This window comes from Podarcis vaucheri (genome assembly GCF_965113315.1).
Source record: "Podarcis vaucheri genome assembly, chromosome: 17".
NCBI lineage: Eukaryota > Metazoa > Chordata > Lepidosauria > Squamata > Lacertidae > Podarcis > Podarcis vaucheri.
The window spans coordinates 40,416,932-40,660,724 of record NC_138755.1 but is presented as its reverse complement, the minus strand read 5'-3'; the positions used below and the strand labels follow the sequence as shown (position 1 = coordinate 40,660,724).

Here is a 243,793-nt window from a genome sequence, read left to right as displayed (position 1 = left end):
GAGTATGGAGGTCCTGGGCTGCTCAGACCCCTTGCTGATGGGGTCCAAAGGAAAGCAGAACAATAGGTTTGGCACCAGCTTGGATGCAGGAGTTGCCAGAAAGAGGTGCCACCCAACCGCCTTAGGGACTCCACTCTGGATTTGTGTAGGGTTTACTCCTTAGACCTTTCTTCTCCTGAAGTTACCCCACAAGGCAGTGGAGGTTTACCATCAGAGTTTTCCTTCTCCTAGATGGGCTCCCTTCCCAGGTTAATGAGCCCCATCTGCCGCTCACTTCTTCTTTTCTTTTTTTAAAAATACTTTTTATTGATTTTCACAAACAAAACAAGTGTTATGTACTGAGTTGAATAGGATCCAAACTGCAGCAGTCTGATTGGTCCTAGAACAATAGGATCCAAATTGCAGCAGTCTGATTGGTCCTAGAACAATAGGATTCAGAATGCAGCAGTCTGATTGGTCCAAGAACAATGCAGCAGTCTGATTGGTTGGCAGGAAGCACCCAATCATGCTCCAGATATAAGTGAATCCACAACCTGATTGGCTTACAGTAGAATTCCAGAATTAACCAATCATGTGCAGCCCATTGTGTAAATAATGTATATAAAGCAGATACTCTGAGGGGACATTCATTCATTCCTCCTCACCACTATGAGCTGAATAAAGAGCATGAAATCACTTTGCGACTCTGAGTATATTTCAACAAGATTAAATAAAACTTTTGCGTTCAACATTTTTTGTCTTCTTATTTACCCTGCGCAGTTTTGCGCCCGAACTTCCCTCCTTCCCTGCTTCAGTTTTCCCAATTTACATCCATTCCTGCAGATTCTTAATTACATTCTATACACATCACCAGATTTATGTTAGCCCTGCTAGTTTTTAAACTTCAACAGTTACGTATTTCGTATATACACAACAAATTTACTCCACTCCTCAAACTTTGTCACTTTTTGGTCTCGAATTTTATAACTCATTTTTGCCAATTCTACATACTCAAATAATTTCGTCTGCCACTCCATTAGGGTTGGTAACTCTTGAGATTTCCCCTTTTGGGCCACAAGGATCCTCGCGGCAGTCATGGCTGCTCACTTCTTAGAGACTCCAGAGTTGTGTAGTTCTCAGCATTTTCTGACCATTGGACCCACTCTTGGTCTCATCTGCTCAATGCGCAGATCCCTAAGTCACTGAGGGTTTGAGACCCACTGGCTACCATTACAGTGGTGCCCCGCAAGACGAATGCCTCGCAAGACGGAAAACCCGCTAGACGAAAGGGTTTTCCGTTTTGGAGGTGCTTCGCAAAACGAATTTCCTATGGGCTTGCTTCGCAAGACGACAATGTCTTGCGAGTTCCTGCGGGGTTTTTTCCCTTCCCTCCCCCCTTTTTCCCAAGCCGCTAAGCCGCTTATCAGCTGATCCTAAGCCACTAAGCTGCTTAACAGCTGATCCGCTAAGCCGCTTATCAGCTGATCCGCTAAGCCGCTTAACAGCTGAGCCGCTAAGCCACTAAGCCGCTAATGGGCTTGCTTCGCAAGACGAAAAAACCGCAAGACGAAGAGACTCGCAGAACGGATTCTTTTCGTCTTGCGAGGCACCACTGTACATGGTTTAGCCAGCTACTTGAAGCAATTCCCAGGGTGTGGCTACTGTTGCATGCCAATACAGTGGTACCTCGGGTTACAGATGTTTCAGGTTACATACACTTCAGGTTACAGACTCCGCTAACCCAGAAATATTACCTCAGGTTAAGAACTTTGCTTCAGGATGAGAACAGAAATCGTGCTCCGGCAGCGAGGCAGCAGCGGGAGGCCCCATTAGCTAAAGTGGTGCTTCAGGTTAAGAACAGTTTCAGGTTAAGAACGGAACTCCAGAACGAATTAAGTTCTTAACCCGAGGTACCACTGTAGTTTCTATGAGCCACAGTCAAGTGAGATCTGAGTGTGGGGTCAGTACCAAAGGTGGACAGATTACCCCAGAAGAAGCACGACATGTCCCTCACAAGAGGTACTATCCTTCCCCTAACATACCCTCCAACATTTCTCCAGTGAAAATAGCTTCGTCCCATTCCATAATGATAATTTTACTATTTATATCCCACACATCTTACTGGGTTGCCCCAGTCACTCTGGGCAGCTTCCAACATATATAAAAACACAGTAAAACGTTTAAAAAACTTTCCCTATACAGGATTGCCTTCAGACGGCTTAGGGGTTGGATAACTCCATACCCTACAACATTTATCCAATGATGTCCCTTAGGGATTTCCTAAGGAATGGTGGGGCATTCTGGGATCAAATCAGAAACCAGGACGGCTTCTCTAAATCAGGGGTGTCCCTGGAAGATAGGGAAATTTGGAGGGTCTGCCCTAACACCCCATAACTTCCCATAATAATGAAGATAGGATTAAAATATTTGGATAATGGGACAGAGTGGGGATTTTCTGGCTAAATGTTTTTATACAGATCAACAATGTCTTACAGAACCTGTGTTAAAATTAACTGCAGTATCAAGTATAGTGGTACCTCAGTTTTCAAACGTAATCCATTCTGGAAGACCATTTGAGTTCCAAAACGTTTGAAAACCGAAAACTCAGTACGGAAGCCTCAAGATGGAAAACTCAATACAGAAGCCATGTGGCATGTTCGACTTCCGAGGCGAGTTCGAAAACCGAGGTACCACTGTAATTGGTTTGCAATATACCAGGTCCGGCATTTCCTAAGTCAACAAAGAGTCCAAAATGGGCATTATAACATAAATTGACTCCTTTTGAAAATATTGTGCTCATTTATAATTCACTAGGTAAAGGTCTTGTTTCCCAAATTTATGGAGCACTGAACTCTCAAATGCTGTCACCTCTCACAACTTTAAAAGCACAATAGGGATAAGATCTGGGTGAGCCATTAGATTATACTTTATGAAGCAGAATATGGCTAAAGGCCCCTTCAAATCTGTCGCCATAAGAATCCAGGAAAACACACTCAAAATCATGCACCAATTGTATATATACCCTTTTTGAAAACTAAAATGACTAAAAAACGTATCAGCTATGTGTGGTTCGTTTATTCACATGTGGTTGCAATGCCCCAAAGTCTTTGTGTTTGGGGAAAAAAAGTTTTTCATGAAGCAGCCCTTATCACAAAACAAGATACCCCTTTGGATCCTAAATAACACTCCTATCATACCATTCAGAAACTGTCCAACAACTTTCCCACAAGGATCTCATTACTCACCTGACGACTGCAGCAAAGCTTACTATTGCAAGGTATTGGAAGACGCTAAATGTAGACCTGTTTGAGATCTGGATCTTACAACTTTAGGGCTTAAAACTAATGGATAAATTGACAGCCCCTGTCCAAGAGAGTCGAAGAGACAATGAAACCGCTACCTTTCAATCAATTTGGCATAGCTTTCTTACATATGCAATATTGATAGAACATGGTTACAGGCGTCCAGTGCCACATGGCACCTTGTGGAATGAAATCTTCATTTAAAAACTGAAAGAAAGGACTAAAAAGTTTGATCTAGGGTAATTTAATGGACACTTTGTGCTTCTGCTGGGGATTCAGGTAGTAAGCTTGTTGACTGTTGATTGTTGCTCTTTGTATAAATAAGTGGAACAATTTTTTTTTAAAGGAAAGGTAGCATCTCTGTTAACAAAGTTCTTCAGACATTTCTATGATATAAACCAGGAATACTGGAGCCCACAGAACTCTCTCAAAATTCCAGATGCGCCCACTGGCCTCAAAAGGTGAGGGATGCTGTAGAAAGCCACCGTGAGGTGACCAGACCCTCCTCCTACCTTTGAGGGGGAAACCAGAATCCCTGAATTCCTCAAATGGATCAAAGATACATCGGACTATTGCATCTTGAAGCCTTACAGTTTGTCCTCTGAACCCTAGGACAGGGGTGGACTTTGGCCATCTTTGGTAGTATGAGCAAGCCCAAAATTTGGCACCCCCAAACAGATCTTCTCAATCATGGACTTTCTCAGTTTTGCACCCCTTCGGTTCAGTGCCCTGTGCCGGGGAATGACCCATCCTGCCCTAAATCTGGCACTACCCAGGTCGCTTTCTGACAGTCTAGGAGTTATGACCAGTCTGGCCATTATCCCTTCCATTCTAGAGAGCACCAGTGGGACAGAAAATGGTCTCACCACCAACCCCATCACTCCCAGAACAGACTTCATTCAAGGGATAGATGGAGGAGTTGATCTAATCATCATGTTCTGTTGAAAGGTCTTGTTGGGTGGGGTGGGGGTGTCATGTGTCTTCACCCCTTGCCTCATGAGATGCTCATGGTCTTCCAGGACACATCTTGCCTTATAAATGGGAATGGGCTTTTTTCTTCTCAGGTATGCCTTCCATGACCAGCCCTTTAAAAACCCCTGACGATCTGCCTCCTCTCTCACTCCCTACCCCACCAATAGCAGGGCTTCCTTTAGATCTCCTTCTGTGGCCACTTTTGGAACCCAATTTCCTTGCTAAAGAAGCCTCCAGACATCTCCAAAACATACGGGAGGTGGCTGCAGCATGTGGTTCCACCATTGCAACATGGTCTTATGTTCAAAAGCAGCGTTCCTTCTGTGACCCAAAGCTTTTCAGTTACTTTGTGTTTCTTTCTTTCTCTGATCTCCCTTTTCATTTTACTCAACACCTGCATCCGTAACCAGTTTGCTCTCAACCCTTCCCCAAATAAACTAGCTCTTTCTCGGTTTCATCCACACTCTCCCACCGCTGTCATTTCTGTAACAGAATTTACATTTTTACTGCTTTGTCCTGCCCTTGGTTGCATGCAGATATAGTTGCGGTGGGGAAAACACACTCCAATAAAACAAATGAATCCTGTTTGTTTTACCTTTTCTGTTTAATGTGAAAAAAAATTATAATCTAAGAATCAAATAAATCGTGGAAGTCGTCTTTTATAATTCATCCTTAGAACGATGTAGCAAATTGGGGGGGGGGAATCCTGTAAATCAGAAAAAGAATCCAAAATCCATATTACGGTGATATACAGTGGTACCTCAGGTTACAGATGCTTCAGGTTACAGACTCCGCTAACCCAGAAATAGTACCTCGGGTTAAGAACTTTGCTTCAGGATGAGAACAGAAATCATGTGGCAGCAGTGGGAGGCCCCATTAGCTAAAGTGGTACCTCAGGTTAAGAACAGTTTCAGGTTAAGAACAGACCTCCAGAACGAATTAAGTTCTTAACCCAAGGTACCACTGTACTTATCAGACAAACGAAAATATCATAAAACAACATGCAAGCTTTTGAATATTTTGTAACACTTCATTGAGTTAGATGACTTACACAGCAATTAGGGGTATCGAAAGGAGGTAAGCTGGTAAGTGCCAGAATAGGGCTGGGCATTGAATTAAGGAACAGGATGCCAATGGGCATATGTTTGGGCCAGGAGTTTGTCAGCAGCAGCAGACAAGTTCACAGTCCTTCCATACAAAAATCCAATCCTAAACCACATCCTTTGTTCCAATAACCTGATTTAGAAAAGGGGAAAATAAGCGTTTTATTGATGCTATTGTTAAAAGAAATTAGGTTTGGAAACACTTGTTGATAACTCAGAGATCAGCACTTTTTGGTCTAAATTCTACTCATCCCTCTCCCCACTGTAGTGCTTGTGGGGTTAGTTTAGCTAATCCCGTCCCACTTCTTTTTTACACCGTTTCTAAAGGGACGCGGGTGGCGCTGTGGGTTAAACCACAGAGCCTAGGACTTGCCGATCAGAAGGTCGGTGGTTCAAATCCCCACAATGGGGTGAGCTCCCGTTGCTCGGCCCCTGCTCCTGCCAACCTAGCAGTTTGAAAGCACGTCAAAGTGCAAGTAGATAAATAGGTACCACTCCGACGGGGAGGTAAACGGCGTTTCCGTGCGCTGCTCTGGTTCGCCAGAAGCAGCTAAGTCATGCTGGCCACATGACCCGGAAGCTGTACGCCAGCTCCCTTGGCCAATAAAGCGAGATGAGCGCCGCAACCCCAGAGTCGGCCACGACTGGACCTAATGGTCAGGGGTCCCTTTACCTTTACCTTTAACATGTGCCTAAGGATGCTTGCTTTGGGAGTCAGGTCCTGTCCCTGCCCCGCCCCATGTCCTTTAAGCTGCAAGGAAGCAGTATCCTTCAAAATTTAAAGGCTCATCTACCACCTGTAGGACTCTTCTATTACCTGCAGAGCAAGAGCGTTCAGGTGGCAGCTGTCCTCCAGAGGTTTATGACAAGCTCAGTGGCGTAGCGTGGGTTGTCAGCACCCGGGGCAAGGCAAGTAATTTGCGCCCCCTAACCCGTGGATTTGCGCCCCCTAACCCATGGATTTGCGCCCCCTAACCCTAACCTCCAGATGTTGCACCCGGTGCGGCCGGGCCCCCCTGCACCCCCCCCCCACGCTACGCCACTGGACAAGCTGTTGCCAGGCAATTGCTTCTTCTGCAGTTAGAACAGTGGCTCTCAGCCCATGTGCCCCCACACAACAACCTTGGAACAGGTGATCTAGCCTGATACAGCATCAGAGGATCACAGTCACGTCCTTCCTCCTCCACCAATTTTGTTATGAAGTTAGCCACAAACCAATGCAGCAACCCAGCCAACTGCCCTCTTTATTTCCTCAGAATTCCTGGAAGCATTTTTTTTAATATAAAAAATAAATCTGATTATGGTTATTAATATTTGCATTTCTATCCCACCTTTTTCTCTCTCCAAGGAACTTAAGGTGGTGCACATAGTTTTCCCCCTCCTCATTTAATCTGCACAACAACCCTGTGAGGTATGGGTTTGTAGAGACAAGTCTCATGGTACCTTTAAAACTAACACTTTATTTATTTATTTATGCATTAATTCATTCATTTATTCATTCATTCACTTATTTCATGAGCTTTATACCACGCTTGATTGTTTAAAAACAAAACCCCTCAAAGTGGTTTGCAAAATGAAGATGAGACAATAAAATTACACTCTTACTTTAAACCCGCTGGAAATGACCGCTGGGAGGAGTGCAGAAAAAAAGAAACACATCTATATCAGCGAAACCGGCTGCCTTCATCTGTCTCACCTGCAATTAAACATGTCTCTCTCATCTACAGCCACAGCAGGCGCTGTGATTCTCCAGTGGTTTGACTTTACCCACCCTGCCATGGCGCACTCTTCCATTGCCTCTCAAGGCAGACGGATGCCAGCAACTGCAAACTATAATTATAAAGAAATAAATAAACTGGATGCTTCCTTTGCTGCCTGTTAAGCCAGGAAGGGAGGAGAGGGGAGTGAGATACTAGGGAAGAAAGCGCAAGAGGGTTGGGGGGATTCTGGCTATCACCGGGGAAGAGAGGAGAGAATTTAAAGTCAGAACTTATAAGGCAATGTTTTAGGACCAACATTAGCTTTCTTTGCTTCTGTATGTGTGTTAGTTATAGAAGTTGAGATCCACCACACCCCTTCTCTTCCTAATGGACTGGGGAGCTTTTGCAAAGTGGAGAGTCTTATTTCCTTTATGCCGCAACCCAAAAACACTTTCTAGGGAGTAAGACTGCAATCCTATATATATCATTTACCTAGGAGTAAGTACCAAGGAAAGGTGTGGGGCTTACATCTGCGAAGATAATGTAAAGGCTTGCACTCCTGTAGGTCCTATGGAGACTGAGAGTTGCAAACTTAAGCCCCTTTCAGCACAATAGCTCTTTCTTATGAGTAAGCATGGGACACGGGTGGCGCTGTGGGTTAAACCACAGAGCCTAGGACTTGCCAATCAGAAGGTTGGTGGTTTGAATCCCCACGACAGAGTGAGCTCCCGTTGCTCGGTCCCTGCTCCTGCCCACCTAGCAGTTCGAAAGCACGTCAAAGTGCAAGTAGATAAATAGGTACCGCTCCAGCGGGAAGGTAAACGGCATTTCTGTGTGCTGCTCTGGTTCGCCAGAAGCGGCTTAGTCATGCTGGCCACATGACCCGGAAGCTGTACGCCGGCTGCCTCGGCCAATAAAGCGAGATGAGTGCTGCAACCCCAGAGTCGGTCATGACTGGACCTAATAGTCAAGGGTCCCTTTACCTTTACCTTTATGAGTAAGCATACATGTATAGGATTGGACTATAAATACATTTAAAGAGATGTTCTTGATTTCTTATCACACCGAAACTCAAGTATCACATTGTTTTATTTGGCCACATGTATAGCTGACATTCTTGAAGTCAAGAATGTTAAATCTCTCATCATTTCCCCAAATTGCAAAAAGGACATAACTTGACAGCTGAGTACCTGGAAATCAGGTTAAGGGAACAGCGATTAATTTCCCCCCTTTGCTGCTTATTTAGGTGTTATCTGTTTTCTTCACTGAGGAGCAATCTATACATAGGAACTGAAGCAACAATTTTAAAGGACTTGCATTTTAATTCTTTAACTCTCTTGTTATGGTTATTGTCCAGTTTCAACAAATAAAAATATTAATGACAAAACCACTCGTTGTTTGAATTTCTGCTGTTTCTGTATAAGCTCACCACCTTGTTTATTGGCATGTTTGAAATAAAGAACTCCTTTTTAATATGAGTATGTGCAGACTGTCATTCATTCATACATACATCAAAGCAATTCAGTACTACATAACACCACCTTTGCACCTGCCAGCATTTCCAGCTTAAAAAACCGAACTTTTATTTTATTTTAAACACATATCTTTTCCTACAGAATTGTGCTCATCCCATGAAAATGTGTTTAGCATCAGGGTAGCAGAAGCATGCTCCATTTTATACCTGTAATGTGCTGTGGCTTAAGTGAGTTTAAAATGCTAAACTGCACGTGTTCAGAGTATTTCTTTCTTTCGTCTTTCAGATAAGTTTGGCAAAGAATTTTGGTTTGTTTGTTTTTTGCTCTAGAGTCTAGCATTTTGCAGCAGCGGAAAAGCTGTAAAACGTGGAAGCTTGATAGGTTTCCCAATTGAAGTAACACACATTTTAACATGCTTTAATTCTTCCTGGGGAGTCAGCTCCCCTCCTCTTTCAATTAACGTGCATTCACCACCAATCACAAGTTATGTTCACGAGTGTGGGACCAGAAACCTCCGCTCCATTTCTCGTTATCAGCCATTTATGCCTTTAAAAATAGAAGGTGCGAGTTTTTCCCGGCTTTAGTAAAGCACTTTGCATCCTGTGCAAGTAAAACCATCTGGTGTCTGAGTAAGTCTTAAGTCATACAAAGTGATGCTGGTTAATTTCATAGGATGACTGGCCTTAGGGCAGTCCCAAATTGGAGCTGAAAAGTATCTCTTTATTTACAGAATCATGAATTATAAAAAATTCCTGCAGCATGCACTCCCCTCGACCCATCCCAAAGGCAGCCACCGATGTCTGCTGCTTCTCATGGCAACCCAATCACTGCTTAGACTCCAGGAAACAGAAGCGGTCTCATCCTATACCTGGGGGAAAGCGTGGATGCTGGGAAGACCTCAGGCCACTGGATTGCCTATGGGGATGCTTATGTTTCAGAGGCGTGCCTTCCCTTAAAACAAACCCAAGCCCAACTACACCTGCAGGTGGCTTTGGCTTACTCCGATCTCACTCAGCCTCTACTCCGGCTTCAAACCAGCTTGGCAGCGGAGCGAAAGAGGAACGCCCAGTCAATTGATCTGGGCTGGAGGAACCCGAGGAGGGAGCTTCTCCCTTCGCCTCCGGCTGGCGGGGCGGGGTCCGGGTGGAAGGCGGGTCTCTATAAAGCTAGACTCGCAGGGCGCCCCCCGCAAGAAAACTCTGGCCGCCGCCGCTGCTGTTGCTGCGCGTTTTGGAGAGGAGCCTGCGGCGCTTTGGTGAGTGGAGCGCGGAGGCGAAGGGAGGCTGCGCTTTCGCCTTCTTCTCCTTCTCCGGAGGAAAGCTCCCCCTACGAGCTTGAAAGCCGAGCTTTGCCCATTTGGCATAGGGGACAGAGGGTGTGTTTTTTTGTGGGGTGCGACCCCCCCCTTTGAGCCTCTATATGCCAAGTAAATGGCAGGAAGCCTGGATGGCTGAAGGGACGCGAGCGCTACTACTGGGTGCCAGCCGCCGCCCCCCCCAACTGCTAATGCGCGCTCCCTGCAAACAGAAAGCTAGCGCATCAGGGAAAGAAGGGGTTGCGTGGGTTTTTGCTGTCTGGTTCGCTCCGCTTTCCTGCTTGCATGGAGTTTTTAATAGAGGAAGCGTGGGAAATTGCGGGTCCTCCCATCCACACGACCGTCCCTGCACTCGTATGCGGTCTGTTCTTATTCCAACGCCTTGCTCTGCTGTGACTCTTCAAGATGCGGCTTGTTTTCCTAAATGCAATCTACTTGGGAGTAAGGGCCACCGAAATTGCTGTGGCATGCTTCTGAGTAAACGCACGCGATAATGTTAGGAGCTTTCCCCCCTGTTTTTTAAAGGGGAGGAAGCCCCAGTAGTGACAGTGTCTTAGTCAGCTAAAAACCGCAAGCGAGTTCTTTTGTTTCACAGCCCCTTTGCATATCTCTTTTCTTCACACCAAGTTAAATAGAAAAGGGGTGTGGAGAAGAGACCAAGAAAAGTTCGTGATGGGTCTTTAGTTCAGAGTGGGGAACTTGGGACGCTCCAAATGTTACTGGAGGTACAAACTTAATCACAAAGACATTGCAAAACTGCCTTGAAAATACCAGAAAAAGTTTCCATGTTGTTCTTGGGTGTCCTATCACTAGGTCTGGTTGAAATATGTAACTTAACCTTTGGTTGCCACAGCAGTAACACTGTTAGCACACATTCAAGACTAAGCCGGGTCTGGTATGGTTTCAAATTGGATGAGGGCCAGTCTGTTAAAATTCCTGCATATGGGGGTGGACTAGATGACTCTGGGTGCCCCTTCCAACTTTGATTCCTTTTCCCACTGGGGCACAGGCCACATGTGATAGAAAGCTTGTAGGTGTGTGGGGTCTTTGTTTTGTCTTACTATGGCAGTTAAGGAAGCACCTGCCACGCCGTTCCTGTTCGTTTCTCTAATTTCGAAAATGCCCTGAAAAGAGTTCTGAAACTTGCTTGGTTGTGAACAGAAATTATGACGGAGTGGGCAAAGCTTGCACACTAATATGTTGATATCTCAGGGCCGTAAGGCTCTGGGCTTTCCCCCTTTTGTTTCTAAGAAGGCTGCCTCCTGTTTTCCCTGCATCTTGTTTCTGGGTCTCGCTGGCCTTTTGCTTCTGCCGCTAACCAGCCCTCTTTTGAGGGTCTGGCTATATAGAGAACTGTTGCTGTTCCTAGGTGTGACGGGGAGTGGTTAAGAGGCAGGGAAAGGCATCCCATTTGTGTACCTAGCACCCATAAAAACATTAGGGTTTCTTCCTTGCTCTTATTTCCCCCTGCCTCAATTAGCCATGTGGGTTAAACCACAGAGCCTAGGACTTGTTGATCAGAAGGTCGGCGGTTCGAATCCCTGTGACGGGGTGAGCTCCCGTTGCTCGGTCCCTGCTTCTGCCAACCTAGCAGTTTGAAAGCACGCCAAAAAGTGCAAGTAGATAAATAGGTACCACTCCGGCGGGAAGGTAAACGGCATTTCCGTGCGCTGCTCTGGTTCGCCAGAAGTGGCTTAGTCCTGCTGGCCACATGACCCGGAAGCTGTATGCCGGCTCCCTCGACCAGTTAAACGAGATGAGCGCCGCAACCCCAGAGTCAGTCACAACTAGACCTAATGGTCAGGGATCCCTTTACCTTTAAATAAGACTTGCAAGCCACAGGTGGGTGTTACAGTTGTTCTGCCTCCCCTGTGTTCAGCTGCCAAGTACTGGAAAACTGCATTTCCCTGTGCTTCTAACTAAGTACTTCCAACCTTGCGCAAAGGATCACTGCCTGAACATCTCTCTGGCACTGCCATTACAGTACACATTGGTGAAGCCCCGTCTCTGTGACATGCTGGGTTGGTTTGTTCAAACTAGCAGTAGCATGTAAAATGGCAGTCCATGTGCATTGCGCATCCAGTGTTCATGTGCCTGCACCTGTGAAGGGGGAGAGGGTTTAGCATGTATATTGATTTTGTCCTCAGTCAGTGCCCAAGCCCAAGTCAGAGTCTAATCGTCTGACTGGCAACAAGGATACTAAAATATATTTTTTCCAAGTAGCAGGTCCTTTGGAGAGGGCACCCAACACCAGTTTCCCTCTTTAAAATATTTCAAAGGTTTTAAAAGCAACATTTGGAGCAAAACAACAACAACACCATACTGTAATTGGACATGGAAGAAATTATAATAAAATAGGGTGTGGGAGAAAAGAGGAGAGGTTCTGTGTTGTCAGGTATTCTTCCTGTCAAGATGTTGTGGTATGTGAACTTCTGCATCTTAGTAAATTAATGAGCTCTGGATTGTTGACTGGGACTCTCTAGAAACTGCCCTCGTGCAGTAGTTGTGTGGTAGAGAATGCTCAAACTCCAAAGAACTCAGCCATAGTAACTAAACCTGGAATATAGGGATTTGTGTGGTGAGGGAGGGAGGGGTGGTGGTGGTGTGGGATAATTGGGGGGGGGGATAGACAGAAAAGGTAATGAGACCATAAATCTAAGGTACAACCCTATTCTATATTCAGAGTATTTTAAGGGAAGGTGTTTGTATTCCTCACAACAAATGAGCAGTACTTACATTTGCTGCTTTGAACATTTAGAAAGCTTGGGAGATAAAATGTAAAAGCTTAGAATACACTGCAGATAAACTGACTTCAAAGGAAGGTCAACACAGTCCATCCTTCCATTGGTATTAATGGAGCTAACCTGGGTGACTTGGACTGAACCCGTGAACCACAGCAAGTCTGGTGGTGCACAGAATAAGTTGCCAGGCTCCCAGCTCTTTCCATGAAGGGCTTCCTGAACCAACTGCAGTCTCTCATATTTGCTGTACCCTGTATCCAACTGGATGGTCTGATTAACGTGTTCTTTTCCTCCCCCCTTTCTTTTTTTTTAGTTACTTAAAAGATCAATCTACAATGGCAGACAACAGACCAAATGCTGATTCCTTGTCCCGCAGTGTGCTCAGCTGGGATCAGGTCAGTCGTCTTCATGAGGTCCTGTCTGAGGTGGTGCCAATTCACGGAAGAGGCAACTTTCCGACTCTGAAAATAACTCTGAAGGATATTGTCCAAACTGTTCGCCGCAGGCTAAGTGAAGCAAACATTAAGGTGCACGACGTCCGTCTGAATGGTTCCATGGCAGGTCATGTCTTGGTCAAAGACAATGGACTGGGTTGTAAGGATCTAGACCTTATCTTTCAAGTATGTCTCCCAAGTGAGACCGAGTTCCAGTTGGTCAGAGATGTGGTTTTGCAGTCCCTCTTAAAATTCTTGCCTGAAGGTGTCAACACCGTAAAAATTAGCCCCATGACCCTTAAGGAAGCCTATATTGAGAAGCTGGTGAAAGTGTGCACCGATATTGACCGATGGAGTCTAATCTCTCTCTTCAACAAGCACGGCAGGAATGTAGAGCTCAAGTTCGTGGATCGTATAAGGCGGCAGTTTGAATTTAGCGTGGACTCTTTTCAGATAATACTAGACTCTCTGCTCTTCTTCTATGATTGCTCAGAGAACCCAATGTGTGAGCATTTCCACCCAACTGTGATTGGAGAAAGCATGTATGGTGACTTTGAGGCAGCCTTGGATCACCTGAAGAACAGGCTGATAGCCACCAAGAACCCTGAGGAGATCCGAGGAGGAGGTCTCTTGAAGTACAGCAATCTGCTTGTGAGGGACTTCAAGCCCATGGACAGAGAGGAGATAAAAACCCTCGAGCGTTACATGTGTTCTAGGTTCTTCATAGACTTCCCAGACATTCTAGAGCAGAAACGCAAGTTGGAGACATACCTCCTGAACCACTTTGCCGAAGAGGACAGAAGCAAATATGACTACCTAATGACCTTGCGCGAAGTAGTCAACGAGAGTACGGTGTGCCTCATGGGACATGAGCGAAGGCAGATACTGAACCTCATCTCCCTTCTGGCGCTCAGAGTGCTGGTAGAGCAAAACCTCATCCCCAATGCCACCAATGTCACCTGCTACTACCAGCCAGCTCCATATACCAGTGATGCAAACTTCAGCAGCTACTACGTTGCAGATACATATGGCCAGTCTCATCCTACCTGGCTGCCTTGTAACTGATTTTGAGCTTCCTATTTTTCAAAGCCCCTCAACCAACTCACACCAATCGAATGGCTCCTGGTTCTCTTTCCTCGTTCCTTAAATAGCCTTGGTCAACCCATAGAGTGGGCCTCATCTTTCCTAGTTTCCTTGCCTCTCCTCTCCTCTCCCCGGGAGAACTGTCCTAATTCTGTTCCCCAAAACTTCTTAAATCTGAAGATAGAAAGATGCTGTTGGGACAAAGCCAGAGTAGTAGTAACTGCTCGATTGCTTCCATGCCATGTTGTCTTCTGAAGTTTGAATTAAGTTATCTTTGCAAATAATGAGGATTAGGCTGATATGACTATGGAAGATCATAGCTCCAGTCCTGTATGACATTAGGCTGTTCAAAGTCAATAGGACTGAAGCAGCTTCTGAACTTTATGCAGGACTGAAGCCGTTTTCTTTTCCCTCAGAAAGTCTTAAATTAGCAGTTGACTCATTGCTGCTGTAGCAGGACTAAAGAATGGATTTCAGTTTGGAGAGGATAGTGACGTCTGCCAAAACTGTCCCTTTTAGTTTAAAGAAAATAAGGCTATCCTAAATTACATGATGCAGGAATTCTAAGAACCCAAGTCAAGCTTTTTTTTTTTTTAAAAAAAGCAAAGTACTAGAAAATATATGGTAATTATGAAACTTAAGTTTAATATGTTGTTTTCCACTGGTGTTTGGACTGACCTGCCAGGGAAATATGGAATACTCCTGCCCCCAGAGTTCAGCTGAAACTGCAAGATGTTCCTAAGTCTCTGATGTCACAAGTCTGATCAGTAGGAAACTGGGATGGCTTTACTTTGTTATGTTTATGTACTGTACCATTGGCTTGTAAGTGTGCATAGTTAGGGATTTCTAGAGTACAGCAGTATTGTTGAAGACAAATTGGTAAAAAACCTCACTTGAAATAATTGTTCCAAGCTTGCGGATGGCCTGGGCTGGAAGAGGGTTTCTATAACATGGATTTTCTTGTTTCAGGGGGATTCCCCTTGAAAAATGGGTTCATTAATAATTATTTTTTTAAGTATCATTTATTTAAAAATGATATTTTTGGCCAAAGGTCAGTTGTGTGCCCCCCGCCCGCAAGCCTCAAAGTATATAAGTGGGTCCGTTCTCACATGTGGTGTTTAAGGAGCCTGCCTTTAAGAAAGGATCCTGCAAAGAAGTCCTGTTAAAAGGTAACCTGGTGTAGACTAGAGATATGGAAGACCCAGAAAAAAATTGGGAGCCTTCACATTGCTAGTGCAAAAGATCAGTGTTATGGTTGGCAATGTTAATTTGCACTTCAGTTAAAGGAATCCATGTTTTGATGAACTGTCACAGGTATGGGAAATGCAAATAGTGGGTCCCAGCAGAAGTCTTGAAATTTGTCTATCAAATTCAAAAGGCAGCAAAAGAAAAACAACAAGAATCTCTTGGGCTGTCCACGGTGTTCCTATAGTCGAAAGGCCAGCCACCTACTTAATAGGCGAACTTTCTGTACATTTTCCCCCAAAGGAAACTAAGCTAAGGTTAGGCGTGGGATCGTGATGGAAATACTTACCTGGGAAACACACTGTGTTTGGATGGCATTGAGTTAATGAGGAATAGTACTTGGCCCCCTTCTCATTTAACCGTTCAAAACAAGAGGGCAGAGGGTTTACTTACTCTTAGTACTGCTACTTCTGCAACACAGAGATAAACACTATCTGTAGCCATGCAGATGTCGCTGGCTGTTCGAAAGCAGCAGCACCTTGAGTGAAGTAGTAGTTGAACAAAACTGATAAGCAGGGAAGTATAGGGCTTGTGATTTGAGTGCCAAGGACTTGTCGGTTTCAATTGCTCTTGGCCATTCTACACATTTTTTGCTGAGTAATTTCAGACTGCCTGAATGTTTCTTGACTGTGCTCTTCTGCCTATACATTGATCTGCCTGTAGATCAAGGCACATACTTACTCTTAATGTAAAGACCCACAAACTGCAGGATTCCTTCCTTTCACATGGCTGTGTCTTGGGGGTGGGGGAGGAACAGAAAGAAGGATCGTATTAAGTGCGGCTACAGCAACAAAGCAAAATTTAGATCCCCCCCCCAGCACTGAACTCAAAGTTGAAATGGACTATAATCTTAAGAGTAGCATTTCTTTACACTGGAAGAAACCTTTTCCACGCACGTCTGGTAAATATGTATTTCTTTAAATTGTAAACCTAATGTCAGTTGCCAGATGAGCAGCTTTTCGGAGCGCTACCGATGCGTATCTTATTTTGGTTTCCTTAAGGTGAAAAATAAAGTCTGTCAACTTAAACATGACTCTTGTTGTTCTTCCTCCCCTGGCCCTCATTAAGGGGTTTTCCAATGGCAGCTTAATTTATAATTCCTCCACACATCCCTTGCCCAGGTCAAATATCAACTATTTAATATCCCTTTAGTTCTTTAGTACCTTAGGTTGGAGAAAGATATGGAACCAGCTTGCCTATTGACTTCTCAAGGGTAGTGACTTTTTTCCCTACCAGCCAGGCTGTTAACTCCTTACACAGTACGTATAAGCTAAACAAGCTGTAGCTTAGGGCACCACTCTCTTGCCCCCCCCCCAAAAAAAATTAAAGAAAAAAAGCCTGGATGTACATTTCCCAAATATAAGATAAAAAACAAATAAAATAAAACCTACATATAGCAACAGTTACAGATATCTGAAGAAGATATCTGATATCTGAAGAAGTGTGCATGCACACGAAAGCTCATACCAAGAACTAACTTAGTTGGTCTTTATGGTGCTACTGGAAGGAATTTTTTTATTTTGAATATAGCAACAGTGTTTGTGTTATGTAGGCTCCTATGATGTAAGTCATGGGCCCCGCCTGCTAGCCTGCTCCCTAAAATATCACTGGTTTGCTCCTTTCTATATATAGGCTGCCTACATTCTGCATGTGCAAATGGCTTTAGATACCTATTAGGTCCATAAATTACCATATAGCATATATCCAACACAAAAAACAGCGACAATTTGTTGTTGACAAAGCACAGCTGGACATACAAAAGGGCCCCATTACCTTCAGTAGCTTAGGGCCTCATCAAACCTAAATCCAGCCCTGATTAAGATACTAACATGACCACCACAGTGCCCTGTTGTTGTTGTTGTTGTTGCTTAGTCATTTAGTTGTGTCCGCCTCTTCGTGACCCCATGGACCAGAGCATGCCAGGCACTCCTGTCTTCCACTGCCTCCCGCAGTTTGGTCAAACTCATGCTGGTAGCTTTGAGAACACTGTCCAACCATCTCGTCCTCTGTCGTCCCCTTCTCCTTGTGCCCTGCATCTTTCCCAACATCAGGGTCTTTTCCAGGGAGTCTTCTCTTCTCATGAGGTGGCCAAAGGATTGGAGCTTCAGCTTCAGGATCTGCCCTTCCAGTGAGCGCTCAGGGCTGATTTCCTTCAGAATGGAGAGGTTGGATCTTCTTGCAGTCTATGGGACTCTCAAGAGTCTCCTCCAGCACCAGAATTCAAAAGCATCAATTCTTTGGCGATCAGCCTTCTTGATGGTCCAGCTCTCACTTCCATACATCACGACTGGGAAAACCATAGCTTTAATAATATGGACCTTTGTTGGCAAGGTGTCCACAGTGCCCTAGATTTCACAAAAAAACTGTCTCTCCCGTCCAGGCCTATGAGACATTAATTCCAGAGCAGCCTGAATAAAAACAATCAATAGTGCTCTAAGTTAATATTGGTCCCTGCTAAGTCATTATTCATTTATTGTGTTCATATCACACCCTGGGGTGTATGGGGTGCTGGCGGGGTAGTACCTCTGGTGGGAGACACATCATGCTCCTTCTGGGCTTGGTTGTCCACCTTTGGTCCCCATCCTGCACTCAACTCTCACCTGTGGCTTCTTGAAGCTGTTAGCATTCCTCAGGGACCACGCCCAGGAAACAGATTCGACTGGCTGGCTAAACCAGGTGAGGGTAGCTGATGGGTCTCAAACCCTCAGTGAGTTAGGGACCTCCCCTGCATGCGAAGACAGGCTCTGGTGGATGGGACAGGTGAGACCAAGAGTGGATCCAATGCAGTGGCGTAGCGTGGGTTGTCAGCACCCGGGGCAAGGCAAGTAATTTGCGCCCCCTAACCCGTGGATTTGCGCCCCCAACCCGTGGATTTGCGCCCCCTAACCCTAACCCCCAGATGTTGCGCCCAGTGCGGCCGGCCCCCCCTGCACCCCCCACGCTATGCCACTGATCCAATGGTCAAGAAGTCAGTTTCTGCACATGCTGGAAGTGAGGGGCAGATGGGGCTCATCAAGCTGGGAAGGTAGTCCAGAAGGAAAGCTCTGATCCTAAAGCTCCACTGCCTTGTGGGATATATTTGGGAGAAGAAAAAGCTAAGGAGTAAACCCTACACAAATCCATATGCATAAAATCTGGCAGCCCAAATGGACTGCAAATCAAAGGATACAGTCAGGGGGAGTCAGTTGTGCAGCTGTGTATTCAGTAAGGATACAACTCTAGTATCCAGTGTAGGCAAACCCAAATGTGTATTATAGATTATAACGCAGAAATATCTGACTTCTGTATGTGTTGTGTTAATTTTCCCTTCAAGAGAAACATCACATTTTCTGATTGTAAAAAACAGAGTTTTGGTCTTAGTTCTCAGTATGATGGGGATCTTATTTCTTCCCCACATACAATGTTTCTCCATACCCAAAAAAACCACCCCCCAAATCTCCTTGCTGCTAGAAAACTAGGATGACAACTAGGCTAGAACCACTCTCTCTGAAAATCCAGTTTTGTATGGGGAAGGGATGTTGTGTCTGCTGGGCAATTGTGTTTGGGGCATTGCTGGACAATCTCCAAGCTGTATTTTAAATGGTATAGCCCACATAGGGATTCTCAGGTCCACTGATAACTAGATTCTGGTAAGATTACCGTATTTTTTGTTCTATAAGATGCACCAGACCATAAGACCCACCTAGTTTTTGGAGGAGGAAAACAAGAAAAAATATATATTCTGAATCTCGAAGCCAGAACAGCAAGAGGGATCGCTGCACAGTGATCCCTCTCGCTGTTCTGGCTTCTGGGATAGCCACAAGAAGCCTCTTCAGGGCAGCGGGTTGAAGGCTCCCCTTGCCCTTATGAGGCTTTGTGCAGCTAAGCCAGAAGGTAGAACAAGAAGAGGGAGTGCTGCGCAGTGAAAGAAGCAATCCCTCTTGCTGTTCTGGCTTCTGGGATAGCTGTGCAGCCTGCATTCGCCCCATAAGACGCACACACATTTCCCCTTCCTTTTTAGGAGGGGAAAAGTGAGTCTTATAGAGCAAAAAAGACGGTAGGTTGCTGCATTATTATTTTTTGGTAGGTTGTCCATGTTTCTGTTTGATAGCTGAGGCAAAAATAACCTTACAGCTTTCAGAACAGTTTGTTCTGAAAGGCTCAGAAGCAAACACCCCTCCCCCCTCATTCTGGTTTCAAACAGCTGTTGGTTTCAGCCCAGCACACCCTGAATATAATTACATTAGTGTTTAGAATGTTAGGCACAAATGTAGTTCTGAATTCAAACTGGTACAGAAGTAGTTTTACTTCTGGCTTGTCACGTGTGTTTTCCGAGAACATATATTGGAAAGCGTGCATGTTTTATTGCCCTGGATAAAAACAGAGGCTGCAGAACATGTAAATGAAGCTTGCCCACTCCATCATGGTGTGTAAAATTCAAAGTAAACGTCTCTGCACCTAGATAGGCAGCTCAGAGAGATTTTCTCTAAATGTCAGTTATGCATAACTGAATAGAGAACACCAGTTTGCATACGGTAACATACATGTAAAGGTGCAAACTTAGAAACAATTGCTGCAATTGAAATATAATTCCTCTAACCATAATGGACTCATGTGCTTGCTTAGTCTGACATCCAGGTTTGTTAACTGTTGCTGCTTAGCAATTTCAGACAAAAAGGCCCAGGCCAGGGGGATGGACCAGAAAACCTGGGGGAAGAAACCCCTTTTCCCCAGATGTCCTTCCAATGGAGAAAAACTGAGGTAAAATGAAGCAATGTTTCCTTTTTCAGAATGAGCGTAAAACTTCTTCAAGTCACAGCTCCCGGTTATGCTAAAAGCCTAGGATGAAAGCTAATGGTTAGGAATTGCCTCCTGACACCTAGAAATCCTTCTCAAGGGTTTTGAAGGAGGGAGTTACTGGGGCTTAGAGAAGATGCCTCACCTAAGAAGAGGCCCCTGGCTGGCCCCAGGCATTTTGCTGCCTGAAGCAGAAGAGCAAATGCAGCCCCTCCTGGCATTAAGGTGCTGCTGTTGTTGTTGTTTAGTCGTTTAGTCGTGTCCGGCTCTTCGTGACCCCCTGGACCAGAGCATGCCAGGCACTCCTGTCTTCCACTGCCTCCCGCAGTTTGGCCAAACTCATGCTGGTAGCTTTGAGAGCACTGTCCCACCATCTCGTCCTCTGTCGTCCCCTTCTCCTTGTGCCCTCCATCTTTCCCAGCATCAGGGTCTTTTCCAGGGAGCCTTCTCTTCTCATGAGGTGGCCAAAGTCTTGGCGCCTCAGCTTCAGGATCTGTCCTTCCAGTGAGCACTCAGGGCTGATTTCCTTAAGAATGGAGAGGTTTGATCTTCTTGCAGTCCATGGGACTCTCCAGAGTCTCCTCCAGCACCAGAATTCAAAAGCATCCATTCTTTGGCGATCAGCCTTCTTTATGGTCCAGCTCTCACTTCCATACATCACTACTGGGAAAACCATAGCATTAAGGTGCACAAGGACCTAAATTGGATAGCAAGTCAGTTTGGCAGCTGACAACAAATCCTACAAATACACCTCCAGGAAATCAGCTGAGAGGCCATCAGCATGGGATAAGACATCCCCTACCACTCTCTGGAAGGCATTTGGATCCATCAAGGGATGGGGGCAGACCATTGAAATTGGTCCCACAAACTGGTCACTAAAATGTCATAAAAAGGGTGGAATGGGGTGGGGCAGAACACAGGAAGGAGGAACGATTTAGGCAATCCTCACTGATGCTCACGGGGGTCTGGAATGTAACCCCCATGCAAAATGAGGCTTGCCTGTATCAACAAAAGTGACCAGCTACTCTCTTGGAAAAACTAACCCACCGTATTCAGCTGTCTGTCATCAGGTACAGCCAGACACTTTTTAATGTTGTACAGCAGAGGAGAGGGTTGATGCTTTTTTCCTCTTCCCTTATATGAACCAAGCAAATATGAACAAGTCTCTGTCACTTGTTTGCAGCAGGCTATGGAACAATAACACTGCCCTGCTGGCTGATCTTAACTCTTCCTGGAGATTGTTCTGACAGACATTTCCTGGACATCCTCGTCACTGTGGAAACCAGAGAGTAAGCTGGGAGAAGAATTGAGAAAACCAAAAGGCATTTCTTTGTTTAGTTCTGTTGGAGATGTTGACTCATAAGTTTTGCATTGAAGCATGATCTATAGAACGGCACCCTATGTCGTTTCTTATCCTTTACTATCGTGTTACCCCCATGAGGACAGAATAAGGATTCACTGGTACAGCGACACTGACATGAAGTGCTTTTAGTTAGAAACCCTTGGAGCCATGAAGCAGAAAGGCAGATTCGTTTAAGGAGGGAAATGCGGACGCTTACTTTGAATTCTGACAGTGAAGTGGTTTTCTGAAGGACGGTCTTTTCTGTAGCCATATGAAGCAGATTTGCAGAGAGCAACCCTGTGGTCCTAGCCGCAAAAGCAACAGCGTACTTCTGCATGTGAAGACAGGCACTGGCAGATTGAGACGATGAAGCCAATAGTGGGTCCAATGGTCAAGAAGGGAGTTTCTGCACGTGCTGTAGAGGGAAGTGAGCGGCAGATGGGAACCTGGGAAGGTAGCTCATCTAGGAGAAAGTAAATTCTAATGCTAAACCTTCTTTGCCTTGTGGCTACACTCATTCAGGCGTTGGGTGTAAAACATCTTCAGGAGTATGGATGGAATCTTACCTGGTAAAGGTAAAAGTAAAGGTAAAAGTAAAGGTAAAGGGACCCCTGACCATTAAGTCTAGTCGCAGACAACTCTGGGGTTGTGGTGCTCATCTCGCTTTACTGGCCAAGGGAGCCGATGTTTGTCCACAGACAGCTTCTGGGTCATGTGGCCAGCAGGACTAATCCGCTTCTGGCAAACCAGAGCAGCACACAGAAATGCTGTTTACCTTCCCGCCAGAGCGTTACCTATTTATCTACTTGCAGTTTGATGTGCTTTTGATTTAAATTGGATTTATTGATGAGTAGCTGTGGTCTAAACCACAGAGCCTAGGGCTTGCCAATCAGAAGGTCAGCGGTTCGAATCCCCGCGATGGGGTGAGCTCCCATTGTTCAGTCCCAGCTCCTGCCAACCTAGCTGTTCGAAAGCACATCAAAGTGCAAGTAGATAAATAGGTACCGCTCTGGCGGGAAGGTAAACGGTGTTTCCGTGCGCTGCTGGTCACATGACCTGGAAGCTGTACGCCGGCTCCCTCGGCCAATAAAGCGAGATGAGCACCGCAACCCCAGAGTTGTCCGTGACTGGACCTAACGGTCAGGGGTCCCTTTACCTTTAGGCATGGTTAGGAATGGATTTCTGGTTAGCCTGATAATGTATATAGGTTGTATTGTTTTTATTATCAGCTGTTAGTGAAAGAAATGGCACAGATGTGGCAATGACATCTTCTACTGCATGGCAAACCGTGTGTCCATGTATTTCTGTGTTTATGGCTTTTAGAAAAAACAACAATCCTGAGCTACAAAATTCAGCTTTACTAGCCGCCTTCCCCCAATCATGGTAGGAAACAGGATTAGAAAAGCAACAAGGAATGTTAATGGCTGTTGTCATCAGCTCAGTTACACATAATTCAAGAGAACACACATTTCAGTATTAAAACAGGTCTGACACTGAAATGAGTTGTGCAGTCATAATGACCTGGTTTGATTATTATTTTACAGTTAAAGAAATTTGCACCGATAAATATAGCTAACACTTACATGAAACCTGACTGGCTCACAAATTACAGTCTGCAAGTGAGCAAAGAGGACTCAGTTTGAGTGCAAGCTCAATTATTGCAAAAATCGCCACCATCTCTACTTAAGAGAAATACTCCCAACTGCAGATTTTGAGAGTACAGTACTAACTACGGTACAGTGGTACCTCACGTTACATACGCTTCAGGTTACAGACTCCGCTAACCCAGAAATAGTACCTTGGGTTAAGAACTTTGCTTCAGGATGAGAACAGAAATCTCGTGGTGGCAGCAGGAGGCCCCATTAGCTAAAGTGGTGCTTCAGGCTAAGAACAGTTTCAGGTTAAGAACGGACCCCCGGAACGAATCAAGTTCTTAACCCGAGGTACCACTGTATTCCACATTAAGCATTAAGGAATGGAACTATTCAGCCACTTTGTATTTTTTTCAGCTTGGTTATAAAATGACTGCTTCCTGTTTAGAAGCCGGGAGGTTGAAAAGGTCAGCCTGGGAAACTGAAACCTAGTTCTTAGTTACCAGAACCTGAAGAAAATGTAAATTTGCGACCTCAGATTTAGCTGCCTTAGTACACTACTCAGTGCAGGGAATTGAATGGGTGAGGAAGTACTGGTAATCCTACAAACACTTACTTGGAACTAAGTTGCAAAGTGTTAACTAACACAGTTAATTTATTCACAGACACAGTTACAGACCCTGGAGCCCACAGAGTCCCTCCCTCCTGCTGAAATTAGTCTTATAAGTAGTATTCTATTATTACAGTGCTTGTGTGATGTCCACAACTGCATCTGGATTGCAAATGGGTCCACAAACCCCAAAAGGTCATAACCGCTCCTAGTGGTTCACCGATAAAACTGCTAGCATGTTTGCAAAGCTAAGCAGGGTCCAGTATGATTTCAAATCGGGACAGCGTGTTGACTTTCCTGCATCACAGGGGGTTGGACTATATGACCCTTGGGGTCCCTTCCAACTCTACAATTTTATGGTTTTATACAGAGGGCTGCTTGGAAGAGACAGCTAGGAAAAAGAGATTTCCACTTGGTGGCAGCTGTGAGGACCGTGCAGGAGCGGTTAAATTGTCTGGTTAACAGCACTCTCTCTCTCTTGGCTACAACCCTTGCCATATTAGGATGGAGGCTACAAATCTCCTAAACAATCGTTTTTTATATTACTGTATTTCACAAATGAAGGCAGTTTTCGATACCACCAGTTATCCATAGATCCCAAGGTGTCTCACAAGAAAGTACGTTAAAAACAGCAACGTACACTATAAAACATCAAAACAGGAGGAAATTCTTTTTTATGTTAATTATTGTATAAGGATGAAAATATGATCTGTAAATATAAAACTGGGGGGGGGGGCATAAACAGGATAAAGTTAATTCTGTCAATGCGGCATGAACTCATGTATGTGTTTGATGGTGGAATGTTCTCCAAGGCCACTGTGTGTCCTGTGCACAACCCTTTTCTGACTCCTGAAGTCTCAGCGATACCCATGCATCACAAAATGCAAACTATTCAGCCGTCTGCAACAATTTCTGATGAAGCGGAATCCCCCTTTTTTCATTAAAAGGGAACATGCTCATTTAATTAGAATGCTCAGTTGTCATACAGAAATACCACCTCACATTCCACACAATTACCTTGTATATTTAATTGGATGCAAGCTGTGACTATGTTCTCTCACTCAGCTTATTTGAAACGGCTTTAATTTAGTGTCGTGCTTTTGCAGCAGTCGGGATGGATGTGACAAGAGGGTGCCTTTTAAGCGGTGGACCAGGAAGGCTCCCTTGGTGCCAGCATAATCTTTTGGGCCAGGTGAAGATGTTTCACCCCTCATGAGTGTTTCTTGTGTTAAGCCCTTGCTGTACTGCTTTCCATAATAAGGGTTTAGTCTCCATGCTTTCAAGTATTGAGAGCAGAGCAGGGAAAGGAGAAAAGTTATCTTATGTTTGCATCACCTTCAGTGTTAAAGAAATATTCTATGTATTGAAATTTCATTTTGTAAAGTCACTTTGAGTCTCCTCTGCCCCCACCTTTTTTTTTTTTTAAAGTCAGGGTAGTGGCATCCTTTGAATTTCCTGCTTCAGATACTGAAGTGTTGCGGTTTGTTTCTGTCTCCATCTATCCACACTGCAAAAAATTCATTTCAGTTCTACCTTTCTAGATAGTTTCCTTCAGAATCTGCCCACTGCTTTTACTAGTTTTTCAGTGAATCTGAATCTTGAAACAGCAGAGACGCCTTTTCAGAACCTCTTAGAGGTTTGTTTTTAAATGAGAATCAACTGCATTTGCTTACCAGTTTAATGGGTCATGTAGGCATGTATCCATTAACATACCCATGCTGTGTACCTTGTATCTAAACCAGAGTAAGCTACTGCAGTTTTATCTGGTGCACATCTTCCCATGTGGTGTAATTATTCTCAAATAGGAAAGAACAGAGCAGAAAATAGTAGCAAGGCAAGGAATGTGGATGATTATATTATAGAAATGTGAAATTCAACCAGGGCCATTTCACCTCTCTCCTTTCTACAAACTTCACTTGCTTTCTCATGTGTGAATATTTTCTTCATCCTCCCGCCTTTTTCAGCCAGTGTCTCATCTAAAACTTCCTCTGAGGTTAAGTATTTAGAGAATTGTTGGATCCACCACTTCAAAAATGTAAGAAGGCAGATGAAGCAACTATGAAAGCTGTAAGGTTCTGCAAGAGAAGTTATAGATTCAATTTTACAACGTCACTACCAAATAATTTATTTTCAAAACAAAAGTTGCATGGTTTACTTCTAATGATTAAAAATCTGCATAATGGAGATTATGTAGTCCAGGTGATAATCAGGGTTCACACATCTTGTTCTTTCAAATGCAAGAGTACAAGTAGCATGAACTACAGGAGACACTGCTGATATGTCCTTCGGGTTTATTATTTTGTGAAAAAGCAGCAGCATCCTTACATCTCACATCATCCAGAAAAGAGAGACAAGACCGTCAGACTCCTAGCTAAGTAGCATTTATGATGCTTAACTTTGTAATAGCTGTAGGGCTTGAAACAGTGCCTTGCAGAAATTTCTACAGGGAATTCTGTAACTGTGTCACCACTGAAGGTGGACTCAAAGCGAGAAGACCTTAGAACACTGTATCTTTTCCTCCAAGCCACTCCAACACACATAACTGAAGGAATTGCTGAGAACTTGGCAGAGATCAGATTCAAACACGGTTCAGAGATCTCTTGGGAAAATGGCATTCACTGAGGGTGGGAGAGAAACCCTTGAAATCAAGAGGGGGGGGAGAGATCTATGCTCATGTTCATAAATCAACTTTTCCACTGGACTGATGCTTAAATACACAGCACATTGCGACGAGAGTTTAGATTGCGCGTGTCCTTGCAAATACCATTGTAAAAAAATAGCAGAGGTGGGAGGAAACTCCTCTCTCTGATCTCTCCGAATAGGCTGCGTCAGCTCAGCATGTACGGCAAGCAGCATCTCATGAGGCTGGGAAACCAGAAAGGGCAGAGCTGCAGAGTCAGAGGTCTGGAGAAGACGGATAGGAATAATACGATCCATTTTCCTACAAAGAGAGATTGAGACAGAGAGATGACATGGCACAGTGAATACACATGTAAAACACAAATCAAATCTTCCTAAATCTTGCTGAATGAAAAATCTGTCCCAGAATTGGGCAATCTTCCCTTCCTTTCAAGGAACATTTTCTCCAAGGGAATCTGTGGAAGTGGACATGTCAGCCATGTGCAGGGCCACCACTCTGACTCTGAAGGTAGCCACCATCCCAAATGTTTCTCTCAAGGATCTTTAACCCCCCCACACACCCCGCAAAAACTTCACTAACTCACACAAAGAGGTTCCAGTTACAGATAGGTAGCCGTGTTGGTCTGCCATAGTCAAAATAAAAAAATTCCTTCCAGTAGCACCTTAAAGACCAACTAAGTTAGTTCTTGGTATGAGCTTTCGTGTGCATGCACACTTCTTCAGATACCAGGTCTGAAGATACTTAGTTGGTCTTTAAGGTGCTACTGGAAGGAATTTTTTAATATTCACACAAAGAGGGAAACCTTTTGAAAGAGTGGATCTACAGTCGTACCTTGGTTGTCGAACGCCGTTGTTGTACTTGGGACGTTTTGGCTCCCGAACGCCGCAAACCTGGGAGTGTTCCAGTTCGTGAATATTTTTTGGAAGACGAATGTCTGGCGCGGCTTCCGATTGGCTGCAGGAAGCTCCTGCAGCCAATCAGAAGCCGTGCCTTGGTTTTCGAATTGTTCTGGGAGTCGAATCAAGAGAAGTCCCACTGCCCTTCTGAGAAAAAACCACCCACCCATTATATATAAGTGTCTGGTGATTTCTCTTTCAGTGTATCTGAAGAAGTGTGCATGCACACGAAAGCTTATACCCAGAACAAAACTTAGTTGGTCTCTAAGGTGCTACTGGACACTTTTTATTTTTTCTCTGTAATTTTTTGTATTCTCATACAGTCATTCTCATGTTTGTAACAAAGGTAGTAACCTAAACGTTGAAAAAAGTAAAATAAGAATTGACCTACCGAACAATACAGTGTAATCTGCTGGGGGCTGGCTTATAAATCTTTCCCACACAAACTTTATGGTAGACTTGCAAAAAATCATGAGATTGTGAGTAAGGAAGCCCACAAACTTAGTTTAGGCAAACTTGGAAGGAAATAACTAGGAGATGGAACAAATGAAAGAGTGGGGGAAGATTTTCTCTTGGCGTACAACTTTAAGGAGTCTATTGCACAAACCAGAAGCTAGGATTTTAGAGGACATGCGCCTTATAACAGAAGCCGTGATAAGCTGCTTCATGGCTATTGGGTGCTTTTCTCCTCCTCAGCCCCCAGTGTACTGCAGATCATGCTCTCTTCAACAATCTTTTGAAAGTGAGGACTTAACTCAAGATGATTTAAGTACCACATATGTTAAACATTTCATGATAAGCATTCCTCTTTGTTCCATATACCAGCTGCTGCCTGTGGGCTTCTCAGAACTGCACAACACCTAAACCAATATTCAATTCAGTTTTACTAAGGTAGTGTAGCTAAAGCTCTTTCCGTTAGAGAAAATGCTTCAAGCCTTTCACAGATTCAGTCAGTTTCCAAGCTTTTTCTTGTTTCCAAAGCAATCCCCTCAGATTTCTTTTAAATCAGGCGGAAGGAAAGCGCCCCCACCCCCCGGTTTGCTGTATGCAACTGCTTCCACACAGACTAGAAACAGAAGCAAACACTCAGTAGTGCCTGAAGCCACCTACCCTAGTATCATATTCAAGAACAAACGGGGGAAAGTCAATTTGTTCAGGTGGAATGGCTGCGAACAACTGTTGGAGGCTTTCCACGTGGTGGATTTTGTCCTTTAGTCCTGAGACTGTAAAGGTTGTGAAAAACCACGTTGAAACCTAATAGACAAGAATGGGAAATAAATGTTACCAGAAAAACTGTCAATAACTGCCCAGAGTCTCAATCTTAACAATCTAGCAATTCCTTCATCATTTCAGCAGACAAAGGTAAAAGTGTGTGCACAATTCAGATTGCTAGTTTAGCAATGTTAATATAGCATTCTGTAAGACTACTGTTATTGTTGTTAGTAATTACTCACCCTTCACCCTAGGGGCAGGTATCTAAATGGCTTGGATGAAAAGCTTGAAAGAGCTAACCAATCCAAATGACAGTGGTCCTGATTCCTATCTTGCTACGTAATTAGTCAGCTCATGTTATAGAAGAAGCATGCAAAGGACTTGTACAAACTTATTATGCCCCATATTTTGGGATCCCACACATTCACTACAACCGACCCCACTACAATGTACAATTTCCCCGTTGAGTAGGGCATACTTCACCTTTGAGCGAAACGTTGGATGGACAAAGTACAGGGCCTTCAGATTTTTTTTGTACCTAGGTTAACAACAAGAGCAGTAAACATCTCAAGTTTTAAATGAACATTTGCAGAAATCAAACAAGTTCTTAGCAATCTGCTCCATGTAAAAAAGGGCACTTGTTTCAACCCGCAACTTATTAATGTATGTGCAGCACTGACCTGAATTGTTTCTGTGGGAAAGCTCTACAGAGACAATGAGTAGTCTCATGACAGCTGACATGCTTTTTTCATAAAGCCAAGGAAGCCTATTCTAGCAGCCCAAAGGTGCTGTGTCACATGAGTGACTGGGCATATTATGAAACTAAGCCTCCCGTACTCATTGAACACACTGTGTCTCCATGCCCACTCCCTTTTAAAATAGTTTCTTTGTGATGCTTTTTGATCCAAAAGGGAAGTAAGGAGAAAGGCTTTGGGGCCTTTCCGAGTTATACTTACTTGGCATCGACAATGTCAGAGAGTTTTTTTAGGAAATCGGAATCTAGGTGATTGTAGATATTAGTGAGCGTGTGGAAATACACAATGACATATTCCTTCATTACAATGTGGTCCATTACATGAATGAAGTACAAGAGCGCCTGGAGAAAGAGAAAAGTCACAAATGTCAGATTTCAGCAGAGGACTGCAGCACCCATCCTTGAATTGTACTCCCAGTTAAAGACCAGGCCCAGAGCTGCTGTTAGCCTGGCCTTATCGGATATGTTAATGTGTTTTGAATTGAAATGAATTGTCATGTGCTCTGGAAATCCTCTTAGGGATGAAGAGCAGGATATAAATGTACAAAAGAATAAATAAATCTGTATCCAAAGAGAAATTTACTATTTAATCACCAATAATTTTTATGTTTGTTAGGATCTCACCTTCTCCATGTCTATTAGAGTTACAGGAATATTCCTTCCAACCACTGCCATTACTGTACGACCACAGTTATCAACACCTACAAATAGAATGAAAATCAGAAACTTTTAAAGGTTTCTTTAACTTTAAAGTCCCCCACTTCTGTGAGCGGAAATATAGCTCAGCCTAAAATCTGGTAGTTCATAAACACATGGTTTTAGCAATGAGGGAGCAATACTATTAAATTAATTATTAGCTTTCACTTCATAGGGCACTGTTTCAAGGGCCACAGTTGTCTGGGACTGTATAGGTCATGGGTAGGCAAACTAAGGCCCAAGAGCTGGATCCGGCCCAATCGCTTTCTAAATCCGGCTCGCAGATGGTCCGGGAATCAACATGTTTTTACATGAGTAGAATGTGTCCTTTTATTTAAAATGCATCTCTGGGTTATTTGTGGGGCCTGCCTGGTGTTTTTACATGAATAGAATGTGTGCTTTTATTTAAAATGCATCTCTGGGCTATTTGTGGGGCATAGGAATTCATTTTTCTTTCTTTCAAAATATAGTCCAGTCCCCCACAAAGTCTGAGGGACAGTGGACCGGCCCCCTGCTGAAAAAGTTTGCTAACCCCTGGTATAGGTCATGCTCCTTGTTTTAAGCCCTTTTCAGGTCTATGGCCATCCTCTACTGAAGGACTTATGACTTTCTTGTATGACTTTTTGCCAGTCTTTGACTAAGTCAATTTATTTATGAGTACAAAATTAAAAATAATTTTCAAAGGCTGGATTCTCCTGTACAGTGTAGCATTAAGACATGGAGACTTCCTTTTATCACAGTATATCTTCACTGCAATATATTCAACAAGGAAGAGTCAAGGGGCAATTAGAATTTGCGACCTTGAACTCACCAGTTTGGTATAAAGCTTTAAGGGACGCAATATCAGACAGGTCTTCTGCTCTTGCTCGACAAAGCCAGCGATTGTAACTGGAAGGCAACCACATAAGGTTTCAGAACTTGGACTGATCTGGTTGTCATGTTTAGCTATCAAAGACCACCTCCAGAGACATATTATTAGACAAATACAGCAAACAAACCTGTCATACTTCTCACATGATGTTATACGATGTCATAATCGAAAAGGAAAACGCAAATGGAGCAGTGTGGGATTAAGTTGGAAATAATTAAACAAAAATAAGTAGCTGAGCTGCTGTCCTTCCATTAAAAAGCACAGAAGCTATGTCTAAAGCTCCCAGCACAAGAGGAAAAATTCCCCACGTGTTTCTCAATCTGCTAAAATAAACCATGCATAGTGTAGCAGCTCCCAGGCATATAGAACTGAAGTTCAAAACACAATGAATCACAATAGGAATAGTCATCTGCAATAACTTCTTACTTTCTCTGATGCTGCTTTTGTAGTGCTGCCTCTGAGAGCTGCCCTTGAAGGATAAGACGCCTCTGTTTATCAACATCTCCCTCCATGCGGGCAAAAGCATGGGAACCAATAAATGAAAAGTCTGCTTCCAGGCCTTCCTCATCAGAATTATCTGCAAAAGATGTGCAAGAAGAATGAAGAAACTGTCCAAAGTAGAGCCACAATACAAGTCCAGTCCAGGAAAACAATGAGACTTATGGACAGGAGATAGAAGGAGATTATATTGCACTGCATTATGAGTTCATCAGTATCTCTTTCTGCAAAGCAAGCAGAGTGGATGAAGTGTGGCACTCAGAGTTTACCATATGGCAAGCATCAAGTATGTCAGCTAGGCATAATTGTTCAGAGCCAAAACAGAACACTGAACATGTGAGTGCACTTTCTTGAAGATAGGAGGCATTCTGTGAAGTCTTAGCCAAGCCTTAATTACAGAACTTGCATGTATATATTAAGAAAGCCTAGGGAAGATGGAACCTGGAAGCAGCCCAGCACTACCTTATGAAAGCTGACATTTGGATAGGACTGGAACCATCATGACAATGTGCTCCTAATCCAGAGATGGTCAATTCCCTGATCATCCACCAAAGCAATCAGGGCAGTTTCTGCTCCAAAGCCAGATTGGGATGGATATAAATAACTTCTGCCAGGAGGTTGATGAGCCACCAACTGCGTCTGGACCAGACTTAATAATGTTATAATGGAATTTCCAGTCATGGAAATCTGATGAAGCTACTGTCATGGAAGAAGCAAGACTGCTCTTCTAAGACTTCATGGATAGCCTTTCACACACAGGTTTGTGCTGGTTTTTACTCACAAGGTTTCCAAGCTGGATAAATAGATCTCTGCCATGGATGTCTATTTCACATTTCTTTTTTAAAATCCACCTTCTGGTTTTTGTGTTGTTTTAAACCATTTTTAGTTGTTTCATTATTGTTTTGTACTTGATATGCGTTTGTGTGCATGCCTAAGGTGATGTATAAGAACAACAAGTGATGTATGTTCTGAGACTGCCCTCTTCCTCCTCTTCAGTGGTAACTGACTGGTGTCAGGCATATGGATCTTGATGGCGGAGAAGAGGTAAAGATCAACAGGAGGTCTGTCAAGCCCTGCATCTAAAGCTCCAGTCTCCCACCAAAAATCTAGCTCTATTGGCAAACAGGAGAGGAAAACTGGATGAGGACTCTGCCCACAGCAGTGAGGAGAGGAAATTCAGGCCAAGTTGTGCCTCTGAACACTGATGGAAGGAGTCACTTTTCATTAGATGCCTTCCTCTGACAAGGAATGACTGGGTCTGCTTTTATGGGGAAATAATAAAATACTGTATTTCCAGGGGGTTTCCCCTCCACAGAAGATCTGAAAGCTTTAAGATCCAGAGCCACAGAAAATTTGCTCCCAGGCATGAGAAGCCGAAACAGAGTCAAAGGGCAGGAGCTAATCCTATCTTACATCAGCTTCACAGACAATTCGCTTGACCTTGTTCTCACCCATTCAGCTACAAATGGAAAAGCAGTTATAGTTTGAATACCTATCTCTCCCCATGTCTTGAGGAAAACTACATTAGCTCTGTAGATGATGTCTATCCTAACTCTGCAGAAGGCTCTCTGGACACACTCTGCAAACTCACCCTCAGAAACACCTGGCTTTTCACTAATTCTGATCTGACGCTCTGGCACGACTGGCTCCCCTTCAGCATTGCCAATATCAACAGGAAGGAAAGGCAAGGACTTTTTCTCCTCTTCTAGAGACCTTGGGAAATACAGAGGCAGCAACTTCTGATAAGTATCCTGGAAAAAAGGGAAAGTTTGAGAATGCTTTAGATCTCTAGTTTTCAAGGCAAGTTGAAAATAGGTCACAAAGATAATTAAATGCCCCCTAGTATTCTTTTGCATGCTAGATCATGATAGCACCACACTGACTGGTTAGTCAAGATCTACAGTTCTCCCACATGTGGAACAAAGTTGCAACCTCCATCGTTTTTCTTTCAGCATCTGACATATGCAGAAAGGTTAGGATGTAGAGAATAAGTTTTAATACAAGTTTGAAACAATAAATCTATTCACTTATCTCCATCCTATCCTTATGCCCTAATGCTAGGGATGGGGAACCTGTGGATTTGATGTGCAGTAGAGTCCAATAGATGGATCCCTACAAGCCTTTCATCCTTTTCTTATGCAGCAACATTTTGTGGAGGGCAGGTGCCAGAATTCTGCTTCCAGAGTGCAGCAGAATACTTGCTGTGGCAAGCAAAGTAAGCTTCACCCAGCTATGAACAGCTGTGCTGTGTTCTGGAAGTGCTAAGAAGGGATCAACTTCAGCCCTTAACCCTTCCCCAAATTGCTTTGGAAGCACAGGTGTACCATAAACCTCCCACCTCCCTTTCTAGCTTCAAGCTGAAGTGCAGAGCCCAGGTTTGTGTCTCTGCTTCCAAGGAACATAGAGCACCTCACAAGCACAGAATCAAAGGAAGCTCCCACTGCCATCTCCACCTCTGAGCTGGAGAGGGGTGTGTGAGTTTGTTGGCTTGGTTCCACCCTTTTGGAGCACTGGGAATGTACCTTTAAGTGCAGAGCCAAATCAAAACCCCTGCACTTTTTGTCCAGCTCCAGCACTAGAGCTGTGGCAGTGAATACGGGATTGCCCCAAACTTCATGCTGCAATTCGGAAAAGTGGCCTGGGGGGGGGGGGGAATGGGTCCTGGCAGCCACACAGGGTAACTTTCAAGATTAGTACTTTGCACACGTAAATTGCACAGATGAGATGGAGGCTATTTAGAAGAACTGTGAAACTGCAACTTGGGAGTATGTTTGTCTGAAGGAATAAGAAGGTATTGATACCAAGTTTCTCGTGTACCTTTCAACGAGAAGTTAATCGAATCACTGGAGTGGAGAGCAGTAAATAGAGATCAAGGCACGAGGGTTTTGGGACTGGGTTAGCTCAGCAGCACAGCAATGCCTACAGACATAAACAGAGTACTTTACATACCTCTTCAAGTTCAGACACTGCAAACACCACTTTTTCAAGAGTTTCCCCGTGAACCTCTAAAAATCGCCGGACAGTTCCTGCAATGGGGGGGGGGGAGGAAGAGGGAGAAATCAACAAAACGAGAAGAAATAGACACCCATGTTGATGGAAAATATAAGACTATCCTTTTCTATGCCATTATTTAATGTTATTAATTGATCTAATTTAATTAGTTATTTTGCCCATCCTTGTTGACCACATATACTGTGGTGGTGTTTGGGTTTCCTGACAATAATAGCTTTGGGTTTGGGATTTCGTTTTCTCAGTCTCAATGAATGCCTTTCCCAGAAGAATCCTGTACATAGGAAAACAAGTACCTACAGCCCTTAGTGAAACTTGTGTGAAAGTCCTTTACTACTCCTTCATTTTACTTCACCACAAGGGGTGTTGTAAAACATTAGAATTGTTTTCTCTAACTGAAAAGACAGTTGCACTTTTCAATGTAAGGACAGCCGGTTGCAACTTAGTCTTAAGGGAAGTGGAGCAGGGGATTGGAGAGGGCCTTTGCAGTCAGAATATTGCAATATAGCCCCCACTTCAGTAATTATGTTTTGAATTGGGCTGTAGGGAGTTCAACCACACATTACCATCTTTCTCAACCTACTTCAACATAGCACCACATCAAGACAGCTGTGCCGCCAACTGCAAATAAAGGCAGACTGCATTCCTAGCAACCAAAAGGGGAAGTCACCCGCCTCACTGTTTTACTAGTTCCTCAAATTTCAACTTGCATATTCTTATAGTTTCTACACTATGACAACTTATGTCATGGGTAGGCAAACTAAGGCCCGGAGGCCGTATCTAGCCAAATCGCCTTCTAAATCTGGCCCACGGATGGTCCGGGAATTGGCGCGTTTTTACATGAGTAGAATGTGTGCTTTTATTTAAAATGCATCTCTGGGTTATTTGTGGGGCATAGGACTTCATTCATCCCCCCCCTAAAAATATAGTCCAGTCCCCCACAAGGTCTGAGGGACAGTGGACTGGCCCCCTGCTGAAAAAGTTTGCTGACCCCTGACTTAAGTGAAAGCTTTGCAACTGAAGACCTAAGGTGGCTTAGATTAACACGTATTTCCCTATGAACCCTTTGCCACAACCCTCTAGTCCCAATATTCAACTGCAACTAAGCCTAAATATATATAACCAAAATAATCACAAATCCTGCTCTGTCGTTCTTAGCAAAGCACAATGCATGTAGATGAAGCTGTATACCCAGCAAAGATCCTTTCAAGGCTACTTACGCAGTGCTATGTGGGTAGCATCCACTAAAGGGTAACCTCGTTTCACCGTGTTTATCACACAGAATCCAACTGAGGACATCGCTTGCTCCCTGCAGCCAGAAGGATAATGAAAAGCGTAAGCATCACAAGCAAATCAATGCAACTGATGTCATAGCAGGATCATGTCAGCTTATTCTGTGTGAATAGGCTGCAATTTGTTGTAGTGGTCCAACAGTGGTCATTAAAATTACCGGAGCAACACCAAATTTGGAATCAAATAGTAAAAAGGATTCACAGAGATGGCTTAATCCATAATAGGTGCCCATGACTAACATGATTATGGATGTTTATACTTTTGCTTCATACTGTGGATAGATTTTGCTCTCCAAAAGCTTTTAAGAGCGGGAAGAGATTCTATTGAAATTTTCACAAAACCCCCACTGCTCCTAATAGCTGTTATAACAGCTCTTGACAAAGGAGGTTTAAGTGTTTTCTGTATCATTGGATGTTTTATATTTGCTGGTTACTTCTTAAGACATGGTTTTCAGATCACAAGCAGGAGCTATAGTGTAAACTATGCCAAAAGATGTGAAGATTGGATCACATTTTACTGTTTCAAAGAGCATAAACAGTTTAGACATAGATGATGTAGCCCTAGAGCTCGCCTAGGTTTACAACTGAGGAGGCTGTAACGCTGAAGGTCCCATACCTCCCAACATGTAATTTTGCACACAAACCCATAGTTTTAGATGTGAGACACCTAACAAACCAATAGTCTGCACAGGACAAGAAACACAGTGCTTGTGATCTTAAACAAATTTTCAGACATCCGGCAAGACAAAAAACCACATATCCCACCTCACAAACATAAAATCCACATGAAGACACCGTAGAAGTCTGCAAAACATGTCTGGGGTTATATCAGATAGGAGATGTGTTAAGCAGGTTAGCAATGGAAAAGATGGTGAAAAGGAAACAGTAGAATTTTTTAGTAAATGATGTCAGTTTGCATCCTTAATCTAATAGTCATTCTCTGAACTGAATGTTATTTATTTACAGACCACTTATAAATACCATCTCCAACTCCTCAAAAGATTCCATCAACGGTGTCTGAAAATTTTCACACTTCACTTGGGAAGACAGGCGAACTAATGTCAGTGTACTGGAAGAAGCAAAGATCACCAGTGGCGAAGTGATGATTCTTAAACATCAACTTTGTCAGACTGGTCATGTTGTGTGGATGCCCGAGTATTGTCTTCCAAAGCAACTACTCTATTCCAAACTCAAAAATGGAAAGCATAATGCTGGTGGTCAGCAAAAGAGGTTTAAAGACTCTCTCAAGGCAAATCTAAAAAAAAAAAAAGTAGTATAAACACCAACAACTGGGAAACACTGGCCTGCGAGAGCTCCAGTTGGAGAACAGCCTTTACCAAAGGTGTCATGGGCTTTGAAGATGCTCAAACTCAGGACGAAAAGGAGAAATGTGCTAAGAAGAAGGCATGCTTGGAAGGCACCCTCACCATGATCCACTCCCACCCGGAAACCTATGTCCCACTGTGGAAGGACGTGTGGATCCAGAATTGGCCTCCACAGTCACGTAGACTCACTGCTATAAGCCTGTTCATGGAAGACAATCTTACTCGGCTACGAGTGATCGCCAGAGAAGAATTTATACTTAACAAGTGCTTTTGTAATAATAGCAATAGCAACAACAACAATAATGATACTTTTATTATTTATAACCTGCCCATCTGGCTGGGTTGCTCCAGCTACTCTGGGTGGCTTTGAACCCATATAAAAACATAAAACCAGGCTTTCCAATGCATTCTGTTCCTTGGAATGGCATGTAGTGCTTCTCATCATCTACCCCCATTACTAAGCAACTAATATTGGAATTTGGGGAACGGAAGAATCTAAAGCACGTGGAAAATATATGTTTGGATGAGGAGAGCCAGGGGATTAGATGTTGACATGTATACTTTCACAAGCTATCCAAGATGTTACGGTATGATAGCTAAGTTTATAAAACTTATTTCTTTACACTAGATATAGGTAGGTAGCTGTGTTAGTCTGCCGTAGTCAAAACAAAATAAAAAAATTCCTTCCAGTAGCACCTTAGAGACCAACTAAGTTTGTTATTGGTATGAGCTTTCGTGTGCATGCACATTTCTTCAGATACCTTTACACTAGTTACACATTCCAAAATTTTACATGCACTGTTGCTGTGTTTGTGTATGTGTGTTTCACAAGGTACTTGCCTGTCACAAGCAGACACATGCTTACTTTGCAAGTTGCAGAATGTTGCGATAGCAGCTGTACAGGGAGCTTTCTGCTGCTGTCCGGTATCGACTTTTGTATTTAGGACCCACAGTGTGAATGATGAAACGGGCAGCTAGATTAAACCCTTTTGTCAGCTTTGCCTCTCCTGTCCGGCAGCCTATAGGAAAACAAAACAAAGCAGGATGAGCTAAGTAATATTGAAGCAATTTTAGCCTCTTTTATGGATGGATTTGGGAACACACAACAGCTTCCCATATTATATCCAAGCTTCCTGCCAAACCTAGGTAAGAGTAAAAAGCAGCATGCACAGGTGTGTAGCTGGGTACAGAGAAGTCTCAGTTAGACATAGAGATAAGCCATGGTTTACTGAGAGAACAAGTCGGTGCAAGCCTTGGGTTCACACAACCCTACACTGGTGCAGGTAAAGGGGGAGGCGGAAGAGGAATCTGGAAGCTTTTGCTTCCATTTTTATTTTTAACTACCTGCAATTTAGTTTTGTCCAAATCTGACAGACCAACTTTATAAGCAATGGTCTGAGACTGACCTATTCTGGTAAATCACAACAAGTGTTGCAATATTTTATAAAGATCTGCCGTGAATGTTTTTCATGATTTATTCATATCATTACCTATTCATTCTTGCATCGCTAATGGTCATTTTAAAGAAATTTATTGCCTTGCTTATTTTATGAGGAAGTTCAGCTGTGCAATTTGTAATTTGAAGAGGGGGTGGGGGAAGGGGGAGGAGGAGAGAGACATACTTTGAATTCAGAAGCTATTCTCTAAATCAGATATTGTTGTAGGAGAAGAGTTTGGTTAGCCCTGTAAAATGGTACAGTAGTACACACAATGCACACAACAGTCGTTGATGTAGTTTCTTTATAATTTACTCATGTTGTGGTTTTCTGTATGTAAACTCTTGGTACAGAATTGGGCTGCAAGTTTAATTCTTCCTCAGATATGTATTTTTTGTAACCTGAAACATTTATCAGTGACCAAATTCTCTGTTCAAAAAAGCATCCCTCCAAATATTTGCTTCCATTACACCCAGTTGTGTTTTTATTAAATTAATTAGAAAGCTCAGTAAGAGGGCTCAGAATTAATTTCATATTTGTTGACAGTTGGAATAATTTTATACACAGCAAAGACAGCTCCATCTATCAAAGACCGGTATAATGAAGTAAGCAAGTATGCATCAGTGACAAAATTAACTTAATATATCAGATTTAAAGAATAAAGTTAGAGACACTCTTGGTTACTTTGTAGAGATATGTTTATCAGCTTCTAATTTTATTGTATTGTTACTTTTTATCACCTTTGTGGCTGATAAACTGATTTGTTACTATATAAGATAAATATATGAAAAATTAATTTTTAAATATGCCAAATGTCTGTTTACTCTTTGTCTTACACATATGTAGCATGATCACTATGACAGACATGTTTTAACTTTACAGCATAGTTTGTTCATGGATATTTTTTTTTACTGTGAAATGAACTTTTAAAACCAAAGTGCAGTCCCCTTTTTGGTTCAAGGGGAACGTTTTGAAGTCAATTGGATTAACTTTACTATACTTACCTTTGAGCTTCTGTAGCTCAGCCCTCAGGTCAGGTCCCGCATGTGTGCAGATACTATCAGAAACTGGGTTCTTGTCCGTGAGAGACTCATTGCTGGTGTTCACTATGGCTGTGCAGTTCAGCAGTGCTACATCCCCCCTCCTGAGGAAAAATCACCACCATTCAGCAGGCGGCACGGAAGAAAATAGAAGCACAACACACACACAGGAAGCTCCTCAGAGCTGTTACATGATTATTGCTGCATGGCTATAAAAGAGAACATACTTCATTAAGTTTTTCCCATCAGCTTTCTCCTGATATGTATTAGGAAGGCAGTAATAGAAGAATTTATATTTATGTCTCTGGTGAGTGCTCATGTTAGTCATGGAGTGCACAGTATGTCAATTTATCACTTTTATATAATAATAATAATAATAATAATTTATTATTTATACCCCGCCCATCTGGCTGGGCCTCCCCAGCCACTCTGGGCGGCTTCCATAAAAACCAAAAATACAATAAAATATCACACGTTAAAAACTTCCCTGAACAGGGCTGCCTTAAGATGTCTCCTGAATGTCAGGTAGTTGTTTATCGCCTTGACATCTGCTGGAAGGGTGTTCCACAGGGCGGGCGCCACTACCGAGAAGGCCCTCTGCCTGGTTCCCTGTAGCTTTGCTTCTCGCAATGAGGGAACCGCCAGAAGGCCCTCGGCGCTGGACCTCAGCGTCCGGGCAGAATGATGGGGGTGGAGACGCTCCTTCAGGTATACTGGACCGAGGCCGTTTAGGGCTTTAAAGGTCAGCACCAACACTTTGAATTGTGCTCGGAAACGTACTGGGAGCCAATGCAGGTCTTTCAAGACCGGTGTTATATGGTCTCGGCGGCCGCTCCCAGTCACCAGTCTAGCTGCCGCATTCTGGATTAGTTGTAGTTTCCGAGTCACGGAATTGAATACAATGGAAAGACATAACCTCATTTTCAATACAGTGGAACCTCGGTTTTCAAAAGTAATCCATTCTGGAAGACTGTTCGACTTTTGAAATGTTCAAAAACCAGGGATCAATGGGCAGTCGGCAGAATCCATTGAAAAATGGATAAACGCACCTCGGAAGCCAATTACTTCTGGGTTTTCGACTTTCGGCTTCTCAATTGTTTGGCTTCTGAGATGTTCAAAAACTGAGGTTCCACTGTGCTTACAAGTTAAGAGTTATGTAACCATACAAAGGGAAATCACAGAAGAGTTATTTGAACATCTTGCTCATGGAATTCAAAGGTTTAATACCAACTCTACACCAGGGATGGGGAATCTGTAGCCTTCCAGATGTTGTAGGGCAGAAACTCCTATCAGGCCTAGCAAGCATGGTGAGTTGTCAGGAATGAAGGAACTGTAGTCCTAAAACATCTGGAGGGCCATAGCTTCCTCTACCTCTGCTTTGTGCTCATTATTAGTACAGACTATACAGTTAAGAAGATTCAGGGCATTATACATCTATAGAACAGCAGAAATTTATATGCAAGTGATATCCACGTGACTTCATAACTGAATATTTTTAAGAAGAGGCTTTCGCTACACTTGGTTCAGAATGCAGCAGCAAGGATGTTAAGAGGCGCATGTCTATGGGATCATGTTACACCTATCTTGCAATATCGCCAGTGACTGACAATCTGCTTCTGGGCACAATTCAAAGTACTGGTGATGACCTTTAAAGCCCTAAATGACTTAGACCTGGGGCTGCCTCCTCCTATACCATTCATCCCACTCCCTAAAATCAAAAGCTGGTGCCTTTCTCTGCATCCCACATATGACAAGGCAAAGGTCATGGCTACAAGAGATACAGCCTTTTTCAGGGGCTGCACCAATATTGTCATCTCCAGTGCAGATGACTTCTTCTCTGGTCATTTTTAACCAGCTTGTAAATACTGTACATTTTTATTCTGGCAGGTTTATGCATTTATTTTTTATTAAACTTCTATGTGATCTTTAGGACAAAAATCTCATGAAGGGTGTACAATGAAGAAAATACATCAAATGAAAATGGGAAAAGTCTCATTATAAACAACCAGCAATGACTACAACCAGCAATGGATAATTGGTCCCAGTATTTGTTACCACACTTTAAACACCTAAGACCTTTAGAAAAATCTCTCTCTTCAAAGCACATTTAAAATATAACAGAGGCGGGGCCTGCTTAACTTTTGGGTTGTATTCGAAAGCCAGGGGGCTACTGCAGAAAAGTCCTCTCATGCCTGCTAGCCAGATAGATTTAGCTGACAGACATCTCAACAGCACCTTGGACATAGATTTTAGGATTATGGCATATGGATATAGTGTTTTGCCTAAAGTCATCTTTACCCATTATCACTGCTGTTGTTGCTTTGAAATGGACTTTTAATGTTGTGCTATTTTATTTGTTGCGCATTTTATTTATTTTTATTATTATAGCTATTTTAAATAATTGTACTGTAGTCTGATTTTAAATTCTTGTAAATAAGTACATGAGTATTAGAAGGGTGGAACAGAAACATTCATTTACTAAATGAAACAAATATGCTGAACTTCTTACCCGTTAAAGCAAATCTACCGTATTTTTTGCCCCATAGGGCGCACCTAGTTTTGGGGGGGGGATAAAGAAATAAAGAGCTGCCCAAAGCCCGGGGCACGCTGCACAGCGCGCCCCGGGCTTCGGGATGCAGGCAGCTCTCCGCAAGCCTGGGGAGACTGGCTCCCAAGGCTTGCGGATAGCTTCCTGAAGCCTGGAGAGAGAGGGGTCGGTGCGCACCGACCCCTCTCGCTCTCTAGGCTTCAGCGAAAGCCTGCATTCGCCCCATAGGACGCACACACATTTCCCCTTCATTTTTGGAGGGGGAAAAGTGCGTCCTATAGGGCAAGAAATATGGTAATCAGTGTTCTACAAAAGTCAGTGCTCAGGATGTTTTTTTTATTAAACCCCCTCCCCCGTGAATATCAGCCAAAGTTTAAACCAAAAAATCATTGAGTCACATAATGCCTAAGCATTTTATGTTAAAGAATGCAATTATTTCAAAATCATGATGCGCAAGCTTACCATAATATTATTTTTTCACTGATGTCTTTCCTATATGGGAAGGGTGAGCAAGCATCAACGTGAGTCTTTTCTACTGGAACTGAAGAGTTCAACTGATCAGCCACATAAAGATCAGCCCAGCCTTGCAAACCATCAATATCCACAAAATTGGAAGGAGCCCCCAAAGGATCCATGGAAGGGATCGGCAATCGGTTCAGTTTACTTCATAAGCACTCTACACTCCTACTTGAGTCCTGCTGGTATTCTGGACACACCACAATCAGACACTCGGGCTCTTTGTTAAAAACGGAGATGAAAGTTCCTGTGAAAAAGCACATCAGTAAATCATTGTGCTGTGTGAGCTTGAAAAAAACAATGTGTGTGTGTTTTGACAAAAGAGTCCTTCATAATAAAATTGTAAGAACCTGAAGGGCACTTCCTTAGAGAAACGCTCATTCAGGGATGCGCACTTTTCCTCCCAAAAGATGCCATTTCAGGAATACTATTTACTCCTAGACTAGTCTCCAAGAAGCCCTTTAGGTGTTGCTCTGCATCATAGAATGCTCCTTTATATGATTTGTTTTTTGCGCACTTACAGCACTTGCATGTCAGGGAAATGGGTTCTGTCCTAGTTTTCTCCCACTATGAATATGCTAGTATTCTTTGTGTAGATTTACAACTATATATGTTGCAAGGATGTGGCAATGCTTGATTATTTCTCTTTTATCAAAGAGAGACTGCAAATAGTGACGCCAACAGGGCCATGAAATGCAGGAGGACAACAATAAGGCCACACAGAGCTGGGACATAAACAAGGCTTAAATAATAATACTAATCATCATCATCATTCAGAACAAGGATAGCACTTTTTCTTCCCCTTAGGTTCTCTCCATGGCTATGCATGAGGATAACAAATGCCATTTGTTTTTGTCTTTGTTTTCATTATATATCACGTGTTCCCATTTTGTATTTTTACACTGTCAACCAGCCCCGAGATCTTCAGGTGAAGGGCTGTATACAAATCTGATAAAACAAAATAATAAATAAATTCACTCGGCACGGCGCATCTAGCCCACAAAAGTTTCTGCACCGGATCAAGAAAAAGCCTTTTCTGCAGGGAGAAGAACTAGAAGTTATCCCCAAAACTGGCAGAAATAAGAGACCTGTTATTACCCAGCATGTTGCTTACACTTGAGAAGTTTCCCTTCCTTCCTGAGGAATGAAAAGACGGGCAAGGGAGGAAGTAAGTGGTTATTGGTTTGGTTTGTTCCTGTTCTCATTATGTGTTTTGTCTATTTTGTGTATTTAATGCGGTGGACTGGCCACCCCAAGATGCTTAATAAATTTAATAAATAAATGAAACACACTTTGTTTGTTTGCTTATTAAATCTGCCTACTGCCCCTTAACCTGTAGGTCTCAGATTGGCTCACAACACGGGCATAGCCAGGGGGTGCAGCTGCCCCCTCCAAATCAAGTAAACAAATAAAAATACATAACTGACCAATTGTGTTGCAGATAACTCAGTTCTGCCCCAACATAAATCCTGCCCTCCCCCCCCAAATAAATTCTGCCTACGCCCATGGCTCACAGCAACAAAACTTTAAATACTTGATGTTTTAGTATGCTGTTATATATGCTGTAAGCCACCCAGAGTGGCTGGGGAAACCCAGTCAGATGAGTGGGGAATAAATGAAATAATAAGAATAAGAATAATGATGATGATGATGATGTTATGTTGTTGTGAACCGCCCTGAGACCTACAATGAAGGACAGTACAGTATACAAATTTAATAAACAAAACACACTGGGAGTGTGTTACTGGGTTGCTGTTTTTATTTTGATTACATATATTGTGGTTTTTATGCTGATCTTTTCTGTGAACCGCCCTGAAACCTCGGGGTATAGGGCGGTATATAAATTCAATAAATCATCATCAACATCATCAGGGCCGGATTTAGGTTTGATGAGGCCCTAAGCTAGTGAAGATAATGGGGCCTTTTATATGAGCAGCTGTCCTTTGTCAACAACAAATTGTCGCTTTTTGTTATTGTTGAATATATGCTATATGGTAATTTGTGGACCTAATAGCTATCTAAAGCCATTTGCAGACGACAAAATATGTATTTTATCAAAGTAATTGATATAGAAATGAGCAAACCAGTGATATTTTAGGGAGAAGGGGAGCAGGCAGGGCCCATTACTTACATCATAGGAGCCTACACAACACAAAACATTGTTGCTGTATGTAGGTTTTTATCTTGTATTTTGGAAATGTATATCCAGTTTTTCCCCTTTAAATTTTTTTGCGGCCCCCAAGGGAATGGGGCCCTAAGCTATAGCTTGTTTAGCTTATACCAAAGGTCCGTATAGTAAAAGCTCTGGTTTTCCCAGTAGTGATGTATGGAAGTGAGAGCTGGACCATAAAGAAGGCTGATTGCCGAAGAATTGATGCTTTTGAATTCTGGTGCTGGAGGAGACTCTTGAGAGTCCCATGGACTGCAAGAAGATCAAACCTCTCCATCTGGAAGGAAATCAGCCCTGAGTGCTCACAGGAAGGACAGATCCTGAAGCTGAGGCTCCAAGACTTTGGCCACCTCATGAGAAGAGAAGACTCCCTGGAAAAGACCCTGATGTGGGGAAAGATGGAGGGCACAAGGAGAAGGGGACGACAGAGGACGAGATGGTTAGACAGTGTTCTCGAAGCGACCAGCATGAGTTTGACCCAACTGCGGGATGCAGTGGAAGTGCCTGGCGTGCTCTGGTCCAGGGGGTCACCAAGAGTCGGACACGACTAAACGACTAAAGAACAACAATGGTGAAATGGGTGGAAATCTAAACAACTAAACAACAACAACAACAATCAGGCACTGAATTGCTGCCCTTCATCTATAGGTCTCAGGGCAGTTCACAACACCAAAATAATAATAATAACAACAACAACAACATGCTTATGTTTATATTTATGCCTCTGTTTATGTTGTGAACCGCCCTGAGACCTGCGGTATGCATAGAGTGGTATGCAGATTTATTAAATAACAAGGATGGTGGCTGAGGATGAGAATGATAATGTAAAATTGGATTGGATTAATACTAGATACACTAACAGGACATGAATTTGCTGAACCAATTTTTAAAAGGGATACCAAAATGGGAGACGTGACGAAGTCAGGAAAATAAGTTAATTAAAGAGGAGAAATTAAGAGGGAATTTTTTGTTTTCTTTTATGTGTGTTTTTTCTTTTTCTCGTGTTTAATGTCTGTATTTTTGTACTTTATAACTTTGTAAATTTTTTTCGTTTTTTGTATTTTTCTAAACCTTTCTATTGTTAAAACCTAATAAAATATTTTTTAAAAAACAAAATAATAATAATAATAATAATAATATGGTTATGCTTATGCCTCTGTTTATGTTGTGAACGGCCCCGAGACCTGCGGTATGCAGATTTATTAAATGACAAGGCTGGTGGCTGAGGATGAGAATGAAGGGGGCGCCCGGCGGGCCCGGAAGAGCCCTCGCTGGGTTCCTGAGGTAACTGGGGCGCGTGAGGGGAGAAGAAGGAGGAAGAGGAGCCGTGAGGAGGCCCAGTGGGGGGAGGGGAGGGGGCGCGGCGGCGCTGCTGACTGACTGACTGGGGGAAGAAGGCGGCGGCGGCCGCGCGCGGGGGACACTCACGGTCTCTGCTGCTGCTGCTTCCGCCGCCCGTCCCGGCCCGGCGCCGCGGGGAGCAGCCCTCCTTCCTCTCCCTCACGCGACGGGGGAACGAAACACAAGCCGCCGCCGCCGCCTCCTCCTTCCGGTCCACGCCCCGATCCGGCCCAGGCGCCACCTCGCCGCTCTTTTGCCTTGGGAGGAGGGAGGGAGGTTGACAGCGGGGAACGAGCCACGCTGAGGCGACCGGAGGGGCCACCCCGGGGTCATCTAGACCGACCCCCCTGCAAATGCGGGGGTCTCTCTCTCTCTGCGAAAGGAGCCCCCCCCCGGGACGTTTTGTTTCCGAGCTAGAAGCCCCACCTGAGGGGAAGGCGGAGGGGTCGCTTTCGAGTTCAAAATGGGGGCGGGGTGCGAGTTTGACTGGCCTGCTCCTTCAAGGAGGACTTTATGACTATTTTTATTATTGGTTGTTCGCCGGCCTTGGCTGGGGAGGGAGGGGTATAAATTAAAATGTATTATTATTATTATTATTATTATTATTATTATTATTATTATTACTTGTCCTGAATTCTACCCCCCCCACCACAGGGTTCCTCTCGGACTTGCCTAATTTGTGTTGTTTTTTTTAATAAATATTTTATTAAATTTTCTCAGTAAAGAAGTTCAAAGAAAAAATACAAAAACAGAAGAAAAAAAAATAAGATTCAAAAACAGAAAAATACAAAGCCAAAATACAAACATTAAACACAAAAAGTAAAAAAAACACTTAAAAAGGAAAAAAAGAACAAAACTCTCTCTTTTACAACTCCTCTTTAGTTGAGCTATTTTCCTGACTTCCTCACGCCTCCCTTTTTTGTATCCCTTCTTTATCGGACTTGCCTAATTTGTGCCCCCCCCAAAAAAAGCCACGGCCTCCCCTCGTACAGCCCATAATGGCCCCCTGGAAGGGCAGCTTGTCCCCCACAGCAGCCTGGCAGGGCACAGTCCAAATCCTGGTAGAAGACATCTGGAAAGCAGCTGGAAGCCGGTCCCCCCCCCAAAAAAAATTGACTTATTGACTGACTTGGGAGAAAAGACTGTTTTGAACCCGGAAGCTGCCCATGCAGGCAACGACGTCAGGGGGTGTCTCTATACTTTTTACAAAGTCTTCTTATCTCGTCGCAGTTTTGAGCGGCTTCCTTTTCCGGTTGACGCTTCGTCCCTCCCCTTCCGGTTCCATCAGATGGTCAGTCGCTCCCGGAACTTGGAGCCCCGTGATGAGGAGCACGTGCTGCGCAGAAGCCGGGGGGAAATAAAGCCGCAGCTGACGGTGGGTCCGGCCAGCGAGCGGGGAAGCGGTTAGGGGTGTTGGGTCAGAGCTCCCCAAGGAAGGAAAGGAAGAGAGTGTCTCTGACCCAGTGCAGAGTGCATTTCTCTCGTTTCCTGCGTAGAGGGCGTATCCGTGCGGACGGTAGAGCACGGGGGGCTTTAGTTGTCACCCTCTCCTCTTTGCGTGTTTGCTGAGAAATTGTAACTCGTGAGTAGCTACTCAAGTGTAGGGAGTCCGTAAAAAGCAGAGGCATCACCTTGCCAACAAAGGTGCGTATAGTTCAATCTATGGTTTTCCCAGCAGTGATGTATGGAAGTGAGAGCTGGACCATCAAGAAGGCTGATCGCCAAAAAATGGATGCTTTTGAATTCTGGTGCTGGAGGAGACTCTTGAGAGTCCCATGGACTGCAAAAAGATCAAACCTCTCCATTCTGAAGGAAATCAGCCCCGAGTGCTCCCTGGAAGGACAGATCCTGAAGCTGAGGCTCCAAGACTTTGGCCACCTCATGAGAAGAGAAGACTCCCTGGAAAAGACCCTGATGTTGGGAAAGATGGAGGGCACAAGAAGGGGACGACAGAGGACGAGATGGTGGGACAGTGTTCTCGAAGCTACCAGCATGAGGGAGGCAGTGGAAGACAGGAGTGCCTGGCGTGCTCTGGTCCAGGGGGTCACGAAGAGGCAGACACAACTAAACAACAACAACAAACAATTGGCGGCAGAGCCCTGCACAGTGGTACCTCGGGTTAAGTACTTAATTCGTTCCGGAGGTCTGTACTTAACCTGAAACGGTTCTTAACCTGAAGCACCACTTTAGCTAATGGGGCCTCCTGCCACCGCTGCACCACCGGAACACAATTTCTGTTCTCATCCTGAAGCAAAGTTCTTAACCTGAAGCACTATTTCTGGGTTAGCAGAGTCTGTATAACCTGAAGCGTATGTAACCTGAAGTGTATGTAACCTGAGGTACCACTGTACCTGAATTGGGGTCCGTGCACTGGAATACGTCTGTGGACAGCCACGCTGAATATGGATGCTGCAGGAAGAAGACCTGACAGCGAGGATGGGGCTGAAAGTGTGTCCCAGCTCCACCATCAGTACACATGTGCCCTGCATGCAAGTAGCATGTGAGCAGGGCTACTGGCTCTCCAGGTCACATACTTTGAGTAAGGTGTTGCTAATTTACATCGTTTACCTGCCTGATTAGAATTGTAGAGTTGGACGGGGCCACAAGGGTCATCTAGTCCAACCCCCAGCAATGCAGGTATCTTTTACCCAACGTAGGGCTCAGACTCAGGACCCCGAGATTAAGAGTCTCATGCTCTACCAACTGAACTATTCTTTGGCAATTTCCCGGGAAATTGAAATTGTTTAGTTCCAATGGACCTGAACTGTATGTGTAGATAACATCTGCACAGATGTATCTTAAAGGCAGTGCTAAAAGCATACATCCAAGTCTTCCATTAAAAATAGCAGGAAATGCTGCAAATACCATGGAAAGTAATGTTTCTATGCTAATTCTTAAGAGATGGAAGAAAAACAGCCATTGCCTAAGAGCCAATACTTATTTTCTGCATTTCTGCTTCAGAATTAACATTTGCCTCCTCCCCTTCTTGTCCAGACTGGATTCTGCAAAGACCTGCGAACCTCTCCATGGGGCTTACCAAGCAATATCTACGTTACTCGGGCGCTGCCCTTTTTGGAGTGGTTGCCAGCCAAAAAGGCAATATTGTCTATGTGACGCTGCGGGGCGAAAAAGGTCGTTATGTAGCAGTGCCGGCCTGTGAGCATGTTTTCATCTGGGATACTCGGAAGGGAGAGAAGGTGAGCAACTTTCTTAGCATTTGAGACGGATGTGCAGTAGCCCAAGATGTCACGTTTCTTGCATTTCATGTATAATAATGTATTTTTGTTTGCTGTGGCACAGTATTCCCTTTTGGCATTTCTATTGCCATTCCCTACACTGGATAGAACTCTGCTTATCCATATTGCATAGAAATACTTGAATTAAGCTTAAGAGTTGATATTATAGCAGTGTCTCTTAGAGCACTTTCGGTGGTAATCTCTTTCTTGCTAGCAGTTTCTGCCCCTTTATTTATTTGTTAATACAGAATGTATTCCTCTTAGTGTGGAGTATATAGTCAAAATAGCAGCAACATTGATTTTTAATAAGGTATTAGCAGACTTGGGGGAACCCCTGCACTTTAAATTGCTCTGAGTATATGATGGTTAACAGTAGTTAACAAATCTGTGTTATGAGTCCTAAGGCTTGCAACATATATTTAATTAAAAGATGTGCCCTTCCAGCCTTTTCTAGGTGAGCGTAGCTGTGCCACACCATATGACAATGGTCTCTTGTAATTCACCTTGCAGGTTCTCATCCTTCAGGGCCAAAAGCAGGAGGTGACTGCTCTTTGCCCATCCCCAGATGGTCTTCACTTGGCTGTTGGATATGAGGATGGATCAATCCATGTATTCAGTCTCCTAAGTGGTGAAGGAAATGTTACTTTCAATGGTCATAAGGCTGCCGTTACTGCCCTGAGGTATGATGAGCTGGGAGGAAGACTGGCTTCAGGATCAAAGGTTAGAAATTCTTTGGATAACTGGTGGGTAATAGATGGAACTAAATTGTGTCAACTGATTGATGATAATGCGGTTCAAATTTAGGTATGTGGCATGTAGTGGATGAGGTCTGGTGTCTTGGTTGAACATAACATCCCTGAATCTTCAGAACATCATTATCATGATTGATAATTTCTGTTTCATTGTAAATTGCTTTGAGGGCCATGAAAAGGTGATACAATGAAGAAAGAAGGCCATAAAAATATCAAGTATCTAGCCTGTTAATATTTTTGTGGTTTAAAACGTGAGGACAAGGGTGAGGTAATACAGTGAGGTTAATTGTAGGTTGGTATTTGCTTGTTTTTGATACCTTGAATCCCTTGCTCAATTTGGTTTATAGTGAGCATGGCTAAGGCAGTAGTTTAATTCTCCTTCTAGGACACAGATGTCATCATTTGGGATGTGATCAATGAGAGTGGTTTGTACCGGCTGAAGGGCCACAAAGATGCCGTTACACAGGTGGTCCTTTTGAAGGAGAAGAATATCCTGGTTTCCAGGTAAAGGTGCTCAGTTAAGAATACATCAGGCAAACCTGCTAAAATATGTTCTGAAGGGATAGTTAAGAGGGGTTGTTTCTCAGATGGGAATCATAGAATTCTAGGGTCATCTAGTCCAACCCCTGAAATGAAGGAATCTCAATTAAAGCATCTATGACAGATGGCCATCCAACCTCTGCTTTAAAACCTCCAAGGAAAGAATCGTGTGCTTCATCTAAGTTAAGCTGTACATGGCCCTGTTTTCTAGTTTTTCCACTTTGTAATGCATGTTTATGCTGACCTTTGAAACTCTCAGTTCACACACTGTGACTGATAACTCTGTAGACATATGGCAGCCACGACAGAACTGCTTGACCCAGAGTGCTTAATATTAACCTAATACAGTGGTACCTTGGGTTACAGATGCTTCAGGTTACAGACTCCGCTAACCCAGAAATAGTACCTCGGGTTAAGAACTTTGCTTCAGGATGAGAACAGAAATTGCACAGCAGCGCAGCAGCAGGAGTGGGAGGCCCCATTAGCTATAAAGTGGTACCTCAGGTTAAGAACAGTTGCTTGTTAAGAACGGACCTCCGGAACGAATTAAGTTCTTAACCCGAGGTACCACTACCACTGTAGTTTAAGCAGGGTGAAACTGTTGCCATTCATTGTCTATCTTTTTTTTTTGAAAGTGGAAAAGACACCCTGGTGAAATGGTGGGACCTGGATACACAACACTGCTTCAAAACATTGGTTGGGCACCGTACTGAGGTAAATAGGATGCAGAAGTTCATATAACAAGATTATGCAGAATAAGTCATGACTGTTGTTGTTTCCCTCTTTCTCTAGCTGTGTGTTTGATCATAGACAGGTTAGAAAACAAGTCCAGTTATGCTTTAATTCAGAAGCTAGCCTCATTGAACTTACTTTCCAAGTAACTGTGGAATTTATTCCCAGCTAAATGTGTGCTTATGAGCATATCCTTAATTCAACTGAGAGATGTATCATATGTCTCTTGGATACACTGTCCGTAGGAAGAATACCACCTTTGAATTGAATTTACATATCTCGATAAACTGGCTCCCCTTGTAGTTCATAATTTGCTTCTATTGTTAATTCATCTTTAAGGAGAGGTATTGCATTTATTATATGTGTGATAAAATCAGTGATAAATAAAAAGGCAAGTATGGCAATCTCAGGATTCACACAGTTCTATCCTTTCCCTCCCCGTTTCATTTAAAATGTGTAGTTTGACAAGATGTATCCTAGTGGTCCAGTCTACAAATTTTGTTGTACAAATGTTTCATTTTGTTTCTCTGACATACAGGAAAGCATGCTGTTGCAATAGTCAGTGAACCAGAAAGTGTGTAGTAGGATGTTGGAAGGGGGTGTTATTGGGTTGCTGTTTTTATTTTGATTATGTGTTTTGTGGTTTTGTTCTGTGAGCCGCCTTAGACCTCCGGGTATATTCAATGAATGAATGAATGAATGTTCCAACCAATTTTACAGGTGTTTGTCTTGCACAGAACTTTTGGCTTCTACCTGTGATGGTGTGTGCTGTAGGATATTTTCATTTAGTATCTCTTAGGTAAAGCGGTACTAATTAATCTGTCCTCCTTTAGCAAGGGGACAGTATCTCTTGTGTGGCTGTCTTCCCCTTTCTCCAGTAGAAAGGGCCAATTCAAATTTTGCTTCCATAGACACCCCCCCCCGACTGCCAAAGTGGAAGGAGTCCTCACCCAGTTAGCTCCTGTCTACTCCAAGGTCTACTCCAAGGTGCAGCTTCATTGCTGTGCTGTTTCTGTCTCTAAAAGCCCATAGTGGTTCTTTCCACATACATACACATTGCAGAATAACCAGCTAATATGGGGGGGGGGGTTAGTCATTGCCAGCAGCAAGGAGGAAGGAGACATTTAGTGGTACAGTGACCCTGCTAGGCAGGGCAACGAACCCTGATCAAAAAGAAGGTGCAGCACTGGAGGCCAGGCACAAACTCCATTATGTAGGGACCAGGAAAGGCATGGTGCTGGGGGGGGGGGTCGCCATCTACAAAACATTCCTTCCCTTTTGGGGTCCAGAAGATTTTCTGGGATGGTTGAATTCTGTAAGAAAGGGCAGTTCCAGAGCTTTACAGGACCCCTTTTCTACTTCTCAAAAAGTGGCCCATTTTCATTTAGTAGCTCTAGTTACATATTTATCCTACGAATACAAGGAATCCAAATTGGCTTTGAATTGCTTATTTATTGCTGTTAATGAGGGGGCCGATCCTAATTAAAGATAATGAAGCCCTTTGGCATGTTCTCATTTAGGTGTGGGGATTAGCTATAGTTTCTGACGAAAAGCTGCTTATCACCGGTTCTGCTGACAGCGAATTGCGGGCATGGGACATCTGCTATTTCCAGGAGGTAAGAGCATAACACTTGCATCGTAACATTTGTATCTGCTTGTTTTTATGGAATTTATACGATTCCTTTATTTGTATTCCATTTCGCTGGTTGCCTCCATGAACACTTTGCAGAAGAGTGGGACATAAATGTAAACAAATAATAATAATTTTCCTGTGCCTTGTGACATTAGTCCTTTGAATATACTGCTGCCGGTCTTGTATTAAAAGTGGCCTAGGAAGTTCTAACAGTGGCCTTTTGAGGAAAAAGTCACTTCCTTGCCTTTATTTGGACAATAAAGCTTTGTAGATGCAAAGCTGCAGGAATTATATGTGGAATCTGTGACTATAATTGGGTTGTGAAGCAGTCATCTATAGTTCCTCCTACACTCCGTTACAATATGGGAGCAATTGGAGGTGCCTCAGAGATTACTCGGCCACCCCATGGTTCCTCCCATTTCCTTCCTGTTGCTTCATTGGGTTAGGCCGCATGCAGTACGAAGCTAGCTATTGGATTGCACTGGCTGGCCAAAAGGTGAATCTCTGAGAAGTTAAATAATAACAGGGACTCGCTTTCTGTTTTCAGTGGGCACAGCACTGTTGGAAGTCACTGTCTGTTCAGCATGCTTTATGCCTAATTGCCCCAATGCTCAGTTTTAGTTGTTTCACTAATTCAGTTGTCAAGCACTTGCCTGTCCTTTGGCTTTCAAGTGTGAGCATATCTTCCATTCTGCACCTGTTAAAATGTTAAGGGAATGAAGAATTGGCTTGCAAGAGGGAAAATGGAAGTTAGAGAGTGAGGCCCTGTCGTTATTCTAAATGTATTTTACTAATTTTGGCACCATAAACAGGAACCAGACCCAAGTGAGCCAGAGTACAAGAGAAGCAAAGGGCTTGCAGACCACACTGGAGGATCTTCTGAAGAGGATAGGACAGAAGATCAGGATGAGACGGAGGATGAGGTAGTTTTCTGCTTGTGTTCTTAGGGATACAACATTCATGAGTCTTCTTCAACATATGTAAAATCTGTTAAAATGTCCCTATCTTAAATGCATACAAAGGGTGAATGTGCTCTTAGTTATCACTGGGTACGTTTTCTGTGTTATTTGTGCACATGGGTCCGTATAAAAGAAAACTAAAAACTCCGAAGGGCAGAATACACAATTGTGATGGACAGTCAGGTTGGATTCAAACCATATTCATCTGGTGCCCTAAGGATTTCTTACGATGTGGGTGAGGGTGTTCAGTCTCCTCTCTCCTGCTCTTCCCCAAACAAGACCACCTGCTCCCCCCCTTTTTTTAGCAGTAATCTTTGTTCCATAGAAATGCTTTCCTTTAATGCATTGGCAAGTTGATGCAGGATCTGTGTCAGAACGTTGGTTCCTCCTTGCATTAAAAAGTCATTCTGTGCATCCTCAGATTCATTGCCGAAGCTGATCTGCTTTAAAGAGCCTTGACTGTTCCTGGACCCACAATTCTGAGATATCTGCTCTGTAATTGGCCGCTGACCCTTGGCTGCTTTTGCTGTAGTTGGAGGCAGTCAAACTATACTGTGGAAGGAGAGTCTGGGAATCCATTCTTATGGTGTACTTACCTTGGGCTGCAGTGCTAGGTTGAAGATCTCTTGATAAGCTTATGTATCTGGAAGAATGTTTGACTTCCAGACCAGCAGTGCTTTTAGGAGTCCTCTTGAAAGAAGCCGTTTATGGTGTATTAGTACCAATTATTTGCAATACTGTTCTGAATTACTATTCTCTTCTGGTGTACGCTTTTGGTGACGTATTTTTTGGGGAAAAATTGCACTATTGTTGTTTTCAATTCTTTTTGTTTCTTTTTAGCACATCCTGAGATGCGTGAAAGCTGGTTCTGTCATGCGGGAAGGAAGGGACCGAGTTGTTAGTCTTGCTACCGACCGCACAGGGCGGATTCTCGCTTGCCATGTATGTTACTAGCTTTTGGAACTAACGGGGGGGGGGGTGTTCCTACCTTTCTTTGAGCACTTTTCTATAGAGATTTCTGGTTCAGAGACCCCTGCAACTGACTTTTTTATCATTTTCCAAGGGAACGGACTCTGTCCTGGAAGTGTTTTATGTCCTTAGCGAACAAGAGGTTCGCAAGAAAATTGAGAGGAAGATGAAGAAAGCAAGGAAACAAGCCAAGTAAATTCATATTGCCAATACATTTTATTTTTCTTTGCTGAGAAACCAATAAAGAGCTTGATTCATGTCAGGATGGAAGTGTCCTATCCTATGCAAAGGGTTTTGAATGTAGCTTCATAATCTGTGATAAATCCAACACTTGCAATTAGAATAATGGTGTGTATAACATACAAATTTACAGTTTATAATAATAATTAATAATAATTTATTATTTATATCCCGCCCATCTGGCTGGGCCTCCCCAGCCACTCTGGGCGGCTTCCATAGAAAACAGAAATACAGTAAAATATCACACGTTAAAAACTTCCCTGAACAGGGCTGCCTTAAGATGTCTTCTGAATTTATTTTGCATGTTGCTGAGAGGCTTGGTAAAATAAAGTTCTAATCTACTGCCTTTTAAAATGCCTTCTTTAATCCTTCCCCTTAAGACTTGTGTGTGGAAGGAGGCCTTGTCAGTTTTGATGGTGCAACACAGCTGCATAATACTCTGCCTGGCCCAGCTGTGTTACAAGACCTTTAATCTACTTAGCCACCTTGAGATGGAGCTTTGGGGATTTCATGGGAAATCTCAGCAATGCAGCGCTCTTCTGCCCTCTTAGCGCAGCACAAAACAAAGCAGATAACTGTTTAGTAGTACAGGATTTGGCAGAGGTGGGAAGTCTCCAATTTGCTGAAATATATCGGATAGTGGGAGAGATTGAGAAGAGCAAGTAAATTCCACCTAAGCAGTTTCAGGAGAACAAAGGGAAGAGGCACTTTGGAGTTAGTTGAGGCTGAGTTTGGCTCAAGAGCTGCCAGTTGTCACTAGCATGACATTATCCTGTTTATGTGCATTTTTTGCTCTTATTTTCTGACTCTAGCTGAGGTTGAGTTTAACATTTGTCTCATTATTCTGGTTTTTCCTAGGAAGAGGTCAGGTGTGGAAGAGGAAGAATGTGATATCATTGTGGAGTGCAGCCTACAAGACAAGATTCAGCGGCTCACTAACATCAAAACTTCTTCCAAAATCAAGTGAGTTCAAGGCATTTAAGGGTGTTGTTCATAATTTTGATGCTCTTAAAGAGAGCTAGTGTGGTGTAATGGTTAGAGTGTTGAACTATGACCTGGGAGACCAGGGTTCAAATCCCCACCACACAAATCCCAGAGCAATTAACAGTAAAAGAGACGAGAGAGGGAAAGGAGAGAGCTTAGAGAAGTCAAGGGTTATAAAGGATAAATGTGAGCAAGTATAGTTACATGTACGTGAGCTTTTTTTTTAAGCTTGTGTGTTTCTTCCGGTGTAGATTTTGAGGGATTGGGAAACAGGTGGCATGAAGCAAATGTCTGGGAGAATTCTAGGTAGTAAGGCACAAAAGGTGGAGGAGCTATTTAAACAAATAAGAGAATTTTGGCCGCTGAGAGTGATAGAGCTGGATGAGGAGAGTTGTGCACCTTGTCAGGTTTCACCTGTGGAAAATGGGCTGGGACAGACCTGGCAGTGGAGGGTTGGAGGTCAAGACAAGGAATTTGCACAGTGTAGAAGGGATGGGGACCAAGAAAAGGGAATTGATGTGCGGGAGGGGTGCCACTTGACCAGAACTACAAGAGAAAGGGACGTTCTGAACTTGTGTTTTTAAAGCTATACCATTGTGCTTAGCCCCCTCAACTCTTTTATCTGCTACCTGATGTTTTCTAACAAAGATGATTATTTTATTAAACAGGTCTTTTGACTTGATACTCAGCCCAAAAGGGGAGCTGAAAGCCACTGTAATGCTCCAGAACAACATAATCGAATCTTACAGCCTGAACCCAAGAGCGCAGATACCCCAAGTTCTACAAGTGTCCAAAATAACTATTGGTGGTCACCGCAGTGATGTCAGAACCCTGGCATTTAGCTCGGACAACATTGCCATTCTCTCTGCTGCTGCTGAATCAGTTAAGATTTGGAACAGGTATGAAATGTCTCTGACCATTGGAGGAGAAACTAGTTGCAGTAAAATGTTTACAGGAAGCATTAAACATCTTAACTTTAGATATACTGTATATTCAGATGGTTACACATTGAGTTTAGGAAGAAGCCTTTCTTTTTTGCCATTGATCTTTTGGTATCTTCTTGTAGCCACAGATGAAGCTAAAAACTTGGGGTTGTGCCAGTCACTAAACTAATTTGGCACAAGTCTTCCTTGTGGTTAAGCTTTTTGAAACGGAGGGCCATAGTCCCTTGAAAGAAAGTGATGGGGGCCTGCATATTCGGTTCTGCTCTCTTGGCATTCCTTTTCCATTCATTCTCTCTCACCCACACCACCCATTCATTCATAGTATCTCCCTTCCTCCCTGCAACATCACCCATTCGTTCACATGTATGTCAGGAATGTCTTGTGTTTCCGATTTTACTGGGTCTTCCCCTGATTCTTCCTTCTCTCTGTGTATCTTTCATGTGCCATTTCTAATCCCAGGTCTACCTTACAATGTATCCGGACCATGGCATGTGAATATGCACTTTGTTCACTCTTCGTTCCCGGAGATCGGCAGGTCATTATAGGAACCAAGGTAAATTTCTGTACCTTCTGAACCTGAACAATCCCCCGCATGTTTCAGGTATCATCTTTAGAGGAAGTTCAGTATGTGTAACTTAGAACCACGTGGAATGTTATTCCTGGAGGCATAGCTCCTCAACAAATGGAGTCCTAAAGGGAGATGCAATTTAGTGTTTGTCCTAGGTCTACAATCTGAGAAAAAAATCCTAATTGTACACCTAATACCTGATTTTCAGTATATTGCTTTGGCTAGATAAGCCTCGGAGCAGTAGGGAAGTATACCTCTATGTGTTTTCCAAATTACTCTGAAGACATGGGAGAAAATAGGCTCAGGTGATGAGATTTATGGATTTGTTTGAAGGCCTGTGGCTAGGAATGTTTTCTCTTACATGGCCAACTTTGACCACAGCCATTATAACACCATGTTTTTCAAACATGGAGTTATACTTCAGGTGACTTGGAAGAAAATTGCAGAGTTATAAGGAAGAATTTATATTACCATACCTACTCAGACTGTGGATGTGTTAAACTGCTCCTGGTTGTCTTTGACTTTAATGAGTTTTGAATTCTTCATCTATACCTTTAACCATATGAGTGTGCTAAGAGCATAGCTGTGAGTGAAAAATGAAACCCAAGAGATTTCCCTGATATTACTGCCTTTCTCCTGCACCTGGGACTTGACAAGGAACTGTCTTTTGTTTTGGCCAGAGTGTAATGCAGGGGTCAGCAAACCTTTTCAGCAGGGGGCCGGTCCACTGTCCCTCAGACCTTGTGGGGGGCCGGACTATATTTTGAAAAAAGAAATGAACAAATTCCTATGCCCCACAAATAACCCAGAGAAACATTTTAAATAAAAGGACACATTCTACTCATGCAAAAACACGCTGATTCCTGGACCGTCCGCGGGCCGGATTTAGAAGGCGATTGGGCCGGATCCGGCCCCTGTGCCTTAGTTTGCCTACCCATGGTGTAACGTCTCTATTTCTTCACCGGCATCTCCCTTGGGTGTAATTATTGAAAAATCAATAGCAGTGAAAATCGTTGTTGCTAAGAGAGAGTTACAAATCAGCAAGTGCCCTGTTTGAATCTTGCCTCAACCGTAAACTCATTAGACACACCTTTCTTTCTCAGCCTCAGCCCCCTTCAACCCCAAATCAAGAATGCCCACCTGCTTTACAGGATTGCAAATTAAGCTGCTAAGCTGCTGTTGGGTCACTGCTCAAAATGGGATTCTATTCTAGACAGATGCAATTGAATCTGCCTGACCACCCCACTTTCCTCCTTTCTCACACTTGGAGGCTATAATGAGTTACCTTCTGTAGAATTTGGAATCATCTCTGTAACTAATGATCTGGCTTTATTACTGCTTTAGACAGGGAAGCTGCAGCTATTTGATCTGGCTTCCGGGATTTTATTGGAGACCATTGATGCTCATGATGGGGGTTTGTGGTCCATATGTCCTTCTTCAGACCAGGTAATTAAAGCACACTTTCTAATTTCTCACCATATGAACAGACTCAGGCCATGTGATTGTCATCTGAGGCCCCTCTTTGGCAGTCCAGAGGGTAGCAACAAAATAATGGAAATTTTCATTGGTCGCTCCCCGCTTGTGGATTGCTCTCCTCAGGGAGGCTTGCTTGGCGTCATCAATACATAGCTCTAGGTGCCAGGCGAAAACATTTCTTTTCTGCCAGGACTTTGACTCTTAATTATCTGTGGTCTTGAGTGGGTGGGATGTTTTAATCCTTTTAAAAACAGGATTGTCTTTTAACATTTTCTTCATTTTGCTTTTATGCCAGCTGTAATGTATGTGTTTGTTTCCCTTTAAGTTACCATGGTAAAAAAGTGACCAATAAATTTAATTATTTTAGTGGTACCACATCTAAGGATGCTCATTATTGTCTATTATTATTATTATATTTATATACCACCCTTTATCAAAAGATCTCAACAATTAGTGCTATCATGTATTTTGATTATGTTTTTAATATGCTTTTGTATTTTTATAGTTTTTATTTTCATTGTAAATCGCATTGATACTTTTTGTAGTGGGAAGTGATCCATAACATTTGATGAAATAAATCTGAATTTTCCTTTCCCATCAGCGTGGCTTTGTTACAGGAGGCGCGGATAAATGTGTCAAGTTCTGGGAGTTTGAACTGGTGAAGGATAAGGACAGTGTCCAAAAGAGGTGAGGGTGTTTTTTCAGGAAGCAAAGCACATCTGAACTCCACATTTTGTCCTCTCTCTCTTGGGAGGGTACAGTTCCCTCAAAAATACAGCACAACATTGTCTTCCCATCTGCTGACATCTGCTTCCCACCATAAGTTTCTCCTCCCTGGGAGAATGTGGGGGAAAGGGTGGGTGTATGGCGAACCTCTGAATAGGCACTAAACACCGAAGTTTGGGGTCTCCTTGCCTAAGAACTTGCAATGCACATCTAACAAAGCTTTCTGAATTTGCTGTGCAATACCAGTTCCATCAGTTTTCTGCTTTCCTAGGCTTTCTGTGAAGCAGACACGCATCTTGCAACTGGATGAAGATGTGCTCTGTGTACGGTACAGCCCCAACCAAAAGCTTTTGGCTGTCTCCTTACTGGACTGCACTGTGAAAATATTCTACACTGATACGCTCAAGGTAAGCACTATCTTTGGAAATTCAGGTCCAAAACTCTGAGAAGCAGTTGCCGCTTGCTGTGATGGCCTTTTGGTTCCCTCATCTTACATGTTTTCATTGAGAGATCTTGGCAAGTCCATTATTTTTCAGTATTCTGCAAATAGGGATGCAGAACTCCCCATGTGAGTGTGTAATAAAGAGGAGGGTCCAAAGTAGTGGAATGTACGCTTTGAATGTACAAGGCCCCATGGTCTAAGGCTGCCAACTTCATTTAAACGGATGTGATGTGATCAACATTGAGACTTTGGCAAGTTGCCACTCAAAAGCAGAAAATATTGGGATAGATGAACAAAGCTTTCAGCTTTTGGTTGTGAGAGGATGGTGGAAAGGGCAAGGTTCTTCCACACTTCTGCACACTTTTCATACATTGCTTTGAATTTTTTGTTTGTTTGTTGTTTACAATCAAGTGACGTATATAAAATTTATGCCATTAAATAAAGAAACCTGTAACTAGCTGATATACATGTCGTCTTCTTGCTTTCCAGTTCTTTTTGTCTCTCTATGGACACAAGTTGCCCGTGCTGTGCATGGATATCTCCTATGTGAGTATGCCATTTGTTGGAGATTTTGGCATTGTTCAGTGATGGAACTGCATATTGCAGTTCTTCTCCATGACAAATGCACATCCCCCCCCCCCAGTTGTAAATCTTCTCTGTGCTGCTTCATGCTAGTCTCATAATTCAATACAGACCATAGAATGGCATGAGTGGAATGAAGGCAAGAAGTTGTAGCCTCGTTATGTTGAGGAGCTCTTTCTCCCCCAGTGGTTAGCTTGAAGGCAGCCCAAAGCTGTGTCCATACCTACTTTGGTGTGTAGACATGTAGAATCTGGGCAATGTAACTGTAGTTCTCAAATTCTGTTTTCAGTGAGAGAGTTGAGTAATGGGGAGAGGCTGATTCACCTTCTCTGGCAGTGTACAGCAACATGAGATTGTCGTTCTTTTAACTTTTGAAAGTTATGTGCACTGATTGGAATAACAAAGTGCTTGTCTATTGGAACATTCCATGGGGCATAAATGGCTGGTGTAATTAAAATCAGAGGATAACACAGAGCTTCTTGGAGTCTGAGTGCTGCTTGCCTAACTGCTGGTAGGGATACCCATATTAGGTGCACTGAAATAAGACACCTAGAGTTGGCTGCCTGATGTTGAGAGCTAAGAAATTAATTTGCTTCACTTTCCTTGAAGCATAACACAAGATCTTGTTCTGATCCAAAAAAGTGTGTGTTACTTGACAGGACAATAAATGGAAGCTGGGGGTAATCATGCTCTCACATCCACAACTGAGTTCCCTTTTCTTTCATTTTTTTTTGTTATAGGATGGGGCATTAATTGCAACTGGCTCTGCTGACAGGAACGTGAAGATCTGGGGCTTGGACTTTGGAGATTGCCACAAGTCTCTCTTTGCCCATGACGACAGGTGGGCAGATATCAAAGGCCACCTAGATGCCCCTGGTGTAGCATTTCTCCCCGCCCCCAAAACTAGGTTTCTCTGGTGCTTAAGTTCACAATTGTCATAGCCTCTGTGGAGTCCAACATACGGGGCTGCATTCTGCAAGCTCTAGGCTAGAATGCCGGTTAAATTGGCCTTGCTGAATCTTCTAGTCTGGAGCCTGCAGAATGCTTCTTTCCATCCCCTTAACTTTGGCATCAGACACCTCAGTGGAAGGGCAGGTCACAGGGTCTCCGCTGCACAGTTCTGTCGCCATTCATTGGTTTCCCAGTTTAGGAATATTAAACATGTTTCTATGAGTTGATCATGCTGTACGGTGTGGGTTTTCTTATTGTGGATTTGCACTTGTGGTACTTAAGGGACCAGGGTTGCAGGGCAGGCGTTCGCTGCTTGTGTCTATGTGTCTTGGGATCTGAGTTTTTGTAGGAAAGAGAAGCCGCAATATTTTAGCCCTGAGCTTTTGTTTCCCTTCAAGACATCACACAACTTGCTAGCCCTTTCTGTTCACAAAACCCATGAAAACAGTTCAAGGAAAATACTGATGATAGCTAGTTAAGTCATGCTTGGAACAGAACCACTGATTTCAGTAAGTCTACTCTCAGGATGACTAACATTGAATATCATCTCACTGGAGAAATCCCTGGTGCTCCTATCATTTTAAGTTGAATGCGACATAATGTTGCATCAGTGGTGCTGATGGGGCTTCTGATGACAGCAGCAGATACTTCTTGGCTCTCCTTGAGTGCTGCTAGTGTTTCTTTTAATGACTGCTAGTGTTTCTTTTAAAAGCACCTGGGATTCTGGAATGGAAGCCACAGACTCCAGAGGGAAGGAATAAGGACAGGAGAATGGAAGGAAGTGGCAACTGAAGTCATACCTGCATGTATCTTTCCCCCTTTCTAAATAACCTCTGAGAAATGTAGAAATGTTTAATGAATGTTGTGTTGGAAATGGTAGTGATCTGATACGCCATATCTTTCTCTTGTTCTCTTTAGTGTGATGTTTCTTCAGTTTGTACCCAAGTCCCACCTCTTCTTTACAGCAGGGAAGGATCGCAAGATTAAGCAGTGGGATGCTGATAAGTTTGAGCATATCCAAACCCTGGAGGTAAAATAGGAGACGTGTGCATTTGCCAATCTGGAAGCAGTGGTCGCTTCTGTGGATTGCCAGACATCATGCAGAATGGTCTCTCCCCTTTCACTCCTCACTATCTGCATCTCTGATTTCCAGGGGCATCACCAGGAAGTGTGGTGTTTGGCGCTCAGTCCCAACGGAGACTTTCTCGTCTCCTCTTCTCATGACAAATCGTTGCGTCTCTGGGAAAGGACAAGGGAGCCCATTGTTCTGGAGGAGGAGAGAGAGATGGTAAGAAATGCCATCCTGCGTAAGAGGGTACCTTTGGTATCCACTCTTAATCTTAAAAGGGATCCAGATTCCAGTTCTTGTGCATCTTTTCCTTTTAAAAATAACTAAATTTGTGTGTCCATATTTTGTGGCATTCTTTCCAAGGTTTGTTTTTTTTTTAAGTTACTTTTGACGTAAAAGGACCATGGGAAGGAGATATGTACTGGGAAATGTGCTGCTTCAGGTATTCTGAATTTGAAGCAGGTGTGTTTTAGTGCTTGCTAATGCTGACAAACCGAATTATTTTCCTCTGCAGCAAAGAGAAATGGAGTATGAAGACAGTGTAGCAAAGGAGGACCAGCCCGTGGTGAGTAATGTTCTTGCTCCCAAGTCAAGCAGTGGAGTTTCCTGGGAGTCTCAAGATGTGATTCTCCAGCTACAATGGAAAGCACACATTTCAGTGCATTGGGGGATGTAAAATATGTCAGCTCACATTTCTTGACTGTGTTTGTGCGTGACATTTCAAATGCATGTTTTGGGTTACCGATTAGATTGAGCTTGGAGATAACTTGAACACTTGCTCTGGTAATTAAAATAACATTCAGTTCTAGTTTGTGCCAGAATTTTCACTTAATCTGCTTTCCAGAAAACCATCATATGCATTTTGGCTTACCACTTACAAAGCGCCAGAAATGTTCTGAGCATCACTGCACACATAGTAGACAGCCCTTGCTTGCAGGCTCACAATTGTAATACAGAAGGAACACAAGCATTGGAGTAGCTGCTTCTTCGTTGAATGATGGATTGGACCAAGTTGATGTTTTTCCAGGGAGGCAGGTAGTGCAGCCTTCGGTTGGCCCCTACTAGATGGTAAAGGCCAGAATGTGCCTCCCCTAGCTTTGCAGTCCCAGGGGAGGGGAAAAGCAAGCTTCCTGCACACCCTTTTCTGGACCATGTCATGTTGCTCTCCTCCTGCTTGAGTGAGGCAGGGGAGCAGTTTCCCACCGGAAACAACAACAACAACAATTTATTATTTATACCCTGCCCATCTGGCTGGGCTTCCCCAGCCACTCTGGGCGCCTTCCAACAGAATATTAAAATACTGTGATACAACAAACATTAAAAGCTTCCCTAAACAGGGCTGCTTTAAGATGTCTTCTAAAAGTCTGGTGGTAGTTGTTCTCTTTGACATCTGGTGGGAGGGCATTCCACAGGGTGGGCGCCACCACCGAGAAGGCCCTCTGCCTGGTTCCCTGTAACTTGGCTTCTCGCAGTGAGGGAACCGCCATGATTATTTCAGATCCCAAGAAGCAGGTATGCTGGAAAGCCAACTGCTTGAAGATTTTCTGAGGAGTGTATTCAACTAACTTTTACTCAGGTCCAAAAACTTCAGTGGGTCTACTCTGAATAATAGTTAACTAAAACCCTATATTTGATTCTAAGCAAGATCTTAACATTTCTAAACAAATTAAATAGATATTAGTTGTTAATCCAACAGTTCAGTTGATGGAATAGGCAAGAAAATGAATATGCATTTAACAGAATTCAGCATTGCCCAGACAGGGTCAGCTATTCTTCAGTGCAACAACATTCTGGTATTTCTGTAGTGGAAGAACATAAACAAAAGAGCAAAATGTAAACTGTTTAGGTGGTCTTTGTCAACTAAGCAGTATACAAATCTTGTAAAATAAAACGAGAGAATTGCCCTTAGTAGTAACCCTCAGCAGTAACCCTCAGCACCCACTTCAGTCTGGAAGCAACAGCAGCTCAAAATTTTACCACAGCAGACCTGTTGTTGTTTTATATGCCTCATGTCACTTGGTTCATAATTTCTTCCCTTCTAATGAAGCAGGGAGACATATTGGCATTGTGTTGTTGTTGTTGGCATCTGTCTGTCTTGAGAGACACTTTGGGGGGTGAAGTCAAACCATTGAAGAATCACAGCATCTGCTGTGGTTGCTACAACCAGTAACTTGTAAATGCTGCCTCCCGTGTTGCTTTTGCTGCATTAGCAGCACTGAGGTGCCCTCCCTGGGGCACAAGCCTGGGCAGTGGGTATGGAGGTCCTGGGCTGCCCAGATATCAAGACCACCCCTCTCGGCCTCACTGATGGGGTCCGAAGGAAAGCAAAGCAATACGTTTTGCACCAGCTTGGCTTTGCACTGAAAACTGCGACAGGTTAACCGTTCCTGTTCTGTTACCATTCAAATTCAAACACAGACCAATGCAACTGTTCTGAGGCAAACTGGAGATAAAACTGCTTTGTCCACCATGATGTTTCAGAGGCTGTGACACCATTTTGTTTTGTTTCTTTTCAGGTTCCTGGGGAGACTCAGGGAGAGGCTGGGTTAGCAGGAAAGAAGACCATCGAAACTGTCAAGGCAGTAAGTTTGACCCTCCAGGTTCCTTAATGCGGGGCACTCGTTAGGGAAAAAAGATGACTTTCTGACTCTCTAGCTTGGAGTGTTCTGTTTAAAGCTCGGGTTACATGTTAGTGCTAGGATGTGTCTCTTAAGCTTTTAAACTGAATTAGCCTTCAGCGACCTCTTCAGTGAGAGATCGAAATTGCCCATAACATGCAAGTCATGTCTTCTGTGACAGAGATGTGTTGCTGACCTCTGCAGAACTCCTCTTGATGATCACCACACTTATTTTTCTAGCAGTTCTACAGCTGTGGGAGAAAAGGCAGCACTTTCTCAGCTGCATTTTGCATGTCCTCTTGTTTCAATGGCACTTAAAGCCACGAGAGGTGGAATGGGCACAGGGAAGGTTACAGCAGTCTGCCACCCCCTTCTTCAAAAGAAGAAGAATTTCATTATTGATATGCCGCCCATCTGACTGGGTTGCCCCAGCTATTCTGAGCAGCTCCCAAATATTAAAAACACAATAAAATATCAAACATTAAAAGCTTCACTATACAAGGGTGCCTTCAGATGTCTTCTAAAAGTCAAAGAGTTGATTTCCTTGGCATCTGGTGGGAGGGCATTCCATAGGACGGGCACAAGAAGGCCCTCTGCCTGGTTCCCTGTAACCTCCACTTGTTGCAGTGAGGGAACTGCCAGAAGACCCTTGGAGTGGGATCTCCGTGTCCGGGCTGAACGATGGGGGTGGAGATGCTCCTTCATGTAGGCAGCTATTTAGGGCTTTAAGGTCAGCACCAACACTTTGAATTGTGCTTAGAAACATACTGGGAACCAATGTTATGGCCGGTGCTACACGGTGCTACACGGTCCCAGCGGCTGCTCCCACTCTGGCAGCTGCATTCTGGATTAGCTGTAGTTTCTGAGTCACCTTCAAAGGTGAGTGCATTGCCGTAGTTCAACCACTCTGGCGAGACAGTGCACAGGCTGGGCCTCAGCTGTCTCACCAGGTGAAAATGTGTTTGATTATTCCACCCTCTTGTGCATAATCAAATGGGTGTTCAACTTTCTACTCCGCATTATCACAGCACCTTCATTTTGTTGCGCTGCTAATGTGCCATTTTTGTGTTTGTAGGCTGAACGGATCATGGAAGCCATTGAGCTGTACAGAGAAGAGACAGCCAAGCTGGAACAGCATAAAGCCATCTGTAGAGCGGCAGGAAAAGAGGTAGGAAGGGGTTGTGGTCTGTGTTCTGTTCAGCACAGTGTGGTGCCAGTTTCTTTCTCAGAACACTTTTAAAAAATCAAAGGGAAGGAGATCAAAAAGGGTAGCACAGTTGTTTGGTGATCTTACGATGTGTGATGTGCAATTCATTTATTCATTTTATATGTATGCTGCTTTTCCACTAAAAAATAAATTAAAATGCTCAAAGTGGTTTACAACAAAGGAAACAGAAATACTTTTTAAACAAACACTACAAAAGGAGCTTTATAATAGCATAGCAAAACAATAACATAGTACCAATTTCATAATAACAAAGCAAAACAAGGGCAAACGTAATAACATACCAAGACCCCTGCATTTCAATAAAATAAATGTAGCAATATTACTTAAACCATTATGCCTTTCTACAGAGAGACGTGTGCCTGACTTGCAACCTGCTTTCTTTCTGCAGGTTCCTCTTCCAGTAAACCCTATTCTCCAGGCATATGGCAATATTTCGGTAAGTGAAGTGTGTGGCCGCTTTCTGGAATTTTGAGACATGTGGAATGTTAAGCTGCCTTTCCCTGGTATTCTTGTGTTCCAGATGGTGTGGAGGGGAGGTGGGGAGTTGTCATGGGTTGGGCTATGAGTGTTTTGATTAGTTTAAGTCTATTATCCTGCTGCTGCCTGTTTTGATAAAAAATAATTATCTTAAGAAACTGAGACATTGAGATTGGTTTGCAGGCCAAAGGTTTCAACACTCTGAGTGGGATGTGGGGTGGGAGTTCTTTATAGAGCCAGAGAAATTGTTGCGAGATACAGATTTTTCCATAAAAAATTTCAGCTAGCAATGAAATCCACTCTTGCCCTTTTCTTGCAGCCTTCTGCTTACGTACTGGATGTCCTCAAGAAGGTTAAGTCAAGGTGAGTACCCGGAAGCTGCTTCAAAGTATTGTGAATGGCTCATAGGTTTGACTGAAGGAGGAGCTGAGGTTGGAATAAGATGGTTACACCAAAGTTGTGTGGGCTTAGGATGTATGCACATTCATGAAACATGAAAGGAGTTATTTCCTGGGAGGTTTTTAAGCAGAGGTTGGTTGGATGGCCACCTGTCATGTATGATCTAGTTGAGATTCCTGCATTGCAGGCAGTTGGATCAGATGACCCACAAGGTTCCTTACAGTTTTACGGTTCTGTGATTTTGTGCATTGACACAGCTTGCTGCGAGAAGGTATTTGAAGTTGAGTATTTGAATCTGGAATATAAGATCTGCAGGTTCTGGAGATGTACAGTACACAGAGTCCTTGACTATTGGGGTCGTAAGTTCTTTAGTGCTCATAGTGCATGGTAGGTAAAGGTAAAGGGACCCCTGACCGTTAGGTCCAGTTGTGACCAACTCTGGGGTTGCGGCGCTCATCTCGCTTTACTGGCCGAGGGAGCTGGCATACAGCTTCTGGGTCATGTGGCCAGAATGACTAAGCTGCTTCTGGCAAACCAGAGCAGCGCACGGAAATGTCGTTTACCTTCCCGCCGGAGTGGTACCTATTTATCTACTTGCACTTTGATGTGCTTTCGAACTGCTAGGTTGGCAGGAGCAGGGACCGAGCAACGGGAGCTCACCCCGTCGCGGGGATTCGAACCGCTGACCTTCTGATCGGCAAGTCCTAGGATTTGTGGTTTAACCCACAGCGCCACACGTAGTGAGGACCAAAGTCAGTACTCTGCCACCAGAGTGCTTTGGACTGGAGATGGCAGGCATATGTGCAGGCTTTAGGAACATAGGAAGCTGCCTAGCACTTAGTCCAGCCATTGAGTCACTTAGCTCAGTACTGGCTGCCCTGACTTCCAGCAGCAGTTCTTCAGGATCCAGGCAGGAATCATAGAGTTGCCAGGGACTGAACCTGTGTGCAAAGCAAAGGATCTACCACTGAGCTCTGGTCCTTTCCCATTGGGAAACAGGCACTGTGAGGTTGGCACTTGTGAGTCTATTTAACATTGCTTACAACTTCTTTGCAAAACGATTAGCGAACTTTCTGCAGCAAGTCTTGTTATGGAATGGCGGGAAGTTTGTGTCCTGGCGGAGCTGTGGCTAGAAATTGCAAGAGTTGACATTTAAGCCTCATTCCATCCAGATGATCCCTGCTTTGCTGATCGGTCACATGAAGTTCCTTCCTGGGAAAGCAGGCAGTAACAGTGCCAAGTGACTGTTGAAAAAGACCTTGCTTTGATTTGGCAGAATCTGTTGCCCTGCCACCTTTGTGCTAGAGAAGGGTGGTCCAACGTGCAGTCCAAGTGCTCCCTCAAGTCCTTTTTTTGGCAGCCCTCGAAAACATTTGACAACCCCCCCAACCCTCACACTACCTCCCCAAAGCCAGGCAAGTGAGGTGCTGGACTTTGGGAAGGAGGCATGAGGACTCTGGCAGCACCCTAAAGTTCTCCCAACTCCTTCCCAAAGCCTCGTTGGCACTTCCCCAGCTTTGGGAAGGAGGTGGGAGGACTCTGGGACACTGCCAGAGCCTCATGCCTCCTTCCCAAAGCCCAGCGCTTCCCCCTTCTGCATGACAAGGCAGTGTGCAGCCCATGGGTTCAGTGTCAAAGTACTCTTGTGGCTCACTTGGTATGAAAAGTTGGGTGTCCCTGTGTTAGAGGCACCCCACTGATAAGGGCTTGCTATTATAGCTTGATGCTAGGCCTGGGCGACGTATTGATATGTCATCCAGGATCGGTTTGAGGGTCAGATTGCCATAGTATTTTGACCCAGTGGTATATCGTGTTACGGAAAAGGAGCAATGCGACTACGAGCTGCAGCTGGCTGGAAAGCAAAACAGGATGTGAATGTTTGGGACTGTACCGTGAGAACAAAGGGGCAGTCTATTCACTGTGCTGAGCACCGGATGTTAGCTCAGAGTGTCATTTGACCTGTACAGGAAGTACAGGAGGTGGAGTTTGTCTCTCTGCTGTTTGGTGTCTGAAGAGAGCAGACGCGTTTCTCTGTACTGCTGCAAAGACAGAAATAAAGCCACGTAAATACATTTCTGTCTATCTCTTTCCCCTCCCTGGGGGAGGCAGGGAGGAGGGAAGAGTGGTGTGTTCTTCTCACGCTTGAGGAGGATCGCCGATAGTGACCTAGCTTGTATCCTGCCGGGAGACGCAGACGGGGAGGTCAACAAGGAGCTCAAGCCGGGTGCCTGGAGAGTGGCCAGTTTCCTCTGATAAAGGCTTGAGAATCCAACATCTCGCGGGTGGGGGTGGGCAGCCAGCTGACACCTTACCTTCCTCCTCCGGTCGAGCAGGCGGACTGTCTCCTTCCTCCTTGTGCTGGGTGCCAGTGGTGGTGGGGGCGATGGCAGTTTCACCCGAGTGCCTTGCAGGGCCTGGGCCGATGCGCCTTCCTTTTCAGCATCGTGATGTATCATTGTATGGCGATGTTTAGCTGGTGTTACATTGAAATGTTGAAACCTGAAATTGCCCAGCCCTACTTGACGCCTGGGGTGGGAGGATGCCTTACTCTCCTCTCTTTGTCACAGTGAATTGGAGGAATCTCTGCTGGTGCTGCCCTTTTCATATGTGCCCGACCTCCTTGAGCTCTTCAATCAACACCTCCAGTTGGGTTCAGAGGTGGAACTGCTATGCCGAGCTCTCCTGTTCCTTCTCAGGTAAACCCCACAGCTGAAAAGAGTGCAGGGAAGCTTCCTGGCTTTGAAGCTGGTCATGTCAAGCCCTGCACCTTGAATGGTTCTGACCAAAAGGTGAATGAGCTCTATGGTACCATAGAGACTTCCTTTTATTCTTAAAGCACAGGCTTTCTCAATGCTTCCAGTGACATTAACTTTATTAATAGGCAAGTGTTGACAAACCATTGCCTCTTCAATCCCTCAGGCAGAGCTGTCTTTTAAGTGGCTTTCTCTATCACTTATTTCAAATAGTAATTTCCAGCTGGACAGTAAACTGAGTTGCCAAACAGCAGCACGTTCCTTAATTCTATTCAACCCTTGTATAGGGAGAAGACATAGTCTCTGTTTAGGTCTGGTCTTGGCAAAACCAGACCAGTGTGAATTGCTCTGCTACCTCTCCGTTTTCTTCCCACTCCCCTGCAAATTGAGGCATAATGATAGCCTTAGGAGAATGCCCAGAAAGCTTAAAGGGTCTTTCATAAGTTCTGTATTTCTCCATCAAATATGTCACTTAATCATCAAACCTGGCGTCTACAACATGGTGCCTCTGAGTGCAACAGCATCTGTTAATAGCTCTCCTGGCACCCATAAGAAGCCTTTGCACTCCTCTCCTGCCTACTTTGCCAGGAGTTTCTCCTCTCCTTGGAAGTGGGAAGGGAGCAGATTCTGCCTGGAAAACTACAGAGTTGAGAAAGGAAATGGAAGACATGTTGCTCACTCCCACTTCCTCTTTCAAATGTCTAGTTTTGTAGGTTGAGCCTGGCGCCAAGGTAGAAAGCAGAGTGACCAGGAGGGAAAGCAGAGAGAGAAAAGAGGAGGGGGGGAGAGTGGTCTGACCAAAAAGAAATGGAAAGTGTGTGTGTTCTTTCTCTCTGGGTGGCTCTGTGCTTGTTTTTAACCCCTTTTCCTTTCTGGTTGTATGTTCTTGCTTTGTGGTGGGTGTCTGTTTGCTTCTTCCCCCACCCTATTTCTCTCAGTGGTCTCCTTGTTGCTTCTCCTAATCTCTTCTCTTTGGGGGAATCTGTTTTTTACCATGATCAAATACACTGAGATCCAACACTGCAACAATGAAACCCCCCCCCCTTAATTAACATGATAATTCAATAGAAAAATGACTGCCCTCCACTTTCTGTTTTACTTTACCAACATGAAACACTTCAGATTGAAGGGTGTCATCTTGTCAATCCTTTGTAAGAGTGTGAAACACCTCACTGACGCTCTGGGCACCTCTTAATCAACCAGGAGGCCAGAAAAGAGTAGATCGTATACAGTAGATTAGTCTGGAAACCAAAACTTGGCAGTCTGACAGTGAATTTTGGGTTCACTCCCCACTCCATCCCTAGGATACACTTTGGACGGATCACAACCAATCAGCTTCTTGTTAAGGTGATGGAGGACCTGAAGAAAACCACCATCTCTAAAGTCAGCCAAGTGAGGGTAAGTAAGTGTGCACCTATGGGAGATTTACACAATCTATGGGTAGTGTATGTAAAGGGGGCAAATTTTGGGTGTCCATCTGCTTTGCCCAAGCCGCACTGCCTCTTGATCCCTCTTCCGGTGGTGTCAGTAATGGCGTGGGACAGCAAGTAAATTCTGGTTATCACACATACAGTGCCATAAACCTCTAATTATGAATCTTAGTATTTGAGATTTACATTTATTATAATAATAATTGCATCATTACAGATTAATCTTGTACCATTTTCCTATTTAGTTTCTTGGGTCTGTTCAGCTATGCTAGCAATGTGATGAGCTTAATCGTGGGGTCGGAGCATATGGTTGTGTTGGGGACATTGCTGCAAAAGGCCTCTGTGGCAAGCGGTCTTTGCCTTGGCTGGGACGTTTGCAAGGAATTTCCCCAGGACACCATTAGCACAACTACTGCTTCCATGGTTCGCTCAGATGGAGAGAAGCAGGGAGGCTTGTGATGGTGGTGGTGAGGACCACCGATTGAATGTATTTGCTGTAGACTGGGTTTCCATCACAATCCACACCTTTCCCTCTGCCAGGAACACAGAAAAACTATCAGTGTGATTGGGATGAATAATTTTAGCAAGCACTGGTTGTGAAGGCTGTTTCAGGAGTATCTGCGTTGTGACAGTAACATGTGCATCTCTTGTAACAAAGCAGGATTAAGCATGTGAGCTGGGAAATCCCACTTCAGCCTTGCTAGCCTATTACTTTTTCCAGATTTAGGGGCCCACCTGCAGTTAAAGGAGGATAAAGTTGGAATATTTTCTTGGGTAGCTGTGAAGATTACTGAGGAAATGAACACTGTGCTATGCTGATGGTTCTATCAGAGCAAGATTTTCGACTTCCCAGACAGAATGACCCCCTCTCCTTCCATGCACTTTTCTGGAAGTGTTCTCACTCCGAGCCAATTTTGTGGGGGGAGGAGGAGAGGGGAAGCCTCATCACACAAATGGAAGTCCTTGCAGGGACTTCAGCTGACAGGGTTCATTAGCTGAATCCTGCCCACTGTCTCTGACATAGTTTGGTATTAGAACAGTAGGGAAAGAACCACTGAAGTTGGCAAGTGATGGCAAAAGCATTCCACGTCTGCCCTCTTCCTGCTTCTTACGTAGGTCTACTTATGTTCTGTCTATAGGATGTGCTGGGATTTAATATGGCCGGCCTGCAGTTCCTAAAGAAAGAAATAGAAGCCAAAGATGAAGTGACTTTTTTTGCTGATGCTACTGACCGATTTGAGGAGAAAAAAAGGAAGAGAAAGAAGAAACAGAAGATGATTCTTGCAATGGTCTAATTGGGGCATTTTGGATTTGTTGCTCCAGGAGAATGTGGGTTTGTTGTCTCCAGCACAGAGGGGTGTGAGGTTCTGTGGAAGCTTAACCCGAGCTGCGTCAGGTTGTCACTCACAAATCAAAATGGAGGGGTCAGAGAAGGATCAAAACACTGCCCCCCCAGCTTATATTTCACCTACTGTTTGCAGCTGCTGCTTTCGCTGATCTGTGGCCTTGGCACCTTTTAAACAGACCTCTCTTCCTGCCCATCAGCGTAGTGACCTCACATCACACAGTCCATTGGATTTGGGAATGATTCGTCACCAAGGCTAAATCATAAGGGCAGTACTCCCTGCCCTCACTCAAGTGGACCAGTATTTTTGCCGGTTTTCAACAGCATTCCTCCTCCTCCACCACCGTCAAAATTTGGTGCAGATGTGTTGAGTGAAGCCTTTCCCAAAATGTACTTGTTTAGCTAGAATTAAAACTTCTTTGCAGTCTACCATCTTCCTTTGCAATTTAAGCTTCATAGTTGTTTCTCAAGCAATTTAAACACCAGAGAGGAGAAAATGTTTTGATACATTATATCTGTTGGGTTCAGCTTGTTTCCTCTGAAGTTTTTCTGAACTAAAGTTCACTGAAGAGTTACAGAAGTTTAAAAAGCCCTCAAATGGTGCATGTACTTATTCACTGAATGCATCCATCAAGCAATGTGGTGATGCATTTTCTGAGAAGGGATGCTTAGACCTTGTTTAGATGCTCCAAAACGGCCACATTCCAAATGCAAACCAGTAGCTAAATTATTGTGTTAGCTCTTAAACCAAATTGGCTACAGGATTGAAAGGTCGAAGGGAAACAAGTAATATCCCTTCCTTCATCATTATCAGTGTGCCTCAGGTGTTCCAGACATTTTGCATTGTCTGCTCTTGAATAAACTGCAGAGGTGTGTATTAATTTGTTCACAGAAGCAAACTTATCCACTACTCACATTTGGCTCACTTTGGTTTAGTTCAGGAGTTGCCTGTGAACCAGCTTTAGGGAGCTGGGGATGGGTGATTGTGTTGCATATCAAGGGGGTTTTCTGAGTGTCTATTAGATTGTGATGGTGAAGGTGCATGGTGTGTGAGTCTGAGATGAATGGCAGAATTTAGAAGCTTGAAGCTCGTTTCTACAAACTTGAAATGCAGGATAATTCTTTTCACATGCCAGTTTCTTTATCCAAGCTAGGGCACTCAAAAACCACCACCAGAGGTTAAATAAGGAGGCACACACTTACATGGGAGTTTCTATAGAATTTCATAGTTAACCCCACTGAACTCAAGATGGTTTATTTCAAAGCAGATATATAGGATTGTACTGCAAGTTACATTTAAATCTTCTACCTTTAGTTAACAGATACATGTGCCCCATCAGCCACAAAAGCATTAATGAGACATCGCTCAGTATACCCCACTAATGTCAACCTGAGAGTGAAAGGTCCTCTTCCTGCTGGAAAAGAATGGGTAGGATTCCCTTCATGGAGCATTTGGTTCTTAATTGCTCCATCCTATTGTTTCATGTCTTATCTTAAAACAGAAACTGAATCTGGTAAATAGTCTGACCGGATAGCTATTTCTCTCCAGTAAAACTGCTTGGTGGTAGCACAAATGGAGTGGAAAGCTCATTTCCCAGTTCCACTGTTAAATAAAATATTGTCAAAGTCCAAATCAGAGAACCACAATGACGAGGAACTAAACTTTATTGTTAAACGTTGATGCCTAAATATATATTAATAAGTATCGATGGGAAATTTTTATACTTCAAAAACATCAAGATGATATTGCTGCTAGATAATTTTACCATTGTAGGGCTGTTGTGATGTTATAATCACCATTCCAAGCCTGCCATGGTCTGTTTTGAAAAACAGCAACAATGCAAAGTTAAAAGATAGCCGGGCTGTGTTAAAAACTTCATTGTAGTTCTTGTTGCAGCATTGAAATTCCAGCGCAGGGTAATGTGACAGTTTCATCACTAAGGAAGAATATTTGCCCACTGAGTAACGAGTCTGAAACCAAGAAAACTGAAAATTTCAAAAACTGTCTTTTTTGTAATTATTTCACTAATCTTAAGAGCACTTGTGGATAACCTCCATGTGGCCCACTGCAGGTGGCCAAGTCACCCTCCTGCCGTTGAATTCATCCCTTTGCTGAATTTTACCTAGCGCTCCCCTCCTCACTTCAGAAACAAATCACATTTCTCTCAGCTTGCCAAACAGCTTTAGGGCAGGCCGTGAGGAGAATGCTGAGACAGAGCTATCCCTCTCTGAATGTAAACTGCATCCCTCCCAGCCTACCAAGCAACTGGCAAGCAGAGGCATGCGTGGATGTGACAGGGAGCAAAGGCACTCCGGGAGAGCCATGGTGTGGGCCTCCCCCCATAAATCATGCCGCAGTAGGTGAGGTCCAGCGCCGAGGGCCTTCTGGCAGTTCCCTCACTGCGAGAAGCCAAGTTACAGGGAACCAGGCAGAGGGCCTTCTCGGTGGTGGCGCCTGTCCTGTGGAACGCCCTCTCACCAGATGTCAAAGAGAACAACAACTACCAGACTTTTAGAAGACATCTGAAGGCAGCCCTGTTTAGGGAAGCTTTTAATGTTTGGACTACTGTATTTTAATATTTTGTTGGAAGCCACCCAGAGTGGCTGGGGAAACCCAGCCAGATGGGCGGGGTATAAATAAAAAAAATATTATTATTCTCTCCCTGCTGGAGTGGAGAGAGTATTTGAAAGCCCTGTGTGCATATGCCCAGGTCACTGGCATATGGCCCCTGAGCACTCACCCACTGTTGCTTGGGGGCAAAATGGTTGCTCACCCCTAATTTAGAGGGGAACGCTGCAACTGATCAGTAGCAGACCAGCTAAATCTGCTTCAGGTGTCAAATGCAGCAAGAAGTGTCGACAGCAGTTCCTCCTCAACCACAAGGGTTCAGTGTAGGAGCCCTGGCAGGAAGAAAAGGGGTAATCGATTTATCTTCCACTTGTTTCCAGAATGGATGCAACCTCAGCTAAAGCCGTTCCGGTCCTCTCCTACCCCAATCTCTCAAATTATTGCTATACCAGTAATCCTTGACCTGTTGTCTTAATGGTGAGGTAGGCAGTGCCATGAAACTATTTTGGACTATGACACCATTGCCGGTGGCCTCCATACAATTGGCAAGGAAGCCAGTGAGTTATAAATTTCAGGGTCTTCAATTTTGGAAGATGCACTGAGGTCTGCACAGTGTGGTAGGAACCAGTTATCAGAAAGTACATACTCTTCAAACGGAGTTTCCGCGCTTAAATGCAATTAAATTACTTACGTTAACCAGGTAGCTTGTGGGGTAGTATAACTCTAAAATGAGAGGTTGGGCTTTCTGAAACCAGCTGAGTGGTAGGAGCCTTCCCCCCTTGAGGATAGTTGGGGGGTCTGCTGTCATAGATGTTGCTTGTTAAGACTGGTGAAAGGCATGTTAAGGATGGATGTTGCTTTGTGAAGCACTTCTGCGTGCCCTGTTAATCTATATAAAGCGCATCTCTTCTAACCGGCAGAGGACTGCTTTGGCCATTAAGTTCCGGCTGGCACTTCCACTTCTGGTGACAAAAAAAGCATTGCGAAACTAGTAAAGAACAGAGATGGGAGCAAGCTTCATTAACCACGAACCCCCAAATTTGGGATCCCCTGCAAACTTGTGCCATAGTTTTGCAGCTTCCTCCAAGCTGAGTAACTGATACATTCGTTGCAAAACTCTGTCAAAGCTTTGAAGGCGATCCCAAATTTCAGGGTTCATAGTTAATGAAGCTATGGGAGCAGGCTGATTCAGGAGACAAGAGCTGATGTAATTCAAGTAGAGTTTAGCTCACATCTGGGATATTAAGTTGGGTTCTCTACTCTTTCGCTGGATGATGGAAGAGCAGCTTCAATGATTACCAGCTTTCCAAGTTGCCACCCTGTTCCTCATTAGCATCTAGGAGTTTACTAAGCAGGCATATGACAGTGGCCTTCAAATATCTGAAAGGCTGCCACACAGAAGATGGAGCAGATGTGTTCTCTCTTGTTCCAGAAGGCAGGACCAGAACTAATGGGAGGGAGTTGCATGGGTGGAGATTTCTACTGTTCCTGCCATTGGTTTCCTTCTTTTCTATTGTGTCTGTAAATCACTGTGAGTCATTTCCAGGAGAACCTTACAAAGAGCATCTTTACAACATCAGAAGAACATCAGAGCATATAGGATTTCAACTACGCTCAGCCAATGTTAAGGAGAAGATTTCTGGCTGAAAGGGCAGTGGGGACCACAGGATGGCCCTGTAAAAAGCTCTAAACATTTAGCCTTTATAGAATTTCTCTTCCCAAACATTAAAACAACATTTTGAAACAACTTGGGTTGCGTAAACATCTCCAAGGGTTGGAGTTTACCCCCAAAGGCACACACTTCCCATTGTCTCCCGAGAGAGACAGATGTCAACAATAAACATCTCTCTCCAAAAGTATTTTAAGGGACTGCAAAGTCTTCAAAATAAAGTAACTTGCTCAAAGTGTGTGAGAGTGTTGGGGGTGGGTGGGTGGGGAGTTTTGTGGCCGTCTGTGCAGTAAAGGCCACCAGTTTGTCCTGCACAGAAAAGCAATAAAGGATATTTGCTTCCACGGGTAGGAAAAGAGTTTCCGTTTCTGTGTAAATTTCAATCCGATGGGAAACTTCACCTGCTCCCTCACTGCCTTCTACTCCAATAGCCATAGCATAAATATCGACTTCCAGCTCTGTTTGCAACCCAGAAGCTACCTATAAAAAAAGATCATTAAAATTGAGCAACGCTGAACCTCCTCATGAATGGTTTTTCTCACATCATGCAGGAGGATACCAGAAATTGTAACAGTTAAAAAAAAAGGATGAAGCTGAAAGTACCCCAGATTAGTTGGACTCACATTGAGGGCTGTTTGCTTTACCAAAAAGTGAACAAGGACCAATGGATGAGGAATGGGAGAACCTCGCCCACAACGTTCAAGATGGTGCTGCCTCATAGCAAGATGCATGGATGTTACAAAACAGGATGTTACATCAATAGAATCCTCTTTACCAGCCTTACTATAGAGCAAGTAGCTCCCAATGTGAGCAACAAGCTGTGTGCAGAGAATTCAAATGCACCTTTTTTTTAAAAAAAGGGATGTGTGCTCTGCACTGTTTGCTGTAGAAGAATGGGCAGTAGCATACCAGAAGCCCCTTTGGATAAATTATTCTGAGGACTGTCCTTCGATCAAACAATTGGAATGTCTTTTGGCTTAGTGGCCTTTTTAAAACCAAATGATGTTTCTCATTGCCGCTGGGGTGGGTGGTGGTGGTTAAGAATCAGAAAATAAAATTCCCTTTTTCTTTCTTTTTAACAGAGAAGGAAAATAAAGAGCTGCAGATTTAGAAGAGCGGGGAAGTAAAGGAGGCAGGAGTTCAGAAAAATCTTAAGCAAGAGAGCTGCTCTTCTTAGGCAAGGCAGGAAAAGCAACTGGAGGGGATGACCATGTGCGCCTGCCTCGTGATAGATTTGTCAGGATTATGAGAGCTGAAACTGAGATTCAGGTAGTGTTTCATAGCTTCGAATGCCTTTTTCAGAAAGCTGCTGCCACTGCAGTATTGGAAACTCCTCCCTCCTAAGCAACTTCTTGAAACATTGAGGACCCCAGCACATGGAAAAAACACGACAAACACCCCCTGACTTACAGGCCCTGGTGTGTAGCACACTCGCAATCCAGTACGGGGTGGTGGTTGTTTCACCCGAAACCTGCCAAGAAACAAAGTGAGCTAGCTTGTTGGTTGGGACTGACAGGATCGGGAAGTAAGAAAATAGCAGAAACATAGAATCTTTTGGTTTTTTCATGATTGCCAAGATTTCTCTGCACCCCTTTATCATTTTGTGGAAGTCTTGCCGAACATGTTGGAGCAAGGAAACAAATATGGTGTTTCGAATAAATAAATATGCCAACCTGCAGAAATTCATCCCGATGTTCTTCAAGACTACTATGGTTTTGTAGGTGCAGCCTTCCTTGAGAACCCCAAATGACACCTTAGGTGGGATGAGAAGAAAGCCGGACATTTGCTGCGAAGTTGCTGTAGCAGAGCATGTGTGAACCTTGCCAGAAACGGGATCTTCACCCTGCATGAATGAGAAGCACGGATTAGGGAGGCCAAACATACTCCTAATTTGAAGGCAAGCTGGCATGAGAAAAATGACCCATTATCAAGCAATCCTCCATTCACAGAACTCGTACGCTTCACAGTAGACTGGCGCTCTGTGCCCAGAACCCCAACTCAGATGCCTAACAACCAGCGTCAGACACCGATGGGCACCTGCCAGCGCTGCCAGTGGTACTCTGCCCAGTGGCAACCTGGGCCCCTGCCTAGCACTGTTACCTCCCCAGAATCTCCACAGGGCACAGATGCTTTGCTTGCTGCTCCTGCAAGCTAATTACTTCTGTGGAAAGAATAGGGTGAGATGTTACCCAGTGGTGATGGGCAGCAGAACTGATTATAGAAGCTATGCTGGCAATTGGTCTGGGTCTCTGGGTGATGGCCACCATCTTGGATTTTCCCAATATATGATGCCTGATGTTGCGTATTGCCTCTTGGGGAACCCAGTATTTATTTAGTCAACAAAACATGTAAACTGCTCAACTGTAATAATCCTCTAAGAGGTTTGCAAGAAATATGGTGGCCTTCACACATGGAACAGAGCCAAGGCCAGCTCTGCTCCCACCAGCTCTGCTGCCAGCAGCCCCTGGGGCCAGCCCTTGTCCCTAACATTATATTCCAAGCAATATGGCAGTTTTTGTTGGGTAGAAATAACGCAAGTTGAATGTTTAAGCGGATCTACAATGGCTGACCTAGAGCTGATGGCCTGCCATGTGGAAATGCATGGAACCGTTCACAAGGCTGATTCGTCATCACATACAGATGCAAAGGAAAAAGTCCAATTGTATTGGCTTCAGCACGGGGAAACTCGTGCAAAATCAGCCCTTCAGTTTGGGGCTGAGTGGGGACCTAGAGGCTACAGCAAATTCCCATCAACCACTCACACAGAGTGACCGTCTATGAAGACAGGATGCACCTTACACTGAGCCAGGCAATTATCCTTCCAGCCTAGAGTTGTCAATAGCTTTCTGACATCTCTTGCAGAGAGAAGTCTTTCCCAACCCGATTACCCAAGTTCTTTTAATTGGAGATAGAGATAGCAGAGATCAAAACACGTGAGCTGCCATTGAACTCATAGAATCATAGAGTTGGAAGAGACCACAAGGGCCATCGAGTCCAACCCCTTGCCAAGCAGGAAACACCATCAGAGCACTCCTGACATATGGTTGTCAAGCCTCTGCTTAAAGACCTCCAAAGTAGGAGACTCCACCACACTCCTTGGCAGCAAATTCCACTGTCGAACAGCTCTTACTGTCAGGAAGTTCTTCCTAATGTTTAGGTGGAATCTTCTTTCTTGTAGTTTGGATCCATAGCTCCGTGTCCGCTTCTCTGGAGCAGCAGAAAACAACCTTTCTCCCTCCTCTATGTGACATCCTTTTATATATTTGAACATGACTATCATATCACCCCTTAACCTCCTCTTCTCCAGGCTAAACATGCCCAGCTCCCTTAGCCGTTCCTCATAAGGCATCGTTTCCAGGCCTTTGACCATTTTGGTTGCCCTCCTCTGGACACGTTCCAGTTTGTCAGTGTCCTTCCTGAACTGTGGTGCCCAGAACTGGACACAGTACTCCAGGTGTGGTCTGACCAGAGCAGAAGACAGTGGCACTATTACTTCCCTTGATCTAGATGCTATACTCCTATTGATGCAGCCCAGAATTGCATTGGCTTTTTTTTTCTGTGCAGCCTCCCTCTGCTTCTGATTGGCTCTGGTATTTCTCAATGGCCAATGCAAGGCTGGAGGCAGACTGTCATTTTTTAAGGTGCTAAGTGTAGCGCAAGAAAGCCACTTTCATTTTGTCCCACCATTATCTTAGGCTAAATGGATTGTGCAGGTTTCTAAGCACTATTACATCAGTATAATAGCAGATGGTGCATCTTAAGAAAAAAAAGTGTTTTAAGAAAGAAGTTATACTTCTACCGCTTGTATTCATGGTTAGGGCAGAAATGGTGGAACAGTGGAAGATCAACTTTCTTACCTTTCGCCTGGGTACAGAGTGTGTCTTGTCTCTCTGTATGGACACAGGCAATTTCACCTTCTCTTTCCTTGGGGATCCTGCTGCATCCACCAGAAGAGACTGGAGTTTTGGCTCAAAGACAATCTCCAATCTACTCTCAGACATTTCTGTTAAAAACGAAGAGAGTTCCAAGGCTGACTGCAGACTCTGCACGAGTCCAGTTCTACAGTTCTTGCACAATTAACAGAGAGCTATTCATTTTTCTTTTCTGAAATGCATGCACGGCATGCATCCAAATATCTGATCAAATCCCAACGACCCTTTCTGGGAGGTGTCCCCTATCTTACGTGGCTTGTTTCGGGGCCAAACTAGATGTGGTATATCAGCAGACCCATTTGTTTAAACCAAGGTGTGGGCTGACCATGAATAAAGAAAGACACAATCACAAACAAAGGAAAGGATAGGTAAAAGGTAAAGGGACCCCTGACCATTAGGTCCAGTCGTGGCTGACTCTGGGGTTGCGGTGCTCATCTCACTTTATTGGCCGAGGGAGCCGGCGTACAGCTTCCGGGTCATGTGGCCAGCAGGACTAAGCCGCTTCTGGCGAACCAGAGCAGCGCACGGAAACGCCGTTTACCTTCCCGCCGGAGTGGTACCTATTTATCTACTTGCACTTTGACGTGCTTTCGAACTGCTAGGTTGGCAGGAGCAGGGACCGAGCAACGGGAGCTCACCCCGTCGCGGGGATTCAAACCGCCGACCTTCTGATCGGCAAGTCCTAGGCTCTGTGGTTTAACCCACAGCGCTACCCACGTCCCTTAAAAGGATAGGTACATGGGGCCAAATTTGTAGAACAAAAGGGGAACGTGGATTAGGGGATCCTAAGGCTCTTGTATAGGAAACTGCTTACTTTCCTATAGCCTCTTGTTCGAGGTACATTTCTGCAAGCCAGTCTTACTTTTGGTACCCAAGGACAAAGTGTCTAAGGCTCTAAGGGGATAAGCTCAGGGAAGGTAAGACGTGGATGGGAGCGACAGTGTATCATCCCACCATCCCTACACTCCTTAAACCAAACTTCCATCTCTTTTCCATGTGATTGGAACAGACATAGGTTTAAGCATGCTGATCTGCTTGCAGTAATATTTACTTGGACGTTAAAAGTGGATTAGCCATCTTGGGCTGCGTGCGGCTCTTTTTATTTGTTTTAGCTCAGAGTAACTTAAATTTCATTCCCACCCTTATTATTAGCTACTTAAGGTTGTCTCACTTCCCTACATTTTCTCATATTCTTTTTCATCCCATCATCTTTCAAAGATGAAATGTGCTTTGAAAATTCAAGAGTGTTCTATTTTTTTCTGGGAACTGGAATACATTTTTTAAAAAACCACACCTAAGCAAATCAATAAAACATAAAAAGAACCCTTGATCCAAAAGTAGTAGCAGTCCTAATTGCAGAAGGCATGACTGTTTTTTTATTTATTTTGGAAGAAATATCCCTGAAACAACATGCTACAAGTAAGAATACTTGGTATTTATATAGCTCTCTTCCAGTGCTATCCTATGCTGCAGTTATGTCCTTTCTTAAGAGCAAAGCTGCTAGCCTGTAAACATTGGCTCCACAAATCGGCTTCTTCAAGTTTCTCCTTTGATACTTTTTCTGAACTATCCATTCTATGATACCAACAAGCTTTTGTAATTTAAGGACTGTGGGCAAACAGCAATACGTTTAGACTTAAAGGTTATATTCGTAAAAGGTAAACTAACTGTAGGTACCAAAATTGGGCATCTATCACCCTGTGAAGCATTGTACAGTTTTGTGCTCCAAGGCCTAGTTTCAGAAATTTGTGCCGTTTTAATCTCAGAAATATAGAACACTTCAGAAGGTCTCAGAAAAGTTTCAGAGACAGATTCTTGGTAGCAGTTCCCTCTGTATGGAATGCCCTCCTTGAATGTAGGCAGCCCTGCATGGGGAAGGTTTTAATGTTTGAAGGGCAGAGTACAAATAACAAAATTACGATTATAATTATGATTATGTGAGGCGTGTCTCCCTCCCTCATAATTATTCTGGAGGAATTTAAAGATGTCCCTACTCAACCAGGTATTTCATAGCTCAAATCCACTATTATTGGCACCCTTGAAATTAACTGTGAGATGATTGTTCCTTTGGGTTCCTTTGGGAAGAGTGAGTTGGAAATAAATTAAGTAAATGAGATTTGTTTCTATTAGTAAATGGAGTACATATTATGAAGGCACGTCAAGTCTCCAGTGCTTTACCATCCAAAGGAAACTAGCACTAAGTGCTGTCTCTAGTTTTCTACAGCAGCTCAACTTTGGCTCCTCCCTAAGGTAAAGGTAAAGGGACCCCTGACCATTAGGTCCAGTCGTGGCCAACTCTGGGGTTGCGGCGCTCATCTCGCTTTATTGGCCGAGGGAGCCGGCGTACAGCTTCTGGGTCATGTGGCCAGCAGGACTAAGCCGCTTCTGGCGAACCAGAGCAGCGCACGAAAACACCGTCTACCTTCCCACCGGAGCAGTACCTATTGATCTACTTGCACTTTGACGTGCTTTTGAACTGCTAGGTTCAAAACCCACAGCGCCACCCGCGTCCCTTTGCCTCCTCCCTAGGGGTAGTCAAATATCATGAAGGTCTGCTCATCTATCACTGTGTCAGCATGCAAGCCTGCCAGTTCTCAACTGCTGACAAAACTTTTATTTGTTGCCACGTCTAATTTATGACTTCCTTTTCCAAGTGACCTGCTGAAATACTTTACCTGTTGTGGAGAACTCTGGGTAAACTTCAGCACAGATTACAGAATAACCTGATGAATTAGTGAGCGTAGGGCCCGAAGTCTTGCTTCTGCCTGACAGCTCCAGCGTTCCTAGAGAAATATAATAGCGACATTGACAAGCTAATAGTTACACTGACAAACTAACAATATTACAAACTTAGGGCAATCCCCGCCCCGGGGGGATTGAGGTGTTTCGGAGCCAAAACGTCTGAGTTCCAGGGCGTTTGGGATCCAAGATATGACTGTAATTCAGTTTTACTAGCAAATCAGAGGTTAGACTAATCCCTTAGAAGAGCGTTCGCATGGCACACCTACATACCGCAGCCAACACACTAACGTGTTACGGCACACACGTGGGACAACTCTGATCTAGTACAACCGCCTGCAATGCAGGAATATGCAGCAATGCAAGAATGTGAAGCTGCCCCATATGGGAATCGAACCTGCAACCTTGGTGTTATCAGTAGCACGCTGGAACCAACTGAGCTATCCAGGCCAAATGTGTGAAGCTGTCCTGGAAGGGGCGGGTGGGGGAAGGAACTGGCCTCTTTATGTGATGCTTCTTATGTGCCCTGTTGTGCTCTATAGTGGTACACAAGGAGCATGAGAAAATGCTGTGCAACTTGCAGACACTGCCACCATGTCCAGCTATGGAGGATGTAAGGGCAAGTGGGGACCCAGCACTCCCAAATTCAAGAGAGGGTCATTTAGTGTTGCAGCGTTACCTAGATTGCTTTCACCCGATTCTGTAATTGTATCCAGCAATGGTCCCTTCTTTCCTTTCTTTGAGAATGGAGGGAGCTTTTTCGAAAGACTTTCAACATCAGGAAGCTTTAAAGAAAAAACAGAGGAGGAAATTAACTTTCTAACAAAAACAGTCAAAACACGAGTAAAAAATTTATGTCCACCAGTGCCGTACACACAATTCCGTAAGTCTGAGCAGTGAGAAGGGCAAAGTTATTAGGAGCAGGTTGTCAGTAGCCCAGCACAGTGTAAATGAGGTGTTTGTATTAGCCCAACTCTGCTAAACTTTCACATCCCAATTACCTTCTTCAGAAATTCCATGCCAAATTCTGAACTGAAATAGGGGGGGATGACTTTGTTCCTTATCTTCATAAGACACTCCTTTCCATCCTCAATTTCCTGCCTAATTGGAAGGAAAAGAAGAAATCCACAACACTATGACGATTTTACTGTTTTATATTTATGACTGTTTTATAACCAGGAATTATGGATTGCCCATAGTTAAGTCTAGAACGTTAAAAAGTGAAAAACTGGGCAAATTTGCCCCACCGGGACAGGAGAAAAACCACCCCTCCTTTCTTTCTTTGTCGAGGGGACTTCACCTCCAGGGTGAAGTCAAACGGCTGCATTAGCAGCACCAAAGTGACCTCCCTGGGGTGCAAACCTGGCCAGTGTGCCTGGAGGTTCTGGGCTGCCCAGACAAGAAGACCCCACTCTTGGCCTCACTCATGTGGTCCAAAGGAAAGCAGAGCAATACTGTATTGCCCCAAATATAAGCTGCTCCTGAATATACTGTATTTTTCGCTCCATTAGATGCACTTTTTTCCTCCTAAAATGTAAGGGGATATGTGAGTACGTCTTATGGAGCGAATGGCGCTGCGTAGAGAGGTAGAGCTGTGCAGCGCCCCTTCAGCGAAGCGCGAGGAGGAACGGAGCCCCTTCTGTTCCTCCTCCCGCTTTGCTGAAGGGGCGCTGCGCAGCTCTCTCTCTCTGCGCAGCACCTGTCCTGCGAAGCCGAGGGAGAACTGCGCAGCGCCCCTTCAGCGACGCGCCTGTCCTGGCTTCTGCCTTAGCCCTGCGCAGCCTCTTTGGGCAGGGGGAGCCTTCATCCCGCTGCCCTGAGGAGGCTTGGCGCCGTTATCCCAGAAGCCAGAACAGCCACACGGTATCCCAGAAGCCAGATCCCTCTTGCTGTTCTGGCTTCTGGGATTCAGAATAATTTTTTCTTGTTTTCCTCCTCCCAAAACTAGGTGCGCCTTATGGTCTGGTGCATCTTTTGGAGCGAAAAATACGGTAAGCCACAGCTTTAAAATAGAAGGGGGGGAAAGGAAAAAAAATACCTGAATATAAGCCACTCCCTTCCTCAATGCTCCTGGCTGCATAATGGGGGAGAGACACTGCACTGCCAGCGGCCTTTCCCCTTCCTTGCTTTCTTCCTTCCTTCCTGTCCTTGGGGGAGAACTACGCTCCTGGTGCTGTTTGCCCCGCGCTCCTTGCTGCATACCGTAAGGTCATGAATATAAGCCACACTTTTAACTTTTCATGGTCAGAATTGGGGGGGGGGGAGTGTGGCTTATATTCGGGCCAATACGGTACATTTGGGACCAGCGTGGCTGCAGGAGTTGCCGGAAGGAGGCATACAAGGTTCCTTCCAACCACCTTAGGGACTTGTCGGATTTGCGTAGGGTTTATTCCTTAGCCCTCTCTTCTCCCGAAGATGTCCCGCAAGGCACCAGGGGTTTCCAAAATCTACAGACTCAACCACCTTCTTTCTCCCCCTGCACCCCACCCCAGCTTCCACTTAGGAACTTCTGAATCCTACCCTTAAACTAGCAGTACTGTTACCTGGTCTGCGCAAGCTTGACCTGCCAGAAAGATACATCCTGTGCCTCTTCCTGGCTGTACGAGAAGAAAGGAAGAAGTTCACCAAATATTATTCTTGAAATATGACACTGACATCTTATGCAAAGAAATAACACAATATATGAAATCTTTCAACAACTTTACCTTCACTTGTAAAGATTCCTGCAACTGGCAATTGGCCTGTAATAATGCCTGTGAGTAAAGAATTCACTCCCAATAGCCCCAGGAGCACTTTTTTACTTTAACGTAAAACACACATCATCAGAGCCTGTGATTTAGGGCCTAGCTAGGGAAGACGACGGAATCTGCGACAATTATGTTAGCATAATTGTCTAGCGGTCCAGATCAGGCTAATTACAACAGCACACACCTTACAGGTAATGAGTAAGTCATGGCTGTGCATTTATGACAACATCTTATTATACTGAACTCTTACCGGAACCTCTGCCAATATTCTTCTGTTTTCTTTGCAAGCGACTCCCTTGATGGATGGTGTGAGTGTGAAGCCACTGCCTGCTCATATATTTCAGCAATATGAGCTGTAAAGCCACAAGAGAAAGCGATGTAGCAACATGTCTCAATCTGTTCTGACATTCACATACCTGTGTAGTCTTCTGTTCTGCTGCTATCACCCGATTTTATACAGGTCTTACTTCTGCTTGATTGTCCACCAATGCAGAAATATACTAGATATGCATTTTTATGTATATCATAGAGCACAATTTATGTACATGCATATTTCAGCCATCAATAGATACTTGCGAATTAATTACTTCCCCTGTGTTTTTGTTTTCAAAGTTAAGAAATTTCCACAGGGGTAACTATTAATCTTTTGCAGCAAGAACACCAAAGAGCTTTGTGGCACAAGAACTTATTTTTCTGATTGTGAGCTGCAGAACCACTTTTTATGAGGAGAATTGTAAATGAGAGACCTTTAAAATGGTGGCACCTCTCCACGCATGGTCTATAAGAAGGAGGGAGGAAAGGGTTGGTGGAAGAGAAGCTTTACATCCACCAACCATTTTCACTGGCAATTCTCCTCCCCAGCAGTTCTTTAACAGATATTACTTAAGCACCAGCAACAGGATTTCCCTACTGGTCCCAAAATGCAATTATAAAAATAAAAAGCTAACACAGAATATTTCTGGCAGATGCAGAGAAATATTGCACACAAGACTCACTAGTGATTTTAAAAGAGCAAAGCACGTTTTCTCCCTCTTACCTCTGCTGCCTAGATCTTCTGAAGGTTCTTCAAGGTTAGGGAAAGACTGCAATGAAGAAACATAGCTTGAGTTGTGTAGTTCTAAATACGTATTTTCCATGGCATTTCAGCCACACCAAATATTTAACAAACAGCTATTATGGGGCTTACAGCCACCAAAGTCATTGGCGATACAGTGGTGTGTGTCATTCCTGCTGTCAATATGTGTGTCTGGAAGAAGATGACTATTTTGAGAGACCGGGATAGAAATATGAGGAAGATTTCCACTGCAGCACATTGCTCCTCTGCAGTCTAAAAATTAAACAGCAGACAGACCCATTATATGGATTCGTATAATTACCGCTTCTGTACTTTTTACTTTTTTCTGACCTGCAAGCAAGGTTTAGACTTATTACAAGTTATTGTAAGTTTAAATTAAGTCTGCTGCAACTGGATTTCTTATGCACTGTGCCAATCCTGAATGTACTAGATGTGTGACCATTATGCTCATTTGCCTTCAGTAGCAGTAAAGCTCTGCTGGATGAAATACAATTGCCTCTGTTTTTTGCAACGTGTTTAAGTTTTTACTCTGCTAACCAGACATTGGAATCTGCTCTGGATCAATATTGTATAGAATTTCAATGACAGTGGCACCAAGCCAGATGGATCTAATAGAGACATTTAGCCTAGCTGCTGGTGTTGCAGAAAAGATGTTTGTATCATACTCTGCCCTCCTTCTACCCTGACCAATTTCTGTTCCTTAGCTATCCCTCTACAACAGTTACCGCATTTTTCCGTGTATAACACACCCCTGTGTATAACACGCCCCTTATTTTGGGGGATTCAAATTTAAGAAAATGTGGGTGGGGGTTTCCAGAGTTGTTGACCTAAAAAAACCTCACCCGACAGACCAACGATGGCAATCATACATGTCACCGAAGCCACCAATTGTCTGCCTGCTCACCGCCATTCGCCAGCACAACAGCTGCAACAGCAGCCAATCGGCAGCAGCCCTTGCTTCAGCCACAAATCGACTGCCCTTCTGCAGATAACAATCTCCTGCTCGTGGCAGCAACCGCTCCCCTGCCCCACCTATTAACTGCCCATGTATAAGACAACCCCACTTTTTTTACATTAAAGGTAAAGGGACCCCTGACTATTAGGTCCAGTCGTGACCGACTCTGGGGTTGCGGCGCTCATCTTGCTTTATTGGCCGAGGGAGCCGGCGTATAGCTTCTGGGTCATGTGGCCAGCATGACTAAGTTGCTTCTGGTGAACCAGAGCAGCTCACGGAAACACCATTTACCTTCCCACCAGAGTGGTACTTATACTTGCACTTAGACGTGCCTTTGAACTGCTAGGTTGGCAGGAGCAGGGACCGAGCAACGGGAGCTCACCCCATCGCAGGGATTCAAACCACCGACCTTCTGATCAGCAAGTCCTAGGCTCTGTGGTTTAACCCACAGCGCCACCCATGTCCCTTTTTTTTACATTATTTTCTAATAAAACAATCTTGTGTTATACACCGAAAAGTACGGATGCCTTTGCAGTGCACAGCTGCTGTTAATGTCTCCCATCATCTTCATTTCCCTTTCCTTTTGTCGGCTGCAAGAGTGAGGGCATGGAAAGGAATCTCTGGCACCTGTCATCAAACATCTACTCTTCCACTCCATCCCCACAAAGAAACACCCATGCACCTTTGCAGCTTAGTTTTTAAAGCTCTTTTCTTCAACTCCTCTGCTCTGCAACCATGCTTTTTAATTTTTTATTTCTCCAATCAGCAATCAGATGTTGCCATGAATTTATGCCTTGAGTTCGGCAAGCATCACCTCCTACTTTGGAGCCATTTCCTGGTGAGGGAGCAGGGAATGAAAAGCTGCTTTTGCTAAGGCACACTTAGATAGTGTCACCTGTTACTTGCAATGGCTGTCAGGAACAGAATCTCATTTTGACCGCTCCGCCATTTACTCATCACCCACTCTTTTGTTTCTGTATTTTATTTCTGTGCCTTACTATCAAAGAAAAGAGTTCAAAGAAGTTCCATTTAAGTTTCTGATTCCAGCTGCAGCTGTGAACAGAGTGCAACTGGGCAGAAAAAAAGGTTCCTGTTACGAGACAATGAAGTGAATGAAGTGCAAACCCAGAGTTTTCTGGTTCAGAAGTAATGGTTGACAATGGGTCGCTACAAAGGGGAAGAAATAGGAGAATGTAAGGGAAGGAGAAAACAGACCCCAAGGTTTGGGGAAATGCAGAACTGAGCCACTGTTGTAATGAAGGCAGTGTCACTCTCCCTTATAAAGGGAATTTAAGGGAACCTGAATTTAAGGGAACAACGAAACATGCAGTCCTTACCATAACTAGCTTGAGAAGGTCAGCAGCGTTTTCCTTCTCTTCTTCCATTCGTGGATCTTTAATAGACATCTCTTCCATTTCTTCTTCTTCCTTCATGATTTTTTCAATGTACTCCTTAAAACCAGGGCAGTGGAGAAGAAACGGGAAAAATAAACTTTCTATAAAAAATGTTCATTAGAGTAAGCTGTGGTGAAAGTGAAAACTAACAGTTGGTTCTGTGTATGCATTTTAAAGCGTTTGTCAAATTACAATCTTTTTTTTTTCCTTTTCTTTTTGTAGAATCAGACCTATGTGAGCCAAACGGTGGGTTTTGAGAGTCGCTTCAAGTGTGGCGGTGTTTTGAGAGAACAGGGTACCTTTAATTTCCGGTTCCTTCACACTTCTATATTATCTGCCCCTTCTACATTGATATGGAAAGATTTTGCATCCCCCAGGGGAGGGAGACAGAAAAAATCTATTTTGTAAGTTATAGAGATACAGATAAACAGAATGAGGTGCTTCTGCTGCCTGCGTACTCCACACTATTTCTGTTCAAAGCTGTTCTGAGACAGTTACTGGTATGGAACACACATAACAATCCATTCACACAAAGTCATTTGAGTATGATTCTTTTCAGTTTGGTGTTGCCCGGCACACAAGACACTTCAAAAATCTGAAATAAATTAAAGTGAAAAAGCACGTTCAATGTGACTAAGATGCTTCTGGAACTGGTTCAAAGCTATCTGACCGCGGAGCTCCCTACGTATATCAAAATGCTTCTCTCCTTTCGTAAGAGATTTTGGCAGGTTCAGTGGTAAACCTGTAGAAGGTGCCAGGTTCAGTCCCCAGCATCACTCGTTAGATCAGAAACCTGATGGCAGCAAGTGATTGAAAAGACCCCGAAGAGCCACTGAGAATCAGTTCAAAGAGAACTGGACTAGATGGGCAACAGCTCTAGCCTGGTATAATAAGGCAGCTTACAATATGACAACTTTGCACTGGGGCAGATGAGCCTTCAAACTGAAGTACATTATGATGAAATAAATTGGTGTTTGTTTGATACACTAAACATTTCATGATGGAAAATAGAAGGAAAAGCCAAATGGACAAAAAGATGGGCAAAATGGGGGTGAGGGTGGACAAAAAGAATCACATTCCCACCCACATATTCATTAGTCTATTACAGTCATCATCATCATCATCATCACAACTTGTAACACTAGTGTCAGGGGTTCAGGAGCAGAGGCGAGGGCAAGGGAGGAAACAGAGAGCGAGGGGGAGGAGGCAGAAGAAAGGATGAGTGATGACGACGACCCGAGATCTCCGAGTCTGTCCAGTGAATCAGAAGATTCACAAAGAGGAGCACCAGTGGCAAGGGCAAGGGGGGAGACTAGGGGGACACCCCAGGAAGAAAGAGCCAGAGGGGACTCAGAGGGGAGCAGTTGGAGATCGGGACCAACGTCACCGCCAGAGAGGAGGAAAGAGGAAGAGCGCCAGGGATCAAGCGCTGGCAGCTCACAACAGGAGGGAGGGCACGAGTCAGGAGTGGCCACACCTTCATCGGGGAGCGAAGTGACGGTTAGACGGAAAGTGGAAGGTTGGGCGCGCGCGCCAAGTTCAAATGCACAGGAAGGTGGCGCAGTAGGCAGCCCGGAAAGGGAGCCAGGTCCTAAAGCCCGGCGCAAGGAGACAGGAGAGTCAGGGGGGTCAGCGTCAGAAGAATCCCGGAAGGAAGAGACCCAGGGGGGCAGAGGGACCCAGAGGAGAACTGTCAGGCGGAAAAGGTGGAGCAGGGCTAGGATATTAAGTTGGTGCGCAAGGGGCGGAGACTCAGACGGAGCTTCGCCGATCTAAGCATAAGACGTAGGGTTGCACGCAGCAGCTCGAGAATGGAGACTGTAACTCAATAAAGACTTTTATTTAACGATCGCTGGCTAGCGTGATCCTCTGTGAGCTGGGATCTGGAAGTAACCCTGACAACTAGTGACATATTTAAATGGCTGAATCTTCACACTGGCCCATATGTCGGGAAGTTCTTCCTCACTTTGATCCATGGAAGGTGTGAAATGACCAGTTTCACAAGTGCTTCTACATATGGCTGACCTGTGTGCTGAACCAACGAACTGAAAGTGACAGCCTTCTCAGTGTTGAGCCTTTGGTGTTTGTTTGATACACCAAACATTTCATGAAGGAAAATAGAAGGAAAAGCAAAATTCTGATTGCCTACTCAGAGTGACCACTGGATCGTTGGGGGAAAGGAACATAAAGGGCTTTGTTTTCCATATGAACCTTGATTAAACGAGAGGTCTTCCTGAGCTCTGGTGCAGTGCTGTAGTCTTAGTTCTTTTCTTTTCTTCTGGATCATTCATCAAGCCGGCCTCCTGGTCTGCCATCTGATCCTGCCTGGATTTTCACTCCTGACTCCTGACTTGTTCTTTAATTCTGATTCCTGATTTGCCTTCTGATATTGACTTGCTCATTGGTTCTAACCCATTAAGTGGAACTTCTGGGAATTTCTTGGACATCATTTAAAGAAGGAAGGGTGAGTCCTTTAATTCAAGCTTCTCTGAGCATTCAGGGTTTTTTAGCTGTACTATTGAAAGCTTAACAGATCGGCTGCGGGTTTGCTTCACTAGATCTTCACAGGGTTTGCCTTACCTTCACAGAAAGCTGCAATTTCTGCCTGAACTCATGAGTGACTGGCGAATACTGGATCAACCGGCGGATTTGGAGTATGTTTGGACATTTCTGAATAGGTGCAGGAGAACCTGCTAACTGCTTGAATTCTATGCACAGGCCTTTCCAAGCATTCATTCCAAATGGAGGGCCTGGAGTCTTTCTCTGAATCCAAATGACAAAGAGAAAATCGAGATTTTACTTGTCATGCATTTTAGTGGGACTTTCTTCTAGGCAATGTCTTCTGGATCAACCTATCAGAAAATCTGCTTTCAGCCAGTTGCATCAGAAAGCTTGCTATCATATAACACCTGTCCTGAAAGATCTACGTTGGCTCCCAGTACGTTTCCAACCACTAATCAAAGTGTTGGCGCTGACCTTTAAAGCCCTAAACGGCCTCAGTCCAGTATTCCTGAAGGAGCATCTCCACCCCCATCGTTCTATCCGGACACTGAGGTCCAGCTCCGAGGGCCTTCTGGAGGTTCCCTCACTGCAAGAAGCCAAGTTACAGGGAACCAGGCAGAGGGCCTTCTTGGTAGAGGCGCCCACCCTGTGGAATGCCATCCCATCAGATACTCTGTTTAATATTCTGTTGGAAGCTGCCCAGAGTGGCTGGGGAAATCCAGCCACATGGGTGGGGTATAAATTATTTTTCTTCTTCATTAATTTCATCATCATCATCATCATCATCATATGAACTATGTATTAGGGTAATAAACATAAAAGCCTGAATGATTATTGCTTTTGAACTTTGGATTATGTTGCTATTTATAATCATATGCCTCTCCTCATATGAAGCAGCCCAGACTCTGTGGTCATCATCTGAGGCCTCCCACAAGGAGTCTGGAGGATGGCAACACGAGAACAGGCCTTTTCTGTTGTGCATCAGTGACAGGAGGAGAAACAGTACAGTGGTACCTCTGGTTACGAACTTAATTCGTTCTGGAAGTATGTTCTTAACCTGAAACTGTTCTTAACCTGAAGCACCACTTTAGCTAATGGGGCCTCCTGCTGCTGCCACGCCGCTGGAGCACGATTTCTGTTCTCATCCTGAAGCAAAGTTCTTAACCCGAGGTACTATTTCTGGGTTAGCGGAGTCTGTAACCTGAAGTGTATGTAACCCAAGGTACCACTGTAACTATCTAAGCTTCTATGTTCTTTATCAACACAACAAAGCATTGCCCTATTTTGGCAATATGCTACCTATCTCTTCAGTAACTAAATGTAACTAACCTGAATTTGTAATGGCTAATTTCTTCCTGGAATGTTTTATGTCAAGTTGCACATTTTTTTAAAAAAGTTCTGCGACACAGAGCCTGAACAAGGTCTTCCACCACGCGGTTTCTGTTCTCATCCTGAGATAAAGTTCTTAACCCGAGGTACTACTTCTGGGTTAGCAGAGTCTGTAACCCGAAGTGTTTGTAACCCGAGGTACCACTGTACGTGGAGCCAGTCCAGGAACTCCTGCCCTCAATAAATCACCGTGAATTCTTCAGATGAACATTTTTTTTTTAAATTGGCCTGCCAGATCAGTGCTGTCATATCACAATCAAGTACTGAAGGAAGCAATTCTGAACGCTGCCTACCTCAACGGGAGGGAAATCTTCCCAGGCCCTTGACTGGAGATTATAAGGGATGATAGTGGACGAATCTCTCTTCATCACCCATCGAGACGCTTCACTCAAAGGGCGAAGCACGGTAATGCTTAGGATTCCTGGTTTGAAAGACAAATAGGAAAACCAGAGAAAATCACTAGTCATTCTATCTCTGAAAAGATTCAGGTAGGTAGTCACTTTATTTTGTTTTTAGATATTTGTAAGCTGTCCAGAGTAGCTGGGGAAACCCAGCCAGATTGGCAGGGTATAAATAATAAAATTATTATTATTATTACAACAATGATGTAAGTCTAGACAAAAAAACCCACAAGATAGCAAGAAATGGCTCTGATGAAAAAGTTTTGCTTTGCCACATTCACAATAAGAAATAGATGATACACATGGGGAAAGTTGACTTTCCCAGAAACAGAATGTTGTTCTTTGAATTTCTGAAATTGTGTGGTAGGATGTGCCCCTCCCCCCCCAAAAAAGCCAACTGATCATGGGGAAATTGTTATGTATAGTAATTCAATTCACTGAAATTGTAAATGCTTGCATGTGTTACTATGTGGTTAAATTTGATTGGTTGGTAACTGAATTCTAGAGAGTTCTCCGGTAGTTCTCATGTGGTTGGCTAACACTGGTCACATGGGAGGTACTTAGCGCAAAGTGAGGTTACAGGGAACCAGGTTGAGGGACTTCTCAGTGGTGGCGCCCGCCCTGTGGAACGCCCTCCCATCAGATGTCAAGGAAATAAACAACTATCTGGGCTTTTAGAAGACATCTGAAAGCAATCCTGTTAAGGGAAGATCTTAATGTTTGATGTTTTTAATATTCAGTTGGGAGCTGCCCAGAGCGGCTGGGGATACCCAGCCAGATAGGCAGGGTATAAATATTAAATTTATCATCACCATCATCGTCGTCATCATCAAAACAAGACTGATCTGAATGGAGGATTGTGCTCCTACCTGGGCATTCTTGTATTGGCTCTTGTATAACTGCTGTAACTGGATCACCATAAGCATCGGTCAGGTATTCCTCTGCATCCCTGGTACGGAGGAGTTCAGTCCCTGAGCCGTCAGCATACACAATGAAGAATCTAAATCATCAATCCCACACATCTGGTCAGTTCAAGTCCAAGCAAAGTACATAACGAACAAAACCAGAACAGTAGAAGAATGAATGAAAAGTCAAAACTGGGCTACTATAAATTTCCCTCCAAACCATGCAAAATTGACTCAGTCACTTCATATGCATTCCACCTTGGATCATCGCAATGTAGAACAACGAAGGAGGGGCAGATATGGCACAACAAATGTGGTGAGAAATAAAAGAGAACCAAGGAAACATCAAGCAATAGTTAAAATCGTTGGCTCAGGTTGCATATATGTGTAAATAGGCCATTTATCCAAAAGACCCCCAAAAAAGCACTGGTTAAAATATGGCAGCTGGCCCTATAAACGACATAATGGGCAACATTTACTGATTTCCTACCTGGGTGCATGTTCCCCATATATGATTGGCAATTTAATGTCTGTGATCTCTGATTCCTTTCCATCAGCATCGATATTAGCAATGAATTCAGAGGTGCTGCCATCAGCCATGACCTGCAATAAAAAGCAAAGTTATTTCGCCGTAACTATTGTTCTGGGCACTCACATCTTTGGCATTATGTATACAGAGGTTATTTCCACCTGAATCTGTAGGGAGGAACTACCTATTCCATTGTATTCAAGTCTCGTCTCTTCCTTGGAAGCCTCACCTGATACAATCATCTATTTAAATTTAAAGGGATGGGATCATTTAATGAAAAGAAGACTAAGTTGAAGGGCAATGACGGCGTTTTTCAAACACTTCCGTAATGCTTTAAGCCCCCGCCCCCCATCACCCCTTGGATGATATTTTGGGATGGTCTTCAAATGGGGGCAAAAGTGTTCAACTGAGACCAGTTGCACAAAACCAATGTAGAGAGAGAAGGGGAGAAAGAAAGGAAGAAAGAAAGAAAGAAAGAAAGAAAGAGAGAGAGAGAGAGAGAGAGAGAGAGAGAGGGAGGGGGGCGGGGGACATCTGCTGAACATATGTTTTCATGAACATTTTGCTCAACTCTGCTTTAAAGCCTCTAATTGCTTCATCTGAAGTGGTGACATCATTCTCATCTTTCTCTCGCTTTCACCAGATAATCTGGCATGGCTTATTAAAAGGTAAACGGACCTCTGACCACTAGGTCCAGTCGTGGCCGGCTCTGGGGTTGCGGCACTCATCTCACTATATTGGCCGAGGGAGCCGGCGTACAGCTTCCGGGTCATTTGGCCTGCATGACTAAGCCGCTTCTGGTGAACCAGAGCAGCGCACGGAAACGCCGTTTACCTTCCCGCCGGAGTGGTACCTATTTATCTACTTGCACTTTGACATGCTTTCGAACTGCTAGGTGGGCAGGAGCTGGGACCGAGCAACAGGAGCTCACCCCGTCACGGGGATTTGAACCGCCAACCTTCTGATCAGCAACTCCTAGGCTCTGTGGTTTAACCCACAGCGCCACTGGCATGGCTTATACAGGAGCCCTAAAAAAGAGGTATAAAATGCAAACAGAGAGGGAGCAGAGCTGGCCTCGCGGTGCATTCCCAGGAGACCTTCTCCTTCCCCAAATGTCCCTAGCTAGCTGTGGTGTAATGTGTGTGTCTACACACTTCTGCCTGATCAGCCTGTTCCCGGAGTTGTGTGTTCCATTACACGTGGCACCAAAACCAACATGATTCAAGCATCTCCGCACGAGGACTCCCCTCTTGTTCTAATGCCACCCTTCTCACATAACCACTTCACTGTGGCTCCTTGCCATAGGCCAAGCCAGTGTTATGGCCAACGCTGGCTTTTGATAACAGAGATGAAGGCATCAAATCTCAGCTCAACCACGAAGCCTCCTGTGTAAACCTAAGACTAGTCACAGGCAGCATAAGAGGAATTATTGTGAGGATAACACTGGGAAAAGGGGGGGGGGGAGATTATCACGAATGCTTTCCTAGAACAAAGGGATAGAAGGAACACAAATGTAAGAAATTAAAAACATACAAATTCTCTTTACCCGTGCATATAATCCCACATATCTAGAAGAAATATATAAATACTGTACATAAACCACGGAACGTCGCAAAATCTAAAGTGCTTGTTTTCTCAAGATCTTGGGAGCCTCATAGGTGGGAGATCAGTGGAAACCCGTTGGAACAGGTTAAAAACTTTAAATACCTAGGTCATGGGTAGGCAAACTAAGGCCCGGGGGCCGGATCTGGCCCAACTGCCTTCTCGATCCGGCCCGCAGATGGTCTGGGAATCAGCATGTTTTTACATGAGTAGAATGTGTGCTTTTATTTAAAATGCATCTCTTGGTTATTTGTGGGGCACAGGAATTCGTTCATCCCCTGCAAAAAATATAGTCCAGCCCCCCACAAGGTCTAAGGGACAGTGGACCGGCCCCCTGCCGAAAAAGTTTGCTGACCCCTGACCTAGGTGTCCACTTCCAATACAACACTTCCTGGAAATACCATTGTAAGCTTGCACTTAACGGAGAGGATACTCTAGCTCTGGCAATCACCCGTTTCTTCTTTAACAGAGGGAATCTGTTCATGCCAGCTGCTCAACAATTGTAGTAATGACGTTATGGAGAATGTGGCAAGATTTTTGAGTGACGCCATAAAATGACATCACCGTAGGTCCTAAGAGCCATCTTCGTACCTCATGAAGTCTGGACAGTTTTATCCTAAAGTATCTCCAACTACGTTTTGTTAACTGTGTTGTGTTCCGATCCATGTGTATGATGCACTTTTTAAAATGCCAATAAAGCAGATTGTCTTAAAAAACAAACAAACACGCAAACATAAACCATAGTTGGCACTGACCAGTATTTCTGGCTTTGAACAAAGTGCAAAGTGCAAAGTTAGGTGAAAAGAGAAGAAAGCGCTTCCAATGTTCAGCTTCTCAGAGTCATGTCAGAGGAGGAGCTGGAAGCACACTAGCTGAAGGCTCTTTAAATTTATCTTAATAAATTAAAAGCCAAATGATTGACTATATATATTTTAAATAATTACAACCCAATTTAAAAGCAAACCTCGTAAAACAAATCCACACAATGAACTGCAGAACAAACTGTAGTATTTTACCTTAAAAATGTTTCCTGCCTGGTCTGTCACCTCACAGACAATACTGGAGTTGTGTTTCATAACGTATTTCCCTGCCGGCTGATCCTCAAAATTGGATACAAGATCACTTCCACTTTTTTCAAATGCCTCTGGAGAGTAAACTGCACAACAGTTTTCATTGACGAAGAGGCAGCCTTTGTTCATGGGCAGTATCTAGCACGATAATAAAGGGGGAGATTCAGCCACCCATAAATTTACTAATCAATGTAAGTGCCATGGAAATGCAGGATGAATTAGTTTGAAAATGGATTGCAGTCCATCCCTTTATGCTTAACTACTTTTCATGTTGGAGAAGGAACTGGCAATCCACTCCAGTATTTTGCCAAGAAAACTCCATGGACATAAAAAAGGAGGAGCTTTGAGAAGAAAGTGGGAGTTTCCAAGGCATGCTCTGGTTCATGGGGTCATGGAGAGTCGAACACGATTAAGACGACTAAACAACAACAACAACTTTTCATGTACCTCTTCCTCCTTGCCATTTGTTAACATTTTCACTCTCGGGAATAACAGTTCACAAATGTGTGTTTTAATACTAGAGCTGTTTTAGAATACTCGCATTCATCAATTTCATATAAAACTTAGCATAACTGGAAATCTGGAGCTTGGGAAATAATGGGGCACAAAATGGACATTGTAACTCAAGGAGTTAGACTGGTGGTTCTCAAAGGGTGTGCCACAATGGTGTGGCAAGAGAGGGCGGCAAGTGCGGTACGAAGGTTCAAGGACAAACATTGAAACATTTCAGTATAGTATAGTATAGTACAGTATAGTATAAAAATAATTTTTATTCGCAGAATATGGATAGATATCTTTTCAGAATGAGAGCAAGAGCATCAAGGGATTCTGAAGACAATCCTAGTTGTGATCCAGAATCACCGGTCGATCAAAAAGGAGAAAGGCTCAGCTGCAAGAGTTGCCAGGAAGAGGCGCACAAGGCAGCATCCAACCACCTTAGGGATGCCACTCCCGATTTGTGTAGGGTTTACACCTTAGCCCTTTCCTCTCCTGAAGAAGTTCCACAAGGCAGCAGGTAAGTGGTGATGTAGAAATTTAATAAAAATAAATAATAATAATAGGATACATTTTTAATTGTAGACTCACTTGGTATGTTCCTTCCGGCTTTGATATAATCGAAGTTCCATCAGCAAAGATGGCACAACACGAACTGTCCTCACAATTTGTTATGATCGTTGCAAAGTCTGGATTTTCTACACGCATGCATTTTACTTTCCTTGTGGTGGTTTGGGGCTCGGTGTCTAGGAATGAAACCAGGTCAACAAACTTCAGAAGAGCATTTATACTGTGAACTGTGACAAAGCCTAAGATGAGTGGCAGAACAATGTTATTTCTCACAAGGATGGCTTCCAAACTCTTGTCATTTACGATTAAACTTGCCATCGTATCCTTGGAGCTCAGATTTATAACACTTTCTGCCAGTTGAATACTTTCTGACAAATACACTTCAATAAATTTGGTTTCTATACACAGCAGTAGCTGTTTCAACCATCTCGTTCTGCTCATTCTGCCCTGATATGTTGGCACCTTTCAGGATTTTGGACGTAGTTCACTGCATGATGAATCTCTCCCTGCTTTAAGAGAATACCAGAATTCAGTGCATTGGGCAGGACGAAAGAATAAATTAAATTCTGTTCAAGATTCAAAAGTATTATCTGATGCAATACCAGCAATCAGCAACACCTGACTGAGAGCAACTGCTTATTTAACCACCATTCTTGGTGCAAAAGGTCTGCATGTTGGTAAGAAATCATCTAAATGCCTCCATCTTGCTATATCAAGGATTAGGTTCTTCAGGCTTCCCTAGGTAAGATGGAAGATTCTGCTTGCGGCAAATATAACTTTGTTCTCTGATCATCACAATAACTGTCACAAGGGAGCAGATTGAGGAACAGCCGCCACCATCAGCAGCTATGCAACTCTCAATCTGTTTAATCTTTGAGAACAAAAACATAGGACAGCTTTCTTGTCTCTGGTCCATCACCAGGATTCAGAAGATGAATAACTAAAATCAGCTGAATGTAATTATTCAAAATAGCTTTTACAATTGATGTAAGTGAATTTCTCCTTATGGAAATGATAAAGTACTGCAATATGTTAAAGCCAACTGAAAACACAGGAATTTAAACGGTCCCCCCTTTGTTTTTTTTTGCAATGAGAAAGGATTATACGAGAACCATGCACATACCTGTTCCTTCACTGTCAGCGGACTCAACCATTTCAACACACTCTTGGAAGAAAGTGGTTATTCTGGTGCCATCAGCATGATCTACTATTATGGAACCATCGCTTTTCTCCACCACAACGACCATATCTTCCCTTATGGTCATTACCTGGAGAAATAAGAGATTTGTTGTTGGCATCCATCTTTCCCAAGAGGCAACTGAGGGTGCCACTGGGGTGAAGTCAAATTGTACACCAGCAGCACTGAAGTGACCTCCCTGGAGCACAAGCCTGGCCAGGGTGCATGGAGGTCCTGGTCTGCCCAGGCAATAAGGACCCCCTCTTGGCCTCACTGGTGTGGTCCAGAGCAATGCGTTTGGCTCTAGCTTGGTTGCAGGAATTGCCGGAAGGAGGCGTATCAGGCACCACCCAACCATCATAGGGTCTCCACTCTGGATATGTATAGGGTTTACTCCAGGGGTCAGCAAACTTTTTCAGCAGGGGGCCAGACTATTTTTTGGGGTGGGGTGGGGGAATGAACGAATTCCTATGTCCCACAAATAACCCAGAGAAGCATTTTAAATAAAAGGGCACATTCTACTCATGTAAAAACACGCTGATTCCCGGACGTTCTGCAGGCTGGATTTAGAAGGCGATTGGGCTGGCTTTACTCCATGGGTAGGCAAACTAAGGCCCGGGGGCCGGATCCGGCCCAATCACTTTCTAAATCCGGCCCGTGGACGGTCCGGGAATCAGCATGTTTTTGCATGAGCAGAATGTGTCCTTTTATTTAAAATACATTTCTGGGTTATTTGTGGGGCATAGGAATTCGTTCATTCCCCACTCCCACCCCCCAATATAGTCCTGCCCCCCACAAGGTCTGAGGGACAGTAAACTGCCCCCCTGCTGAAAAAGTTTGCTGACCCCTGGTTTAGCCTTAGACTTTCCTTCTCCTGAAGATATCTCGCAAGGCAGCAGAGGTTTAGAATCAGAGTTTTCCTTCTCCTAGTTGGGCTCCCTTCCCAAGTTGACGAGCCCCATCTGCCCCCCACTTCCCTCTGCAGCAGGGACAGAAACTGCCTTCTTGACCATTGGAGCCACTATTAGTCTCATCTGCTCAATCTGCAAGAGCCTGTCTTCGCATACAGGGGAAGTTCTTAAGTCACCGAGGGTTTGAGACCCATCGGTTGCCCTTGCCAGGTTTAGCGGGCCAGTAAAAATCATTTCCAGGGTGTGGCCGCTATCACATGCTGACAGCTTCTAGGAGCCACAGGTGAGAGCTGAGTGCAGGGTGGGGACCAAAGGAGGACAAACTACCCAAGAAAGAATGGAACAGGTCTCCCACCAGAGGTACTACACTTCCCCTAAACCCTATACGTGCCAATAGAAGAATACTGGCGTTTTATCGGTGGATTGATCCTGAACATGAAATCAGAACATTTTACAGTCGTGCCTTGGTTTTCAAACAGCTTAGCTCTAGAACGTTTTGGCTCCCGAACGCCACAAACGTGGAAATGAGTGTTCCGCTTTGCAAACTATTTTTTGGAAGCCGAACGTCCGACGGGGCTTCCAATTGGCTGCAGGAGCTTCCCGCAGCCAGTCAGAAACCGCGCTTTGGTTTCCGAACGTTTTGGAAGTCGAATGGACTTCCGGAACGGATTCCGTTCGACTTCCGAGGAATGACTGCATTACATATTTGGGAGGTGCATGCTTGCTCCTCACACCCTTTTATTAAAAGAATGTAGTACAGTGGTGCCTCGCAAGACGAAAAGAATAGTTTTGCGAAGCACCTCCAAAACGGAAAACTCTTTCGTCTAGCGAGTTTTCCGTCTTGCAAGGCATTCGTCTTGCGGGGCACCACTGTATTTTTGCATGCTTTACTATGAAAGAACTATAGAGAAACAAAGGTAGCATGTGATCACTGTGCCATTTGGAGGTATGAGAATGCCATGGGAGATTACAAACACAGTATTACCGTTCCAGTAACTGGGTCGGTGGCCTGGTAGGCCAGCAGGGGCTTCAGGTCCAGTCTCTCTGAGCCCTTGGTTCCTATTTGAATGCCTAATGGGGTAGTGGTTATCCAGGTGCCTGCCAGGGCATCTGGGGATTGGTCCATATCCAATAGGTGATCCTGAGCAGCGACTTCAGCTGCTTCAACTTTTAGTGCAGGAGCACCCTTCGTACCTTTTCCTAGAGAAGAAGAAAAATCAGGACCACTTAAATGCACTAACATCACTATATCATCATCGTCACTGCTGCCACCACCACAACCTTCTATGGGGTCAAAATTTATTTTTCCATTAACCTCTTCCCTGACGGGGAAAAATCCTACACAGAATGACAGGCAGGAACCCTGAAGTCTGGAAGACTTATTTCTCCCCATTAGAAGTAGGAATTCACCGTGGGTTCAATTTTCAGACACCTGCATAGCTTTGAAATTTGCCTGTACCAACATATTGGCGGCTTTTCACCGAAGCCAGATTAAATGTATTCCCATCAGAAGTGCTGGATGGCAGACTGAGAGGCATCCCTTATCAAAATAGGATGTGTGCATGCTCTCAGGATGTCGACGGTACGAGGCATATTTCATTGCATTGTGGACAATATGATCAAGCTAGGGAACTATTGATTAAACCACTATTGGCAAATTGGCCGGGTCAATCTGAAGCCTACTATACCAAATATCTTCTGGACAACAAGTCCAATAATATCACAGTGGCCGTGGCAAAGTTTCTTTCAGTAGTTATACAAATCAAATATCAGCATACCCATGACTAAACAAATAACACTTCCCTGGGGGGTTGTCTGTACGAATCTGTATTTTATTCTGAATCCATTTTATGGGTCGTTGGACCGCAATAAAGATGATGATGATGATGATGATGATGATGATGATTTCTTCCTTGCTGCTCTTGGGCTGACCTTGTCCGAGGACAGAACTGGTCTTCTCTATACCACAGTTAGTCCCAAGAACAGAGAGATGAATGCTGAGGCTGCTCCTAAGGAACATGCTCACGACGATCTTTCTCAGTCAGCTGCTGACTCAACATTTTTAACTTGAGGTTTCAAGAGACCCTACTGACTTGCAAGAGATAGGCTTGCAAGGGGTCTTGAGGCATGGGCTTTCCCTGTCCTTCCACTTGCCAAAGATTAAAGCTCAGCCTTTCAATATCATCTGTTGTTACAAGTGTATGTCTAGATTAAATATATGCCCACTCTACATTAAAATCCAAACCACCCTCCTAAGAGGAACAGAAATAGTTTCCTTAGAAGAAAAAAACATGCATTGTCTAAATGCATGCTGATACTTTCATTTTTTAATTGGTTTTTCACAATTTTATATATTTTAACTTTAACCATTTCAAACATTAAAATAAAAGGTTCTTTTGAACCTTCAGACCTCCTTCCCTCCCTCCGTGGGTTCCATATTTAAGATTAAATTTACTGCATCTTTTACCATTGTCCATCTGTTGTATGTCCATAGTTACCATAGTTGATTCCATATTACAAGTGTCATTACATCCCTGCCAGTGATTTTAACTGTTTACAGTGGTCTTTTAAATAAATTAAAAATTTACTCCAATCTTTTTAAAAATACTTGATCTTCCTGGTTTTGGATACATGTTTATACTTCCATTTACCACTTCTTATATCCAACACCTAAATGAAAGCGTGGTTTATTGTACAGAAAAGTGAGATAGAGAATACAGAGCTATACTTTACACTCACGTTGTATGAATGTCCTTGGATAAATGCGAGCAGCAATTAATTCATTCACACACTCTTAGAGAGCAAAGAGTCTCTCTAAAGGCCTACAGAGTGAGTGCAACATTTGTCTCATAGTCATGCTTAAAAAAAGAAGGGCGAGATTTATACCATTTTGAATTGTGATTGCCATCTTGATATCAGACCAAATGGTAAAGTATGTGGGAACATAAAACATGAATCAGGCAATAAAAGTTTCGGATTACTCAGCCCCCTGACCACCTACTAGATTTCTTGGTGCTTGTATCAGGAGGAGGCGTGGCCTCTGTATGTGGTGTACTTGCAGGAGGTGGAGGTGGTAAAACAGGACCAGAATCAGGGCTTCTCATCACTGTGCCATCAGCAAACAGTATCTAGGGAAGAAAAAAACCAGTGTTAAAATCCTTACATTCAATGACATTTACACTCAGCAAATAGAACTATCAGGGCAATCCGAAGTAAGCCTCAATGAACTCAGTGGGACTTAAAGGTAAAGGTAAAGGGACCCCTGACCATTAGGTCCAGTCGTGGCTGACTCTGGGGTTGCGGCGCTCATCTTGCTTTATTGGCCGAGGGAGCCGGCATACAGCTTCATGTGGCCAGCATGACTAAGCCTCTGGTTCTGGAGAACCAGAGCAGCGCACGGAAACGCCATTTACCTTCCCGCCGGAGCGGTACCTATTTATCTACTTGCACTCTGATGTGCTTTCGAACTGCTAGGTTGGCAGGAGCAGGGACAGAGCAACGGAAGCTCACCCCGTCATGGGGATTCGAACCACCAACCTTCTGATCGGCAAGTCCTAGGCTCTGTGGTTTAACCCACAGCGCCACCCGCATCCCCAATGGGACTTACTCACAGGTAATAGGATTACAGCCTAAAATGCTCAAATATGGGTGGCATAAATGAGGAACTAGCTCAGGAAGATTTTTTGGGGGGTGGGAAAACACTGATATAGGGAAATACAATAGCAACAGACCCCTGGCTGAAAGTAACTGTTAACAGGGGCTATATTTTGAATTAAGAAATGACCTAAAGGCTAGGAACATTTGCTAAGCGCCCTGACTCACTTGTACCTACATGAGCAAAGAGAGAAAGAACTCAGAATGTTGCAGCTGAGGAGGTTTTCTTATTTACCATCACCAGCCAGACTTTTGGGCACGTAAAACTGCAGGAGGTATAAGTTGTATTTGTGGAATACTGATTTATAACTAATGCTTTTTGTGGGCTGACAAAGCGAAAAGTAACTCTACTTGGCATTTTGGGAATATGTTATAGTTAAATAAAAGTCTAAGCAGGAATTGAAATATGTACAGCCGATGGGAAATGAAGAAGGGGGATTTTGTGCTGCGGTAACCATCACTTCAGGAAATAAACAATAAAACTGAATCTTAGCCAATGCCAAATGAATTTTGTTAGCATACCTGAGTGGATCCATCCAGCATGTACTTTATGACAGTTCCTTGTCTCGTAGTAACTCTAGACACTTCCTGATCTATTGGGTTCTTCACCGCTTTTTGCAGCTGTGAGTGCTTCACCCTTTGGGGATAACTCTGCCTAGTAAATATCTCAAAAATAGGTTCCCTGGCTTTGTTCGCAGGGTCCTCCTCTGTTTCAGCCTTGCCTTCGTTGGCCTCATCCTTTAAGGCATCATCTGCCACAGATTCATCAAGGGGCTTGACTTCGTCTGCCTTGTCTTCATTTCCTTTGGTCTTGCTTGCTATGGTTTCATGGACCTTCACTTGCTCTTCTTTGGCTTCCGGTGTCTTCATTTCATCCGTTTTGCCCTCGTCCAATTTAGCTGCTTCGTCTACTTTGCTTCCTTCATCTTCACTCTTGGCCTTGTTTCCCATTTCTTCACCTTTCACGGATCAAAACATGATGCCTCTTAGCAGGTAATAATTATTAGCAACTGCAAACTATGGAGCTAACTAATATATGCCAAAATATCAGGGTGGCAAATGAATGACTTCAAGATAGATATTGCCCAGATGTTACGCCTAATTTAGATTGAGAGCCATTCTATATGGATGGCAGGAGTTCTACTTATTTAAACATGGAAGCACAAAAATCATGTAGAAAAGTGAGGGGAATATAAGATTAATAGCAAAAATGGACATATGGGGGACAGTGCAAAAACCCTCTCTGTAGTTGTAGATCACATCCTCCCAACCCCAGCCATAAGAAGTCTACTCACTGGTGGAAGAGAGTTCTGCGCTCCTTATCTACGCACCTCTTTCAAAAATCAGACATTTGTCACCTCTGTCTACATGATCAGGGCATTTTGTGTTTAAATATGCACAATTGCTGCAGTCATATTTATTTTGGCACTAAAAGTATCAGTACATTAGTCAAAACCGAATTTAAAATGTGTTTATTAGGAGAATTTTGCACTAAAACGGTGATGGATTAAAAACAACAACAACCTGCCAATGGCTACAAAATGTGGATAATTTAATTTAAAAATGGGAAAATGAGAAACTGGGGGCAACAAAACTTGACAGATCTTTCCATTCCTACCTATTGTACAAAGGTAAGGGTCACACCCATTGCTCCACCCACTTCCCCCTGGCCCCACCCACCCCTGGCCTACAGCCCTAAAAGATTGTTCAGGCTGAAAACAGAGCTCTCCCTTCATACCTATATGTCATACCATTCAGCAGTCCCACCAACCTCATGTCATTATTGTTACCACATCTGCTTCTACCCCCACCTCCACCCTCGCTTCTCATGCAGTTGCAGCAGATGTTGGAGAGCAATACACAGCAAGTATCTGCAACACTTCCCTTCCAACCAGCTCCATCATGGCATTATATGGCAGCAGACATCAGCCCTCAGTTCCCACCCATCTCCACCTGGATTCAGAATGCCTTCAAAATGAATACTTTTGCAAAAGAACATTGTGCTCACGTAACAAGGATCAGCACTAACCTGTGAATTTTTGGCCAAGAAAGGTTAGTACCAATCCATTGGGACAGGACACATTCAAACTATTGAAAACACAGATATCTGGAATAGGTGGCGTTTGGATCAACTCGTCTACATCTACCTAGAGAATGAAAGAGATACAGAAAATAGCATTTCTAAAACTATTTTTAAAAGGTAAAGGACCCCTGGACGGTTAAGCCCAGTCAAAGGCAACTATGGGGTTGCAGCACTCAACTTGCTTTCAGGCCGAGGGAGCCAGTGTTTGTCCACAGACAGCTTTCTGGGTCATGTGGCCAGCATGACTAAACCACTTCTGGCGCAACGGGACACCATGACAGAAACCAGAGAGCACGGAAACACCGTTTACCTTCCTGCCACAGCAGTACCTATTTATCTACTTGCACGGGCATGCTTTCAAACTGCTAGGTTGGCAGGAGCTGGGACAGAGCAACGGGAGCTCACTCTGTTGTGGGGATTTGAACCGCCAACCTTCCAATTGGAAAGCCCAAGAGGCTCAGTGGTTTACACCACAGCACCACCCGCATCCTCCGTGTGCCAGTAGCGGTATAGTCCTGCTGGCCACATGACCTGGAAAGCTGTCTGTGGACAAACACCGGCTCCCTTGGCCTGAAAACGAGATAAGCGCCACAACCCCATAGTCACCTCCGAATGGACTTAACCATCCAGGGGTCCTTTACCTTACCTTTACCACTCAATGTACTAGGGCAATGATATACATTCCCTCAGGGCTCAGGAACCATACTTAGTAGGAAATACAGCAACACCTTTTTCTCATCTTGCTTTGAAGAGTCATCTGGAGAGCCAGTCACTGTGAGACGGGAGCTCATTTTGGCAGATGGTAAGTTTTTGCCTGATTTTTCTTTAGAAGGCTTAGTCTTTCCTGTAGTTGTAGTTGTAGTAGCCGGAGTAGAAACAGGCGAAGTAACCAGAGCGGAAGTGGGCACATTTACGGAAGGGATAGTCAAAATGGCCGCTAAATTGGGATCACTTTCTTCTGCAGGGGAACAAAATGGTTTATATGAAATAGAAGAATATCACAGACATGTAAATTTCTTGTGTATTTAGGCAAACTTGGGGAAAATATTACTTTTCAAAATGTTTGTTTAAAGACAAAAGAAGAAAGTTGAAGTACAACTGGGTACCTAAGGCCACATGGAGATGATGTGCTCTTGTTCTGCGTCACTGGTTACAATCTGAATTTATGGGTTAGGCCTTGGGCCAAGCTCTAAGATAGGCCACAGCTGAGGACTCAATTCTGGCGAGGTCCTAAGTGCCAGAGATACAAGGTTTTGACCCATAAAGCCTTAAATACCTCAAGGACCACCACTCCCCATAAGAACTGACCCAGACCCTGTGATCAACAGCTGAGGCGCCTCTTTGTGTGCCTCTTCCATAAGAGGTCCAGAGGGCAGCAGCATGAGAATTAAACAGATATGGCAAAGATCTTAGAAAATGATTTGATAAATTTCTTCATTTTGCTTGTTTTACCTTCTGCTTTTCCTGATGCTCCATAGCAGCTAAAGGAGAGATGGATTTCGTTTTCTAAGGTTGCAGAAAATGATCCAAACTTGCTCACAGCTTTCGATTGTTTCAATGGTTTGTCTAAAGAAGAAGTGAAAGAAGACAACACCAGTTTTTAATATTAAAATGAGTTGCTTTCTCTCTTTAGGCGTAGCTAAGCCTTTTTGACTCTACGGTCACATTAATCCTTGGCCAACTCCCTAGGAGAAGTCCTCTCCTCCTCACGGAGGGGAGGTGTTGTGATCGGGAACTGTTCCCGCGCGTAGCAGGGGGCGTTTCGGCCCCTGCTTGACATCACTGCTGCCGCACCACGCCCCCCCAGTCAGTCCACCTATCAGTGGGAAGCCCGGGGGCGTGGTTTAGCCGCTCCTTCCCTCCTTCCCTCATTGCGCTGCCGGATTTTCATCGAGTCACCCACCCACCCTTCCCTCTAGTCATCCTTTTATGCTTGACCTTGCTATGGACCTATGGTTGGTCGCCCTGGTTGCCTAGGGGGCCTGGTAGGAGTTTTTCCAAATTGGCAAATTGGCACCGGCCACTTGGTTTTTCGCCTACCTCGTAACAATTTGTCACAACTTTCCCGGTATTGGCGGTTAGGCATTGGAACGTGTTGTTGGTGTATGGAAGGGCAGGGTGTGGCCATCGCATACCCCTTCACTTATGAGTATTCCATTAAAGTAATCTGGCGGTCGTGGATCCTGTCCGATGCTCTGCTGGGGCTGGTGGCCATGGCACGGCCCCCGGTGACATCAGGGGAGAGCTTACAGTTGTATTTGCATCAGCAGGCCCCCCTACTGGTGATTAACCCCGCTAGACTCACCCCTCCCTGAGTGGGTGGAGTCAACGTTGCTGTTATTCCAATGCCTAAGCCAATACCTCTCACATGCTGTAATCAATAAAGTTGTGGCCTTTTCTAGCCCATTAACCTAAAATACTGCGTCCATGTGTCTTTCTTATTCCCAAGCTAAGGTGGCGGGTTCTCGAATCACAAGCAAACATTGGTTATTTCTTAGAGCTTTGGTCTTTCTAATTTTCTAGGGAAACTTTAGTGATATAACACTCATCATACTTTTCACATCATTTTATTTATACACAACTGATGCTAAGACACTGACCTGGCTCTGGCTCTTGATCACCTGGGGAGTCACCTCTTTCTTCATTAGTTTCTTTCTCTTGTTCGCATTTCTGGGGGTCTACGATATGAATGAAGAAACAGTGGTTGTCCTTTATTACCTTCACTTTGACCAAAGTTGCCCCTAGGAGAAAAGGAAAGAAAAATAGTAAACAGAATTAAATGGTCGGCGAAGACTTGCGTTTCTGGTACCAGAGAATGAATAAGGCCAAAATTAAATAAAACAGATTGCTAGAGTATTTGCTGAACTGGTTTGCACTGGTTCCCAAGGTTAGATAGAGCTGCTTCCACATTAACTTCTCTAATTCACTGCCTCTCCTGGGAGTGACGCGGTGGCTTGGGCTCCGCAATGCCCCAAACAGTCTGCCCACCGCCTCGCCCTCAGCTATAGGGCGGCTGAGTGGGAGAAGGCAGACAGACTTCTCAGAGGCCCTGTGGAGCGTCCTGCCCCAGCTGGCCCCGTCCCTGGGCGTAGGGCACATGCGCCGCCCCAGGCGCCTGATCGGCCTGCTCTGCTGCTGCGTGGTGGCTAAGGGAAGATGGCTCACCAATGGCTACTTAGTGAATTCTTGACAGATGCAAAATTCAAATCAGGAGCTCCTGATTCATAGCTTAGTCTGTTAACCGCAACACTACACTATTATTACTTCAGCAGTGAAACATCTATCAGTACTGATTCTAAATGCATTTTTAGAAACCCATAGAAATGCCAAGTGCAAAAGAATCACCTTTTTCAAACGTTATCCTTTCTGCCTGGATTTGTCCTCCGTCAGTAGGGAACAGATATCGGGTAGTCCCTGCAACTTGAATGGGATTCTCAGCCATATTGTATCCAAGAAACTAGGACAGAACAGTTGCAGGAAAAGGTATAATTAGACAGAAGTTTTCAGCCAAGGAAAACTGGAATACTCTATCAGCAAGACGACTCCACCGCTGTTTTGTGACTCATGAAGTGTGTGGTTTTTTCCTGCATCAATTTATTTCTTTATAATTGAAATTGGTTTGGGAAAGAAGGCGTTATTGGGTCATTAAAAAGATGCAAAGTATGTCAGAACTGGGGTTGATGCGTATATCACTAAAAGAAGCACCCCATGGAGCATATTAAATGCACACTGAGGAATGGTAAAATTTGCTTCAGGCACAATTTGCCTCTGCAGAAAAGCTCAAGCTTGAGACAAGATATACAGGCACCCTATGAAAAAAGGCAATATCTTCCTAATAGGAGTAACACACCTCATATTCTTTCACGGGTGGCTGCGGAAGGGTAGTTTGTTTACTTTGCCCGGCCAGCTTTGCCTGATCTTCAGTGTCTGGTGATTTAGCCGACTCTGGTGATCTGGACGGCGATTTTTTTTCTTTGTTCGTTTTCTTTTTGGATGCCTTTCCTTCATCGGAGGCTGCTTGCTCCTTGCTCTGGCCTTTTTTCTTGCCAGGTTTCTCCTTCTTCTCGGCTTTTTTTAATTCTTTCAACCGCTCTTCCTCTAACAGCCGCTCCTGCTCTTCCTTCCAAGCCTGTCCAAACAATTAAGACTTCAGGGCCTAAATTAACATGATGGTCTTCACTTTGCAGTGCATGGAAAACTTTTCGTTTCAACCTTTTTTTGAGTCACTATTGGATTACTTTTAGTTTAACCCACCTTCCCTCCTCTTTAAAAACGTCAATATTTTAAGTGATTTTAATATATTATTTAAAGCCCTGTAATTATCTGTTTCCAAAACTTTTCAATACAAACTGAAAGTGTGTGTGTACAGCTTATATAAAAAATAAATAAAAAATCATTACTATTATCACTCTGCAGCTTCTGTTGTTGCCATAAGTATGTTTTATTTATTTAAGCATTTATTTAATTTATATACTGCCCTTCATCCGAAGATGGTTCACAGCAAAAATATACAAGATAAAAACACAACATGCATAATAAAAACAGGAACAAAAACAAAACACCCTCAGGTGTATAAAAACACTTGGAACATATGAAATTATTTTGGGATTAGGCTTTTCCTTTTTCTTTTTTATTGTTACCTTGAGAGAGTCATCTCTGACAAAAATGTTTTTTTCTTTCTCAACTGCAGGTTCTGGAGAAACGTCGACTTTACTTTTGGTAGGAGCTTTGAGAATTGAGATAAAGATAAAGCATCTTCAAAAGTATGTTGCAACAGCAACCACCAACTACCAAGAAAGATTTGTTAAAAGAGCAATAGAACGAATGCAACGCCAAAGCTTAAAAAGTAGAGCTCAAATTCCCATATTTGGCACAAGCAATCTGGCTATTACTCTCTTTCCATCATCTCATATGCTCCCTTATACTCTGAAAAAAAATCATTTAAAGGAACATCAATTTTAACTTGGCAACATTTATTTGTAAGCTACATTAAAGCATGGGGATCACGGGCCAAATTTTCTTGAGCTCTAAAAGAAAAATGTCTTCTTTCTTAATAATGAGCTCGTGTGTAAACCCTGGTAGGAGTCAATAAAGGGAGACCCCCCCAAGATGCAGAAATAACAGCAAGAAACGTATTGGTCACATGCTATGGGCAAAAGACACGTCATATCACCATCCACCGCATACTGCAATTAAAGGTAAAGGTAAAGGTACCCCTGCCCGAACGGGCCAGTCTTGACAGACTCTGGGGTTTGTGCGCCCATCTCACATCTATTGGCCGGGGGCCAGCGCTGTCCGAAGACACTTCCGGGTCACGTGGCCAGCGTGACAACGCTGCTCTGGCGAGCCAGAGCCGCACACGGAACGCCGTTTACCTTCCCGCTGGTAAGCGGTACCTATTTATCTACTTGCCCCCGGGGGTGCTTTCGAACTGCTAGGTGGGCAGGCGCTGGGACCGAGCAGCGGGAGCGCACCCCGCCGCGGGGATTCGAACCGCCGACCTCTCGATTGGCAAGCCCTAGGCGCTGAGGCTTTAGCCCACAGCGCCACCCGCGTCCCTTTTATACTGCAATTACACATTCACAAATCACACAGCAACCCCTCTCTCATACTCCAATCTCACTAGCTATGAGGTTTGAAAAAAGGACTTTAGCCATTTTAGAACCAAATTTGGAGGGGATGGGTGAGTTTCTTGGAGAGTGGAGCTGGGGATGGAATGGTTAACCCTCCCCCACCAGTTACAATATCCAAGTCAACCACTGTCTCCAAACAATTAGGCTTGGAGAAAACCCTTCTATTGCAAGCAAACAAAGGTTTATTCCCAAGCCTAATTGCAGCAAGAGGGGTTATCCTTTCCCATCCCTGAGCTGTGGCCCTTCTGAAAATGATCCCCCTTGCTGCAGGTAGGCTTGAACAAAGCCTTCTATGGCACCCAAAACAAGGCGTTTGGGTGGGCAATTCCCTAACACAGGTACATGGAGCTGGCTTATATAATTTGCTGCAAGGGATTGCAAGTTGTTTTCTGAATACGAACATGGCTAAGGCTGCAGTCTTACCTGGCCCACTGAACTTACCTCTGAGTAGGCATATGTAGTCAACTTACTTTTGGACTTCTTCAGCGCAGCACCCTTTTTGCCAGTAGGTGGGGACTTGACTTCGACAGGTGCTTTTTCTGCTAACTCTTTAGCTAACCTAAGTGCTTCCAGTTCTTTTGCCATTTTTTCTTCCTGATATTTTACTTCTTCTCTTACTATCCATTCATCTATGGAAGCAGCCACCAATTCCAGGTAATTCCTGGGAAAAAGAATTTCTACTATTATCGATAAGAAAACACAGTGATCAAGAATCTTTGCCTTCTCATATGAAAGAATTAAAACCCTTAAATAGTTTATATTGCATTTTATGTTTAAAAATATTTCTGCATTATTAAAAAATGTGGATTATTAAAAAAAAAACAAGTACGCAAATCAGATCTGCACAACAGCTGATGAAATGGTTCACCTCTGGAAACTGCTGGCTGCTATGGGGTGACAGAAAGGGAACTTGCATGCTTGACTTTTTGGAGTTTCAGTCAGCACTGTGCAAGTGTGCAACTGCTTACTAGCTAGATGTGTGCTGTATGTAAACATGAGATGCTAGCATAGGCAATGGGAGCTGGTCAGCCATGCATCTGCACAGGGCAGACTGAGCTATCCTCTTCCTTCCTCACTTGTCCACCATTGCTTTCGGTTAAGGACATTAATTCTCACTCTTAAGAGCACAAAGCCCCAAATGCTGCAAACTTTCCACATCAGGGAGTTGCATCTGTTCCTTGATCATTTGGGTTGCCCCATACTGAATGTTTTCCAACTCTGCAATATCCCTTTTTGAGGTGCGGGGACACGGGTGGCGCTGTGGGTTAAACCACTGAGCCTAGGACTTGCTGATCAGAAGGTCGGCGGTTCAAATCCCCATGATGGGGTGAGCGCCCGTTGCTCGGTCCCAGCTCCTGCCAACCTAGCAGTTCAAAAGCACGTCAAAGTGCAAATAGATAAATAGGTACCGCTCCAGCGGGAAGGTAAACGGCGTTTCCGTGCGCTGCTCTGGTTCGCCAGAAGCAGCTTAGTCCTGCTGGCCACATGACCTGGAAGCTGTACGTTGGCTCCCTCGGCCAATAAAGCGAGATGAGCGCCGCAACCCCAGAGTCGGCCGTGACTGGACCTAATGGTCAGGGGTCCCTTTACCTTTTAAGCAGAACAATACTGTGATCCAAGAGTAGTCACGCCATATAATGGCTTTATGTCATTGGCAATTTTATTTTCAATCCCTTTCATCATGTTCCTTAATGTGGAATTTGCCCTTTTCACAGCTGCCACCCACTGGGTCAACATATTCATCAAACTCTGCACTATGCTTCATTCCAGGTCCCTCACCACCTATTCCATATATTTAAAATGAAGTGTTTGGGTTGGGGCTTTTTGCAGCAATGTGCACCCATTTACACTTGCTTGCACTTGCCATTCTCATCACGAATCACCACCATCTCCTTTTCATGCTGTATTCCATACCTATGGCTTCTGGGCTATTTGGAGGCATTGCCTGAAGAACCTCTCACCTGAATCCAACGTCAGAATGCAACGCAACATTCCAGGACTCTTCAAACTGGCAGCGTTGGTTCATAGGGTTATGAAGGACTATCAGCAAGGAGTTATCTTGAGTGTGATAATAGGAATCAATGCATTTGTAATTCTGGATTGCATTGTGAAGAACCTGAGAACGAAGGGAAAGCATAACTCAACTGTAATGGGTATGGGTTACTCGTGCGTAAACTGGTGCCTTTCTCGGTTAATTTGCCTTGTTAAAACTTTCTGACTGCACAGCCCCTTCTCATCCTGGCTGCCTCAGTCACTGGCAGAATCCGTCAGTGGGTGTTTCTTGAACCTCTTCCAACATAAGAGTTGTTTGACACCCAGTCTCCTCCTCCTCTCACTGTGTGGGAGTCTTCTGCGCAGGGAAGGCGTGGGTAGCGGAGGACCTGGCCTCTCCTCACTGATGTCCAGTGAAGAGTCCTGGAGCCCTCTCTCCAATTCCCCCGTCTGCCCCCCTTCATCCCTGGTGTTGCGCTGACTGGCTTCCCCCTCTCCTGAGCTGTTTCTCCCCCTGCTGCTGGGACCTTCGCCAGCATCATCTGGGAGCCTCCCCTTCGCCTCTCCCTCCGATGTCAATTCCCTGACATCAACTTTTGTAAATGACTGGCAATGGGGAAAGGGGCATTCGGGGGAACAGTTTTAACATAAAAAACATATTTATAGCATACTTAACGTACTTTTTTTGTAACTAATACTAGACATTGATTGCCCAGATGGTGACCACCATCAGGAGAGGGACAGGGAAAGTGCAATCTTGTTGCTTTTGCTTGTAGCAGCTTTCAATACCATTGAGCAATTTATCCTCCTGCACAGTTTCCATGGCTTGGTGGCACGGTGTTGCTGTGGCTATTATTGATTTCATTTATTGAATTTGTTAGTTGTTTTATCTTGCCCAGGGCGACCTGGAGGTTCCATTCCTACCTACAGGGTTCAGTTCAGAAAATACTGTTGGAAGGTTACATGTCTACCCACTAGCAGTTGTGCCACAGAGCACTATTCTTATTTCCAATGTTGTTTAATATCTCTATAAAGGTATTGGAACTGGCATTAGGAGATTTAGGGTCCAGTGTCATTAACATGCTGATGACACCAGCTCTATCTTAGTTAATATACAGGCTCCGTGACAGGTTGATTGTACCATGTGTACACAAATACATTTTATTTCAGAAGAGCTATGATGGAAGAGTAACTCCCCCTCTGCCCATAAAAAGGTGCCCAGCAAGTTCTTCATATGTAAATAAGAGAAGGAACATCTCTTTTACTAAGTCCTGTGTGACCTATTTTTTGTATCAAGGGAAAGGACACTCATAGAAGTGAAGGTGGGCACAGTAAATGACACCTCCACTCTTCCCAACAAGCAATACCTATGATGATATCCAAGATAAAACAGAATACAAAGACAGTTTCCCCTGCTTTGGTGACAGGCGTGCAATTAAGATTTAAAAGGGTGGCTAAATGCAAATGGTTAAGAAACGTCACTCATCAGCTTTGCATCTGAAGCAGGGGTATAGAAATGAAATGCTCACTACCCTTTTCTGTTCCCCCCTCTACATCATGAAGAAAAAGCAACTAAAAATACCTGGAAGAGAAGGTGTGGTTGAAAATGTTCTGCAAAACTCCAGTCTTTCAAACACCGCTGCTGGGCCTCCTGTATGGCAAGTAATTCTATTTCTGTATCTGTATTTGAATGTATCTGAAGAAACACCAAGAGGTATAAAACAATCACATATAACGAAGGCCACAGAGCAGGGGTTTAAGCATCTGGCCATCTGTCATGAATGATCCAGTTGAGATTTCTGCATTGCTAGGAGTTGGACTAGATAATCCTCAGGGCTCCTGTCCAACTCTACAGTTCTATGATTTTAACCTTTCTTTGGGGGGGGGGGCTTGGGAGTCACAAAACTAATTTTTAATTTGGTAAATGGGAAGACTTGGACAGATACTTCTAGATAAGCATCAACACCCATCCTGACACAAACTATCACATAGATTCGCTCTCAAATACTGTATTTTTTGCTCTTGAAGACTCACTTTTCCCCTCCTAAAAAGTAAGGGGAAATGTGTGTGCGTCTTATGGAGCGAATGCAGGCTGCGCAGCTATCCCAGAAGCCAGAACAGCAAGAGGGATTGCTGCTTTCACTGCACAGCGATCCCTCTTGCTGTTCTGGCTTCTGAGATTCAGAATATTTTTTTTCTTGTTTTCCTCCTCCAAAACTAGGTGCGTCTTGTGGTCTGGTGCATCTTATAGAGCGAAAAATACAGTAATCTATCCGAGTAAGTTTAGCATGGATCTGTTCAGATAAAGGAGAAAGCTGCCACTAAGAATGGAAGCGGGAATGAAATGTGTCACCTGCCTCTCCTTTCAATAAAAAACTCAATACAGAAGTAAAAAAGTGGGAGGGATGGGGGACGGACACCAATATGTGAGACCAGAAAGAACTAACAGAATTAATTTGTTCCCAAAAATGCCTACTAATAGGATTTATTACAGCTCAATCTATTTTGGAACACAGGTTTTTTCTTCAAGAGCAATCTTGAACTTTCAAATTATATAAAGCAATGGAAACAGCTTCAACAAATACTAGCTGACCGCAACCCCAGAGTTGTTCGCGACTGGACTTAGTTAAGGGGTCAGGGGTCCTTTACCTTTACCTTTAAGTCTAGAGAACTGCCCATACTGAAAGGAGACAGAATCGCAGGCAACACAGAATGATAATGGGTAAGAATTTTTAACTGGTTCTGATTTTAGAGTACAACAACGTGGCATTAGAAGTTCCTATTCTACTTTTATTAGTGTACATATAATCTTTAAGAGGAAAGATTTTGAATCACCAAAGAGCATCCATCTGTTATATATACATTTGAAGTTAAAAACGCACCAAAAATTCTGAGCTACCATAATTCACATGTACAGACTCCACTTTCATATCATACTGTAAAGCACATTTCAACCGCAGTATTTCTTACCTTATTTTCAAGAGAAGCGTTGAGATCACTCTTACATTCAGCAACCCGATCTGAAAAATAAAGCTAAATAGATGGATGGGTGGATGGATAAGAGATGCATACACTAACACACCCACAGACATATTTTATCTTTTCATCTGGTTGTTTGGCTGTTCCTGTTCTTAAATGCTGTTGGCACAATCTCCATCCTGCTCTACCCTGATAAACGGTCTCTACGTTTTTCAGAGCAGTGGCTTGCCTCTTTCTCACAACATTCCTCTCTCTTAATAAGAATGTCTGTTTATTGTAAGGATTTTCCACGAAAATCCTTGGGTCAGCCAGTGCATGAACCAGGAGCCAGGATGTGCTTCTTTATGGTGCAATCCCATTCAAAAGAAATCAATGGACTTTACTCCCAGTATATAGAATTGTAGCCTTAATTCTTTTTCTCCTTAATCTGAAATGGACAATCTTTGTGTCTTCGTGTTTCACAGACACACATACTCTTTAACAACGAATGAGAAGCGAGGGTGCACCTCTGGCCAATGTGATTGGCAGAGCCTGTGTGCCAATTGGCTCATGTAGCGTTCCCCCTGTTTACCTCTGACACCTAAGCTGTGCTGTGTGCAAGGATTGCACCTAGCTTTTTCCAGTAGGAAGACTGGACCTGGGACCACCTGTTTATGAGCTCTGCTGCACTACACGGCTTGCATTCTTATTGCAGCTTTTTTGCATAGCTAAGTTTGTGGACTGGCAGCTACACTCTACTGATGGGAGTGCATAGGAGCCCGACTATGCAATAGTCTAGCGTAAACTAGCTGCTGGTTCTGCCTGTTGGGATATGAGTGCTCAGCAGCTGCAAACTAGCAGCTCATTGTTTACATCATGTGATTCATCTGATGTTTCTGAGCGTGAGACAGGATGTTCAACGCTCTTCTCAGGGTTGTGTTCTCAGTGTAACTTGAGACCTTCCTGTTGTTGCTGTAAAGGGGGAGTCAGTGAGTTGTACGGAGGTTTCTGAGAGAGCAGACATGTTTTGTACAGTGTACAGTCCGGGAATAAAGTAGAATGAGTCAGACTACTTCCAGACTGTTTTCTTTCTGCTGCTGACATGCAAGGGGGAAGGGAGTGTGCATCTCTCAAGAGGGAGGTGTCGCTTATTTCAGATCTTCCTGGACTGACCGAAGACCAGCCAGGGGCAGATCACTGGCAACAGGCCCCAGTGCCTGGGAAGAGGAGTCAGCCTTTCCCGAGGTGGCCGTTTCCCAACACTGCCAGGCCACTGGATTGCTTTGTGATTCTTTAAGGAACCTAACTGACTTTCAGGGATAAGTTGCAGATAGGTAGCCTTGTTGGTCTGTCATAGTCAAAATAAAAAAAATCCTTCCAGTAGCACCTTAAAGACCAACTAAGTTAGTTCTTTGCTTAGCTGTTGGTATTCTCTGTAGATAGTTTGCTAATATGGCTGTATTTTGGCAGACTGATCACCAATGAGAAAAATAAGTGCTTTGTTTTAACACCAAAGTGAAGACAGAGGGAAAGGGGAAGAGGCTCTTTCCAAATAAAGCATACCTGAATTGTAAAGTCCTGATGGTCTCTTAATACCGTTGTCAAGTGAAAAAGAGAAAAATTGTCGACTACGAAAAGCACTGTCAGTGCAAAGCCCTATGAACAGGAGGTGCAAATCAGAAAAATTCCGAAGTCAGAATGGGAGTTCCCTAATCTCCAGTTTAAGTTTCAACATTCAAAGTGGCAGCACAGAAACAATGTGGGAAAAGCAGACTGGCCTCCTGTGGACTCTGGCAGTGGCACGTGGTCTGTGAATAGTGCAGTTGCTCATCTGCAACATGACCTGAGGGCAAGTGGACTGTGGAGAGGGACTGACCTCTGAAAAATGTTCAATATGGACCATGACTTCACTGTGAAGGAGAATGAGGGCATGTCGAATAACTTTGAATCTTTTCGGCTCTGAAGGAATATCGTAAATAGGCTAAAAATGGTAAGAGCAAAAGAGAATACTGTGACCTATACAGTACTAGAAGACTCGGGTTTCTGACAGCATCAGGACAATTCCCTAGGTATGTTTACTTGGAAGAACCTTCAACAGTACTTGTGTTTAGGATTGTAGCCATCTCCAAACATATACAACATTAACAAGCTCAGTATAAATTCCTTTAACAGCTGTTGTTGGCATCTGTCTATTTTGGGAGACAAGGGAGGAGTACACCTTTGGGAGTAAAGTCAAACCACTGGAGAGTTACGGTGCCTGCTGTGCCTATAGAGACCAATATGGGAGATACATGTTTCATTGCAGGTGGGGCAGATGAAGGCACTAGTAGAGGTGCTCCATGGTGTTTTCTCTCTGTGTGTTCTTAAGTACTATACCTGCATTCTTTAGTACTGTACAGTGGTACCTCGGGTTAAGTACTTAATTCGTTCCGGAGGTCCATTCTTAACCTGAAACTGTTCTTAACCTGAAGCTCCACTTTAGCTAATGGGGCCTCCTGCTGCTGCTGCGCCGCCAGAGCACGATTTCTGTTCTCATCCTGAAGCAAAGTTCTTAACCCGAGGTATTATTTTTGGGTTAGCGGAGTCTGTACCCTGAAGCGTATGTAACCTGAAGCATATGTAATCCGAGGTACCACTGTAATCTGTTTTATGACCTCAGCATTCTCCCATCCTACTCTGTGGCAAATATAGATCAGGCCCTGGCAGTCAAACTTTTTCTTCCTGATTCTAACTGCCTTGCCTTTGAATCCTCTTCCGACTCTGCCTCTTAGCCCTCATCATCCCTGCTTAGCCAGGATACTTCCATCTCTTTCATCCTTTGGCTAACAACACTTGGCTTTCTCCTATCTCTAGCTCTTCTTTTAGGTTTTTCGAAAGAACCACTTTCTCTGTGATCTGTGCAAAATGTGTCTGCAGAGCGGTCTTGGAGATGCCACACGTCACCATTGCAGAGCAGAAGTATGAGAACAGGGGCTTCAGCAATTTTGCTTTGGGTGTGGACCAAGGCAAACAATGGCCATGCATTCTCTAAAATCCCATTTTGAACTTGTGCCTTTACTGCCCTTTGTTTCAGCAGCAAATGTACCGTATTATTCGCCCTATAGGGCGCACTTTCCCCCCTCCAAAAATGAAGGGAAAATGTGTGTGCATCCTATGGGGCGAATGCAGGCTTTTGCTGAAGCCTGGAGAGCGAGGGGGGTCGGTGCGCCCCACCACCAGCCCCACAAGCTCGGGGGACAGCGGGGAGGTGCAGCGCGCCATCCCGCTGTCTCACGACGTGGTTTGGAGGCTGACGGCGGGGAGAGGCGTGCTTCTCCCCACCGCCAGCCCCGCAAGCTCGGGGGACTCCCGATGGCTGTGCAGAGCTGCCTGCTGTCCCGGGACGAGCGCAGCTCTGCGCAGCCATCCAGAGTGGGGCGCGAAGTCGCGCCCGCCTCCTGATGGCTGAGCAGAGCTGCCTGCATTCCGAAGCCTGGGGAGACCGGCGCGACTTACCGCTGGCCTCCCTAGGCTTGCGGATAGCAGGCTGTTCTCGGGGCTGGGATTGGGGGAAGCTCGGGCTTCCCCCGCGCCAGCCCCGTGCCTGGGGGGGGGGAAATAATTTTTTTTCTTTATTTTCCCCCCAATAAACTAGGTGCGTCCTATGGGGTGGTGCGCCCTATGGGGCGAAAAATATGGTAATAAATAAAAAAAATTATGATAACCTCTGTACCTGATTTGTTCAGATAGTCTTCCTGTAATATTTTTAGGTCCATCAATTCTTGTCTCAGTTGTCTGGCAAACTCAGCAGGATTATCCCATGGGATGTAAGAAATCTCATCACCACCACCAAGCATTCTGCCACAGCCTTCTAGCTGTCCAGAGTCATCTACCGTTGTCAGCCTCAGACTTTCAAATGTAAACACTTTAAAAGCTCGCTCTATTTCAGCCCAGTTCATGTGTTCTGTAGAAAGATCAAGGCACAGAAAGTAAACTCAGCGGTCAGCAAAGTGTGTCCCATGATGAGATATTTTTCCTACGGGCACTGGTCACTTTTCATTGATATACAGGAATCCCTCCCACTTGCGCATGATCGATTCATGCGCATCCGTGTATATGTGCGGTGCCAGGAAATAGTAACTTAATTCATACCAGGAAATGGAGGGAGAGAGCTGGTGTCAGGGGCTGGATTGAGGAGGAATTGTGGGAGCCCCCGCCCCTGAACCTTCCCAAGGGCAGGAAGACAGTATTGATTTAGAACAGTGGTTTGCAGAGGGGCATAGTCCAGAGGGGGAAAGCTGGGAAATACTGGGTGAGGAACAGCTAGAAGAGGAAATGCCAGGAGAGGGACGGCTGGCAGATTCAGTGTCCTTGCAAAGAATCCCTAACCCCTCTTCGCCTAAGACTAGATGGGCTTTGAGAGTGCTAGAACAGAAAGTGTAGCGGCAACAAGCTCAGATTACCAGATGTAGGAGTGACATAGATTAATGGGGACGGAGGGGGTGAACCTTAACTGGGAGCAACGCCGTTTCTAGAGAGATATGCATTCCTTTCTCTGTCGCTGAGATTATTAAAGAAACTAACTGGTAAGAATGTTCCTTTTGTTTGATCTGCTTCTTTACTGCCACCAGGGGAGGGATCCGGTCCCCCAAAGCCTGACAGCTGGAGAGTCCTCGTGAGGAGACCCATTCCGGAGCTCGAAGAGGACTTCAGTAAGGGCAAGGAAGCGACTGGAGGCACAGCAGGGCTTTGTTGAGGCTGCTCAGCCTCCCTGCTTAACACCTGAAATGTGGGGTAGCACAGCAGCAGCAGAGAGCTGGGCAATACCTGGTTTTCAACATTGTGATAGATCAGCAGCTGAATATCGTGATGTACTGATATATCACGATGTCTGGAATTGCCCAACCCTATCACTCCTGCTCACCTCTCAGCTGATCAAGGCAATTTGAACTGGCGATACATCATGGCTTCCTGGCTGCCGCCAGCACAGCTCAGGCAGGCAGGCAGGAATGAGGCACCGGCAGTGGCTGGGGAGCTGCAATGTACTGCCAGCTCAAAAAGTCTGAAACTGGCATCGCGGTTTGAAGGCCATACCAGTTTCAGACAATTAATCGCAATATCGCCCAGCTCTACAGCTGCAGCCACTTTCCCACACATTGCCCAGGCAGCCCCAGAGCTTCAGTTCCAGCTGTGGATCTTTTTTAGTACAGTATTTTTGATCTGGGTTGCAGAGAGTGGCAGAGCGGGCATTTAAAGGGTGTTTAGAGGGTGCTCCCCACTTATGTGATTTCCACTTACGCACGTGGGGCACTGGAATGTAACCCCTGAATAAGTGGGGAGTCGCTTGTACTGTACTATACTACCTATTTTTAAAAATACAATGTATGGCTTACAGCGCAGACTTACGGATTGGGGAAAGGGTTCAGGAACAGGATGAGCAGTGACTTGCACTGCAACAGGTGAGGCATAATCCCTTCGTGCCTTGCAACCGGAGCAGAATTAAAGGCGATTCTACCCTACTTACCAGGAAACCTCTCTTATTACCATTTACAGTTCACACTTGTACCAAGCCTCTTCAGGCCAAGGGAGGCCTATAATACATTAAACAAGGTGTGAAGGGACTCAAACCTTTACCTGGTCCTATAAAAATACCTTATAGCAACCTTTTTGGATTTTGGGGTAAACTGTTTACAGTAAAGGAAGCATGTTACCGCTAGTGCAATAGTGCATGAGCTCATGGATTCTGGCAAGGCGCCTGGTATTGGTTCCAGGTGGCGGAAGAGGGAATTTAAGAAGATCCATCAAAGGCAGTTTGCACATCATTTCATCTTCAACCTTGGCTGGGTCTAAACCACCCTGCATCTGAAGAGAAAAAAGAAACAAATATTAACCGATGTTAATGCCCTATATATCCTACATAAAAATATTCTTGAACTTGAAAATTTAACTGAAAACTGGCACTTAGATTCAGCTTGGAGACCGAGATCCAACTCTGAGGGCTTTCTGGCAGTTCCCTCACTATGATAAGTGAAATTACAGAGAACCAGTCAAAGGGTCTTCTCAGTAGTTGCACCCACCCTGTGAAACAGCCTCCCATCAGATGTCAAGGAAATAAACAACTATCTGAGTTTTAGAAGACATCTGAAGACATCCCTGTATAGGGAAGTTTTTAACGTTTGATGTCCTACTGTGTGGAAGCCACCCAGAGTGGCTGGGGGAACCCAGTCAGATGGGCAGGGTATAAATATATTATTGGTGGTGCTGTGGTCTAAACCACTGAACCTCTTGGGTTTGGCAATTGGAAGGTCAGTGGTTCAAATCCGCACAACACTCCTGTTGCTCTGTCCCAGCTCCTGCCAACCTAGCAGTTCTAAAGCACGCCAGTGCAAACAGATAAATAGGTACTGCTGTGAAGGGAAGGTAAATGGAATTCCATGAGCTCTGGTTTCTGCCACGGTGTTCCATTGCGCCAGAAGCGGTTTAGTCATGCTGGCCATATGGCCCGGAAAACTGTCTGTGGACAAACGTCAGCTCCCTCAGCCTGAAGCGAGATGAGTGCCGCAACCCCATAGTAGCCTTTGACTGGACTTAACCGTCCAGGGGTCCTTTACTTTTTTTTACCTGTTATTATTATTATTATGCAATGAGTGTGAAGTTAGTTCCAGCCTCTGAAGTCCTTTGAGTCCTAGCAAATTTATAGGAAAATGTTCCTACTTGCTATTTCCCCCTCATTGTTCAAAGTGTTATTATTTACGCATTTAATGCTACTGATGAAAGAAAGAAAGAAAGAAAGAAAGAAAGAAAGAAAGAAAGAAAGAAAGAAAAGAAAAGAAAAGAAAGAATAAACTGCACCACATTCTACCTTTAGGAAGTACAATCTCTGGGACAGGGTATCATGGTAGTTCAGTATAAGAGGCCATTTCTGATCCGTGGTCTTTTCTTTATTTTCAGGATAAAAGGAGTTGTAAAGATTCTGTTAATGAAAGTAAAAAACACAAATTTAAAATATCTATATTTCTAAACAACAAAATAGTAATACTTGGCAATACAAACCTTTTTCTCACTCTCAGGAAGGGCAAGAGAAGGCAGGATCGAAACCATGTGACTTGCAATGGTATGATCCAGCCCATCTTCACGAGGCTCTGGAACCACCAAGCTTGGTGGTGTAAGATTCTGTTCTGATGCAACAACCTAGCAAAAGAAAACATAAATAGGATAACTCCATGGCTGTTATGGATAGTCTGAGCATCAGGATACTCAGAATCCCAGCAGAATCCCAAATCTGTCCACTAGCAGGAACAAGCAATATTGGGACCCACCCAGTTTAGGATGGAGTCACTATAAATAATAATAACAACAATAATAACAACAATTTATCATTTCTACCCCGCCCATCTGGCTGGGTTTCCTCAGTCACTCTGGGTGGCTTTCAACAGAACATTAAAAACAGAATAGAACTTCAAACATTAAAAGCTTCACTAAACAGGGCTGCCTTCAGATGTCTTCAACAACTATGAAAACTGTTCACTGAGAACTGGGACGGTTATAACTGAGAAAGATCCAGTCCTGTTACTAGTAAAGCAGTTCTCTCCCCATAAGGTCACTTTCCCATGCATAACGTGTGAAGGACTTTTAGCTGCACACAAAACCTTTTTTAAAAAATGACAACTATTCTTGAATATACAGTGGTACCTCTACATGCGAATGGGATCCGTTCCGGAGTCCCGTTCGCATCTAGAGGCAAACGTAACTAGTGACAGCATGTCTGCGTGTCGCTTTTCGCCCCTCTGCGCATTATGTCATTTTTAGCATCTGCGCATGCGCAAGTGGCGAAACCCGGAAGTAACGCGTTCCGTTACTTCCGGGTTGCCGTGGAGTGCAACTCGAACGTGCTCAACTCGAAGCATATTCAACCCGAGGTATGACTGTACTGAAGACTGTGCTTACCTGTTGCAACATGCAATCCAGTATCAAGGCAACAGAAACAATCTCATCAGGGACTGGGTTCAGGAGGTCATTATAATACCTCATGTCTACATCTGTAATCAAAAAGTAATGTTGTCCTTCCTTCGTATATAATATTTGTACCTCTCTGTCATCACACTGAAATTTGTGTGGCGCTAGCATCGCAAAGGGTCATATGAACTACAGTGTATTGACAATCTAGTGTGGGGTTTTCCCGAGAACCAAAGAAGCTTGAGACCAGCAGACCCAGCTCTGAGCAGTATGCAGTCAAGTCCCTGGCCTAGTTTGACCCCAATGACCCTCCATCCTCATCTCTGCTCAAAGATGGGCCGACTGGGCTTGGGTTTTCACAGCCTACCAGAACACCTCAAACTCTTGTATTTGGGCATGGGCTTCCTGGGCTGTGGCAGAAGGAGGAAGCATCAGCGACAGTGTTGCTTCATCCTTAGAAGTCGCTGCCATGTCCTCACGGTGGCTGTGGCCTGGAAAAGTCCCCAGAGGAGACTGGCAGCTCCAGAGTCCATTGCTTGTGGTGTAGTGGTTAAGAGCGGTAGTCTCGTAATCTGGTGAACCGGGTTCGCTTCCCCGCTCCTCCACATGCAGCTGCTGGGTGACCTTGGGCCAGTCACACTTCTCTGAAGCCTCTCAGCCCCACTCACCTCACAGAGTGCTTGTTGTGGGGGAGGAAGGGAAAGGAGAATGTCAGCTGCTTTGAGACTCCTTAAAGGGAGTGAAATCCAAACTCTTCTTCTTCAGCAGGAGGAAAATTCAGGAATTCCCCCCAAGCTATAGCAGAGATTGGCATAACTGCTTATGGCATCAGCAACAGCACATATGAAGGTGAGGAAGGAGGAGACTGCTTGGGGTTGGAGAGCAGAGATGAGAAGGGGGCAACGAAGAGCTACAAAATCACCATGTGGATGTTCCATGTGCAAGGGGAAACTTGGAAGGGAGGTGGTTTGAAAAAGGAGGGTGAAGGCGAAAAGGGGAGGTGCAAATGGGGTTGGAAAATAGTGGTGGCTTTAGAAATGGGGAGGTTAAAAGGAAGGTTAGTAATTGCATTGGGTAGGGAGATCTAAGCGGTTAAATGGGAGTCTTTGTGCAAGGAGGAGTTGCAAAAAAGGGAAGGAGTGGTAGCTTCAGAATTGATGGGAAAGGTAAAAAGTAGCTGCAATGTATGGGAGGAGGAAGATTCAGGGGGTTAGGTGCAAGATGGGTATAAGAAATGGACCTGTAGTTGATGGGAAGAAGGGATATACAACGGCTGATCCTCCATATTTGAGAATATAAAATCTACCCTGAAATAAACAGCAAGTTTTTGACATTCAGTATGCCTTGATGCAGTGAAAAGGGTTAAGAATTGCTTCAGAAGGCATCTCATGACAGAAGTTGGAATTTTCAGGTTCTGGGTGGCAGCCTGAATCAAAACTCATCACCCCACTGCTACCTGCAGAAGGTTTACACATATTTTGTCCTATTTCTCCAGCATGTTGAAAAGGAATCACTCTTTTCAATGACAAAGTTTAGGAATAACTTGAAGACACTTCACGCATACCTGTTGTTAAAACTGGTGCCGCGGGCTCTTCCGCTGCCTGCTTTCTCCTTGAAGGTGTAGGTGGAGCAGCGGGGGGTACCTTGTGAAACAAAAACATTTATGACAATACAGCCATCTTATATTCAAATCTTCAACCCAGTTATTGCAGTACTTGAATGAAGTACTTAAACAGGCTGTCAATTTTGCTGCTGGGCACTCTTTGTGAGTAATGTGATGCAAGGAACTACTGCAGGTTTGAGTCACATAGAGTGCTGGAGGAATCTTGGGATCACCTGGAGGAGAATTTCTGAATTAATGTAGAATTTAGGCTGTCCTTTCCATGACTTAGATGAACCCCCCCCCTTTCCCGATACAATTCACACAACCAGTTGAACCATTTACAAGGCAACCTATAGGCCAAAAGGCATGTCAAAATTAAAATGTCTTTGCCAGCTGACGTGATGTCATCTGAAATGGGACTAGCTGGCATGCCCTTGGCAAGGAATTCCAGCACCTGACAGCAGCCAAGAAAGCCCTCTCTCGAGTCTCCACCAAATGTACTGTATTTTTCACTCTATAACACGCACCCGACCATAACACGCACATAGTTTTTAGAGGAGGAAAATCCGCAGGCATGCCACCCGTAGGCATTCCCTCCATAACACGCACAGACATTTCCCCTTACTTTTTAGGAGGAAAAAAGTGAGAGTTATGGTGGAAAAAATACGGTACTTCAGGACAGAAAGATGGATATCTCCTGCGGATCTTAAAATCCAGATTTGTATGAGTGAATAACTGCCCACATAGCCACACTGGGATTTGTAGATCATGACCAGTATATTTAATTATGCTTTTGGGAAAAGGACAGGTAGCCAGCTGTGGTCTGGCTTTTGCTTTTTCAACCGGCTAAACTTTATGAGTAGTCAAAGTCCTATGGAGAGCCTGTTGTAGTAGACTTGGGCTTTAAACTGTAAAAAGAAGGGCTATTTTCTATGTCCTCAGACTATGTCATAAAGGGACCCCTGACCATTAGGTCCAGTCATGACCGACTCTGGGGTTGCGGCTTTCATCTCGCTTTATTGGCCGAGGGAGCCGGTGTACAGCTTCCGGGTCATGTGGCCAGCATGACTAAGCCGCTTCTGGCGAACCAGAACAGCGCACGGAAATGCCATTTACCTGCCCGCTGGAGCAGTAGCTATTTATCTACTTGCACTTTGACGTGCTTTCAAACTGCTAGGTAGTCATACATTGCTACAAAATACCTGCCCCACCCAAAAGTCCACCATCTCACCCGATCTTTGGGAGGTTCACTACCTCGAAATGCAATGAAATATTGCTGAACTGCAGCCTCCTGCTTCCTAAGCCTGTGCAATGTCATAAATGTAGGTTGCTCCCAAGACAAATGGCTATGGCTTCCTGTGTTGTCTATTTCGGTCCCTCCTTATCCATGCCCGACAAAGGGCTCCTTTCACCCCCTCCCCCATGCATCTTGAACCCTTGTTCCAGGGAGTCCTTGGATGGGAGAGGGTGTCTGGCCTCTTCTCACTTCTTCTGTGTTTTGAAGTCAAAAAGCGCTTACATGTGCAGTAGATACATGAGTCTGTGTGTACAGGTATGTGGTGGGTGAGTAAAAAAGGGGGATTCATACCCCTATGGAGCAAGATTTGCTCTACAGTAGCAAATGCAGCAGGCTGCTGTGGCATTATTGTGTCTGGCGGAGGTTAGATTGTACATGGAGCTGAGAATTGTTATAGGGGAATCTCCCCATAGCTCAGACCAAATTGGCTCCTTCTGTAATGTCTCCACTGATACATTTTGGCACGCCACCCCACAACTGGCAGGGCTCCTAGGGATCCTGGCTGTGTGGCTGGTAGTAAGAACGTAAGAACCTGCTAGATAAGGCCAATGGCCCACCTTGTCCAACTTCGGGTTCTCACAGTGGCCAACCAGGTGCAAAGCTCAAAAGCAGCACCAGAAGGCAACTCTTCCCACTTGTGATGCCTAGCAACTGGTATTCGTGTACTTTGTGTACTCCTCCCTTCTTTGCCATTTGGGGTGTTTTCTTCTTCTTTACTTATGCTTGGATCAGATATAAGTGCCCCAAAGTAGTAGCAGGATCATAGAATTCCCCAGTGACCTGAGAAGTAATGGCTTTCCCAAGACTAATCCATCCAACCATTTTGGCTCTGGACCACACTACTGACACTGAACTATCTACCAGATGATGCATATTTATGCAGAAATGTACTCCTATGCACAATTTTACATGGAAATAGATCTGCTACCAAGCATGGACGTGGTCTCTGACCTCAGCCTTGCTCTTCTTTTCTACTACGGGGACATTAATAAATTTGGTGGATTTCAAGTAGTGCTGGTGTTGCCTTTTCCAGTCCAGGCAGTCATACATCAAACATGCCACAACTTCAAAGAGCTCCGTTCCAAATTCAAGCTACACAAAAGAAAAGAAGGAAATATAAAGACCGGCTTTATAACATGCAGAACACATAGGAACTCAGCCAACTTCTAAGCAATGAATTATACATGTTATTGAATAACACAACAAGCGTGATTCAGTTTGAATGCATTTTAATATTAATATTATCCCACCTCAAAAAAAGCCCAGCTTTCCATTATGGGAGGGTTCCTATTTGTTCTTCCACTCACCAGCACGTGGCAGTAAATCCATACCACTAAAGACCAGAATTCCAAGCCAAATGACAACTACAGTAAATGCTTTATCTTTCCATCATCCATTTAAGAGAATGTGGTATACAAGACATATTGTTTTGCAAATGAAGCTTCTGTTTAACCATGCCCAATGATCAGAGATGAACAATGTGGGAGTTACTTCCCTGTGATGCAATTTTGAGTTTGGATTTGATATCCCGCTTTATCACTACCCTGAGGAGTCTCAAAGCGGCTAACATTCTCCTTTCCCTTCCTCCCCCACAACAAACACTCTGTGAGGTGAGTGGGGCTAAGAAACTTCAGAGAAGTGTGACTGGCCCAAGCTCACCCAGCAGCTGCATGTGGAGGAGCGGAGAATCGAACCCGGTTCACCAGATTACGAGTCCACTGCTCTTAACCACTACACCACACTGGCAATCACACACCCCTATGGAATATGTTGGAATTAACCAACCACATGGCATGCCTAACTGCACTGACGGTTGACAAGGCACATTGGAGACTGGAATGCAAGCCAGGAGTAGCAGACCTCAGAAAAACTATTTCTCTTAGTCAACCAACTGCCACCCAACTGGACACATCTCCAGTTACAATGCTGCATCACCCAAGGGGATATAGACCATCACAAAGAAACAAAGTTTAGCCAAATTTCTATCTCCCCCCCCCCCACTGTATTTTGATTACTACACTAGTCCCCAGGACAGGTATGGGAAACCATTTTGGTGTCAAGTGCCACAGACGGGCCAAATTTGACAAGTGGGTTTAGTCACCCACCTGTCATGATGACACCATACAAACTGACAGGTGGGTTGTCCCAACTATCTGTCAAAATCCCTTGCATAGTTTTGAAAATCTCGCCATGTTTCCCCTTTAAACATTCCAACTTGGAGGCTTATAAGTGAAGTGTGGGAAGACTTGTAAGGCTCTTTAAGCAACTGAATGAGTTAGCTTCTTTCCCTCTTCCCCACCCTCTGCTGCCTGCTTGGGATGGGTAGGAGGAGGAGACAGGAGCCTTTAAACATCTGAGCAGGAAGCAGGACTGAAGGATTAGAGAAAGGAGTCTGTGCAATGCAGACGTCTTTCTACTCATTGCCACCCGCTCAGATTTTAAACAGAGGAGCACTCTCCCTTCCAGACCGCTCTTGATTGAACCTCTGCTTTTCAGAGGCTCCATCACGAGTGCTGGGCTGCTTGAACCAATGAATGATGCATTAAACCCTGTCCTCCCACCAATCAGCTGACAGCACCAGATATATCGTTTGATGGGTGTGTGGGTTGGCACTTTTGGGGAAAATGGCTTCGTGGGCCAAAGTGGACTCTCTGGAAGGCCAAGATTCACTATGGGCTGGAGGTTCCCCATCTCTGCTCTAGAAAGCCTCAAACTGAACCTTAAGGGTATACTGATCTATAACAATACCTTGGTGAGGGACTATGCTAAACCTCAGGGTTCAGACTAACAGCTATTCCCACTCCAGAATGAGAAACAAATGTCACACCATGCACTATTGCCCACTTACCCAACACAAATGCTTCTTGTAAAAGACAACAGGCACAAGAGAATTCCTCCCATATGGCCCGTACCATCCCCAAATCTGATCCAAAGTGTTGGAGAAGGCCTTAGATCCTATTTAGGGGGTGCATGGGCAAGGAGAGCGGGGAAATGATCAATGGCGCAAGGAGAAATCCATGCACTAGTGGAATGTTAACCTTAGTGCGACATCAAATATAACCCAATATGCCTAGCCTTTAGTTCAGGGCGAACTCATAGGAACTCAGTTCTGGCACCTCTCAGGTGGACACCATTGCCATTCTAAGAAAATGAGGGTGAATTTTGGCACCATATTTCTAGAAAAATAGCACTGCTACTAACCAACATGTCAGTGTTACTCCAGTCAGCAGGAAAGGAAGACTCATTGACTAGGTGATGGAGTCGAGCTATCTGAAAAAGATTTGATCCTGGTTTCCCACTATTCAGAATTGGTTCCAAATATTTCCAGAAGGTTTTCAGGTCCTTGGCAGCTTTCTGCTTCTTCTTCTTTTCAGCTTCGACAACTAGGGTTGCATGAGCATGGAATTATTTTAGCAGGCAAGTACGCCCATAGCAAATCTTAAACATACTTTGGGCAAAAAGGATTAAGCCACCGTCAGCTCTTTTGCAAAGCCTATTTAATAATCTAAGCTTTGGTCAGATAACATGATACATAGGAATGGATGAATCTGTCAACTTTGGTTTCTTTCAGTTTTGTCATACAGTGGTGCCCCGCAAGACGAATGCCTCGCAAGACGGAAAACCCACTAGACGAAAGGGTTTTCCGTTTTTGAGCTGCTTCGCAAGACGATTTTCCCTTTGGGCTTGCCTCGCAAGACGAAAACATCTTGTGAGTGTTCCGATTTTTTTCCACTTCCCCCCCTTTTCTAAGCCGCTAATAGCCTTTTAGCCGCTAATCCGCTAAGCCTTTAATAGCCGCTAAGCCTTTAATAGCCGCTAAACCACTAATAGCGCTAATCCGCTAAGCCGCTAATAGGGTTGCTTCGCAAGACGAAGACACCGCTAGACGAAGAGACTCGCGGAACGGATTAATTTCGTCTTGCGAGGCACCACTGTATTTCTAAGTTCAGTTCTCTACCTTTCCATGACAGCTTTTTTTTGTTAAGTCCTCATGAAAACTGATCAGAATTTTAGTGAGAATTTCTCCTAATTGTGATGGACTGCTTGGAAGCAGAGGAATGGCAGGAGGAACCAGCTGGGGAACCCAAAGGGGGGAAAGCTCAGAGCCCAGGGAGCGGTGGTGGGACAACAATGAGTGGTCAGAGGGAGATGAGGAAGAGGTGTTGAAAGCTGAAGAGGTAACAGGGCTTAGTGAGCTGGGAGTCTGTGGCAAAGACAAGTCCAGAGGCAGAGGAAGAAGTTGAACCAGGCAAGTGGGAGGAAGGAGGTCAAGAAGCAGAGATGAATCAAGCTGGTGAAGTGTCATGGGTATCTCCCCCTCCTGCTGTGACAAGCTCCCTTCTCCCCAACTCCCAGAAACAGAAGAAGCATGAAACAGGAGGAGCAAAGACAGGCACAGTCTCCGATTGCTGAGGGGGGGAGCCCTGGAGAGGAGGAGACATAGATGGTTGTGGGGAGACAGGGAGTTTTAGTCTTCGCAACTGATTTCATGGAGTAAGACTTACAGGGAATAAGCTGCTGTGCTCATTAGGCCTGACACCCAGTCAGGTCTGTGCTAATAAAGAGTTAACGCCAACTGGGAGCCATTGGAAATGGCCAGCTCATTCCGTGACACTAATGTACACATTTTGTAAAGCAATTTCCCCTAATGTAATGTACTTCTTCCTCCTTTCCTGTTTGGTCTATTCTTTTGAATAGGATTTACTCAATTTCTACATTCCTGTCATGAGCTTCATATTAAGAGCTCAAATTTATCTTGCTTGTTTCCCATACCCTGGGCTTTAGTACAGAAACTGAAACCACAAGTCATTCCCTCCAGCTGTTTCCGTAAATGAAGCTATTATTCCCAGTACTAGGTATTCCTGTCATCTGTAATATTGTTTCCCTCCCCCATAGGATTTAGTTTAAAGCTTTCCTGGGCAGGTTCACAAAACTCTTAGCAAATGTGTGATGTTCTATTGTGTCTTTGTATATTTGTTGGAAGCTTCTCAGAATGTCTGAGGCAACCCAGGCAAAAAGACGGGGTACACAAAATTATTATTATTATTATTATTATTATTATTATTATTATTATTATTAAGCTAGTATACACTTGCTAGCTATAAGTGAGTTTGGGGTGGGAGGAAGAAGTATTAGTTTGACTTCAGAATGTTTTTCTGCAAGGACTGTGCCCTGTGCCATGATCAGCATTACTTATTACTCTTCTGATTCATCCAGAAATGGACTTAGCTCAGGAATAAGATACAGATTTTAAAGTCTATTGAAATATCAACAGTATATCTTGGGTTTGGGTTTTTTTCTTCTAACAGCTAATTAAAGTGCTCAAAGTATGCGACAACAAAAATGCCCATCTAAAACAAGAATAAGAATGGTGGATCTTCAGTTTCACATCACATACAACTGCTCATCATCAGCTCACCTTCTGCTTCAAGAAATGGTTCTTCCTGCAGAGCAACTCCTTCCAGGTAGCTCTGGAGTGGCTCATAATTGTCAGAAGAAATCTTAATGACGCTTGAAACATTGATCCCAAGATCGGATAGCACAGGCAGAAGTTGAGGGTAGGGAAAACCACTAATTATGAAATAATACTGAGCACCATCATCTGGTTCATCATCTGTTCAAAACATCATACAAAGCTCATTGGTTTTATCAAAGCATAATATTGAGAAAGCATCCAAATTGGCAGTTTACATATACCGTATTTTTCGCTCTATAACACGCACCCGACCATAACACGCATGTAGTTTTTAGAGGAGGAAAATCCGTAGGCATGCCACCCGTAGGCATTTCCTCCATAAAACGCACAGACATTTCCCCTTACTTTCTAGGAGGAAAAAAGTGAGTGTTATGGTGCAAAAAATACGGTATATGGTAGATGGCTTGCATATAAGCTATTTTCCATAAATACATCTATTACAAATCCTGCTTTTCAAATGCATGTAACCTTTGAAGACTTACAGTTTGGACTGTATCATATGCAATTTATAAGGGGAATGGGTGTAACTCAGGAGGGGGAACGGAGGCAGGGAGAAACCCTTTTGAAATAAGGTTATTAGTGTGCAGCTATTTAACTAACATTTAGTGTTTGGAGAGAGTTGATAACTGTATGTCCTGCCCAAGTAGTATCATTCCCTTTGTTGTCTTCAGAAAGGCATTTCCAAGGAATTTTTTTTCCTGCCAATGCTGGAATGTGCTGCCATGGAATGGATGAAAGAGGCAGTAAAGGGATCCCTTATTTTATTTCTGAGGTGTTTCCCAGCAAGCATTGCCAAAGCTATAACTGACAGGTGACATTTAAAGGGTTATACCATATTGAGATTCACTGTGCAAGCAATGGAAGGCAACATGGGGGTGGGGGAGCATCCCATCTCCTTTCATGTGAGCAGGAAATGGGAACAATTATCCAAGGAAAACCCTGCTCTTCCCATGCCTGCTTATTCAGAACCTGAAATGCTTCTGGATACACATCATCTTCTATTACTAAGTACAAGAATTGTTTCTGAATGAGAAGAAGGTTCTTTGCCTGTGTGCACAAGGCAGTCACAAAGAGAAATGAAAGACCTGTTCTAGTATTTACAGGGAAATTTTGCAAGCTGTGAGCCTAAACATGCTTTGCTGAATGCTAAGTTCCTCTTGAAACTAGCAGGACAAATTTCTAAAAATATGTGAAATCTAAAAGCAAAGATCAAAAGGATTTGCTTAATCGTCATTTACTGTCTTCATATATTCTATGTTTGCTGGCTTCCTGTAATTTAATTTATTACATTCTAATATCATGTCTCATATGCTTGGGCTCCTCAGAATGCCAGGGTTAGCCACAGCTTCCTCTTAGTGTGAAGTCCTGAATCTGTGGTTCTTTTGACATGAAGCATATTTGTATTTTACACACCGATGTATTTGTCAAGATCATCTTCTTCTCCACGTCGTTTAAGTTTGGTGTCTTTCTTAATGGTAGCTGCTGACGCACTCGGTGACTCGGGTCCCTTCTTCTTCCCTTTGCCTTTGGCACTGGGAGGTTTCTCCTTTTTGCCGCCTTTCCCTTTCCCTTTCCCCTTCTCGTCTTTCTCCTTGTCCTTGTCCTCGGTTGTCTACCAAATTAGATAAACTACATGCACATCTTATGAAAAACAACAGGGGGAAATATTACATTGGCGTAATACAATCATTTGTACTCCTATCTGAGGCAGCTGGCTCCAAATCTAGTAAGTGTCCTGAAAAGGAAAAATGAGTCCTTTTCCACCCCCTTGCTCCTTCCTACTGAAGCATCCCTGCGTGGTGCAGGAACATAGCTGTCAACTTACAGATTTGAAAATAAGGGACCAGCAGCCTCGAAAATAAGGGACCAGCAGCCAAAATAAGGGATTTTCCAACACAGGTATGTTCAACTTCTGAGCCTCTCCGAGCCAAAGGCAGAAAGCCCAGCCAGCAGCCAAATGAAGCCTCAATCGGTGGTTCCCACAGTGCAGCAACCCGGCAAAGGGGATGCAGCAAGGAAAACCACCGTCACCTCTCCGCTGGGAAGCGCTGAGCAAAGGCGAGTCCCCAGGCAACGCAGCCGATTTGATTGGCACAAGGCATGCAAGCTCCACCCCCCAGTCGTTCTTAGACTTCTTATTGGGTGAGCAACGCAGCCAAGCAACACAGTTGGAGCCTCCCTCCTCCCTGGCCGGCAGGGAGGGAGGGAGAGGAGCTGCTTCCTTTGAAACCCGGGAAATTTAAGGGACATCATCAATAAGCAGCGGGACACAGCGCTGGGATAAGAGACTTTCCTGCCAAATAAGGGACAGTTGACAGCTATGTGCAGGAAGGAGAGTTTGTTTACTGCACAACACACTTCTCCCTCAACCCTAATGCCCTCCAGGATACTCGCTATAACCTGCTGGAGCCCAAGCAGGCAACCTCCTTCTTTTCCCTATGATATTTTAGTTTCCTTCTCACCCCTCAACGAATACTTTGACGTTCCACACACCCTGACAACTCAGATTCTTCTCAGACCATTTAAAATACCCTCCCCTCCCCCCTTTTTAACTGGCAATGTTTCCAAACGAATAGTCATCCAAACACTCAAGTTTGCTACTGGTCAGAGTGGTTACATTTTTATTCTGCCCTTCCTCAAGAGAAGTATCTCTGCTTCCACTTTATGGCTTATATCTAATCAGGGAATGCAGGCACTCTGGCACTGGAAGAGGCAAATAGTTATAAGATAGCAATGTTATTATATTACTCAAGTCAGCCCATCAGTCCATCCAGCCCACTACTGCCTACCCAGGCTAGAAGCTGCTCTTCCATTCTCAAAGGTCTTTCTAAACCCTGGGTGAAAACTCATGTGAAAACACCAGGCAGGCCCCACAAATAACCCAGAGATGCATTTTAAATAAAAGGACACATTCTACTCATGTAAAAACACGCTGATTCCCAGACTGTCTGCGGGCCATATTTAGAAGGCGATAGGGCCAGATCCGGCCCCCGGGCCTTAGTTTGCCTACCCATGGCCTAAGCCAAGGTTTCCCTACATCTGAATCTTTAATAAATTTCTGGCCAATTTTAATCCCATAACATGTTGTCATGAGTCATTATTCCACCAGGGAGTCGCCTGGGGTTGGGGGCAGGGGTCTCTGCCTGTCCACACAATGCTAAACTGCATTTAAGCTAGCAGGAAAATCCACCGGCAAAGTAACCTCCTCGCCCCTTGCTTCAGGGTTTTGTTGTGACCAGGGCAGGATTGTACCCTGGGCTGGCATGATATTGGGCCATTTCTCTGGGCTTGCTTGAGGAATGTGTGTGTGTGCATGCGCGCTTTAGATCTGGCAGATGCATGCCTGAACTTAATACATCTAGTTTCATTCCGCTGTACTGGGCAACTTCTTAAGTGTTGCCTTGCCAATGGCACTCCTTTTCTGTCAAAATCACTTAATACCACCTCCCAAGGCCCTTCAGCCTCCCAGGAAAGTTAGGGCCGCTGCCTAAACAGTAACAACAGCAAGAACAACTAAAATTAAACTCAGTTTAAATAAATGCAGAGTACTAATGAATGCCACAGATAAGCAAAGTTAGAAAAATATAACCCATCTCTGAATGCAACAAAAAATAATACAGATTGCTATTTCAACAAATTGCTTATGTTTCAAGTGGTATTTTGTTTCGCATTTGACGAAAAGTACAATTTGTTATGTTTCAGCTCTGAAGTCCATTGAATTCAATAGGACTTACTCCCAGGTGATCCTAAAATACCTTCTTTTCAGCAGCCCTTCTCTGCAGGTCCTTCTGTTTAATGCAGAGCATCTGATATTTAATTAACTTTCCAATCAGAGTTACGGGAAGTGCTTCTCCATTATTGAGAATGATTTTTGCCACCTCTAACACCTGCAAAGAGAAAGCGAATGATTACTGCTTCGGTATGAAATTCAGTATATGTGGTGTCCTGGAACAGGAGACATAAGCATACTGGTTAAAGATAGGGAATGAGGAATAGGGATGTACCAGTCTGGTTTGCAAGTCTGGCCTGTCTTCAAAGGTAAAGAAAATCAGCTATAGAGCCTGTTCCAATCCCTCTGGAAAGGCTGTAATTCACCAATAGCAACCTGGGCAAAACAGGTTGGCAAATTTTGGTGAGTGTAGCAAACAGAAGTGTGAACCTGCCATATTTGACCGGGTGCAAAATTACACCATGGATGTGGATGTAATGGAAACACAGATGCTTAGAACATGGGACAACGATATGCCCATGATGCAGTCCCATTCCAGTACAACAAGCACTATTGGTTTAGCATTCATAGATTCCACCATACCTTCAGGTTCAGATTTCAGGTATGATATGGTGCTGCTATAACATAGCTATTTTTAAGTACAATTTGTTCAGATAGTAAACCAACAATGGGAACCTTGCTATTATTTGTACCTGCAAACACAAATGGAAACTAACCAATGGCAGTTTCAGAAATACTTTCGGGTACTAGAGTTTCCATCCGGGTACAATTTCCCCCTTTCTTGTTCATACTGATTCTGCTGGTGTGTAGCCTAATTGGGGTGGAATAAGGTTATTGAATTTTCTTTGGGTGATGACAGCAGTAAGAACATACGGCTACGTTGTCCAGATGTGTGGCATTGACAAGCTGTTTCATGACTATGTTTTTTACAGCTTGTTTCCACCCAATTTCATATAACTTACTAACATCTGGGATCTTTTCCTTACATTCACATAACCACTTAAAAACAACAACATGACACAAAAACTCATCAATAGTTTTTAGAAGAAAGAGAGGTGTTGCATGATAGTGACTCTTAAAACGTTCTTCCAAGGTTGAAAGTGTTTCTAAGGAAGACTTTATATAAAGCATTTCTCTAATTTTCTTTTTAAGCATACTGGATCTATTTATAGCTTTTGAATGAATGAGGTGTTACTCCACAGTTCTGACATCCTCTCATACCCTCACACATCTGGAGAAATTGCACTCGACTGCATATGGTGTCGATTTGTTTTTTCTGCATGTCGATATGTTGTCTGAAGCTGGCAGGCTTCACGTTGAGAATGCAGTCAAAGGGCTTCACTCTCGACAAATGCAAGGGCAGAGAAAGATGCTATGTAGTTCCCAGCCTACAGCTGCTAGGGTTCATATGCTGAATGAGGGAGAGTCACTTTCGCTTTGTACCATCAACTGCAGGCTGCACTGGAACTGTGTAAAGGATTAATAGTTTTGGAGGACTTAAACAAGTCAGAAAAGTTGGAAACCTTCTAAATGATATCCTAAATGCAGCAAGTTTTCACCAAAGGGTATCAACCCTTTGGTGGGCATTACTTTGGGTGTAAGAAAGCAAGGGAAAAGAGCCAGGTCTCACTCTCCTGAGCATGGAGAGTGTAATTAAAGTGATAATTACAGGTGCATCTTTCCATGGTTAACTGAAACATGAGCACAACTCCTAACATATTTATATCTACTCTACAGTGGTGCCTTGCAAGACAAAAATAATCCATTCCACGAGTCTCTTCGTCTAGCGGTTTTTTCGTCTTGCGAAGCAACCCTATTAGCAGATTAGCGGATTAGCGCTATTAGCGGTTTAGCAGCTATTAAAGGCTTAGCGGCCTAGCGGCTAAAAGGCTATTAGCGGCTTAGCGGCTTAGAAAAAAATCGCAAGACGTTTTCGTCTTGCGAAGCAAGCCCATAGGGAAATTCGTCTTGCGAAGCGCATCGAAAAACGGAAAACCCTTTCGTCTAGCGGGTTTTTCGTCTTGCGAGGCATTCGTCTTGCGGGGCACCACTGTAATTGACTTCTGGAGGGCTGGGTGCGAGTGTGGTTCCTATTAACTAAATTTATTTTTATTATTATAAAGTAACACTGTTTATTATTCTTAGGACAATGCTGGATTAGCCTGCACTAGGACCAGAGGGCCAGTGATTCAGGAAGGAGATGCAGATACCACTATGCGCTATAGCAGTGTAGAGAAGGAACATCAGGTATTAATAATACTAGTGGCTTGTCTGTAGTCTTAAACCTGAAGATGCTTTGAAGGAACACCAGGTTGGTTAATGGGATCCAGGAAAAGCATGCCAACCTTGCTCATGTGACTGAGAGCTGGTGGCCTTCTACAGTCCACTGCACCTAGAGGAGTGCCAAACAAAGAGAAAGAAAAAAATGTACCAGAAATTCTAAACAATTATTTGTTTATGCCCTGGAAGCTCAAATCTTGCAAACCATGGTTTGGTATGATGACTTTATAGAGTCCAAATCTATACAAGTCCAGTTGTGCGTTGTGTGCCTTGAAGCTGTCTGTCTTGCTTTGGACTCCAAAATAAGTGCAGACGTGTGAAATGACGTATGAAGTAGCACTTAGCTGCTCACCATATAACATCCTGACACATCATTGCTTACCCTTAGTATGTTGACTAGAAATGGTATAGTGTACACTATTCTACATCCAGCGTCTCATAAAAAAATGTTTCAAGGTTTTCTTCAGTACCAGCTGCAAAGCAAACAGCCCCAACCATGAAAGCATTCTCTTCCGAAGAGACAAGAGATAGAAAAGTAATCCAAGCAATGGTAATTAAAAATGCTTTCACTCACCTCAGTATACAAAGGCGGTTCTTTTTCTTTTTCCTTTTCTTTTTCTTTGCCCTTTGGTTTGCTTACTTCTCCACTTGCCATGATCTGTAAAACATATATAATGTAATGAACAAAGACAAGAGAATTAATTTTCTGAATTTATTTTATGCTCCCCTAGGTTTGTAATAGGGACACGGGTGGCGCTGTGGTCTAAACCACTGAGCCTTTGGGCTTGCCGATCAGAAGGTCGGCAGTTCAAATCCCTGCAACGGCGTGAGCTCCTGTTGCTCGGTCCCAGCTCCTGCCAACCTAGCAGTTCAAAAGCACGTCAAAGTGCAAGTAGATAAATAGGTACCTCTCTGGTGGGAAGGTAAACAGCATTTCTGTGCACTGCTCTGGTTTCTCCAGAAGTGGCTTAGTCATGCTGGTCACATGACCCGGAAAAACTGTCTGCGGACAAACGTCGGCTCCCTCGGCCAGTAAAGCAAGATGAACGCTGCAACCCCAAAGTTGTTCGTGACTGTCAGGGGTCCTTTACCTTTAGGTTTAGGTTTATAATACTCAGACATCCTCAGAGTGAGATGTGTTGCTTAATGTAGACTACTCTAGCTGAGTCTGAAGACTTGGGGAAAGGTAAAATTTACCTTTTTAAAAAATTCTGACTAGCAAGCTCCTATGCCATATCACAATCTGGTTTTGAAACTCAAAAATGGCTTATCATGTGCATGCCCAATGATCCTTTGTGCAAACAAAACTGGTTTTTCTACTCCTTAAATCCCTAGCTTAATCTTCTAAGGAGAGTGCATGTATTGAACTCTAAGGAAAGTTAAGTATATTGAACTCTACATGGCTTATAAACATGCTGCATGTTGGACATTTAAAACTATCCTGACCAAAGTCTTACACTACTGCTAATAAAGCTCTTGTAAGGTATAGTGTCAAGACTCAACAGGCTTCTTGCTCCCAGATTTCCACTCAGATATCTGACAAAGCAAAGGGGGTAAAACAGCTTTCAATTTCCTTCCTCCAATCCAGTTTCAAGGGATGCAAATGAGCCCCAGGGTGATTCCTCTCAATCCAGATACATCTAGTCTTTATATTCTGCCTCCCTGTCAATGCCCACGTCCTTCTCCTCCAGCTTATTCTGAGACACATATCCCAGGAGACCAGGAAGCACATTTCCATCCCGTGGCAATGGGATGACCATTATTTTACATCACTATTGGCCATAGGTAGAGATGCATTCTCGTTTCAGTTTTAACCCCAGCATACACACCCCACCTCTCACCATTATAAATACCAAATACCTGCGCTAATGTTCCTTCCCAAGTCACCACGCTAAAGAGCCTCCGCATTGGCACCTGCACAGCAAGAGACAGGGCCTTTGTGTGGAGTTCATCCTCGGTTTGTTCCCCAACAACCATTGCGATACTGGGAATCCAATTTTCCTATCCCAAAAATAAAAGAAACAATTTTTACATTCAAGAAGTATAGACAACTACTCTCTTACCACCAGATGGCAATATTATACTGCAGAATAATTTTCTCAATGTATTTGATGCTAGCAAAATTCAGTGACACTTCTCTGTATGATTTAGACATACATACTTGCATTGGTTGTGAAAATAATATGAAGCAAAGTTTCAAATTTATAATTTCTTACACACTTAGAAATGTATGGCAGATCAAAACACACTTCAGAACAAATGGAATTTTATATTAATAGCTGCAAAGGCAATGACAAGCTACGCTTTTGAAATGTTTGCTCAAATATGACCTTATATTTTCCATCAGGATATATACGGTAAGCTGTTAAATGCTAATGGTTTCCAAACAGAGCTGTCATATTTGCCAATTCTTACTATCCTTTGTCTGCACTTCAAATACACCTAATTATTTAACTCCTATTTTTGAGGTTCATCCAAAATACTGAAACCAGCCGCAGCAAAATTCAAATCTAAAGCCATTATGCTAGATTTCCGAATCAAAAAGAGGGCTTCAGTGATATAAGACAAACGCTTGACAGTGTGGAAAGTAATCAGGATTGTCCTTGTGTTGCTATCTGTAAATGGCCCTTCTTTCAATTAATACACATCTCCAGTGTTAGCCAATAAATACACTTTATTAGTCTTGCTTATTAAAGGGCTGCTTGAAAGGTTGGCAGCACCATTATGAAATTAATGGGCTGTGACCTTAATAATGTATCAAGAAATCGTACATTTCACAGTTGTCAATAATAAAGTCCAGCAGCATTTGGGGTGCCAAATGTGACCTTCAGCAACTCTGCCACACCCCACACAAATTACTGAACTGTCTTCAGGGCTAAGATACTAATGATCCTTTTAATAAGAAATTGACTGAGCAATGGCTGATACTGTATCACTACATCAGCCTCTGTCAGCATCTCCTTTAAATTAGCTGCACAGGTGTCATCTGGATTTACAGGGGCTTGAGGGAAGAGCAGAACGTGGCATTTATTTTATTTAGGATTTTTCATTTATATATGATATAAAAAATAAAAGCACAATAAAGCAATTCAGCAGAAATCAATTCAATATTAGTTGCAACTGAATTATGTCCCATTAATTTCAGTGGGATGCGAAACTATCAGGCACTGTAGATAAGCCAAAGAAGGGAAGTAAAGCTGTGAAACTAGTGACTTGTTTAACTATGCTGACTAGTCACTTTAAAGCATTAGGCTCATCTAAGCTATGGTTTTCCCAGCAGTGATGTATGGAAGTGAGAGCTGGACCATAAAGAAGGCTGATCGCCGAAGAATTGATGCTTTTGAATTCTGGTGCTGGAGGAGACTCTTGAGAGTCCCATGGACTGCAAGAAGATCCAACCTCTCCATTCTGAAGGAAATCAGCCCTGAGCGCTCACTGGAAGGACAGATCCTGAAGCTGAGGCTCCAATCCTTTGGCCACCTCATGAGAAGAGAAGACTCCCTGGAAAAGACCCTGATGTTGGTAAAGATGGAGGGCACAAGGAGAAGGGGATGACAGAGGATGGGATGGTGGGACAGTGTTCTCGAAGCTACGAACATGAGTCTGATCAAACTGCGGGAGGCAGTGGAAGGCAGGAGGGCCTGGCGTGCTCTGGTCCAGGGGGCCAGGAAGAGGCGGACACAACTAAACAACAACAAAAGTCTACTGTTTGCAGGTGGGCTTAGAAATGCCAATTGCCACAAAGGACCAGTCTGCTCATGAATTTGTGGCTGAAATAAAATCTGATTTGAGGATCTCACAGCTCATTTTTTTATTCAGTGTATTTAAAATACATGAACCCACCCCCGCCAAATGAAGACTCCAGGGAACTATAGTTTGCTAAGGGTGCTGAGAATTGTAGCTCTGTAAGGGAAAATACAATTCCCAGGGTTATTTAGGTGAAGTGATGTGCTTTAAATGTTTAGTGTGCTCTTGTTAGACCAAAATGATGCATTAGCTCCTTGCTCAAGGCTGAGTATTGACACCTGTCCAAGGATCAAAGAAACTTCAAGGGCTAAGCAGCCAGTGTGGTATAGTGGTTAGTGTGTTGGACCAGGACCTGGGAGACCCGGATTTGACTCTCCACTTGGCCAGGAAGCTCACTGGGCAACCTGGGGGTCAGTCAAGGCCTCTCAGACTAACCTACACCTCACAGGGTTGTTGTGCAGGTGGAATTAGGAAGCAAGAGAACCATGGAGGCCACCTGGGGGAGGGGGGAAGGTGAAATATAAATGCAAATAATGACATAAATGAAATAATCCTTTATTGTACACCAGCTTGAGCTCCTTGGAGAAAATGAGGGATATAAATGTGCTAAATTCCACTTTAAATTCCACCAAGGATAAGCGTAGGGCTCGCCTGGGCTACAACACATCACATGCCCTTCCTTCAGTGTAAAACGCAGTAAACAAAGAGGGAGACTCTAAAGCAAAACTAGGATCTCTAGCACAGGTGAGCTCAAGTGAAGCTTGTGCATGTGTGTGTCTGTGTGTACATATATATTCGTGTACATGTGTGTGTATCTGTGTATATATGTGTGCATATATGTTTTTTTGTGTGTGTGTGTGTATGTATGTGTGTGTGTGCACACATATATGTCTATGTGTGTACAGGTGTGTGTATGTGTATATATGCAATGCTTTTTTCTGGGGGGACGGGACGCAGGGGTACGCCTACCCCTAAGCATTTTGTGAATCTCTGTACTTTTGTCCATTTAATGTTATTTATTTTCCCCAATTTGAACTATAAAACGGTGGTTTCCTTGAGTCAAAATGAGAGTACTCCTAAACAATTTTTAAAGAAAAAAAGCACTATATGTGTCTGCAAATATGTGTATGTGTGTGTACACATGTGTGTATATGTTTGTGTACATATGTGTGTGTATCTGTGTGTACGTTGTGTGTATGTGCATATATGTGTGTGTATGCGTATATGTGTGTATATATGTTTATGTATACATATGTGTGCGCACATATATATGAATGTGTGTGTGTACACGTGTATCTCCCCACCCCGCCACACCCCAACCAATGCACCTCATCTGTGTACCCGTGTGTACCTTTGTGTGTATGTGCATATATGGGTGTGTACATGTATATGTGTGTATATATGTGTTTACATATGTGTGTGCACATATATATGAATGTGTGTGCGTGTACGTGTGTCTCCCCGCCCCACCCCAACCAACGCACCTCCTCTGTGTATCTGTGTGTACGTTTGTGTATGTTTGTGTACATATGTGTGTGTACATGTGTGTACATTTGTGTTTGTGTGTGTGTGTGCATATATATGTGTGTGTACACGTATATGTGTGTCTATACGTTTGTGTTTACATATATGCGTGTACACATATATATGAATGTGTGTACACGTGTGTCTCCCCACCCCGCCACACCCCAACCAACGCACCTCATCTGTGTACCCGTGTGTACCTTTGTGTGTACGTGCATATATGGGTGTGTGTACACGTATATGTGTGTATATACGTCTGTGTGTACATATATGCGTGTACACATATATATGAACGTGTGTGTGTGTGTGTACACGTGTGTCTCCCCGCCCGCCCGCCCCCAAACCAACGCACCTCCTCTAACCGGGCAGACACCAGCCCGGCCTCCCAGTTCTTGGAGCCGGTCCCGGTGGGCGCCGAGGCCGCGCTGCCGCTCTTGGGCCGCTTGGGCGCCATCGCCACTTTCCCCGGAGGCCGAGCGGTCGCCTTGGCAACCAGAAGCGGGCCGGCCCTGCGCGCATGCGCCCAAAGAGCCGCCGCCGCCGCCGCCCCCGTCGCCACGGCAACCCCAGCGCCGCCGGGCCTAGGGGCGAGGCCTGCCCTTCGAAGGGCCTGGCTGGCAGTTACAATTATAATTATTAATCCAATGGGCGTTAATTCCCGGCCCCACGTATTTATTTGGCGCCACTGACGAGAATCCGCGTTTAATCCGTGTTTCTCAGCATCCTTTTCCCCACCTCGGCTCACAGTTTTTCTTTGAAATGGGCATAACCTTTTGCTCACGTTTGGCTATTGGGAAACCCGCCTTGGGGGGGAAATCCACCCTGTGCTTCCGTGGTGGTGCGCTTTTACTAAATGATAATAAAAATACCCGTCAAAATGTTGCGCTTCAGTGTTTGTGTGTGTCCTCACAGTCTTAACAGTGCATAGGACTGCAATGCTGCTGATTCTTCAAAAATGTGTATTACACTATGTATTGCAACTCTCTCTGTGCGTGTAAAATAATGGATCAATAATAATAAATAATTATTATTTATACCCCATCCATCTGGCTGGGTTTCCCCAGCAACTCTGGGCGGCTTCCAACAAAGCACTAAAATACAATAACCTATTAAACATTAAAAGCTTCCCTAAACAGGGCTGCCTTCAGATGTCTTCTAAAAGTTTGGTAGTTATTTTTCTCTGCCTGCATTTTTGCGCTCTTCTTGGGCATGGCTATGGACTCTCCTTAGGGACATGGCTTTGGGGCTGTCACATTGAACTCCTGCGCTTAAAATGTACCTTCCTGTAGCACCTTAAAGACCAACTAAGTTAGTTCTTGGTATAAGCTTTCGTGTGCATGCACACTTCTTCAGATACACCCAATACAAGAAGTGTGCATGCACACGAAAGCTCATACCAAGAACTAACTTAGTTGGTCTTTAAGGTGCTACTGGAAGGAATTTTTTTATTTTGACTATGGCAGACCAACACGGCTACCTATCTGTAAATAAAATGTACCATTAAGCTTAACGCATGATCCTATTACACTGAGACAACTCAAGATATGATATTGAAAAAATATAGAGGGGGAAAGTGTATCATAAGGCACTTGGAAGGTTTGGCAGGCATATTAAAGGCATATTAAAGTTCTATTTATTGTTTTGTGTATGATATCATCTTGTATCCTTGCGCACTTTAGCTATTGCATATTGAATTTGAGCTCCAATCCCAGTTCTTTCCATATATTCCTTTACACACTCCCACTCTTGGTAAATTTCTTGATTAGAACAGCCTCTGATTGTTGCCGTTAATTTTGCCATCTCAGAAAATTCACAAATTTTAGCTCTCCATTCTGATAGTTCTGGTATTTTTTTCTGTTTTCCGTTTTTTTGCCACTAGTAATCTAGCCGCTGCTGCTGCGTATAGGAATACATTCCTTTTGTCCTTGGGAATGTCACTGGATTTTAAGCCCAGCAAATATGCTTCTGGCTTTTGAAGATTGAACTCTTAAATATATTTTTAAGCACTTCATGTACCACTATCCAAAATTGCTTAACCACCTTGCACCCCCACCACATATGATACATTGTTCCTACCTCTGATTAGCATTTCCAACAGAGATTTGAGAATTTTTTATAAATCTTTGCTAATTTTACTGGGGAAAGATACCAACGGTACCACATCTTCATTAACTTTTCTTTCATCAGATAGCAAGCTGTAAAATTTATATCAATTTTCCATAGCCTATGGAGAGCAAAGTTTCATAGCTTCTTCAGTATTTTACAGATTAGGCTCTGGAGAAGTATGTGACTCCTTGCACGACCCAGGTATTTAATGTTGTTCTTAATCATCATTACAATTATATGCTATCTGCAGGTTTAGGCACTGCAATGTTAAATTATCTGTCTGCCCCATTCGTGTAGAATGTGGTGGGGGTGGTTGATTTTTATATCAAGAAGGGACACTTGGGTGAAGGGAGCTGAACTCTTGATCCTCCCCATAGTCAGTGTGACGCGGCAGCTAAAAAAGCCAATGCAATTCTGGGCTGCATCAATAGGAGTATAGCATCTAGATCAAGGGAAGTAATAGTGCCACTGTATTCTGCTCTGGTCAGACCTCACCTGGAGTACTGTGTCCAGTTCTGGGCACCACAATTCAAGAAGGACACTGACCAACTGGAACGTGTCCAGAGGAGGGCAACCAAAATGGTCAAAGGCCTGGAAACGATGCCTTATGAGGAACAGCTAAGGGAGCTGGGCATGTTTAGCCTGGAGAAGAGGAGGTTAAGGGGTGATATGATAGCCATGTTCAAATATATAAAAGGATGTCACATAGAGGAGGGACAAAGGTTGTTTTCTGCTGCTCCAGAGAAGCGGACACGGAGCAATGGATCCAAACTACAAGAAAGAAGATTCCACCTAAACATTAGGAAGAACTTCCTGACAGTAAGAGCTGTTTGACAGTGGGATTTGCTGCCCAGGAGTGTGGTGGAGTCTCCTACTTTGGAGGTCTTTAAGCAGAGGCTTGACAACCATATGTCAGGAGTGCTCTGATGGTGTTTCCTGCTTGGCAGGGGGTTGGACTCGATGGCCCTTGTGGTCTCTTCCAACTCTAGGATTCTATGATTCTATGATTCAATCACTTAGACATACACACACCTGCCCAGGCTGGCTTGTATTGGACGCAGGCTGGGGGAAAATGCTGGCTGGTCATGGAGAGCAAAGGTGAATATGTTACACACACACACCCCAATCCCTTTTATACATGAACAGAGCAGAAACTTGATTAAATAGATGTGATTGTCACCACTCCATCAAGTTCAGCCTATATACTTCGCACTAGTTCATTGTACAGGGAGCTTTGGGTTGACCTCAGTGTAGTACTTTCATTAACAGACCAGAAATAAAAGGAAGTAGAAAGAAAAAGAAGGCTTTCCTTCTAGATTATGGACCAAAGTCTACCATCGTTGGCTTTTTCTTTCTTTTTGGGGGGTTACGCTTGAAGTGTTTCTCCAAGACACTAGTCCAAAATCAATAGCGGGTTGGTTAGGTCTGAATTTGAAAGCTGCAGTTCTACACAGAAGGAAGCTGGGAAGATTTGCCTTATAATGTCTCTAACAAATTACAAATCCAAATGGGATTTACGTGAAACCAGTATTCTGGGGCTCTTGGCATGTCTTGGAAGAAGAGTGAGCAAACTGAACTCGCACAATAGTGTTGGAGCATGACCTCAGCCTGGACGCATACTGTGCAGTGACTTGGAGGTCTGCACAGGTGTGGGCAAGCTAGGCTCATTCTCTGGCCGAAATCACATTCCAAATATTACCATATGTTCCCACACGGAGACGAAAGAAGAGAGAGGATTGCTGCTTGGGAGAGAGCAGGAGAGCTGCCAAGATAAAGAATTCATTACAGGGGAGTCATGTTGTGATCTTACACTGGAGACAAGTGAAATATTTTGTGTGATTTAACATTCTGTGAAAATATCCCAAAACACATGCTTTCCCCCACCTCTACCCCTAGCTCCATTATACCCATCTGGCTGCTCAGAGCCAGGAATCTTTATTTAAATTTCAAGCAAGCCTTGAAATGTTGCTCTTTGCTGAATTATTGATTCAGTCCAAAATTTCGGCTGGGAGGATACTGCCCTTCCCTGTTCATTCAAGTGCCTGAGCTAGTAGCAACCAAACGCTTTTAGTCAAGTACAAATGGGGAGGAGAGATAAATTGTGTGCAAAAAGAAAGACGAAAAGAAAGGAAGAAGGGAAAGGAAAGGAAGAAGGGAAGGTCACCTAAATAGTTGGACGAACCAGTCCTTTAAAAAAGCTGGAGGATGGAAAATTTGACCAGAAAAAGTAATAGACTTAAAAGATGGTTGGGAAATTTTAATTGCTACAAAATATAACCACCTGGCTACTGGTTGAATTTGGGCAACTGGGGCATATGGCACCTATATTGCTCTAGCAATATAATTGTCATCACCAGGCCCCAATTTAAAGTCCAGGTAATGTCCTTTAAAGTCTTGAGCAGGTTGGCACCAGACTACTTAAAGAGCTGCCTGCACCTGTATCAACTGGCCTGTACCTTAAAATCTGCTCTGAAGGCTTTACAGCAACAGTTAGGTTGGCTGGCACGTAGAGCAGGGCCTTCTTGTCAGTGGCCCCACAGTTATGGAAATCAATCTTACATGCGATCAGGAAGGCCCCTCCCTCAGTACATTTATACAGGCCTTGAATATAAACTTTCATGTCATGGTCTCTAGTGGCTAACTGTAAACTGAGCTATAGAAATGATTTTGTGTGCCTGGTTTTTGTATGTAACATATGCTAGGCTATTTTTTTTTTTTTTTGTATGCTGGTTTTTGTGAAGTAGATGTTCAAAATTACATTTTATTGATGATGGGTGATATCCAATTAAGGCATATTCAGAGTAGAGCCAGCCACTGAAATCAATGGACTTTGAGTGAAGGCAAAGCCTGAAATACGTCAGTGTACTGGGATCTTAAGTCTTCTCAGCCAGTGTCTCTGGAACATAGGATTGTGCATGTCATTTTTAACTTTTTTGAAATAGGCTTACAGATTTAGTGTCTACATTGATGTACCAACACACTGAACACCCCCATTCCTTCTTATTGGTATATCCTATTATTCAGTGTCTATTTAATAAGTGTTATCAATAGCTGCCAGGGAATTATATTTGAGTTGCATATTTTATGTATGTATAGTATGCATATTACTCAAAAGAGGTTTACACTCTCTATGAAATTTAATGTCAAGGCACAACTAAGAATATTTGACTTGACATTAATTGACAGTTGTTATTTGACAGTGTTTGCCATACGACACGCAGGAGCAAATCGGCATTTGACTGCTTTTGACAGATGATGTGTAGTAGCAATTGGCAATATTTGATAGCTGACATGTGAGAGCAGTCAGCAAGTTTCTGGCAGCTGCCATGCAATAGCAGCACTCCGTAAACAAATATCAGCTTTTGAACCAGGCTTCCTTTCAGCCAAGGAAACCTCTGCTTTAAAAGAAGGCTAAAACTGAGCAAGCTACATTTGGAAATTGCATTTTGATAACTTGTGGAATTTCGGCGTTTTCTAAATCCCATAGCTGATGCAGACCTCCATTTGAACCCTGTTCTTTGTAAGCAGCTTTCCCCACGTTAACCGGATTTGTTTCATGTTAAGATGGCAATTTCAGCAGCAGCAGCAAAGCTTATTTCCTTTTACTTAAAAGCCAGGCAGTGATGCTAGAGTTGATGCGCCAGAAGAGTGTGCTGCAAGCCTCTGCTTGAGAGTTGCTTTCATGCACGTCATTCTGGAGCCCCAGGAAAGCCTTTTTTCTGTCCTGTTGTTGTTGTTGTTTAGTCGTTTAGCTGTGTCCGCCTCTTCGTGACCCCCTGGACCAGAGCATGCCAGGCCCTCCTCTCTTCCACTGCCTCCCGCAGTTTGGTCAAACTCATGCTTGTAGCTTCAAGAACACTGTCCCACCATCTCGTCCTCTGTCGTCCCCTTCTCCTTGTGCCCTCCATCTTTCCCAACATCAGGGTCTTTTCCAGGGAGTCTTCTCTTCTCATGAGGTGGCCAAAGTCTTGGAGCCTCAGCTTCAGGATCTGTCCTTCCAGTGAGCACTCAGGGCTGATTTCCTTCAGAATGGAGAGGTTTGATCTTCTTGCAGTCCATGGGACTCTCAAGAGTCTCCTCCAGCACCAGAATTCAAAAGCATCCATTCTTCGGCGATCAGCCTTATTTATGGTCCAGCTCTCACTTAGTTTTGTTAAAATAAAGACATAATCCCAAGTTTGTTATAATGGCAGGAAAAGCTTGCTAGCTTTAAGTTTAGCGTAACACTGTATCTATTGTCTGTGAACTGGTTATGTTTTTCCGTTGGATTGAAATGTTACAACCCAGTCCTTGGGAAGAATTTAGCATGCCTGAGCCCATTGGGTCAGTGCTATGGATAGCTCAATTGGTTAGAGTGGGGTGCTGATAACTGCTGAGGTTAGAGGTTTGATTCCTGTATGGGACAGCTGCATATTTCTGTGTTGCAGGGGATTGGGCCCTCAAGGTCCCTTCCAACTCTACAATTCTATGAGTCTATGAAAATAAAAGCTATGGTTTTCCCAGTAGTGATGTATGGAAGTGAGAGCTGAACCATAAAGAAGGCTGATCGCCAAAGAATTGATCCTGAAGCTGAGGCTCCAATACTTTGGCCACCTCATGAGAAGAGAAGACTCCCTGGAAAAGACCCTGATGCTGGGAAAGATGGAGGGCACAAGGAGACGGGGACGACAGAAGATGAGATGGTGGGACAGTGTTCTCAAAGCTACCAGCATGAGTTTGACCAAACTGCGGGAGGGAGTGGAAGACAGGAGGGCCTGGCGTGCTCTGGTCCAGGGGGTCACGAAGAGGCGGACACAACTAAAGGACTAAACCACAACAACATGAAAATACATGCTATTAAATTCTAAACTTTGATGACTCATGGAGAACATAGTTGTGCCTGTCTACTCATAAGTAAGTGAGCTTAGTGGGGCTTACTTCCCAGTGTGTATAGGCTTGTGCTTGTTTGGCCAAAACTACAACTGCAAACATTCAGATGTCAAGGAGATAAGTAACTGCAATCTTTAGAAGACATCTGAAGGCAATTCTGTATAGGGAAGTTTTAAAATGTTTTATTATGTTTTTATATATGCTGGAAGCCACACGGCGCGGCTGGGGCAACCCAATCAGATGGGCAGGGTATAAATAATAAAATTATTATTAAGGAAGGAAACATCCCTATTTTTATCAGAGAAATGTTGGAGGGTATGGATTTCCTTGTATGTATAATCTGAGCAGTGGCACACTGCGACTCTCAGCCAAAACTTCAAATGTAGTTTCCCCCTGTACACGTGTAATAATTGACACATTTGGGTGAGGACACGCAATAACAGCTGGCTATCTGGAGCAGACAGAATAGAGATTTGCCATTGTGCTCCACCTCTATCCTTACTCGGGCCACATTCAAGCATGCTAAAAACATTTAAATCTGCTGTGCTGCAGCTGTCCCAGGGTTCCTGGCAGCACTCTTGAACTTCTGTGCATTGGAGAAGGTGGCATATGATTGCCTAAGGAGATGGTGGGAGGTTGAACTATCAAATTCCAGATTTCAACAATAAAAGCCCTACATTTCCTGAGAACTATTTTTTATAGTTCCTTCAGATGCCCAAAACCTGTTATATTTTCTTAGCTTGCTAGCATGGACCCCATCTGAGAGCTGTTTCCACAACTAGGCAACCCAGTTAGAGCAGGAATTCCTCACGTAGTGGGGAGCTGATATAGGAAGAACACCTGCCTGTGAATTGTTTATGACTATGAATCAGAAAGAAGGCGACAAGGCAGATGGCCTGGCATTGCTGGTGTTTCTAATTGTCATTTGAGAAGGAGGACTTAGTCTGCAGTGCCAAAAGCTCAGTGGTGGAGGAGGAGGATAAACAGCGTGATGAAAGTGGAAGGGCTATTAATGATCACACCACAACATGTTTTCAGCTAAGCTGAGCTGTTGGGTCATACCGTTGAAATGAACACACAAAATTAGCTGAAGATAATTATTTATTTATTTATTTTAAAAACACTCTAAATTAGTATGTTGTTTTGATTTTCTAGTAGTATTATAACAAAACTGGATTCATTCATTTATTCATTCATTTAGCATACTGCCCATCACCCACAGATCTCAGGGCTGGTCACAACATAAAAATACAAGATAAAAACACAAAATACATAATAAAAACAACAACAAAACAGATCACAGATCAATAAACCTCCTCTCACAAACACATTTAAAAGGCTATAGGATGATAATCAGCCGAAGGCCTGGTTGAAGAGAAACGTTTTTGCCTGGTACCTAAAGGCACCTGGGGGAACAGCATCTCAGATATCAGCCACCTGGAGACTCTTCTGCCTGTAGTCGCAGCCACAGTTCTCTCCACTCCAGCCCAGGAGTAAAGGGACATCATGGTGGGAGGAGAGGTAGCTATTCCAGACAGCTGGCACTATCTGTGAAAAGAGAAGAAGTGTGCATGCACACGAAAGCTTATACCAAGAACTAACTTAGTTGGTCTTTAAGGTGCTACAGGAAGGAATTTTTTTATTTTGACTATGGCAGACCAACACGGCTACCTATCTGTAAGTGAAAAGAGAAGAGAAGCAACCTCAGACCATCTCAGCATGGAATCTAGCAGGTCTGAAGATTCTGATCCACATATTGTTCTGGTTGTTGAAGATCAGATGAGTTCACTTCAGCAGCTGAGCCTCCTGAATTCTTCTCTCACCCCTAAGGCTTGGGGTTGGATGTGCTCAATGAAGACTGAAGTAAGAAGAGAACTATCACACATTTGTGGGCGACCACTTTGGTATTTCTTGCTTCTCCTTTTCAAGAGCCATTTGTACAAAACACATTTGTAGAGCAGACGTACCGTCTTTTTCGCTCTATAAGACGCACCAGACCATAAGACGCACCTAGTTTTTGGAGGAGGAAAACAAGAAAAAAAAAAATTCTGAATCTCAGAAGCCAGGACAACAAGAGGGATCACTGCACAGCGAAAGCAGCAATCCCTCTTGCTGTTCTGGCTTCTGGGATAGCTGCGCAGCCTGCATTCGCTCCATAAGACGCACACACATTTCCCCATACTTTTTAGGAGGGAAAAAGTGAGTCTTATAGAGCAAAAAATATGGTACATTATTCATCTTGTTGACAATCCCTCCTATTTGAACCCAACGATAGTTGACACCAGTGGTTTACCTACAAACTGCTAGCAAATGCAGTAACAAATCCTGAATAGGGATGGAAGAATCTGTCAATTTCAGTTTCTCTCAAGTTCTCTTTTCCCCCAAATCTTAAATTCAGTTCTCCATATTTCCACACTAGTGTGCAATTTTTTTAATTATAAAAAGTCCTCATGAAAATTAATCAGCATTTAAATCAAATTTCTGCTAATATACACACGTGAATGCAATGGTGTCCAACTTACACATTTTTACAAAGCAGTTTTGCCTAATATACACATTATTCGCTAGGATACTCATTTTCATGCACACTTTACCATAGCATACTCATGTTTGTACACGTTCATTGGCTGCGAAATTGTGAATTTTGAAGGATGGCTATGTTTCAGTTCTTGTATTGTTTGGGGAAAGGCAAATTAGGGAGGTTATGTCTAAATGGAAACAGAATCAAATTTCTCGCTGCAAATAACAAGGAACATTCCTATATGCAATATCTTCTGGAGGGAGAGAAGAAAACAAAACTGTTAAAATGGCTGCATCTCCTCTATGTTACTCCTCCTGCAATTTCTCTTGCAGGCAGTTGCCTCTCCTTCTCTCTCTCTCTCTCTCTCTCTCTCTCTCTCTCTCTCTCTCTCTCTCTGAAGCTCTGAGCAGCTGTTGTCCATCTGGCTGCCCTTGGTTCCTTGTCAGCTGTTTGATGTCACCTATCAATCTTCCATTTTTGCTGCAAATCTCTGATGATCAAGTTTCACATTTCTAGGCCCCTGGTTATAAAGCTGCCTTCATTGGCATTATCAGTAATTATAACCAAAAAATCTTAGGAAACTCCTCGTTGCATAAACAGACACTCAATTCCCATCTGTTGCTTTAGGACATTCATATTTGGACAAACCACCCCAGATTTTTTGATGAGCTGTTCCACCACATATACCCTAAACTTAATTCAGCTGCCTTTCTGAAAAGAAAATTTTAAATAGCTTAAAGTCACTATTTTACTCTCTCGTTGTTAACCCTTATGTTGCATTGACTTCTTTGCGATTTCAGTGCTCCTCAACATCTCCTTAACCTTCTATGAACTGAACTGAAGTCAAGATGGCAGGCACCTTCTGTTCTTTTATCATGCGCTGTAGCCAGAGCCCCCAATGCTCCCATACTCCAGCACAGGGAATCATCAATTGCAATCCGAATATGAAATGTCTGATAGCTCAGTTGGCTGCAGCATGATGCTGATAATGCCAAGGTTGCAGGTTCGATCCCTGTTAGGGACAGCTGCATAGTCCTGCACTGCAATCGATTGGATTAAATCAGTGTTTCCCAACCACTGTTCCGCGGCACACTAGTGTGCCGCGAGATGTTGCCTGGTGTGCCGCGGGAAAAATTAAAAAATTTGAAAGATTTTTTTTTTAAGTCAAATTTTCGATTGGGGCGCCGTCACTAGATGACCCCTGGGGTTCCCTCCCTCCCTCCCGTTCTGCGCCTCCCTCCTCCTCCTCCGGGGAGGCCCTTCCTGGCTCTCGGCCAAGGCTTGGCAGCTACCACTCACTCACTCGCTCGCCCACCCGTCCCTCCATCCCTGCACCCGGCCTCTCCCCCTCCGTCCCCGGCGCGGGGGCTGCCGGGATCCGTAGTCCCCTCGCCCTTGGGCTCCGCGCCCACGCAGGGTGCGCGAACTACGTTTCCCAGCGTGGCCTGGCGGGCCGGGCGTTTTGTTTGAAGCGCTCTTCTCCCGGCCATGGAATGAGCGCAGCAGCGGCGGCCGGGTGGGCAGGGGCTCTTCCGCGCAGACCCCGCGCAGCCTGTCTGCGCCCCCGCGGAGATCGGGCGGCAGGATGGAGCCCGGGGATCCCCGCGGAGGCGGAGCGGCGGAGGCGGAGGCTGCCCCCCAGGTAGGGCTGCGTCGGGGGTTTTTTATTTTTGCAATGCTGCATCCGCGCCGGAGGGGACGCATCGGACCGCGGGGAGACCCCTTGGCGGGCGTGCAAGGCAATGCATGCGTGCAAGCGTTGCATGGAGTGCAGTGCAATGTAATGGCAACGCGGCGCCCTGCATGCATGCATGCAACTTCCACCGGCGCTCCGGATTTGGCAGGTGAGGGGGGTCCCCAGTGGGCGGCAGAGAGAGCCGGGAGGGCGAAGGGGAGCCGGGGGGGAGCAGCGCTGCTCCCCGAGCCGAGCCCGGGGGGAAACTTCGGCGTCGTTGCGCCGGGTGTTGGAAGCGGAGGCTGGCGGGGGCCCCTCACCTGCAAAACCTGGTCGCCTCTCATATATTTCGTGCATTGCATTCATCGCCCGCTTTCTCCTCCAAGGAACTCCCGGGGGCGCGCGTGGTTCTCCCCGTGTTATCCTCGCAACAACAGCCCTGCGAGGTGGGTCAGGCGAGTGGCCCAAGGGAGCACCCAGGGATTGTCCTGGCCAGGTGGGGTGATTTGAACCCTGCTCTCTGCCCGGTCTTCGTCCTCATTTAGCCCCCACATGTGCATGACTGTGCATGACTGAGGTTTCCCCCCCTCGTCTTGGCTATGGTGTGAGTCTGTGCTGTTAATTAATGGGGTTCTGCCTTCGGAGAAGATGAGCCAGCCCTCAAGGAGGTGATTATGTAATTTGCTAGCAATTCATGTCCCTCCCGGCGTGACGCTGCGCGCTGACGTCACGGGGCTGTAATGGTGGTGTGCCTCGAGATTTTTTTCATGAAACAAGTGTGCCTTTGCCCCAAAAAGGTTGGGAAACACTGGATTAAATGATCCTCAGGGTCCCTTCCAACTCTATGATTCCATGAGTGTAGCAGAGCCACTCCAAATCTTTAACCCTTATCACTCACCTTAAGATTCCGGTTTTCTAAACAATCACATTAAGACATCAATACACTATCGAGACTTGGACAGCAGCCTGGATTGGAGTGGAGTCAGGGAAGACTGCACTGGCAAATAGGCAGTTGAAAATATGTTGTTTGGTTGTTTAGTCGTGTCCGCCTCTTTGTGACCCCCTGGACCAGAGCACGCCAAGCACTCCTGTCTTCCACTGCCTCCCGCAGTTTGGTCAAACTCATGCTGGTAGCTTCGAGGACACTGTCCAACCATCTCGTCCTCTGCCGTCCCCTTCTCCTTGTGCCCTCCATCTTCCCCAACATCAGGGAAAGTCTTTTCCAGGGAGTCTTCTCTTCTCATGAGGTGGCCAAAGTCTTGGAGCCTCAGCTTCAGGATATGTCCTTCCAGTGAGCGCTCAGGGCTGATTTCCTTAAGAATGGATAGGTTTGATCTTCTTGCAGTCCATGGGACTCTCAAGAGTCTCCTCCGGACCAGAATTCAAAAGTATCAGTTGAAAATACACACACACACACACACACACACACACACACACACACACACACAAATAAAGCTGTATTCAACGGACGAAAGGATATATGATTTTTTACATGACTGAGAATCGCAGAGCCACGGATGGAGAACTTTAAAGCATTAAGATCGGGATGTGGAAAATATGAAAACAATGAGAGGAGGCAGGACTGAAGATTTGGAGATATGCTTCAGAGATCCAGACTATGGGGAGCCTGGAAAAATTAATAATTACAATTTGGTCTTTTTTATTTTAGTTTTTTGTTTTTAAGTGGATTAGGATGTGGACATGTTGATTGGCTGTTTTGATTGGAAAATCAGATAAAATGATTAAAATAAGAGACATCAATACACTATCGCTTTCAGATATTTTTATTTAGCTGTTGGAAGTAGATGGATTCAGGAGGAAAGGAGGCATCACCGCATGGCTATTGTGTCAGAGCCACAGGGGCAGTTCCTCAACTGGCTGCACTTCTACTGGGGACCATTTGCCAAGGTGAAACTACCTGTGCCATCAACCAACAAAGCTGAGTTATTGCTAGGCCTACAGAACCCAACTTAAGCAGAGACTCTCCTCCACAAATGGGAAGGGTTTAAACTTCAGAAAGAAATAGAAAATGGGGTGGGCCCTGTGAAGAATACCTTGTCCTCTGGTTTCTGGCCTCTCACCTTGAGATTTCACTCTTTCCATTGAAGACACTGAGAAGGAAGTTCAGGTCAAATCAAGATCTGGCAATCCAATCTCTGCATAGCTGTCAACTTTTCCCTTTTCTTGCGAGGAATCCTATTCGGTATAAGGGAATTTCTGGGTTAGCGGAGTCTGTAACCTGAAGCGTATGTAACCTGAAGCGTATGTAACCCAAGGTACCACTGTACAATTCTTTGAGGAAAGTCATTGAAGTTTAATTAGGCTGGATACACACACATATCTATACAGTGTAGATATACGTTCATAGCTCACAGTCTTTCCTGTCCATCTTCAAGTGTGCATTTTAAATATATACAGTGTAACTCGGGTTACAGATGCTTCAGGTTACAGATGCTTCAGGTTACAGACTCCACTAACACAGAAATAGTACCTCAGGTTAAGTACTTTGCTTCAGGATGAGAACAGAAATTGCACCACAGCGGCGCAGCGGCTGGCCCCATTAGCTAAAATGGTGCTTCAGGTTAAGAACAGTTTCAGGTTAAGAACAGACTTCCAGAACGAATTAAGTTCTTAACCCGAGGTATCACTGTATAGGCCATTTCCCCCACTCTGTCCAAGAAGCCCCAGGCTGTTTAGCACAGACATTTGCCCTGGTCTTGACAATGAGGCAGAGGAATAGGAGTCGACTACCTCCTATGGGAAGCGAGAGAGTTTTCTTCGTTCACTGTGACACTATGGGCTAATAGAAGGAAAATATTGATGTTTTATTAAATTACTCCTCTATTTCAGATCACATAACGTGTCTAAGATCCAAACAATGATCCTGCTCTGGAGGAATGCCTGTCTGAGACTGATGAGATAAACGTTGTGTGGGAAGATCTCTCAAGGTTTGCTAAATTACTTCCCTTATTTAATTAGAAATTAATTGAAAACACTCCTCGTTCAACAGCTCTATACTTAAAACCTGATTTGTTGATAATAGCCTCGTTCCCCTTGCGATATTCCCTACAGATTTGACCGCAATTATGTCCCTGATTTTACACTTTCAGGTCCTCTTGAAAGAAAACTTAGAATTGGAGATAATTGATTAATAGGCATATAAGGCAATGTGTGAAGCCACATCCCGGGCAAATCTCTGACGGAGACACATCGCTTGTAAATTGCACAATGATAATTTATGAGCTGAATGGGGTAGGAAATGGATATCTTTTTGTCAATAGAATGATGGTTGGCTAGAAACCCAATTAATGCAGAAAGAGATAATTTAAGTGGCTGGTAATTTAGAAATAAGGAAAAATTAGCATTATGTTACTGTACTGAACATAATTAGATGCTCACTACTACCTTTCAACCAAATGGCTCCCACATGCACTGTCTCAATATTACTACCTTGATATAAAGGTAGATTTGGCACATGTCTTTAAATGCTTGGATTTCATTCATTTTATACATAGATGAACCACAACCAGGCTTCCTTTCATTGCTAGCATGTGGAATGTTGAAGTATGTTTTAATCGGTTTTTAGTTTGTTGCTGTTTTTTTGCTTTTGAAGGTTAAAGAGTTGTTTCTGCTGATATTTCATTGTTTTATTCTCTTGTAAACTTTGAGGGATTTTAAAAAAATACAACCCAATGCTGTATGAATTTTATGAAATAAAATAAGTATGGTCTATGAATAGGAAGCCATGCAGAACTCTTCCTTGGATGAAGTTTATTCATGAGAAAATGGTGAACATGATGCTTTTCATATTTCGTGAGCAGGGATGTCAAGTGGTGTGCTAGACTGGTGACTGGGAACGGCTGCCGAGACCATATAACACCAGTCCTGAAAGATCTACATTGGCTCCCAGTACGTTTCTGAGCACAATTCAAAGTGTTGGTGCTGACTTTTAAAGCCCTAAGTGGCTTTGGCCCAGTATACCTGAAGGAGCGCCTCCACCCCCATCATTCAGCCCAGACACTGAGGTCCAGTGCCGAGGGCCTTCTGGCGGTTCCCTCACTGTGAGAGTGAGGTTACAGGGAACCAGGCAGAGATGCAGGCATTGTGGTGAAACAACACCGCCCCCCAATAATTGGATGCATAATTTCTTCTCCTCTTGGAGGTGTTTGGTGAAGGGACCCCCCAATTTCTCTGTCCACAAATAGGCTGGGGACCTTTGCACAACTACACCATATGAAGATAACCCGGAAACTACAACTAATCCAGAATGCGGCAGCTAGACTGATGACTGGGAGCAGCCACCAAGACCACATAACACTGGTCCTGAAAGACCTAGATTGGCTCCCAGTACGTTTCCGAGCACAATTCAAAGTGTTGGTGACCCTAAACAGCCTCAGTCCAGTATATCTGAAGGAGCGTCTCCACCCCCATCGTTCTACCCGGACACTGAGGTCCAGCTGTGAGGGCCTTCTGGTGGTTCCCTCACTGCGAGAAGCCAAGTTACAGGGAATCAAGCAGAGGGCCTTCTCGGTAGTGGCGCCCGCCCTGTGGAACGCCATCCCGTCAAATGTCAGAGAACAACAACTACCAGACTTTTAGAAGACAACTGAAGGCAGCCCTGTTTTGGGAAGCTTTTAATGTTTGATGTATGACAGTATTTTAATATTTTGTTGGAAGCCGCCCAGAGTGGCTGGGGAAGCCCAGCCAGATGGGATGAGTATAAATATATTATTATTATTATTATTATTATTATTATTATTATTATTATTATTATTTACCTTGTTTCTGAAGGACCTGGACAGTACAGGTTTTGTATTTACACTTCCAAGGAATCTTTTTAAGACAGCAGAAGGTTTTATTTTTCTGGCCTCCCGCCTTCCCTCCCTCCAATCACAAAGGGAGATGGCAACAGATGAAAGTGAAAAGAGACAAAAGCCATAAATTCACCAGGGAAGAGAGAGAGGGAAACATCCACAAACGACTGACAAGATTAATATGCAGTTGATGGGAAGCACTTTCACACCAGGGTGCCAACAAATAAACACAATTCAAAAATATCATCCCTGCTCTGGTGCGGGATTTCCCGAGACAGAGAGCGACTTGCCCATTTGCACTATGAAGTTCGCATGTCCCGAATTCCTAAAATGGAACCTGATAGGGGGAGATGTGCATGTGTGTGCGTGTGGAAGACAGAGAGAGGGAGTGAAAAGTAGGTCACGGTGCAAGGTTAGAGTTTTCAGCATTAAAACGGGGAATGGGGAGCAAAGCTGGCAAACCTTGTGGATTATGCCTGGAAACCTGAAGATGGGGGGTCTTCAGGATTGCCTTGAAGCTTGCCAGCTGCTGCGAGTGCTAAGCTAGCTGCTCTTTCATTGGAAAGTCAAGAGCCTGCCATTTCCTGCCTGCCTGCTGTGTGGCTGTGATTGTTCAAGGGAGCCTTTCGGCAACGCTGGTTCTCAGGCCCCATTGTTCTTCACAAGATAATTGAAATATACTCGGAGTCGAGTGTGGATTTCATGCTCTTTATTCAGCTCATAGTAGTGAGGAATGAAGGTCCCCCCCAAATATCTGCTTTATATACATTATTCACACAATGGGCCGCACGTGATTGGCTAATTCCGGGATTCTCCCATGGGCCAATCAGGTTGCGGATTCACTTCCACCTGGAGCTGGATTGGGTGGCTCCTGCGGACCAATCATACTGCTGCATTGTTCTAGGACCAATCAGACTGCTGCATTCTGAATCTTATTGTTCTAGGACCAATCAGACTCCTGCATTTTGGATCCTATTGTTCTAGGACCAATCAGACTGCTGCCTTTTGGATCCTATTCAACTCAGTACATAACAATAATGTAGCTCTCCTGGCTATCTCTCTCTCTACAACAGGCACCCCCAAACTCGGCCCTCCAGCTGTTCTGGGACTACAACTCCTGTCATCCCTAGCTAACAGGACCAGTGGTCAGGGATGATGGGAATTGTAGTCCGAAAACAGCTGGAGGGCTGAGTTTGGGGATGCCTGCTCTATAAGCTTCGGCTACTCTTTTGTGCTCCTCTGGGAGTAAACCCAGTTTCTTTGGATGCCTCCCATTTTCTTTCCCGTTGGATGGTTTATGGTCTTTTTTTATATATATAATTCTTATTTATTTTCCATTTAATATTATACATTCACATCATCATTATTCACTTTACTACCCTGGCTCTTTACAGCCTTCCGACTTCCTTCCCTCCCGCCTCATGGCTTTCAAAATTAACATTTATATCATTGCAATTTATACATTTTCCAATTCTAATTACACTCATTACAGACCGACTCAGAATTTAAATAAATATAGAAAGATATAACATTTCTCATTACAAGTTTTCAGACAACCCAGCTAATGATGTTAATTGCTTACAATAATCTTTCAGATATCGTATAAATTTACTCCAATTCTTTCGGAATACTTTATCGTGCTGGTTTCGGATTTCTCTTGTCAGCTTCATCAGTTCTGCAAAGTCCATCATCTTCATCTGCCACTCTTCTTTCATCGGTACTTCTTGTAGTTTACATTTTTGGGGCTAAAAGAATTATTGCCACAGTTGTTGCATACATGAATAGTCTTTTATCTTCCCTTTTATTTGCGCCTTCAGTTTCTTACTTTTAAGGAACTCTCGCACATATTGAGTTCCTTTTTCCTCACCAAAGGCCCATCTAGTACAGTGGTACCTCGGGTCAAGTACTTAATTCGTTCCGGAGGTCCGTACTTAACCTGAAACTGTTCTTAACCTGAAGCACCACTTTAGCTAATGGGGCCTCCTGCTGCTACCGTGCCGCCGGAGCATGATTTCCGTTCTCATCCTGAAGCAAAGTTCTTAACCTGAAGCACTATTTCTGGGTTAGTGGAGTCTGTAACCTGAAGCGTATGTAACCTGAAGCATATGTAACCTGAGGTACCACTGTACAGCATCGTGTTCACTTTCTCACTCCCCACCACCATCTCCCCCTGCCATGCATGGGAGAACCCCCAGAACAGCATGTGGGGCGGAAAGGGGAGTTTGTTCTGTTGGCCAAGCAGGTATGTTTGCACTGATGGAATGATTGCTCAGTGCGATGGGACATTATTGCAGTCAAACCAACAGTCCATGTTTTGCCAGATAGGCACATGAAGGGGTTTATTCCTGTAAAATTTGATGGAGAGAACTCTGTGAGATCACTTCCTTTGTCTGTCTTGGCAGGAAATTGTAACACTTCCTTCCTGCCTGGGCAACCTCCGTTTTCTTCATCATGCCACCAAGCTGGACTACATGTGCATGTCTGAGGTCTGCAGCTCAGACCCCATTTTTAAGCTCTGTACCTTTAGACAGCATCTTAAAAAACAGAGACATCACCTTGCCAACAAATAGTTAAAGCTATTGTTTTCCAAGCAGTGATGTATGGAAGTGAGAGCTGGACCATAAAGAAGGCTGATCGCCGAAGAATTGATGGTTTTGAATTATTGTGTTGGAGGAGACTCTTGAGAGTCCCACGGACTGCAAGAAGATCAAACCTCTCCATTCTGAAGGAAATCAGCCCTGAGTGCTCACTGGAAGGACAGATCGTGAAGCTGAGGCTCCAAGACTTTGGCCACCTCATGAGAAGAGAAGACTCCCTGGAAGAGACCCTGATGCTGGGAAAGATGGAGGGCACAAGGAGAAGAGGATGACGGAGGACGAGATGGTTGGACAGTGTTCTCAAAGCTACCAGCATGAGTTTGAACAAACTGTGGGAGGCAGTGGAAGACAGGAGTGCCTGGCGTGCTCTGGTCCAGGGGGTCACGAAGAGGCGGACACAACTAAACGACTAAACAACAACAACAACACTTTTGTAACTAAGATAGTATTTTCAAGCTGCCTACATTTTGCTACTGTATACTTCAAGACGTTGATTACATAAGTAAATATTTTTATTTCTACATAAAACAATGTGCGTGAGAGTATTGTTTTCAAGGGAAAGAAAAGGTGTAATACCAGAAAAATCCAGTCTGCCTAAAAACACCCTTGGTAATTATTGTAGAAGGTTAAACAAACCTTGTCTTAGCTTCCAAATTTATACTGCAAAGTATGGATAATACCTAAACAATATATCATCTCCTAGTGTCTAAATCCACTGCTACAAATGCTATGTTGAATTCCACCCAAAGTGGAATATATAAAGGCATACAATAATGAGTATTTTGTGTGGAGAGGCGATACGTTCACAAATAATCCAAGATTTCATGCAGTATAGTGGTACCTTGGCTTAAGTACTTAATTCGTTCTGGAGGTCCGTACTTAACCTGAAACTGTTCTTAACCTAAAGCACCACTTTAGCTAATGGGGGCTCCCGCTGCCGCCGTACCACCGGAGCATAATTTCTGTTCTCATCCTGCAGCAAAGTTCTTAACCTGAAACACTATTTCTGGGTTAGTGGAGTCTGCAACCTGAAGTGTATGTAACCCGAGGTACCACTGTATTTAAGAAAATCGCAGATGCAGAAACTGACTGGAACAGACCAATGAATGACCACATGCAAACACTGACATGAACTGACCCATCCGCCTCCAGCTGTGAGGTGCCTTGAGAAAGTTTGCCCTGATAAATGGCACATGAGTGCTGAAATAAATAAACGATGGATATGAGTCACCCAGCATAAACCTCAATGAAATGAGCAGGCGCTTCACAAGGTTGCTCTTCATTTCAATGGGGTTTAGATGGGAGCATATCCTGGTGAATTCTGCTCTGTGGCTGCCACCCGTCATAACTCCACAAATCCTCTACTGGAGAGGGCCAACCTAGTAAAATAAATACAGCTATAGTAAAGAGTGGGTTCCACTCCAGAGTTTTGTGGGAAATAGGCAAGAGTGTTCGCCAAAAGTTCTTTTTATACTGTAGTGGCTGCCAGCATCAAAAAGGAGGCTCATTAAGAAATGTGAAAGCACCAAGTTAAATTTTACCTTGGATATCTATATCAAGGAGTAAGATCAGTCATAGAAAAGCGAGCGAGGTCAGATTGCTCAGTGCATCTGACAAGTTTATTGCAAGCTGATCTGTAACATTGCTAACGTGGGTTTTCAGTGTGCAGAACTTAATACTTGCTGCTCAGCTTCCACTTTCCTGACCTGGTGGTCCGATTACAGTGGTACCTCGGGTTACATACGCTCCAGGTTACATATGCTTCAGATTACAGACCCCACTAACCCAGAAATAGTGCTTCAGGTTAAGAACTTTGCTTCAGGATGAGAACAGAAATCGTGCTATGGTTTTCCCCGTCGTGATGTACGGAAGTGAGAGCTGGACCATAAAGAAGGCTGATCGCCGAAGAATTGATGCTTTTGAATTCTGGTGCTGGAGGAGACTCTTGAGAGTCCCAAAGACTGCAAGAAGATCAAACCTCTCCATTCTGAAGGAAATCAGCCCTGAGTGCTCACTGGAAGGACAGATCCTGAAGCTGAGGCTCCAAGACTTTGGCCACCTCATGAGAAAAGAAGACTCCCTGGAAAAGACCCTGATGTTGGGAAAGATGGAGGGCACAAGGAGAAGGGGATGACAGAGGACGAGATGGTTGGATGGTGTTCTCGAAGCCACCAGCATGAGTTTGATCAAACTGTGGGAGGCAGTGGAGGACAGAAGTGCCTGGCGTGCTCTGGTCCAGGGGGTCACAAAGAGGCGGACACGACTAAACGACTCAACAACAACAACAACAACAGCATGATAAAAAAATTCCTTCCAGTAGCACCTTAAAGACCAACTAAGTTAGTTCTTGGTATGAGCTTTCGTGTGCATGCACACTTCTTCAGATACACTGAAACAGAAGTTGCCAGATCCTTCTATATAGTGTGAAGGTGGGGAGGGGTATTACTCAGAAGGGTGGTGGGAATGGGAGATTGGCAGGTAGCTGAGATGAGCCTCTCTAAACGACTGCAATAGGTCTTACAGGAAAAGGCAAGGGGTGAGAAGGTGAAAAATGGCTTAGTCATGTATAATGAGATAAGAATCCAATGTCTTTGTTTGACTATGGCAGACCAACACGGCTACCTATCTGTAACTCTCCCATTCATGCTATTCTAATTGTGTGAGAACACCTGAACAGGGAAAAGGCTTTTTGCAGACCAGGGTGGTTACATTATATGAGTTATAGCATTCTAAACCAATAAAGCTGTTCAGTTCGAAGGCAGAAATCTGTTTTTCCATCATGGGGAATCTTAAGCATTCGTGGTCGTTGTTTACAGCGTTGTGGATCTACAACTTAGGTAGGCAACCTGTGGAACAGGTTAGGCCACAAGCCACCACACCAGGCACTGTGGTGAGGATAAAGTAGGGTTGGGGAAGTACTACGTGGTCTACCTTGAGCTTCTTGGAGGAGGGTAGGATAGAAATGTAATAAAATAAATCAAAAGACAGAGGAGCACAGTATGAAGCTTTATGGAAGGTCTTGGCCATTGTTTCTTCAATCAATCAATCATTTTACTTTTATGTTGCCTTTCCAGAGGTAAAGCCACGTGCAAGGTAGCTTACGGCATATTTTAAAAAATCACAGAATTATATCGAGCTAAACAGGGCAATTTAGATGAAATATCTATTAGCAAAAATATCTAGAGAATAGTGGAATATCTAAAATACCAAAAGATAAAATGACCATTTTGAATGCACCGGTGACAGTGGTGGAATTACAGCAAGCAATATCACAAGCAAAACTTTCGAAAGCACCCAGACCTGATGGACTTTCAACAATATATTATAAGAAGTTGCAAGATTACCTAATACAACCTTTGAAGGACATTATGAATATGACTTTAAATACAGGTGAGCTGCCAAACTCTTGGAAGAATGCTTATATAACTTTGATTATATACCCTGAGCAGCTTAAAAATTATCAACCTATATCTTTGTTGAACAATGATGATAAACTTTTTGTAAATATATTAGCAAACAGGTTGAAATTAGTATTTTTTTTAAAAAAATCACATAATTACAAATGTAACAAAGATAGTCATAAAAAATAAGCAAAACCTCAAAACGTACATCAAATTGAACAACCCCTGGCCATCTTTACTGTCCTAAGGTCATTTGCAGCCTTTCCCATTTAAAAACAATCAAACGTACAGCAAATGCCAAAATGAAGCTTGCATTGTTATGAAATATAGGCACGTCTTTATTCACTACCTGCTCTGTGCTGCTGCACCTGTGCATTACCATTCTACCCTTTCCGCTGCCGGATTTCTAGAGTTTTCTGGTTGGTTTTCCCTTATCAGATAATCTAAGCTCTAATTTTGTGTGTTTTCTTTCCTTCCTTGCAAAACAAGTTGACAGGATGGAACAGCCCATGTCTCCCAATTGACCTTCAGGGTCAAGGGCATTGCACTGATCTTGGGCTGGCAGTAATAGTTGTGTTGACAGATCTGTTTCACCAGCTGTACGGCAAGCTATGTGGGACTAGGCTGGGAGTTAACTCTTCTTTAGCTAGCTGATTACGTTGCCAAATGTTTTATTTGTCCATGAAGCAGATGATGGCCTTTTCAGTTTGCAAAATAGCAGATACCTCCAGAGTGACTTATCATGTATCAAATAAAGAGATGCATAGATCGTTAATATTCACATTCTTTTCTCCACATAGTTTCTACTCTACAGATTTGTTCCTTCTGTCCAGGCGATTTTTAAAAATATAATTCTTTAAATAACACCCCATATCCTTCTGATTCTCAGGCAATGTAACCTCCAGCTTAAGAGATATTCCTTTCCCCCCTACATTTCTGATTTGCCTCCACCCCCAGGAAACGGAGAACTTCTCCTTTAAAGCAAGGTTGTCAATCCCGTTCCAAAGCCCAATACTGATATGCCAGTAGGAATGGGTGAATACGTCAATTTTTGTTTCTCTAAGTTTCCCATTGGTCCAATCTTAAGTTTGGTTTTCTACGTTTCCACATCACTATGCATATTCTTATATGCAAATTTCCTTAATATACACATTTTCCCAGACTAATTCCCCCTAATATAATGCATTTTTAAAGTAATTTTTGCTAATATATGCATTTAATATGCATTTATACACACACCTTATCCTAGTACATGCATTTTTGCATATGTTGCTTGACTGAATAACTGCATCACAAAATTCGAATAAGTGTAAGTTTCAAAGTTAAGTTAAGTTTCAGTTAGTATATTGTTTCAGAAAGTCCAAATGAGATAAGTTCCTAAATGTCAGACTTTCTTTAGCTATAAAAATGTGTACTACTTCTATCTCATTTTTCCAAAAGAGAATTTCCTGCTAGCTCTGCCATTACTTACATTAACAGTGAGAGGGGCAGTGCTATACTTAGCCAGCTTCAGAGGCTATAATTGGGGTGCGCATACGCACAACTCGAAGTGGAGAGCAGCAGCAGAAGCCTTTCCCCTGCATGAATGTGTTGCAAGAGCTGAAACACTTACTAAGGCACCTTAAAGATCTAGGAGAAGTGGCTGCAGTGGCAAGAAGCAGCTTAAGGGCTACAGAGAAACAATCCAATGCCTACTGAAGGGATATAAAACTCTGATGGCAATCATCTGGTGGGCATGGGAAAAGATGAAAAAGTTTTGGGATCTAATATATAATGAACTGAAGAAACTTTTTAAGTATACATTCCCTAAAAAAACAGAGGCTTTTTTATTAGGGATAATAGGGCAAAAGGTGAAAAAGGAGGATCGTTAACTATTTCAATATGCCATGGCTGCAGCTAGGATTCTTGTGGCTCAAAAGTGGAAATCACAGGAGATCCCAATGGTAATGGAGTGGCAGACCAAAGTTTTTGAGTATACAGAATTGGCTAAAATGACTTATAAAATTCAAGAGCAAAAAGGGACAAAGTTTGAAGAAGAGTGGAGTAAATGTGTTGCATACATAAGAATTAACTGTAGAAGTTTAAAAACTATAGCAGGGTTAACATAAATCCTGTGATGTGTATAGAGGGTAAATAAGAATCTGCAAGAGAAGATATAAATTAAGAAAACCAAAGCAGGGAAGGAAGGAATTCTGGGCGTGAACTTACGCAGTGTAAATAAGACTGATTGTAAAAGATTACCGTATTTTTCGCCCCATAAGACGCACCGGCCCATAAGACGCACCTAGATTTTAGGGGGGGAAATAAAGGGAAAAATTTTTATTTCCCCCCCAGGTGCGCTGCGCTACACCAGGAGCTTGGGGCGTGCGGAGCTCAGCGCGCCCCAAGCTTCTGCGTGCAGGCAAGGTCTCCCCTTGCGTGGGAGAGCCGGGCGCCTCTCCCAGGGCTAGCGGACCCCTGCGCTAATCCAGAAGCTTGGGGCAAGCTGAGGTCAGCGCGCCCCAAGCTTCTGCGTGCCGGCAAGCAGTCCATTGCCGCCCCAAGCCTTGCGCACCCGGCAGGAGGTCCCACCGGGTGCGCGAGGCTTGGGGCGGCAGCGGACTGCTTGCGCGCACCTAGAAGCTTGGGGCGTGCTGAGCTCAGCGCGCCCCAAGCTTCTGCATGCCGGCAAGCAGTCCGCTGCCGCCCCAAGCCTTGCGCACCCGGTGGGACCTCCTGCCGGGCGCGCGAGGCTTGCAGGCATTCGCCCCATAAGACGCACCCCGATTTCCCCTTCATTTTTGGAGGGGAAAAAGTGCGTCTTATGGGGCGAAAAATACGGTAAGTTTTATTTATGTTTGTGAAAAATAAACATTAAAAGCATTTGAAAAAAACAACAACAAACTGATGGCAATCCACTAGCTCAGAGGTTTTCAGCCTTTTTGAGCCCATGGTTCCCTTGGCCAACTACATTCTTTCTGTGGCACCCCTGTGGGACTCAGGAGCCCAGTTATGCCACCCCTTGCCTGCCGAGCTGGCAGCCTCTCACCCTTTTTCAAACAGGTGTTCCCTCAGCCTCCTCTCCCCTCTCCTTGGGAGTCCTCTGGGCAGGCACTGCTGCTGCTCCTGGTCTGTGAGCTGCCCCCCCCTTTCCCCAAAGAGAGGCACCTCCTCACGCTGCCCCACAGGGGCCTGGGACTTGTCTGTCTGTTCCCAAGAGCAAGGGCTGGTGGACTGGCTGGCTGGGCTCCCTCGCCCGCTTGCTTGCTTACTCCAAGGATGCCTCAGCTCCTGGCTAATCCAGCACCCCCTGGCCAGCCCCAGAGGCACCATTCACCTGCAGAGCTGGAAGCCAGGGCTGCTGCAACAAACAGCTGTGCAAGCCTTCGGGAGGCAGAGACGAGAGAGGGCATCAGAGGAGGAAGGGAAGGAAAGGGGGACAGAGGCCAGTGCTGCCTGCGGCACCCCTGAGCATCATTCAAGGCACCCCAGGGTGCCACGGCACACTGGTTGAAAACCACCGCACTAGCTTCAGGATGCTCACTGGAAGGACGGATCCTGAAGCTGAGGCTCCAATACTTTGGCCACCTCACGAGAAGAGAAGACTCCCTGGAAAAGACCCTGATGTTGGGAAAGATGGAGGGCACAAGGAGAAGGGGACGACAGAGGATGAGATGGTTGGACAATGTTCTTGTAGCTACCAGCATAGGTTTGACCAAACTGTGGGAGGCAGTGGCAGACAGGAGTGCCTGGTGTGCTCTGGTCCAGGGGGTCACGAAGAGACGGACACGACTAAACGACTAAACAACAGCAGCTTCAGGATCTGACAAGCCCTCCAACTAGTGGGAAATATGATCTTCTGTTCTGAACATCTAAAAAACCCAAATGAAAGCATTGACTGATCAATTGAGTGCTTATTAAGAAAACGAGCAACACTAGATCCCACTAGATTCTTTCTGTTTAACTGGAATGTGAGGCACCTTACGATGATGCCTCCTGAAGGTTTAGTCCTAGGTTGGCTGATTGTACAGTTATTGAAGTTAACTTAAGCTACACATTACTCGCCTACTGTTCTCCACATGCATCAGAGAAACAACAACACATTTTGTGGCACCTTAAAGATTAACAAATTCACGGTAGTGTCAATTTTCACGGCTCCAGATCCCACCTGGTCAGAAGCGTGAAGTTGAGGAACTTAGTAGCTGCATCAGTTGCAAAAATTCAGGCCCATGAAAGAATATGCTACAATGGATTTGCTATTATTGAAGGATTCCTAAAAACTCCTGGTTGTTTCTGCCAATGCGGCTACCAAACTGGAATGTAATTAGATATTTAAAAAGGTAAAGGGGCCCCTGACCATTAGGTCCAGTCGTGATCGACTCTGGGGTTGCTGTGCTCATCTCGCTTTATTGGCCAAGGGAGCTGGCATACAGCTTCCGGGTCATGTGGCCAGCATGACTAAGCCGCTTCTGGCGAACCAGAGCAGCGCACGGAAACACCATTTACCTTCCCGCCGGAGTGGTACCTATTTATCTACTTGCACTTTGACGTGCTTTCGAACTGCTAGGTTGACAGGAGCAGGGACCGAGCAACGGGAGCTCACCCCGTCATGGGGATTCGAACCGCCGACCTTCTGATCATCAAGTCCTAGGCTCTGTGGTTTAACCCACAGCGCCAACCGTGTCCCTAATTAGATATTTACATAAATAATAATAATTATTTTATCAAGTTGTCTGATGTATAACAATTTTGTGTTTTTACCGTATTTTAAAATGCATGCTCTGCTCACAGCATTCTAGATGGGGTAATGGAAGGAAAAAAGAGAAGGGAGCAATCACACAGATTTATTTTAAATCAAAAGATCAGTCTAACTTAGCTAGTTACACATTACCTGCTGGAGCAAAGGTTTGGGTTTCAGAATATGCACAAAGTTCCTTGCAGAAAATAGGTTTTGAGGAGAGGATATTTGGGCCCTTGATATAGAGGTTTCCAAGGAGACCAGGAATGAGAGCGAAACCTTTCTTAAAGCTGTCCTTTTATTGGAGCTGGATTGTTGTCTTGACCCAGTCATGAAATCTGCTCCATTTCTGATAGGTCTGTGGTCTCTGTGGCCAGTGAGAAAATTGGTTAGCTCAACCACCATCTAATGACTCTCAACTCATATTACAACAAAGCTCACCAGTTTTGACCAGTTAGGCTGTGTAAATATTAAAAAAGGATTAACTGGGGGTATACAGGAAAAAAATCACTGCTTCAGAATTCGCTATTCAGGATTCTGTTCAGATTTACTATTCAGGACTCACTGCAAGGGCGAGAAGTCTCCAGTGCTCTAGATGACGCTATTCAACTACAAGAGAATGTAGGGATGTATCATAATCACCAAATTTTTTTTGTTAACCTATTATCTGCCCTTTAACCATTAAACAATTCACTAAATAAAGTTAAATATATTTGCCTACTACTAATATCTCAGTGTAGATGCCACATTGAGATAAACAGAAAAGAATAATATTTTATTTTTCCCTTCCCTGATAGAACCAAAAGGTAAGCTAGCATCCCCCTAACTCTGAGCCCTACCAATTAAAATTTGTCCTACCCATTCAAATCCCCCCACAATAATTTGATTAATTAACCATAATTAAATTTCCAAAGCATGGTGTTCTAATTAATTGTGGAGACAAAGCAAGTACACAAATTTTAAATTATATCTTCATATTGTTTGTTGCATTGCATTTAATCCATATGTACAGTTCTTTTTCTGATATTCTGGGACTATTCTACATGTCTAGCACGGATGAATTTATGGTTAAGTACCAGGTAGTGTGAAACTGCCTACGAGAGACACTGATTCATCCAAGAAATTCACAGGAATCACCTTTATGGTGTCAGCCTGAAATCCTGCTTCTATCCTGGCCTTTCCACTTCTGCTTTCCAATGAAACTGAGCCTTGATTATCACCTCAGGATGTCATATGAGCTTCAGATGGCTATAAAAGGTTGTGAGCAAGTAAACTGCGTCTCACTCTAGTCTCGCATACCTTACCTCACTCAACATTTGGCATCAGACGTTGCCTTCCAGTGCCACAATGTCTTGCCTAGCACAGCAGTTCTATTAAACTGATTTAAAAGCTGTCAAATACAGGGCCTGTGCTTTTTAAATAAAGGTACTCTGTGGGTGGCGCTGTGGGTTAACCCACAGAGCCTAGGACTTGCCGATCAGAAGGTGAGCTCCCGTTGCTCGGTCCCAGCTCCTGCCAACCTAGCAGTTCAAAAGCATGCCAAAAAGTGCAAGTAGATAAATAGGTACCGCTCCAGCAGGAAGGTAAAGGGTATTTCCGTGCACTGCTCTGGTTTGGGTGTTCCGTTGCACCAGAAGCGGCTTAGTCATGCTGGCCACATGACCTGGAAAAACTGCCTGCGGACAAACATTGGCTCCCTCAGCCAGTAAAGCGAGATGAGCGCTGCAACCCCAGACTGGACTTAACTGTCAGGGGGTCCTTTACCTTTACCTTTTTTACTATTTCCTAGACTGAGGCTGAAGCTGAGTGGTGCAGCAGCCTTCAGCGGTGATGCTCAGCAAATATTTCTCCTGTTCGAATGAGATGGTTTAATAGCAGTGTTCTTTTCACCTTTGGTCTGGATATTGATGCTGTAATAACTGTGCACATTTTATATTTTGCTTTATGGTGGGATGTTACCGGATGCTTAGCCATAAATATGATTGTATTTGCATGGTATGGATGGAAGCCTGCTTGAGTGATCACACATCCCGTTTTAGCCATCAGCAGTACAATGAGACTCCGACACAGAAACCGCGACTCTGACTGGCAACACTACATCTTCATTCCTCTCTCTTGCAAAAAATGTAGTCATTGCTGTGTGGCCTTAGGGACGCAGGTGGCGCTGTGGTCTAAACCATTGAGCCTCTTGGGCTTGCCAATCAGAAGGTCAGCGGTTTGAAACCCCGCAACGGGGTGCGCCCCCGTTACTTGGTCCCAGCTCCTGCCCACCTAGCAGTTCGAAGCACGTCAAAGTGCAAGTAGATAAATAGGTACCACTCTGGTGGGAAGGTAAACGGTGTTTCTGTGCACTGCTCTGGTTTGCCAGAAGCGGCTTAGTCATGCTGGCCACATGACCCGGAAGCTGTACGCCAGCTCCCTCGGCCAGTAAAGCGAGATGAGCGCCGCAACCCCAGAGTCGGCCACAACTGGACCTAATGTTCAGGGGTCCCTTTACCTTTAAGCAGCTTTTAATCAATGTTTTCCACAATGTCACACAAATCCTCTTCTGCTTGGGGCATTGTGGGTGAAGGGCATTCTGTTTGCTCTTATTTCCCCTCAGTGACTTCATCACATTGCAAATCTGAATGGCTACATCGTGCTATGTTGTCATCAAGTTCTCTGCCTCATCCCTGGCCGCTGTGTGCATGATCCCATGCGACTAATTCGGGAAGGAAGGAAAAGCAGTAGTCAGGAAAGAGAAGGCACAGAAGCTGCCCAAGTCTGGGAAAGCAATGATGCCAAGCAGGATCAAAACAAATTATTATTCATACAATTTAAAGCGTTGTTCTGGGGGAAAATGTTACTCCATCAAAACTTAAAATTACTATGCAATAATCAAAAGTGGAAAATATTTCACGTAGCTCCAGAAAAATACAGTTTATGAGTTTGTGTGCCTAAACCTCTGCAAACTGGAACAACACAGCATAATTGCTGGCCTTTTGCTAAAATCACTCTACTGTAAGCTCACAGCTGAATTTCGCTAGTGACCCTCTGAAGGGTCTTCAGTATCCATCTCCTGTGTGTGTTTTCCACCTCCAGTTCTGTGATTCTTCTGCTATTCTCACTATGAACAGAAAATCTGCTTGGTGCTGTAAGTCTTACTAAAACTGTCTCCACCTCAGTTTACTTGAGGCATCATTTTACCAGTTTGGATATCTGAAGAAGGAGGCTACTTTTAAACCACCAATGCCATCTGGAAATAGCTTTTCTGTTCCAAATAGCCGTGTCATTTGATTTATTACCCTGCCCAGCGCCCAATATAGAGCGGCACAGGTCATGACAGCTTAACTGTGGCAAACGCTCTCCAGCATTCAGGCCACCACCTAGCAGAGGGTGACAAGTTTAGCTCTGAGTGAGGATCATCTGCTCTTGCTTTGACATGTCCCTCACACTTCTGAGGTGCATCGTGGAGATCTAATTACAGGCCAACCGAAAGCAGGGACACGCAGCAACTTAATTGAGGGCGAAATGAATTAATTAGCGAAGCATCTGAGGATTCTCTCAGTGAGCGCACACAGGCCTCCGCAAGGTATCAGTTTCTTCTCCTTCCCCAAGTGCCACTCCATACATGCTTAAGTTGTGCAGGCAAGAGCCATCTGAAGGGAGTGATAAATCAGGTGGCCAGTACTTGTCTTCCTAATGCTGGGGGTTTCGGATCATTCCGAAGCCGTCTAATTTCCTTGCAGTGTTTGCAAACTGCAGCATGGGTATTTTCAGCCTTCAATAATACCAGTATCAGAAACAGAAATGGAGAAACAGCAGAGAGAGGTTCAAAACCAGGAGGGTTATTTCCTTTGCAGCTGTTTCTCTAGAATTAAATCTGTGGCCATGCTGTCAAATGTTAATCAGTGGTTTGTTCTTCCAAAATGTCACAGTCCCACACAACACAATGGACAGCTTATATTATTCACCTCCACTGCAACTTCAAATGACAGTTTGCAGCAAGTCTTATGTATAAACTCTTATAAACAGCTCAAATACTCTTCTTATATCAACTTTTACCTCCAGTTACACACAAATGCCTGTCTTGCACTTTTCATTTCTCCTTTAGAATTATTCTCTTCTGCAAAATGAGCACATCGACAAACAAGCAGTTATTCACCCACACCTAAAATCTTGTTCTTGCCAAAATAGCATTCTTCTGGAAGTTGCAATACAGTTGTGTAGACATGTAACAGGTCAGGGTCTGACAGAATTTGAAGTTGCTGGAACATGTAGGTTGAAATATTTGAATGTGTATTCAAATGTGTGCAACCTGGGCAAGTTGCAGGGTTTTATTCAATAGTTTATCATTTTGTCCATTCAGGGTCTGCAGAGGAAAAATAAAATCTCAGGAAGAGGACCCAGAAGAAAAGGCCAGAAGAATCCCCAGTCTCTGTCCGCCATTTTATTTTTTTACATTACCCCCTGTTCTTCCAGTCTCCCTCTCCCTGCCCCTCTCACTGAGTGTGTAATGAGTAATCATATCAAATGCATTTTGAAAACACCTGGGTAAAGATTTGCAGTGGAGATAGAAAGAGAAACTTGGGGTCTCTTCTTTCAGAAATACAAACCAATTAGCAATTCTCCAATGATTCAAGGTCCCTGTTAAATTTCAATACAGTTTTATTTCAAGGTCCAGTGGCGTAGCGTGGGTTGTCAGCACCCGGGGCAAGGCAAGTAATTTGCGCCCCCTAACTCGTGGATTTGCGCCCCCTAACTCTAACCCCCAGATGTTGCGCCCGGTGCACTCCCCACGCTACGCCACTGTCAAGGTCATTGCACTATGTTATAGTGTTTCTATTTTCCAATGAATTTTTATGTTATACATTGTACCCAGTGCTGGATTTACGTATAAGCTAAACAAGCTACAGCTTAGAACCAACTGGATGTACATTTCCAAAATAAAAGATAAAAAACAAATAAAACAAAACCTACATACAGCAACAGTGTTTTGTGTTGTGTAGGCTCCTATTTGTTATGTGCAAATGGCTTTAGATACCTATTAGGTCCATAAATTACCATATAGCATATATTCAACACAAAAAACAGTGACAATTTGTTGTTGACAAAGGACAGCTGGACATACAAAAGGCCCCATGACCTCCAGTAGTTTAGGACCTCATTAAACCTAAATCCAGCCCTGATTGTACATGTATTTTTTTATGTAAGGTAAGCTATTTGGAGACATATAGTGAAAAGTGGGGTATAGAACCGCAGATAAACAAATAAATAAATATTTCTTCATCGCCTCTGGTTGATAACTTTCCTAATCTGCGGTAGGCATTCTTGCTCAGCTTCCGTTATTGTGGTTTTTAGTCATTTCAAACCTACCTCAAAGTTTCTTGACTCCTCTCCTTCAACTTCCTTTTAACTAATCCAGTTAATTTCCCCCTCCACCCCGAAATTTCCTCCTTTGATATCAAATGTCACTGTGTTGGACCTTCTTGGCAATTTGCCCATGTCTATGCTGAGGCCAATAATGCTGTGTGTTTGCAATATGGGACTTTCCGCATTTAGATGTAGATAGAAGCATGCTTAATATATACCGTATTTTTCGCTCTATAAGACGCACCAGACCATAAGACGCACCTAGTTTTTGGAGGAGGAAAACAAGAAAAAAATATTTGAATCTCAGAAGCTAGAACAGCAAGAGGGATCACTGCGCAGTGAAAGCTGCAATCCCTCTTGCTGTTCTGGCTTCTGGGATAGCTGCGCAGCCTACATTTGCTCCATAAGACGCACTCACATTTCCCCTTACTTTTTATGAGGGAAAAAGTGAGTCTTATAGAGCAAAAAAAAACACTGTATTTTGGGGGCCTGCTTTTACCATCCACGTTGATTCTGTTGAGAAAGAATGTTGGCACTTGTCTGTCTCAGAAGACCGTGGAAGTGTGTCAAACCATTGGAGAGTTACAGTGCCTGCTGTGGCTGTAGAGACCGATACAGGAGAGACATGTTTGTAAAAATAGTAATTAATGCAAAATAATTGTTGTTGTTGTTGTGCTCCTCCTCCTGTTCTTCCGCTCGTGGAGTGGCTCATATCAGAAAGAAGATACAAGATAGTTAAAAACAAAAATCAATATCAGCCAAAATATCCTTTCATTTTCATTTCATTTCACTTTTAATTTGTATGCTCCTTTGTATGCTTAATTTGCATGTTTTCTATATTACTATACACAAGGCAGTGTACAAGCTGAAGAAACAACAAAATAGACAGCGAAGATCACACCCCTAACAACAATCTGATCTAATACAAAATGTCACAATAAAAGGATAACTTTAAAATAAACAATTTATAGCAAATAAAGCAATTTTCAACAATCCATTAGAATGTAACAGTAAATAGTAAAAATAAGTATCAGCAAATAATAATTAAACAGTTTACACTTAACAATTACAATGAAGAATTACTGGATTATCATCAATAAAAATAACGGCAAGTCACAGTGCATAAAATGCCATAAAACCATGTGAAAGGATCAAATTGAAAAACAAGGACACACAAGTTATAAGATTATTTTCTTTTTTTTTAAAAAAAATGCATTTAATTCAATGGGCAGCCTCCTTCTGGAACGGGAAATTTTGCTGTATTAGGAGGCAAGGAGGCAGGTAGACCTCCTAGGATGGGTACTTGAGGCTCACTGGAGAATGGTGCTATTTAATTTGTGTCATTTTCATTGCTCTCTCACAGTTCCTCCACGCTCTTTGAGACCTGCTGGCTCCTGTGTATGCCTATTCAATTGTACGGTTAGGGCTTTGTAATGAAATACAAAGAGGTTCCTGCAGGAACGTCCACAACAGTTGCCTGCCACAGAACCATCATTCTTGCTGCAATCCAGGATAGCTGAATACACAAGAAGGGAACTTCCCCTCCCTCGTTTAAAACCTCTAATTTGCCCCTCTCGTTTCCCCACCTGCAGTCACTCTCTTCTGATAGCAAACAGCCTGCCAGAAGAGGCTTGTCTTATCAGATCAGATTTTGCTGGATGCCCCAAGAGACCAAAGTAACCTCTGCCCCATGTTGATGGATTGAATAAAGCCACTAATCGTTAAGTGAAAGTTATACTAGACATTGCTCAGTGGTTTGTGTGCGCAGAGGGGAGGGTGACAAGTAAAAGTAGTTTTCCAATGGCAAGGCTCGGAAGATTTTGCAACAAACAGCTGGCTATGAGACCCAACTGCTGATAGAATACATTAATTACTGTCGTCAAGGTTTTAGACACACTTGTGAATTGCTGGTAATACCAGCACGCTGGATTATCAAGGAAAAAAACCACCTTTCAAAACAGTGAGAAATGAAAATGAGTAATAATGATCTTAAATGAGATACGAGCTTGGAATTTCCTGCTGAAGGAGTTCTGTGACGTTCTGCATTCCCAGTTGCCTTTTTGGCTACATTTCTGTCCACTTATCCTGATCATGCTGAACCAAAGGCTGTGATGAGCGCACAGAAAAGGCATGAAAAATGGACTTGGGCTCCTTTCCTACTGAAACCAAAGTTATCCCTGAACCATATAGTTACTATTGATTAAGACTTGGCTTTAAACAGAGCCTCCTGAGTTAAAATTGGTATGGTGGCCATAGCTGTCAACTTCCCCCTTTTCTTGCAAGGAATCCTATTCGGAATAAGGGAATTTCCCTTAAAAAAAGGGAAACGTTGACAGCTATGATGTTGGCTAGAGACATCGTTGCCTATGGTGGACACTTTTGTGGTTCCCCAAGCCCAGTAAAACCTCCTTGATCAATAGTAGGATAAAATAAATATGTACATTGCCTCCGAATAATTTTCCCATCTTGCCATTTTCAGCTCTTGCAAAAATAATTGTCCGCCCAGCCTTGGAATACTTGAAGGAGTAAGACAGCTGTCTTGCATCTAGCTGACTCCAGTGGATGAAACTAATTCACGGTTTAATGTACCAGGTACTCACTTTCATATGAGGTGGTCTTTTTGGGTCCAAACCCCACGCTTTTGGGATCGTCTGTTTTCTCAATTCCCACATTCTAATTACTGAGCTGCTGTCCCTAGTTACTGTCAGGGAAAGAGAAAAATGCAGTTGAGTGTATCTGAGCGGCTGGGAAAGGGTGGGGGGCAGGAGGGTATGTCAAACTTTCACATGAGATAAATGGGAGCTAATTTGTACAACTGGAAAGGCAAAGGTAGCATCTGAAAACAGAGGCCAACAGGTGACCAGATGTATTGAAATGTATGGAAAGACATTTCTTCTAGGGGTTGTCGCTGCTTAGTGCTGCCCTGCTGCCAAACACAGAGTCCTTGGAGAATGAACCAGACAGTTGACAGGTCAAGAACCCGGAGGAGCAAGCAGGTTCTCCTGGAAGCATCCCCTGGAGGGGCCTTCTGGTGGAGCGGTCAGAGGAGGAGGTGAAGCCATGTCCTTAGTCCTCAAAATTACCAGTACCAAAAGGCTGAGACAAAACACGTGCCTGTTGTTGCACAGCTCAATGAGTAAGGGGTCTGCTTGTGAGTAAGCAATCCTTGGAATCCCTTCACTACCAGCAGCTGTGATTAGCATTTGGTCTAGGAAGCCATAGGTTTCCCCTTTGAGCTTTCCAGTTGCTGGAAACAAGAGAGGTCTCTGGCTCCTTGTTCTTTGGAGTTTGGTTCCTTGCTCTTGAGTCTACCCCATCCCCTTGCTTGAACTCCCTGTGATATTGACCTTGGACTGTTACCTGACTTCATTTCTGGATTCTGTTTTGGATTCAGACTGATGGACCTGTGCTTGACCTTGGCTTGTTGACTATGCTGCACCTTGATACCTGCCCACATGGGTAAGTGTTTTGGTAAAAGGCTTTTACCTCTTGGGATGAGCCCCCAGTCCCTGGGGGCACCCCCTAGAGCACAATGGGTGAGAAAAGCTGCCTCTGCCAAAATCCTCTCTTCTGCACAACTGTTTAAGCTGCAGGATCCTTGTCCTACTTGGGGTGGATCTTCACACTGGAAAACCCCGCTATAAATAAGTCAGAAATTTAATCATAGAATCATAGAATCATAGAGTTGGAAGAGACCACAAGGGCCATCGAGTCCAACCCCCTGCCAAGCAGGAAACACCATCAGAGCACTCCTGACATATGGTTGTCAAGCCTCTGCTTAAAGACCTCCAAAGTAGGAGACTCCACCACACTCCTTGGCAGCAAATCCCACTGTCAAACAGCTCTTACTGTCAGGAAGTTCTTCCTAATGTTTAGGTGGAATCTTCTTTCTTGTAGTTTGGATCCATTGCTCCGTGTCCGCTTCTCTGGAGTAGCAGAAAACAACCTTTCTCCCTCCTCTATATGACATCCTTTTATATATTTGAACATGGCTATCATATCACCCCTTAATCGTTATAACAAGGGGTGGAGTGGGGGGAAGACTATGGAAAATCACATAAAATTTGTTTTGCTCTCCAACACCATTTGGTGTTGCATGTTTATAACGCATTCAAAACGTTTTTGACTAATGTAGCTGAGTTCCTGGGGTCTGTTGGACAAGTGGCTTACTAAGTCATAATTGTGGATATCCAGGCATTGCGCACTGGTTGCCTTCTTGAACACTGGTAATGTGAGACTATCTGCTAAATAGACAATAGGTATCTTCCCCCTCATTTCAGCATACCTTGATTTAGTAAACATTTTTGCTAGCAGAGCTGTTTAACGTGTCATCCTTTGCCCAGAAATTACCGAAAGGATTCATTAATGCCTTCTAAGGCTTCTCTTTCTACCTCCCAACCAGACAACAAGACACAGGGCAAATGGAGGAAACCGAAAGGAGAGAGAAATGCGAGGATTCATGTGATTTAAAACAAGATTGTCTCAGTGTGGTTGCATTGACGGACTTGAAAGAGGAAGTTACCCAGGTTGATTGAACTGAGGACAGATACGGACTTCGAAATGGGACAGTAAAATTCAGGAAACTATGCAGGTAGAAAAGGAACTACAAGATCAGGTGCACAATTTGAAGAACCACCAGTGCAGGGGTGATGAACTTTTATGGATTTAGTGCAAAAGTGGAAGGGTTAAATATATTGGTATCCTATATTTGCTTATTCCCATTGGGAAGTAAGTGCCACTGAACTCAAGGCAATTGACTTCTGAATAGACGTGCAGATTGTTAATCGATTTCCTGTATTCCTGCCTGAGGAAAATAAATTTCTTGACCCTTAATGGAACACCTGCAGCAATGGAAAGAGGCCACAGGGTGGCACCTCCTCCCAGTCTCAGATGGAAGACACCTAATGCCGCTATAGGACACTTTTGAACGTCAACAGACTGATGACATGTACGGTGTATGGAGCAGGGAGACAACCATATGATTGCAAATTGGGATCAGATAAAGCCCTCCACAAATGTCACACTCAGAGATCTTGTTACTAGAAGGTGGAAACTCTATTACAAGCAACCATTCCCCTTCATGTTGATTGGTTTTAGATTATTGAAATCCTGGCTATGGATAGATGAATCTACCTGCCTTTGATCCATTTTATTTTTCCATTTGTTCAGCCAGGATTCTGTTCCATTCGATTCTTAAAAAAAATAATTTAAAAAAATCTGCCAAAATCTCTATCTTTCTTGGGAATTGTTCCCTGAATGCTACCATATACAGTCAAAGCAGTCATTATTTCCAGATGCTTTTTAATATTTATTGTAAGCCACCGAGACAATGCACTTGAAGGATAGGATAGATGAATGGATTGATTCATTTTGCAGGCAATCATATGTATGATTGACACTATTCCATTTCCCTCTTTTTAAGTACAGTGGTACCTCGGGTTAAGAACTTAATTCGTTCCGGAAGTCCATTCTTAACCTGAAACTGTTCTTAACCTGAGGTACCACTTTAGCTAATGGGGCTTCCTGCTGCCGCTGTGTGATTTGTGTTCTCATCCTGAAGTAAAGTTCTTAACCTGAGGTACTACTTCCAGGTTTGCGGAGTCTGTAACCCGAGGTACCACTGTATCACACAGGACTTCCTTCTTTGTGTGGAAAGTGCAATTACTTGCTGCACGCAAAGCACGTTTACCCCACTTTTCAGACCCAAAGACTCCCAGAGCAACTTGCAGATCAAGAAAAACACGATAGTCCTTGCCTTCAGGCTTGCAAAAATAAGGGGGGGACGGGACATATTCAGGTCTTGCTTCTTAGCATTACAGTTCCTATAATATCCAGCTGAAATAGAAACTGTTGGAAAAGGAGTAACCAACTGCAGCTGGTCTCTCAGCAGCGTTGATGAAGTGGCCCTGATTCCTTTCTCTGGAGTCAAAATGAGCAGTTATCTCAGCCAAGCTGATGGGATGGCCATGCCTCTGCCCTGCAGCCTGATGGTGCCCTTTTCATCTCCTAGTGTAGTATCACCATGATCCATAGCCCTGCCAACACCCCCAACCTGTGTATACTATCTGGGTTTCCCCATTTCCCCATTTCAAGTTTCCTGGTGGTTGGTTTTTCTCTTTTCTCTTTGGTCTTTTCTCCCATATAGTAACACCCAGCCTTTTAGCACGCCAGCTTTTCCTTATTATCACTCTACATCTCCTCAGAGAAATGTTACTCTGCAAACTATGATGTGAAAAGTAGTGTTTCTTTTAAGGAAACCATTTTATAAATCGTGGCCAGAGTTTACATTGCTGCAAAGTCGGCAGCTTCCTGGACCACCTTCTATTCTTGATTGCCCTCGTAAACTGTGGATATAGTAGTCTTCAAGACTAAAATTGGAATAGCTTCAGGGGGGAAATGTTGGGAAATGGTTCTGTTTTTTATGCATTTACATGAAAAGCATTTTATGATTATGTGTTTTTTTGTTACATATGCCCTATATTCATACATTTTAATTGTTGTTGTTGTTGTTTAGTTGTGTCCGACTCTTTGTGACCCCCTGGACCAGAGCACGCCAGGCCCTCCTGTCTTCCACTGCCTCCCCCAGTTTGGTCAAGTTAGTAGCTTCGAGAACACTGTCCAACCATCTCGTCCTATGCTGTCCCCTTCTCCTTGTGCCCTCCATCTTCCCCAACATCAGGGTCTTTTCCAGGGAGTCTTCTCATGAGGTGGCCAAAGTATTGGAGCCTCAGCTTCAGGATCTGTCCTTCCAAGTCAGCACACAGGGCTGATTTCCTTCAGAATGGGGAGGTTTGATCTTCTTGCAGTCCATGGGACTCTCAAGAGTCTCCTCCAGCACCAGAATTCAAAAGCACCCATTCTTCTGCGATCAGCCTTCTTGATGGTCCAGCTCTCACTTCCATATGTCACTACTGGGAAAACCATAGCCTGAACTATACAGGCCTTTGTTGGCAAGGTGATGTCTCTGCTTTTAAAGCTACATTTTAATAAAAGCCCACAAATATCACTTTGCATTTGAAAGCCTATACAGTACTACTTTTCCTGAATTGGCCTGCCAGTGGAGATGACAATGAGGGGTATGGCAGACTAAAATTCCTACATTTTATGAGTAAGTCTTATCTGCATGTTGCTGTAGGCAAGGAAGGGACTCTAAAACAGGGGTCAGCAAACTTTTTCAGCATGGGGCAGTCCACTGTCCTTCAGACATTTGGTTCTAAGCCTGTGTCTGTCATCATAAATGGACGGGAGGGGGGGGGGGCGGACTATATTTTTTTGGGGAAATGAATGAATTCCTATGCCCCAGATAACCCAGAGATGCATTTTAAATAAAAGCACACATTCTACTCATGTAAAAGCACGCTGATTCCCAGACCGTCCACAGCCAGATTTAGAAGGCAATTGGGCCGGATCCAGCCACTGGGCCTTAGTTTGCCTACCCATACTCTAAAATAAATCTGTACATCTAGTATGCGTAGTCTGGATCCACTTTCTTATTCTGAAGATTCACAAGCACACAAGAGTAGGGATAGATGCACGAACCTAGCCCCATTCCGTGTTGGTTTTGTGTGTTCACAAAACCAGTTATGCAACGTCCCATTTCTGGGCAGATCTTCTGGGAATTCACGGGGACAGCCAGGGACATGGGTGGTGCTGTGGGTTAAACCACAGAGCCTAGGGCTTGCCGATCAGAAGGTCGGCAGTTCGAATCCCCACGATGCGGTGAGCTCCCGTTGCTCGGTCCCTGCTCCTGTCCACCTAGCAGTTCGAAAGCATGTTAAAGTGCAAGTAGATAAATAGGTACCACTCCGGTGGGAAGGTAAACAGCATTTCTGTGCGCTGCTCTGGTTCACCAGAAGCGGCTTAGTCATGCTGGCCACATGCCCCACAAGCTGTATGCCGGCTCCCTCGGCCAATAAAGCGAGATGAGCACTACAACCCCAGAGTCGGTCACAACTGGACCTAATGGTCAGGGGTCCCTTTACCTTTATGGGGACAGCCATCTTTCTCTTCCATGCAATGTGCTTGGTAGCCTTACAAGGATGTTATATGGAAAAACAGATGGCTGCTCCTATATAGGTACGTGGAGACAATAGGTACACGGGGACAATAATCTTCCTGTAAGCTTTTTAAAACAGTTTTGTTTTTTTGTTGTTTTTACCATATGGCCATGGAGGAGCTATTAGCTGCTCTAAGAAGCTGTAAAAGGTTAAAGAAAGCAACAGCCCTTGGGACCACCCCATAAGCACGGTGTGGACCCAGGCGCAGATAGGTTTGCCAGTTATGAAGCTTGACCCATAGGTCTACATTCCTATAGGCACATGAGTCTGAAGAAGGCGAAATGGATAGCTTGGTTTCAGAACATGGAGCAAACTGGAAATCTTCCTATCCCTATTCAAGGAGCATATTCTTACCAATAGTTAATGGGTCACTTAATGAACATAGTCCAAATAACACGAAGGTGACAGGGCTGTCTCTAAAAAAATATGTTTTCTTTTTACAGGAAATACAGTAAAATCCTATTGGGAAAAGGTCTTGCAGACAGCCAAGCACACACAGCAATTTGGCTCTCCAGGCACTTAGCAGAGTCACAGCACAGCCATCCTTCTAGCTAACTATATTCTGTTTATTCTGGAGAAGAGGAAAATGGACTCCATGGGGCACTTCCTAAAAGGTAAATACAGGAAAGAAGCATTACATTAGGTTCACTGTATGCCCCAAATACCCAGGAGGCCTCTTTTCTCTCTCTTTTGGACAAAGAATTCCCAATTATGTTGAGTTTTTCAGAAGGATACTGAGGCCTCGCTGGAGACTTCAATATAGACATAAATAAATATAGACACACATACAAGGACTAAAATTCGGAGATAGTTGGTGGGGAGGAAAGGCATTCCTTGATTTTTTTATTCCTTGATCTGTTACCATCTCATTAGCAACATGTAACCAGGATAATGCAAAACTATGGGATGTGGGTGGCATTGTGGGTTAAACCACAGAGCCCAGGACTTGCCGATCAGAAGGTTGGCGGTTTGAATCCCCATGACAGGGTGAGTTCCCGTTGCTCTGTCCCAGCTCCTGCCAACCTAGCAGCTCGAAAGCATGCCACTGCAAGTAGATAAATAGGTACCACTCCGGCGGGAAGGTAAACGGCGTTTCCGTGTGCTCTGGTTTCCGTCACGGTGTTCCATTGCACCAGAAGTGGTTTAGTCATGCTGGCCACATGATCCGGAAAGTTGTCTGTGGACAAACGCCAGCTCCCTATACCAATAAACATTTTTTAAGAAAGCGGCAAGATTCAACGCAGGTGCACAAAGCATGGGGTTTTTTTGTTTTTGTTTTAAAAAGAAAAATCCAGACTCCTTGCGCTCTGCTCCGCTCCCCCTTTCTTCCTTTTTTTAAAAAAAGATATTTATTAAAAGTTTGTAAGATATAACAAAAAAAAAGAAAAATAAACATACAAAATAAAAAACAGTTAAAAACACACATTAATTTTCAATAACATAACTTCCATACACTTATTTCCTCGGACCTCCTCATACCTCCCTTCTTTGTATTCCAGTTCGATTTGTTAGTTCAGCAAATCCTTACCATTAAACTTTTACCCATTTGTAAAACCTCTTTTTTTCCCCATATCACTTAAAGCATTACAGCTGGAAACCGCTTAGTTTCTATCCAACATCCTTCTAACATTCATTAATTTTACAGTGTTTCTGTAAGTAGTCTTTAAATTTCTTCCAGTCTTCTTTCACCGACTCTTCTCCCTGGTCTCGGATCCTGCCAGTCATTTCAGCCAATTCCATGTACTCAATCACTGCTCCCCCTTTCTTCCTGCTCAGCAGTCCTGTCCTCAGCCTGCCCCTCAGAGTCGGTGCATCACGCAGAGCAGGGCCTTGTTGGTGGCAGCCTCTGCTCCTCCTCGTTTGCTCTCCAGCAGCCGCTAGGAGCTGCCCAAGGGAGGAGGCCTGCAGCAGCACCTCTCAACAACCGTGGATATGGAGCTATTCACTAAGGGCTTCTTCCGCAGCCTCTCTGCTCCTTGTGTTCCCGATTAGGTATTGAGATGGGAGGTCTGGAGGGTGGGGAACGAGACGCCCCATAGTGTATCAGTGGGGCTGGTTGGTGTGGGAACAGCATCACTTGTTCTTTGCCTTCACTCTGCTTTCGGTGGAGGAAAAAATGTCTTGAGCTCATTAGTTTTCAGCTAATGGGAAGGTATAATTCTGACAGCCTCCTAGTTGTTTTAATGAGCTTTTAGTTTCCTCTCTCTGCCTCTTGCTCCCCCTCTCCACTCTATTTCCCCCATTTTTAATGAGATACCAATTTCCTCTCTACTGCTTTGCAGATGCCTTTCCAATAAAATGGACAGCTTTGAATTTTTATGTTGGAACAAACGCCGAGCTGTTCTTTATTTTTCATCTGCAATACACTCACTGCACCTCCATGTGCTAAATGGCTGTTAATTGCTAAAAAAATTAACAAGGTGTTTAACGCTAGGGCATTTTCTGGCTAGGTGGGGAGACTCGTGTTTTTCGCACTTGTCCAAAGTCCAGCATTTTCTGGATCCTCAACAACAACAAAAAGGAAAGGCGTGTGTGTGTGTGTGTTTTTCGCAAGCGTATCTCCTCTTCTCTTTCCTTCCCTGTGCCAAAAAGAAATGCTGCCCTTTCCTTTCATAAAGTTGACTGTGTAGTCCAGTGTATTTTTAATTGCAGAAATACTGCCGCTCTTGTTTGTGATTGATTTGTGGGCGCTGGAGGGGGAAAGAGAGGAAGCTTTCTCAGAAGTCGGCGGAGTGCAGTCTGCCCCTCCTTCGAGACATGGGAGATGGACCCTTGGTGACTCTGAGATATAAAACTGTTTACTGAGGAAAAGTTATTTTTATTTCACTTAAAGAGTGCATTAAAAACCTGCAGTGAAATAAGATGGTTGAAGTGGTTAAAAAAAGGCACCCTTTCAGCATATTTATAGTAATTCTATTCTCAAAGTATCTGGTTTTGACCTGCAATTTCAGGGTTTCAGCCGCCTCCTCAGGACCAGGGTTTGGGGAGAAGCAAAATATCTACTTTCTGCTTTACATGGGAGGGGTTTTTAAAAAATAATTTTGCTCGTGCTCACTTCTTCCCCCATTAAAAGTGCTTCTGCAGACCAACTTGTTATTGTAAAGACTTAGTTGTACACTTGCCTTTAAGAAGCCAACAAACCTCCAGAGAACAGAATTCTGTGAGGGAAAAGCATGTATATCGATTGGAAACATGGGAACTATGGCTTAGAGAATTGTAATAAGGGGTGTCCTGCAAGCATTCCTAAGGCTAAAATATTAACTTTGGAATACAAATATTTTTCACAACGGAAGGTTTTAGCAGGGCCCATCCATCTGATGTTAAATGTCTCCTCAGACAGAGAGCAAAACAAGTCTGGAGAACCTGGGACCTTCCAGTGGCGTGCAATTTGTGGGCTAGGGCAGGCATAGGCAAACTCGGCCCTCCAGATGTTCTGGGACTACAACTCCCATGATCCCTAGCTAACAGGACCAGTGGTCAGGGATGATGGGAGTTGTAGTCCCCAAAACATCTGGAGGGCCTAGTTTGTCTATGCCTGGCCTAGGGGGACTAGGCTAGTCCCCTAAATGTTCCCTGGCACCTCCTTCCCAAAGCCTGGGAAGCTTCTGCCCGACTTAGGGAGGTGTGATGGCCCTAACTGTTCCCTTACGAAAAATTTCACCGCTGAACTACAGCTCCTGCCATTCCTGGCCATTGGCTCTACTGACAGGGGCTGACAGGGGCCTGGAGTCCAACAGCATGTTGAGGGCCACAGGTTCTCCCAGGCCTTGAGTAAAATGTGAGAGCTGGACCATAAAGAAGGCTGATCGCCGAAGAATTGATGCATTTGTATTATGGCGCTGGAGGAGACTCTTGAGAGTCCCATGGACTGCAAGAAGATCAAACCATTGGACTCGATGGCCCTTGTGGTCTCTTCCAACTCTATGATTCTATCCATTCTGAAGGAAATCAGCCCTGAGTGCTCACTGGAAGGACAGATTCTGAAGCTGAGGCTCCAAGACTTTGGCCACCTCCTGAGAAGAGAAGACACCCAGGAAAAGACCCTGATGTTGGGAAAGATGGAGGGCACAAGGAGAAGGGGACGACAGAGGACGAGATGATTGGACAGTGTTCTTGAAGCTACCAGCATGAGTTTGACTAAACTGCAGGAGGCAGTGGAAGGCAGGAGCGCCTGGTGTGCTCTGGTCCAGGGGGTTGTGAAGAGGCGGACACAACTGAATGACTAAACAACAACAATAATGACTGAATTGTGCAGGCCAAATGCCAATAAGAGTCAGCTCTGAGTGTAGCTCAGCGTCTGTGTGGGAAGCTCATCTGAGCCTTAGCAAAAGGCCTCAAGGACTGAAAAAATTGCCATAGCTTTGGTGTCAGCCCATAGTTGGCTAATCTGTGTAGGTGCTTGATAACTGACTTCCTTGTTCCAGCTCTGCTGCCCCCATTTCTCCCATATGAGGGAGGTAGGACCTGATGGGATTTGTCAACTATGGCAATTCATTGTTTACTTATATTGCCCTTTAAGTTTTTCAGCCCAAATCATGCTGAAATGTATATTATGGCATATTAAGTTGAATCGATACGCTATAGTTTTACGATTATATACATCTCCTGAAGTGCAAATTGTTAGGTGCTGATTGAGAAATAGTATACATTTTAAAATAATAGTCGTAAGTAGAGTAATAAGTAATAGCTACAGTTTACCTAAACCTTATAGGCAGTGTTCTCAACAAGTGAAATTTAAACACATATATGGCATTTCTGAATTTTAACACCTCTGTGCGTATGTAAATATTCATAACATAATTTTGTATCAGCTCATTCTGCTGCTAAACAAGTTCCAGATGTCCTGCATAATAATTATCGCACAGACTCCGAGCGTTGCTCGGTTCTGTTTTGAGTATTCATCAACCCGCTATTCTGGAAGACTGCCTGGTGCATGTTAAAAGTGCTCTATTACTGACCCATGTTCAGGAGGCAGTAAATAAACCGCAGTGGACAGGGCTCTCGGTCCCATTATGTGCAGAATAACTGTACACCAAGGAGGTTGCATTGGTTTATAGTCGAGCGGATTTACTTGTATTTCTGCTGCTGTTTAGAACTCAGAAAACATTAGCAGCTTCAGGGAGGTATGTTGCTTTCCTTACTTCTCCCATTCTTCTTGTTGGTTAATTTTTGTAATGCACTCAACTATAAACTTAGCCACTCTGTCTAACTTTTCACATTCTGCTTTACTTCTCTAAGACTGTTTCCCCTTTTTTGCCAACAGATGAACTGCCTCCCTTAAACGTTAATACTATTTCCATGCGATGCAAAAGTTGGGAGTGACATTTTGCTTATTTGGAGCAGGGCACACACAAAAAGGACGCGGATGGCACTGTGGGTTAAACCACAAAGCCTAGGACTTGCTGATCAGAAGGTCGGCAGTTCAAATCCCCGCAACGGGGTGAGCTCCCATTGCTCGGTCCCTGCTCCTGCCAACCTAGCAGTTCGAAAGCACGTCAAAGTGCAAGTAGATAAATAGGTATCGCTCCAGCGGGAAGGTAAATGGCGTTTCCGTGCGCTGCTCTGGTTCGCCAGAAGCAACTTAGTCATGCTGGCCACATGACCCAGAAGCTCTACGCTGGCTCCCTCGGCCAGTAAAGCGAGATGAGCGCCGCAACCCCAGAGTCATCCGTGACTGGACCTAGTGGTCAGGGGTCCCTTTACCTTTACCTTTTACACACAAAAAAGAGGGAATCCAGTCCTAATCGATGGTTCTTCATCAACCTGAAGTGACAAGGGGTTGTGTGGCAAGTGAATCTGAAAATGATCCTTGTCTTTTTCTCTCTCACTGTAGGGTAAGGATGGGGGGACATGTGGCCCTCTAGATGTTGGCGGACTGCGGTCCCCATCATCCTGGACTATTGGCCATGCTGGCTGGCTGGAAGTCTGAAGGGCCAAGAGTTCCCCATGCTTGCTGTAGTAATAATAATAATAATAATAATAATAATAATAATAATAATAAAATTGTCCAGTAGCACCTTAGAGACCAACTAAGTTTGTTCTGGGTATAAGCTTTTGTGTGCATGCACACTTCTTCAGATTCCCATGCCTGCACACGAAAGCTTATACCCAGAACAAACTTAGTTGGTCTCTAAGGTGCTACTGGACAATTTTTAAATTTTTAAATTTATTTTGACTGCGTCAGACCAACACGGCTACCTACCTGAATGTAGTAGTAATAATAATAGTAATAGTAATAATTTATTATTTATACCCCGCCCATCTGGCCGGGTTTCCCCAGCCTCTCTGGGTGGCTCCCAACAGAATATTAAAAACACGATAAAACATCAACATTAAAAATTTCCCAAACAGGGCTGCTTTCAGATTTCTTCTAAAAGTCAGATAGTTGTTTATTTCCTTGGCATCTGATAGGAGGGCGTTCCACAGGACGGGCGCCACTACCAAGAAGGCCCTCTGCCTGGTTCCCTGTAACTTCGCTTCTCACAGTGAGGGAACTGCCAGAAGGCCCTCGGCGCTGGATCTCAGTGTCTGGGCAGAACGATGGGGGTGGAGATGCTCCTTCAGGAATACTTGAACGAGGCTGTTTAGGGCTTTAAAGGTCAGCACCAACACTTTGAATTGTGCTCGGAAACGTACTGGGAGCCAATGTAGGTCAGGACTGGTGTTATATGGTCTTGGCGGCCACACCCAGTCACCAGTCTAGCTGCTGCATTCTGGATTAGCTGTAGTTTCCAGGTCACCTTCAAAGGTAGCCCCAGGTAGATCACCTTGCAGTAGTGCAAGCTGGAGATAACCAGAGCATGCACCACTCTGGAAAGACAGTCTGGGAAGGTAGGGTCTCAGCCTGCGTACCAGATGGAGCTGGTAGACAGCTGCCCTGGACACAGAACTGACCTGCACCTCCATGGATAGCTGTGAGTCCAGAATGTCTCCCAGGCTGCACACCTGGTCCTTCAGGAGCACAGTTACCCCATTCAGGACCAGGAGAAGGAAAAAGTGGTAGTGACCAGCTGCTCAAACATAGGGAAGCATCATTGCTGGCCACTGCTTCCAGTAGCCCCAAACCCACAATGACAGCACTGAAACAGGTGAGCTGGAGAGGCCAGTTTCATTAAATCCCCCCCCCCTGCATTCCCCTTCCCCCATTTTAAGAGCTGCAGCTCTGCCTTAATTTCAGCCTTTGGGTTTCAAAGATTTTAAAACAATTCATCCTTCCATCTTCTGGTTTGAAGAGAGACATTCAGAAATACTATGGGTGGAATTTAAAGATTATGTGCAGCTGATATGCTGATGAATGTGAACCAAAACTTCTTCTCATGATCTCCTGTCCCAAAACACTGTTCCAAGGCTTTCATGAGGTTCATCTAAAACTAGTGCTTGTTTCATGCATCTTTGACAGAAATCTCATCCTGTCTGGTATTTCACAAAGGGCGTGCCCAAGGGTAATATAGGCTGGTCGTCTGCAATGATAGGATGTGTAACTTAAAATTGTCGTTCCTCTTGGTTTAAGAGAGTTTTCACAACTTGTTCCACTCCAGAAATCATGAAGGCCACTGCTTGGTTCTCACTTGAGATGCTTGTTTCTTGCTCTCATTTGGAACTCCAATAAATCCCCAGTTTAAATTTTACCTCAGTCACTGCTGAGGTGCCATTATGGTTCCATTTAATCTTTTTCTCTGTAAGTCAAGGCTAATCATGCCCTGTACCTTCACCTTCTTCTGATATCTCACTTGCTCTGCTCCAAAACCCTTCGTCATCTTGTCAGAGATGCTGTAGCTGTGTTTTGGGGGCAGATGAAAGGGGGGGGGCTTGGTTTTTTCGATTGCTCACACATTAAGCTTCATTTAGAGATGGCAGCTCACAGTGGCGTAGCGTGGGGGGTGCAGGGGGGGGGGCCGGCCGCGCTGGGCGCAACATCTGGGGGTTAGGGTTAGGGGGCGCAAATCCACGGGTTAGGGGGCGCAAATTACTTGCCTTGCCCCGGGTGCTGGCAACCCACGCTACGCCACTGGCAGCTCAGAGGACCTTGGGCAAAGTAGCTAAACCCGGCCTTGATGCAAGAAGGAATAGCAACAGAAGGAACTTCAGAATCATTCCTAAAAACAGATAATGTGCAAAAGGAGCACACCAAATCACAATGGCAGCCTTATACATAACCGCACTGCTTTGCCTATGATAACTAATAGTGCTATACTGAAAAAATTATTCTGTTTTTTCCTGACTATTCTCCATCAGTTCCTCAAAATCAAATTGCATTCAAAAATTATCAAAGATAAGAGAAAATATCAGTGAAATTCTCATGAGTGAGGTGCAGTCCTTTCATTGGTTCGTGCACCATACAGATCATCTCTCAGTGGCCTAATTTCTGCAGGCTTCTGGAAAAAACCCTTGTCCTTTACTGGGCTTTCTTGTAAGCACAGGAAATAGGGGCTGTAATCTACCTTGCTCCAGGTAGGTGTGAATAGTGTTTTTTGTTTAAAGTAAAATATCTGCCCCACCCCCACAAAAAAAAAATGGTGTAGGATTCTCCGCACCTCACAAAAGATAAAAGGAAGAACTTCACTTACCAGTGAAAGGAAGTGCCCAATTTCATCCCATTGAAATCAATACAACTTTAAAATGTTTAACTTTAGCTGGGATGTGCCTACACTATATTAATCCATTTTGCTTATTTATTAAAACCATTTTTAGACCACTTTTAGGTTTGAAAAAAGATGACAAATGCTGCAATGCTTTGTAGCTGAAATATACTCGGAGTCGAGAGAGGATTTCATGCTCTTTATTCAGCTCATAGTGGTGAGGAGGAATGGAAGTTCCCCCACAATATCTGCTTTATATACATTATTTACACAATGGACCGCACGTGATTGGCTAATTCCGGGATTCTCCTGTAGGCCAATCAGGCTGTGGATTCACTTCCACCTGGAGCTGGATTGGGTGGCTCCTGCGGACCAATCATACTGCTGCATTGTTCTAGGACCAATCAGACTGCTGCATTTTGGATCCTATTGTTCTCAGTACATAACAGTAGCTGAACTGAAGAGAGGCAGAGTTTGGCTTATCATAGTCACCTTCCCAGAACACACCCCACCCACTGCATGGGGGTCTACACCCGGCACCCACAGATCGGGGACAAAAACTCCCCCCCCTCCCCAGCTAAGTTTGGTGTGAGGAAGGAGTGCAGTTCAGCGCCGAAGTGGTGCCAATTGAAACTGATGAAATGGAGAAATGGAGCCGGGAGTCATCAGCATATTGATGGCTCCTTATTCCAAATCCCCAGACGACCTCATCTCAACGATCACATGTAGATGTTGAAGAAGGAATGAGTGCCAACTATTTTTAGTAACAGGGATTTTTAGCATTCTTTTTACAGTTCCAGAGCATATGGAAGACATTGCCTCTTGTTATCCATCATAAATCGACAATATGGATACGGTTTCTCCATTTTGGTGTATTTCCCCAGGATAAGGGTAATTACGTAAGCTTTCTTTATGGATTTAATTGTAACATCATCACCATCATCATATTACTATTACTATTATTATTGTAGTATGGACTTTTTAAAGCATCCTGGCCTCACATTTATCTGTCGTTGTTGTTTTTGCCCTTCTGTTTTATGTAGCACATTGTTTTATAGTTTTTGAATGTACCATTCTTATTTACCATTGTTATTTTGAATGTACCATTGTTATGTACCATTGTTACTTGGAACACTTATGAACATTGTTGTTCATTTTTTTGCTATGTTTCTTGGAGTCTTCACATTCCGCACCCCCAGGGGAGGAAAAACCTGATTGTTTATTTCATCTATTACGGTAATTCACACCAGCGCACTCCCTCCCTGTCCCAGAATGGAAATATATGTGTGCTTATTGTGTGCGCTGCGTTGATTGATGCATAGGTCCAGCTTAGAGTGTTATTCCTGGCGTGTGACTGGTTGTACACATGATATATCGTAAGTCTGTGTACAGCATGGTGCATGTACTCAGAGAGCAAATCCCGGAATTCCCTGCAGGAGGCCCCTTGTGGCCTTTGACTCTGAGGCCTGCTGCCAAACATTAGCTACAATACGAGTGCTTGTTTTTGACAACAGCATGCAGGTTCTATTACACTAGTGGCTATTTTCGTTTTCAAGTTATGACAGAAATGCTTTTGCACCCTGTGTGGGTATGGAAGAAGCCAGGTAGCAGAATGACTCCTACGCTGAGATAGTGGCGCACATTTAGATGCTTGCAGGGCCCTTTGAGCTGAATTGCATTTTACCTCTGAAGGAAAATACACAGGATCGAACCGATTCTCATGTCAGGTTTTCTTCTCCTAAGGAGAAGTGATTTTGGAAGTATTCCTTTAGAGGTCTGCATTGGGTAAACATTACATCAGAACTGAAAATCCACATTGATTTTCCAGGAAGGATTTGTGAGCAGGATATTAGATTCCTGCTGGCTCCTGCTCATGTTTTCTATTTATATTCGTCCAGAGGAATAATTTTTTTAAAGTTCTCCCATGGAGTAAAATGTTACGTCTGAATTGGCCCTGATTGTGGGTAAATCCACCATTCACTCAGTGGCTGGAAGTGGAATTATAGAGTGTCATTTATTCCAGGCATCTTTCAGGGAGACTTGCCACCCGACAAGAACCACAGAGTTCAAGGAGCAGAACGGCTACATCTGGGCAAGGTAACCACATCTCTTGGATGTTTTTGGACCTCAGTCAAGTTTTGAACACCCCCCCTCCCCTTTAAGCCGGGACCCAAAGCAACAGCAGTAGCGACCGTGTTCCAACCTTCTGTCTTCGATGATAGATGAGTCTAGCTCTGAAAACACAGAGAGATACTAGACTCAGCATAACACAGATGTTGCCATGGAGGCAGATTTGGCTTTAATGGGAATGTGCAAGTTGGATCGCAGAGTGCCTGCTTCACTGAGAAGCAAAATATTACCAGCTGACAGCACACACACACAAATATTCTGTTACCGGTTATAGATGGACCTGGGGCAGATTGGCAGGGGCGATTATTGTTCCAAGGGTAATGCTGCAATGAGGTGAAAAAACTTCCAGCTGAAATAATGATCTCTGCATTACACACACACACACCAGTCCAAAAATATAAGAGGTAATGCCTAGTGTAAAGAAAAGATAGAAGACCTTGTATATAGTCTATTGAAGACGATCTGGCAGTCATTACAAGCAACAACCTTCTCCTCATTCTCAATATCCCTTCCCAGCTTTCTCTGCCTGTCTCTGGGTCAGCTTTTAAAAATTCTCAGCAGCAGAGTCCAGCTTTATATACGGTTTCCTTTTATGTGATGAAGCACAAAGTGTAGCTAGGCTCTTATACAGTATAATTTATATCCTGCACCTTTTCGTTTACACACAGGACCTTCCGGACAGCTTGTCTCTTTAATACAGAGGGATGCCAAGGTCTCAGGAAATGGGCAGCTTGCTTACATTTTCAGTGTATAGCTGGTATTTTACATTAAAAAACAACAACAATGTTGATTGTTTTCTATGTTTGCTATGTTGTAATCCACCTTGGAGACTTGAGGACAAAGGATGAATTACAAGTTTTTAAAACAAAGGAATAAAATAATAACAGTTAAAGAAACAACAATAATATTTACCTTGCATGTTTGTTTGCATACTGGCTTTCAGCCAAATGACTCCCAGGGAAATTCACAGTAAAATACGGACAATTAAATCCATGTAATAAAAATGAGTGTAGCACAGCAAAACAAATCCATCGTAATAAAATGAGCCACAATGAAGCAGTTAAAAGTGGGCTGAGATGCAGGACTCAGGTAGCCTGGGAGGACAAATTTATGCTGGAGAATTTCGCAATAATTAAACTCGGTCCCAAGCTCTGCAACAGCTTGCTTGTTAGCTTGTTATGCGAGAAAGTTGGTTTCCATATGAGCACTAGGTGGAATCTACACACATATAATAACCGTTCTGAAACTGCTTTTTTAAAAGCGTTTTTTAAAAATACATTGAATTTTCCACAAGGCTCACTGTCGCCATCTAGTGTCACGTACATTGCACTTAAAACATACTTAAAGCGTTTTATTTGCAGCTATATAGCTGAGTCCCTAGTGATCTTCAGTTATGGTCTGTATATTAAGAATAACGTAATTTGAATGGTTAATGTGCATAAAAACCAGCCATGGTGCACATCTACCAGGCCTCACAGAGAATGTGCACATAAGCTCAGTGTTAATAACAGCCTGTTACCTGCCCAGTGGAAAACATAATACCGTAGGTGTGGCCTGCCACAAGTGGAACCAGTCTATTTTTGATACAGCACCATCGTTGTCATGGTGGCCATGAAACCCTAAGCCAATCCAGACAAGGCAAGCAAAGGTAAAGGTGAAGGTAAAAGGTAAAACCACCCTGCCCGTACGGGCCAGTCGTGTCCGACTCTAGGGTTGTGCGCTCATCTCGCTTAAGAGGCCGGGGGCCAGCGCTGTCCGAAGACACTTCTGGGTCACGTGGCCAGCATGACGAAGCTGCTCTGGCGAGCCAGCACCAGCGCAGCACACGGAAACGCCGTTTAGCTTCCCACTATAAAGCGGTACCTATTTATCTACTTGCACTTAGTCCTAGGCACTGAGCTTTTACCCACAGCGCCACCCGTGTCCCAAGCAAAGGTTTCCTCAAAAGCCCTGGCTTGGGGGCCATCAGCACCAAGTCTGAGACCAGTTCTGACATCAACTCAGGTAAACAATTAAAACAAAAGCAGATAACCAGCAGCGAAAGCTTAAACCACAGATAATTCAACTTCAGGAGGCATTTTTATCAAATATGCATCAGGCGTCATCTTTAAGTTGATGCCTGAAGTATATCAATAAGTAATCAGATGGGTCTCATGGAGCAGTGAGTTCCACAGTCCAGATGCTGCAGATGAGAAGGCTGTGCTGATGAAGGGACATGAACAGAGCCTGGCAGACTAAATGGCTTTGAGTATATGTAATTTCCCCCCCTGCCACAAGCACTGCCAGGCTTGAGAGGACCCTGGTTAAGAGAGCCTCTTTGCTGCCCTGACCACTCCCCCCACCAACCCTTGCTCCCCCTTGCTGAATGCCCACACTCTCCTCTGGTCTAGGATCACTGGCCAGGCCCGTTGCTAATTTGAAGGTGGAACTGGGGAAGTGGGAAGGGAACATAATGTAATGGGTATGAGTTACTCGTGCGTAAACTCCCGCCTCTCTAGGCTTAATTGCCTTGGTTAAACCATTCGGACTGCACAGCCCATCTCCGTGTGGCTGTCTCAGTCGCTGGCAGAATCTGTCTGTGGGCGTTTCTTAAACCTTTTCCAGCATAAAAGCTGTCTGACTCCCAGTCGCCTCCTTCTCTCACTGCGCGGGAGTCTTCTGCGCAGGGAGGGCATGGGTAGTGGAGGACCTGGGCTCTCCTCACTGATCTCCAGAGAAGAATCCCGGAGCTCTCCCTCCGCTTCCCCCATTTGTCCCCCTTTATCCCCGATGTTGCGCTGATTTCCTTCCTCCTCCACCGAGCTGCTTCTCCCCCTGGTGCTGGGTCCTTCGCCCGCAGAATCTGGGAGCCTTCCCTTCGCCTCTCGCTCTGATGTCAGTTCCCTGACACATAATTACGCAGCATAGTTCCATTTCCCCTTCCTAAATGGCAGCCAGCCAACCTGGGCTAACTGCTGCTGTGGAGGCATCCGTAAAACCGTTGGCTTGCAGCAGCACAGCTAGATTTAAAATGCATTTTCCCCTTTGCACTTCAAAATCCAGGCAGTGGTTTTGCCAAGAGATTTGCCAGCAACCCAGGTGGCCACCCTACGCTCGATCCAGAACTGCAGGGAGTGGAGAATCAGGTAGCATCATTTGGCCTCTTAAAAGCTTTGGTACAGCATCTCAACCCTGGTATCAAACCCAGCGGTGGTTCGATAGCCAGCTCACCCTGACCCTCATCCTCTGAGCCTGACATCATGAAAATGGGTATGTGCAAATGGGTGGCAAGGTTGATTTGGAGTTGGATTAACTCAGACAACATTAAGAAATTCCTTCCAGTAGCACCTTAAAGACCAACTAAGTTAGTTCTTGGTATGAGCTTTCGTGTGCATGCACACTTCTTCAGATACGAGCACTTCTTGTCTGTTAGTTGGTATCTGAAGAAGCGTGCATGCACACGAAAGCTCATACCAAGAACTAACTTAGTTGGTCTTTAAGGTGCTACTGGAAGGAATTTCTTTATTTTGACTATGGCAGACCAACACGGCTACCTATCTGTAACTCAGACAACATTATGAGCCTTTGACACGTTTTCCCAGCCCCCCCCCCGGTGTAGCTTAAAAAGGTAGAGGGACCCCTGACCATTAGGTGCAGTTGTGGCCGACTCTGGCATCCCTCATAATCTGTATTACCCACACCAATTTGGTCATGGTGAATGAAACGCACCTCGAGAAACTTCCACCTGCAAAGCTGTGTGCAAGAGGCGCGATCTCAAGAGGGTGGCCGTGTCATCTAATGGGTCCCACCTGTCCTTCAGTCAGCACAAACGTTAATGACTTTTCATATTCTTTCGCTAATATCATTCACACCTCTGCACCTAATGCCAGGGCTTCTGTCGCCAATTAGCTGAGATTAGGCAGGGGGAATAGCCTTGCACATACTGTACATGACGGGAGTCTATTCCTAGAGCTGTAGATCCCGTCTAAACTGAGCAATGCTGAACTCAGGATGGAAACAAAAAGCAGCTCATGAGAGCCGGCTCTTGCACGCTCAGTAGGGGGGTAGGAATTATCTCTCTGAGGCTAAGGATACGCCGTGGTGCTGATAGTTCTAAAGAGCATGCTGACAACAGGAGACTTTCAAACCCACCCAAGCCATTTCTGCACCACGGTCCCTGCAGGCGAGCACTTCTTGCCTGCTAGTTTTTCGGTTAGATTCCTTGTCTGTGGCGTGAGCAACAATGGGAACCATATGAGAAAGAACAAGGCCCATTCGAGCAAATCACAGTCACCTGAGGAGATTGGAAGGACAGTCCTTAACTCCAGCCGTGATCCCACCGGGAGGAAACTTGGCAAGAAGGAAGTGGCTGGCCGGCCGGTTGCCTGTTTAGACAAGCCAAATACAAGCTAAAGCAATAGCAGTTCCAACAGGGCAGGTGGTGTTGGGTTGGTTCCTGGATGACCAAGATACTGCCCAGACTAAGCTGCTGATAGCAGGAGGGAAGGACTTGGGAGGCTCCATTGCTGGGGGAATCAGGAGGTGGTCTGCAGGGAGAAAAGTGGCTGGGGTGGGTGGGATGGACAGCAGATGTGGCTGGCTCAGAAGACAAGGAAAGTGAGACTCCCCAGATGGAGATGGTGTCCCTAACCAGCTGATGTGCTGATGTGGGGAATGGGAGAAAGACAGGAGAAGGAGAAACTCCTTTTATATCTCGATTGCCCAGGACTGGTTGGCTTCTCATGCTTGTATCCTTTATTACACTTACAGTGGTACCTCGGGTTAAGAACTTAATTCGTTCTGGAGGTCTGTTCTTAACCTGAAACTGTTCTTAACCTGAAGCACCACTTTAGCTAATGGGGCCTCCTGCTGCTGCTGCCGCCGCGTTGCCGGAGCATGATTTCTGTTCTTATCCTGAAGCAAAGTTCTTAACCCCAGGTAATATTTCTGGGTTAGCAGAGTTTGTAACCTGAAGCGTATGTAACCCAAGGAACCAGTGTATTTATATATGCATGTGTGTATAGTGTTAGAATTCCTGCTCCATGATTGCAGTCATGGGGTTTTTGTCTTTCACATGACATTATATGGTTTGACTCCACAGAGTGGGAAGTCACGGAGACAGGATGTTTGTGTTACTGTGTTCCGTGAAGTGGGACTATTGTCCTTTGTTCTTTTTCTCTGCTGTCTGATGCTAGAGAGAGGGGGAGCCATGTTGCAGTGCTCCGTGTGTGTTTATGTGTAAATAAAGTAGATTAGCCAAAATGCTGAGTTGCTAAGGTCTGTTACACAAGCTGTGAAGATTCTGTGGATCCCTAAGTGTGCCTGTGTCTGTTGGCATCAGTCGCTGTGATGTTTGGGCTGAAGAAAGCTTTTGAAGCTCCCAAACGATCGACCAGGAGGGAGGGAACATGCCAGTCGGGCATGTGTCTCTGCCAGAGTCCTACTCGAGTGTAAGCTGAACTCCTGACATATAGATATGGCTATTTTATGCACAGTCAATACCACTCTTGCAGCAGAAAACAGCCAGCACAACTATGTAGATGAATACCTCCCCCCCCCCCAGTTTGATTTTTTAAAAACCCTACCTAAAATTGCTGCAAAAAGGACCTTTTCAATCCTGATGAAACCTTTTGGAAAACAGGTCTTCTGTATTTCAGCTCCAAATCAGTTGCCACATCCTGAGCAAATCTACGGATGCATGCATAACCTAAAGTAGGGGTGGGTGAGCTTCCCAACCCTAGCGCCTAACCAAATTAGAAATAAACTAAGCTACATCAGGATGCAGGTGGCGCTGTGGGTTAAACCACAGAGCCTAGGACTTGCCAATCAGAAGGTCAGTGGGTCAAATCCCCGTGACGGGGTGAGCTCCCGCTGCTCGGTCCCAGCTCCTGCCAACCTAGCAGTTCGAAAGCACGTCAAAGTGCAAGTAGATAAATAGGTACCACTCCGGCGGGAAGGTAAACGGCATTTCCATGTGCAGCTCTGGTTTACCAGAAGCGGCTTAGTCATGCTGGCCACATGACCTGGAAGCTGTACGCCGGCTCCCGTGGGCAATAAAGCAAGATGAGCGCCGCAACCCCAGAGTCGGTCACGACTGGACCTAATGGTGAGGGGTCCCTTTACCTTTACTAATACAGATTAACCATTGTCGGGGTGTAGCAATTCAGTGCAGGCTTTGCCCTTTGTTCTCTGGGTAGCCACTGAATCACATGAAGAGGGGGAATGCTTTAAGTCCGAAGGACACAGGAGGCTCAGTAGCTTATCTCATGATATGTCGGTCAAGTCAATGAGCTTTAAAGGCAAGAGTGGCATAGGGATTTGAGTGGCGTAGTGGTTTATGGACTTGGACCTGGGAGAACAGGGTTCAAATCCCCACTTGGCTGTGAAGTTCACTGGGTGACTTGGGGACAGGTTTGTTGAGAGGATAAAATTGAGCAGGGGAGAATGTACACCACTTTGAACTCCTTGGAGGAAAGATGGAGGGATGGAAATGTAATAATAAAAACATAAATGCCCACCAAGTACTGGGAATGTGTAGAAATTTGGCAACAACTGAGTAGGCAGTGAAGTGCTGGTTGCTGGTCACCAGGTTAATTCTTGACCTCCTTCTTCCAGACCAGTAAAGCATCACAGTTGTGGTTGCAATTCACAGTGTAAGATTGATTAATTTCCAGGTATGGATATAGGTCTGTGATGAGTTAGTATTCTGAATGTGGTCACACCATAGATTTGCATAATGGCGTTATGATATCCGCCGTTTCATTTTCCATTCCTAATTATTCCTAGCATGGAATTTGAATCTCCATTGACCCCAAGATCACTGTCAGTTCAGACTCCGTGAGTGTATATGTGAAATTAATATTATTATTTTTGTCCTGATGTGCATCACTTTACACTTGTTTACACTGAACTGCATTTCCTATTTTATAGCACATTTACTCAGTTTGGAGAGGTCCTCTTCAAACTCTTCACAATCTGTTGACACACCTCTAACTCTAGTGTCACGAGTCCAGTCCCCGGCTTTATCACACAGTAAGCGTAGTTAATTTAAAAAGATGGTTTATTGTCAAAACAAATAGCTCCAGCCGGCTCTAACACAGCCTCCAGCCTCATCAATCATGATGACCCTCCTAAAGACCCCTTCCAGGTTTTGCAGAAGATATTGAACTTGCGAAACTAACGCCTCTTGTTTTGCTTCCTGTCTAACAGCCCTCCCTTTAGCCGACTCTTAGGAGGGATTGGCCCGCTTCAATCTCTTCCTGTTCTGGCAGACTACTTCCTTCTCTGCACCTGTTGGAACTTCCCAAGAGCTTTGGCTGGGTTCCTGCCCGCTCTCAGTCATTTCCTTATCAGCTGGCATTCCAAGGGGCAGGTGAGTTGGCACTAGCCGATGTTCATCCTGCATGACAGTTAACACTCTGTTTCTGGCTGCTTTCTCCTGTTGGCTGTAAACCTTCACTGGGAGCTGTCTCATTCATGACATCTAGATAATTTATGAACAAGTTAAAAAGCACAGGTCCTGATACTAACCCTTGGGGGATTCCACATCTCTCCTTTGGGAGAACTTCTCCCTTTCTTTTTAATTTTTACTTCAGGGGAAGCCTTATAAGTCTCCATAAGACTTTTGATGGCTTCATCCCTCTGCCGAGACAACTTCCCTCTGTGTAGCTGCAGTAGGGGAGAGCTGCAGCCAGCTGAGCCCATTGGGAGCTATCCATAATTCTGGCTTCTGCTTAAGGAGGTGTGACCTGACTCAGCTGGCCCAAAAGAGACCTGACTTGACCGTGCCCACTTCCCTTGCAAGCGTCAAGTCCTACAGAAGAGGACAGAATATTCGAGGAAACAAGCCAAAATGTCCATGCTTATATCCCTGACTTCTTAGCACATTTCATACCCAAGTATGAAATTTCATACCCAAGTATGAAATGGCCCTTCCAAAGTTGGCATGCCTCCAGAAGGCTTTGTTGCTATGGTCCCTGACCCAAGGAGAATGAGGTACACTCAGGAAGAACGTTCAGTGCCTTCTCCTGAGGGCATGGTTTTACCATCCTCCTCAGACTCAGAAGATGTATCTCAAACACCACTTTTACCTCCTCAACCTCTGAGAATCTAGCAGATACAAAATCAGACGAGGTTCCTTGTCAGCCTACATAAAGCCAGCCTTCAGGTGACTTCAGCTCTCTGCTGAGATAACACTCCTGTAGAGCTGTAACAGGAAGGAGATCTCCAGCCAGCAGGTCCCACTGGGAGCTGTCCATGGTCTGGATTTCACTGCTAAGCTCTGTGCCTGAAAACGGGGTTCTCTATCATAGAAAAGATAATGCTTTCTCAATGTGACACCACAGCATTGTGTTTGTGCATGAGATAATGGTACATGGTATGTTCCTATTTTGCACTTGGGAAGTCCCAGATGCAATTGGTCCCTTCCAGTAGAAGGGTGAGAAGGAACTTTGCGTGAGATCATAGAGAGCCAGCTGTGCACTTTGTGGTTTTAATAACCCTTGGAGATGGACGCAAATGCACAGCTGACATCTTTATTTCCCTCCACACAAATTTCTGCATCTCCTGCACTTTGGACAGACACAAGTGTCCATGGCTCTCAAAAAATTCTGCCAAACTCCACATGATATTTCATCACAACAGATTTCCTTTAATTTGTTCATTCTTATATATATTATATATTTTTTTTATTTTTTCATATTGAAAGTTACATTTGTTACTCAACAGTTATATTCCAATTCAACAAAACTGGTGACTTTCCACTCACCCAACATTGATGTTTATAACCCAAATTACATACAATTGCATTTTAAGGTTCTGTTTTATCTAATTTCATCCTCTTTAAAATGTTTCTTAATATATTCTGCTATTTTCTTACACTGCAAACCCCACCATGTTCTTCACATATGGGAAATGACTTTTAAAATAGACTAGGAAGGGTTTCCAGTCTCTTTAAAGGATTCTAAATTTGTGTCTCTTATCAGTGCCGCCAGTTTTGCCATCTCTGTTCCAAGATTTTCATCAACCGTTATTCCTTTGAAGGTGTTCTCTCCTTTTTCCATTGAGGATGCTGAGCCATAGTTTAATGCCATGAAGGCTGAACTTGATTCCTTAGAGAGGAACAAGACATGGGAACTAGTTCCAGGCCTGCCCAGGCCACAAAAGGTTTACCAAGTTCAGTTATTGCAAAAGTTTTTCAGTGTTCATTTTATGCATTTTTTAAAATCACCATGGTATTTAACAATATTATCTTATGTCCTTTAGAGGAGAAATTGTGAATTGTAGAATTTTATTTTATTTTTTTAAATGCTTTTTATTATATTTTCTTCATCATACACAACCAAAAAGAAAAGCACAACCAAAAAAAGACATTAAAAGTTAGACAGAAGAAGGAAAAATAAAGAGAGAAAAGTGAAAGAAAAGAAAAAACACATACGTTGCATCGACTTCCCTCCCTCCTGATTTCGGGTTTCTATTTTTAATAAAATCATATTACAGCTGGTGTTAGTTTTTAGTTTATAACATCGGAAGAGTTAAATCGAACCTACTGCAGTTGTTGTGTTACCAGAGTTGCCTTCACTATATACCATAAATTTATTCCAATCCTCTTTTAACTTTGTATTTTTTTGATTTCTGATTCTTTGCGTCATTCTTGCCAATTCTATAAAATCATATAATTTCAGTTGCCAATCCTTCACCGTTGGTGTAATTGGGTTTTTCCAGTTTTGGGCGATTAGCATTCTAGCCGCAGCTGTTGCGTATTGGAACAGGGTTTTGTCTTTTTCTGGTATTTCTTTTCCAACCATCCCTAGTAAAAAGGCCTCTGGTTTCTTGGGAAATGTGAGTCTAAATATTTTTTTTAGTTCATCATATATCTGATTCCAAAATTTTTTTATTTCCTCACATGTCCACCACATATGTATAAAATTCCCTTCATTTGTTTTACATCTCCAGCAGGCCTTGTTACCGGTCTTGTACATCCTATTTAATTTTTCTGGTGTTAAATACCATCTGTATATCATCTTTTCTAGATTTTCTCTAATTGCCACACTTGCTGTGAATTTTATTCCCTGATTCCATAGCTTCGACCATTTCTCGTATTCTATGTTGTGTCCCAAGTCTCTAGCCCACTTTACCATAACCTCTTTAGTTTCTACATCTTTTGTATCCTCTTCCAATAAAATATTATACAATTTGGATAATAATTTAGATTTGCTTTCAATTATTTCGATTTGGAATTTTGATTTCTTTTCATTCATTCCTACTTTCTTGTCTTCCGTCCATCTTGCATTGATCTGATGGTACTGTAGCCAACCCTTCAACTTTCCTTTCAGTTCCTCGTACGGTTTTAATTTCCAATTTTCATGGGAGCGTGTCAATAAATCTTCGTATGTTAAGTTTTTCTCATCCAAATTTGTTTTTTTAACTGATAAGATGTCTATTGGGGACAGCCACCAGGGTGTTCTTGGTTCTAACAGTTTTTTATTTCTTTCCCAAACTTCATATAATGGCCCTCTAATGATATGATTTGAAAAACCCTTATGTGTTTTTCCTTTATTTAGCCAAAGGTAGGCGTGCCAACCCCACCTGTTGTCTACACCTTCAAGTTCCAACAGATCCGTGTTCTCCAAAGTTATCCAATCTTTCACCCAACTTAGGCAGGCAGCTTCGTAGTATAATTTTAGGTTGGGTACCGCCATCCCCCCTCTCTCCTTTCGGTCTGTAAGTAGTTTGTATCTGATCCTTGGTCTTTTTCCCTGCCATATAAATCTTGAGAGTGCTTTCTGCCAATCTTTAAATATTTTGGTCCCTCTAATGATCGGGATATTCTGAAAAAGGAACAACATCTTGGGGAGAGTGTTCATTTTTATCGCCTCCATCCTACCGAGCCACGAGAGGTTAACTCTGCTCCAAACATCCAGATCTTTTTTAATTTTATTCCAGGTCGTTGTATAATTATCTTCAATTAAATTTATATTTTTAGGTGTAAGCCAAATACCTAAATATTTTACTTTTTTAGTCACTTTAATTCCATGTTGGCTCTCTAAATTTTCTTTTATATCATTTCTCAAATTCTTTGTTAATATTTTGGTCTTTGATTTATTCAGTTTAAATCCTGCTAATCTGCCATATTCTTCTAATATTTCCAGCGCCTTTTCGATGCTCCCTTGCGGTTCTTCTACGGATAACATCAAGTCATCTGCGTAGGCTTTTAGTTTGAACTCTTTTGATCCTATCTTGATCCCTTTGATCTCCGGTGTTGATCTTATTTTATTTGCCAAAACTTCTAAAACCGTAATGAATAAGAGCGGTGAGAGGGGGCAACCTTGCCTGGTTCCTTTTTCAATTTGAAACGTGTTTGTAAGATTGTTATTTATCACCAGTTTGGCAGATTGGTTTGAATATATTGCCTGTATTCCTCTCAGGAATTTTCCCTCTATCCCGGCTTCTTCCATGGTCTTTAGTAGAAACTGCCACGAGATATTATCCAACGCCTTTTCGGCATCTATGAAAATCAAGGCCGCTGGTATGTTGTTGTTAGTTTCCAGATATTCGATTAGGTTTATAGTGTGTCTCACATTGTCCTTCAGGAATCTATTTGGTAAAAAACCTGCTTGGTCTTTGTGAATTAAGTTCGATAGGCACTTTTTTAATCTATTTGCCATAATATCGGCGTATATTTTGTAATCGTTGTTCAATAGGGATATTGGCCTGTAATTTTTAATACACATTTTATCTACATCCGGTTTTGGAATTAATGTTATGAAAGCTTCCCTCCACGACTCAGGTATTTTCCCTCCTCTCAAGATGTTGTTCATTGTATCACAGAGCACCGATGATAGTTGATTTCCTAAGACTTTATAATATTTGGCCGAAAGGCCATCTGGGCCTGGAGCTTTTCCTGCTTTCATTTTTTTTATAGCATTTTGAACCTCTTCTATGTTAATGGGTTTGTTTAGTTGAAATCTTTCTTCCTCCCCGATGGTCTTTCCTTTGTGTCTTTTTAGATATCTTTCTATTTGCGTTAGGTCCTCTTCCCCCTTCTTATATAATTCTTCATAGAATTCCAAAAATTTCTTTTGTATTTTAATTGGATCTACTATCAGATCTTCCTCTACTTTTATTTTATTTATCATATTCTGTTTCTGTCTTTTTCTCAATTGCCAGGCCAGAAATTTCCCTATTTTGTTCGCTGACTCAAAGTATCTTTGCTTCATTAGTTTGATTTTCCATTCAATTTCTTGACTCGTCAGCATCGAATATTGTGTTTGTAACATTTTTATTGCTCGGATACTTTGTTCATCCTTCGGGTGATCTGTTAATTTTTTCTCATGCTCTCTTAGCTGCTTAAGTATTTCTTCTTTCTTCTGCTGTCTTATCTTCTTCTTGTAGTTGTTTTGCTGAATAAATAGACCTCTTATCACCGCCTTACTAGCGTCCCAGACCACTTCTATGCTTGTTCCTGTATTTAGATTTAAGTTAAAATATTCTTTTAGGGTGGTTTTGGCCTTTTCAATAACATCGTCATTTTCTAATAGGTATTCATTTAATCTCCATCTGAAACTTCCCTGTGTTATCCCTTTAATTTCCAAAGTTGTCATATTATGATCCGAAAATGTTCTTGGGTGAATTTCGCAATTTATTGTTCTTAGGGTAAGTGCTCTCGAGGTCCAGATCTGATCTATTCTGCCCCAGCTTTTATGTGCTTCGGAAAAGAAGGTGAACTGCTTTTCTGTTGGGTGTTTGTATCTCCATATATCTATTAAGTCTAGGTTTTCTTCCAAATCTTGGAATGATTTCGGTAACTTTCCTTGATTTTGTTTTCTATTTTCCGTTTGTCTATCCCTTTCTGGTGACGGCACCGCGTTGAAGTCTCCCAATAGAATCGTCTTGTTGTCATCTAACTCTAATAATACTTGTTCTAATTTCTTGAAAAACTCAGATTTGTTTGTATTTGGGGCATAAATATTAACTACATTAATCTTTTCTCCCTGGAAATTGATTTGAACCCCTAGTATCCTCCCCTCCTCATCCTTGTATATCATTTTTGGTTCCCATTTTTCCTTCACATATACTACCACCCCCTTTTTTTTTTCTTCCGTAGAGTTTATAAATTCTGTGCCCAAGAGTTTGTTTGTTAAGACATGTTTATGCTTTTTAGCTACATGAGTTTCTTGAATACAGATTACATCCAGTTTTTCCTTTTTCAACACATTTGCAATTTTATTCCTTTTAGCTTTTTCGTTCAAACCGTTTACATTCCATGTTACGATTTTAAGGTTCATTATCACTTTTATCTACTAATGAGTCAGTAATTTCCCGGTTTGGTTTTTGTCTGTTTAGATTCGGGTGGTTTTGTCTTCTGTTTGTTCTTCGACCTCTTCCTCTTCCTCCTCCTCCCCCCCTCCCCCTCGTCCCCTCCTCCCCTGGCTCCTCCCTCCCTCTCTAGTCTCTCCTCTAGACACCCCTCCCTTCTGTCTTCCCTCTCTCCATCCCTCTCCCCATATCTTTCCTCTACCCCCCCGAGGTCCTTTTCATATCTACGTAGAAATTTACTGACTTCCTGATTGTCAGTTATCTTAAATCTTTTCCCTTTGTAAAAAAAGGAAATCCCTTCTGGGAATTCCCATCTATGTTGTATGCCATTTTTCCTTAAAATGCCGACTATTTGTTTGTAGCCCTCTCTTTTTCGAAGTAGTCTAATTGGGATTTCTTTGAGGATAATAATTGGTTTTCCATCGATCACCAATTTCTTCTGGTAGCTCTCCCTCAAAATCATATTTCTCATGTCTATCGATCTAAAGATCACTAGGCAATCTCCTGGGACTTTTTTCAATCTATTTTGTTTGGGTCTTATTTTTATTCTAAAAGCGTTTTCTATTTTTTGCGCAACCTCTTCTTCTTTCAATACAAGCCAAGTCGCAAGTTCTTTAATCATTTTCCCTTTTATGTCTTCCTCTCTTTCTTCCCCTATTCCTCTGAATTTTAGGTTTAACTGCTTTTGTTTCATCTCCATCAAGGCTAGGTTGTCTAACACCTGTTCTTGAGTTTTACTCAATTCTCCAAAATTTTCTTTAGTTTTTTCAGCTTCTTTTCTCTGGTCTCTCAAATCTTTTTGCATTTTTTTATTTAGTTCTTCTAAAGACTTTGTTTTGACTGTTAAATCTTTTATTTTGTTTGAGAGTTCCCCTGTAACAGCTTCAATCTTTTTATCAAAGGATTCCTGCATCTCTCCTAACTTTTTTTCTATACGTGTCTCATTCTGTCTGAATTCCTCTTTTATTTTCAGCCATAATGCATCTAAATCTTTTATTTCCTCTTGCCTTGAAATTCTCCTATCCATTGGTGTTCCCACAGCCTTCTTTCCGTCTCTCCCCGTCATCTGCCCACCCCCCTCTCCTCCCCGCCACCCACCCCTCACAATGAGTTAATTTAAGGGTTTTTTAAAATTTCACCGGCAGGACATGCAATCTTAGGTATTTTAGATATCACAAAAACAGTTACGTTGACCTGTTCCCTGAATTCAAACAATATTTATGTTAATGATGTTTTTTAGGTCAACGTAGAACTGAATTTCCATTGAGTAATAAAGGTGTAAAAAAGCCAAAAATAAGAGAAGGGGGAAATGCTAGGATATGCTGGAGGTATGACCCAAAGGAGAAGCAATAGAAAAGCAATAGAAAAGTTAATACAGTCTAAGTAAATCAGGTGATATGAAGGTGATATGAAAGCTTCTCTTTTGGTTTTCAGCCACTTGTTTGGCTTAATCCATTCCCCCGTAAAATAGGTTCTTGTCCTATTTTCACTAGGTCAGCCGCGTGTAGTGTTGCTGCCTGGATATGTAAGCAAGGGTTCTTATCCTATTAATATTTCCTTAAATACAGCCAACGGTCAAAGGGCTTGAAAATAGGGGAGGTGGGCATGGGAAGGGGAAGGGGAGGGACAGGAGGAGAGGGGGGGTAACAAAGGGGCAGACGCCGAAACAGAGATTCCTGGAGTTTCGGGGTTTCTCTGCCAAGTTTGGATTTCTCCAAGAAGGGGGGGGGGAGTTTAAACTCAAAAAAAGAAAAGAAAAAAAAAGAAAAGTTTAGTCCCAGTCTCAAAAAGGAGAGGTCTAATCCCAGTCTCAACAAGAAGAGGCAAAAAAGCGGCTAATTCAGCGGCGCAGGTTCAATCCAAAAAGAAAGAGGCAAAAAGATCCTTCCCAGTCTCTAAGTCCTTTGCGGAGATCGGTTTCAGGTAGGTCCAACCGGACAACCCCCCAGATAGAAGCAAGCTGTTTCTTCTCCCACACAGGGGCTTGCGCACTGTGTTCCTTTTAATATTAAACAGTATGGCAACAGGCTACAAAAGCTGAGAAGCCACAGAAGCTGGAGAGCCAAAAAGAATGCAGGTACAGCAGGTCGGGGTAGTTTTAATCCGTCATGTGAGTTTACGGAGCGTTCTAGAGTTTCTCCGTTCGCTCCTCCCGATTTCTCCTTCAACTTTCTATCCAGCTCTCCGATAGTCCACTTTTTAATACAAAGTCTCTAAGATTTCCTTTCATTTGTACACTTCTTTTAGTAGTTACTTTACTTTGCCCCGCGGAATCCCTGGCGGGGGCTTCCCTCTCTTTGTTCTACAGCGGGTGAAGCTTGTTACTTTGTCTCGCTCTTCCGATTAGCTTCCCAGCGCCATCTTGGCCCCGAGATACAGGTCGGGCTCCTTAACTTAATCCATTAACATCCACTGCACCTTAAGGTCTATTTGTCTGGTTTTTACAGTTCAACATTTATCTTTCAATTCCAAAGGCAGCAGTTCTGAAAAATTTCGGAAGTCTGTCGCCACTTTTCAGCGGGGGCTCGAGACATAGCTGCACGGGGTCGCAGAGCTTACCGGAATGCGTCTCTCGGTCCCATTGCTTCAGAATCCTCCCCAAAATAGAGAAGAATCCAAAAGGCTCGGACCTCTCCGACACTGCTGGCAGCACTTCCTACCAGGGGGCCCCCCTGGAAGTTTTGGGGTCGCAGTGCCTTTGCGTTGCCCCTCAAAACCCCCGCGCAGTTCGGGGAAGTCGCACAGCAACTTCTCCGCGCTCCCGTACTGCTGGCGATCCAAACCGGAAGTCGTGAATTGTAGAATTTTAAATACCCATCATCATCCCTGGCTTCACTCAATTTTGCTTATAACCCTCTTCCATTTCCTTCTAGTTGTGAGGGTGGGGGATGGTGGAGTACAAGTGGGTGGGGGACAAGTGGAGTAGCCGAGGGCCTCTCTTCATCTAAATCTGGCATTCAGTGATTCAGCTCAGAGAGTGGCCGCATCTCGCTGTGCTCTGATGTCCATCGATCCCACCTTCGTCGCCAGTGTTAAGTTGTGGGTGAACATATCAGACGACACAGCGATTCTTCAAACAGCTCTTGTTTATTCACAGGCCAGAACAGAACTGAACTGAAGGGTTCAGCCAGCCTGCTTATATAGAGCTCCACTATCACACAACTGGAACAACTTTCTGTAACTATCCAATCACTGAACATCACTTTCGATCCCTTATTTGCATATGTGGACCTGAGTGAAAACTATCTACAGTATCCCCCTGCTGGCCCAGGGTGAGAACTTCAGTACATAACAGTTGTCATGGCGGGCAATTTGCTTGAGTCTCCAGTTGCACTATGGAATGCTGAGATGGAAACGGACATTGACTGGATCACTCCGTCAGCTGCTGCGTGCTTAGAGACAGGTTATGTCAGGGGTGGGATAAGTGATCATGGCATCAGGAAAGCAGACTCGTGGGGCAAATTAGAACTCCAGAACTTCCCCACCCCTGCCTTAGCCAGCGTGCCTCTGTGTTGCATGGTGAAGTTTGCATGAACTGACAACCTGAACGCTTAATGATGTTTGCAGACACCGAGCACTGACAACTCTCAGGAGAAAGCAAATAACCGAACAATTCCAAAACAAAGATTTGACATTCGCACTTCCCTATGCCCAACCACTCCGCCGGTCTCGAAGGCTAGGGACAAGTAGCAGAGATAATGAACTTCTGTTTAAGCCCTTTTCAAATGAATGGGAGTTTAACAAGAACATGTCTCTGTCACATGTTTGGCGCTAATTGTCTCTTCCCAGAAAATTCAATACCTGCATTCATGCTGCCCGGCTCTGGGGATTCCAGAGCACCACACTGTCCCCATTGAAAGGAAATGAAAAATCGGCTGATGCTGACCAGACCCCTTCAGCAACTCCAGGCATTTAAGTGCTGTATCCTGCAGAGTGAGTAATGGCTTTTCCCTCTTCTACATCTAAGAGCAATAAAAAGAAAGAAAGAAAGTTGTGCTCTGTGACCACGCTAAGCTGCAAAAGCATCTTGCCGATTGGGGCCGTTAAGGGATTTGTATTCTGAAATGACTCTTCAGTATGGTGATAATCTGTGCACCTAGCGCTGCCAGAACATCTTGGGTGGGTGGTGTTCAGTGCCTCTGGGGGCAGCAGCTCTGTAACCTATCTTGTCATCCTCAATCAATGTGCTTCGTGGAATGGATCCAATAAGGAATTGACGTGGTTGGCAGATTTGTCTATTGCTAGAGGTGTCCTGTTCACAGCATCACAAAACCACCCAATGCCCCCACGCTGCTAAATGAAGCAAATTCCATTGCAAACGTTACTCAGGGCCACCTGGGTAGAAATATAAGCATCTGGGGGTCCAGGTGGTGGCCAAAGAAGGAGCCTAGACGATGGGGGGGGTGTAAGCAAAGTTCAAAAGTTATGACTGACTGATAGCAGTGGCTTGTTTCTTAGTATAGCAAAAGCAACCAAGGGTTTTTCGTCTTCTTCACATGCCTGTTTGATCTGAATGTCTGTTCTGTTTATGAGGTGTTTTCCAAATGATTAACTATGCCAGTGCTTGAAGTGTGTAGCGGGAGGCTTCTACCATTCTATCAAGAATGGAGATGTTTACCTTATTTTGCTTCCAAAGTGGAACCAGTGCATTAGGAGCCCTCTGGCGCTGAAACACCAACAAAAGTCATCAGGCATGCTGCCAGCTTTAAAACATATTTTAAAAGTTTTAAACAAAGGGAAAAAATACCCCCCCCTTTTCCAAAATTGTTTTGGCACTTCTGCACCTTTTTGTTTCGTTGGGAAACTTTTGACACACACCCTGCCCAAACTGAGCAAAGCCCCTGGAATTAAATGACAGGAGACCAGTCCTCATATTTTAACGACGTACATCCACTTCATACAAAACCTGAATCCAAAAGGAGGGCTGCCTTAGGGTGATTCAGGCTTTGTTTAAGCTGAAGCAAGACTTCACGAAAGAAGCTCTTGATGCCTCAGGTCTGCCTTGGAGATTTGGTGGGTGAAAACAGAAGCCTCAGACTGCTTTTCAAAAATGGTTACGTTTTCTCTCCAAGGTCTCCATAGATGGAAAATGTCAGGCATGGACATTCCGAGCACAATTCAAAATGTTGGTGCTGACCTTTAAAGCCCTAAACGGCCTCGGTCCAGTATATCTGAAGGAGCGTCTCCAGCCCCATTGTTCAGCCGGGACACTGAAGCCCAGTGCCGAGGGCCTTCTGACAGTTCCCTCACTGCGAGAAGTGAGGTTACAGGGAACCAGGCAGAGGGCCTTCTCAGTAGTGGTGCCTGTCCTGTGGAATGCCCTCCCATCATATGCCAAGGAAAGAAACAACTATCTGACTTTTAGAAGCCATCTGAAGGCAGCCCTGTTTAGGGATTTTTTTAAATGTTTGATACTTGATGATGATGATGATGATGATGAAGGGAGCCACCCAGAGTGGCTGGGGAAACCCTGCCAAATAGGCGGGGTATAAATAATATATTTATTATTATTATTAAGAGGAGGATTGTCATTTTGTAACTAACAGCTCTAGCTTTTTACAGGGGTCCTTTTTATACTTCCAAATCACACAGATTTTCAGAAGGATGAAGATAGCTGGTGTTAATTGAGTACAAAACAAAATACTCAGTTTTTCATCCATTATAGTTTCCTAATCCCTCATCTGAAATTGTGCAGGTTGCTTACACAGGGGCACCTCCACAACATTTGCCCTAAAAAATTGGATGAAACTTTCACACAAGACTCCCCTTGCAAAACACCCCATAACACTTATCATTATGAAAAAGAGCAACCACACCTGCAAATTTCATTCAATTCTGCAAAGGGACACATACTCCTAAACATTTTGTGAATCTTTGTACTTTTGTCCATTTACTGTATTGATTTTTCGCAATCTGAATTATAAAATGGTGATTCTCTTGAGTCAAAATGAGAGTACCCCTAAACATTTTTTTAAAGAAAGAAAGCATTGTATGTAGGCATCTGCCTGTTCATTTTTGTGTATGTGCTTTAAAAAAATGAATCCACCAACACTGAAGCTGTAAAGTGGGGTGAGGACCCATGACCCTTTAGAAATTATCAGCCTCAGCCAGGATATCCAGTGGTCAGAAATGATGGGAGTTGTATTCCAATAACAGTACCCCTACAGTACAGAAACCTCTGTGCATATTTGTGTGATATTTGGTAGGCTTACAAGGAGCTACTAAGCCTGTGAATTCCATGCAAAAGTTAAAAAGTTAAAGTCACTTGTTCATTTCCTCATGCTAGTCAGAGGGGAGACATGTGAAGCCTCTGATTTCCAAAGCATGCCTCAGATTTGGGCCTAAGACCCCCTTTCTGAAACACGGAATTAAAATCTGAACCAAATCTTGGCTTTGTGCTCTTTGGGGGCTTCATAGAACTGCCTAGGTTAGCCTCTTGCAAACTCAGTCACCAAAGAAAGCTTTAGGCATTTTAAGGTAAAGGGTAAAGGGACCCCTGACCATTAGGTCCAGTCGTGGCCGACTCTGGGGTTGTGGCTTTATTGGCCGAGGGAGACGGCGTACAGCTGGTCATGTGGCCAGCATGACTAAGCCGCTTCTGGCGAACCAGAGCAGCACACGGAAACACCGTTTACCTTCCCACCACAGTGGTACCTATTTGTCTACTTGCACTGGCGTGCTTTCGAACTGCTAGGTTGGCAGGAGCAGGGACCGAGCAACGGGAGCTCACCTCGCCGCGGTGATTCGAACTGCCAACCTTCTGATCGGCAAGTCCTAGGCTCTGTGGTTTAACCCACAGCGCCACCTGCATTTTACAACTGAATAAAAGCCATAGCTGGATGATATGCTCTAGTACCAAGTTCATGCCTGACCCTATTACCCTTCGTGTTTGCTCTCCTTTAGCTGAAAGCCCCAGCTCTTTTCATATGCAAATGTTGAAAAGCAATCCGAAATGATATATTTCCGCTTCTGTGTATAGCTGGATTGAATGTTATCACTGTCCCTTTATGTTTGCAAAGTGCAAAAACAGCTTGGTCAGATAAAGCGTCAGTGGACGGAGGCATCCTCCCTCATTTGAGCGGGACCATTTTGTGGTCATTCAAGAATTTAGGGCTTAGATGGAGTCCTTGGGCACCTGGCACTTAAAACGTAATTCAATTTAAAGTAATAAAAAGTGAATTTAAACATATCAGATGTATATTTAGGTTTTTGATGTTTCATATTGACTTACAATGGCCCCCCAGTGTATCCTTAGGCTCCCTCACCATAAAATTTCTGGTTACAGGTCTGATTTTTATTTGCAGGCATGTAAGCTTCTCCAAAAGCTAGGATTTTTAAGGAAGCAGCTTAGCTCCTTTCTGAGCAGGTCTACAGAAGCGCACAAACGGACAGCGGTTTTTCAACATCTCAAACACTTAGCATAATTTTAACAGCAAGCTGGGCCCCCCTTTTAAGTTTTTAACTATACATGTCTAGTTCCTACTGTTCCCTGACTTCTGAGTGATCAGAGGAAAGAGAGAGCGGTCATCTTGTACCTTTAACAGTTTTGTAGAAGAGGGAATTATGGGGTGGCAAAAAGCAGGACAGCTACTTTTGGGGGGTGGGCAAATAGGAAAAATACTTTGTGTTTTTAAAAGTTTTGTACTCTGCCCCTGAAGGGTTTTTTCTCTCTCTACAGGTAATGGTGCCCATTCTGTGAAACGCCCTCCCATCAGATGTCAAACAGATCAATAGCTTTTAGAATACACCTGAAGGCAATTCTGTTCAGGGACGTTTTTAATGGCTGATGTTTTATTGTGTTTTTAATACAAGGTGTGACCGGAAAGTTCGCTGAACGGTCACAGAAATCGGGCAGCGAGAAATATTCAAACATACATACCTTACAGCGAGGGTCGGCAAGGTTTACCTCGCCTGGGCCAGTTCACTCCCATGGAGATCGTTCCGTGGGCCGGATCACGTCCGCGCAGATGTGATTTCCGGCACCTGCGCAGATACAATTTCTGGTGCTGCGGATGCGAGTCCTCGCTCTGCGCTGCGCCGGTTTAGCACAGCGCATGGGGACTCGCCAAGCGGGAGGCTCAGTTTGGGGGCGGCTCGTGGGCTGTTTAAGCAACCCCCGTGGGCCAATTGTGGCCCATAGGCTGCAGGTAGCCTATGTATTACAGGCCTTCAAAGTAGGCACCTTTTGATAAAATGCACCATTGACAACGTTCATAGAACTGTTGGAAAATTCTGGAGAAGTCCTCTTTTTTGTACTGGTTTCAGTTCCCTCGTCATAGCAGCTTGGAAGTATGAAATATTGGAAAATCTGTGCCTTTTCAGTGCAGATTTCAGTTTTGGAAAAATAAAGAAATCTGGTGGGGCCGGATTGGGATAATATGGAGGGTGGGACAACTCAGTAACCTCAGTAACGATTTAACGTGAATCTTAAAATGTGGGGTTGCGGCGCTCATCTCACTTTACTGGCCGAGGGAGCCAGCGTACAGCTTCCAGGTCATGTGGCCAGCATGACTAAGCCGCTTCTGGCGAACCAGAGCAGCACACGGAAACACCATTTACCTTCCCGCCAGAGAGGTACCTATTTATCTACTTGCACTTTGTTGTGCTTTCGAACTGCTAGGTTGGCAGGAGCTGGGACCAAGCAACCTTCTCGAGCCGCCGACCTTCTGATCGGGAAGTCCTAGGTTCTGTGGTTTAACCCACAGTGCCACCCGTGTCCCTGTTACACTAAGTACCACACTTTAAATATTTTTTTTGGGGGAAAGGTGCCGGTACTCCATGAGTACCCCCAGAAAAAGCACTGCTTATGGGCATTGTGAAGTCTCCTGGGCTGCTAGGGCCATGCCCTCTTCTTTGCCAGCCAGCCAGCTGATTCCACACACACACACACACACACACACACACACACCACTGGTGGCAGCCCAATACATTTTGGCACCTGAGGCATACCACAAAATGGCGGTGCCCTGCACCAGGGAAGAAAGGGTGAGTGAAGCTCTACATCACTTTCCAGTTTTGGATATTGGCAAACAATATCCAAAGCTTTGAACCTTTGGGCATCCTCTATTTCCTTTTACTGGGCATTCAGTTCTGAGGTAGAGGAGATATCTGACCGGGAGGCCTAGACAAATAGGCTAAGTAATGGAATCAAGCGGCAAGTTTTGCACTGGCAGATACCCATCGCTATAGTTATGTATTGCTTTTGCCTGCATAAATGGAGAGGAAAGGGAGATGGTAGCTCTCTCGACCACAATCGTGAAAGCTGAAACGCATGCTCTCTTTTTATCACGCTCGGTCCTCACTTGTTGCATGACACAGTGCACACCGCACCGTGGCGTGTTTGACATGAGGCACCCTTGGGGTACGAGGAGGCCCCAGAGCGCACGGCGCACGGTGCTTTTGCAGCTTCAACTTTCTCTTTTGACCGTTTGAATTAGTGGTTGTTATTAGCATAAAATCACCAGTTAAAACACTCTCATTTCATTTTTCCCCCTTTAAACAGCAAAGCTAATTGCTCCTAAGTGCCCGGGCTGAGTTGAAGTGAAATGAAATGGCACCCTTGTGTCGAAACCTGCCCCCCCACCCCCGGCCATCCCAACCTCCAGTGTTTCTCACCGGCACACACATAATGACCTTTAAAATAAGCCGTTACAATTCTGACATGGTACCAAGCTGACACCTTGGGCTGGGATTTAATTTTGACTTATGGCAGCATTAGAAAAACATATGATGTGGCCGTTTGTTTGTAGAAAGAAGGGGGGAAATCATAAAACCCTCTTTTTTATGAGCTGTTGCTTGATTCGTTCCTGCAGCCCCAAGTAGCAAGCTTCTAAATCAATGCACACAGCTGTTCTTGGTTCTTGGGTCTCAGCAGGTGTACTGCCCAATGCGCCTGCCATCTACCCCCACACACATAACAAATAATAATGTCTTGCACACACCAGCCATCCATCACCGATGGCTAGGCCCGCCGAGGCCACTGTTCTTGTAGGGAGATTTCCACCCCACCCCCTTCCTTTACAGTAGAAATACACTCTGCCCATGGACTATTAGTCACACTTTCTGGACTCCTTTAATTGAATAACCTTTGGCTTTTGTGGCAAGAAGGGGGGGAAGTATATGAACCCCACACACCACAGTGTTTATTTGTGTCAAAAAACAATAGGTGTACTGTGGCTGGCGAAATCAATTAGTCTTCCTCTTGCAGTAAGGGCCCACATCTGGTGTGATTTAAGTCAATGTAAGGGAAGGGCCGCCGAGGCTTCGAGTTCTCATTTCAACAGGTGACAGGGAAGGCATAAAAAGCTAATATATACTACAAGTGTGGAGGCAGGGCTATAAATACTGGTGGGTTTACTTAGGAGGTAGGAAAGAAAGCGGACCAAGGACGCAGAGTAAATACTTTCCCGGTCTGGGCTGTCACTTGGAATGAGCAGAGACGGCAGGAGGTTCGGCTGGAAGGGGAAGAGCCTGGCGGAAGAGTGACGGCCGAGAGAAAGACTCCTTTGCATGCCCGGGTCACCGAAACATGGGGTGGGGTGGGGAACAGAATTGCTTGAGGGTATTTTGAGGAAACCAGATCTGGAACTTGCACTCTCTGCTTCCTCTAAGAGGTTAATGGCAGGAAGGGGTTGCGGGGATTTCTGCAAGGAAAGCTCACACCGCAAAGAGCCAGTTCAGCCCTAGGGTCCCACCGAAAGAGTAGTGCAGGAGACAGCTCCAGGACGTGGTTTTTTTACATACCGTATTTTTCGCTCTATAAGACGCACCAGACCATAAGACGCACCTAGTTTTTGGAGGAGGAAAACAAGGGGGGAAAATATTCTGAATCTCAGAAGCCAGAACAGCAAGAGGGATCCCTGCGCAGTGAAAGCAGTGATCCCTCTTGCTGTTCTGGCTTCTGGGATAGCTGCGCAGCCTGCATTCGCCCCATAAGACGCACACACATTTCCCCTTACTTTTTAGGAGGGAAAAAGTGAGTCTTATAGAGCTAAAAATACGGTTTATAGAGCACACCCTGCCTGCTGGAGCATGGATGGCTTCTGCAAGTGAATGAGGTGATAATGAGGCTTTCAAGAGTCCTTAGTTAGCGGCCAATTAGCTTAGAGGAAGTCAGAGAATAGGGTAGTGAGAGACTGTTCAGTTCTTTCCTTTGATGGGGTTTCCACTTCATGCTAGCAGTTATAATAGTAACACATCTTTGCAAGACAGTCTGCATTTCACATATGTTGTTCAAGCTCCATGTCTTGTTTTTCAACGTTAACCTGTGCAGTGAGAAATAGGCAGCGCTTGGTTTAATGGCATAACTGTGCATTGAATTGCAGCCGTGCTGTATGGCTGATCATCGCCGTGAACTTTCCCCCAGCTAAATTCCAACATGCTAATAACCACTACTCCACCCGTTGCCAGCTCACTGTTATATGACTGTCAGCTGATTCTAATTAATTTTGTGTTATGCTGTATACTGCTGCTACGTGGTGAGTGTGTATCAGCACAGCTGCCAGCATTCTTGACTCTCCTTGGGGATGTGGCCATGGCCTCCTGAACTTCAAAGTCTTCCACTACACCAGGACCTTTGGGTTGGATCCAGAGATGTCCTTCCAGGTGCAAAAGGTGTATTCCATTCATGGGAAAGCTGTTAACCCCCATGCTAAAATGCTTCCAGAGGGAATAGTGAAGGTACATCCTAAGATGTATCAAGAAGAACCATGAGAAGTCCTCTCAGATTTTCTGTTTGAATGTAGAACTTGGTTTCTAGTTAAGATCATCTACAGAGTCCCCCTTCTGTGTCCCTGCAACATTTGAATTGTGTGTTGATTGGGACATGGGAAAAGCGTCTTCTCTGCACTGCAGTTACATCTAGATCAGGGGTCAGCAAAAAATTTTAGCCGTGGGCAGGTCCACTGTCCCTCAGACCTTGTGGTGGGCCGTAGAAGCGGCATCAGGGGTTGGAAGAAGAGGCAAGGGGGGCAAGTAATAGTGCCACTGTATTCTGCTCTGGTCAGACCTCACCTGGAGTACTGTGTGTCCAGTTCTGGGCACCACAGTTCAAGAAGGACACTGAAAAACTGGAACGTGTCCAGAGGAGGGCAACCAAACTGGTCAAAGGCCTGGAAACGATGCCTTATGAGGAACGGCTAAGGGAGCTGGGCATGTTTAGCCTGGAGAAGAGGAGGTTAAGGGGTGATATGATAGCCATGTTCAAATATATAAAAGGATGTCACATAGAGGAGGGAGAAAGGTTGTTTTCTGCTGCTCCAGAGAAGCGGACACGGAGCAATGGATCCAAACTACAAGAAAGAAGATTCCACCTAAACATTCGGAAGAACTTCCTGACAGTAAGAGCTGTTTGACAGTGGAATTTGCTGCCAAGGAGTGTGGTGGAGTCTCCTACTTTGGAGGTCTTTAAGCAGAGGCTTGACAACCATATGTCAGGAGTGCTCTGATGGTGTTTCCTGCTTGGCAGGGGGTTGGACTCGATGGCCCTTGTGGTCTCTTCCAACTCTAGGATTCTATGATTCTATGATTCCCCACCTCCCAGCCCCAGCCCCACCCCAGCCCCAACGCTTACCTACCCAGGGGCTACTGCCACCACCACCACCACCGCTGCTGCTTCTCATGGGTAGGCAGGGCAAGCCCGTCCACTCTACTCTCTGGCCCACAGGACCACCAGGGCAGCGGCGGGGGCGGGAAGATGAGAGGCGCAAAAGGGCTGGCTCCGGAGAGGGGCTGCAAAAATGGTGCTCAGCCAGCCCAGCCCCCTTCCTCCTCTAGGCAGGAGGTGTTTTTACATTCTACTCATGTGAAAACACCAGGCAGGCCCCACAAATAACCCAGAGATGCATTTTAAATAAAAGGACACATTCTACTTCTGTAAAAACACACTGATTCCCGGACTGTCCGCGGGCCGGATTGAGAAGGCGATTGTGCTGGATCCGGCCCCCGGGCCATATTTTCCCTACCCATGTGTGACTCAGCGTTACCTCCACTACCTCCTCCACCTTCGTAGCAAAGTCCTTTTGTTTCAGTTAGCTCTATAATAGGCCGGGTAGGTCTGTAACTTTCCATTAGTTCACTCAAATCACTCATCACCCCAAAACTTCATCAATTCTCAATTGTCTCTTTTTATGATGACTTATTATTATTGTTGTTGTTGTTGTTGTTGTTTTCAAATAATATTTATTATTTTCAGTAGATAAACATAGTAAAAAAGAGAAAGATTAACAATAATAAAAACAAACAAAGAATAAAAGAAAAAGAGAAAAAAGAAAGAAGATACATACAGCATATTATCACTTAATTAATTAAAATTAAGTACCATCCATCTTCATAAACATAGTATTTGACTTCCTCGAATGTCTTCCATCCGAATTTCTTAGTAATTATATGTAGCAGTTTCCAATATCAGTGTTTCAAAAGACCATATCACAGTCCTAATCATATTACATAACTTTCCTTATCGTACATTTTCTTATTTATAAATTTAATTCGTTTAATCCTAAGCCTAGTTGTTTCTTTCAAGTGGTTACATATCTTTAATATTACAATATTTATTCAAATAGTCTTTAAATTTCTTCCAGTCTTCTTGATGTTCCTCTTCTTTCTGGTCACGGATTCTCCCGGTGAGATCAGCCAGCTCCATAAACTCCATCATCCTCATGGACTTACTATTATTATTGAGGGGCTTTTCCTTCTTTCTCAATTAGTAAACCTCTGTTGGTAAATCTCGGTGAGGAACGAGGAGAACAGCTCGCTAAGGTCAACAATTTGCACATGTAGATAACTCAACAGAAGTATTCATCGTGTACCCCAAACAGCAAAGGCCCTTAGCTTCAGCAAGGTCTCCCACACAGCTATTTAAGAAAATAGTCTTTGGAGTGCTTTAAATCACAAAAGGAAAGGCAGAGAGCCAGCAGGCGTAGCTTGTTCTGTTTGAGGTCAGCAAAAGATAAGTTATGAAGTGGAAACCATTTTTTAAAAATTAAACGTAAACTTAAAAGAAAATTAAAACAAAAACAAACCACAGAGCCAATGTGAAAAGCTACCGTTCACGGCACCATCTTGAATCACTGCTTGACTGAAGGTTTTAGTCTGCTATTTTAACTTTGTTACAGTTGTAGGCAAGTTGATTTCCAACAGGGGTTCCTTATACATATAGAGAAGTCTTGTTTGTATGGGCATTCTCTTGCCAATGAAGAATTGACCAAGCTGAAATGAATTGGGAAGACCTAGCACACAGCTCTTCCTGTGAAAGGTCCACGGAAATAAACTGTAGGTGAGAAAAACAATGATATTATTGTTCCTATTTATTTCCATGGGCCATGTGCAGGGAAATGACCAGCTAGATTGCAATAATAGACTATAACATGCCATGTCCGGTTATGGCTGCCACATTTTAAGAAGACCATGTTCAACTGAGGACAACCATGGTGGAGAGCGGTCTGAAAACCAAGTCCAATGAGGAACAGTTGAAAGTTCTTAGTTTGGTTAATCTGGAAAAGAGAATATTAAGAGAAGGCAGGATAGGGGCCTACAGATACCTGAAAGCTGTCATATAGGAGTTTATTAGGGCTTTAGAGAAACTGTTTCAACCATAAAACCATGGATTTGACATAGTAATTTGAAAGGGAAATAGTTTGGTGAAATTGTTCCCCGCAACTTTCTTTCAACAAAGCATTTCACTGATTTACAGGTATCAGCATGTTTACTTGAGAGTAAGAACTCAATGGTGATGGCTTCTTAATAGACAAATACAGGACTGCACTGTTCACGTCTGATTTTCCCCTCCCTCCCCAGAAAAGACAGCAGAATATGCTTTTTAAACCTTTGCATCTGCTTTCAGATAAAGCATCCTTGGGCTCTTGCCAGTCTCTTTTATGTGTGGTTTTTTTAAAGAAAGAAAACCAAAATGTGGAAAAAGTTTTCCCTTGTATTTCCAGTTTATAGGGTTGCTGAGAATGGCACACTGTGATTTTATATTTTTAACAAGACCCCTACAATGTTTGAAGGAGTATTTAATACTGCACCTCTCAAATAAAATGAGTGCCCAGAGGAATGATCTACCAGCTCTGTGAAAGTGTGTGGTATTTTCTGTTTATGTCCAACTGCTCTACTGTCCATTATAATGGTGGCCCCTGGTGACAGGCCAAAAGCCAGCTGTTTTCAGTGGTGGCACCTGAAGTGTAGGTGGGTTCAGGCATGACTCAAGACCGAAATTCAGCTCAGAAAGGATTTATTGGAACACCAAGAACAAGAATGACACACGGGTCAGTATATATACCTTAAGCTGGCCCTGTGATAGGTCGCTTTAATGCTGCACTTAGCGAATCACAACACTGGCCCTATCTCAGCAGGGATTGGCTGCCTGTCAGCTACTAACAATGTCATTGGAGGGTTTTAGAATCTTCTCTGGGTTTTTTATGTTATGCAGATCAAGCTCCTGAGCTCCATTGCATGCATACAGCCTGGCTTTGGCCTACAATGCCTGCATACATAAAGGCAGCCATTTTGAATTTCCCAAATTTCAGAAAGGACTTCCCAACAGGACGTCTTGGGGGGAAACAGAATTGTGTCCAGTTCCAATTCCCTTCTTTGGATTAAAAAAATTAATAAATCACCTCACCACTGAAACAGAGCTGAAATAAAATGGTTAATGATGAAGTGGGTGGAACAGCTGAGAAATGATCCCTGTCAATTAGGCACAGCCCTTTGTGCAAAGGATCCGGGCCCACCAGCAATTCCTTGAATGATTGTGTGATCACCTGACATCGCATGACCATTCGATGAAGTGTTTCCAAGCTTGAAATCTGTGTACAAAGAGCCCTGTGCCACTTCAAGCAAATGCTGGGCTTTTAAAACCTCCCCTGTAATCTAACTAGGTCTCTGTTGCACACATCAGGTCAGCCTTCCCTTCCTGGACCAGATTATACACTCTCCTTCCTCCTGGATGACTTGACTTTTATCAGCAGCACCTTGGGATTTGGGGGGATGGCAGAAAGGTGGCCAGATTGATTGATTGATTGATTGATTGATTGATATTTATTACGGCCATTGGCCCGTCACACGACAGTTTCCCACCAACATATATATACTTAAACCTCCAAATTTAAAACAGCTAAAAACTTACAAAAACAGACAAGAATAAATTTGCAACATAAACATCGCCCTCTGCTCATAAATTAATAAAAGACATCAGTGGTGATATCACCTAATTACATCCTAAAACATATATCATGGTTTAAAAGGGTTATCCGAGCCGCACAGGAGTCCGTTTTTCTTCTTTAGGGATAGGACGCTGATCAAGAATCTGGCAACCGTGAGTGATCTTAGGGGGTCTTCATCATTTAGTAGATATCTCAGTTTGGCTTCATTCAAGGTGGCCAGAGTGACCAGGCTAGAGGATGGAATTGCCTTCCCCACACCTCAAGTACTTCCCCCTCACTGCTATAATACCCTTTGCTCATTACTACATCTGTGGAGGCCCCTCACAACTCCCTTTAGACACCCCAACTCCCCTTTAATGCAGGCTGGACTCTAAAAACAAAAACTGAGTTAAAATCCTAATTTGCTCCACGTTGCTCTGACTGCTGTACATCACTCACTCGGCTGGGCCCATTGGAAGCTCTGGGTTCCCTTCCCTCCCTTAAGATATGCCTGTGCTCTCCCCAAAGCCTGTGCCCTACATTCTTCCATCCTGGCCCCTGGGAAACAAAGGATGTCAACTTGCATGGAAACCCATGTTGTTTCCCTACAATTGTCCCCATTTTCCAGGGACAGTCCCGGATTTACAGAAGCCACCCCGGTTTCTGATTTGATCCTGGAATGTTTTGCTTTTCCTTAGGACAGCCCTATTTTTATAGGAGAAATGTTGGAGGGTATGGAATAGGACGTCCCTATTTCCATTGGAGAAATGTTGGAGGGAATGTTTCTACTGTCAAACCTCAGTTCTCAAATGGCTCCATTTTTGAACTTTTTGGCTCCCGAACACCAAAAACATGGAAGCAAATGTTTCAGTTTCCGAACGTTTTTCAGAACCCAAATGTCCGATGTGGCTTCCGCTTGAGTGCCAGAAGCTCTTGCAACCAGTCGGAAGCTGCGCCTCGGTTGTCGAACGTTTCAGAAGTCGAACGGTTTTCCAGAATAGAATATGTGACTGTATTTCCATTGGAGAAATGTTGGAGGGTATACAGTCAAACCTTGTTCTGCGTCCACCTCTGCTTGTGTCCACTTCAGTGAACGTCCATGGCAATCCCAGAAGTGCTGGAACAGGTTACTACTGGGTTCACCATTCGCGCATGCGCAGAAGCGCTAAGTCGCACCGTGTGCGTGCGCAGACGCAGCACTCCAGAATGGATCCCATCCACAAAACGGAGTTTGACTGTATTATGAGTGAAGAGGATTTGATGGACCTTTATTTTTAAAAAAAGAAAAAGGAGAAGGAGGGAAGGAAGGAGGGAGCGAACCTTCAATCACCTCACTGAGTCTTAGCTAAGATAAGCCAATCCTATATCCACCCGCTGTAGGAAATTTCTAAGAAATTTATCTCTTTGCGCCCCACCCTGAATTGTCAGAATGGTTCAGCTCAGCTCCAGTTCAGGCAGGAACTTCTTCCAGAGGCTTCCAAAGGCGGGGGGGGGGGGCAGAACAGCTGGAAACACTCACTTTGAACTTGTTCAAAGCCAACCCCACGAGGTGGATCCTGGAATCTTGTTAGACCCAGCTGAATTGATAATCTTTGAACAAATTGTATAAATGAAACATCCCCCTCTTTACATTTTTATGGGTCGGCGTCCCTCGGAAACCGCCTTCTGGAGGCAAAATTTAACATCCAAGTAGGCCCTGTGGTCAGTTCCTGAACCTTGAGCCTACTGACATTTGTGGGCTTCCACACACACATGTAGCTGAGTGGCAAATTAAATTCTTAAGCGTTACTTGGAGATAAGTCTTCTTGCTTTCAGTGGAGCTTACATCCGTGTAAGCACAGCTTAGGGCTTCACAGCTTTAGGAAAGCCGAGCGCCGCCATAAAAGCAGCAATAATTCAGAACAGTGTTTTGAAAAACCCGTTCCAAACAGTTGGCTGCCAGTTGCCCTCTGACACAGACACATAAAAGGAAGTAGCGAGTCCGGTACCAGCAGGGATCACTGGAAGAAATGCACCCCTCATAAATCAACTCGGCGCTGTTACAGAGCTGGAGTACAATGAAGCGCATGTTTTTGAGGGTTGCAGAGGAAGGGATTCCTTCGGCAAACGTGTCCGTCAAGAAAAGGAACGTCATGGTGGGTTGGGGAGGGCACAGAACTGGGAGAGGCAGAGCAAGGACCTCACTGCCTAGATAGCCTTTTGACTGAACAAAAGAAGTGTTTTTATTCGCTTTGGCTATTATCCTGCCATTAACTCTCAGCCCCTTCACACATACAGTCAAAGAAGATTCCACCTAAACATTAGGAAGAACTTCCTGACAGTAAGAGCTGTTCGACAGTGGAATTTGCTGCCAAGGAGTGTGGTGGAGTCTCCTTCTTTGGAGGTCTTTAAGCAGAGGCTTGACAACCATATGTCAGGAGTGCTCTGATGGTGTTTCCTGCTTGGCAGGGGGTTGGACTCGATGGCCCTTGTGGTCTCTTCCAACTCTATGATTCTATGATTCTATATCTCGGGTTGCGAACGCTGCGGGTTGCGTGTTTTCAGGTTATGGACGTGCCGAATCTGGAAGTACTGGAAAGGGTTACTTCTGGGTTTCGGCGCTCGCGCATGCGCAGAAACACTAAATCGCGCTTTGCACATTCGCAGAAGTGCCAAATTGCGTCACGTGCTTGCGCAGACGCGGCACTGAGGGTTGCAAACGTGCCTCCCGCACGGATCACGTTCGCAACCCGAGGTTCCACTGTATTCAGAGATGATCTTGCCACTCGGGAGTCCTGAGAGATGGAAGGGCTATCTCAGCTGAAAACATTTCCTCATTCTCAAAGGATGCCCCTGGCTCGTCTGAAATGGTTTTAATTTCCTCAAAATTGCTATTTCACCCGAGCGAGGATCTGAACTTGTCTCAAATATTGCTTTGCTGTGTTGAAACGAGGGTGGGGAATGGATGTGAGAGAGCTGGGATTTAATGTTTGCCAGCATGGATTTAGCTTGATCTTCTGCAGTCTGCATTGCGGAGCATAATTCACCAACCACGCTATAAACCACTGTAACAACACAGGGACAGGAGTTAGGAACATTATTGGGGGGGGATGCAGACAAGCAGCTGTGCTGGCCTGTTAGAGAAATCCCAGACGGCAGCAACATCACAATACTTTTATTACGACCAGCTACAAGGCAAACCTTGCATGTGCAAAATGCTTTATTCTAGTCACCACCAGGCCAGGCCAGGGTTATGGACATCTAGATCTGAATCAAGACTGGGAGGGTGTGTTCTTTCTAAGCAAGGGTCCCTAGGGTCAGTTTCTGGAAATGGAGGAGTAGAAGAAGAAGAAGAAGAGTTTGGACTTGATATCCCGCCTTTCACTCCCCTTCAGGAGTCTCAAAGCAGCTAACATTCTCCTTTTCCTTCCTCCCCCACAACAAACACTCTGTGAAGCGACTGGGGCTGAGAGACTTCCGAGAAGTGTGACTGGCCCAAGGTCACCCAGCAGCTGCATGTGGAGGAGCAGGGAAGCGAACCCGGTTCCCCAGATTATGAGTCCACCGCTCTTAACCACTACACCACATTGGGTTGGCCACATGTCCTGTTTTGCAGGGGCTCGCCTCTATTTGAAGGGGTTTTCCTAAGTGTTCTTTATTTCATCCTACAAGACACCTCTCAAGTGGTCTGCACTCTGCAACTTTCTGAAGTGTCCATGCAGAAACTGGTTTGTGGAATGATTTGTTTTAAGATTAAGGCAGAGGAAGAAGTTCTCTTAAAAACAAAATCAGGATGCACACCTATTTCAAGTGCCTCCTTGGCTTCCCGTGCTTTAATTCGGTGTTTTTCAAACTTGGGTTTCCAGCTGGTTTTGGACTACAACTCCCATCATCCATAGCTAAGAGGGATAATAGGAATCATAGTCCAAAAACAGCTAAGGACCCAAGTTTGGGAAACCCTGCTAATTAAAAACCAGTGGAAGACCTCATGGGACTTTTTCAGATCAGGAAACACAGCTTGCCAGAGAACTGCAGAATGGTGGATAGATGAATATCAAAAATAAAAGTGCACACGTCACCCTCTGTTAAAAGGTAAAGGTAAAGAGACCCCTGACCGCTCGTCCAGTCGTGGCCGACTTTGGGGTTGCGGCGCTCATCTCGCTTTATTGGCCGAGGGAGCCGGCGTACAGCTTCCAGGTCATGTGGCCAGCATGACGAAGCCACTTCTGGCGAACCAGAGCAGCGCACGGAAACACCGTTTACCTTCCTGCCTATTTATCTACTTGCACTTTGACGTGCTTTGAACTGCTAGGTTGGCAGGAGCAGGGACCGAGCAACGGGAGCTCACCCTGTTGCAGGGATTCGAACTGCCAGCCTTCTGGTCAGCAAGTCCTAGGCTCTGTGGTTGAACCCACAGCGCCACCCACGTCCCTCACCCTCTGTTACCTCCCAGCAATAAGGTAAGCTGAATATTGCATCCAGCTAAAATATAAAGGAATTCTAAGCTGCCTTGAGGAGGAGGCAGAAAAACAGAAGCCTCTTTCGTGAGGAATGAAAACTTTTGATAAACTGGAGGGCAAGTTTCATCACATTAGTTTCTTTGACACACTCTCTTGCTCTTCAGGAAAGCATATTCAGAGTGGGGGAGGTCAGAAAAGGGCCCCCACTACAGCCCAGTATCCCAAGACCTATCAAGATTTTGCTCTGTCCCTGAACAGAAGTTGCATCATTTAATCATAAATTATACCATATAACATATCAGCAAAAGGGCAGGGCTCAGAATAAACAGTTGACCCAAGCTTCTGCATATGTTTGCAAGTCTCCTGTCATCAGGTTACCTATATAAACATTTTATCAGGCCCACACAGATCGACCTAACACAATCCAGACTCCAAGTATGTCAGAACCACAAAGCAAGAGCTATATGTTCATAATTCAAACAGGTGGCGCTAAGCGATCCAGGGAGAGGATGCAAAAGTCACGCAAAACTCACCCACTTAGAGGGCCAAACCCCAAACTGGAGGGCAGGGAAAATTTATACTTCCCATGCAGTCTCTAAATCAAGAGGAGATGCAGTAAGCCTCAAGCTAAGAGTGCAGCCTGAATGATCAAAATGTGATAGAAATATGCAGTGCTTTTTTCTGGGGGGACACAGGGGTACACATACCCCTAAACTTTTTGTGAATCTAAGTTTGGCCTCATTGAGGTGCAGTATTTCAATATGAGTAGGAAAAGGAGAATACCCCTAGAAGAATTTTACATGTCATTTTCACTAATATATGCTTTCTCTGCACATTTCCCCTTGAAATATGACCCCCCCCCCCAATGTATTGTTTCAGTGGAAAACTACATTGCATAATTCAGGAAAGTGTCAATTTCAAAGGATAGCTGTGTTTTGGTTCACATGCTGTTTTGGAAAGGACAAAATACGTAGGTTGTTGTAGTTTAGTCGTTTAGTCATGTCCGCCTCTTGGTGGCCCTCTGGACCAGAGCACACCAGGCACTCCTGTCTTCCACTGCCTCCCGCAGTTTGGTCAAACTCATGCTGGTCGCTTTGAGAACACTGTCCCACCATCTCGTCCTCTGTCGTCCCCTTCTCCTTGTGTCCTCCATCTTTCCCAACATCAGGGTCTTTTCCAGGGAGTCTTCTCTTCTCATGAGGTGGCCAAAGTATTGGAGTCTCAGCTTCAGGATCTGTCCTTCCAGGGAGCGCTCAGGGCTGATTTCCTTCAGAATGGATCGGTTTGATCTTCTTGCAGTCCATGGGACTCTCAAGAGTCTCCTCCAGCACCAGAATTCAAAAGCATCCATTCTTCGGCGATCAGCCTTCTTTATGGTCCAGCTCTCACTTCCATACATCACTACTGGGAAAACCATAGCTTTAACTAGTTTTCCATTAAAATGCAAACAAACTGAATTTATCCTCCATCCCTAGCAGCCACCTCCCACTTCTTAAAAATAAAATACCTATCTCGAGGCTGCAAAATTGAATGAAAAAGCTCCAGAGGGAGAGTTGAAGCTCAATCCTCTCCCTTCAGACCGTATTTTCTATCTATGTCAGTCTTCCCAACCTATGCATGACCCACCAGGTGGCAGTATGGTACTGGATATGCCTTGTGCCCACTTTACAGAGAGGTAAAATGAGTATGATCAACTGGAGCAGCGGTTCCCAAATATTGTTTGCTGGGACATGCTGCCAGAATAGAAATTTGCTGGCACCACACCAAATTTTTCTGCTAAGGAATACGTCAGAAAACAAAAAGAAACAGATCCCAGCAGTGCTTAATTTATAACATAGAACACAACTACTTTATAATAAGATAATGGGACATCCAGAAACAATAAAACAATGGAATTATACTTAGATTATTCTCAAAATATAATTATATACAGCAATTAGGATTGTCTTCAGTATCACGTGCTGCTCTTTCTCTCATTTTGAAAAGATATCTATCCAAATACTACTACTACTACTACTACTACTACTACTACTAATTTTATTATTTATACCCTGCCCATCTGACTGGCTTGCCCCAGCCAGCTTCCAATGCATACAAAAACATAATAAAACACCAGACATGAAAAACTTCCCAATACAGGGCTGCCTTCAGATGTCTTCTAAAAGTTGTGTAGTTCTTTATCTCCTTGACATCTGGTGGGAGGGTGCCACCACTGAGAAGGCCCTCTGCCTGGTTCCCTTCTTGCAGTGACGGAACCGCCAGAAGGCCATCGGAGCTGGACCTCAGTGTCCAGGCTGAACGATGGGGATGGAGACTCTCCTTCAGGTATATACAGTAATTCTGCAAGTAAAAAAAAGTAATTATTATGCTATGCTATGCTGAAATGTTTAATTGTTTCTTTGATTGTCCTTGAATCTTCCTGCAACACTTGCCACCCTCTCTTGCCACACTAGTGTGGTGTCCCACCTGCTTTGAGAGCCACTGAGCCAGAGGAGGAAAGAACTGAATGCAAGAGATGCTGGTCTATAAATGAGAAATGGATCATAGCTCAAAGAGGGCTCAATGCACAGCTTTCCATACAGGACTGGACTGACACCAACTTGAACTCCGTTCTCCTGTATCTATCTTCTGCCTTATACAGGTGTCTAGCCACTAGAGCATTAAATCTTGCTTGGGGTTGCATCTGCAAGATCACCATTGGTTTAACACACACTTTATGCCGATGTACACAGTTGTACGAATATACAGCTGCACACAAAGTAGACAACTGACGCAGCTGCATGTTGCCCATAGTCTGGGCACAACTGTGTGTTAAGGAAACTGTATGGGGGTACAAAACGCCTTGAAATCCTTTCTGCTGTGTTGGGATGGCAGTTCTAAAAGGCGCAGGGCCAATCTTCTGCAAAAAAAGTAAAAAAAAAGTTGCAGCCATATTGTTATTTTTTACATTATTAATGAATTTATTATCGTGTTTTTTATTCTTCTTTATAGGAATAAGCACATAATTTAAAACACCAGAACCTGGTGGCCCCACGGGATGGATAGATGGATGGATAGATAGATAGATAGATAGATAGATAGATAGATAGAGAAAGCTCAGGTTGAAATCTCCCCTTCTCAGCCACACACACACACTCGGTGGCCTAGGGTAAAATAATCACCTCTCAATCTCAGCTTCTCCCTATCAGAAACTGGTCTTACAGGTTACTGTACCAGAAAATAAGATAAGTATGATGAAGCACTCCAAACTTTTGTTATAAGAATTCTAAGGTCTCAAATATAAAATAAATGTTCATAAATTTACAAGGCAAACACATACATAAGTATATAAACTAGATGTCTGAAGTAGTACAGGAGAGCAATCCTGAAGCCATTTTCACTCTCCCAGTGACCTCAAATATTCCTTTGCAGTAAGGGAGGAAAATGGGGAAAGCCTTCCCATTGTCCCTTTGCTTACAAATCCTGTCTTAAGGGTGTATTTGCATATGAATAGGGTGAGCCTGTGACCTGGATTCAGGTACTAAAGTATTAACCATCACAAAAGAATAGCCAGACTGCCCAGGTAATGCAATCAGGGACCAGTATTAGGTATCCTGGCAGACAGGATTTCTGCTGTAGACCGCCTCCATCTGTGATGTATGTATGATGTTTTGGGGAGTGGTCTTGAGCTACAGGATGGGCAATTTTAAAAGTCTACATAAGGGCTTGCGCACCATTGTTCAGGGTTCTCCTCCCTCCCGGCGTGTGGTGAGTGGGGACCCTGTTCCAACAGTTTAATAAAGATCAGGCTTACTAGCTGCTTTGCTTCTCAATATTCTCTGGTTGGCCTCTGCTATTTTCTCCTACCAATAGGGAACCCACTTAAGGACTCTTTACGGGCTCTTGGAGACCCCATAAGGGAAAAGGAGCAGTTTTTTTCTTATAACGCTTTTTTAAAATTAAAAACCCCCAAACAAACCTTGCAGAAATTATTAGTAATAATAATTTAACAGCCTTTTGCTTCATTGCTCCTAAATGGTTTGTAGTAATCCAAGTTGGAAGTCTCAGCAAGGACAGGCTACCTGTAATCCACTTAACAAGCCAGTCCAGAGGCTTTTATTGGTTCTTGGAGGAAGCGGTTGGACGCATGGACAGGAGCCGCTTTCCTGTTACTAGGTCTCAACCAACAATTCTCTGCGTGGGTCAAAAATTGGCTGTACCAAATCAAGCCAAACCAGATTTTCATGCAGAAAACTTTAAATATATTTTGCTTATCTGGTCTTATGACCCACAAAATTGTAAGAAACACCAGAATTACAGACTCCTAGTGTATGTAGTTTCATAAATGAAACGCTCTCAAACAATGATAATCAGAAGGACAGACTGGATTGTTCAACATGTACTTGGCCAGGACTTCCCTGCATTGTGTCAATTTTAATTTATCCAGATAGTCTTCTGACAAAGGTGTATTTTTTCTTTTTTTCCAAGCTGTGAAAGGTGTAGATTGGTGCTCTTAGGCTCTCTTTCTCCATGTGAGAGAGGTACAAATAATAAATACAACCCATGGAGGCAGGTTTTATGTTTTGTGACGTAAATTGCAGAGGCTTTCCTATGAGATGATATATCTGACAATGTTTTTTAAAGACCCGTCTCCCGGTTCTTCAGGCCATTTTCACAAAATATATCTCAATGGGTCAATTCATGATGAGCTAGAAAAACACACAATGGTGTAAAACCAAACAGCCTTACTTGAGAAGCCAGTTAATTGTTATTTCCTGCCCTGTAAGCCATCAGTTCAAACTCCTTTTTTGTGGGTTTTGTCCATAAAATATTGGCTGTGGGCTTTTGTTATACAAGGGCAACTAATTTTTACAGCAGGCCTATAAACAATAATTAACGCACTACATCCTGCTAGGAAAAACCAGCAGATGCAAAGCCTAGTTTGGAGCTGGGTTGATGTAAGTAGCATTATTATTATTCTTTCCAAAAATTACTGTGGCTTTGTTTTGATCTGGGTTCTTCTGTAATCACACTTTGAGCATCCTACTTGAGCTCCATGCCTAACTTCATGCTAATTCCCATTCTTAAATGTGGAAGAAACTGTCGGGTATGTAAGGAATAAAGTGTGCTTTGGGTCTGTCCAATGTGTCACAAGACAGCAAATGGACTGTCCCATGAGAAGAAACATTCAGGTTAATTGCAATAGAAGAAGAGGAATGATATAACAGTCTAGGCTGGGGATGGGAAGGGATGGAATGTTAAAGTTAAAAGTTTAATGTGCATAACACGTAATGTTTCATGCTTTGCAGTTAAAACTTCTTTACATAAGTTTGTATATGCAAAGTAGAGAAATTTTCATTAAGTGAGAGGTTCCACTCTAGGTGAAAGCAGAAGTCTGGTGTTTTTTCCATTTTAGGCTACCTGATGACACATCTCTGGAAACATGAGCAGGTCCTTTGCCAGCAGAAAGTTTATTATTATTATTATTATTATTATTATTATTATTATTATTATTATTTCTTATTTGTACCCTGCCCATCTGGCTGGCTTTCCCTCTGGACAGCTTCCAACAAAGATTAAAAATACATTAAAATGTCACACATTAAAAACTTCCCTGAACAGGGCTGCCTTCAGATGTCTTCTAAATGTTAGGGAGTTGTTTATCTCTTTGACATCTGATGGGAGGGCATTCCACAGAGTGGGTGCCACTACGAAGAAGGCCCTCTGCCTGGTTCCCCGTAGCTTTGCTTCTCGCAATGAGGGAACCGCCAGAAGGCCCTCGGAGCTGGACCTCAGCGTCCGGGCAGATACTTGACAAGCTCAATATCTCTGTGTTGTGGGAAGCCAGCAGAGAGATTGCCAGCTCAGTGTGTTGGGAGAAGGAGCTTACAGCATAATTGAATCTCCCTCTCTCCCTCCCTCTCTCTCTCTCTCTCTCTCTCTCTCTCTGATCACTGTATTAAAGGACTTAAAGGAATGAACTGCATTACCTGATACTTGAGTGCAATGTATTGCATTGTGTTTTGTTATATGTAATTAGTTTTAAAACTGTTCTGCAGTGAAACTTTGAAACTCATTCTTGGGCACCAGCAAGTGCCGCTACGCCACTGGGCAACACTGCTCACCTCCAAACAGCTGAGTCACACTACTGCGTACTGGGAGGAGAGATGGATTGGCTCCACCAACACATTTGCAGCACACCAGTCTCTCTGCTGTCTCATCCTCTCCTTCCTGGTAAGCAGTAGTGACTCAGCGGTCAAGGGGTCAAGTGGGAACCACCACCACCCACACTATGCTTCCTGCTACTGAATATTTTGTCTGCTTTTGTAATAGAAGAAGAAGAAGAGTTTGGATTTGATATCCCGCCTTTCACTCCCCTTCAGGAGTCTCAAAGCGGCTAACATTCTCCTTTCCCTTCCTCCCCCACAACAAACACTCTGTGCGGTGAGTGGGGCTGAGAGACTTCAGAGAAGTGTGACTGGCCCAAGGTCACCCAGCAGCTGCATGTGGAGGAGCGGAGACGCAAACCCGGTTCCCCAGATTATGAGACTACCGCTCTTAACCACTATACCACACTGGCTCTTAAAATATAGACACTTAAAATATCTACAAATTATGAAAATAGTACCACACAGATACTATTTACGAACCATATTTTTAAATTACAACCCCACCCCTCCCGTTAGACACTTGCAGGTGGTTGAGGATGAACAAGCTGTCGTTTAATTCAGACAAGAAGAGGTACTGTGGGTGAGGAAGTCACTTGTTCTGGTCAGAGGTGTTCCATCGGTTCTGGGTGGGATTGTACTCCTACTGAAATAGCAAATTTGAATGTTTGGGATCCTCCTGGTTCCTTTGGGGTGATGGCAGATATGATAGTTGTGGCTAAGGTCCTTGTGTTAGTCATGCCCTGATTAAATACAGCCTGGACTACTGAAATGCACTCTACGTGGGGCTGCCTTTAGAACGTGGCTTGGAAGCTTCAATTGGTGCAGAACACAGCAACCTAGAAACAGTAGTATCTTGGTTGTCAAACGCCTTGGTACTCGTTCGTTTTGGCTCCCGAACACCGCAAACCCGGAAGTGAGTATTCCGGTTTGCGAACGTTTTTTGGAAGCCTAACATCCAACACAGGTTCTGCAGCTTCCAATTGAGTGCGGGAAGCTCCTGCAGCCAATCGGGAGCTGAGTCTTGGTTTTCGAACATTTTCGGAAGTCGAACGGACTTCTGGAACAGATTACGTTCGAGAACCAAGGTGCGCTGTACTGGTGGCTGCTATATGTTTGGACTTCATGACTCCAATTCTGCAAAAAGGGAACACTGGTTGCTCATTTGATTCAGGTCCCAATTCAAAATATTTCCCAACTTACTTAAAGAGGCACCACTACACTCAACTGACGTAAGATTAGCTCTGCAAGCTCTGCAGGACTGTCCTCCAGGAAATGTGGTTGCTTGGTTGGTGGGCACAAGAGAGTGAACATTTTCAGTGGTGGTCCCAAGGTTAGGTCTCTCAGGATATATGTTTGGCCCCTTCCATCCTCTATTTCAGCTAGACTCCTTTTAATTAAGTGGGATAAAAGCTTATTATTATTTTGCTCTTGTGGCTCAGTTTAAATTTTATGCTGAGTTGCTGGCTAAATGCAATGCCCTTTTACTGATTTTGCTTCTTGTTCTTGTTATCGGTTTTTCATTTTGTTGATTACGGCTTTCATTCATTTTTATTATCACTTTTTGGATATCACCTTGGGGAAATTATAGCATTTCGGTGGGTTGTTGGGTTTTTTTTGTGTGTTTTTTGCAAGGTGACTTGTATATCTATGAAATAAAAAATAAAAAAGGCATCTGGTTAGCCACGGAGGGAGGGGGGGGGGAGGGCAAAGCCCGGGTCAGTCTTTAAAATGGATGGATTTTGAGCAGCTGGAAAATAAACACATGAGATAAGCCCCTGAAAGGGCTCTTTTCAGCTGAAATGCATTGGGGCAATGTAACAAACTGTCATTCTTTCCAGCATCTCTGAGAAACATTTTTCCCTTTGGATGTTTTCTGGGTTTTTTGTGTGTTTCCACCATGGCTATAAAATGCTGCCATACCAGATAGGCATTGGGCCTGCCCCAGCTGGGCTCGTCCTACACTCTCCTGAATATGAATTTACCTGACGTGACCCTGCTTACTGAGACATTTCCTGACATAACCTTACCTAAGTCTACTTCTACTTCCCTTGCAGGCCCCAGCAGAACAGGGTATCTAAAAAGGTTATGATGGATGCTTCCAATTGGTCCTCCCTGACAACTGGAGAGTACATATAGTTTCCTTTACAACTTTCCTAAGCCCAGGGAAAAAGGCACTAGACTCTATTAAAGTTTCCTTTTTTACAGTGTTTGTTATCTTGGAATGTAGACCATGCGCTGGAGCATGTAATTACAACACCATGTCCTGTGTTAAAAAGAACTCAGACACTAAATTGTCCATGTCAGCACCCGAATTTGACCATGAAATATAGTGTGGAGGGACCAAGAACGCAGTCTGTGAGAAGGTGACAGCTAAATGAGCATTCAGGTGCACTGGGCAATTGCAGTCTGCTTAATCCATTGGGCTGGTCCCATTGTGGCCATTTAATATTATTACCTGCCTTTTGTCCTTGAAATTTGCTTCCACCTCATGTTCCATGTGATACACTTGAGGAGTAAAGGTCAAGGCTAGGGAAAAGTGCAATAAAACATGACTTATTTTTCATGGGTGATCAGAGTCCTATTAAGTTGCAAAGAAGTCTGGAGGAATGTCAATTTTCTGGATCATTTTTCCTGCAAACATTGAATGAAGGATAGCTCTGCTGATTACAATGGTTAGAGACAAATGGCTGCGGAATAGCTGCAATATAATTTAAAAACCATGAATTTGAAGATGACATTGGGTTATTCTGGATGGAAAATCCCAAGTAGGCCATGATGAGATCCAAACAGATCTGTGTGGCCAGGCAACAGATGAAATCCACTAGATACAGGTCCTACGGTAAGTATCCCAAACCTTCCTTACATCACACGCCGCCTGATTTACTTTCCATTGGCGGGTAGGGGCCCTGCTGATTTCATGTACAAAATCTTGTGTGAGTCAATGGGTGTGGGTGTGTTAAGGAACATGACATTTAACTATGTACTTGATAAATAAGCTAGACTGCACCCATATTGCATATCCTCCAACAGTCCCCTGATCAAAATTGGGACACATGTGTTTTAGGGCCACACTCTTGCGGGAGTCAGCTGACTCACACAATAGGTAAAGGTAAAGGGGCCCCTGACCATTAGGTCCAGTCGTGACCGACTCTGGGGTTGTGGCGCTCATCTCACTTTATTGGCCGAGGGAGCCGGCGTGCAGCTTCCGTGTCACGTGGCCAGCAGGACTAAGCCGCTTCTGGTGAACCAGAGCAGCACACGGAAATGCCGTTTACCTTCCCGCCAGAGCGGTACCTATTTATCTACTTGCACTTTGATGTGCTTTGGAACTGCTATGTTGGCAGGAGCAGGGACCAAGCAACGGGAGATCGCCCTGTCGCGGGGATTTGAACTGCCGACCTGGTTGTATCCAAACAACAATGTTGTTTTGTTCTGTTTAATAAAATGTTTGCTTCCTGGGGTTAATAGGCAGGGAAGTTTTCCGCTCTTTTTTATTATCTGGTGTAAATTGGTTTATTCCAAACATAAACCTTTTTCTATATCCTCCCTCCATGCTCCAAACGTTTAAAATTGTGCCCAGGTTCATGTGCCCCGTAAAACACACCTGAAACAAGGGGCTGCCTTATGCCCTAAGCCCTGTCCTCACAAGAGCAAACGGCAGTGCTCAAGAACTGCATCTAGAACACAAGGAACACCGGGCACCTGTGGAATGAGATGACATCAGATGACATCCAAAGAGGCAGTAGAGAAGAGCAGCTCTTTTTTCTGTTGAAATCAGCAAGGGTTGGCAACGCAGAATGGCCAAGCAGAGATGAAAAGATGGGGGGAAATTCAAAGGCAACAATTACAACACCAAATCATCCTTTCTTTCCTGCCCCCCATTCCGTGATAATTCCCCCCCCTGCTGCCAAACCCTACCTGAAGTCCATGTTTCTTTCACTTTGGTGAAGAATTGTTCATCTGTAACGCCCTATATGCCTGTTGTCTTTGTCCATGGAGTTTTCTTGGCAGGGATACTGGAGTGGCTTGCCGGTTCCTGCTCCAGGTGGATCACGTTTGGTCAAAACTCTCCACTATGACCTGTCCATCTTGGGTGGCCCTGCACAGCATAGCTCATAGCTTCTCTGAGTTCTTCAAGCCCCTTCGCCACGGCAAGGCAGTGATCTATGAAGGGGACAAAGGTCCGTATAGTTAAAGCCATGGTTTTCCCAGTAGTGATGTATGGAAGTGGGAGCTGGACCATAAAGAAGGCTGATCGCCGAAGAATGGATGCTTTTGAATTATGGTGCTGGAGGAGACTCTTGAGAGTCCCATGGACTGCAAGAAGATCACACCTCTCCATTCTGAAGGAAATCAGTCCTGAGTGCTCACTGGAAGGACAGATCCTGAAGCTGAGACTCCAATACTTTGGCCACTTCATGAGAAGAGAAGACTCCCTGGAAAAGACCCTGATGTTGGGAAAGATGGAGGGCACAAGGAGAAGGGGACGACAGAGGACCAGATGGTGGGACAGTGTTCTCAAAGCTACCAGCATGAGCTTGACTAAACTGCGGGAGGCAGTGGAAGACAGGAGTGCCTGGCATGCTCTGGTCCATGGGGTCACGAAGAGTCGGACATGACTAAATGACTAAACAACAACAACAACAACGCCCTATAAATGTTTTGGTTTGAGATTTTGAAAAATGATTTTTGAGTGTTCAGCATTTTAAAAGATTTTTGAGTGTTCAGCATTTTACAGCAGATTTTCAATTGGTATTTGTTTTCTGTATTGTTTAAACCAGATCAAACTGTAAGTCTGTAGGCAGAGATTTGAAGTATTTATTGCTACAATTTACGTCCAAATAGAAGCTTTTGTATTCCACGTATGTACAAATGAATCGGGTTTTTTAAACATAATGTCCAAATAAAAGCTTTTTGTGTTCCACGTATGTCTTAGCGAATACAAGTGTCACACGTAACAACTTTAAGGAGCAGTACTTGCAAAAGATGAACTTTTCTTTAGGATGTTCCACATCTGCCTTTGCAAAATAGGATTGTTGTATGCAGCTGCTGTATGCAGGTATCAGACGAAGGATACAACTTCTGCTTTCTTCAAAACCCTACAGAACAGTTGGGGAGTAAGTTGTAAGACGCTATGAAAGTCAGTCACACTGTCTTCAGCAGAATTAATTTCCAAATAAGAATTCTTGAGCTTTCACCCAGAATCAGAATCAATCATTTCTTCAGCAGAAAGTGTGGCTGGATCAAGGTCTCTGCTCCTTGCCCCCCCCCCATTCTCACCCTGGGTGCTTTGATTCTTCTGCACTTCCACCTGGTCCCAGTGATTTACTGCAGCTGAGTTTTTCTGCTCTTCCCCACAACTACCCCACCGAGACGCCTCTCTTTGGTCAAGGTCATGCTCTCATCCCCTGTAAATAGGCTTTCGGAATAGGAATTGTGCAATCAGTTGCAATAACGACATGGAAAACATAATTTAGCATCATTAAACTATGGTGGGGTGTGTGTTTTTTGCTGATTCTGTAACTTCTGGAATCGCTCTCTTTCCCTTTGGTAGCCTCAAAACTATTCACACATGCGCCATGCTTGTTTTTCATAATTATCTGATGAAAGCTATTTAGTCAGGGAGTGTTTTGAATCCCACTGCGCTTCCCTTTTGGTTACTAGGTCCATTTTGTGTGAAGGGACTTCAGATATTACTTTCACACATGGCTCTCCAGCCTGATTTTAAGCTTGCCCAATATTTTAACCTCAATTTCTCATATTGTAGGAGCGACTTGGGCGACTTCCGCCTCCCCTCCCCAAAAGATGAAGTGACAGCAGAGCACAGTAAGATGAGAGGCACCTTGGTACATACAGAGAGTGCCTTTAGTAACATCAGGGTTTGCAATGAGTACAGTGGTGCCCCGCAAGAAGAATGCCTCGCAAGACGGAAAACTCGCTAGACGAAAGGGTTTTCCGTTTTGGAGGTGCTTCGCAAAACGAATCTCCTATGGGCTTGCTTCGCAAGACAACAATGTCTTGCGAGTTCCTGCTGGGTTTTTTTCCTCCCCCCCTTTTTCTAAGCCACTAAGCCGCTTGTCAGCTAATCGGATCAGCAGATAAGCCGCTAAAAGCCGCTAATAGCGCTAATAGCGCTAATCCGCTAATCTGTCAATGGGCTTGCTTCGCAAGACGAAAAAACCGCTAGACGAAGAGAATCACAGAACGGATTCTTTTCGTCTTGCAAGGCACCACTGTATTGTCTTGTAATCAGTCTGAGTAGTGCTAAAGTACCGAGATAAATTTAACAATATTTGGAATTCATTGTTATAAACATTGTATCAGGTTAAATGTAGGTTAACTACAATAACAATCCTTTAATGTTTATAAGCTGGTTTTTGTTTTGTATTGTATATGGGTGTTATTTATTTATTTTCTGCGGTCTAGCTCTGAGGGCCTTCTGGAGGTTCCCTCGCTGCGAGAAGCCAAGTTACAAGGAACCAGGCAGAGGGCCTTCTCGGTGGTGGCACCCGCCCTGTGGAATGCCCTCCCACTAGATGTCAAAGAGAAAAATAACTACCAAACTTTTAGAAGACATCTGAAGGCAGCCCTGTTTAGGGAAGCTTTTAATTTTAATAGGTTATTGTATTTTAGTGTTTTGTTGGAAGCTGCTCAGAGTGGCTGGGGAAACCCAGCCAGATGGGCCGGGTATAAATAATAAATTATTATTATTATTATTATTATTATTATTATTATTATTATTATTATTATTTTCTCCACCCCCCCCCCTTTTTAGGTCTTTTTTTTACCCTCTGCGCTCTCTCTCTCTTTCTAGCTTCCTTCATACATCTGGGCATTTATTTATTTTTGAAATATTCTTTATTGCAAGATAAAAGGTTATATATACACACACCATCAAGTTTTTGTCTTTCAATAAAGATTTTTTTTAAAAAAAGTATCCAGATATATGAAGGAAGCTATCTTGGTGGCTCAGTCTGGCTCGCTTGTAAAACAACCTGTCTGCATTGTGAACTTGGCTGAACATAACATCCCCATCACAAGTTTAAGATATTTAGCCTGCTTCAGTTTCTGCGCTGTTTTTCTACGTGGTGGTGGTGGTGGTGGTAGGGTGTGACTAGGTTATCAGGCCTCCTCTATCTTGGAGACTTCTTCCAAACTTATGAAGCTGCCTTGAAACTGATTCTGAACGTTGTTCCACCTAGTCTAGCATTGCCCACACTGGTGATGGTGAGTTTCAAAGGTCTAAGGCAGTGGTTTCGCCACCACCTCTATCACTCACTTGCACCTGGGACCATTTGCAGGCCAGATATGCGCTGTTAGCTTCCACTGGGGAGACCTATGCAAGTGCTATGTTTATTAGGTAGAAAATCTTTACCTGCTGCTTGGTGATGTACACAGCTGATGACCATGTTCTGGAGAACCAAGCATTGATAGGTAGC

General features: G+C 44.1%; 4 protein-coding genes across 6 annotated transcripts; 2 read left to right on the top strand and 2 right to left on the bottom strand.

Moving 5' to 3' along the window:
- Positions 1 to 9,613: 9,613 nt before the first annotated feature.
- TENT5C (terminal nucleotidyltransferase 5C) lies at positions 9,614 to 14,086 on the top strand (the record flags this gene model as incomplete). Its single annotated transcript, XM_082206148.1, has 2 exons — positions 9,614 to 9,786; positions 12,901 to 14,086. The coding sequence occupies exon 2, from the start codon at positions 12,923 to 12,925 to the stop codon at positions 14,084 to 14,086; it is 1,164 nt and encodes a 387-aa protein (XP_082062274.1). The 5' UTR covers positions 9,614 to 9,786; positions 12,901 to 12,922.
- An 11,857-nt stretch (positions 14,087 to 25,943) lies between these two features.
- On the bottom strand, positions 25,944 to 46,105 carry GDAP2 (ganglioside induced differentiation associated protein 2). 3 transcript variants are annotated; one of them, XM_082206102.1, is made up of 14 exons: positions 46,002 to 46,105; positions 42,350 to 42,650; positions 39,304 to 39,443; positions 37,729 to 37,882; positions 35,467 to 35,555; positions 34,187 to 34,263; positions 32,829 to 32,988; positions 31,166 to 31,316; positions 30,680 to 30,756; positions 29,797 to 29,873; positions 29,375 to 29,514; positions 28,902 to 28,956; positions 28,313 to 28,460; positions 25,944 to 26,610 (listed from the first exon to the last, which is right to left on the bottom strand). In XM_082206102.1, the coding sequence occupies exons 2-14, from the start codon at positions 42,520 to 42,522 to the stop codon at positions 26,498 to 26,500; spliced, it is 1,554 nt and encodes a 517-aa protein (XP_082062228.1). In that variant the 5' UTR covers positions 42,523 to 42,650; positions 46,002 to 46,105; the 3' UTR covers positions 25,944 to 26,497. The 3 variants fall into 3 exon arrangements, with proteins under 3 accessions (XP_082062228.1, XP_082062226.1, XP_082062227.1); XM_082206100.1 differs by having other exon boundaries at positions 28,317 to 28,460; positions 46,002 to 46,104; XM_082206101.1 differs by having other exon boundaries at positions 28,317 to 28,460; positions 45,996 to 46,095.
- Positions 46,106 to 46,998: 893 nt separating this feature from the next.
- On the top strand, positions 46,999 to 73,401 carry WDR3 (WD repeat domain 3). Its single transcript, XM_082206054.1, has 27 exons — positions 46,999 to 47,289; positions 48,909 to 49,111; positions 49,661 to 49,870; positions 50,288 to 50,406; positions 51,078 to 51,156; positions 52,695 to 52,790; positions 53,620 to 53,730; positions 54,607 to 54,708; positions 54,830 to 54,927; positions 55,834 to 55,938; positions 56,628 to 56,858; positions 57,363 to 57,456; positions 58,816 to 58,917; positions 59,549 to 59,634; positions 59,945 to 60,080; positions 60,605 to 60,661; positions 61,438 to 61,538; positions 62,567 to 62,678; positions 62,802 to 62,936; positions 63,232 to 63,282; positions 65,234 to 65,299; positions 66,411 to 66,503; positions 66,952 to 66,999; positions 67,360 to 67,403; positions 70,007 to 70,135; positions 71,497 to 71,590; positions 72,762 to 73,401. Exons 2-27 carry the CDS (start codon positions 48,941 to 48,943, stop codon positions 72,915 to 72,917), a joined length of 2,826 nt encoding a protein of 941 aa, XP_082062180.1. The 5' UTR covers positions 46,999 to 47,289; positions 48,909 to 48,940; the 3' UTR covers positions 72,918 to 73,401.
- A 1,213-nt stretch (positions 73,402 to 74,614) lies between these two features.
- Positions 74,615 to 145,981, bottom strand: SPAG17 (sperm associated antigen 17). The gene is made up of 49 exons (XM_082206013.1): positions 145,863 to 145,981; positions 142,100 to 142,240; positions 140,814 to 140,897; positions 137,985 to 138,116; positions 135,643 to 135,841; positions 134,173 to 134,367; positions 131,955 to 132,136; positions 129,705 to 129,845; positions 127,418 to 127,496; positions 125,845 to 125,936; positions 124,951 to 125,088; positions 124,760 to 124,870; positions 123,609 to 123,759; positions 121,631 to 121,861; positions 119,482 to 119,574; positions 117,931 to 117,980; positions 116,543 to 116,656; positions 114,930 to 115,084; positions 113,439 to 113,629; positions 111,976 to 112,061; positions 111,186 to 111,464; positions 110,681 to 110,792; positions 109,936 to 110,076; positions 108,788 to 108,901; positions 108,064 to 108,293; positions 107,282 to 107,399; positions 105,775 to 106,211; positions 104,600 to 104,726; positions 102,584 to 102,798; positions 100,634 to 100,778; positions 99,532 to 99,686; positions 98,392 to 98,583; positions 95,735 to 95,847; positions 95,209 to 95,339; positions 94,232 to 94,359; positions 92,628 to 92,810; positions 89,991 to 90,104; positions 87,660 to 87,705; positions 86,874 to 86,976; positions 86,420 to 86,473; positions 84,878 to 84,977; positions 84,556 to 84,661; positions 83,813 to 83,920; positions 81,063 to 81,208; positions 78,879 to 79,048; positions 78,616 to 78,676; positions 77,541 to 77,685; positions 76,228 to 76,365; positions 74,615 to 74,938 (listed from the first exon to the last, which is right to left on the bottom strand). Exons 1-48 carry the CDS (start codon positions 145,962 to 145,964, stop codon positions 76,229 to 76,231), a joined length of 6,777 nt encoding a protein of 2,258 aa, XP_082062139.1. The 5' UTR covers positions 145,965 to 145,981; the 3' UTR covers positions 74,615 to 74,938; position 76,228.
- Between the last annotated feature and the right edge of the window lie 97,812 nt (positions 145,982 to 243,793).

What these genes read in the sequence shown, in the direction of transcription:
- WDR3 (XM_082206054.1), top strand. Translation starts at nt 48,941, where the DNA reads ATGGGGCTTACCAAGCAATATCTACGTTACTCGGGCGCTGCCCTTTTT. An exon ending in TCTACACTGATACGCTCAAG is followed by an intron (nt 60,081 to 60,604) that starts GTAAGCACTATC and finishes CTTGCTTTCCAG; the next exon opens with TTCTTTTTGTCTCTCTATGG. An exon ending in CTCTTTGCCCATGACGACAG is followed by an intron (nt 61,539 to 62,566) that starts GTGGGCAGATAT and finishes TGTTCTCTTTAG; the next exon opens with TGTGATGTTTCTTCAGTTTG.
- GDAP2 (XM_082206102.1), bottom strand. Translation starts at nt 42,522, where the DNA reads ATGGATCCTTTGGGGGCTCCTTCCAATTTTGTGGATATTGATGGTTTG. An exon ending in TGCTACCCACATAGCACTGC is followed by an intron (nt 34,264 to 35,466) that starts GTAAGTAGCCTT and finishes CCCCCATTGCAG; the next exon opens with GAACTGTCCGGCGATTTTTA. An exon ending in TAAAGCTTTATACCAAACTG is followed by an intron (nt 29,874 to 30,679) that starts GTGAGTTCAAGG and finishes TTCTATTTGTAG; the next exon opens with GTGTTGATAACTGTGGTCGT.
- SPAG17 (XM_082206013.1), bottom strand. Translation starts at nt 145,964, where the DNA reads ATGGCGCCCAAGCGGCCCAAGAGCGGCAGCGCGGCCTCGGCGCCCACC. An exon ending in TGCTGGATGGATCCACTCAG is followed by an intron (nt 104,727 to 105,774) that starts GTATGCTAACAA and finishes TTTCTTCCCTAG; the next exon opens with ATACTGTTTGCTGATGGCAC. An exon ending in AATTGCAGCTTTCTGTGAAG is followed by an intron (nt 90,105 to 92,627) that starts GTAAGGCAAACC and finishes CCTGGTTTTAAG; the next exon opens with GAGTACATTGAAAAAATCAT.